General features: G+C 32.3%; 3 protein-coding genes across 3 annotated transcripts; all 3 read left to right on the forward strand.

The window, feature by feature from the left end:
• The first annotated feature begins 4,136 nt into the window (after positions 1-4,136).
• LOC127723837 (zinc finger protein 445-like) lies at positions 4,137-19,628 on the forward strand. Its single transcript, XM_052230559.1, has 4 exons — positions 4,137-4,201; positions 14,264-14,594; positions 16,295-19,510; positions 19,594-19,628. Exons 2-4 carry the CDS (start codon positions 14,393-14,395, stop codon positions 19,626-19,628), a joined length of 3,453 nt encoding a protein of 1,150 aa, XP_052086519.1. The 5' UTR covers positions 4,137-4,201; positions 14,264-14,392.
• LOC127722995 (zinc finger protein 93-like) lies at positions 19,498-30,393 on the forward strand. Its single transcript, XM_052229408.1, has 4 exons — positions 19,498-21,534; positions 23,423-23,556; positions 26,965-27,152; positions 29,774-30,393. The coding sequence occupies exons 1-4, from the start codon at positions 19,690-19,692 to the stop codon at positions 30,259-30,261; spliced, it is 2,655 nt and encodes an 884-aa protein (XP_052085368.1). The 5' UTR covers positions 19,498-19,689; the 3' UTR covers positions 30,262-30,393.
• A 49,450-nt stretch (positions 30,394-79,843) lies between these two features.
• LOC127723838 (deleted in malignant brain tumors 1 protein-like) lies at positions 79,844-242,841 on the forward strand. Its single transcript, XM_052230560.1, has 10 exons — positions 79,844-79,949; positions 121,321-121,347; positions 137,028-137,172; positions 138,816-138,970; positions 141,591-141,741; positions 142,726-142,889; positions 146,699-146,846; positions 155,151-155,285; positions 161,838-161,965; positions 242,651-242,841. The coding sequence occupies exons 1-10, from the start codon at positions 79,844-79,846 to the stop codon at positions 242,839-242,841; spliced, it is 1,350 nt and encodes a 449-aa protein (XP_052086520.1).
• The last annotated feature ends 27,115 nt before the right edge of the window (positions 242,842-269,956 follow it).

Here is a 269,956-nt window from a genome sequence, read left to right on the forward strand (position 1 = left end):
GACAACAACCCGACCAAAGAGCAGACAACAACCGAAAGCCACCTATGAAACAAGTTTGATTTGGATCAAGAAAATACTCAAATTAATACAATAAACAATGTATACATTGACATATACACAAATTTAAAATAGATGAGTTATGAGAGAATCCTTTTTTTTAAGCTAATCTGGCAAAAGTGACTAATTGTGTCTTCATACTCAGTTCATTGTTTGTCGTCTGTAAACCTTTTAGCTCACATCCCCATAAAGCCACTGAACTACTGTATAAACTTACTTGTTGTCCATTGTAAACTTTTTACCAAACTTGAGGTGAATGGTTCTTATGGTGTCTAGTATAAACTTTGTTGATTTTTATTCTGGTCAGTCTGTACACAGCAAACACTTTTGGATGAGTCTTTAAGGAATTATTACCCTTAAATAGTGATTTAATCAATTTTTATACGACCGCAAAATTTAAAAAATTTTGGTAGTATATTGGTATGACGTTGGCGTCGTCGTCGTCGTACGAAGACACATTGGTTTTCGCACTCTAACTTTAGTTTAACTGAATGGATCTCCATGAAATTTTACCATAAGGTTCAATACCACAAAAGGAAAGTTGGGATTGATTTTGGGGGTTATGGTACCAACAGTTAAGGAATTAGGGGCCAAAAATAAGCATTTTTGTAACTTCCAGACATAACTCGTGTGTTAGTGTATGGATCTCTCTGACATTGTACCACAAGGTTCCAAATCACAAAGGGAATGCTGGGATTGATTTGGGGGGTAATTGCCTCAAAATTTTAGGAATTAGGGGCAAAAAAACAAGCATTTTTCTAGTTTCATGATAACAACTTGTGTGTAAGTGTATGGATCTTTCTGAAATTGAAGTACAAGGTTCCATATCACAAAGGGAAAGCTTGAATTGAGTTTGGGGGTAATTGCCCAAAACATTTAGGAATAAGGGGCCAAAAAGGGGCCAAAAATAGCATTTTTTGAGTTTCCAGACAATAACTTGTGTTCAAGTGTATGGATCTCTCTGAAATTGTACTGCAAGGTACCATACCACAAAGGGAAGGATGGGATTGATTTTGGGGGTAATTGTCTCAAAATTTTAGGAATTAGGGGCCAAAAAGGGGCAAAAAACAAGCATTTTTCTAGTTTCAGGACAACAACTTGTTTTAAGTGTATGGATCTTTATGAAATTGTACTACAAGGTTCCATATCTCAAAAGGAAAGCTGGGTTTGAGTTTGGGGGTAATTGCCCTAAACGTTTAGGAATTTGGGGCCAAAAAGGGGCCTAAAAACAAGCATTTTTCTAGTTTCCAGACAATAACTTGTGTTCAAGTGTATGAATCTCTCTGAAATTGTACTGCATGGTACCATACCATAAAGGGAAGGCTGTGATTGAGTTTGGGGGTGATGAATCATAAGGGGGTTCAAAAAATTTAGGGGAGGTATTTTTTTTTTCTTTAAAATTTTCCATTTTGAATTGGTTATTTCTGATTTATATATAAAAGCAAATAATAATGATATGGTTTGAATAGGTAAATTAAAAATTTTTAAGTTCATACTGTGTCAGAAACCTATGCTGTGTCAAATATATAATCACAATCCAAATGCAGTGCTGTATCAAGCTTGAATGTTGTGTCCATACTTGCCCCAACTGTTCAGGGTTCGACCTCAGCGGTCGTATCAAGCTGCGCCCAGCGGAGCATTTTATTGCATTTTGGGCAAATTCAATAGTAGTTTAAAAGAGAAACTGTAACCAGCCAAAATGATCAGCAATATGCATGATTTACAAATAGAACTAAGATATGAATGCTGAATTAGAATCCGGTCTATAATGTAAGAGAGTGGCCATTTTTGAAGATGCAAATAGATCCAAGTGAGTGACAGACTATTGTCTAGTTAAAAGAGCTTCCCTGAAACTACTGAACCAATTCAAACCAAAGTGACATGATCGATGGTGCTTAGTGGTGTGTAAAATATTGCTTAAATATTGTATGTCAATAAAAGACGAATTGAAACAAAAAAAGATCAGCATTTTAGGCGCATTGAGCCTGTAGTTTACCGTTTTGCTGTGACTGATAACAGCTTCATATCAGGATCAGTGCTGAACTTATATACTTTGTTATGTCTTTCTGACGAAGTTTTGTTTATCTTTAAAATGTCACAAAGAGTGGGTCATGAATTAAATTGACCACTGTCTCGAGTTACAGGGAGGACTGGGCAATAACAAACATTATTAACCCTGCCAGGTTCTGTATGCGTTTGTCCCATGTCATGGAGGATCAAATTGAGAATGGAAGCGGGGAATGTGTTAAAAGAGACAACAACCCGACCAAAGTGCAGAAAACGGCCTTGGCAAACCAATGGGTCTTCAACGCATGTGCTGCTGTATTTCGGTGATTGTCGTTGGTTGCTGGCTTTCATATTTTATTTTCGTTTCTGATTCTGATAGTGTGTTTTCAAAACAAGAATCAAAAGAATTTGTAAAGATTTGGGGCGGTCCAGAATTGCTTGTACGATTTAATGCTAAACAATGATATATTATCCAATTAAAGGGGGCGTACGCATTCTACGCCCTCCCCCTTAATCCATACATAATTGGATTGAGGTGAGGGGATGGGTAGACAAGTGAACCCGCCCACCCTTATGGGACTACATGTCTCTTGCATATAGACTGTATGCCCCACTCCTGATGTTTTTTAGTGGTTCCCCCTTTTTTTTAAATCCTGGATCAGCAACGGATACGGTATATTAAACATTGATTGAAGATGCAAACAGGGTAAAATATGATGTAAAGCAATGCATATATATTACTCTTCAAGAGTTTTGAAAACACACATTGGAACTGGAGCAAATGCATGTAGGGCTGGCCTACATCTGTGGTAACATCCCTTTTCGTCATCAATACAAATAAACTTGTAGGATTATTTATCCAATGAAAGAAAAATAAATACCTATCGGATCGCTTGCCAACCCGTGTATTAAAAAAGTAAGATATGAAATAACGTATTAAGGGAAATCATGAATTTATACAAAATATATTCGTTCGTATATCTGCATATCCTAGCTTGTGTTTTGTGAAAGGATCACGTACCGAAGTACCACCTACCGAGAGTTCAAATTTTTAAATTCATAATGAGAAAAATTACAATCAGTTAAACTGACAAATTCTTTGAATAGGAATAAACCATAAAGGTAATGAAAACCGTGTGTTAAACTTCAAACACAATACCAATAGCAAAGGTTACGGCTACAGCGATTATTAAAAAGAAATAGAAAGGGAGTCATAAAATTTAAATTGCATGAATTATAATATAATAGCTCAATCATTTATGACCTCGGAGTCAATACTTTCTATTTCTGTTTTCTGATATTTTCATTGCTTATTTTACTATTTCTTATATTTTATTTTCTATATACCGTTTTTACTATCAAATGCACCCCCCCCCCTCCCAAAGAATAAAAATAAAGAAAAATGAAAATATCACCAAAAACCTTTGAAAAAAAAGGATAATGCGCACGTTTCCGGACTAGTGTAACAAGAGAGAAAAAAACAACCGTACGTAAAATCATAGCTGTATAAAAAAAAACATACATCTATGGTAAAATCCAGGATTTGTATAATGAAATAAAATCCTTGGTAAAATGAAACAGTCAGTCGAATACACCGCGGACCAAGTATAAGGTGTACATGAAGTATTGCAGATTAACGACAAACTATCTGCTATTAATGCGATCACACACACACACACACACACACACACACACAAAAACAGCAAAAAGCAGAAAAAACAAATTAATTAATAAAAAAAAAACACTGTCAGTAATGGTTATACTATCTACAACAGTATAATGGAGGAACGATGTGGCGCGTGGTTGTGATTAATACGCCGCCTAGATAAACAAAACTGTGTATTGACCTTTTAGTGATAGAAAAACAGAGTTCAAATATATAAATATTCATGTTATAACTTATTGTCATACTTCCGTCAAAACTTTTAAACCAATAGCATAACACAAATTAGTTTTCGAACAGCTCTGATATTTTCTCATAAATTATAGTCAAACCCAGAGAGGTTCGAACGAAATCTTCCAAGCATAGTATCATTGGTTTCCTTCCCCCTTACTTATATTCCCCTGGCTATGCATTGCCAAGAAGATAGCAACTAAGCAAGCTTTGCATAACATGAATTTAAAACAAGTTTGAAAGGTGATTAGAAATACTTTTGATACGTAAACCGTTAAGAAATAAGCGCACACATTAATTTGCATGTTTGGTTCAGCAAATAATTTAGATTATGTACGTGCTCCTTATTTATCCACCTTTCTTAGCCTTAGGAGCACCACAGTAACTAATTGACACCAAAAGGACATCCAAATTCATAAATCGAAAAAAACTGTCAATGCCATGGCAAATAACGACAAAAGGACAAACCATAGGCGCATGAGGACAGGATCCTGTTATGAGCCCCCATAGTCCCTAACCCTTACAAACCTATTTACACTTTTGGTATTTAGCTATATTTTGCCTCCGAATGACCTTAGATGGCCACAGACCACAATTAAATTCCCCTATTAGTTCTTTATAACGTTTTGTTTCATTAAAAAAATTGAACCATGCATTTTTGTCAAATCTTTTGTGTGTGTAATGTATAGTACTAGTCCAAAAATATATCCAAAATTTAGAAAGATTGAACCAATCACTCTTACAAATTTAGCCAATACACATCCATACCCCTATGGACAATTCAAGAGATGTTCCGAAAAACTGTAAATATCACCTTTTTGCACCTGGCCTAATCACTCTTTCCATATCAAAATCAGTTAAAATACAACATCCAAAAGTTTAATTCACCTCTCTTCTTTTATTTCCACCCAAAAAAAACTAAGAAATGAGTGAGGAAAGGAAAGAAAAAAAATTAAGAAAAAATACTCTCTAATTAAAAGGAACTATATTCGTGGACAACTAAAAGCGGGATCATTAATTGTGGTCTTGGGCCTATAAGGGGTCTAAAACTTGACCAATTCTAATAAAACTTGGCATGATTTAAGCTTAGTGTATTTTGAAACAGTTTACAAAGTTTCAAAGACATATGATACCAATTATAAAAAATGTGGCATTTTTTATATCAGAACTTTGAGTGCTGAATTGTGGCGTTAAATTAGAACAATTTCAACATTCAAATTTGGGCTTCTAAAAACCAAAAAATATCAAAACTTGCACTTTTTAATGTCTCTATGTATAAGTTATCACCTATTTAAAGCAACAGATAGCATACTTCATGTATCAGACTTATAATAAAAAAGGGCCAGAAGTTAATTTTATATGAGCATGTGCCAAAAAATAGAGGTTTTCAAATGAAGTGAGGCCTTATAAGAAATGTAATATTTTTCACTTACCACAATTTTCTGAAGTTGTTAAGTTATAAGAAAACCTTTTACATGTTATAAATGTACTTTTAATGGAAATATAAGTTTCAAATATCATAACACATGTGGATAAAATGGTCTTCTGCAATGTCAAGCTTAAAAAAACAGGTTGTCAATTTAGGCCGTTCCCCACATTTGCATATTAAAAAGCATATAATAATATGGGAGATAGAGATATGCTTCTTTTTGCTCAAATCTTTGCTTAGATATGATAAAACATGGAACCTGGATGTAACAAGACTGTCACTTCCAACTATAAATGTAGACAGTATTGTCTGATGCAAAGTTATTTACTGTGCATTTTAAAACCGGCATGAAATTTCAGCTTCAAAAGGCCAATATTTTAACCACAACTTGACAAGCTATCAAACAAAAGAAAATAAAGGTAGTCTGTGGAACAGACAAGGCCAAACAACCAGTAATAAGTGCTTTTGATACAGATACAGTGAAATCTACTAAAAGAAATTCAACTTGTATGTGCATAGAACCTCATTTTTCACTTGCTTCATACTGACCGTTAGACTAAGACCATTAAAGCAGCACATTTTGCACTCTTATTCTGATTTTATCTACTTTTTTTTGTGTTCAGTGTTCAAAAATGAGTTAAACATCTACATTAGATACCACAAACACAAATAGAAAACCAGAAAAATCTGTCAGAGAGAAAGTAAGCAGGCTGTAGCACTTTTGTAAAAATATTGAAACAACTGAAAAAGTTCAATTTTGGGCATGTAGGCTGAAATGTCACTTTTTTACAAAATTTCTATCAAATAAAAGTGGAAATCATTTATTCTCATGTAGTTTGACAAATTAATACCAATAGATCATTCAGGGAAGTTGTCAAAGTACAAATTCAATATTCCCTGAATTCACCTCTTAGGCCACAGACCACTATTAAATCCCCTATTAGTTCTTTATAACGTTTTGTTTCATTAAAAAAATTGCACAATGCATTTTTGTCAAATCTTTTGTGTGTGTAATGTATAGTACTAGTCCAAAAATATATCCAAAATTCTGAAAGATTGAACCAATCATATCACTCTTACGAATTTAGCCAATACACATCCATACCCCTATGGACAAGTCAAGAGATGTTCCGAAAACTGTAAATATCACCTTTTTGCACCTGACCTAATCACTCTTTCCATATCAAAATCAGTTAAAATACAACATCCAAAAGTTTATTTCACCTCTCTTCTTTTATTTCCACCCAAAAGAAATGAGTGAGGAAGGGAAAGAAAAAAAATTAAGAAAAAATACACTCTAATTAAAAGGAACTATATTCGTGGACAAAGAAAAGCGGGATCATTAATTGTGGTCTTGGGCCAGATCTACTCCGAATCACCTTTTGACGTCAGGCAACAATCACTTTTTAATTGTGACGTCAAATGTTTTGAATTATGATGTCAAAGTTTACGGGAACCTGTGTGATTTTATGTAATGGCAGACAAATTTGCATACAAGTGTAAATACGTCTATTATCATAAATCCTAGATTTTTCAATATATATCAATTATCATTTATTTGTACATATATATACCAATATACCATATTTTAACTCTAAATATGCATGTTTACTATCAACGTGAAACTCGACCATAGATTGCTCGCTCTATAGTTTAGTTTCACATTGATATCATAGTAAACAATTTAACATGCATATTTAGAGTAAAAATATGGTTTATTGGTATATACATATGGTATAAATAAATGATATATATTGAAAAATCTAGGATTTATGGTAATAAGGGGGAGGGACTATGGGGGGTGGGCTCATAACAGGATCCTATCCTCAAGCACCTATGGGACAAACAACAGTTTACACAATACAACATCATGAACATAGAAATTAAAGACTGAGAACAACGAACTCCACTAAAAACCAGGGGTGATCTTAGCTGCTCTGGAAGGTTAAGCAGATCCTGCTCCACATGTGGCATCAGTTGTGTTGTTCAAAGACAAACACATAAGAAAAAAGATTTTTCTGAAACTCAAAATGCATATAAATGTTATCATGTTTATAGATTTAGTGTATGCTAAGTCCTAATAGCTTTTTTACCAGCATATGTTTTTCTGTGTTCAAGTAGTCTTTTAGGTATACCCCAGCTATTTTTATGATATTAACCTATAAGAATATCTTAAGGTTCTTCAAAATAAAGTGACAAATATAGATGTGTTAAGGTATAAAACCACTAATTCATAGCCCCATTGCTTTCTATGTTAAATTCTGCAATTTCAAGCATAAATGGCTACTTTGTCTTACGTTCAAATTAAGTGGCAGTTATTTCATGTCAAAACTGTACCTTATGCTGACTTGTGCTGAAAAAATCAACATACCTTTAATTGCATATTAGAGCGTACTGGTTCCCGGAAGTTTGATAGTACAGAAACAGGAACTTCTGATCTGAACAACAGGCCAAATGAGCCCTCCTATCAAAATTTCATATACTTCTTTATTATTCAAATAAAACTTTCAACTAGGGTTCTACAGTGATCCCAAGTCCCAAAGCTTTCATTTGATACTAAAACTACCCAAATATTCCTACTATTGACAAAGATACAGCTATGCGTAGGAACTATTTTGTTTAAAATATGTACTACTTTCTTGTATGTTCTTTCCGACCGGGCCTGAATTAGTGGTTCTATACCTATAACAGCACCAAACTTGTTATATTGACTTCTGCTTGACTTAATTTCCTTCTATGATCTATTTCTAGCATAGAAAAACACATAAAGCTTTTGTCAAAACAATATATCACTGAATTCAAGCTCAAATTGGACTGGTAGTAACATATGCGTTAAACAAAGAAAACTACATATGGATACTAATAGTGACAGATATGACACTTTTTCAATTTTTACCAGTTCTGATTTGTTAATATCTACTCAAATAACAGTGTTCTTACCTATATGTCTTATTTTTATCAGGGATTCTTCCTTGAATATAAATACAGTGGTCCAAACATAAAATATAATTGATAATTTTATCCCCCCCCTTTTTTCTACATGTTGGAAAAGGATAGTGATTTGGTAAAAAAAACATACTTTTATGTATAAACATGGATCAACAAGAGCAATTCATGTATCTCCAAGATAGACAACTTGCTAAAATGGTTATAAAATGCATTTCAAGTGAGATTTTGGAATTCCTATGTAAGTATACACCAATTTTCCTTGAAATAAATAACTCACCAAGAAACAAATTAAAACATGAACACTCACTAGATAATTTGACCAAAAACAATATTTATACTATAAACTAGTCATAATATACAAGTTTCATTGGTTTCAGTGTTAGATAATCCAAAAATTTAAATTTCAGGTCAAATCTTAACTGTGTGCATGCTAAATGACCAAAAAAGGCTAAAATACCTTATTGTAGCAATTTGAGGGCTGTAATTTGACACTAACATAATTGTTACATAAAAAAAAATAATGTAACATGATTTCTGACAACAAATGTGACCAATTTTCACTGTAAAGGGTATGATTTCTAAAAATAAAATTTAACATGCCTGTCAGTATAACAGCACCAAACTTGTTATATTGACTTCTGCTTGACTTAATTTCCTTCTATGATCTATTTCTAGCATAGAAAAACACATAAAGCTTTTGTCAAAACAATATATCACTGAATTCAAGCTCAAATTGGACTGGTAGTAACATATGCGTTAAACAAAGAAAACTACATATGGATACTAATAGTGACAGATATGACACTTTTTCAATTTTTACCAGTTCTGATTTGTTAATATCTACTCAAATAACAGTGTTCTTACCTATATGTCTTATTTTTATCAGGGATTCTTCCTTGAATATAAATACAGTGGTCCAAACATAAAATATAATTGATAATTTTATCCCCCCCTTTTTTCTACATGTTGGAAAAGGATAGTGATTTGGTAAAAAAAACATACTTTTATGTATAAACATGGATCAACAAGAGCAATTCATGTATCTCCAAGATAGACAACTTGCTAAAATGGTTATAAAATGCATTTCAAGTGAGATTTTGGAATTCCTATATAAGTATACACCAATTTTCCTTGAAATAAATAACTCACCAAGAAACAAATTAAAACACGAACACTCACTAGATAATTTGACCAAAAACAATATTTATACTATAAACTAGTCATAATATACAAGTTTCATTGGTTTCAGTGTTAGATAATCCAAAAATTTAAATTTCAGGTCAAATCTTAACTGTGTGCATGCTAAATGACCAAAAAAGGCTAAAATACCTTATTGTAGCAATTTGAGGGCTGTAATTTGACACTAACATAATTGTTACATAAAAAAAAATAATGTAACATGATTTCTGACAACAAATGTGACCAATTTTCACTGTAAAGGGTATGATTTCTAAAAATAAAATTTAACATGCCTGTCAGTAATAGGTATAAAACCACTAATTCATAGCCCCATTGCTTTCTATGTTAAATTCTGCAATTTCAAGCATAAATGGCTACTTTGTCTTACGTTCAAATTAAGTGGCAGTTATTTCATGTCAAAACTGTACCTTATGCTGACTTGTGCTGAAAAAATCAACATACCTTTAATTGCATATTAGAGCGTACTGGTTCCCGGAAGTTTGATAGTACAGAAACAGGAACTTCTGATCTGAACAACAGGCCAAATGAGCCCTCCTATCAAAATTTCATATACTTCTTTATTATTCAAATAAAACTTTCAACTAGGGTTCTACAGTGATCCCAAGTCCCAAAGCTTTCATTTGATACTAAAACTACCCAAATATTCCTACTATTGACAAAGATACAGCTATGCGTAGGAACTATTTTGTTTAAAATATGTACTACTTTCTTGTATGTTCTTTCCGACCGGGCCTGAATTAGTGGTTCTATACCTATAACAGCACCAAACTTGTTATATTGACTTCTGCTTGCCTTAATTTCCTTCTATGATCTATTTCTAGCATAGAAAAACACATAAAGCTTTTGTCAAAACAATATATCACTGAATTCAAGCTCAAATTGGACTGGTAGTAACATATGCGTTAAACGAAGAAAACTACATATGGATACTAATAGTGACAGATATGACACTTTTTCAATTTTTACCAGTTCTGATTTGTTAATATCTACTCAAATAACAGTGTTCTTACCTATATGTCTTATTTTTATCAGGGATTCTTCCTTGAATATAAATACAGTGGTCCAAACATAAAATATAATTGATAATTTTATCCCCCCCTTTTTTCTACATGTTGGAAAAGGATAGTGATTTGGTAAAAAAAACATACTTTTATGTATAAACATGGATCAACAAGAGCAATTCATGTATCTCCAAGATAGACAACTTGCTAAAATGGTTATAAAATGCATTTCAAGTGAGATTTTGGAATTCCTATATAAGTATACACCAATTTTCCTTGAAATAAATAACTCACCAAGAAACAAATTAAAACACGAACACTCACTAGATAATTTGACCAAAAACAATATTTATACTATAAACTAGTCATAATATACAAGTTTCATTGGTTTCAGTGTTAGATAATCCAAAAATTTAAATTTCAGGTCAAATCTTAACTGTGTGCATGCTAAATGACCAAAAAAGGCTAAAATACCTTATTGTAGCAATTTGAGGGCTGTAATTTGACACTAACATAATTGTTACATAAAAAAAAATAATGTAACATGATTTCTGACAACAAATGTGACCAATTTTCACTGTAAAGGGTATGATTTCTAAAAATAAAATTTAACATGCCTGTCAGTATAACAGCACCAAACTTGTTATATTGACTTCTGCTTGACTTAATTTCCTTCTATGATCTATTTCTAGCATAGAAAAACACATAAAGCTTTTGTCAAAACAATATATCACTGAATTCAAGCTCAAATTGGACTGGTAGTAACATATGCGTTAAACAAAGAAAACTACATATGGATACTAATAGTGACAGATATGACACTTTTTCAATTTTTACCAGTTCTGATTTGTTAATATCTACTCAAATAACAGTGTTCTTACCTATATGTCTTATTTTTATCAGGGATTCTTCCTTGAATATAAATACAGTGGTCCAAACATAAAATATAATTGATAATTTTATCCCCCCCTTTTTTCTACATGTTGGAAAAGGATAGTGATTTGGTAAAAAAAACATACTTTTATGTATAAACATGGATCAACAAGAGCAATTCATGTATCTCCAAGATAGACAACTTGCTAAAATGGTTATAAAATGCATTTCAAGTGAGATTTTGGAATTCCTATACAAGTATACACCAATTTTCCTTGAAATAAATAACTCACCAAGAAACACAATAAAACATGAACACTCACTAGATAATTTGACCAAAAACAATATTTATACTATAAACTAGTCATAATATACAAGTTTCATTGGTTTCAGTGTTAGATAATCCAAAAATTTAAATTTCAGGTCAAATCTTAACTGTGTGCATGCTAAATGACCAAAAAAGGCTAAAATACCTTATTGTAGCAATTTGAGGGCTGTAATTTGACACTAACATAATTGTTACATAAAAAAAATAATGTAACATGATTTCTGACAACAAATGTGACCAATTTTCACTGTAAAGGGTATGATTTCTAAAAATAAAATTTAACATGCCTGTCAGTAATAGGTATAAAACCACTAATTCATAGCCCCATTGCTTTCTATGTTAAATTCTGCAATTTCAAGCATAAATGGCTACTTTGTCTTACGTTCAAATTAAGTGGCAGTTATTTCATGTCAAAACTGTACCTTATGCTGACTTGTGCTGAAAAAATCAACATACCTTTAATTGCATATTAGAGCGTACTGGTTCCCGGAAGTTTGATAGTACAGAAACAGGAACTTCTGATCTGAACAACAGGCCAAATGAGCCCTCCTATCAAAATTTCATATACTTCTTTATTATTCAAATAAAACTTTCAACTAGGGTTCTACAGTGATCCCAAGTCCCAAAGCTTTCATTTGATACTAAAACTACCCAAATATTCCTACTATTGACAAAGATACAGCTATGCGTAGGAACTATTTTGTTTAAAATATGTACTACTTTCTTGTATGTTCTTTCCGACCGGGCCTGAATTAGTGGTTCTATACCTTAAACGACAAAATCTACTCCGAGTAGGGTTCAAGATAGGATTTTGAGGGCTTTAGTCACTTTTGCATGAAAAGAAAACAGAATTGTCTTGGGTAGCAGCTTGACATGATGGGACTATAAGTAGTTATTGAATAGGGTTAAATACATACAAAAACATGTGCACTTTCATTTTCTTGTTCAGTATTTCATAAAATTTTCATTACTATACATTGTATGTTTTTGTTTTTGATTGTTATGTCTCTTATCATGCATATGGGACTAATATAATAAATCTTTTGGTCGACTCAATGTTTGTCTTTATAATTAGCTTATGGGGTGTACATGTATATGCCACAGACTAAAGAAAATTAAAATAAAATATTTTAAAATATGCAATAAAGAATAGAGAAAATGTTTTAAAATTTAGAATGAAGAAAAGGGTAAAATATGCCCCCCAAAAAAAATGAAAAAGAGAGAGTAATGGGTGTTTAAATATACATGATATACAGAATAAAAATCTGTGTACGAAATAAAAAAATAAGAAAATTGATGACCCAAGCCCACTCCTGCACACACCTACAAGACTTTCTTAGCTTTGCATCATAACTAAATTTAAAGACCTCCTAAACCTATAAGGAAACAAATTAACACATGAGTTTTACTTGATATGGTTCACTCAGTTAAACAGTTTAAATTGGCTCAGATAACTATTGTCCAACTATTGTCCATGTCAATCAATACAGTTCACTACATTTATTATATGAGGAGACTCACTCACTCTGCTTCTCAAACATTTTTCCCATCTTAGCTTATTTTTGCAGCTTCTGCATATACAAATCCATTTTAGTTTTTAATATTCTTAAACTTAAATTGCATCCTAATTTTATTTATCTAGATCCAGCCATACTTTAAAACTTTCCAGGTGCAAATGTTTTTCTGTACTCTTTTTGTAAATTTGTGGTGTAAATACGGCCTCTAGTGCTGGAGGTCGTTCCCAGGTTCAAACCCCGGCCAATCAAACCAAGGACTTGAAAATTGGTATTTGCTGCTTCTCCATTAAGCATGCCCCATTTTGGACTAAGTGCAAAGACTGGTTGGCTTGGAGTCAAAATAATGTGTCTGGTTAAGGTGACATGCCTTGTGAACTAACACAATAAAAATCTGGCCCAGAATGTTGATCTAGAGCAAAGCACTGGGTTTATACTCATATCACATTATCATGTTTTCATCCTAAATATCCATTTAACTTGCCACTGGATGTTGAACAGGCATCCATCCATTCATTGGAGAGGAGAAGTTTTTTGGGATTTAACATATTATTCTTGCACTAACATCAGCAGTTGAACATGTTGAAGGTGAGAAACAGGGTTCAGTATAAAACATGCTGCCACTGCTGGCTAAGAACAAATCACACTCTGCAACATCATTATATAAATAAATAGATAAATACAGTAGAAACATTAAATATAGAATTTACTGGTAACCATCACACATCTTTGTAGTATTCATAGGCATTTGACCATGTTGACTACAGGTCAGTAATCCTCTACGTGCATTTTAAAAAAAACAGCAGGAGTATACATTTTTTTTAAATGCATAAAGAAGATTAACAGGCTTTATATTTGACCTGTAATCTGGTAGTATTAGCATAATACATAGTCATGATAGTAATAAGCTAACTTTGTACATGATGTTTTTGTCCAAACTACCTGTTAATACCTACATATTGCACACCTAGTAGTAGCTATATATATATAGTATAGATTCATTAATTTCAGGCACATTCAAAAGAATCAATTAAAAGTTTGCTGGCAGCCCCATAATCCAGAAATGTTTTGAGTTCTCTACGAAGGTATCCCTGGCCACAATTAATCTTAGGGACAGAGTAAAGAGAAAATAGCTTCAAGATGGTAAACTGCGACCACTTATCACCCCTAGGAGATTATCTATATCAACTGTACAAAAGTCAGGTTCTATGTGACCTGTCAATCATTACAAGAACTGGTACAACAGTCCTGGCTCACAAACTAGTGGTGGCAGCATTTTCTGACACAATTAGGACAGAGGTAGAGAAATGGAAAGATTTACCTCAAGTGTCCATTGTTGTAGGTAAGCGTAAATAGAGGTTTATGATCTTAGAAATTCATCAAACAAATTCAGCATTTATATACATATACTCACAATCCTGTAATTTAGAAAAATTAAAACACCATCATCTTTGAATCTTTTTGGCCAAAAGCAGGGTTTTCAATAAGACAAGCATGACAAGTCTATGAGTCCAGGACTGATGAACATCTGTCTTGAGTCTGGTCTGGACTATCATTTTCAGAACTGGTGTGTCTAATTGTATCAGCTCATAGATATAAGAAGATGTGGTATGAGTGCCAATGAGACAACTCTCCATCCAAGTCAAAATTTATAAAAGTAAACCATTATAGGTCACAGTACGGTCTTCAACACGGAGCCTTTGCTCACACCGAACAGTAAGCTATAAAGGGCCCCAAAAATTACTAGTGTAAAACCATTCAAACGGGAAAACCAACGGTCTAATCTATATAAAAAACGAGAAACGAGAAACACTTATGAACCACATCAACAAACGACAACTACTGAACATCAGATTCCTGACTTAGGACAGGTGCAAACAAATGCAGCAGGTTTAAATGTTTTAATGGTACCAAACCTTCACCCTTTTTCTGAAACAATAGTGTAACATCACAACATAGAAAGACACACTCAGCCCATTTATCATCTTTTCATAGCAAAATTATGTCAAATGAAAGTTTTCGAATTTTTAATATTTTCTTATTTTACGTTGTCATGAGGACTTATTGTAAACAATGAATTAAGCCATTGCTATTTTACATGTATTTTCTATCTACTGTTGGAACGGACATGACGAAATAGTGTCACCTACAAAATCCTTAATAAGAACCCTGCATTCAGGGTAGTTTAAACAGTTAATACTAGATTGGTAGGGTTGAATCTTTAATTAAGGTGTGCCCACAAAAAATAAGTATGGCCTTCAACATGGAGCCTTGGCTCACACTGAACAGCAAGCTATAAAGGGCCCCAAAATGACTAGTGTAAAACAATTTAAACAGGAAAACCAACGGTCTAATCTATATAAAAAACCAGAAACACCTATGAACCACATAAATTTACACAACTTTTTATCAATTTCCATTAGACTTTAGAGCCATTCAAAGTAACATGGCTGACAGGACACAAAGTTGAAGTAGAATACAGGTCCACAGGACACTATACTACAGCACATTATTCTTACTCCAATCTGACTAGTCTTAATACACATTCAATACCAATTTTAAAGTCTTTGGTTTGATCTGTCTGATAATTGAAATATGTTCAAGCATGCTTAGAGCATTGTACTTCATAACCATGATAAAATTTCATAAATAAAAACATAGGAAGAATTGAAATCTATGCAAGTATTCTTAGAGCATGAGCACTAGGTACCAATAAAAACAAAGGAAAATATTCTAATAGATAATCTTGAACAAATAGGTCAAAATCTTTTTTCTTGTTGATTATTATATATTATTTTTAATGTCTCTTTTTCAGTTTTCCAGTTTACCCACTTGTAAGACATACTTCTTGTATGTTTTCATATTTTTTGGTTAAAATGTCCTGATCTGATACATGTTTTTGAGAAACTCAGTTTTAAATCATCTATATAAAAATTATATTGAATGTTGTTTTAATTTGGTGTTGATGAATTGAACTTGTAAACTGTTATAGAAAAAAGTATAATTTTGTCATATTTATATGGTTTGTATTTCTTTTAATAGATTGTGAAGTGGCAGTCTTAATGGGATTTTTAGATTATATGTACACTGGAAATCTACATCATAGTGAAGAGTTGTTTCCCCTGCTACAGAATGTAAGTCATGGTTTACAGATTCCATCACTTCAAAAATATTTGGAAGAATATCAACCAAATTTAGCAAGGCCAAGTAATGGAGATGATGCACAAGAAGGGGAAGTAACTGGTATAAAAAAGGAATATGAAGGAACTATTTCAGATATATCTGAACACACAAGCATTGAAGAGTCAAATGAAGTAAGGGAGATAAATGTCATTACAAGGAAAGAGAAAGGAACTATTTCAGATATATCTGAACACACAAGCATTGAAGAGTCAAATGAAGTAAGGGAGATAACTGTCATTCCAAAGAAAAAGAAAGGAACTATTTCAGATATATCTGAACAGACAAGCATTGAAGAGTCATATGAAGTAAGGGAGAGAAATGTCATTACAAGGAAAGAGAAAGGAACTATTTCAGATATATCAGATCAGACAAGAATTGAAGAGTCATATGAAGAAAGGCAGATAACTATGAAAACAAATGGTGTAAATGGAGACTGTGTCTGTAACTTTGTCAGTGGGAAGGTGAAAAATGGAAGAAATTTAGAAATGAATAAGTCATTTGACAGTCAAAGTTTTGAAATGTGTGATGATTTAGGGGTAGAAGATGATGAAACTTCTGCTGATGTTGATGGCAGTATTGCATCATGGGAAGGTGGGACAGAGGTCATTAATGAGTCCCCAGGGACAAGTAATATGCCAAAGCAAGGGAAACAAGATAGTTTGATCAAAGAGTCATATGTACTGCTAGAAAGAATTGATAGTCTTGTCCATCCTAAAGACTGTGACAAGACTTCAGGAAAAACAGATCAAAACAATACCCATGATACCTCAGGACATGTTGTCAAAGCATCATCTATTTTAGTGAAAGAAGGGGGAAATAAATATACAGTGGATGCAAAACATTTGACAAACAGAAAAAAGAAAACTATCAATTATGATAGACACAGACTTTTGATGAATCATTCACAAAGTTCATTTAGAAAATTGAAACCTACCATGAAAAAGTTTGAAAAGAAGAATTTAGCTGAATTGTTTGTTTGTAAATTGAAGAAACTTTACGCAAAACAGTATAAAGACATACTAGTACAAAAGATAGGATATTCCTGTAAAATTTGTAAAGTTTGGCATAAAAGTATATCTCGCATCAAACTTCACATAAATTTGAAACACAGAAACATACAACGAGGAAAAAAGAAATCTTCAAGCAAAAAAAGAAGAAAATGTAAATCTAAGAAAAGAAGTAAACATACGCTTGAAAAAAGAAAGAATATAATGGAGAAAATTGAAAAAAAAATTCAGAATTTTGAATGTTTCAGATGTGACAAAGGTTACTTGGGTATTCGTGGATTAGCAACTCATCTCATTGAAAAACATAAACTCAAATCTAACAGGGTGCAGAAATTGACCGGCTATCCAAAATATTTCAAGTACAAGAAATTTTCTAATCAAAAATGCAAAGAATGTAGTATATACTTTGATTCATTGAGTGACTTTAGAGCACATTGTCGAAGTGTTCACAAGAAAAAACATTTAGATCCGGATATAGCTTGTACGTACAAAAATTGTTCGGAAAAATTTCTACTTGAATCAGAACTAAATGAACACATAGTTGAATTTCATGAAATTCATGCGAGAAAAACTGTTGAGCATATGATCTTAAGGCGAGGTGAGGTCAAAGTTTCACATGGTGTTGAATCTGTTGACAGATATGATCTTTCTAGACAGGGAAAAGAATTAAAACATCAGAAAACACCGACAGGTGACTATCGTAAAGTTGATGTAATAAAACAGACAATGACATGTGTAGATTGCGAAAGAAATTTCACGAATCTACGTAATCTTTCAAATCATTTACAAAGTATACATAAGTACACATTTGAACAGGCAAGGGAGGTAACTGGTTATCCATCTTTTGTTAGAATAATAGGACAAACAAAGAAGGTTTCAAAATATCAGAAATTTCAGAAGCACAGAGGAAATCTTAAAGAATTACAAATGACAAAAGACACATCTGATAAAGAAAGTACTGAGAATGAAAAGTTACCAACGTCTACTGAAAGTCAAATTTCTTCATATCAGAAGAAGAAAATCAGTAATGTTTTATTACCATCAGAGAAGGACAGATGCATTGAATGTCCCAAGTCGTCAATTTGTAGACATAAGTTAATAGAAAAAGAAGTAAAACATAAGAAAATATCTACAGGTTACCCACGTAAAGTTGATGTAATGAAACAGACAATGACATGTGTAGATTGCGAAAGAAATTTCACGAATCTACGTAACCTCTCAAATCATCTACAGAGTAGTATACATAAGTACACATTTGAACAGGCAAGGGAGGCAACTGGGTATCCATCTTTTGTAAGAATAATGACAAAAGATACTTCTGATAAAGAAAGTTCTGAAAATGCAATAGAAAATTTTACCAAGGCTATTGAAAGTCAAAGGTCATCTTATCCGAAGAAGACAATCAAGTACAAAGTTCTATTACCATCAAAGAAATACACGTGTAATAGATGTCCAAAGTCGTCAGTCTGTAGAAATAAGTTAATACATAAAAATCATAGAGAAATAAGACATAAGAAAATACTTGTTTCAAAATTGTTTACCAGCCAATTAGTTCTAAAGAAAAATATCTTTCAGAGCTTTTCATGTATAAAACATCTTTCCAAAAAGCCATTCCAACAAGGTTCAGTAATTATTAGTATGTTGGATTCAAACAATAGGGGTTCTCTTGGCTCCTTGCTGAATCAAAGTAATGGAAATCAGAAAAGGTGCAAAGGAAACCAGTTTACTTGTTTGAAATGTGGATTATCATTCCAATACTACAGCAGTGCATCATTGCACTTCAAGAAAAAACATGGAAAACTTCAGTTACGACAACGATCCATTACTTCCAGAATAAAAAAGCATGTGAACATACGTTCTTCTTTGTTTTCTAGAGAGTCATGCTTACGTAAGGTACACGTAGAATTTAATGACAAAAATAGAACATGTGACAAATGTAAGAAGACCTTTTCATCTGTGCGAAAGTTATCCCGCCATTTGAAAGACACCAAATGTCATGCTGATTACCAACCATTAAAGCAGACGTGCTCCACATGTAAAGTTGATGTAAGAAAGCAGACAAGAACATGTGTAGATTGCAAAAGAAGTTTCACGACCTTACGTGGCCTTGCAAATCATCTACAGTGTATACATAAGTACACATTTGAACAGGCAAGGGAGGCAACTGGTTATCCATCACATATTAAAATAATAGGTCAAACAAAGAAGGTGTCAAAATGTGAGAAATGTTCTGAGGTATTTCCCACAATGAAAGATTTGAAAGCTCATACAGTTGCAGTACACGGTATTCCATGTAAATTCTGTGATGCAAGATTTTTACGTCCAATTTCACTAAAAAGACATGGGTTTCGTAAACACAGAGAACATATTAAGGAATTCCAAATGATAACATATACATCTGATAAAGAAAGAACTCCAAATGAAGCATGTGAAGGTGAAAACTTCTCCAAGGCTAGTATGGCTAGGGAAAGTCAAAGTTCGTCATATCAGAAGAAAACAATCAAGTACAATGTTTTATTACCATCTAAGAAATACACATGTAATAGATGTCCTAAGTCATCGGTCTGTAGAAATAAGTTAATACATAAAAATCATAGAGAAATAAGACATAAGAAAATACTTGTTTCAAAATTGTTTACAAGCCAACTAGTTTTTAAGAAAAATATCTGTCAGAGTTACTCATTTATTAAACCTGAGAAATCAGTTACCAATGGTGACATAAATTTGACCTCTAATTCAGAAATAGAGGACATTGAAAAGATTTCAGGACCAAAATTTGCACAGAAACCAAAAGTTGTAGTCGTAAAAGAAATGGCATCTTATGTCACAGGTTTAACACAGGAACCGAAAGTTGTAGTTGTAAAGGAAATGTCAGCTGATGTGGTAGGTCTAACACATTATTTTAAAGATGAAAATAATTCCATTGAACCATTATCCTACGTGAAGTCAAACATAAGTGATGAATTAACTCTGTTAGAAAATTCTGCCTTGAATAGACAAAATATTCCATTGGATACAATAAATAATGACTTTTTTCGTTCCTTGAATAATTCAAGTATTGTTAATGAAAAACAGAAAAAGTGTAAGAGAAACCATTTTACTTGTATGAAATGTGGGTTGTCTTTCCCTTATTACAGCATGGCTTCATTGCATTTAAAGAAGAAACACGGAAGGCATCAGCTCAGACAAAGAGTCATTTTCTCAAGAATAAAAAAACACGTAAAGTTACGTACAGTTCTATTTTCCAGAGACCCATTGTTAGAAACAAATACTTTCAATTTATTGTCTGATGAAAAAAGGCCAACGAAATGTGATATATGTGACAGGACATTTTCATGTGTTGATACTCTAACCCATCATTTGATCCACTATCACACTAACATGACTAAACGGGCAAGGCGAACATCTAGTAACTTGGGCAAGCAGAGAATTACCTGTGTACATTGCAAGACTTCATTGAAATATCCCCGTACCCATGCAGGTCATCTTCAGATTGTTCATCACTATACTGTTGAACAGGCAAGGGAGGTAACTGGATACCCTTCATTCATAAAAAAAATAGTATACACAAAAAAGCCTACAAAATGTCAGAAATGTTCTGTGATATTTCCAACATTGAAAGAGTACAAAGCTCATGAATTGCTTGTACACGGTATTCCATGTAAATTTTGTGGCGAGAAGTTTTCACAATCATCGACTCTGAAAAGGCATTGGATTCAAAAACATCCAGAAAATGTTCACGACCTTGAAGAAATGAAATCGACATCTTTAACCAGGACCACTGACGAAGAAGAGAATAGAAAAGAAGCTGAGAAAATTTTTGAATGTGACAGTTGCGATTTTACAACTAGAAAATTAAATCTTTTGTCATTACACATCATGGAAACACATCCAGAGGTCAAACACTGTTGTTCTGCGTGTGGATATTTATACTGTAGCCAATATGATGTGGAGTCACACATGGATGAATGCAAACGTAAAGCAAAGAAGTATCAAGGAAAGTGCAGTATTTGTAATAGAATGTTTTATAAAACATCAAGTATGCAGATCCATCAGTTCAAGGTTCATGGCATACAGCATCCAAATATCAAGGTACTTAATAATAGACTATTTACATGTATATTACCTACTTTTGACTCTGGAGGTTATTTATATTTTTGATCAGGTTACCTTCTATAGAAAGTCATTCTGGTGCAATGTGGTAATTGGTCAAGTAATCTTTGCAAATAAAAGAAGTCAAATCAAGCTTACAATCAGCTCAACTTACAGCCGATTTCATTGAGTGTGTAGCTAAAGGTAATATCTTTGGTTAGCTTGCTTGCTAGCTGAACCGTGAAGTCATTATTAGGTTAGGTAAACTGCCCTCCTTTAAGAATAGGCTAGTCCGACAGATAACCAATCTATCTGTCTGTAGGACTATGCTAATTCGAAAGGAGGGTAGTATACCTTACCTAATAATGACTTCACGGTTCAGCTAGCAAGCAAGCTAACCAAAGATATTACTTTAGCTACACACTCAATGAAATTGGCTGTAAGGAAAAAATTCACTGTTTTATGTTTTCGATACACAACAAAATTAAAAGAAAACAGTTAATTTTTGCCCAAAATTGTACCAGTTGTAAGCACACTTTGATTTATATAGTTGCTCTTACTTGACCCAGTACCAGGGCCTAAAATAAAATATTGTTTGTTTCCCCAATCCCGACCGACCCTGCAAAGACGGTGCTACTCATAAAATTTTATTGTCAAAACTAAGTCAAATATTATTTTACTCATTTCCGATTTTCAGGCTTGCCAGATCTTCCGATTTTGTTCAAATTAATTATTTCCCTACCTACCTACTCACACCTGGCTTGGCAGGGTTGGGATTTCGGTAACAAACAATATATTAATTTAGGCCCAGAATATCCTTCCATAGATCATGTAGAATTAGCATGATTGGGTAACCTGTGGAAAATTGCTAATGAGACAACTCTCCACAAGAGACCAAATGACAAAGAAATTTCAACTATCCGTGACTATACAGCCTTCATCAATGAGCAAAGCCCATACTACTTAGTAAGCTATAGAATGACAAATGTTAAACAATTCAAATGAGAAAACTAACAGCCTAATTTATGTACAAATAAATGAAAGTAAAACAAATATGTAACACAGCAAAAAACAACAAAAACTGAATTACAGGCTCCTGACTTTGGACAGGCACATACATACATGTACATGTGGCAGGGTTCCTGGTTTGACAAATTCTGTAGACAAAGGCAATTTGTATTGTCTTAAACATAAGATTTTATGTTTCAAGTATATATATTTAAAAACTTAAATAAATCTTCTAAATTTTTATGGCTGTTGACCCACGAAAATGTAACTCTTATGGAAAGACTGGGATGTTATATTTGTGACTGTTTAGAATTAAGGAAATCAGATATGAATATTGACCATGGACACGGTGTCGTCTGATAAGGCAGGTGTCCCCTCATCACCAGACATGACAAATATTGTTGCTTAGTCTTTGGTTTTCTATGTTGTGTCATCTGTACTATTATTTGTCTGTTTGTCTTTTTATTTTTGTCCATGGCGTTGTCAGTTTGTTTTCGATCTATGAGTTTGACTGTCCCTCTGGTATCTTTCTTCCCTCTCTTTGACACTAAGTCAAGTAAATGATTTGATAATGAATACATATAATGTATTTGTATTCTTTTATTCACAATATATGTGTGGTTTTTGGCTCTGATTCTGACCAATGCTAATATACTAAATATATATTAACATGTACTCTGTTACTATTATTGTGTTGTTACCAATTGTGTCAATCAATTGTATCTGATTTTATGCCCTTTATGGGTCCTGTAATTTGGGAAATAAAAATATTCTATTCTATTCTATATATATTTACATGTATGAAATCCATGAAAATTAACACTCGCACTAATAATAATAAATCCACAGCCCTAATAAATTTTCAAATATATCATTTTAGGAATATAAATGTGATTTTGATGGCTGCAACACCACAACTTACACATTAGGAAACTATAATAACCATAAGAAAACGCATACAAAAGAGAAGAAATATTCTTGTGAGGAGTGTCAGTATAAGAATGCCCACTATTTGTGAGTACAGTGTTAATTATATTCTTGTGATGAGTGTCAGTATAAGAATGCCCACTATTTGTGAGTACAGTGTTGATTAGACAAGAACCAAGACAACTTTGTGTTCAGGGGCACTCTTCCTCAGAATAATATATATATATATATATATATACTGTGATCAGTAGCCTTTAATTTTTTGTTAAAAAGTGATACTTAGGTACATAGTGTACATGTATTCTCTTTCCCTCAGTCCATAAACTCTTTTCACAAAAAAATCTTACAGGTAAAAATACTCATAATTAAAAACCAATTGTTCAGAGAACATTTGAAGGTCTTTCCACCCATAAAGATCTATTTTGATATCAAACTATTAAAATTCGGTTTAAAATGTCATTTCCAGCGTCAAATGATAGCTTATTGTACACTGATTCCAAAAATATATGGTTCTATACATATATTTTTAAAATAAGGGAGATCGTTTGTTACTTTCCGTTTTGAAAATGTCATTTCCAGGTTTCATTTGATGGTTTACTTCACACTGATTCCAAAAAGATATGGTTCAATATACATTTACATTAAATAAGTACAATAAATAGCTACTTCCTGTTTACATAAGATCTCTTCCGGTTGGCTTTTCCATGGTCAAGTGGTTTGCAAACTAATGCAAAAAGTCCCATGACTTTATCATGTATACATATGTGGTAAAAGGAAAGGTCAAAATCTAGAACGTCAAATTTACCAATGACCTTGTGCTCAATTTCAAAGTCATAAACTAAGGATCTTTAATCAAAAGACCCTAGGTCTTAATTATATATGGTTAATGAGTTATATCACCAAACATGTTACATGTATTTCAAATATAAGGGGGTAGGAAACTTCAATTTAATGTAAGCATACTCTTTCAACCAAAATGTATGTGTTACAACATGTCGCAACTAACAATTTAGTAAAAATATGTTGTTGATATCTCATACGGTTTTTGAAATGATGTGATAATAAGCCAAAATCAAAATTTAGAATATGACCTTGACCTCTGACCTTGACCTAATTTTCTGTTTTTTGGACCAAGGACCTCAAATCAAAAGACTCTAGGTATCTATCACTAAAGGTTTACCAGTAAGAAATGCATATCACTTATATCAAATGAATAAGGGGGAATAACTCTCATATGGAGTCTTCGTAACACTTTGGTCAAAATAAAACGTAACATCCTTAGGATATAATGAGCAATTTGGAAAAATAAATCTGTTGCTTTCTTTTACGGTTGCGAAGGAGATCTCATAACAAGAAAACAGTGTTTGGGGAGATAACTCTTACAAAGAAAAGTGTTTGGTTAAACAGGGTCAGTTTCAAAAGCGTATAGACTGTACAATATCATATGCTAAAAAACGAAGCGACATCTTTTAAAACAAAAATACTGCGCAAGAAAAAAATAAGCTGTAAGAACAAAAAAAAAAAGAATTACCTGGAATGATCATTTTTAATTCAAAAATATTAAACTTTGGTTTGAGATGTCATTTCTAGTGTCAAATGATAGCTAATTGTACGCTGATTTAAAAATTATATGGTTTCTAGACATTTTTTTTTTAAATAAGGGAGATAATTAGTTACTTCCGGTTTGAAAATTTTCACTTCTGGTATTATTTGATAGTTTACTTGACCCTGATTCCAAAAATATATGGTTCTATATACTTGTACATTACACAGGTACAAAAAATAGCTACTTCCAGTTTACACAAGGTCACATCCGGTTGGATTTATAAAGGTCATATATGACTTGGAACCTAATGCAAAAGTCCCATGGCTTTATCATGTATACTTATGAAGTTAAAACAAAGGTCAAAATCTAGAACGTCAAATTTACCTATGACCTTGAGCTCAACTTGAAGGTCATAAACCAAGGACCTCAAATCAAAAGACACTAGGTCTTTATTATATATGGTGAATGAGTTATATCACAATACACGTAATTTTAAATATAAAATAAAACTCCTTTTTAATGTAAGCATACCTTTTCAACCAAAATGTATGTGTTATGACATGTCACAACTAACAATTTAGAAAAATATATGTTGTCTGTATCTTATACGGTTTTTGAAAAAAGTGAAAATAAGCCAAAATCTAAATTTAGAATATGACCTTGACCTCTGGCCTTGACCTATTTTTCGTTTTTTTGGACCATGGACCTCAAATCAAAAGACCCTAGGTCTATATCACTTAAGGTTTACCAGTTAGAAATACATATCACTTATATCAAATGCATAAGGGGGAATAACTGTCATATGGAGTCTTTGTATTGCTTCGGTCAAAATAAAGCATAACATTCTGAGGATATAACGAGCAATTTGGAAAAAATGAATTTGTAGCTTTCTTTTACGGTTGCAAAGGAGATCTCATAACAAGAAAAACAGTATTTGGGGAGATAACTCTTACAAACAAAAGTGTTCGGTTAAACATGGTCAGTTTTAAAAGCGTATAGACTGTATGATATCATATACAAAAAAACGAAGCGACATCTTTTGAAACAAAAATACAGCACAAGAAAAAAATCAGGCGGAAGAAGAAAAAAAAAAAATCAGAGAAAAATCAATAGGTCTTTCCACGGAAAGGAGGAAAGACCTAATTTCATCACTTTTTACATGGTAAACATGTCTGTCTGTCAATTTGATAAGTACTTTGTTTTCATGGTTGATTGATAAATGTTTAGTTATTGTGGTTAGGTAAGTTACTCAAGTACTATGTCTAGTCAGATTAACTATACATGTAATGGGTCTACTGAATTTTTGTTTGTCCATCTGATGATCTGACTTCTGTTAAATTAACATAAATTTTAGGATATTTCAGATTATAGGTAAGTTTTTCAGCTTCTGTAAGTTAAAGTTGAGTTAATATGCATCATGCTGAATTTTAACCTTGACCTTATCATGATTCAATTGTATATTTTTTTAATACCATACTACAGATTTACCAGGCGTTGTCTTTTGTATGTGATTTATAATTTTTATTTGTTTAGATTAACCAAAAGCTGAATAACTTTAATTAATACATATAATTATTTAACGGTTAAAGGCCTGCCTTCTGTCTTGCAGGAAATACATGACCTTGATCTCATTTTCAAGTTTCATTGATTTAGGCAGCAACCATTTAACTTTAAGGGGGGGGGTTATTGTTTTTTTCGGGGTCTGAAAATGTTTTTGTGCAAAGTGCAATCAATTTTATTTTGTTTTTCAACACTATCTATCAAATTTTTTTATTCAATATTTAACACTAAGGTATGGGGGAAATTTGGATTCAGAATATTTTTTTTGTCATCTGCTTGACCAGAATATTTGTTTTCATCAAATTTGGGATCCCCTTCTTGAAGTTTAAATGGTCGTTCCCTTATCATAATTATTGAATTTTTATTAATCAAGCAGTTATTTTTTTCAGTCGTTTATTGAGACATGTAAGGAGTGTACACAGACAGTTGAGACCACACTTATGTGAAAGTTGTGGCAAGGCTTACTCAACCAAAAAAAATCTAATTGAACACATAGCAAACTTTCATACCAGAGATAACTACAAGTTCCAGTGTGAATATTGTCCATTCCAGAGTACAACAAAGTTTAGTCTCCAGAGTAAGTTGTCTCCCTTATATTGTCCATTCCTGACTACAACAAAGTTTAATCTTCAGAGAAAGTTGTCTCCCTTATATTGTCCATTCCAGGGTACAACAAAGTGTAATCTTCAGAGTAAGTTGTCTCCCTTATATTGTCCATTCCAGAGTACAATAAAGTTTAATCTTCAGAGAAAGTTGTCTCCCTTATATTGTCCATTCCAGAGTACAACAAAGTGTAGTCTTCAGAGTAAGTTGTCTCCCTTATATTGTCCATTCCAGACCACAAGAAAGTTTAATCTTCAGAGTAAGTTGTCTCCCTTATATTGTCAATTCCAGACTACCACTAAGTTTTATCTCCAGAGTAAGTTGTCTCCCTTAGATTGTTCATTCCAGAGTACAACAAAGTTTAATCTTCAGAGAAAGTTGTCTCCCTTATATTGTCCATTCCAGGGTACAACAAAGTGTAATCTTCAGAGTAAGTTGTCTCCCTTATATTGCCCATTCCAGAGTACAATAAAGTGTAATCTCCAGAGTAAGTTTTCTCCCTTATATTGTCCATTCCAGAGTACAACAAAGTGCAATCTTCAGAGTAAGTTGTCTCCCTTATATTGTCTTTTCCAGACCACAAGAAAGTTTAATCTTCAGAGTAAGTTGTCTCCCTTGTATTGTCAATTCCAGACTACCACTAAGTTTTATCTCCAGAGTAAGTTGTCTCCCTTAGATTGTTCATTCCAGAGTACAACAAAGTTTAATCTTCAGTGTAAGTTGTCTCCCTTATATTGTCCTTTCCAGAGTACAACAAAGTGTAATCTTCAGAGTAAGTTGTCTCCCTTATATTGTCCATTCCAGGGTACAATAAAGTGTAATCTCCAGAGTAAGTTGTCTCCCTTATATTGTCCATTCCAGAGTACAACAAAGTGCAATTTTCAGAGTAAGTTGTCTCCCTTATATTGTCCATTCCAGACTACAAGAAAGTTTAATCTTCAGAGTAAGTTGTCTCCCTTATATTGGTCCATTCCGGACTACAAGCAAGTTTAATCTTCAGAGTAAGTTGTCTCCCTTATATTGCCCAATCCAGTGTACAACAAAGTTTAATCTTCAGAGTAAGTTGTCTCCCTTAGATCATTGCAAAAGAAAATTGAAGTATATTGAACTCTATGTTGACTTAAAACATTTAAATCCATCGCAGAGATTAACACAGGCTTATTAAGGACGGTCTAGATTGGGGAGGTCCTTTATTACTTTATTACTTTATTTTTTTATATACTATTTTAATTATTTTTTATTTTATTTAGACCAGTTTTCTCTATTTTATAATTATTTTGTCCATTATTGTCAATACCCCACACACATCCTCATTAAATGTTTTCTCCACAGGACTTATAAAGCCAATATTTTAAATATGCTTAAAACTGCATATTTAAAGGGAAATAATCCATAACGTTCTCGTGATTAAAATAGATTGACTCTTACCAGTTGTGGAGTGAGTTTTACTGGCAAGGAATAGGCACAGTTCACAACTACACTCTGTATTATATATAACTACATCAGGAATCCTAAAACCAAAATGTAATCATAAACATTCGGACTCGTAAAATATTAAAATATACAACATTGTACAATATGACAAAATAACTCAAGTTCATTCATAGTTATCCTTCTATCATTACAATGTATAATTTAAGTGTACTAATAAAATCAACTTAACACTTTTCCTTATTTTGTTTGATATGCTGCCATTTATGAAATTTCAATTATCTGTATCAATAATCAAATAGCTACGCAAATTATCTTGTTCTATATTCTATCGTGACAAATTAACGGTAGATAATAAAATGTATGTAGCACAGAACTAAATAACATATTCTCGGGTACTGTACATCTATCATACTAATATAATAACCAAACTCTATGCTTACATTGTGTTATTGTTACATAGGAGACTGCAATATACGCTAGATTTATTAAAACTTAGACTTTCTATAGTTTTATTGCTTAATTCCTTGACATGTACTAGATAATATTAGTAATAATGATAATAATAATAATGATAATATTTTTCAACAAATAGTGTTTAAATAGTTTTAAGTGATTAATTGTTTTGATGTTCCTAAAGGGTGTCTTCAACCTATGCCAACATTTGAAAAATATATATTCAACCTTTGCCTACAAACAAAATACAATAGGTGTTGTTATAACAATAAATGAGTAATTACCTGTTAAATACAGTCAGTATTTTAAAGCATTAAAACTTACTCCTTCAGAATAAAACAACAACAGTGAAATATGAAATACTTATTATGAATTATGTTGATATATGAAATAAAAAACAACATAAAAATATAACACTCTTGTTTGGTAAAATACTTGCCAGTGCCTTTGTTAAAAGGGTCAATGGTATTAGTATTTGGTATGCAGTTGTATTAGCAGTAGCACATCTCATTCCATGGAGATTTTTTAGCCATATACCTTCTGTCATCGGGTTAATCAACTTTGAATATTTGCATAACTTACATGTTAAAGTATTGTTAGTTTTACTTCAACATTTGCTTCATCAAAATTACAAAATGGTGAGACATATCTCTGTGATAACAGTTTATTCCTATAGCTATTAACTGTATAAAATAATTTTTCTTATAGATCACTTATGGAATCAACATAAGGTCAAGATGGCTGATGATGACCGTCAGTACTTCCAATGTCACCAATGTACATACCAGACTCCAAATAGAAAAACATTCGCCAATCATACGAACAGTCACAATAACATCAGGAATTATATCTGTGATCAATGTGACGCTAGATTCGTTACCATGACTGTATTAGTAGCTCATCAGAAGTACAAACATTCAACAAAGGACCAAGACAAAGTCTGTAGTCAGTGTGGTTATAGAGCAAAAACTACTAGTTCACTTAACATGCATATACGAGTTCAGCATCAACTGAAAGGAATTAAGCCATATAAATGTGACTATTGTGATTTCAGGTGTGCCACCGGTGGCAACTGTCGCAAACACATCATGGGCAAGCATAAAGGATTACCTGTACATTACACCTGTGACAAGGAATATCTGGAAAAGGCCAGAAATGCACGGAAGGCAGGAAACACTAATCAATTGTTTGAGTAGACTGTGGGAAGGATTTATGCAACACTTTTATGAGGTTCTGGATGGGGGTCTGCATTTCTATATTTATATGCCCCACCTATGATAGTAGAGGGGCATTATGTTTTTCGGTCTGGTTGTCTCCGTCCGTCAGTCCGTCTGTCAGTCTGTCCCGCTTCAGGTTAAAAGTTTTTGGTCAAGGTAGTTTTTGATGAAGTTGAAGTCCAATCAACTTAAAACTTAGTACACATGTTCATTATGATATGATCTTTCTAATTTTAATGCCAAATAAGAGTTTTGACCCCAATTTCACGGTCCACTGAACATAGCAAATGATAGTGCGATTGGGGCAACCGTGTACTATGGACACATTCTTGTTTAATTATTTAATTATTTTATTTATTAATTTTTTTTTTAGCCCCCAATTATTCCTTTTTTTGCACATTATTCTCTTTTCTGTCAAACCCATCCAGACCCTCAATCATTTTTACAGGCCCTTAGACAGCAAATTTAACAGACATGATTCCAAATTACACTGACATGACTGATACAGGCCCTCAGACAGCAAATATAACAGACATGATTACACTGACATGACTGATACAGGCCCTTAGACAGCAAATATAACATACATGATTCCAAATTACACTGACATGACTGATACAGGCCCTTAGACAGCAAATTTAACAGACATGATTCCAAATTACACTGACATGACTGATACAGGCCCTTAGACAGCAAATATAACAGACATGATTCCAAATTACACTGACATGACTGATACTGGCCCTTAGACAGCAAATATAACATACATGATTCCAAATAACACTGACATGACTGATACAGGCCCTTAGACAGCAAATTTAACAGACATGATTCCAAATTACACTGACATGACTGATACAGGCCCTTAGACAGCAAATATAACATACATGATTCCAAATTACACTGACATGACTGATACAGGCCCTTAGACAGCAAATTTAACAGACATGATTCCAAATTACACTGACATGACTGATACTGGCACTTAGACAGCAAATATAACAGACATGATTCCAAATTACACTGACATGACTGATACAGGCCCTCAGACAGCAAATATAACAGACATGATTCCAAATTACACTGACATGACTGATACAGGCCCTCAGACAGCAAATATAACAGACATGATTCCAAATTACACAGACATGACTGATACAGGCCCTTAGACAGCAAATATAACAGACAGGATTCCAAATTACACTGACATGACTGATACTGGCCCTTAGACAGCAAATATAACAGACATGATTCCAAATTACACAGACATGACTGATACTGGCCCTTAGACAGCAAATATAACAGACATGATTCCAAATTACACTGACATGACTGATACAGGCCCTTAGACAGCAAATATAACATACATGATTCCAAATTACACTGACATGACTGATACTGGCCCTTAGACAGCAAATATAACATACATGATTCCAAATTACACTGACATGACTGATACAGGCCCTTAGACAGCAAATATAACATACATGATTCCAAATTACACTGACATGACTGATACAGGCCCTTAGACAGCAAATTTAACAGACATGATTCCAAATTACACTGACATGACTGATACTGGCACTTAGACAGCAAATATAACAGACATGATTCCAAATTACACTGACATGACTGATACAGGCCCTCAGACAGCAAATATAACAGACATGATTCCAAATTACACTGACATGACTGATACAGGCCCTCAGACAGCAAATATAACAGACATGATTCCAAATTACACAGACATGACTGATACAGGCCCTTAGACAGCAAATATAACAGACAGGATTCCAAATTACACTGACATGACTGATACTGGCCCTTAGACAGCAAATATAACAGACATGATTCCAAATTACACAGACATGACTGATACTGGCCCTTAGACAGCAAATATAACAGACATGATTCCAAATTACACAGACATGACTGATACTGGCCCTTAAACAGCAAATATAACAGACATGATTACAAATAACACTGACATGACTGATACTGGCCCTTAGACAGCAAATATCACAGACATGATTACACAGACATGACTGATACTGGCCCTTAGACAGCAAATATAACAGACATGATTCCAAATTACACTGACATGACTGATACAGGCCCTTAGACAGCAAATTTAACAGACATGATTCCAAATTACACTGACATGACTGATACTGGCCCTTAGACAGCAAATATAACAGACAGGATTCCAAATTACACTGACATGACTGATACAGGCCCTCAGACAGCAAATATAACAGACATGATTACACAGACATGACTGATACAGGCCCTTAGACAGCAAATATAACAGACATGATTCCAAATTACACTGACATGACTGATACAGGCCCTTAGACAGCAAATTTAACAGACATGATTCCAAATTACACTGACATGACTGATACTGGCCCTTAGACAGCAAATATAACAGACAGGATTCCAAATTACACTGATATGACTGATACAGGCCCTCAGACAGCAAATATAACAGACATGATTCCAAATTACACTGACATGACTGATACAGGCCCTTAGACATCAAATTTAACAGACATGATTCCAAATTACACTGACATGACTGATACAGGCCCTCAGACAGCAAATATAACAGACATGATTCCAAATTACACTGACATGACTGATACAGGCCCTCAGACAGCAAATATAACAGACATGATTCCAAATTACACTGACATGACTGATACAGGCCCTCAGACAGCAAATATAACAGACATGATTACACAGACATGACTGATACAGGCCCTTAGACAGCAAATATAACATACATGATTCCAAATTACACTGACATGACTGATACTGGCCCTTAGACAGCTAATATAACAGACATGATTCCAAATTACACTGACATGACTGATACAGGCCCTCAGACAGCAAATATAACAGACATGATTCCAAATTACACTGACATGACTGATACAGGCCCTCAGACAGCAAATATAACAGACATGATTCCAAATTACACTGACATGACTGATACAGGCCCTCAGACAGCAAATATAACAGACATGATTTCAAATTACACTGACATGACTGATACAGGCCCTCAGACAGCAAATATAACAGACATGATTACATTGACATGACTGATACAGGCCCTCAGACAGCAAATATAACAGACATGATTTCAAATTACACTGACATGACTGATACAGGCCCTCAGACAGCAAATATAACAGACATGATTACACTGACATGACTGATACAGGCCCTCAGACAGCAAATATAACAGACATGATTTCAAATTACACTGACATGACTGATACAGGCCCTCAGACAGCAAATATAACAGACATGATTACACTGACATGACTGATACAGGCCCTCAGACAGCAAATATAACAGACATGATTCCAAATTACACTGACATGACTGATACAGAGTCAGAATGAACAGACACACAAGTCTTAATTACACTGACCGGTGGCAACTGTCGCAAACACATCATGGGCAAGCATAAAGGATTACCTGTACATTACACCTGTGACAAGGAATATCTGGAAAAGGCCAGAAATGCACGGAAGGCAGGAAACACTAATCAATTGTTTGAGTAGACTGTGGGAAGGATTTATGCAACACTTTTATGAGGTTCTGGATGGGGGTCTGCATTTCTATATTTATGTGCCCTACATACGATAGTAGAGGGGCATTATGTTTTTCGGTCTGGTTGTCTCCGTCCGTCAGTCCGTCTGTCAGTCTGTCCCGCTTCAGGTTAAAAGTTTTTGGTCAAGGTAGTTCTTGATGAAGTTGAAGTCCAATCAACTTGAAACTTAGTACACATGTTCATAATGATATGATCTTTCTAATTTTAATGCCAAATAAGAGTTTTGACCCCAATTTCACGGTCCGCTGAACATAGCAAATGATAGTGCGATTGGGGCAACCGTGTACTATGGTCACATTCTTGTTTAATTATTTTATTATTTTATTTATTAATTTTTTTAGCACCCAATTATTCCTTTTTTTGCACATTATTCTCTTTTCTGTCAAACCCATCCAGACCCTCAATCATTTGTACAGACATGATTACACTGACATGACTGATACAGGCCCTTAGGCAGCAAATTTAACAGACATGATTCCAAATTACACTGACATGACTGATACAGGCCCTCAGACAGCAAATATAACAGACATGATTACACTGACATGACTGATACAGGCCCTTAGACAGCAAATATAACATACATGATTCCAAATTACACTGACATGACTGATACAGGCCCTTAGACAGCAAATTTAACAGACATGATTCCAAATTACACTGACATGACTGATATTGGCCCTTAGACAGCAAATATAACAGACATGATTCCAAATTACACTGAAATGACTGATACAGGCCCTCAGACAGCAAATATAACAGACATGATTCCAAATTACACTGACATGACTGATACAGGCCCTCAGACAGCAAATATAACAGACATGATTCCAAATTACACAGACATGACTGTTACACAGAGTCAGAATGAACAGACACACAAGTCATAATTACACTGACATGACTGATACAGGCCCTTAGACAGCAAATATAACTGTTACACGTACAGAGTCAGAATGATCAGACACACAAGTCTTAATTTCACTGACATGACTGATACTGGCCCTTAGACAGCAAATATGACTGTAACACAGAGTCAGAATGAAAAGACACACAAGTCTTAATTACACTGACATGACTGATATAGGCCCTTAGACAGCACATTTAAATGTTACACAGAGTCAGAATGAACAAACATACAAGTCTTAATTACACTGACATGACTGATACTGGCCCTTAGACAGCAAATATAACTGTTACACAGAGTCAGAATGAACAGACACACAAGTCTAAATCACACTGAAATGACTGATACAGGCCCTTAGACAGCAAATATGACTGTTACACAGAGTCAGAATGAACAGACACACAAGTCTAAATTACACTGACATGACTGATACAGGCCCTTAGACAGCAAATATGACTGTTACACAGAGTCAGAATGAACAGACACACAAGTCTAAATTACACTGACATGACTGATACAGGCCCTTAGACAGCAAATATGACTGTTACACAGAGTCAGAATGAACAAACATACAAGTCTTAATTACACTGACATGACTGATATAGGCCCTTAGACAGGAAATATAACTATTACAGAGTCGGAATGAACAGACACACAAGTCTTAATTACACTGACATGACTGATACAGGCCCTTAGACAGCAAATATAACTGTTACACAGAGTCAGAATGAACAGACACACAAATCTGAATTACACAATGTTAAGCCTTTAGACTGAAAAAGTAAATGTTCCAGGAACCAGCCTTTAGTCTACATTGTGCAGATAAAGCTATAAAATAATACATGAGAATGCCTGCAATAACTATTGTGTAATAGTAGTCCCATCTGAATGCAAGTCACATGTATTTACTAATTATGCAAATAAAGAAATTGTGCCTTTTTTCTTTCTGGATTTTTACTATATTTTCACCTGTAGCTAATATAAGCTGGATTAAGCAGCTAGCTAGTCTTTGCTGCCTGAAAATTAATTTTCATTTTTAGTATAAAATTAATTCGTGCATTTTGTGGGTCAGAATATTCATTTTCATCCTGTCTTGATTCAGATTATTTTTTCAACTCTTGCCCCTAAGGAATTGGTCACAAATGAGAAAAACCCATACCATATAGTAAGCTATTAAGGTACCATGGATTACAAAAGGTGAAATAACATGAAGAGGAAACCAGCATTTCAGTTGATTGAGTTTCAAAATGTAAATTGACAAACAGAAATTTATCCCGACTAAATTTCTATCCAACAACATTATAATAAAGTTAAACATGTCAAAAAGAAGTACTTTTAAAGACTATCACTACAAACCAGTAAAAGTCTGAAATGGCCTATATCTGTACTCGACTGTACTGATTTTTACTCGACCAGTCTGAATTGGTCTGAATTTTACTCGACATTACTCGACCCCAGTCTTAACCATACTCGACTGTACTGATTTGTACTTGACCCTTATCTTTGCCATTGAAAATAGTCTGAAACAGTCTTAACCCATTCTCGACCTGTACTCGACCTATTTTTTCAGTCTAAACCATACTCGACCAAAGGTCTGAACAATACTCGACCAGTCTGAACCATACTGGACCAAATAACCTCTACTTTTTCTAAATTTTAACTGTTAAAATAAATTTCTTTTTAACTGACATGACAACAGCCACAATAAAATAAAGATATATTATAAAAACAGATTTTTACATTCTTACATGATTCTCAGATTTATCGAATAGAGATAGTTAAATCAATTTATCTTATATAATAATTTAATTATATTAATTTTAAAGTTTTAGAGTTTTGTTAAAAAAAGATTTTCTTTTACCTAAATAAAAACCACCTATACTGAGGGTAATTAAACCTTATTAACATGATGAAAGTGCTTCTTGTTTGGCATGTTGTTTTTTTTTAAATTAATTTTCCTAAATTCCTAAATAAAAACTACATAGGTTCCATGGTTACATACAAAAAATGTACAATAGTTATAGAATTATCTTTTTAATGAGGTAACAACAGCCAACAAAATCACTGAAATTGTTTAACCTTATTTTAGAAATATATCTATTATCATAATTTCGGATATATTATATACAATATATATCAAAAAGGGATAAAAATTAAAGAAATTAATAAAATTGTTCTTCTGATTAGTGGTGAAGTATAAAGTAATACCTCATGCTTGGGGCAAACTCATGAAAAAGATCACACCTGGTCAGAGAGTATTAAATTCTAAATAACATTCATTCAAAATTGCAACATCCTGTGAAACTTAAATCACAAGGCCTTTTGAATTCACTAGATAAGTAATACACGAGTTTAAGAAAAATAGGGCTTTCTTTTTACCTGTAAAACACACATGTACTGAGGTAATTAAACCTTATTAAAGTGCTTCTTGTATGCCATGTCTTTAATTTTGACAAAAATTATTTTTTAAATTTAATTGAAATAAATTTTTACTGTAACTTTGGAATAGATTTCCTTTTTTAAAAGTTTATCACAGGATTACTATGGAAGTTCTATTATCATGGTTATATTAAATTCTTGGTTTAACAAATCAAAGGTGTCATTTTTTAAATTTATTAAGTTGCTTTATATGCTATTTTATATATATTTTAATAAAAAAAATGTTTACTGCATTATTAACTTAACTCAACTGACATGATAAATCTATACTAGGCATAAGTTCAGGGTGAAAATTGTCCAGTAACCATAAAATATATCTTAAACATTCAAAAAATTTTGAATAACATTGAAAATATTAGTCACAATTCAGTTTTGAGATTATTTGATCAGCTTGTTTTATTTTTATTTTAAAGGTGATATATATGTATGTATGGTATTGGTTTCAATGCTATATTGAATACATTTTTAATTTCAAATTGTTGTTCAAATTTCTAGCCAGGGGAAAAAGTTGTTGTTAAAAACAGTTCCTAAATTGATAAAATACAATAGATAGATACAAAAAATAGGTCTAGGTTGGTTAAGACTTGGTCGAGTATGGTTCAGACTAGGTCGAGTATGGTTCAGACAAGGTCGAGTATGGTTCAGACTAGGTCGAGCATGGTTCAGACGCGTATAAAATGGTTAAGTACTGGTCGAGTAAGGGTCGAGTACAAGTTCAGACTGTTAAGTATGGTTCAGACTACAGTCGAGTATTATCAAGTAAATTTACAGTCGAGTACAGATATAGGCCATTTCAGACTTTTACTGGTTTGTAGTGTATACAACTTTGCTGTGGCCCCAAGTATACATGTTTGAGACCAGTGTGGAAAGGGTTATATGGTGGTGTTTTATAAAGAGTAGATCATAATGATCAAGTGAAAAAAGAGATAATACTTTAATTTTTGTCAGAAGTACGGCATTATCAAAATGGCAATAGCTATGACATGTAGAACAGGATCTGATAGCCCTTCTGGAGCTTTTTAGATCACCCCCGGTTTTTGGTTGGGTTTGTGTTGCTCAGTCTTGTTTTCTATGTTGTGTTTTGTATACTGTGTTTTGATCTTTTTCCTTTTTAGCCATGGCGTTGTCAGTTTATTTTCGACTTATGAATTTGAATGTCCCTTTGGTATCTTACGCAACTCTTATACTGTTATTTTTCTATTATTTATGCCTATGAGACAACTATCAACCAGAGACGAAATGACATGGATGTTAGCAACTATAGGTCAACGCATGGCCTTCAACAGTGAACAAAACTCATAGTGCAGTGCAAGCTATAAAAGTGGTTTATATTACCTATTATTCCAAAGATATGGTTTTGCACCTACGATCAAAGTCACTCCCCTTGTGCAATAAAAATTACCATATTAGATTAACACTTTCCATGCATAATTCTCATTTAAACGTTAGAAGACCAAAAGCATCCAAGTCACAATGTGTAAAAAGTAAACAATTATAGGTCAAAGTACGGCCTTCAACACGGAGCCTTGGCTTACACCGAACAGCAAGCTATAAAGGGCCCCAAAATGACTAGTGTAAAACAATTCAAACAGGAAAACCAACGGTCTAATCTATATAAAAAACGAGAAACACTTATGAACCACACTAACAAACGACAACCAATGAACAACAGGCTCCTGACTTAGGACAGGTGCATAAACATTTAGCGGGTTTAAACGTTTTAATTAACAAAAGCCAACCTTCAACATGTTCAACCTAACCTGAAACAGGTGATTTATTCCTAAAATTGACAATGTGTGTAAAAGGGTACAGTATTAAGTCCTTTATTTTAGAGGGTAACATCCAGGGGGGGGGGTTAAACAGATGAGTTATTCAGATACGTATACAATGTTATGTATATCATTTGATTACTAATAATGATCGTCATACAAATAAACTAACATGTAATACTGTTATTATTTCTACATTATACAGGAGTAGTATTCTCGTTTTATGTTTAAGGTTACGTTTTCATAATTTTTCATGCCACACAAGGACTTATATAGTAAGAGTAAGAGTCTAACTATACAGATCATTGGTTTACATGTATCCTTGCTTAGTTTACGAGCTATATAAACAACATGGCACTGGCTACGACTATCCGCAAAACGTAACAAAGAGGGCCCCTAACAAAGAAATAATTATCGTCACTTCCGAGACTTATTGCCGAAATCTATTACCGGACAGGTCCCTATTTCATACAAAAATTGCTGTCAACATTAACAGGGGCGTAGCTACCTGGAAGCATGACAGCACGTGCATGCATCCACGTCGTTTTCACCAACAACAGAGATAGAGAGAGGGGGGGGACAAAGTTAACTTCTAGGAATTAGTATTTCTATGCATGGATTTTAAAAACTACACAAAAAAAAAACTTTATTTTCCGCTTCGCCCCGGCCAAAGCACACATCTTACTAGAACGAAGATTCTTCAACTCGTATCGATCCGGGAATAATGACGGTTACCTTGTGAACTAGTTCAAAATGTACCAAGTATGTAGGTCTTGACAACACGAATACTTCATTTTCACAACACGTCAACATATTCCCGTCCTAGTGTGCATGTAATATTTGCTACTGGACATTAATAACCATTCGATCAATCAATAGTTTCCGTAAACTAATACATGAGAAGTTGGAACTGCTGTTATTACAAAGAAAGGACACATTTTCCAGTACATGTATTACGTTTTTATTTATTTTTCCAAAAACATCTTGAATATAGATTATATAATTCGAAGTCGTTTCTATATGGGCAGGCTATACGAATAGTTGATTGTAAGAGCATTTAAATAAATTGTTTATTCTAACTCGTTTTACTGGACTATTTGGTCATTCAATTTTATAATAAATTGTCTGTCCGAGTCTAACACTAAACTGCTGATTCTTAATTGAAAGAAACACCAAACTTTTAATACACGTATCTTCACTGTTATCATCTAGATATTGCCATACAACTAGTCTAATGCACATGTATTTGTTAATTATCTGGATAATTAACAAACGCAGATCATGAAAAGATCGTGATCAAAGTACCATTCCCTCTGAAAAAGTTCATTAATTTCAACTTCGAGAATTCCTAACTGCGTAAAATTAGAACTTCCTATCTCTGAGTCTCTCTTGTAGAGTTTACCCATATAGTTTTTAAACATCTAAATACATGTGTTCAGCAAAATATTGGAGAATGTGTCCGCCAAGTATTTGGTATCCAAAGATGTTATTCTAACAGAAACTCCACATATAGTATTGTGTTTATGTTTATTGTTTGTTTTTTATACATCTACTTTGCTCAATACAAATACTAGCATATGGAACAATCTCCGTGATCTTAAAAGCTCTCACGGCGTATAAAAAACGCAAACGACAATGTTTAGTCTTCATTCGACTCGAAATTACACAAATAGTTGACAAAAAAAAACCACAACAAAAATGTACAACTTTTATTACGGTTGACTTGTGATTGTTTTGAAACGCTATATGCGGATCTTCCGGGGGTCGCCCCCTGCCCCCCCCCTTTTACCAGGGTACAGGGGCCTTAGTCGGCCCCCAGACCCCTCGCCCTTTATAGTTTGTGAATCCATTTCATTAAGAAGGTAGCTACGCCCCTGATTAATATCATTTTTTATTGTTACCCGCAAATTGTATGCAGGCAAGCACTGATTAAACAAATTGTTTGATTTGCGAACAATTTGTGAAATTGATTTAAACAATGAAAATGTGATGTGAAAAAAATAACATGATTAAACTTCCAGATGTATTGACATTCACTTTTGCCATAGGAGTCAATTAAACTACTCGCTTTTATTATTATTTATAGGAACAATTTGTTCCAGTTGAGAAATTTCGTACGAAATTGCTGGACGAGAACATTAATCTCAATCGGATCAAAAAGTATTTTTCCAATAAACGTTGCAAAATGCTGAAAAAAAAACCAAAATGTCGTTGAAGTAGGACACAAAAGAATGGAACTGTTTAGAAATCTGTTAACGAATTTCTGCCAATCAAGGCACGCCTCCATTAAGGGAGGAAAGTAGTTTCACCACCGAGATTTAGTGTGCGTTATAGACTCGCATATGGATCTATAGTTTGGGGTGGTTGTCTTGGGTGGTACCATCTCAAATGTGTTTGCATCAAAATGCAACCTAAGGCTACGTACTGGATATGCAGTAAGTACCACCAAATAAATAGATAAAAGAATTCTAAATATGTATAAAAGTGCTTTCAATTAGTCATTGTTATGTTCAGTGAATAATTTTCTTTTCATATAGATTAGTTCAAATGTGTAAAACAATTAATTGGGTGAATGACATGGAGACAGTACAAAGTATCCTGATGCTACACACAATAAGACATTATTCATGTTATTTGCAAATGTAAAATTTTGCAGGTAACAAACAAAAATGATATTATTTTGCCTGCAATTTTCGTATGAAATCGGGTCCCTGTCCGGAAAAAAACATTTGGGATATTAGTCTCCGAAGTAACAATAATTATTTCTTATAATTTGTTACTTTTTGTGGGTAATCGTTGCCAGTGCCAAACAACGTCACCGGCAAAACAGGGTATGATATCGCGCTGTCAAAATATTTCTACAGGTACATACCTAACTTTCAAGCCATATAAGAAGCATAAAACGTAAAATATCAAAAATACCGAACTCAAAAGAAAATTAAAAACGGAAAGTCCCTTAAATTAACAAATGGCAAAATCAAAATCTCAAACACATCAAACTAATGGGAAACAACTGTCATATTCCTGACTTGGTACAGGCTGAGGGTACATTTCCTTATGTAGAAAAAAGTGGATTAAACCTGGTTTTATAGCTAGCTAAACCTATCACTTGTATGACAGTCGCATCAAATTCCAATATATTGACAACAATGTGTGAGCAAAAGAAACAGACATAATAGGTAAAAATGTCAAAAATTGGGGTAGTCAGCATTGTGTTATAATCTTAATCACTATAAAAAACAAACAAATATACCAACAAAGATAAACACAAAATGGCATGTAGACACTCTATTATAGATAAAGCATATTAGAAAAAATAAAAGACAAGAATACAAAAAATGACCATAGCACAATAACAAAATGGCAGGATGTATGATACCGAGCCACTCTAAAAGGATATTACCAAATTAAAATGGTATAAAAAGAAAAGGTTAAAAATATACAAAGACAAATAAAAAGAACACTATAACACGCAATTAAGATAATAAACAACGTCAGTACCTAGAATCTATACTTCAAGACCATCATGTATTATTTGTGAAGTTGTTTATTCAAATATTTATCAACAAGGTCTTGGTATCTTCGGATGAACTTTTTTAGAAAAAGGATGAGAAGTTCGGTGACATAACCCTGGTTCATCAACTTTCTGTTCAGAGAGTGGATGAACCTTTATTATTAGAACTGCACGTTTTTTTGTTACTTGTTGATAAACTTCTTGTCCTTCAATAACCTTCCATAATGCCTCCGGAACTTTCGTCCCTGAGTAACATATTAAGCCATTTAATGGTATTTTAAGTATACAATTAGAACTGCAAGGGTTTTTGCTACGTGTTAATTACCTTCTTGTCCTTCAATAATCTTCTCGTAAGGCAAGTAAGGCAAATATGCAACCAAACAGGACGACAACTCACCCTGCTGGCAACAACAAATAAGTGGATGTTTTTCCACTAAATACCGCTTACAGCTAGTTATAGAAATACCGAGGTACCAAAATAAATGTTAGGGTCTCTGCTACGTAACACTATCAACAGTTATGAAAAATATTCTACCCTTTATGTAGAAAAGTTCAAAAACCAGACCCTAAACAAGCACTGGTGAGCAGAATCCAATATTTGGTGCCTGGATACCCCAATAAGCAATTTAAAGGTATATCAAGTATACAATTAGAACTGCAAGGCTTTTTGCTACGTGTTGATAACCTTATTGTCTTTCAAAGAGAGGCGAAAGATACCACAGGGACATTCAAACTCATAAGTCGAAAATAAACTGACAACGCAATGGCAAAAAAGAAAAAGACCAACAGACAAACAATAGTAAACAAAACACAACAGAGAAAACTAAAGACTGAGCAACACGAACCCCACCAAAAACTTGGGGGTGATCTCAGGTGCTCCGGAAGGGTAAGCAGAACCTCCTCCGCATGTGGTACCCGTCGTGTTGCTCTTGTTAGTACAAACTCGATAAAAAGTCTGATTCGGTAGGTCACATTCGGGAAAAGGGGACGGGACTGTAGGAACATATCCGCTACCATCTGTGAAACGGATATTCCACAACGGTCAACCAACTCGTGATAGCGTCCGTAATACGTTCGAAGGGATGATTTTAGACCGAATAATCTGTCTCTTGTGTGGCTACATTTGTCATTTTTTATATTTTTTTTTATCAGTTGGCTATTTATTATTATTTTTTTTGTTTCCACACGGACAAAAAAAAATAATAAATAGCCAAATGATAAAAAGAAAATATGAAATGAAAAATGTAGCCACACAAGAGACAGATTATTCGGTCTAGGATGATTTCAACTTCATCACTTGGAACTCTTGGTTTAACAGCTTCCTTGTGAGCAGCAATCCTCTATCAAGGAAAACATGATATAGGAAATACAAGCACTGGAATATCGTATCAACTGGAAGATATATACTCCGTATGCAGGCGCTACTGGAATTTTGCTACAAAGAAATGAAAAGTTCATAATTGGGAAGCTGAAATCATCTCTTTTGTCGTAAAGTTTTGTTTTTAACCAACCCTCATTGTCAATTTCTAGATGTAAGTCAAGATATGAGGCAGACAACTGTATCTGTTGCATCCTTTATCTCAAGTTCGATTGGATAGATGCGTTCAACATAGCCACCAAATTTTGAATTATTTAGTGAGAGAACATCATCTATATAGCGGAAAGTAAAGTTAAAGGATACTGCTAACTTCTTTTCTTTCTTCCCAAGAAGTTCCTGTATGAAGTCAGCCTCATATGAATAAAGGAACAAGTCGACAAGAAAAGTGGCACAGTTCAATAAATTTTCCGTAAGGCAAACAGGACGATGAATCACCTAATGGCAACAACAAATAATTGCATTTGTTTTTTTTTTCATGAAACACCGCCTACAGCTAGTTAGAGAAATATAGAGGAACAAACATAATCGTTAGGGTCTCTGCTACGTCAAACTTTCAACAGTTATGATAAATGTTCTCTCCATGTAGAAAAGACCAATGCAAGCCCCTACCCAAGCACTGGTGGGCAAAATCCAATTTTTTCCATAGTGTATCTGGAACTTTCGCCCCATGGTACCCCAGTAAGCCATTTAATGGTTTATCGAGCATCTAATTAGAACTGCAAGTGTTTTTCTTACGTGCATAACCTTCATATCTTTCAATAACCTTTTAGTAAGGCAAAAAAAACCCAAAAAGGACGATAAGTCACCCTATTGGCAACAACAAATAAGTGGATTTTTCTTTACTAAACACCGCTTACAGCTAGTAAGAGAAATATCGAGGTACCAAAACAATCGTTAGTGTTTCTGCTTTGTAACATTCTCCCTTTTATGTAAAAAGTTCAACACCAGCCCTACCCAAGCAACGGCGGGCATAATCCTTTGTACATCCTGAACTTTCGTCACTGGGTACCCCAGTAAGCCATTAAAAGGCATATCTAAGATACAATTAGAACTGCAAGGGTTTTTGGTACATGTTGATTACCTTCTTGTTCTCCAATAACCTTGTAGTAAGGCAAGTTGGGCAAACAGGCAACCAAACAAGGCGACAAATCATCCTATTGGCAACCACAAATAAGTGGATTTGTTCACCGAACACAACTTACAGCTAGTTAAAGAAATACCGAGCAGTCAGGGGTCTACTTGGTCAAAATTATGTCCCAATTACGCCACCTAACTTTTTCAATAGGATGAGCGGCAGTCAATAAAGGTTTTGAGAAGCGATAAATTTATCCACCTAGCATCATAACGATCCTTATGTGACAGTTGTATTTTAAAAGACAAATGTATCTACTAGCTATTTAGCCTCATTTAATGTATTTGTATGCCTTTAGTCAACTTAAAACTATTGTCTGATAGATTGTCAGGGGGATTTTTTGAAAGTTCACTAACATTAAAAACAATTTTAATTAAATATTTCGTGGAAGAGCAGACTAAAATATTCAGAGGTTGAAGACTAATAACCCTTATAAATAAATAAAGGCAACAGTAGTAACATATGTGAAGTTAGCGGCCGGTTCGTTGTTCGTTATTCGATATTCAGATTTTCCTAGCTGAATATAATGAAAATTTAAACTGATTTGCAAATTTTTAGTATTTCAAACACTCAACAAATAATTTTTTTCCGAGTGTGAATACATAAAAAGAAAAACACAAAATTTCCTTCCTTGTGCTCTACAACATTGGCAAATTTCTACATCGTCACCTTTACACGTACAGTTTTTTTGAAATTGTAGATTGAAATGAAAATGAAAGAGAGCGCTGACTAACTTTTAGTCTATTGGACTAAAGAAACATATTTTAAACAAAATAGTTCCTACGCATAGCTGTATCTTTGTCAATAGGTGAAATATTTGGGTAGTTTTTGTATCAAATGAAAGCTTAGGAACTTCGAATCACTGTAGAACCCTTGTTAAAAGTTTCTTTTGAATAATAAAAAAAGTATATAAAATTATAATAGGAGGGCACATTTGCCCTGTTGTTCAGATCAGAAGTACCTGTTTTTGTACAATCAAACTTCCGGGAACCAGTAGGCTCTAATATGCAAATAAAGGTATGTTGAATTTTCAGCACAAGTCAGGATAAGGTATAGTTTTGACATGAAATGTCTTCCACTTTATTTGAACTTAAGACAAAGTAGCCATTAATGCTTGAAATTGCATGCAGAATTTAACATAGAAAGCAATGGGGGCTATGAATTAGTGGTTTTATACCTTAAAATGTCATGGCATTATTAATTGCTAGATCCCTTGAAGCTTTCCCCTTGGAAGGTTTTATTATTAAGTTGTATAGAAAAATGTCCAAATGGAAGACAGAAAAGATGAAAAATGAAAATAACACCATAAACATCCTGAGTCAACCCACTTGGCCGAACATTAACATTTAAAGATGTGGTAAGCCATTTATTTATGAAAATTATTGTAACGAGGGTATAGTTTTTATAAATGATCTAATCTCAGATGGAAACAACACTCTGACTTTCGAACAGCTTAAATCTAGGTATACAGTTAATACTAATTGTGTTGAATATTATGGTCTTGTTAGTGTTATCCAAGGTACAATGTAGCTGGAAAAAAAATAATATCAGAGCACTGTAGCTTAGATATTATTGAAAATGATATTGTAGAAAAACTCAAAGATCATAGAAAACCATGTAAATATTTTTATAGACTGTTTAAAAAAAATATTAAAGAAAATCATTCAAGATCACAACACAAATGGTCTGAGGATTTTTGTATTAAATAAAGGCAACAGTAGTATACCGCTGTTCAATAGTCATCAAATAGTTCAATAAATTTTCCGTAAGGCAAGCTAGGCAAAAAAAGCAACCAAACAGGACGATGAATCACCTAATGGCAACAACAAATAATTGCATTTGTTTTTTTTTCATGAAACACCGCTTACAGCTAGTTAGAAAAATGTAGAGGTACAAAAACAAATCGTTAGGGATTCTGCTACGTAAAATTTTCAACAGTTATGATAAATGTTCTCTCCATGTAGAAAAGACCAATGCAAGCCCCTACCCAAGCACTGGTGGGCAGAATCCATTTTTTTCCATAGTGTATCCGGAACTTTCGCCCCATGGTACCCCAGTAAGCCATTTAAAGGTTTATCGAGGATCTAATTAGAACTGCAAGTGTTTTTGTTACGTGCATAACCTTCATATCTTTCAATAACCTTTTAGTAAGGCAAAAAAAAAAAAGAAACCAAACAGCACGATATGTCGGCTTATTGGCAACAACAAATAGGTAGATTTTTCTTTACTAAACACCGCTTACAGCTAGTAAGAGAAATATCGAGGTACCAAAATAATCGTTAGTGTTTCTGCTCGGTAACACTACCAACAGTTATGATAAACATTCTCCCCTTTATGTAAAATGTTCAATACCAGCCCTACCCAAGCAATGGCGGGCATAATCCTTTGTACATCCTGAACTTTCGTCACTGGGTACCCAAGTAAGCCATTAAAAGGCATATCTAAGATACAATTAGAACTGCAAGGGTTTTTGGTACATGTTGATTACCTTCTTGTTCTCCATTAACCTTGTGGTAAGGCAAGTTGGGCAAACAGGCAACCAAACAAGGCGACAAATCATCCTATTGGCAACCACAAATAAGTGGATTTGGTCACTGAACACAACTTACAGCTATTTAAAGAAATACCGAGCAGTCAGGAGTCTACTTGGTCAAAATTATGTCCCAATTACGCCACCTAACTTTTTCAATAGGATGAGCGGCAGTCAATTAAGGTTTTGAGAAGCGATAAATTTATCCACCTAGCATCATAAAGATCCTTATGTGACAGTTGTATTTTAAAAGACAAATGTATCTACTAGCTATTAAGCCTCATTTAATGTATTTGTATGCCTTTAGTCAACTTAAAACTATTGTCTGATAGATTGTCAGGGGGATTTTTTGAAAGTTCACTAACATTAAAAACAATTTTAATTAAATATTTCGTGGAAGAGCAGACTAAAATATTTAGAGGTTGAAGACTAAGAACCCTTATAAATAAATAAAGGCAACAGTAGTAACATATGTTAGTTAGCGGCCGGTTCGTTGTTCTTTATTCGATATTCAGATTTTCCTAGCTGAATATAATGAAAATCTAAACTGATTTGCAAATTTTTAGTATTTAAAACACTCAACAAATAATTTTTTTCCGAGTGTGAATACATAAAAAAAGAAAAACACAAAATTTCCTTCCTTGTGCTCTACAACATTTGTAAATTTCTACATCGTCACCTTTACACGTACAGTTTTTTTGAAATTGTAGATTGAAATGAAAATGAAAGAGAGCGCTCACTAAATTTTAGTCTATTGGACTAAAGAAACATTTTTTTTTATTGGTCACTTTTAGAAGTGTACCCCCTTAATTTTGGTGTTGGATTTTAGATGATTCTAAATGTTTCCTTTGTGTAATAAGCACATTTTAAGATACTTTCATGCCATTTACCGAATTAGACTATTTACCGGATTTGTAATAACATAAGCAACACGACGGGTGCCACATGTGGAGCAGGATCTGCTTACCCTTCCGGAGCACCTGAGATCACCCCCAGTTTTTGGTGGGGTTCGTGTTGCTGAGTCTTTAGTTTTCTATGTTGTGTCATCTGTACTATTATTTGTCTGTTTGTCTTTTTATTTTTGGCCATGACGTTGTCAGTTTGTTTTCGATCTATGAGTTTGACTGTCCCTCTGGTATCTTTCGTCCCCCTTTGTTAACTTAAAATTATTATCCAATTTGTTGAAAAGGGGAAATTTTCTAAAGTTCAATAAATCATGTATCATAAAAGGCTGAAACCGAACTTAAAATTTTAAGGGAAGAAAAAATTAATGGAATTATAATAAGAGCAAAGGCAAAATGGCATGTTGAAGGGGAGAACAATACACGTTTCTTTTGTAACCATGAAAAAAATATTATACAGAAAAAATTATATCAAAATTAGTTTTGGAAGGTAATCAAGTTTTTCAAGATCCAAATGCTTCGAGAACAAAAACTATTTTATGAAACTCTATACGAAAGTTCTAACCCAAGAGATGAGGAGAATGCCACATTCATGAATGAAAATAATCCTTTCATAACTAAACCTGGTAGAGAAGAGATTAACTCCTGTGAAGGTCAAATTACCTTACAGGAATGCAGTATTGCACTGAACAATATGAAAACTTTTAAGTCACCAGGTATAGATGGTTTTACTGCTGAATTCTATAAAAAAAATTTGAACTGACATAAAATTTCCGCTTGTTAACTGTCTGAATGAGAGCCTTGAAAATGGAAAATTTTCAGTTAGTCAGCGACAGGGGCTAATAGTATGCCTACCAAAGGAAGGAAAAGAAAACCATTTCATGAAAAATTGGCGTCCAATCACTTGACTTTGTGTAGACTATAAATTAGCATCCGCTTGCATACCAAACGCATTAAGACCTCTACTTCAAAATATTATAAGTCAGACACAAAAGGTTCTTAAGAGGAAGATACATTGGTAAATGTATTAGAATTATTGCAGATTTGATTGCTTATTTAGAGAAAGAAGATATCCCAGGTTTATTACTACTGGTTGACTTTGAAAAAGCTTTCGACACTGTCAAATGATCTTTTATTGAAAAGACTTAGAAATTTTATGGGTTTGGCTCCACATTTTGTAAATGGTAAAATGTTTTTATACAGACATTACCAGTGCAGTAACAAATAATGGCCATTTATCAGAATTTTTTAAACTGGTTAGGGGAGGGGGTGGGTTCGGCAAGGGGATTCTTTATCCACTTATCTCTTCACCCCTGTGTTAGAACTACTTAGTGCAGCTTTAAAATATGACCCAAATGTATTTGGTGTCACAGTAAACGACTCTAGAGTTTTTACTAAGTCAAAATGCAGACGACTCCTCTTTGATTCTGGATGAAAATGAGGAATCTCTTAAAGGGGCATTAGGTTTCAAATTCATGTTCACCGATTTGACTAAAATTGTCAGATTTGATTTATAACATACTAAACCGTATATACAAATTACAATAAGTATGAAATAAAAAGATTAACAACGCATGGGCTCGATAACATTTCGTGTGTATTTTAATCTAGATAGCGACCTCGTGCAATCGGACATTTCTAGGTCTTTGATTTCATGGAGTAGGCAAAACAAAATATGTTAATCATTGATTTTACCTGTATAAGAATGAGTTTTTGTGGATCGAATCAGTCAACGAAATGGTTCAACCTTGTTTTACTTTCAATGCTGACATTCTTTTCCTTTTATTGGCTGAACACGACTAATACATGCGTAACCAATCTAGCTAATAGGTTAAATTGAAGGTCACATGAATACGGATTCAATGAGGTCGAATTATTCACTAGCAAGTGAATAATTCATCAGCGATGTTTTTTGGCTTATTTTGACAAAATTTAACTAATCTGGCTGCTGAAAGCGAATTATTATTTCACTATTTCACTTTCGTTAATGATTGAACAAAAAAAAAAATCATATTTTATTTTTTTTATTTCTCGTAGCTAATACCCCTTTAAACATGCTTTGCAGATATTTAGTTGCTTCGCTGATTGTGCTGGTTTGAGATTAAATGTAGACAAAACTGAGGTCATATGGGTTGGCTCAAGATTAGGCAGTAATGAAAAACTGTTACCAATTAAGAAATTATCATGAAATACATCAGGAAAGTGTAAACTGTTGGGAATTCGTTTCAATCTCTTAAATGAGGATAAAACTTTAGAAAACTTTACATAAAAAAAAATAGAAAGCCTCCTCAATTTATGAGCATACTGGAATTTGACATATATTGGCAAAACCATTGTTATAATAACTTTTGCTCTCCCACTTTTGGTGAAGGTTCTGGACTTCCAAATCCACCAGTTCAGGTTTTGCAAGAAATACAAGGAATTATCATCATTTTATTTATGGGATGGAATGCCAAACAAAATAAAGAGGAAGATTATGATAAATAATCATGATGAAGGGGGTTTAAAATTTCCCCCATATAGAAAGTTTTTGTATGTCCCTTAAGGTATAGAACCACTAATTCAGGCCCGGTCGGAAAGAACATACAAGAAAGTAGTACTTATTTTAAACAAAATAGTAGCTGTATCTTTGTCAATAGGTGAAATATTTGGGTAGTTTTGGTATCAAATACAAGCTTGGGGACTTGGAATCACTGTAGAATCCTTGTTGAAAGTTTCTTTTGAATAATAAAAAAGTATATAAAATTATAATAGGAGGGCACATGTGCCCTGTTGTTCAGATCAGAAGTACCTGTTTTTGTACTATCAAACTTCCGGGAACCAGTAGGCTCTAATATGCAATTAAAGGTATGTTGAATTTTCAGCACAAGTCAGGACAAGGTATAGTTTTGACATGAAATGTCTTTCACTTTATTTGAACTTAAGACAAAGTAGCCATTAATGCTTGAAATTGCAGAATTTAACATAGAAAGCAATGGGGCTATGAATTAGTGGTTTTATACCTTGAAATGTCATGGCTTTACTAATTGCTAGATCCGTTGAAGCTTTCCCCTTGGAAGGTTTTTATTATTAAGTTGTATAGAAAAATGTCCAAATGGAAGACAGAAAAGATGAATAATGAAAATAATACCATAAACATCCTGAGTAAACCCATTTGGCCGAACATTAATATCAAAAGATGTGGAAAGCCATTTACTTATGAAAATTATTGTAATGAGGGTATAGTTTTTATAAATGATCTAATCTCAGATGGAAACAACATTCTGACTTTCGAACAGTTTAAATCTAGGTATACAGTTAATACTAATTGTGTTGAATATTATGGTATTGATAGTGCTATCCAAGGTAGCTGAAAAAAAAAACAATTTCAGAGCACTGTAGCTTAGATATTATTGAAAATGATATTGTAGAAAAAACTCGAAAATCATAGAAAACCATATAAATATTTTTATAGACTGTTTAAAGAAAATATTAAAGAAAATCATTCAAGATCACAACACAAATGGTCTGAGGATTTTTGAATTAAATAAAGGTAACAGTAGTATACCCTGTTCAATAGTCATAAATCGATTAAGCGAAAACAAATCCGGGTTACAAACTAAAACCAAGGGAAAAACATCAACTTTAAGATGAAAACAACGGAACAACAGAAATACTGAACTGTAACAAAAACAAATTAAACCCCAACATACAAAGAAACGGACTATTTGATAACAACTGCCATATTCCTGACTTGGTACAGGACATTTTAAGAAAAAATGGTGGGTTGAACATGGTTGTATTGCTAGCCAAACCTCATGCTTATATGGCAATGTTAAAATATTTTATGTATTTTCTAACCATGACAAGAATATTAAAATGGAATTGTGTTTCTAATGGTGTTATTATTTGTATTTTCTAACCATGTCAATCAAAAACAAAAACAAATCATGTGCATATAGTTGCTTTAAACTTAAAATCATATAAATGAAGCTGATTCTTTATCTTAACTTTTACATACATACAGAAAATAAAAATAAAATAACTGTAATATAAGGCAAGAGCATGTAAGACCAAACAGTAAACACACTTGAAAACAAAAACACTGTAGACGAACCACGAGTAACTCGACTATACTGGCAAATAAGACATATGGGAAATGTACTGAAAATACAGAATACAAACCACAAACGATAAGACATAACACAATATCTAATTGGACTTACAAAAGAAACATCATAATTAAATACATGAATGTTGGATGTCGTATAGCAATGCGAGTTCACACTCGGCAAAACAGTTATATTCGGGAATAGGTCACGTTCGGTACTTAGCAGACCAGACGACGTAGATGATAACCACAATCTAAGACGTGTTGGAAATGTCGTTAGTTAGTTTAGACACAGACACAACGTATAGATCAACCAATTCGTGATGGTGTCCATAAAATTTACGGAACGTCATTTTTAATCTTTCCTCCTCATAACTCTGTTAAAGCAGTTTCTGCGTAAGGAGCACACTACTGTATATGAAGTCCGTATAGTGTGAACATGCACGAGCATAACGTATCAATTGAGATATGTAAACACCATACGACGGTGCAGAGGGTATGTTACTGCTAAGAAATGGGAAATTGATAATTGGGAAGTTGAAATAATCCCGTTTGTCATAGATTTTAGTGTGCAGTCGTCCATCTGTGTCAATATTGAGATAAAGATCAAGGTATGAAGCAGTCTTTGTAGTATCAGTAGTATCCTTAATTGAAAACGGGAGGAAAATCTACTCCACTGCATTTCAATCAACAACAAAAACACTAAACTTCAAAATTTTCAGTTCAAGTTATTACATAGAATTAAAGGTACAAACTCTTTTCTTTATAAATGTGGTTTCATAGAAACAGAAATGTACACATTTTGCACTGAAATCAAAGAAAGCTTACTGCATAGCTTTTGGGGGTGTGTATATAGTAGAAACATTCGGATTGCACTTCAAAAGTTCTTATCAAACTGCGGATTTACCCTTAATCAGATAGATGGAAGGGATGTTATTTTTGGTAATGGGGAAACTTTCAGCTCAGTAGTCAGTACTTCGGTACTGACATGATTTATAATAAACCTTTCTAAAATTGTCCGTTTATAAATTTTGAAATTATAAAGAAACTAAGGTTTCAACTCCCTCAGGCAAAGTTGACCTTAGATGAATTTGGCTATTTGTTTTATGTATTTTTGTCATATAGCTCTTCAACTGTTTCGGTACTTATATATTACTTCAAATGTTTAGCTGTGAGCGTTCCTGATGAAGGTAAATCCAGAAAAGCGCTTCGGACGCATGAAATTATTAAACGTGTTGTTTCAATGTTTTTGATCATATAATACAGTTCAACATATAATGTTGATTTTAAAAAAAATATTATATCCATAAATATAAAAATTCGGGAGAAAAACCTTCTGTGAAAGGTAGTACTGAACATTTAAGATATTGTGTTAGAATAGAAAAAAATACGGTGAATTATCTATCCCATACACAAAAAGAATATATATACATAAAAAATGGCTGCCCTTATCATCTGTCTTAGGTGATTTAAAATTGCACAACTGATACAAAAATTATATTTGTTTATGTTTTGCTATTTTAGTGTTTACAGGAAATATTTTAAAGACTATACTTGAAACTGTAACTGTACACACTTAAATTAAGCTTGATATTTTATGTCAAAAATAAATGAATTACAAAATAATCACGTATCAAATGACAAAAATAAGTTGTCGCCATTTCCGTTTGTTTTCCTTTTAGTTTTGTAAATATTGATGTCGACATATTTTATCTGTACTCTAACAATAAGAACAAACAGAGCGACATTTTTCGAATATTCAAACTCACCAATATTGACAGAATTCTTTGAAATTTCTATCTATTAGGTATATATCTAGCACAGTCATTTTTGATTTTTGCATTACAGTCTGAATATACTTATCAATGTTTAGGATATACACATCTGAGGAGCCAAACATTTCTAGAATAAAACTTTTTTTCTTCACCTGATTTCTGGGTTTATATGAATGTAAGAAAGTATTTGATAAAGAAAAAAGCATATGGTGGTGCACTTCTTATTTTGCTACGCTCATTTGAAAGTACCCCATTTTTAATGATTTTTCCTTTTTTAATGATTTTCCCATTTAGATCAATTTTCACTTATTTTTGGGATATTATCATGAAAAAAATCACAGTTTCACAATTAAACTTATTTCATGCTTTGACTAAAGATGAAGTGGATCAATCTGAATAAATTAAACTTTAAAACAAACGATAGATTGGTGTTAATATAAGAAAGTTTTATAAAATTTGGTTGCTTTTGCGTGTGAAATTGACCAATTTTGTAAATAATGGATTTTTCTCTATTTTTTCAGAACAAAAAGCAAATTATTTCAACTTCTTTGTCATAAATGATTGAAAAAAACATATCTAAGAATTTTTAAAAGAAAAAAAAAAATGATATGGGATGTACACATTTTTGGCAAATCATTTCGTTGGCCCCTCACCCATATTCTCAACATTTTGGCTTATGACACTGACCGGATTGGTTATAAAATTTAAAAATTGTATTACTCAAAAACTATATAATGTAAGTACACAGTTTTTGCACAGAGGTTAGTTTGAATATAATATTTTTTTTAAATACATTGATATTTTCAACTTGTATCACATGTTTTGGAAATAATTCCCGAACGAGATTTCAACGAGACTGAAACATCAGAAGAATACATCCTTAAGTGGAAGTTTCCTGTTGTTCTTATGATGCTGTACATATCATGGATTCCATTTTTACAAGTCTCCTCTTTTTAACTTCCTTAGTTTGCTGATTTTGTGTATAAACATCAATGTTAAAACATTCCGAAGGTTCAGCTAATTCATAAATACAAATCTACGTCAACCATTACAAGTGTTAGCTTCGTTTCCTGTATACTATGTTTTGTTTTGACTTTGATTATAACAATGATTTTTTTCCAATGATCAATATAATTGGAGAATGAATACTTAAGTAAATGTTTTTCTAGACGTGATAAATGTTATAAATATGGTAAATTGAAACTTTCATTAAAATACTGGCAAATTCAATGAATTTTGGTAAGCTGTATTGACGCTAATTTGATAACTCGAGGGGCCACTACAATACTTAATTGATAGGTGGTGCCGCTAGAGTTCTGTTACCCCACCCTAACCATATAATTTAGATTTTAAAAATTTATACCTTTCCAAATATTGCGTAAGTAAAAATGTAACCCTTTACAATATTGGTTGGGTTTCGTGTGGTGTGTTGGAAAATTGGAATATCGAAGTGTCAAAATTACGGCATAATCGGGAAAATAACCCTCTGCTCTTAGCTCAGATCTGAGGCTCAGATTTCTTATGTAGTGTTTACGTACGGCGAGACATTCGGCTGTGAACAAATAACATGGCTTTTCATATATAACAGGTAATAAGAACTTTATTGACCTTATTATATATTTCTGATAGTTTTCCCCACCTATTCACATATATTCAAGCTGGAAACTGCGACCTATTGTAGCGGCACATCCTATCACCTTGTATATAGGAAGTGGACCCCGAGTTTAAAACTGCAAATCAATTATTGATTTCTAAATATTTCGGTATATATTGTTCACTGCATCAATGTGCGTCTAGCTTTTACATGTAAATAAAAAGATGTGGTATGAATGCCAATGCCTGCAAATTATATAAAACATGTATATTGAGTAATTACATTTGTATGCAGTCTATCTGTTACAGTGAATTTGTAAAATCAGGGATTATGTAGAATCCTTGATTTTTCAGGGATTCTACATAATAACTAAAAACATTAGTGATTATATATAAGTGAACAGTTTGCATTCCCTGTCCATTTATCAAATCTTATTAAAGTGAACATTTTTTTTATGATATTCTATTTAACTGTGCACGTTAAATCACAATTACTCATAAACACATAAGTATTTTAAATTGAAATTAATAATACCAACATAAATGCACAGATCATCTAACTTGCTGTAGAACAAAGGGGATGAAGGTTTACGAACAAGGAATTCAAACTAAGCAAAAAATGCAACTAACTGCCAAGAAAAACAAACAAAACACATGCTTTACAGATTGAACACAATTTTGGAGGAGGCTGCGATACCGATTCCGCATGTTGATCGTTGAAAGGAAGACCCCAATAACATAATGGCCATCGTCCATAAAAGGGCTGAAAAGGACAATGCCTGACTATTAAACGTAAAATTATGCTCAGATAATACAGAAGGAATCAATCTGAGGTGTCTGATTGACTTTTTTAGCATCTTCAGATGTTTTTGATGAACACTTTATTTCTCATTAAAGTGCAGTAAAATCAGAATCAATATGTGAAGGCTAAGGGTTTCTTTAGGTTTTAAAATAAAAAAAGGGATAAGCAGAGTTAATGTTCAATAGTAAAGAGTCTAGATGGGGTTTACAGAATAGAGAATAAAAGGTAAACAGTGCAAAATAGAGGGCTAAAAAATAAAGAATAGACACAAATAGACAAAAAAATAAGAATAGAGAATGCTAAAATATACAGTATAGAGAACAATGATGTAAAAATTAAAGAATAAAGATATTAGGGACCCCATCCAGACCCTCATAGTAGATGTCATCCAAATTTACAACGTTGTTTGTAAAAAAAAAACTATTTGCATTAGAATATTGTGCATAAGATTTTATTATTCATGTTTCTAAAGATGTTTAAATATGATTTTATAGAATAAATTATTTGACTTTTATTCATTGTCTCTTCATTCCAGTTATTTATTGAATTGTTTTATTTGAGCGTCACTAATGAGTCTTTTGTAGAAAAAACGCGCGTATGCCTTAAAAAAATACGTCTTGTATCTTCAATGAATTTATCAATAAAACATTTTGGGAATTTGAAAAAAAAACTTAGAGACAGGAGTCAGAGCAAAGTAATATCTTTCTTTTTTTTTAAGTACAGTAACCTGATTCTCTGACTCAATATATTGAAGTAAAACAGTACGATTGATATAGACTAAACTGTATGAAACAAACATTCTGAAAGAGGTGTTTTATCAACTTTTAACTCGACTTAATTTTTAATTCAATCAAAGTGATCTACTCAGTTTATAGCTAACTATGGGTTTCAAAAGGATTTTACCCAGTGCAAATGGTTACCTTAAGTTCTAAAATCGACGTCATTTGGTCTCCGGTATAAAGTTCTGTGTTTGGTAATTAGATCACATCTTCCTTTTTTTACATTGTACACAAAACTTTATTTCATAGGTTTAATATTAAATATAGATAACAAGATGTGGTATGAGCGCTAATGAGAGAACTCTCCATCCAAGTCACAATGTATAAAAAGATAACAATTATAGCAAGCTGTAAAGGGCTTCAAAATGACTAGTGTTAAACAATTCAAACAGGAAAACCAACGGTCTGAGAAACACGAAACACCTATGAATCACACCAACAAACGACAACCACTAAACAACAGGCTCTTGAAGTAGGACAGGTGCAAAAATATGCAGCGGGGTTAAACGTTTTAACAGGCGCCAACCTTCATCCTAACCTGATACAGTAGTGTAACATTACAACATAAAAAGACACACTATAAAATATCAATTGAAATGGCTTAATTCGATCAAAAAGACACTAAAAAAAAAAAAAAAACAAGTAAACATACAATTAAGGAATAAGTTTGATCTATGACACAATATATATACAATATTATATATATTGCTGTTGTTTGTTCTATGGTCGGGTTGTTGCATATCAAATTGTATCAACAGGTCAACTTAACACGAACGTACGATTTGAGAGTACTCGCAGTTCCTGAAAGCTAGTTAAAAGCCAAAAAAAAATAACAATAAAAAAAATCATGCATCAGAGACTAAAATCAAGTAAAACACATCCTAGGGATTTGGTATTTTAACGCAATGGACAGTCAAAGAAGACATGACTTGTGCAATGGCAAAATAAAAGTATCGACAGGCAGTAGGATCGTTAAGATATAACCTTATAATAAATATGTATCATGTTATATAAAGCAATCTCTAAATAGAAAATAAACGTGGATGTGTATTTATACATCCCAAAAACCATTCGAAATGAATGCAAATTTAGTTATGTTTTAACTTGTTGATGACAAAATCGATGTTAGTGCCAATGTAAACAATATTCAAAGATCTTATTACAACATCAATAAGATAACCTTTTCTAATAATTTTTTTAAAGGGTCGTTGAGTTAACTGTTATTTTTATCGAAGCCAGGTAAATTAAACGTGTCAAATAGTCGACTTTTATAATTATTACATATATAGTATCGCCTTTAACCGAAGGAACTAAGATACGGATATGCCTGACCATTTGTTTGCCTTGAGATATAAACAAGCAAATTCCAATTCATCAATCAATAACAGGATGTATTTATTTGTTATTTGAAGAGTTTTAACAGCAAACGATTGGTTAATACTGACATATGCGGCTTGGTTGAAAATTCGTTCAACCTTTTAAATACTAAATGTTGCTCAACAAAGAGAGCAGGATGGCTCAAAATTACCAGGTTAGATCTAAATGTTTTATTAAGTATACATTCCTTAGCTTTGATTGTGCATGTTTATAATGATTTTGATTATGGTTTTTCATTAAATCTTTAAACACATTTGTTACGATATTTTATTAACTAACACCCAAAATAATTATTAGATATAAAGGGATTTAAACATAGGTTTTTTTATGATTAACCAAACTCTTTTTAACCTCTAATAAACAGTCGAAAGTCATTAAACTGAGTTAAATTGATAATTTTTAAGGACCCTACATGTTTAGGTGTCGATGGTTCTTTGGTATAATCTTATAATGTTTATAATTCAAAACTACCTGGTTGCAGTCGTTCTTTTTAAGAGTTCTAATTAAATGTGATCTTCTTCAATTCATGACACTGTCTGATGTCAATTTTTTTAGATTCTTTCACTGCATATGGTACTTTGTATGATTTGTTATACATTAAGATGTCCTTGGCATTAATGTCCACCTAATACCCAAGGCATTAACCTAATTAAACACTTTGTTTGGTTACATCACTGTCTAATAGATTAGAAAGGTTATGATTCTCACACACAAAGGAAAAACAAACAGTACCAGCATGACTAAAAACATTTATCCTAAGTTTTGAAAACATAACCACATTAACCAACAAAGATGTTCTGGAAGGATCAAAATTCTTCCGAAAGGCACTCATCGTTTTGTTTATAGCTAGTAAAACATGTCTTGTTATAATTCGTATTCAATTGCATCATTCACGAAAAAGAGGTACGAGAGTGTAGCTACGGTTGGTGCAATTTATCTGTGTTTATCTGTGGCATCGCGGCCAACCAGTCCATTGGGATGTCGGTAAAATGTTCGATAGATTAACTTATACTTTATCAATAGTTTTCGCTAAAATTGCAACTTGAAATTAATTTAAAACTGGGGTTTGATTATGTTTCCATCTTATTTCTTTTATTACTTTTAGCATTTGTTTACCTAATTTTATTATATGTTAATCCAAAAGGTAAGATATATGAAGCGGGGAAGCGGGGATGCATAAATCGTTGCTTTATGTGGTAAGGTGTCTGATAATGACAAGCACAATCTCTCTTTCTCAAAGTAAAAACCATTATTTTGTAGGAAACCCATTTATTTTTAAACATTTATTCTAAAACTTCTAATGGAAAAACTACATGCACATTCGATAAAAATAAATCAACACAATTTTAATATGATATAGACACTAACCATTGTCATCAAGCGCTGGTTTCTTTTCCTTCTTTCACTCACAATATTTTAGCTAAAAACTTAGAAGTCTCGAAATATTTAATTCCGATCTACGTTAAAAAAACAAAATTGTAATGTAATACATATGTTTGATTTGCAAAAAAATTGAATAAAAAATGTATCTAATATAAGGCATTTAAAGCAATGCAGTTCTGTGTTTTTCTAAAAACATTATCTAAATTATCTACAGAAAATGGAAAATAAGCATAATGATTATTCTTTTGCATAAGGTTCCGCTATAACGATGATCTCCTCTGACTTAGTTAAACATATTTATATAATCGATTTATTGAAAGAAAAATACCATGATTACTATGAATCTGCTTTATATCGTGACTTGCATTTGTTTTATATATATATATATGAATTGGAAAAAAAATGGTCGATTAACTTACCTAATTCATGGGCAAAAAAGTTTTAGCTTTTCCATTGTTAATATATCAATATTCCAGAAGCACCTGCATCTAGCGAATATCATTCAAGGTTGAGTTTCCTTTCATGAATTACATGGTCATGTTTATATATGGTTGCGTCATATTAGGAAGCTCAAGCTAATGCCTTTATGGACGCTGTCATGGTTTGTAGTTAACTGGTTTGACCATGACCTCGGATATGTTACATCTGTCTCGTCCTCTTTTCTCGCTTGTCACCAATTAGACTTATCATCGTATTATTATCGCCCTGAAAAACACGACGGCGTCCGCTCGTTGGGCAGGATCTGCTAACCCTTCCGGAGCAAATAAAATCCCCTAACCGTTTTTACTATATTGTTTGTAATACTAGTACTCTGTTGTTAGTTTTCTGCAAAGATTTTGTTGGACTTATGTTTGTTGTTCCGTTGTTGTGTTCGCTTTGGCCATAACGTTGACTGTTTATTATCATAAATATCAATATATCAATGCAAACCCTTAAATTATTAATTTAATGCAAATTTAAATACATTTGTACATCAATATTTAAATTATTGTAATGATTTTAAATTTTATTTCATGAATTCCCTTTGATAGAATACCTATTATATACTTAAAACGGAGTTTGAAGAAATAATAGGTTTGTGAAAAGTATAATTCATTTGAAATGGATGATAGTTATTCTTCAATTTTCCGAACGTTAGTTATATTCTACGACATTTTTTTTTCGTTAGATAATCAAGAATTCTCTAAGTATTCTGCTGAAATTTACCAAAAGGAACTTACTTTATATAGATAAATTAATTATTAACAGCAATAACTGTGCTTTCTTAGATTTAGATATTGCAGTGTTACACCAGAAATTATAATAAGAATAATATACTTGATGTACATTTACCAAATATTAAAATATATACGAACCGATTTCATTGATACGGATTTGTATATCACTACAACAAATAACAAACGCTAATTTTGTTTGGCTAATGAATTGTCATGGCAACATTTAATCAAAATTCAAACAACAACAACATACATTACACAACCGAATTATATGTTAGTCAAAATAAAATCTTGACGACGATTGAACTAACCATTGTATCACAGCTGGGCGATCCAAAGCTGATGCACTGAAAGGCGGTCCAGTCAGCAATATTTCATAAATAGCAACTGGGATATCCATAGTCTGTATAAAATCAAGTGAATTAAAATTGTCATTCGAACTATAAGTAAAGAATGATAATCCGCCACAAAATTTACCAACGACAATTCAAGCCATATCAAAGCTTTGAGCGATTTTAACAACATTTCAAGCAATCAGAAATATTAAACATAGTGTATAAAAATTTTTTACAGCAACTAAATTTCACTACCGGCTATGTATTGATGTTTTGTTTTTTAGAGTCAACATAAATTATGATTTTTTCTTAAATGCAAAAAACAATATGGATGCTTTGTAAATGTCTCTATTGGTGATTGTTTTTGATTAAACATAAATATCATTTCCAATAAATGACAAATGTATTTCGTCGTCAAAATATAAGACTGGATGGCGGTCAAAATCAGGATACATAATCACATATCCTCCATGTTTTAGTATGTAAATAAAGACAACATTAGTATACCGCTGTTCAAAAGTCATAAATCGATTGAAAGAAAACAAATCCGGGTTACAAACTAAAACTGAGGGAAACACATCAACTATAAGAGGAAAACAACGGAACAACAGAAACACTGAAGTGCAACAAAAACAAACGCCAACATACATAGAAACGAACTATTTGATAACAACTGCCATATACCTGACTTGGTACAGGACATTTTAAGAAAACAATAGTAGGTTGAACCTGGTTTTTTGGCTAGCCAAACCTCCCGCATATATGGTAATGTTAAAAAACATTGCTAAAATGACAACACCACGTGACAGAAATACAGCACAAACAAACGCAAGAACACTCAGCACAGAGAAACGTAATAGTCGTTACAACATGTAAACCACAGAATAACAACGACCATCTTCCGTTAACGACAGCTCAGGACACCACAAACAGTGACGTAATTTTGTAACGAATATATAATCTTGAAATTGATACAATTATTTTTTACAATACTAGTCCAAACAATTATCATGAATATGAAGGTATTGAAAGGCTATTTAAAATAAACGCTATAACAATACTTTATCCATGGAAAATTGAAATTAACTCGACTATACTGACAAATAAGACAAATGTGAAATGTACCGAAAATACAGAATTCAACCCACAAACGATAAGACATAACACAATATCTAATTAGACTTATAAAAGAAACATCATAAAAAAATACATGAATGTTGGATGTATAAATACCGAGACACGTCGTATAGCAATGCAAATTCACACTCGGCAAAACAGTCATATTCGGGAATAGGTCACGTTCGGTACTTAGAAGACAGACGACATACATGTTAAACCACAATCTAAGACGTGGTAAAAATGTCATTAGTTAGTTTAGACACATACACATCGTATAGATCAACCAATGTGTGATGGTGTCCATAAAGCTTACGGAGTGTCATTTTTAATCTTCCCTCCTCATAACTCTGTTGGAGCAGTTTCTGCGTAAGGAGCACACTTCTGTATATAAACGTATAGTGTGAATATGCACGAGCATAACATATCAATTGAGATATGTAAACATCATACGACGGAGCAGAGGGTATGTTACTGCTGAGAAATGGGAAATTGATAATTGGGAAGTTGAAATCATCCCGTTTGTCATAAATTTTAGTGTGAAGTCGTCCATCTGTGTCAATATTGAAAAGATAAAGTTACGAAGCAGTCCTTCTAGTATCAGTTGTATCCTTAATTTCAAGTTCACTGGGATATATGAGATGCAAGTACTGACTGAAATATGGGTTATTCAGTGATAGGACATCATCAATATATATGAAAGTAAAATTAAAGAATTTTGCAAGTTGCTTTTTCTTTTTGTCTTTTTAAAGGTTCTGAATGAATTCTGCTTCATACGAGTACAAAATCAAGTCGGCCAGAAGGGGTGCACAATTAGTACCCATTGGAATACCGACTGTGTGTTGAAATATCAATACTCCAAACTCAACAAATATATTGTCGATTAAAAAGTCCAGCATTTTGATAATATCATCTTCAGTGTATTTTCTGATAGAATCAGTGAGGTTCTTCACAAAATAAGAATTATTATAACCAAAAACAAGAAAGTGATATCTCCGATTCCCATTTTTATAGAAAAAGCTCTGTCTAATGAGATGGTGAAGTCTATCTTTCAATTGATCATAGGGAATAGTATTGTAAAGCGTAGAAAAATCAAAGGTCTTAATGTTGCTGCAAAATTGCAGAGATTGTGATCTAAGATTTAGTAGTAGATCTTTAGAATTTTTGAGAATCCACATTTGATTGACACCACTGGTTGAATATATCTCATCACAATATTTTTGAAGGCCATCTTTTACTGTAGAAAGAATAGTTGTCAGCACATTAGAAATATGTTTAGTCAAACATCTTGATGATCCAGCTATGTATCGTTCTTTTTACGGAGTTTTGTGAAGTTTTGTATCCAGTATAATGACGATAGATTTTCTTCGTTTTCTTTGGTGTTAATATAAAAAGAAAGAAGGACAGATTTGTGATTTTTCATCCTTTGTAAATGATGTTAAAGAATATGTAGGATTATCAGTTGTGCTGTTTATTCAAAGCTCTTTTGTGAGACATTGCAAATAATGGTTTTTACATACGAAGACAATATTATTGGAGGTTTTATCTGCACGAACAACGACATATTTGTCATACAAAGAGGATAAGCATCCACAACCTCCGGGTTCTTGTATGGGTTAGAAACCCTTGTGATCATAGTACATCGTAATTTCTGAATGCGCTTCTGAATGCATGATCGATAGCTTTGATCCATTCAGACAAAGTGCCCAGTTTTGGTTTGTCTGGTTCGCGCTTTACCCATTTTCTAGCAAAGTCCTCAACTGCATCTATCAGTAACCTGAAGTTCTTTTTCCAGTTGATGGGCTGGGGAATTCCATATTTTGGTCCCTTGGCTAACAACGCTCTTAGTTTGTCATTGGTAACGATGCCCAGGTCACCAGTAATAACATGACCAGCTGGACTATAATTGTATTTTGACGATGCACATCCGTAGGTTTCGATTTCACATCTTTGAGGTTAAAGGCCTCTAAAACCTTCTTGTGATTGAAAATCTTGGATGCAATAGACTCGGTGTAAGTATATGAAAGTACAGGTGTAGCTTTTTTTTTTAATTAATCAGGTATAGTTTTTTGTACAGATTTCTGGTCGAAAATATTGCTAATATTGATAGCATCTAAATTCTACTTTAAAAAAACTACGTTTTTCCTCATTTTTGGAAGTAGTTGATACTGGTTTGAATAGTCTATGGTTAGCAATGTCCATGATTGTTGCAACTAATCTATACAAACAGACTTTTATTGCAACTAATCTATACAAAACAGAATTAGAATCAATAAAGGAAGTATTTTGGGCCTCTTGAAATAGTAAATAAAGTTTAGATAATGGAATGGAGTATAATTTAGTTCTGATATAGTGAATTCCTAAAGGTTTTTGAACAGACGATAATAGACTATCTATTGTCACGGTGTGAACAGCAGGTGGTGTACAATTTCTGTGACCGTGACTTCTATTTCGTCGAGCAGAAGTATTAAATAATTGTAATTTATTGACAGTATTACACCTGGGACTAGACAAAATCACTACACCATCAATTTTTTCATTGCATCCATAGGGAATGGCTGTTCCCAACTCTCTTATCCAAAAAGTCTTCTCTTTTATAGAGAAATTTGTTGTTATTAGGATCATTAACACTAGACCGATGGTCATTCATTCTAAATTTGAGTCTTTACATTTGGAAATAGAGCAATATTGTAAGCGGTCATTGAAATCTAAAATATCTGAAAGTTGAACAGTACAGGGCCGAATATAAACAAACTTGTCTGAATTGTTATAGTAGAACGAGGAATCAGAAGACTGCACATGTGTCGTTTTCATTACATCCTTTAAGATGATCCTGGGGACACCTGATAAAATCGGTGTTGTTGTGTCCTTGACAACATCCGATTGACACCTTTTTATCCTGGGCGACGGGTGATCCAGTATAATATTATTTATTCTACTTGTATTCATACTGTTAGGTTACCGGACTGGTAGAATCCTCGGGGACAGAATGTCCAACAGCAGAGATTCTGATCCGGTGGTGACAAATAAGGGTAACGTTAGACAAAAGATGTTCAAAAGTCATAAATCGATTGAGAGAAAACAAATCCGGATTACAACCTAAAACCTAGGGACACACATCAACTATAAGAGGAAAACAACGGAATACAGAAACACTGAAGTGCAACAAAAACAAACGCCAACCCGTACCATGCGGGGGCCGTAATATTACGGCCTCTACCCAAAACACCGTTTTCGGCTCCAATGGTTTTCCGTACTTTTAGCGATCAACTGTATGGCATTAATTTCGAATTTTATGCCTGTTCCCTCAACCTTAGGCTATTTATTGTCATGTTTCTCAGGTTTAATGTTCATTTTGAGCTCAAATACGAACTTCTAAAATTGAAATCGGATAAAACTGGGTTTTTTTTAGCGTTGGGCTTCCCTTCGATGTCTGACACACGCAGATCAGAGGCCTAAAACTTCCAAAAAAAGTGTAAACCCGCGAGCATGTAACTACTTATTGTGTTTATTATTGTAATACACATAGGGAACGACTACTTCCGGTTGCAGGTCCAGTTGAAGTCAAAAATCGGGAAAAATCGGGAAATTCCTGATTTTTTGTACAAATAACCTTCTTTATACTTCTGTACCAAGATCAGTTTCACTTCCACCTAAGCACTGTTGTAATTAATGTGTTCACTAGGGTCCATTTTACACGTAGACTACAGTTGGATACATCTATCGGCATTCTCCGGTCTTCCAGGTCAAGAAACAGGACGAAAAATCGTCAAACGTTGGGTCAAATTTTCGCCTACCAATAACCTCCTCCTCAACCCAGCTACCGTGCCCCGTGATCCCCTTTCATAGCTTTATTGGAATAAATATGCATCAGCAGCAGGGCATAGCTCATTTGCATATAATTTGCATATTTTTAACGAAAATTATACATTTTCTGAAAACAATTCAGCATGGTAAGAGTTAAGACCTCACCTTTCCTCTGTTAAGCTCCAATGGCGTGGTCATCATTGAGTAACGCCATGAACGCCGAGTCATAATGCTTGACCATGTAAGTGAACATTTCGGAGGAATACGTGATAAAATTGCTTTTTAAACTTAAGTGATAAACAAACATTTATTCAAATAGAAAACTCTTGAAAAACACTTTTTCTCACAACAATACTTAAAAGAGGGACGAAAGATACCAGAGTGACAGTCAAACTCGAGCTCATAGATCGAACACAAACTGACAACGACATGGCAAAAAATAAAAAGACAAACAGACAAATAAAAGTACAGATGACACAACATAGAAAACTAAACACTAAGCAACACGAACCCCACCAAAAACTGGGGGTGATCTCAGGTGCTCCGGAAGAGTAAGCAGATCCTGTTCCACATGTGGCACCCGTCGTGTTGCTTATGTTATTACAAATCCGGTAAATAGTCTAATTCGGTAAGTCACATTCGTGAAAAGGGAAGTGTATTGAAGTTACGACATAAGGAACATATCCGATATCATCTGTGAAACGGTTATTCCATAACAGTCAACCAACTCGTGATGGGGTCCGTAAAATGTACGAAGGGATGATTTCAACTTCACCATTTGGAACTTTTGGTTTAATAGCTTCCTTGTGAGCAGCAATCCTCTATCAAGGAAATCATGATAGGAAACCCAAGCCCGGGAATATCGTATCAATTGGGAGATATATACTCCGTATGCAGGCGCTGCTGGAATGTTGCTACATAGAAATGGAAAGTTCACAATTGGGAAGCTGAAATCATCTCTTTTGTCGTAAAGTTTTGTTTTCAACCGACCCTCATTGTCAATTTCTAGATGTAAGTCAAGATATGAGGCAGACTTAACTGTATCTGTAGTATCCTTTATCTCTAGTTCGATGGGATAGATTCGTTCAATATTTTATATTTATCAGAATTATAGCCAAAAAGAAATCACTGCAAATACTCCAACTTTTCTTTAACAGTACTTTTTATACTCCCACCCCTGTTCCAATTTTTAAAGAATTTGAAAACAAAACTTTAATTATTGTCAGCTTACCCTATGTGCATATTTGCTGACATGACATGGCTACAACCTGTTTGACATTATTCTGATAACAAATTGAAAGCATTTCAGAATACTATAAATGTAAAGTCTAGTAGTTAATCATTCCAACATTCAAGATTATATAAAGTATCCAATCCTGCCTCTGTGTCCAGTCCACATCTTACTGTATGCCTTTTTTTCAATAAAAGTTCACAATTTCTGCCTCAAATGGTCAGTTTAGAAATCTTGTCACAACAATATCATCTCTAACCATATATCTAACATAATTTAGCTAATATATGAACTAGAAGTGTTTAAACAAAGCCATATTTGCAAAAGTTGTATGTATGAAGTTACCAGTCTGATGTATGAATTCCCTCAATGTTTTGTAGAACCGACTGCTAACATCTGTGTTTTGCATAACTTCCAAGCACAGTTATTATTTTCTATACAAAAAACCCTTAAAATATTAAAATCATAGCATTTACAGGTTAAATTATCTGTTTTATGACCCAGGGGTAGGCATTTTTCTCTGTATTTTGCCACTGGGGCCTCAAATTTGATAATTTATTCTGCTGTTGCTGTGAATATAGAATATTTAGTACATATTTAGGATAGAGCACCCTATTGTTAGTTTTATTGAGGTATTTTTGTATTTCTAGCTTGTATTTTTTTTTGCCGCTGTCACAAAAAAGCAAATTCAGGTGTTACGGCTTACTTTTGGGTTATCGACAGAACACAAACACACCAACAACAATATTAATCAAGGATTTATGAAGTTCAATGACTGCGAAGAGTAAATATAAGCACTTCTAAACAATTTAAATTACAAATATGCATATATTTATTTTGCATTCAGGGCTTTAGTACACTATGCATACTGTAAACTGTGAATTTATGCTGAGTCATCATAATTGAGGCCAAGGATTTTCTCAATCTTCATGAAATATTTATAAAACTTTGTATTTGAGTTCATTTCATTAAAATCTCTGAGATAAAACAGATTTGGTGAAATTCGATATGTTCTCTTTTTTCACCCAATATAGGTTGCACTTCTGTAAATATTGACAATGCAATTTCCCATAGGAACTCTCTTTGCAGCTAAAGCTGTGCCACTTTTACTATGAAGTTTCGTAAAAAATTATATCCTAGAACGGAAAGTTGATATGCACTACTTTTTTATTCAAAGGTCAAAACATAGAGCTGTGCGGCATATTTTCAACATTTATATGCCCCGAACTTCTAAGAGTTTAAACTTATACTAAAATTCTGTACTATCCCAACCTCCACTTTGGGTGTCCCTCAGAATTCAATCATCGCCGCTACCATCTGTTTTATACTGGTACCATTCCCAAGTTATTTCTCTATGAGATGAAACATAGAGATCATATCTGGGAACCAGTTCGTAAACAAAATTAAATATCTATGAATATTATATATATCCCCAATAGAGGCGTGGCTTGTGAAACAGCTGTATTTACAAAGTGCAACCTAAAGGAAAGTACCACACGATACCTTTCTTATATAATTCCCAGCACAATGCAATATCAAAGCTTGTTTAATTTTGCTGCACAATTTGAAAAGGTTGTAAACTGTACCAACAACATTATCCCATAGCATACCAGACTTGCCTGCCCAGCGCAAAAACAATGAACAGTTTAAGACATCTAAATTATTACCTGATTGACTGTTCTCTGAGTGATCAAGAGCATGGCAAATTATTGAAGAACTAATAATCAATATTTCATTAAGACGAGCAGCTTAAAATATAATTTATATATTTTGTTAGCTCAATTTTTATATAGCGCTTAAAAGATGCAGCATTCCAATGATCTAAGTCAATATGACCATTCATTGCAAAATGTGTTGCTTCGCCTACAACCAATAAATCCGCATGGTCTTCAAAAGTACTTTAGAAAATTGATAACGTGTTGCATCGGTTTGTGAAGTGACAGAAATGGAATTAATTTTTCTCGTGTCGGTTTGAGAGAAAGTTTTTAGTAACATATTACATATGTATTAACTGGTCAAATATTTCTTGATTAAACTGTTTTTACTGTTAATTTTGTAAATCAACCTTTTTGATTTATTTTTTACACCAACTCTGTTGATGCCATGCTATGTATTTCTATTAATTTTAATCTCCAGGATTCTCAAAATGCATAGAATCCTAAATAAATGAAAATATGGATCTAAATGATGTAGATTCATCAAGAATTACGTGTATGGCTCATTCTGATTGGTCGTTTAGTCGAAACTTTTGAATATTAGGTACTCCGGTATATTTTGCTTATACCTTTAAAAACTATATTATAAGAAGTCTTGCCTATACTGTGACGAGAAACCTAATTTGAATTGCAGTATTGCTATCCTATCTAAAATGTTCCAAAATGAGACAATTCTCTACCAGAGAACAAATGACATAGAAGTTTGCAACTATAGGTCACCGTACGGCCTTCAATAATGAACAAAACCCATACTGTATAGTCAGCTATACAAGGTCCCGAAACCACAGTTGTAAAATTATTCAAACGAGAAAACTAACGGCCTAATTTATGTACAAAACAATGAACGAAAAACAAATATGATATACAGCAACAAACGACAACCACTGAATTACATTCTCCTGACTTAGGACAGGCACATATGGAATGTGGCGGGGTTAATACACGTGTCTGTTGAATTTTGTTACTTTTTGATTTCTCAATTGCTTCAACAGTGTACCATAAAATGCCACAAATATAAGACCAAGATTGTTTGCAATTTTTAACCTAAATTGCTGATCATAACGATAGATCTTCTCAAAACAAATCTGTGTACCTCTAATTATTGACTGGTAAATTATTAGGTTAGGGATTTCGTTACCATAAATTGCTTAAAACTTTTACTAAATTCCTTCATAGATACAAAGATTTGATTAGTAAATTTGGCTGTTCCTGTAGAAAATTTTATTAAAAACGGTATTTCACATCCTAAATTTTACGGTAATATTGTACTCTATGTGATCCTTGTAAACTCATCGAACCTTTAAACAAACTTATAAGTAAAGGTTATCTTACCAATGTTGTATTTAGATCTTTGAATATAGTTTACATTGGCACAAATATCGATTTTGTCATCAGCAGATGAAAACATAACTAAATTTGTATTCTTTTCAAACGTTTTTTTTAGGATGTATAAATACACATCCACGTTCATTTTCTATATGGAGATTACTCTATCTATATATTACATTATTCATATTTTTTAACAGGTTAACTCCAAACTATCTTACTGCCTGTCGATACCTTTATTTTGGCATTGCACAAGTCATGTCTTCTTTGATTGTCCATGACGTTAAAACACTAAATCCCTGGGATTTGTTTTAGTTGATTTTAGCCTCTGATGCATGATTTTTTTATTATTAATTGTTTTTGGCTTTTACTAGCTCTCAGTAACTGCTAGTACTCTCAAATCGTACTTTTGTGTTAATTTTACCTCTTGATACAATTTTTAATGTATTTTTGTTATTCAATGTTTACTTATTCAGTGTTACATCTAGTCTCACTATTTTCAATATATACCACCTTTCATAAGTGATTAGTATGACGATAAATTTTCACTTTTGTTTTCGTACTAGGAACAACAAAATTATTTATTTTGTAAAAAGTATTACCTTACTCTATGTATACCTTGCAACACAATTATTTTTATTCACCTGTGTACGTTATTTTATTTGGCGGCATTTTGTCTAAGGTTATTGACAACAAAGAATACGTCAAGGAGCTAATCTATCCACTCTCCTGTACAAAAGATATAACAACACTATCCTAAATGCAATTACAGGCAGTCACCTGGGAGCAACGCTAGGTACCATCTGCGTAGCTTCGCCAATCTGTGCGGACGACATTGTACTACTGGGTGAACCACAGGATATACAGCAATGCTTAACATAATTTAATTCCATACTAAGAGAGACATGGTGAAAATAAACTCACAAAAATCAGAAGTCCTATGCACATCTAAAGGAAAGAAATATCAGCAAAAAACATACACTCTTGGTGAGAAACAAACCAACAGAGTAGACAAGCTAAAACATCTTGGCATTACAAGAAATAACAAAAGCAAAGTAAACACTGATAATAGGCTAAAAACTGGTAGACAAACCATATATGCACTCCTAGGATCTGACCTGCATGCACGTACAAGAATGTGTCCGCTATTACTCTGCAAAGTCTGGAAAATAGATGGAGTCCCAAGATATCTCTATGGTCTGGAAGTACAAATTTGCACAAAAGCTGACATATATGAGCTAGAAAAACTACAGAGAAAAATATTTAGACAATTCCTTAGTCTACCTGAAAGGACTGCACTCTATATTCTCCTTGGAGCGGAACCAATCGAAACAATCTTAGACAGAAATATGCTTTCTTTATTTCTTACAATTTCTCGGCTTGAAAATGCAATGGAAAAAAAAATCCTACAATGGGAACTAGAAATTGGAAAGGACTTCACAGAATCATTTATATACAGAATTGGAAAAAATCTAAATAAAAATAGTTTGCCAAATCCAAAAGATATAATGGAAAACCCGCCATCAAAATAAAAATGGAAAATATGCTGAAAAAACCATAAATAGATACTAGTCTAATATTTGGAAAGAGGAATGCTTAACAAAAACAACAATTAAATACTTGTCAATCCAAGAAAAACCCTTCTAAAACCCACATAATATCTGGAAATCTGTCAGAAACAATCAGAATGACATTCGAAAAGCAGAGGTCAAAAGTAGGCTCAAAACTGGAACATACATGATTCAATCATCTTAAGCAAAATTTAGCAAAAATCAAACATCTGGAATATGTGAGTTCTGTACCAAAGCTGAAGAAGATATCAAGTTCTTTTTGCTGGAATGTGAGGCTCTGGAGAGTGTTAGACAAAAACAGATGAACAAACTTCTATCTTTATCCGTGCTGAAAGGGAGAGGTGGTAAAGCTAATTATAAACAGGAGGGTGTGCTTCAAATTATAATGGACTGTTCAAAGTTATCAACAACTACCTTATCCCAACTTAAAGCAGATGACCTGATAGTAATAGAAAAAAAACATTCTCAAAATTTCTGTCACCAAATGCATACGAAACGCACTGAACTACAATCACAATGATAAATTAATTAGAGGCTGAAATGAAACTGCTGAAACATCCAAGTACTTTTCGTCAAGACCCTCAACAATGTGAATTTACATTTAAACAACAATATTACTGTATCGAGCTATGCAAGCTAATATAATGCATATACAAAACAGGAAAGATGGACCAAGCAGTCTGCATGGAATGCCAAGCTAACTGCCTCCATCTATGACTAGATCAGCTGCTTCCATTTAATTATATGCTTAGACCTTGGCAGGGGGTCACCATATTTCTAGATTTGACGACATATGATAAATTTGTAGTTACTGATATATTTCATTTTTGGTTATCTCGTCTATGCTGATACCATACTGACTTAATTTACTCCCTTTTTTTTTTTTTTTTTTTTAATTAACTTTATTTTTATCTTTTTATCTTTTTATTTTTGTTATCTTAACATTTTTTTTAACTTTTTAAACATATGGTATAAACATTCCTCTGTCTCATTAAAAGAAATCCAAATGGTATTTAAATCCTAAATTTTAACCTAGGTAGATCTATAAATGATGTAAATAGCACATAATTTTGAATACTTGTTGTTACAATCCACAGTCTCACCTGTATATAAAGCTTTTAAACTTAAGCACCCCACCACACTATGTAAATGTCTTTGTAAATATTTGAGTAAGCGTTATACCTATATCCAAAGTGGGAGTACTCCGATATATAACGGAGGAAAATACCTGTACAGAACTGAATATGGTTGTCTTTTTGATATTGTTAAACATCTAACCCCCTTGTTTTATTAATTTTGTCTTTGCATTTTGTCATAGATCAAATTTATTCGTTCAGGTTTTACCAATATACCTTACAGTCTGTTGGTCTAAGCACAGAGTATAAAGACAAATCAAGTGACACTGGTAAATGGCTATCGCAATTTTTCGGGCTACCATTCCTTCCTCCAGATGAAATCGAGGACTGCTTCACGTTTGACATTATATCTGACGCTCCTTCTGATGACAAATGTCATGCATTCTTAGACTACGTACTAAGTACTTATATATGCTCAACTTCATGTAATCCATCTTATTTCTGGGCAGCTGTACCTGTTGAAAACTGTAGGGGGACAAATAACGGTCCAGAATCGTTTCATTTGCATTACAATGAACAGTTCTATTCGCACCACCCTAACATATATGTCTTTATGGATGTCATCAGGAAATTCCAGGTCGTTACTTATGTCAAAATGAGAACTCTTGAAATGCCCGCCTCTGTACGCAAGCCAGAGAAAGAAAAGATGGACTCCGTTGTTGTCAAGTACAACATGTATAGAAGAGATGAAATTACAAGGAAAAAATACATCAGATGTGTAGCATATAAATACTCGGCAAGAACAGATTTATAATTCATTATATTCCTTTTTAATGGATTTCAATGTTGTGCTTTTGATGCTGTAAATAGATTTTTACTCCGTGATTTTAGTGGATGTAAAATATTAAGTAACTCGTGTATAAAAATGTAAAATTTATTCATTACAATTTTTCTTTATTTTTTGCATTACCACGTGGCAGCAAGTTGAATTTAGTTAAATGAGGTAAATATGAATATTTATCAAAAACAAAACAAATAAATAATTTAATCCAAATTCAAGCTAAAATATTTATTCCCTTAAACTAAATTCATACCATACTTATCTTTCTTTATTCTTTTTTTCTAAATTTTCCAACGTCTTCTCAGCTTGGTGTTAAAAGTTAATGTGAACTATTTCAGAATAACATTAGCAGTAAAGGAAGACTCGATTTGCCAAGCCTGTCAGTACAAGTATTTGCTAATTCAATAAACGAATTTGATTTAAATTTAATTAAATTCTAATATGTATTACTAGTAAATTATCAAGTCAGGGATTTCGTTACCACAAAAAACTTATTTTAAAAGGTTACCAAATCAAAACTGTAATTAAATCTTTGTATATCGTTTCATTGGTATAAATATTGATTTTGTTATCAGAAAATTAAAAACATACCAAATATTATTGTTATACACATATGTACTTTCACGGTACTACAATCTGTCGATACCTATATTTTGGCATTGCACAAGGTTATCTTTTTCTCCGTTTGTTAATGACTTCTTAACACTAAATCTATTGGATGTTGGATGTGTACAGATTGATATTTTAGTCTGAAATACATAACTTTTTTGTTACTTGTAGGCTTTGAACTAACTGTCAGTAACTACGAGTACTCTCAAATCTGTACTTAGTGTCTTTTTTGTTGTAAGGGATGAGGGAATGGACAAATACCCTGCCACGTCCGTTCTGTGTTTTCGTTTGATGTTTTTCTGCTCTGTGTCGATCTGATGAGCTAAGCCTTTTTCAACTGATTTTTATAGTTTGTTCTTATGTTGTGAAACCACTATTTCAGGTTAGGGATAAGTTGAGCGGTAACAAACAAGTTTAACCCCGCCACATTATTTATATGCCTGTCAGGAAGTCAGGAAGGAGCCTGTAGTTTAGTTGCTGTCGTTGGTTCATGTCTGTCATATTTGTTTTTCGTAAATTGTTTTGGTATTAATTAGGCCGTTACTTTTCTCAGCTGAATTGTTTAATGTTTTTCATGTCGGAACCTCTATAGACGACTATACGGTATGGGATTTTCTCATTATTGAAGGCCGAACGGTTGCCTATAATTGCCTACATCCCATTCATTTGAAATTTGGTAGATAATTGTCTGATTGGCAATCATACCACATCTCTTTAAGTTTATATGTACGGCCCATAAAGAACAACTAACGTAAGATGACTAAGCTAGGACATTGTATACACACTCGAATGCATACGGTCTGAACATACGAATACACAATTTTTATATGGTTTTGAACAAACCCCTCCTATTTGACTTGATACTTAATTAATATAGATGATTGACTGATACCTTTGGTATACAAGAGAATTGCATATTTTGTTAATTAATTTTTACTTCATGTTTACTTTAAATTAGTCTGGGTATTCTTTTATTATTATTTGTGTCTATAACGTGTGTATATATGGATACATTCATTGTTAATGAACAGTACTAGGCCTGAATAAATTATTATAACAATGGATCCAAACTTAAGTAAAACGGTTTTAAAATGATACATAAAAAATCAATTGAATATCACTACTTTATTTTCATTCAAAGACATTCAATATTTAGGCTTAGCAAAAATTACAAACCGACAAAAAATGTTTGAAAGAAAGCGATTTAAAATAAATATCTTATGAAGGTAGTCTGTGGAGAAATCAAATCGATTTATGAAAAGTATAATTCATTTGATATGGATGATAGTTGATATTACAATTTTCCGAACGTTAATTCAAGTCTACGACAAATCAAATTTTGACAGTCAGATGTGGTAAAACAGTGTTAAGTTGGCATGATTGCCTTAGTCTTAATATTCATAAAATAAAAGTAATATGGTGTGATAAAAAATATTTGAGTTGACATGATTGCCTGGGTCTCGCTAATCATAAAACAAATGAGAAAAAATATGTCAGACTTTATTATGCATATGACTTAAAAAATTGTATTCCGATATATATTTTACGTACGTTTATTATTTACAGCTTTGTTTGATAGTTTTGATTGTGGTATTCCTATCTCACAGTGGTTGCATATCACCAGCACTAGATCTAGATCAGCCGGAATATTTTTTTGTTATTAAAAATGAAGGTAATTGAAGATCAATTGATAGGTGTTTATGAACAGTATTATTACACATTTATGTGAATAATAAAAAATATTATTATGACTACATTACAAAGTTGCAATACTATGATTTTTTATCCACGCCTTTTATGAAGATAAAAGAAATTCGATTAAAGACTTCGATATGAGGCATTCATTCTCTTTACGAATAATATATATTCTTTGTGACCAGATAGGTATAATACGTTTATGTGATATCGATTATATGCGTTTGTTTTGCAGTATATGCATTAATTGTTATACATGACTTTATAATAGGAATTTAACCCAAAATATCGTTTTAGGTCAATCGCATTTCTAAAAAACAGCTTTTTCCATGTCCTTCATTTTCCATGTTTTCACCAAAAGTTAAAACCAAATTGAACAATAGTACTTCAGCTGTTGTTCCGAGTTTTTTTGTCTTTTAATTCAACACAAAATCTTTTTACCATACGATATATTTTGATATTTCACCAGATATTGCTTGTATTAAAAACTTGTTATACATGTACTCATCTTGTCACGTGCTGACGAACGATAAGTTGTATGTTCAAATAAATATCATTAAAAAGTCTATATATGAAAAACATCGTGATCTATATATAAATATCGGTATGTGTAGATATATGTGTGGACATTAGACGTGTTGGTTTTAGTTCCAATGAATTAAGAACAAAACGTGTTTCCTCTCAGCATATGACTATTATTGAAAGCATGATAATCTATTCGAATAAAAGTTAACGACGCATAAACAAAAAAAATAAGAAATTATTTAAGTTAATTACACCTTATGTAAGAATCCTGGGTTTTGATTGGTTGACAGCCAGTGTATTTTTCACCAATTTACTGTTATCAAATGAATATCGTTCATTTTTTAACGCCGCCGGGGTATATGCAAAAAGGATATGCCTTTTTTACCCTCTCTGCCATGGTATTTGCCAAAAAATACTCTATCCGACTGGACGCTTGTAACGTCACGATCATCAATGCGTTTTTGAACGTTAACATTCGGTGTAATTAAACAGATATAGCATGTTCTTGAGGGGTATTTGCGAAAAAAACCATTCTTGAGAATGAATTTCCCTCGCCTTACGGCTCGCGAAATTTAACATTCTCTCGACTGGTATTTTCGCAAATACCCCTCCGTAACATAATATATCTGTTTAATATTCAGCACAACAGAAGAGGAACATGCAAACACTAAAATGTATTGTTCTCTAATCATAAATAATACTGAAGATTATCGTTAAGATGAAAAAAGGTTTCATTAAAACTTCTTTAAGACAAAACTCATTAATATACCAGTTGTAAAACGAAACTATTCGGTTGTGCACGACAACCTCCGTCGTATAGTCGGTACATTAATAAACAAATAGAATAAGTAAACACAAGTTTGATATTCTAGTTTATGCTTACATCTGCATTCATCACATGTCTAATTGGATGCATCGAAGAATATCTTTTCATGCAATATGTAAAGGTTTAAAATTGGTGTTTTGAGGGAAGAAATTCTGAATAATTCTTTACGTTTTCATTTTATACCTTTGGAAGTGAATTTATCCTCATTAAAGACTTGAATCGATGCCTGAAATTGGCATAGGGTTAAGTGTATTTGTGAAGGTTTTACGGTAATATTTAGGAAAATCTGTTTCGTTTTGTTTAAAAGATTATTTTGCTGGTGTTTTATACATTGTAAGCTAGTATTCACACGTCATTTTTTCTTTTGTATAATCAACATTAAACATATTTGCAATTAAAAAATTTATGTTAATCATTGTCACCAGATTGGTTATGTCATTTATAAAACCTAGTAGTCTATTAATATGACACAATGTCACATACTTAACTATTATTTATTATAAATATTTTGTAAGTCTAAATATTTTGTAAAAATAAATCTGTTTACTCTTCTGCCATTAATGAATTTATACTTCACGTTTTCTATAGGCTAAACATATAAAAATAGAATATACAGATTTCTATATGTAATCATGAGAAATAGCTTACTTCAAATTCAATTTAAAAAACACTTTATCTTTTTCTTAATGTGTGACGAATTATCATTTCAAAGTATGATCCTGTGAATACATTATTTCCTGACATTAAAGACATTAAACGTACAAATAACTTACCTAGAATCTAAAATCCAAATGAACACTATAGCTTTGAGTGATGTAAACCATGTTACAAATATACACAAATATACACTTTTAATGTTGAGTATTGGCGAATGCACAGTTGACTTCAATGACAACTTGTATGCGTTTTCTTATCGGACAAAAACATATTATTTATTAGTGCATTTGTATATTAAGTTTAAGCCTGACACTGAAATAAATAATGGTTTAAAGGCGGTTAAGGGAAAACCAAATAAGAGAATTGGACTAGTCTGTTTAGGTCTCATTTTCACGTAAGACCGGTCATTTTGTTGTTAAAATTTGTAATTTCAATCTCGATTTTTCTCAATTCCAAGTTGAGATTTCTCGTTTCTTGGTAATGAAAAATGCCAAATTGAAATCGAGGAATGTCAATGTCGAATTAACAAAATATGAACCTGGAATTATAAATGTCAAGGATGAAGTGAAAAATGTCAAGTTGGCAGCAAGACATGAGAAGTTTTACAAATAGAATGTCCATACTAGTCTTTCATTACTTTAAATGGACAGACCTTTACAATAGGCAATTTCAGTTATATTTTTGTCAGTATACAATACATATGTTTTGCGAGCGTCTCGCATACTAGTTATATTAAGTTATATATCACAAAAAAACTTATTTTAATTATTTAATATTTTTACCAAACAGGACCGCGTCTATCTGTATCCACTGATTACGATTGCATTTTGTTGATGTTTAATATCATCAGCACACATTGCGTAATATGAATTCATGATTTTGTTTTGTTTTCTAAAGCTACTCTAGTATCTGATGCAGGGACTGGTATAATAGGTGATACAGGGACTGGCTTTTCAGCTCTTGCAGGTCTTTTACCTCTTTTACTACTTGTATCCTTTCTACTTGTTGTCGAACCAGCAGCTATGGCTGCACCAGCAACTGCACCAGCACCTGCACCGGCACCCGTACCACCTCCTGTGCCAATGGCACCAGTTTCAACTGTAGCACCGCAACTCCCACCCACAACTAGTAAGTATAGTTTACAACACTCAATTCTACCTGTTCATGTTTTAGTCAGAAAGAATCCTTCAAGAATATAAAATGAGTATACCGCCCTCAAATAAGCTTACATTCCTGTCGGTTGTACGTTGACGTATAGTTATTATTATATACTTAATAGTAAATACAGATAAATTGTATGTGTAATACAATCATTGGCAAGCGTGCTGTATCAGCCACCCGTGATGATATCGATATCAGCACGGTTGCAAAGGCTTTTACACCTTTAATCTGTATGACGTCACGTCATCGATTGCAGTCACTGTTGCAAAGGCTTTATCAAACCCCTAATCTGTATGACGTCATGTCAAACCTATAATCTGTATGACGTCATTTCAAACCTCCTTATCTGTATGACGTCATGTCACATAAAAAACATCTACGTGAGGTATAAGTATATAATAAAGTGTATATGATATGGCTTTTTCAATATCACATACAGTATCAACCCTCAACCAATATAATCCCTCGAGCAGAGCTCTTGGGAATATATTGGTGTCTCGGGTTGATACGGATGAGATATTTAAAAAGCCATATGATATTCTCTATTTACATTCCCTTCCTAAAGTCGATCGTGAATAGTTGTCTGGCGTACACAATTTTAATCCCAGTATCTATGATGAGTTTATTTGTAATCTGACTGACCCTTTTAAGCTCGAAATTTCTGTGATGCATTGATGCTTATAATATCAATCTCATTACGCATTAATCAACAGCATAAAATAATTATACTTACTGTTATAGAAGCTTAAAATTACATTCTCAAAATACGGCGTTCAAATAACACCCAGTGCGTATACTATTTCAATTAAATGCAAAGACCAACATTTCAGAAATATAATCGTAACAAGTTCCATCACTAACTTCCCGTAAACTTGTTCGTTAAAATGTAAAACAAAACACATTGATATATGTCTACCTTATATCATAGATAGTCAGCCAGATTTGTTACAAATGTTTGGAAGGTTTGGTGTTATAAAAATAGTCATAATTAATTTGACCCTTCTCTGACGTAGTCAAATAACAACCATGGTAATTCTCATGGCTTTCTGATGGAGGCAAAACCTGTCCACAATTAGCAAGTAGATGTCATGAAAGCAGCCAACTTCTCATTTTTGTTTCAATTTTTGCTAATCGAAAAATAGCAAAAATTGAAACAAAAATGAAAAGTTGGCTGCTTTCATGACAAAAGCTTGTTTAAAAGTTGAAATAAAATTGCGAAGTCCTATGACAACGTAGATTTTAAACAAGATTTGAGAAAATTGAATAGTTGATAATTATTTATTTATTTATTTCCAATGATGATATGCAATTTTGTTAATAACTTTAACTCTTATCTTTTCTTTTTCCTGTTTTTTTACAAATGCACAAATCACTTCAGACATCAGAGAGTTTGAATTTTAATCTGAAGAACAATTAGCTGGTCAAAAAATGCAATAATAATTGAGAAGATTTCAGAAACACAATCATTAGAAGCAACTTGGCAAAATTACTTCTTACTTATATTGATGTAATCGTGACCTACCAATGGTTGTTATCGAAAGAAACTGCGTTTTTGGACCCAGGCGCATACTTTGCAATGAAACCTTACACGTTAACTTTTTCTCTCTTCTGTTCTCTTTTTCTTTTTATTATCTTACTTTTCATTCTTTATGTTCTTTTGCTTTTCAATTTTTAACTGGTGTGTAAACTAAATATATCCATGCGTAAAATGTATATCAATGCTATCCCATATCGAGTGAAAATATTGTTGATGACTGCAAATATTTGTATTTCTTTATAAAATATGAATTCATCTGGATACCAATGTTGCCTTGATGGCGTTCTGCAACCTATGATCATGGTCATACATACATAACGTAATGGTGTTTTTTTATTGCAATTGTTTAAAATATTTTAACCCAAATGTATTTTTTCATTTAAATAGCACCATGTGTTCCACAAAGTTGCCCTTCAGGGTACAGGTTGTTAGACAACCAAATGGTTAGTACTAATTGTTACTTCTATAGTGGAACTGATGAAAGAAACTGGCAAGAAGCGTTGGTGAGTATGTTCATTAATCACAATTTGCTTCGAAAACTAATAAGAATCAAAACCCGCGTTTTACATAAAATTGATCAGTGAGAAGAATATAATATAGTAAAATAAAGACATGTGTGAGATTATTATCAGATTAAATTACGGAAATCTTGATATCTGACTTAGGTTATGTTGTACGCTACCTGTTCATTAAGCGCTTCGATAAAGACTGTATACAAAACTTAAAATTTTTCGAAGTGCTAAAGATTTTCTTCATTAGGAGTAGATTACCTTACCTGTATTTGACAAAATATTTCGGAAATTTGGGTCCTCAATGCTTTTCAATATCGTACTTTATTTGGTCTTTTTTAATACAAGCGTCACTGGTGAATCTTTTGTAGAAAATATACACTTATGGCGTACAATATTTTAATCCTGGTATCTATTCTGAGGTTTTTTACACGATTTTGAGTACGAAGAATGGCAGCTTTCAATCCCTATCGTTTTACATGTAGTTGTATCTTTTAATGTGTTTAGCTAAGCTCCAAAACATTATACATTATTTGATCTGATTCATTAATAACTAGTACTTACACGTTAAGAACAATTTGCTCAATAACAAATTATCTATGTATACACACACAACATCATAAAATAAAATGGTAGAATGGTATTTATGTCATCTTACTCAGGTGAATTGTCTCAGTACACCAGGTGCCTACCTTTGGAGTCCAAACACTGAAGATGAAGCCAATGCAGTAAGAAATGAATTTACAATTCGTAAGTTGAGAGTGTATTATTAATTCTTTTTTTGTATTGAAGTTATTTAAAAGGAACTAAAGACATATTTTTTTCTTATCCATGCACCCTATTTACTTATATTAAGTTATTGTGAAATAACCGATGAATAAAGAGTCAATGATACAGAATATGTCCTTTTTAATTTAAGGTATATGTACACAGTGCAGTTTATATTTCGTTTGTGGTGTCCTGATGTGCTGTCGTAAATTCAAGGGAGGTGTCCGTTGTTATTCTGCGGTTTACATGTAGTAAAGTACTTTTATATTATTAATGTATGTATTTCTCTGTTCTGAGTGTTCTTGTGTTTGTTTGTACTGTATTCCTGTCACGTAGTGTTGTCATTTTAGCGGTATTTTTAACATTGCCGTATAAGCGGGAGGTTTGGTTAGCCATAAAACCAGTTTCAACCCACCCGTTTTTCTTAAAATGTCCTGTACCATGTCAGGAATATGACAATTGTTATCAGACAGTCCGTTTCTATATATGATGGCGTTTGCTTTTGTTGTATTTCAGTATTTCTGTTGTTCCGTTGTTTTCCTCTTATAGTTGATGTGTTTCCCTTGGTTTTAGTTTTCACTTATAATAATCGAGTTATGACTATTGAACACCGGTATACTACTGTTGCCTTTATATGTACATATATTTCACACGGAAAACTATATACAAAGATTTACGACAAGAGCGATATATATTTTTTTTGGGGGTTCCCGATTTTTAATTTTCACTTTTGGATGGTGATGTTTCTTGAATTTTTTAGTCAGTTTTGTTATATGCCTGTGATGTATTTTACACAGTGTAGGCTGCTGGATCTCTATTATTGTCACATTAACTCATTATGTCTATTTGGGTTGCTCACCCAATTTTGTCAATGTGACGAACTATAAACAGCTGCCATACTGTAGGAGTCTTAGCTAGCTATCAAACCAGTTTTAACCACCATTTTCTCCGAAAAATGCTTGTACGAAGTCAGGATTATGAGAGTTATTTTTTCACTTGTTCCGTTGATTGATAACGTTTGAGTTTGTCAGTGTTTTTGGACTTCCCCTTTTTCAATTTGCGTTGGAGTTCGGTATTTTTGTTATACGTTTTACCCCCTTCTTGCAGTGTATATATTTCACAACTTGTTCGCTATGATCGTGTCTTTAGTTGCGTTTATATGTCAAAGAACGTCATTTATGTATAACTGATAAATTATTGAGTCAGGGATTGCTTTTCCGCAAATTTGTTAAGACCTTTACCAAAGTGTTTCATAAATATAAAGATTGAGTTCGGCTGCTCTTATCAAAAACAGGATATCCCATCCTAATTTTTACAGCTACATGCATGTTGTTTATGTAGTCCAAAAAATTTAGATAAGATCCTTGTGAACTAATTGATCCTTTGAATAAGCTTATTCCTAAAGGTTATCAATTTAATGCAGTAGTAAAATATTGTTTTATTGGTACTAACATTGATTCTGTAATTTGTAAAGATAAAACTGAACCCTCAATTGGTGTTAGCAAATGGATGCGTATTTTAGAAATTCATGACAATCTTAGTATAAACCAATTATATATTTTCATGTTTTTCATTATTTAGAAGAGAATAAGTTAGAAATATACAGATGGAAACTTTTACAATTCATACTACGAACAAAACACTTATTATTTAAATGGAAACAGAAGAACGACGGTCTGTGTAATGTATGTAACAAAGAAGAAGATTATAGCCACTTCTTTATTTCTTGTCGATTTTTAGAAAATTTTTGGAAAAATATTCATGAATTAATGAGAAATTCAAATTTAGACTTTAGCGTATCGTTAAAGCAATACGTCTTTGGATATAATATTTTTGACAGAAATTATTTTGGTCTGAACTGTTTCCTAACAAATTTAGGCTTTACTATTTACAAATCATATTATATATCTGATTAGAAATTGAAAAATGTAAATGTTTATCAAATTTTGGTCAAGAATACATTAAAAGATATATCGAAAACAAAACAATGAAATTGAATCAATTACTGGAGTCACTCAAAAGAAATATGCAAAATGGAATTCATAAAAACATAATTCATAAAACATTTGTACAATTGTATTTCAAAAAATGTATACATATATATATATATGTAAATTATATGGCCTTCCAAATACCGTTTCGATTCCTAACATCACTGAAGAGACATTAATTGTCGAAATCCGGATATGGTGTACAAAAATCTGTGGACCTTTTGTTTGCGGTATACCATCTTTGCCGCAAGTTTATTGTTATGTGTTTGGTATTAATTTATAAATAAGATCCATTTATTACACCTGGTGATCCGTTTATTTGGCAATCGCCAATGGCAGTCGGCAGGGTTTAAGAACATTTGTTGTTCGACCTGTTAGTCAAATGCGTTTTGTTAAAATATACTTTTTCACTTTTTTGGTCTTTTGGAAAATGTTGTTTGTGCTGTATTTAGACCCCTCTAACAAGAAATTTGTTTTGCATGCACACGTATAAAAATAGCGGTTTTTATCCAACGCAATCATAGGTTTGAACGTTGTTTTCAATTTAGACTTGTATATATTTTTTCGTTTGGGCTTGTATTATATTTGCCTTCGGGTTTATATGATCCGTTCATCCTATTTTGACTCCTCAAAATTCAAGAGTCTATCCTAAATTGAAGTAAATTATATGGCCTTCCAAATACCGTTTCGATTCCTTACATCACTGAAGAGTCATTAATTGTCGAAATCCGGATATGGTGTACAAAAATCTGTGCACCTTTTGTTTGCGGTATACCATCTTTGCCGCAAGTTTATTGTTATGTGTTTGGTATTAATTTATAAATAGTATCCATTGATTACACCTGGTGGTCCGTTTATTTGGCAATCGCCAATGGCAGTCGGCAGGGTTTAAGAACATTTGTTGTTCGACCTGTTAGTCAAATGCGTTTTGTTAAAATATACTTTTTCACTTTTTTGGTCTTTTGGAAAATGTTGTTTGTGCTGTATTTAGACCCCTCTAACAAGAAATTTGTTTTGCATGCACACGTATAAAAATTGCGGTTTTTATCCAACGCAATCATAGGTTCGAACGTTGTTTTCAATTTAGACTTGTTTATATTTTTTCGTTTGGGCTTGTATTATATTTGCCTTCGGGTTTATATGATCCGTTCATCCTATTTTGACTCCTCAAAATTCAAGAGTCTATCCTAAATTGAGGTAAATTATATGACCTTCCAAATACCGTTTCGATTCCTTACATCACTGAAGAGTCATTAATTGTCGAAATTCGGATATGGTGTACAAAAATCTGTGCACCTTCTGTTTGCGGTATACCATCTTTGCCGCAAGTTTATTGTTTTCTGTTTGGTATTAATTTATAAATAAGATCCATTTATTACACCTGGTGATCCGTCCATTTGGAAATCGCCAATGGCAGTCGGCAGGGTTTAAGAACATTTGTTGTTCGACCTGTTAGTCAAATGCGTTTTGTTAAAATATACTTTTTCACTTTTTTGGTCTTTTGGAAAATGTTGTTTGTGCTGTATTTAGACCCCTCTAACAAGAAATTTGTTTTGCATGCACCCGTATAAAAATTGCAGTTTTTATCCAACGCAATCTTAGGTTTGAACGTTGTTTTCAATTTAGACTTATATATATATATATATATATATATATATATATATATATACAAGTCTATATATTTATGGCAGTCAGCAGGGTTTAAGAACATTCATTGTTCGACCTGTTAGTCAGATGCCTTTTGTTTAAATATACTTTTTCACTTTTTTGGTCTTTTTGAAAATGTTGTTTGTGCTGTATTTAAACCCCTTTACCAAGAAATTTGTTTTGCATGCACACGTAGAAAAATTGCGGTTTTTATCCAACGCAATCATAGGTTTCAACGTTGTTTTCAATTTAGACTTATTTATATTTGTCCGTTCGGGCTTGTATTATATTTGCCTTCGGGTTTATATGATCCTTTCATCCTATTTCGATTCTTCAAAATTCAAGAGTCTATCCTAAATTGAGTTAAATTATATGGCCTTCCAAATACCATTTTGATTCCTTACATCACTGAAGAGACATTAATTGTCGAAATCCGGATATGGTGTACAATTTTTTGCACCTCATGTTTGCGGTATACCATCTTATCCGCAAGTTTATTTATTAATAATAAAGATCCATTTTGTTACATCTTGTGATCCGTTTATATGGCAATCGCCAATGGCAGTCAGCACGGTTTTATAACATCCGTTGTTCGACCTGTTAGTCAAATGCGTTTTGTTAAAATATACTTTTTCACTTTTTTGGTCTTTTATCCAACGCAATCATAGGTTTGAACGTTGTTTTCAATTTAGACTTATTATATATATTTATATCAACGGCTGATTACTAACCCGGGTAATTAGTGGAATACTACAGGATACATCAAGAAAAAAGCTTGGACTCTTGATGTTGATGTAACAATGTAACAAGCATATTTGGCGAATAGATATACATTGTCGTTAAAAAAAAAACAACATTGATTCTGTACTGAAAAATTAAAACATGACAAAATATATATCGCTATATATGTAGAGTTATGATAACTCACTATCCTACATTCTGTCATACTATTTGCTCATATTTTGGCAAAAGGTCATGAGTTCCTCATACTTTTAATAACGTCTTTACACTAAATCCGTTGGATGTGACATTTCCAATAGGTCCTCTTGTTATTTTTTACTTTGTCATTAGCCGCAACCTTTTCCCAAAAAGAAATTCGAAAACTAAGAAAGGTTCGAATGTAACATAGCAGCTAGAGGACGTTAGGTGGACTATTTCCCTGGTATATTATAAACTGTTGACTTGTTATGAGGGTAATAGCAAGTTTGTTGTCCCTTAGATACTAACGTTTGCTCGAGGCGAAGCATAACCAGGCATTAAGTGTTTTATTAAACCGATCATAACAACTTGCTAAAAAGTCGATCTACATACACCACTTGGAAAATAAATTAGTCCGAAACATGCACAAGATGAACTATCAGGGTTTGTTTTGCATGTGTGGTATTTTTCAATATTTTATTTACTGTAATCAAGACCAGGAATCCTTGTGTAAAAATTTCAGTGCATATAATAAATGCTAGCTAAAATATATTACCGTACACCAAAGCAACCCCAGATTATTAAGACGACGAGAGACCCATACCATACATTTGTTATGTTTTAGTTCTAAAAATATGTCCCGTAGATTTTCGTTTTCTTTTTTGATTGCTTCTGTAAGTAATTTATCAATTTGAAATTACGACGACAAACACATACAGATTATACCGCGGCCGTTTACGATATTTCAGAGTTTAACATTGCCAAGCGCCCAAATCCAAGCAGAATAGTCAATGATGTCATTGTTTTCCAATGAAAAAATAGTATGAAAAAGTACGGGAAATATGTTTATAAAACTATTGACCGGGGTAATAGTCTGTGAAACTATTGACTGGCAAATAGTCCGTGGAATGAAATAGCACGTCAAATATTTCATTTTTTTTATATAGAAAAAACATACTGAGGTATTATAACATCATATACCAAGCTCCAAGGTATGTTCGAGCATTTGATTTGGTCAGGTTTTATGGGCCCCCCTTTTTTAATTTACCTTGGAGTTTTTTTTTTTTTGTTAATACATTTTTGTTTAATTTATTGATTTTCTATCAAACCCATTATAATTCAATTCTACTTACAGCCTCAAATGTGTGGACCGGTGCAAATGATCTGAAAGACAACAATAACGTGTTTCAATTTGTCATAGAAAACAGTGGATTCTCTTTCACTAATCCCCCATTTGGATCCACAGGTAAATTTTACTTTTTTAGATAATTCAACAATACAGATAAGTAATTTGTTTTTTTCATCAATTGTTGGTGTAATTTTAATCTAAAAATAAAGGTCAAAAATTATCATTATGGTCAAAACTTCAGTCGCCATTGGTATTGATCAAGTACTTTCAATAACTATTCAAATATACAATGCATATAATGTGGTACGCCAGACTGAAATAGTAAAATACATTTGTGTACTAATACATCATTTTGGTACATTGCTCAGTATACTTACAAACCGGGTTTGTACTTATATGAGGAACACGACGGGTACTACGTGTGTGCAGGATCTTCTTACCCTTCCGGAGCACCTGAGATCATCCCCGGTTTTTGGTGGGGTTCGTGTTGCTAAGTCATTAGCTTTCTATGTTGTGTTTTGTATAATGTTTTATGTCTTTTGAACTTTTTCTTTATTTGCCATAGCGTTGTCAGTTTATTTTCGACTTTCGAGTTTGAATGTTCCTTTTGTTTCTTTCGCCTCTCTTTTACAGTTCGTAACTTAAGAGTATGCAAGAGTTATTGTTTTATAAACTGATTTCATTATAGTTTGATCTATCGATGCACCAATTTAAAAATATAAAATATAAAACCAGTTGTTGGAATGCTACGGGTTGTGTTCTTCTCGTATATTTTATGATGGTATGCTACTAATCTCCTTAACGGGAAGGATACATATCGATTGTGCTTGATTTTCATATAAAGAAGACATAATCTTTCAATCAATTTAATTGAGGTTTGAAGCTAGCATGTCAGTAACTACTAGTAGTACTTTGCTATCCACATATTATCCTTTCATTAAAAATCTTAAACAAACTTAATCATATTTTGAATGAGGAATTGTTCAAAGTGTTATTACAAATTATATGACACAATCTAAATTCTGTATCGGAATATATAAAAATAAGAAGATGTGGTATGATTGTCAATGAGACAACAGTCCACCAGAGATTAAATGACATAGAAGTTGTTTGCATTATTGTGATTCTCTAGACCTGTTGTAAAGATGCGAGCTATTGATAACGTAACAAAATTGTCATTATCTATTTCAGTGTGATTCAAGAAATGAAATTGTCACCGATATGACTTAACACGTTAAACATGCATAAGATCATTTTATTTAAAGGTATATAGATAGTTATCAGAGCAAACACTTTGGTTTTATTCTACTTGATTAAATAGTGATTACCATTACAGACTGAACCTTTATCTATTTGGTGGTTAAACATGTGCAAATTCAAACGCATTGGATTTTAATATTTAAACTCTTTTCCTCGAATGTGACCTACACAACTAGACTAATCACCGAGTTTATACTTAAATAAGCAACATAACAGATGTAACATGTGGAGCACCTTTTTTGAACACCTGAGATCAATCCCGTTTCAATAGGATTTCTGTTGCTCGCTCAGTCTTCAGTTCTTTGTGTTGTGTTTTGTGACCTACTATTTGCCTTTGATCAATTTTCGTGTTTTTGTCATGGCACTGTCAGTTTGTTTTCGTTTTATCAGTTTGCGTATCCCTTTTGTACTGCTTTTGAACGACATCGAATCTCTGTTTAATATATTTATGATATCCTCATTTGCTTCACTAGTATGAAATTTTTTATGAAGGTGGTTTATTAAAGGTACAGAACCACTAATTCGGCCCGGTCAGTTAGAACATACCAGAAAGTAGTACATATTTTGAACAAAATAGTTCCTACGCATAGCTGTAACTTTGTCAATAAGTAAAATATTTGGGTAATTTTGATGTCAAATGAAAGCTTAAGGACTTTGAATCACTGTAGAACCCTAGTTAAAAGTTTCTTTTGAATTGTAAAAAATAAATGAAATTAAGATAGGAGGCCATATTTGCCCGTTGCTCAGATCAGAAGTTCCTGTTTTTGTACTACCAATCTTCCGGGATCCAGTGCGCACTTATATGCAAGTAAAGGCATGTTGATTTGTTCAGCACAAGTCAGGATAAGGTAAAATTTTGAAATGAAATAACTATCACTTTATTTAAACTTAAGACAAAATAGCTATAAATGTTTGAAGTCGCAGAATTTAACATAGAAAGCAAGGGGACTATGAATTGGTGGTGTTAATTCTTGAGGGAGAGGCGCAGTAAATTTCAGATTTCTTTCTTAACATGGCCTGTTAAATTTGAATAGATTTACTAAAGACATATACTTCCATCCATTGTGGAAAAGAACGATCGAGTACATAGTTCCACTGAGATAACGTTCAGAAACAAGTTATTAATTGGAATATATAATTTACAGCAGATAGATCTTCCGTAAGAAGAGGAAAGGTATACTTAAAAGTTGGTTTATCATTTTTGGTAGGAATATTTTATTAAGAATGTCTACTATATTGTTTTTGTCACTTTTGTGTTATTTAAGATAAAATGGAAAAATAAATGGTCGGTTAAATATTTCAGCCACGGCGGGAGCGACCGAAGACTGTGTGTCAATAATAGCCACAACCCCCGGCATCAATTGGTTTTGGAATCAGCAGAGTTGTGCAAATAGTTTTCCCTACGTTTGCGAAGTTCCACGAGTAAGTATAATCCTTCATTCAGCTATTAGTTTGGAATATTTTATTCAATAAAAAAAAAATATCTTACTACATAATTAGAAATCTTACATCACTAAGAACTCAGTTCTGGTCTAATACCGGTTACCATCGCCTGCCATTTTATGCAATAAAGATGCACTTCGAATATATACAAACAGTGTATTACATTTGGACAAATATTTTAATTTCAATTGTAATACATCTGTTTTAAGTAACCCGATTATATGAAATACAGTTAATGTCGAATTTAGTGGTATATCAACAGCTCTCTTAAACTATCAATTAAATAGCAATTTGTCTTGAGACGTGAATCGTGTAAATATATCAAGATTGAAATCTTGCTGCAATAAATAACCCTTTACTTTGAACACATTGAATGTTTCTGTGGTATCATACGCGTCTCTTTTAAAACAAAAGAAAGACAAAATTGATAGAGCAAAATATACCAACTGTATAAACATTTTCCAGACAATGGTAGTGATCTACTCATGGAAGCACAACATGACAGATTTCACAGATTCATAATTTAATTTATATGATTTAAATAAAAAATTGTATATCAATTTTGTTTTGTTCCTCAATATGAACCGATACAATTATCTTATTTTCATGTTTCCTAATATATCTAAATTTGTTCCCTAAAATTATACTTTTATGAGAAATTAGACATTGTACTTAATCGTAACACATTATTTTATAGTTTAAAACTTAAAATAGTTTTCATACGATGACTCTTTCATAAATTGTTCAATCATTTATATTTATATTTTTTCAACCGTGTATGCATTCCATTAAATTTTTTTTTGTATTGTGATCTCTGATTCTTCATGTTGATGATATTGGATACACCTAGTTTAAACTTATATACAAATTCTGAATATTTGCGCATATGGAATCACGTGTTGTTGCACTTCTAGCCGTCTTTTGCTATGGAGTGATTTACCTTATTTATGTATATATTCACAATTATTGAAAAGAAAATTGTTTTATTAATATTATGTGTATGGCTGAATTGACGTGAATTGAGACAAAATTTGTTCCTTAAAAGCGAACAAAAAAAAACTCGTGTTATATAACATGAGAATCATTAGACATGAGTGCTATGTGTATCAAACTATACTTGTTATTTTACTTTATCGTGTTGTGTTTTTCAGAGAACTTGTCCATAGAGAGTATGCATGTATGCTGCCATAATAGGACTTCATGGGAAGAATATTGTTGATTCTTTGTATAATAAAATCGTAAAAGCTGACTATATTTTAAAATAAAACAGAAAGAGGATATCAAAGTGGCATTAACAATTGTTAGTCGAAGAAATACTGTCAATGCCTTAACCAAAAATGAATTGCTCTGCTGTGCGCAGCTTTTTACAACAACAAAGGTCGAACCCTAAGCAATTTGGGCAAGTATGGGCACTTCATTCAAGCTTGATACTGCTCTGAATTTGAATTGTGATTAAATATTTGACAAGGCATAGGTTTCTGACACATAATAAATGTGGTCAAAGAACTCAAAAATTTGAAACAGGACGTTTACCTGTTATGGCCCAATATCCAAAATCAAAATTCACGGTTAGATTCAACATATCCAAGTACACCAAGAGTTTAATTCATTTATCTATTAATGGACAATATTAGCTAAGTTTTTAAAGGGGTTCGCTTCATAACATATATTGTTAAAATTGACACTGACGAAGGCTTTTTGTTGAGTCGAAATATTTGTCAACACGATATTATAGCATCATCTTCGTATATGACCATCTTATATTAGTACCGTTGTACAAATCTTTAGACTTATATATATATATTGTATAATATTTGCCTTCGGGTTTATATGATCCGTTCATCCTATTTCGACTCTTTCAAAATTCAAGAGTCTATCCTAAATTGAGGTAAGTTATATGGCCTTCCAAATACCGTTTCGATTCCTAACATCACTGAAGAGACATTAATTGTCGAAATCCGGATATGGTGTACAAATTTTTGCACCTTATGTTTGCGGTATACCATCTTTTCTGCAAGTTTATTGTTTTCTGTTTGGTAAGAAATTATTATAAGATCAATTTTGTTGTATCTGGTGATCCGTTTATGTGGCAATCGCCAATGGCAGTCGGCAGGGTTTAAGAACATCAGTTGTTCGACCTGCTAGTCAAATGCGTTTTGTTAAACTATACTTTTTCACTTTTTTTTTGTCGTTTGGAAAATGTTGTTTGTGCTGTATTTAGACCCCTCTACCAAGAAATTTGTTTTGCATGTACATGTATAAAAATTACGGTTTTTATCCAACGCAATCATAGGTTTGAACGTTATTTTCAATTTAGACTTGTATATATGCATGCATATGAGTTCGAATCCCGGCGAGGGAAGAACAAAAAATTTGCGAAAGCAAATTTACAGATCTAGCATTGTTGGGCTGGTGTTTAAACGAGTTGTATATATATATATATATATATATATATATATATATATATTTCTAATATGACGTTTTTCAAACGCTTTGAGTACACACCCGTGGTAAAATTTGAATATATTTAAATGTCAGCTGATAGGCAACGGCATGATTTGTTTGGGCTGTTCCAATCCTACTCCCATGTCGTATGTTTTTTATGAATGATTTACCTCACGTCAGATGGTGTAAATGACGTCATTGAACGATAACATAAGGCTGTAATAATTTTACGGGAAAATGCACGAATGGGAAACTGAAAGTCGTCAAAAAGTGAAAAATATGTTCGAACAAATGAATTACTGTCTTGGTCCTACCAGAATAGAAATAGTTCATGGGGGGCTTGAATTTATATTTATTTTACCACGGGTTGGCCCTTTACGTGATATTTTACCCCTCGCTATCGCGAGGGGTAAAATATTTAGCAGAAAGGGCCAACCCGTAGTAAAATCACGATAAATTCAAGTACCCATGAATTATTTCTTAAATATGTATATATAACATTCTGAAAATAAATTTATACAGAAAAACAAACAAACCTATCATCAAGTTCTTCAAAAAAATTTTAAAAAAAATTTAAAAAAAACAATTTCCAAAATATCATTCCTTATTAATACAATGTCTTAAAAAAAATCTATAAAACTTGCCAGTAATTATTTTTCAAAATATCTAATAATGAAAAGTTAATTTCAAACTATATTTATATATAATTTATTCTCTAAAATTTGATTTAATGCTGTATCTATGTTTAACTATGACTCTACTTTCAATTTCTATTAATTTTGCAATACAGCTCTGTTTTTTTTTATTGTGATTAAATATTTGAGATTGAATAGTTTCTAACACAGAATGAATGGGGTCTAAAAACTTAAAAATTTGAAATTGGACATTTTTCCATTTTGGTCTAATATCCAAAATCTAAATGCATGGTTAGAATCACCTTATCAAAGAACCCCAATAATTCATTTTTTGATGAAATCAAACAAGGTATAATTTAGAACCATTTGGACCTCAATGTGAACCAATTTGATAAGGGGCCCAAAATTCAAAATCTAAATACAGCAAGAATCAGCATATCAGAGAACCCATATATTAAATTTGTTTCGAAATCAAAACAATTTGAAATTTTAATTTTGGACCCCGATATGGACCAACTTGAAGACTAAACCCAAAATCAAAAATATAAATACATGTTTAGATCCAGCATATAAAAGAACCCCTTGAATTCATTTTTTTTCAAAATCATACTTAGTTTAATTTTGGACCCTATGGACCTTCATAAGGACCAATTTTTAAACCGGTCCCAAAATCAAAAATCTAAATACACGATAAGATTCAGCATATCAAATTTTAAAGAACCCCAAGAATTCAATTTTTCTATGAAATCAAACAAAATTAAAGTTTGAAACCTTTTGACCTTAATGTGGACCAATTTGAAAACGGGTCTCAAAAAAATAATTATCAATACACGGTCAGATTTGGCATATCAAAGAACCCTAATGATTTAATTTTCGATGAAATCAAACAAAGTTTAATTTAAGACCCTTTTGGACCTCAATGTGGACAAGTTCAATAACGGGATCCAAATCTAAATACACGGTTAGATTCAGCATATTAAAAAACCCAAGCATTTGAGACTTTTAATTTAACTACATTGAAATTGGTCAAGAAATAAGCAATTTATACAAAGTATTAGAAAAGTATTGTTTTGGTCCCTTTTCCCTAAACAGTTAAGACCATAACCCCAAAAATCAATCCCAACCTTCTTTTTCTGGTATGGAACCTTGTGGTATAATTTAATAGAGATCCATAGACCTACACTCAAGTTATTATCCGGAAAACAGAAAATCCTAGATTTTTTGCCCCTCTTCGGTCCTTAATTCCAAAACGGTTTGGACCACAACCCCTCCTCCCCCTCCAAAAAAACAATCCCATCTTCCTTTTGAGGTATGAAACCTTGCTGTACAACATCATAGAGATCCATACACTTATACACAAGTAATTGTCCTCAAACAAGAAAAATGCTAGTTTTGGCCCCTTTTTGAATCCTAATTCCAAACCCGTTACGACAATAACCCCCAAAATCAATCCCAACCTTGCTTTTGTGGGATGGAACCTTGTGGTACAATTTCAAAAACATCCATACACTTATTCACAAGTTATTGTCTGGAAACCAAATGTCTTCGGACGACGACGACGACGATGACGCTGACAGACATAACATTATACGTCCGCAGTAATTTTACATCGTATAAAAACGTATAAAAGTCAAACAATAGTCCACAACCGGTACGCATAAATTTATCATCCGTCTTCAACCGATTCCACTGTAATGCACGATGTATACACATCTAAATGACACTTGAACACAGTAATTGTACAGCACGGTTTTACCGTTACCGTTATATATATGTAATGCATTAATTGGTGGATTAGTGGCACGTTCTATTTTGTGTTGATATGAGTTTTTAGTGGGTGCGGATGTATATTTGTATATGGCGCGTTAGCAATCCTACTGTGTAGGAATGCGCCGATATAGAACGGCGATTCGTACATGTAGAAAGAAAGAAAGAAAGATATAATACAATCTTGACAATCTTCAATTTACAATAAATAAAATTAAAGATTTATATATATATATATATATATTATCATACATCCAATATCAGTGCTCCAAAAAATTAACTTCATTTCCTTCAGTAGGGTACACAAAAGGAGAACCTAATGCTAGTCAATTTAAACACTGTTTTTCTCATAATTTTCTCAGTCCTGGTCCGACATATAATCCGGGCCCGGGTTTCAGACATAAGAGCGGGACCGGAGTCCCGGCCGGTCCGGGTTTTAGTGCGTACTCAATCAAATACACTGTTACAAAAGCAACGAGGTATCCCATGATGCAAATTATTGAACATATTTATAAATTTTTAAGAATATATATTTTATTTTATGAACACATAATTTTATTTTTTTTGAATGACAATTTTGTATGTATAAATATATACTGCGTGTCAGACGTTGCAATATTCACAAAAAACACAATATATGTTCATAAAATAGAATAACTGTCCGTAAAGACGAGTAAATGTTCATAAAAACAATATATAGATTCAAATAATAAAATAAAATATATATGCATAAAACATAAATTTATATTCTTAAAACAATTATAAATGTTCTTAAAAACAAATAATTGTTCATAAAACCAAATAATTGTTCTTAAAACCAATTAATTGTTCTTAAAACCAATTAATTGTTTTTAAAACCAAATAATTGTTCATAAAAGTTAAACATATATTTATAAAAAGTTATAAATAAGTTTAAGAAACGTTCAATATATATTCATACACACAAAACGTTTATGCAACATTGTAATTGTTTAAGTCTTGTTCATCATGCATCAACTGACATGTGAATCCACGCTCAGTCAATTTGTCACAATAGGGAATAAAACACACTTAGGTAAAGCTATCACAAAAGTGACCACAGACAGAAACAAAAGTGACCACAGGCAGATACAAAAGTGACCACAGGCAGATACAAAAGTGACCACAGGCAGATACAAAACTGTAATAATTAGACCTTTCAATAACAATTTTTAGTTGTGTTCCTTATTCATACTTAAATTCGTGGATAAAACCATCTACGAAAATCACGAAAATCACTATATTGTATTATATGTCTCAGGTAATGAGCATCATTGAAGGACATATATCGTTCAAATGAACAATTAGTGCAGTAAGTATAGTACTGTCATTGTTATAACTATATAAATCCTTGTTTTAATGAACCAAAAATGAGAATCTAGATACTGAAATATTTTCGAATCTAAAGCATTTGCCAAAATTACGATTTAAGACTTTTTTCATTTGAACAGTTATCTGTAATTAAATACAACTTTGTTTAAGGATGTTTGCTACTCTTGTTTTTGACGTTTTGTAAGTTATTCGGAATCCTCTAGTTTTATCCATTTAGTGCCAATAAATATTTTGCCCGCTAACCCCTACTTTTCGTTTCATAACTTTATTACAAATATTTTTAAAAGCTATTTTCATAAATCTTATAATATCCTTGTTATTTTTGCATAGTTTTTGAAAGAAAAAAGTGCCAATGTTAAATGTATGAAAAATCTAGAGAAAATCATTTCCCGCCAAATTTTGAATTGATTATATTTCAAAAAGAAGGGCACGGACCTTTTATTTTTTTCTGCTTTTTAAGTTCCTTTATTTATATTTTATCAATTTATTACAGTCTTTGAAAAAGCTTTTTATTTTCAAACAGAGGAGCGAACATCCTTAAATGCATCGTTTGGGAGCGCCCATACCAATATTATCAAAGTTTGGTTTAAATTCATTCGGTGGTTACAAAATGAAACATTATGAGGCGGACACAGAAAAACAACGAACAATGATGATCAATGGACGTCAAATGGTGGCAATAGCTCATACGGAACTTTTCAATTCCAACCAGCAAACAATTTACTAAAATTTAATTAGACAAATGTTAAAATGTTTCAATCTTCCTTTTAAAACTTGACACTGTGGAAACAAACTATGTCTTGTTCGTAAGTTGTTCACCACATTAAAATAAGTGTTGATGTATGTAATGGTCAATATTTCTTCTGTAAATTTTATCTAGAATTTCATTTCTAAACTACTTTCCAAAAACACTAAATCATTACAAGAACCTGTTCCAACATAAATGAAATATCAACTCCCAATCTTAATCGATTTATGACTATTGAATACTGGTAAACTACTGTTGACTTTATTTATATATCAACTAGAAATATTTTAATTGTAAAAAGAAAAAGCAACAAAAATACCGAACTCCAAGGAAAATTCAAAACGGAAAGTCCCTTAACAATTAGCAAAATCAAAAGCTCAAACACATCAAACGAATGGAAAACAACTATCATATTCCTGATTTGGTACAGGAATTGTAATTTTATTGTTTCAATATTCTAATGGTATAACGAAGACATAAGCACTGCAAAATGACTAAAAATTTTTGCATCAATAAAATTTTTACAGATTTGTAAAACTTGTACTATAAAGATGATTAATAAAGCAATATAGTGAGAGAGAAAAACAACATATAATTAACAAACACATAGAATTCATCAATAAACACAATTTATTGAGGAAATTCATGTACAAGCTGCTATCCTAAATCTTTATCCCAGCTGCAATGTAAAATATATTTTGCAACTGTTCTGTCCTAAAAGCAATATATGATTCATGCAGTTTATGTTAATATTGGGATATTTTATCAAACAGTAAGTTATGTTTTAAATTTTATTTATCAAATAGTCTCTTTATATGATGATAACTAATTTAAAATCTAAATCATTTCAAACATCAGCACACAAAAGAGTATATTGTGAAAGTACTTTTATTCATGGGTATCATTTTTTGTGGTTTCAACAAAAGTTACATGTTCGTGGGTTCTTAAATTCGTAGATTTTAGGTTTGTGAAGAAAAAATACCGATTAAATATTTGACATGTATGAAGCCATCAGAAACGAAGATTCTTGAAATTAATCATATGTTTTTATTTAATGATTTGTGGGCCATTGATAAATAAGGTGTTCATTTTCACTAACTTGTTCGTCTTTCATAACTGACAACATTCATCAAATTTTTGGTAAAATAATTGCTTTCGGAAATAAGCTGATTCATCTGTGCTTACAAATTGTCTCTGTTGAGGAAAATTGCAAAGTAGATAGTTAATTGTTGCACACTTGTAAGCAGACGTGATGACACTTATTAACCCGGGATCGAATGATCAACATATTAACGATCATCAAAGGTGTTAATTGGACCATGCATATCTCACTTAAAGAAAATGGTTACATAAAAAAATGCTACAAATGTACTTTGAATTCTAGAAATAATTCTTATGAAATACAAAAGAAAACCCAATATGATTTTTTTTTTTTTCGTATGAGAATTATGAGGAGATAGAATTAACACTTCATCTTCGCATATCATCACCGGAAGTATGTCTTTCATCGATCAAAACTAAATTTATATGAGAATTAAAAGTGTAAAAGTCGTACAGTTTAGGTTTATTAAAGATTAAATGGGTAAAATCCTGTTTGAAGTTGTATATACAGTTCTTAGTGCGTTTGCTGATACTTGATGTATTCTCTAGATTATAAGGCCGTATCCATGTAGTCAAATCAACCTGGAGATCTTTTCATGTCTTGATTTGGAAAACAGTTGTTATATTCGTTGGAGGCTTAAATTCGTGGATAAGACCATCCACGAAAATCACGAAAATCGGTACCCCACGAATAAAAGTACTTTCATAGTATATTACAAACAGCTACTAAATTTCATCAAACTAAACATTAATGTAGTCATTTTCTTCATTAATCTAGATCTTTGCTTACTTTCTGGCATACAGAGCAATGAAGTTAAATTGGAAACGTTTAAACTATATTTAGTTGAGAGTTATAATTTAAAATAATGGAAAGACAAATACACACACATGTTATTGAGCAAGCTCAACGGCTCCACGCCCTGATATAAAGAAGAAAAACGTATAGATTGCTGTTTTTATAACCTATACAGCAAGTAAACTTGATGATATGAGGCGTTGTTTTTTTCTTCTGTTTATTCTAAATGTGTGACTTCAGACAGTTTTTTTAATAGTTTCCTACAAAATCATCTAGTTTTAGTTAATATGACCTTGAGAAACAACTTTTCTTACAAAAATCCAAGTTTTAATTTCAAGGTCGTACATTGGTAGAAATTAATTGATTATGTTGATCTTTGACATGATGACATCAAAATAAATACGGATCTTCATCTCATTATATATATAAAAAAAGAAGATGTGGTAGGATTGCAAATGAGACAACTCGCCACCAGAGACCAAATGACATAGAAGTTAAAATTTACGACAAAAGAGACGATTTTTCATTCCCTATTGTTAATTTTCCCTTTTTCGACGGCGATGTTCATTTGGTTCCATCATACGGGGTCCCTACTCGTTCGTTTTGCCCGTGTGTGTAGTGATGTCATAGATTTTAACGAACGTACTCAATGCATCACTGGTAAATTATAAAGTCAGGGATTTCGTTACCATAGATTGCTTAAAACTTTTACTAAATTCTTTCATAGTTACAAATATTTGATTAGTAAATTTGGCTGTGCCTGTAGAAAACTTATTTAAAATTGTATTTCACATCCTATATTTTACCGTAATATTGTACTAAAAGAGCGGAAATCACTACGTGATCCGTGTAAATTCATCGAACCTTTAAACAAACTTATTAGAGAAGGTTATCTTGCGAATGTTGTAATTAGATCTTTTAATATACTTTACATTGGCACACATATCGATTTTGTCATCAGCAGATTAAAATATAACTAAATTTGTATTCTTTTCAAGCTTTTTTTTTAATGATGTATAAATACACATCAACGTTCATTTTCTATATAGAGAGTACTCTATCTATATATTACATTATACATATTTAGAAACAGGTTAACTCCTAACTATCCAACTGCCTGTCGATACTTTTATTTTGGCATTGCACAAGTCATGTCTTCATTGACTGTCCATGACGTAAAAACATTAAATCCCTGGGATGTGTTTTAGTTGATTTTAGTCTCTGGTGAATGATTTTTTATTATAAAATTGTTTTTGTCTTTTAACTAGCTTTCAGTAACTGCGAGTACTCTCAAATCGTACTTTCGTGTTTGACCTGTTGATACAATTTGCAATGTGTTTTTGTTATTTAATGTTTACTTATTCAGTGTTATATCTAGTCTCACTATTGATAATATATACCACCTTTGATAAGCGTTTAGTATGACTATAAATTTTCACTTTTGTTCTCGTATTAGGAACAACAAAATTATTTCCGTACTCCATGTTTACCTTACAACAAAATAATTTTTATTTACCTATGTACGTTATCTTATTTGGTGGCATTTTGTTTAAGGTTATGGTTGTCCTTCTGATATTGTTAAACAAATAACCCCCTTGTTTTATTAATTTTGTATTTACATTGTGTCACGTTTAAACCCGCTGCATTTGTTTGCACCGGTCCTAAGTCAGGAACCTGATGTTCAGTGGTTGTCGTTTGTTGATGTGGTTCATAAGTGTTTCTCATTTCTCGTGTTTTATATAGATTAGACCGTTGGTTTTCTTGTTTTAATGGTTTTACACTAGTCATTTTCGGGGCCCTTTATAGCGTGCTGTTCGGTGTGAGCCAAGGCTCCTTGTTGATGGCCGTACTTTGACCTATAATGGTTTACTTTAAGAAATTGTGACTTGGATAGAGAGTTGTCTCATTGACACTCATACCACATTTTCTTATATCTCAGTAATGGGTGGGTATCTGAAAAGTTTTAAAAACAATGTACGATATAACAGAGATGAGGTATGACCCAAAGGGCATCAATCTATGGTCTACTGTACCGGTCTTGCCATTAAAAATGAGAATATTTATTTTTATGCCTGTAACTTTTCAACCTTTGGCAAAGGCTTTTAATGAGCCTCCTCATGGGGTTTTTGATTATGTGATTACTTGGCCGTTTATATAGTGATTATTTGATTACCAGACCAAATATTTCATGATAATTTGATTATTTGATAATCTAGGACTGTATTTTTGATTATTTGATTATCTTGTTTAAAAAAATAATTAATGATTGTGTGATTATATTGGCATCAAATTTGTGATTATGTGATTACTTGGACACCCCCATGATGGCCTCTTTAATATGTGGCACAGGGCTGCAGCGGTTACAAAACCTAATACTCATTAAAATAGTAATAAAATTCTCTCTCCGTTAAAAAAATGTCAGAAGGTCTTTAATTTAGTATATCTAAATAAATCTTTTTAATTTTCCCGCCACAAAAATTAACTCAAAACTAGTAACGTCATTACTACCATTTCATTTCCATTTGGCGTCAGTATAAACTATTCGCAAATTCAACAAGTTGAACAAAAAACTTCTCTGATGTTTAATGGAGAGAGAATCAGATAAATAACTAGTTATAACTTAGAACCAAGATATTTGGATAAGGAAATTAATTTCATAGCCAAGGCAGTATCAGTCATAATACAAGTCAGCTGATTGAGTGCAACGTTGGATGAATGTTGCGATTATGGAACCTGTGAGTTAATAATGATAACCATGAACTGATTGTGTTGCATGCATAAATTATCGTCCACCAAATATAAATAGTAATCAATGTATATCTCAAATTTGAAATAATCATATTCTTACTTCTTTGGACTATGAAAATTGAAAAGGTAGATGTGACGTGAAAAAGTTCTTTTTGTGGCATTGAATGTAAAAGAAAATGTTGCATTCCATCTTATATATAATACACTGTCAATATCTCAGAAATGGTTCAGATCCCCCTAAACCATTAATAGTCTTATTTTCTCATGTCTTCTTTAAAAACTTAAGTCCTGCAGATGCTGTATCGCGTTTAAAAGATGCCATCAGTCGGTAGATTGTTGATTTTGCCCTATTGGTTTCATTCCAATTTTTCCATTTTATGAAAAGATCATGGATTTGCCCATTCAAATTCCTTGGAAAATTGTGCATTGTCTCCTTGATGTCATAAATGCTAAGACCTAATTCAACTCCTAAATGAACAACACAATCACCTATCAGCTTATATTCTGTTAAGGTATCAATTATGTCATCTGACGGAACATCTTGCAGGCGACTGTGATCTTTTTCTGTAAAAATACAACGAAGCCAATTTTAAAATGATATATACAAGATATTAACAATCTTTATTCATACATATGGGAAAGAAGTTACAAAAATCTAGAAAATGTAGATCATACTTCAATTTTCATACATGAAACATAAAATACACAGACAACTACAGAAATCTTGTTAACTAATTTTATGATTTTTTTATTTACAATGGGTAACTCTAGTGGAGGAGGAACTACCTACCTGCACGACACCCGATATCATTCCCGGTTTTTGGTGAGTTTTTAAATTTAAAAAAAAATGTATGTGTATTGTTTTGTGGACTGTGACATTTGAATGTTTTATAGGCCATGATGTTGTCTACTCTTATTCAATTTATGGTTTTTGATTGGCCCTGTGATATCTCTCCCTTACCTTGGACCCCGAATTTTGATAGGATTCATGTTGCTCAGTCGATCTTTAGCTTTCTATTTGGTGTTTTGTATTCTTGTTTTTAGCCATGGCATTGTTAATTTTTCTTTGAACTATGAGTTTTGAATGTCCCCTTGTCATCTTCTGTCACTTTTTTCTCACTTTTTATGGACCATGTTAGTATTAAGACCAAACACATGTGGTCATGAACATATGCGTATAACTCTTATGGTCCGAGATTTAAAATACGATGAACGTTGCATTAGGTATAACTCTCTAAGGTGACATTAATTAAGAGTTTCTAAATTAAAATGATTAATAAAATAAAATGAATTTTACTCACAAGTTAAAATTATAGTAAAATCATTTTTACTCACAAGTTAAAATTATAGTAAAAGCATTTTTACTCACAAGTTAAAATTAGAGTAAAAGCATTTTTACACCGTGGTCGACACGAAACACAATATGTCGACTTTGAATTTAGAATAGAAATATCTAAATGATAACAGTGAATTGCTTTTTTAAAAATCACAGGCACTTGGATCAGTGCACCCTCTTTTTTTCTTTATTCTGGTGTTTTTCTTTATTTTTAGTAAATTTAAATTTCTAAAATATTTCTAATTATTTTTCGTTATATAATGTGTTCATGCTCCTATTCATAAAATTTTACAATCCAATTGGATATACGTGATGTCCCTATATTCGTATGAGTCTTTTTATGTATAAACTACTGTTATTGTAAGATCACATGCATATGAGCAAGAACACATTCCACAAACGTCGGTGGTTTCACCTATGAACGCAAAAGTCGACAGGATAAAATCGCTTTAAATTGACTCTAGCGAAAGCAAGATAACAGATGCACCAAGATTCAGACGACATGTCAAAGATAAAAGATTTCAGTTAGTAACTCGTGCTGATTTTATTTCGGAGAACGAGCTCAGTGTTCCTGCGAAGGAAGTTAAAATTAATCAGAAAAATACCTATATTGTTTAAATACTCATAGGGTCCGGCCCGTTAATAACCAAACGAGAATATACTCACATGGTCCGACCATAGTTCAAATATTGATATGGTCCGGATCATAAACATATAAATAACAACGAAGCACCAAAGTAACAATAACAAAAACCGTACTTGCTAAATTTTGGTCCTCTCTGTGTACCTAAAATAGCACAAATGAAATCTAGGAATAGAATCTATCAAATTAGGTTAACAGTAGTATCGAAGATCAAAACTAAAAATTACTTGAAAAACAGTAAATTTCGTATCATATAACATGCATAAACAAGTTTCAGTGAAACAGTTATTATCTGTCAGTAAATGGCTTAATTCATTTTTTACAATAACAAATACACTGAAATGTAAAATTCAAAGGAATGTAAATATCACCATTTGGACAGACACGTGTATTTACTTTATAAATTTCGTCTATGCAGTAGATTGGCGTGAATTTTCCTGGTAAATATGAAAAGAAATTTGGAAAAAATCAGGAACATTCATATTTTGCAAATATTTTACAAATCAATCTCTCTGTAATAGAGAATACATTCCTCAATAGTTGAGAAACCATTTTGTACAGCAGACTTTTTATTGAAACAGTTAATGACTTTGCAAAGTCCTAATTTCAAGAATTTGTAAATTTGTATTGCAGCCATGATTACTATAATTGTTAACTAACGCGCTTGTATCGCTCACCTAGGTCTGTATACATCTTCAATAATGGACACTCTTAACATCAAAGACTAGAATATAATTCATGACTTAAAGAAGCTCTTTCTTGTTGATCTTGTATTGCTAATAATTTTGTTTTGTTTACAATTTCTCTCTTTCTTCTATAGTTTTTGCCCAAAATAAAAGGGCAATAACTCCTATAAGAAGACATTTGACTATTTCATCTATCTGTAACAGCTTTTAAGATATAAGAAAAATGGGCAAACATTTGTTACATTTGTCATAAGAGGCAATTACTTGAATGAGAAATTGTCTGCAAGATTTGATTTAGTTAGACAATCGTTAGATCTCAATATTTTACATCTCTATCTAAGTCTGGTTCCAATTGTTCCAGTAGTTTCTAAGGAGAAGGTTTTTGTAAAAGTTAACGCACAACGGACGCAAAGTGATGAGAATGGCTCGATTGACCTCTTGAAATTTGTTTCAGTTGTAATTTGGCTTTTTGTTTAGATGCTATCACGATGAAAATGAAAACCAATTTTTAAGTTTGTATAAGAAAAAAAACACGGTATTAACTACATGCACCTTTACTAAAAACTTTAACATGAGAATGTGCTTATTTCACACTATCACATTTCTTTGTCCATTGAACGTAGAATGATTCAAATGATGTACTGTCAGTTAGTTGTTAAATTATTTACTAGTTACTGTCAGTTCACGAAATCCATATCAAAGAATGAAGTAATCATTTAATGTGTAGTAATCAAATGTATTGACCTTGATTCCTACCTTGATTATCTTGAATACCTTTATGGATCTGTACTCATATGAAGAAGATCAAAAGAGATTAAAAAAAAACACCTAGATTTTTTGGCATTAAGGATGTACTTAGGTGATATAAGCAGGGATGGGCACGATTACTGACAAATGTAATCGATTAATAATCGATTACTTGAAGGATTTTTGTGTAATCGATTAATAATCGATTACTCTGATTTTTGTATGTAATCGATTGCAATCGATTACTTTAGCAAAAGTAATTACATTACTTTTCGATTACTGTCAATTACATGCTACAAAATTACAAATTAAATAAAGTAAGTTAAACCCAAAGTCAATTATGTTGTTCAATGTATGTATAGTGGAAATTTTGAACTTTACAAAAATAGCATTTAAAGCAATGTTTCCAAATTTTATGTTGACAGTTGTTTTCTAGATGGAAGCTTTTACTGTCTAAGGATCCGAAATATTCAAAAATTCTAGAAATTTTGGTTTTCAATATGAATGATTGGTGATAAAGTTCTTGCAATGGCATCACAATGCATCAATCACTTCTTTATATTTTAGGTTATTATCTCCATATTTTTGCAAATTTTTGCTGTCATACTGACTAAAGTTAAGTTTTTTATTTTTACTCATTATTAACAGCTATATTTGAATATAGTTCATTACAATGTTGAAAGTTTACTCTAAAAAAAAACTATAAAAAAGTAGAATAATTAATTAGTTCAGCTAATTTTAGAGATGAAAATTTATGATTTGTAATTACATGCATGAATAAATCCTTTTGTTTTGACAACCTCCCTAATTACAGGCTATAATACTGCCAATGGAGTACAATTATAACCTGGGGCAATATAATGTAAATCTCCTCTTAATTAGACATAATTGAAATCAAAACAAAGTCTTCATCTTATTGATTAGAAGTCTTTGTTCATCTGATTAGTAAAGACAAGAAGTTTGTTGAGAATTTTGTATTCTCATTTCAAAATTATAAACAATTTATATTTTTTGTGCAAAAATTGGATACATGTATCTCTATTTCTGAACAAGAATTTTAATGCATAGCCATTTGTTCATTGTCAAAAGGATTTCGTGTACTTTGTAATTTTTATGTCATAACATTATAATGAATCAAATGTTTATCTATTCTAAGCTAAAATTCCAACTATTATTGAAAATTATGCTTTAAGGAATTTTAATACAAATAAGCTTACTACTGCAATATAGTACAGATTTTAACTGAAGACTTATTTCTTATTTAAATCTATTTTCTTATTTTTATATAAAAGGTCTTAAATTATTGACCAGCAAGAAAAGTCATTTGTTTCAAAAGCTAGATATACAGTATAATTTGATAGATCTGGTTGAAGCAGCTGGAGCCAATAGATAGATACAAGGCATTTGATAAACTCTTAAGTCATATCAATACATTTTATTTTTATCTGTACTATAAAGTGATGAATACATACATACTTTCATATAAAATAGATTATTTAACCAAAGTAATCGAAATGTAATCGAAAAGTAATCGATGATTTCATCATAATTTTTGCTGTAATCGATTAAATTACGATTACATGTAATCGAAAATATCTTCGATTACAGATTACTGTCGATTACTGGAAAAAATGTAATCAATCACAATCGATTACGATTACAGATTACGATTACCCCATCCCTGGATATAAGGTAAAAATTAATAAATCAAGCATTTAAAATTGATACTTTAAGCTGAAAGAGTATTAGTTTAGGATCAAAATAAACTAAAAATATTGATAGGTCATGCAGCTCCTTTTCGAGATATTTGATTTATAAAATATGGCAGGAAAAGGCTTGCTCAGACTTTTACCTTATATTTGCATTGGTATAATTTGGGTCTCAAATCAAAAGAAAAAAAATCAAGAATCTGCTTAAATTTTGTTAAATGACCTTTTATGAGCTATTAAGTCTTATATGAAAATATAAATGGGTGTTATGGGGCAAAATATTTTACCTTGTATCGTATCGAAAAACACCATGGAGTCCGAACATTTAACACAAATTCCAAAACATCCTTAATAAATTGGACATAATGCAACAGGATTATTTGGTAACAATAGGAGGCAGGTATATCTTGACATGGCAGGTATATCTTGACATGGCAGGTATACTTTGACATGGCAGGTATATCTTGACATGGCAGGTATACCTTGACATGGCACGCATATCTTGACATGGCAGGTATACCTTGACATGGCAGGTATATCTTGACATGGCAGGTATACCTTGACATGGCAGGTATATCTTGACATGGCAGGTATATCTTGACATGGCAGGTATACCTTGACATGGCAGGTATATCTTGACATGGCAGGTATATCTTGACATGGCAGGTATATCTTGACATTTTGTAGGAGGCAGGTATATCTTGACATTTTGTAGGAGGCAGGTATACCTTGACATTTTGTAGGAGGCAGGTATATCTTGACATGGCAGGTATATCTTGACATTTTGTAGGAGGCAGGTATATCTTGACATTTTGTAGGAGGCAGGTATACCTTGACATTTTGTAGGAGGCAGGTATATCTTGACATTTTGTAGGAGGCAGGTATACCTTGACATTTTGTAGGAGGCAGGTATATCTTGACATGGCAGGTATATCTTGACATTTTGTAGGAGGCAGGTATATCTTGACATTTTGTAGGAGGCAGGTATACCTAGACATTTTGTAGGAGGCAAGTATATCTTGACATGGCAGGTATATCTTGACATGGCAGGTATACCTTGACATAGCAGGTATATCTTGACATGGCAGGTATATCTTGACATGGCAGGTATACCTTGACATGGCAGGTATATCTTGACATGGCAGGTATATCTTGACATGGCAGGTATATCTTGACATGGCAGGTAAATCTTGACATTTTGTAGGAGGCAGGTATATCTTGACATTTTGTAGGTGGCAGGTATACCTTGACATTTTGTACGAGGCAGGTATATCTTGACATGGCAGGTATATCTTGACATTTTGTAGGAGGCAGGTATATCTTGACATTTTGTAGGAGGCAGGTATACCTTGACATTTTGTAGGAGGCAGGTATATCTTGACATGGCAGGTATATCTTGACATGGCAGGTATATCTTGACATGGCAGGTATATCTTGACATGGCAGGTAAATCTTGACATTTTGTAGGAGGCAGGCATATCTTGACATTTTGTAGGTGGCAGGTATACCTTGACATTTTGTACGAGGCAGGTATATCTTGACATGGCAGGTATATCTTGACATTTTGTAGGAGGCAGGTATATCTTGACATTTTGTAGGAGGCAGGTATACCTTGACATTTTGTAGGAGGCAGGTATATCTTGACATGGCAGGTATATCTTGACATGGCAGGTATACCTTGACATGGCAGGTATATCTTGACATGGCAGGTATATCTTGACATTTTGTAGGAGGCAGGTATATCTTGACATTTTGTAGGAGGCAGGTATACCTTGACATTTTGTAGGAGGCAGGTATATCTTGACATGACAGGTATATCTTGACATGGCAGGTATATCTTGACATTTTGTAGGAGGCAGGTATATCTTGACATTTTGTAGGAGGCAGGTATACCTTAACATTTTGTAGGAGGCAGGTATATCTTGACATGACAGGTATATCTTGACATGGCAGGTATACCTTGACATGGCAGGTATATCTTGACATGGCAGGTATATCTTGACATGGCAGGTATACCTTGACATGGCAGGTATATCTTGACATGGCAGGTATATCTTAACATGGCAGGTATATCTTGACATGGCAGGTATATCTTGACATTTTGTAGGAGGCAGGTATACCTTGACATTTTGTAGGAGGCAGGTATATCTTGACATGGCAGGTATATCTTGACATGGCAGGTATATCTTGACATTTTGTAGGAGGCAGGTATATCTTGACATTTTGTAGGAGGCAGGTATACCTTGACATTTTGTAGGAGGCAGGTATATCTTGACATTCTGAGCATTTTTATCCCTGTCAGATTTTCTCTTTCTATTATAGTGGTTTTCAAGATATAAGGCAGTAAGTGCATTTTACCCTTATGTTATATTTCAGCCATGGCTGCCATGTTTGTTGATAGACAAAAAAAAAAAACACACACAAATTTTATATTAGATACCCTTAGGATCATTAACCCCAAGTGTTGTAAGAATTTGGTCAGTAGTTTCTGAGGAAAAGATCTTTGAAAAAGTTTACGGCAGACAAGAAAATAAGTTCGTTGTTAACGCTATAACTTCTTAAGGAGTCAGCCTATTGTTTCGGTTGTCTGGCCATTTTGCAGATCTTGTATTTTTGATTATTTTGCTGTTTACAGTTTGTTTCTACCTGTCTATTGAGCTTTCGAAATAATAGGCAAAAACACTAAAATAGTCTAAAATTGTCATTTAAAGGCAGTAACACCTGACAAAGTCATCCATTGTTTTCGGACATATTGGCCTTTTTGTAGATCATGTTTTGCTAATTATTTGACATTTAACAGTGTGTACCTATCTCATAATGGTTTTTTTTTTATATAACAGGCAAAAACATGAAAAATTCTAAAAATCAACTTTTAAGGGCAATAATTTCTTAAGGAGTCATCTTTTTGTCCCTGTCAGATTATTCATTATGGTTTTCAAGATATGCGACAATTAATGCCTTTTACCCCCTACGTCCTATTTTGAGCCATGGCGGCCATGTTTGTTGACTGACTGAGAAAACAACGACGACGATGGACGCCAAGTGATGGCAATACCTCACCTGGTATTATACGCCAGCGTGAGATAAAAAGGGAATCTAAAAAATATGACTGGCTGCGTCATTTTTTTTTAAACCTATAATTGATTGATTTGGGGTTTGCTTTACGACGCATCAGCGCAAAAATTCTTTACCGTGGCGACGGAAACCCATAAATGAACATTTGTACTAAGTTTCAAGTTGATGAGACAACTTCATGGTAAATGGCCTCAACCAAAATCTTTCAACCTGATATGGATCAGACTAATTGACAGACATACGCATACACCAGACGACATAATGACTCTATTCTAGCATAGACATGGAATAATAAAAAAAAACGGGTAAAAAGTGTATATAAAGGGCAATTACAACTTAAATAAATATATAGTAAACTTTTCATTCATCGTCATGTTGACCTAGTTGTAGATATTATTTGTCAATGATAATTATAGTCTCTCTCCATCTGTTATATATTTCATGATTATAGTCAAAGCACAGCAAAGTGCTAATTTTGCTGTTTACATTTTCTCTCTATCTTCTCTAGATTTTGCCAAAACGCGCGAATAATGGGAAAACTCACAATTTAAGGACATTAACTTCAATAAGGATTTAAAAAACTCCAATGACGAAACACCTAAAAAAATGTTCAAAATGTACAATTCTGTAGAACTAAACATTCTGATCATTTTTGGCCCACAGAGATTTTCTCAATCAAAAATGGTTTCAAGATATTCAAAAAGATTAATTACTTTTTACCTTATTTTTTGATAGTATTGTTGCTTAGCATGGCGGATCTTCGGATATTTTCTTTTAACAAGATGCCCTTATTAGGTGTAATACCACCATTGATTTTCCCCTATTAGTCTTTGTTAAATTTGCACTTTTAAATAAATTGTGCAGAATTTATCTTTGTTTCAATAAAGAAATACTTGGCATGAGTAAAGTTTTATCCTGTCCAGTAGTATAGAAAAAATTTCACATAACATTTCATTGCATATAAGAAAATAACCATCACTGGAAGTTAACCAATCAAATTTTCCCCCTTTTTTAACCTGTGTACAAACTTTAGTATCCATGTAACCTCAAGTTTCCAAAATATTCTACAGAAACCCCAAATAAAAAAATAATGATGCTTTGAAATACCCAAGGTATATGTTTATGACCCAGAAATGTTTTACTGCAATGAAATGTAGGATCAATTACCTACAACTGTCAAATTCAAGGAAATATTTTTTTCGACCTATTTTCGTATGCAACCGGATGTGACGTACTATGATTTGGTGGTATTACACCTTAAGCTAAGTATAGTCAAGTTTGTGTCGAATAGGTGCAGACTCTCTTAGGAAATGATTTTGTAAAAGTTAACGAAAGAAGACAGAGGACTAGTGCCAAGTAATTGTAATTGATTGACCTTGGCCAGGTGCCATTAAACAAGAAGTAGCACAAATATCAAACCTGACCCACATAATGTTGCCTTTCTGTCAGTGGCTTCAGCAATTTCTCAAATGTTGCTATTGGTTGGTTGCTTTCTGTTGAATATCTCCATTCAAAGAGGCCCATCAACATAAAATTCATGGGATTTGAGAAATAACAAACATTAAAGTTGTCGTAGTCAGTTATTTTTCATTCCAAGTTCAATGAACAAGTTGTAGAAGTCACCAATCCCTAATTTTCGTGCCAGCTGAACGAAATGCTGATCATTTGGTCTCAATAATGGTGTTTCTGTTTTAAGACCTTCAATACATGAAAATTAAGTTTTTATACTTTATTAAAAGATAATTTCGAAAATGACTGACTGCAAAAGTTATAATTCACATTTTTTAAAATTTATTTTTCATCTACTGTCTCAAAATTAACTTAAGAACCAAACATTTAATAACATAATCTCAAAATAACCCAATGAAATCAACTCAGACACATGTACTGGAATTTGGAAATTGATAAAAAATCTTACATGATATCAAGTAAATTCAATATTTACTTATTTACCATGATTACAGTAATTGTCCACTTAGGCACTACATTTATGTGATCAATGAGTAACAAATATTTCATCAATCAGTCCAGATCATGTGAAAAAGTAAAAAGCTAGCACTGCCAACCAATGCTCACCAAACTGTACATTTATTGAGAGAAAACATTTCTATTTCAATGCTTGGAAGGACAAATTACATGTATTATTACTGCTAATTTTTCACCATTATACATATTTTAAAATCAAATTTGTATTAGATTGTGATTATTCAAATATTTTGGCCTCGAGCATCACTGAAGATACATTTATTGTCGACATGCGCATCTGGTGCATTCAAATTGGTTTATATTATTACATCATTTATGTTGGATACTATTCCTACACCTAATTTAAAAAAATATATATTTTTAACATCCATCTGCAGAAGTTTCATTCTAATCAAACAAGGGACACTCACGCTTCAATATATATGTAAAAACCTTTTTCAAAATAATTTCTACTTTTAGTAACAATGACACTGGCCTTTGAAATATTGACCACAAAATCTGTAGGCTTCTCCACCTTCCCTATATCTTCCATCTGTATAAGTAAGTAGTTTATTCAAATGAAACGAGAAACTGAAGTTACCATTCAGAAACCATTTATCCAATGTATTCTAGTAACTGTGACATTGGCCTTTGATTTATTTACCCCAAAATCTACAAGCTTCTTCCCCTCCCCTTTATCTTCCAATTTTGTTCATTTCATTCCAATCTAGCAAGGCACATTCAAGTAATTTTCAGAAACCATTTGTTTTGGGCACAGGGACAAAGAAAGTGATTACTATACGCCCCCGAAACTTTTTCAGGGAACATAAATATCCAAATACCATGAAACATTGTATCAAAATATCAACTTCAGCAGTCAGTACATGGTTTTCAATAAGCAGACGTATTGCCACTGAATTGATGCCATTAAATATTTAGGTTACTGTACACAATTATTAATAAAAAATATTCGATAATTAACAGTATAATTATTTTACCAGGATTTAGTTAGAGAATTGAACTATTGAGTATTTTGATCAAACTTATAGCAATAACGGACTGTCAGTTATACTAGTACAATGTTTTCTTGATTATTGTATGTTGGTCGATTTGTTTTTTGGCAAATGTTTTCTGTTTTTTTTTTATTTCCCCTTTGAGATTTTCTTTCCTTTTTCAATGCCCCATTACTTAGTGACCGTAGCATATACGATATAGTGTTCGTCCTTCTTTTATCTGACATCTTTTAAACAGTTGTACGAGATTATTTTCCTTTTGTCTCATATATCGTTCTAATTTTTTGTACATTAACGTACAACATGTACAAGGAATCGATAACTTATAGACCAAGTTTGTGTTTGTTATAAATGAACTAAGGCCTACTTTATGAAAGATGAAGGTGTCTAGGTTTTTGTGTAATTCTTGCAGATCTGGATATTTATTTTGTAATTAACTGATGGATAACGGATCAACTGGTATTGTTCCAGGTGATTCTGGTACAAACGGGGCATTTTTGAAGTACCAACTCATCTAGTTTTATGCATTCATATATTCAATATTATCTATTTCATTACCGTCACACTTAAGGTCACATTGCTCTGTAGTCTGACAAAAAATTAATAAGCTAGTTACTTACATTCTCTACAAGCAACATGTTTTTTTTGTAAATTTAAAGATACTCAATCTTAAGTGTTCTAGTTGTCTGTGCATTTTTGTTTTCATTCCTTTGGTCAAGGTATTGTCTTTCCATCTATAGCAATATATATTTTGAACTTCCCAATTGGTATACATTTCTCCTTTTTTTCTCTTGGTTGTTAATTCGCCAATTTCGACCCAATACCTGAATTAGGCAAACTATTATTATTTTCATCATCTGGCTATAAATAATGATTACCAACATTGTTGCGATTATTTTCCTTTCCTTTTGTTATGATAAACAACCTATTGTAATACAATAACTCTAGTAATTCCACTTTTGTTTCGATGATATTTACCGCCAATTCTTCGGTTTAGAGTGGTCAGTCTTTGCAAAGAAAATAGTTTAATAAAGTTAAGGTAACAGTAATTTATCGATGTTCAAATCTACCTTATATAGCTTGTTATGGTATGTGTTTTACCACTTGCTGAAGGCCGTCCGGTGACCTATGTCATGTAGTATCTGGTGGAAAGTTGTCTCATTGTAATCATACGACATGTTCTTTTTTTTATATCGAGCAGATTTTGTTACCAGAACAGTCAGGGATGTAATGAACAGTTATTTTTAAATGACTGGTTTCAAAAAGAGCCTCCTTTAGAAAATAAGGGTAACTAATAATACACCTATTTTTGACAGTACCAATATTCGTGGATTCAGGGAAAATATTATTTTCATTGATACATTAATTTTTTTCTGCATACGAGTCTATTCAGAGTTTGTATTTCATTGAATATCAAAGTTCGAGGTTCACCCTATTTTTTAGCTTGTTATGGTATGGGTTTTGCCCATTGCTGAAGGCCGTCCAGTGACCTATGTCATTTAGTATCTGGTGGAAAGTTGTCTGAAATCAATAAAAATAAGTACCTCAGAAATGATAATAAATCCATAGTATATCATACAAACCTTTTTAAACGGTAAAAATTTCATTTCAATTTTCTAAATTACAGATTTTTTCCTCAATAAACCAAGGTTGGCTGACAACTCCCCTTTTTGAATTTTAACAATAATTTTAGATACGCCTTGTAGCTATAGAATGTGCAAAGTCTCTAAATAACTGAACACTTTTGGGTATAAAATCAAGTTATTTTTCAAAAACATTAACGAAGGCAACTTACGGCATTATTGTCTTGCAGGACTTGAAAAGATCAATCAAATGATATAAATATGTCTGTAGATCAGAGAGCTCCTAACATTTCTAAGTATTTATATATCGCTTACTTTATATGTTTGGGCTTGAGCGTTCCTGATAAAGGCAAATCCAGAAAAGCGCTATCGTCGCAATGAAATTATTAAAGTGTTATTTTCATGTACTTATATAAAGAAATTAATATTAAACCGCTGTAGATGTAAAACCGACCATGAATAAGGAACACAACTAAAACTTGTTATTGAAAGGCCAAATTATAACATTTTTGTTTCTGCCTGTGGTCACTTTTGTTTCTGCCTGTGGTCACTTTTGTTTCTGCCTGTGGTCACTTTTGTATCTGCCTGTGGTCACTTTTTTTTCTGCCTGTGGTCACTTTTGATTCTGCCTGTGGTCACTTTTATGATAGCTTTACCTAAGTGTGTTCTATTCCCTATTGGGACAAATTGACTGAGCGTGGATTCACATGTCAGTTGATGCATGAAGAGCAAGACTTTTGTGTCGGCCCATAAGGTCTATTTTCTGTTTAGTTCGAACATGGTGGACTTAATGCAGTTCACTCACTTATTGTTTTTTTTTTAATTATATATTTTTAATAGATTCAAGATTTGAGTATCGATAATTATAAACTACAGCTGTCTTTTTCATTTATGGGAGAGAAAAAAAACATAAACATCTGAAATTATATTTAAAAAGTGTTTTCAGTTGTACCCCTGATTACATATGAAAGATCCAAAAGGACTTTACTAAACAATCAAACACGTCATGTTAATGTCGTTCAGAAGAAAGAGGTTATCAAGAAATACAACTAACCTTATCAAAAATCAAATTAAGAGGACATTTTGTTCCATGTGTGTTCCCATTTCTGCACCCCCAATGCGATTGTTTTTGGATTTTTTTTGCATCTGACAAATTAAAGGTATCAAACAAGATTCACCTTTGCATACTTCTCCAATTTCTATTTCAAACAGATCTGATGTTACTTGTTGACCTTGTATACCAAAACAACGACTGTAAAACTGAATGATTCGTCCTAGTGTCAAAGTCAAGCATTCCTGTGTTGTTGTTGCTAGGTCTGGTGATTTGAGGGGTTTTGAATACTCATTAATAAGGTATACAACAATTCTATGACCTTCCACGTGAATTTGAATCTCATTTCTGTAATCAGCATCCATAATTGCAGCTTGAAAATAGAGACAAAAAACGGGAGTCCACTACTTTTAAAGGCCAGATGCTAATTGAAGCACTGATAAGTTTAAACGACAAGGCAGATGGAACCACAGTCTCTTTCAGATGATATGCTATGCACATCGTTTTGTCGTCTGTCGCGTTTTTCTGCATTTGTCGCGGAATTTTAAACTTCACTATACATGGTACCAGAAAACAAATTTGCAGATATTTCCTTCTGAGTGTAGCGTTTAGGTTCTACAAGGATATCAAGGAGGAGGAGGACCTGTAAAACATATTCTTTTGTTCTTACATCCGTCAAAATATTTTTAAACGCTGATTGTGACCACAGAGTAAAAAGGTTTGTCTTGTTTAGAACTTCCGTAGATAATAAATTCTCCAGTATGTCTCGAATGGGTCCCTTCTCTGGCCAAAACGTTATGTCTGTGATGAAGGCTCTCAGAATATTGAAAATTGCTGAAGGCTGAACGACAATGAAGTCTCTTAAAGCTGGTTCATTGAAGTATAATAACTTTCCTATTGAGTGTTGAACAAGTAAGAAATCTTCTATTCTTTTTCACTTAAGGCAAATTGATTATTAGACCTGTTCATCTTCAAAAGCCTTTCTTTTGTTACTAACTTTACTCCTTCTGTTCTCATATCAGATATCTGTAAATCAAGAGGCACCCAAACAATCAGCACTTGTTGTCCCCATGTAGACTGCTAAAAGGCTATATCAACTAATGTAAACGATCAATTTCTAGGTCAGCTGCGTCTGTTGCATTGATGAAAAAGACTCTGTCGTACATAATATGCTCATGAAGCTTATGTGAGGAAAACATTTTCATTAGTTCTTCTTTGAATTTAAGGGCTAGTTTCCATTTTTCAACCAGTCAATTATACCAAAAAGCAATGATATAAATAAATTATTTTCTTTCCACAAAAAAACCTAGGAGAGTTGTATAACAGCAAAACAAAAAAATAAACTATAAATATCAGTTGAACAGGGCTTTTCTTATAAATGCTAGCATATTTCATAGAACAATTTTCATTCAATCTAAATATTTACTGTAAACATTTTAGAATACCTTATTATTTTTTCCAAACAACTTTGAATTTTCAGCTTTAGCTTTATAAATGTGTCTCAGGCATAACTGATTAATATGACTACAAGAAATATGGGATATAAATCACTGAGACAGCAAACAAACAACGCATCAGTTCATTTATTCTTTGTATGGCCATGGTGTTCTGTGTCAATTATAAATGTTTACAAGAACAATGAAATCGAGACAGCTGTAGAATTTGATGACGTGAGCAGGTCAAAATACTGAATAACTAATTGAAAATTCAAATATAGAACAAAATAGTCAGAGACCAAATAACTAATTGAAAATTCAAATATAGATCAAAATAGTCAGAGACCAAACAACACATCAATTGACATTAATTAATTCAGTCAAATGTTTTCGATATTTGAATTCCTGAATTAGTTATTCTTGTCATTACATTAACTGTTTATTGAGGTGATGATATACAAAATAGGATTTTTTTTTATTAAACTGTGCAACAGATGTTGTTGGATACATTTGTATATAGCATGTTTACTTTTGTCTTATATCATACCAGACACCCTCCTCCATGGCTTTGTGCATGTTACCAAATAACTAGAAATTTTAATTTTCATATCTTTTTTGGAATGAAAGAGAGAGAACGAACCTTCTTTCAATGAATGTTCGTATATGGTGTTTTCTTTAATTTGATAAAACATTACACATTTGTTATGTCCTGTTATTGACTAGATAGTTGTGTTAATATTATCATGTATTTGCGTTGAAAAGGAGGGTGGTATAATGATTAACAAAGTCAGACATGTCTCTGACAAGCTGTCACTATGGGTGGCACCAAACAAATTTCTTTAGTTTTGTTACAGTAGGTCAATACAGAATTAATCCAATGCTCCAGAATAGCTACAAAAGTATTACGTAGAACTTAAAGTAGGAAATAAAATGAAGATGATGTTTGACTTTCATTAACTGGTGAGTAAATAATATCGTAAGTATTACTGAACACAACCAACGGGCCAAATATTTAAAACCATAACATGATATAGTGTTCTGTGATTTTAAAAAAATAAAACAACAGTTTAGAAATTGCGTAGGTCTAAGGCGCTTTTCTGGATTTTCCATCATCAGGATCGATCATAGCTGAATATTTGAATGCCAAGGATATATATGAACCGAAACATTTGAAACATTCGAAGAGCTACATGTATATGACCAAAAAGGACCTAAAATAATAGCCAAACTATCTCAGGTCATTGTGCCTGAGGGAGATGAAACATTAGTTTCTAATTTCTAAATTAAAAAAACGGACATTTTAAGGGCATACGATACAGTAGAAGGGGCAGATAATAACGTTTTCAAAACTTTTCGTGTTGTTTTCGCGACGTTGTTAATCAGAACGTTGTAATTTCGCGATGTTTCTATTAAGAATGATTACATTTCGCGGTTAAGTTATGACTGTTTGTTCAAAAGTATTGTAACTTTCCTTAAAAGTCCCTTTTTTATGAAATTTCAGGGTTTTCCTTTCAAATATGCAACTTTCGAACCCACTTCCCCTTCAATGTTGAGCATAAATCAGCCAGTTGGTTTTAAAGGCCAATTCTGTTTTTACATGAAATGAAATAAGTTACAAAAATATTTTTAAGTTGAAGAACTGTCAGCATGATGCAATTTATGGACAGCAACACCTTTATTTTTGCATTTGGTTTAATAGAGATGTGAGCAAATAGATATAAGAACATGTAGTATGAGTGCCAATGAGACAACTCTCCATCCAAGTCACATTTTGTAAAAGTAAACCATTAAAGGTCAAAGTACGGCCTTCAACACGGAGCCTTGGCTCACACCGAGCAGCAAGCTATATAGAACCCCAAAAATGACTAGTGTAAAACCATTCAAACAGGAAAACCAACGATCTAATTTGTATAAAAAACGAGAAACATTTATGAACCACATCAACAAACGACAACCAGTGAACATCAGGTTCCTGACATAGAATATTACACAAAGGAACTGTTTTTGTCTATGCTAGATTCGATAACTTTTCTAGCATTAAGCAGTTATAGTCTATATAAATAAAGGCGTACAAACCTAAAACAGTACCGGAAAGATGAATATCAATCACTATGTACACCCAACACTAAATTAATGGATCAATTGTTTGGTGATAATGAGGTGAATAAAATCAAAAGCCTTACAGAAGGGAAGAAGACGGCTGATATGGTAGCATAAAGAGCCACAGTTTTCTGACCCTACTTCCACTAGATGTTTTGGTGGTTTAAGAGGTTAAAGCCGTGGTCGTAGACGATCTTCTAGGGCAGGAGGCAGATATTTTTTTAAAGAAAAAAAAGAAGAAAAAGGAAAACAACTAGTTTTAAATTGCATGCGTCTGACGAGCTTTTCTGGATTGACCTTCATCAGGAACGCTCCAAACCGAATATTTGAAAGCCAAGGATGTTTAAGAACTGAAACAGTTAAAGAGCTTTATGACCAAAAAGGGCAAAAAAAGTAGCCAAATCTATCTAAGGTCAATTTTGCCTTAGGTAGTTGAAAAGTTTGTTATAAATCATGACTACTGAGCTGATAATACCCTGGGGGAACTGATATAAGTAACAGTTATGCACCAGTACAAAGAGGAACCCCTTCTGTAACTTAAACAACATAATCGAGCTGTGTCGGATAGAAATCGACCTGATGCACAGGCATATCAATAAATCTGTTAACCTGTTTCGAGTTGTAAAAATTTTCTCTATGCAAAGTCTGTTACTGTTTGAAAATTGAGTTGATATAAGAAAATTCATTTTTTAATTCGTATGTGAACGTTCCAAAATAAATCAAAGTCATGTACATGTACATGTATACGTGCACTTGCATACGGTCGATTTCTATCCGACGCAGCTCATATGTTTCTTTAGTTAGATTGGGCAGAATACCTAGGTTTGTCTACTGGTGGACAAAGGTCAGAGGAAAACTTTAGTAACAATATTAACTATTTAGAATTACAAGCCGTGCTTTGGGGAATGAAACGTTTTTTTTTAATTACTTGATCGTACATCTTGTGAAAATTTTATCTGACAAATCTTCAACTGTAATTTACATTAAGTGATATGGGTGGAACTAAATCTTTGTAATTTTATATAATATTGTATAACATATTCAGATTTCCTTAAACGCAAGGTGACAGTAAGTGGGACTAAGTGCCCTCCTAACCCTATTCCTTAGGTTTTAAAGTCCACTGCACTCTTTAAAGGCTGATGATTACAGGCGATTTGGTTATAATCTCACTTGATCCCACTTAATTTTAACTTGCATTTCAGGAAATCCAAGTCAATCTTCAACTACAGGTAAGTATCAGTTGACTAACAATTTCTATATACAATATAAATGATATATGCATTGATATAAATCAATATAATCATTCAGAACATATCAAATGCAATTGCACATTTGGAGTATCTCACATGCTGCTGTAACATCACCTTGTGGATATTCTTCAAATTCTTTATAAAGGCATAAACGTCCATCAAACATCAGAAAGAACGTCCCCCTGTGCTGGATAAATAAGTGATGAGTCATATCAAACGATAATTTGCCCACCGAAATCGACCAAATCCGATGGTGCTATATTCATGATATAAGTTCCTTTCTTAATCTTCTCAAATAAGTCATCTCGAATGCGTTGGGCATTATGAATTGGTGGTTCCTGAAAGCCTTTTAATGTATCCTGATCAGGTTTCGGTGACTGGTGTTAATGTCCAACAGATAGTGTTTTTCCAGATATTGCAATATCTTTTGGTCGCTGCTGGTTTGATGAAAATTGATCCATATCTAATGTGTTTGACCTTTGAACATTTTTGACTTCATCAGTATTTTCCTCATCATTCTGCTTTATCGGGGACGGACCTGGCAGTCTTGGTTCTGCTTTTGTTGGGACGGACCTGGCAGTCTTAATTCTGCTTTATCGGGGACGGACCTGACAGTCTTTGTTCTGCTTTATCGGAGACAGACCGGGCAGTCTTGGTTCTGCTTTATCGGGGACGGACCTGGCAGTCTTGGTTCTGCTTTATCGGGGACGGACCTGGCAATCTTTGTTCTAATTTATCGGGGACGGACCTGGCAGTCTTGGTTCTGCTTTATCGGGAACGGACCTGGCAGTCTTTGTTCTGCTTTATCGGGGACGGACCTGGCGGTCTTGGTTCTGCTTTATCGGAGACGGACCTGGCAGTCTTGGTTCTGCTTTATAGGGGACGGACCTGGCAGTCTTGGTTCTGCTTTATCGGAGACGGACCTGGCAGTCTTTGTTCTGCTTTATTAGGGACGGACCTGGCAGTCTTTGTTCTGTTTTATCGAGGACGGTCCTGGCAGTCTTGGTTGTGCTTTATCGGGGACGGACCTGACAGTCTTGGTTCTGCTTTATCGGGGACGGACCTGACAGTCTTGGTTCTGCTTTATCGGGGACGGACCTGGCAGTCTTTGTTCTGCTTTATCGGAGACGGACCTGGCAGTCTTGGTTCTTGTTTATCGGGGACGGACCTTGCAGTCTTTGTTGTAACGTAAAATCAAGATTTACAAGCAGAAGTTTCGTTAAAACATCGTCAATGTTTAAAAAAATAAAATTTACCACAACAATGATCGAATACAAGGCAATCGAATCTATATTAAAAGCCTTATACGGATTCACCTAAGAACACCATAACGTTGAGAAAACCCAAGATAAATAAATGATTTGAAGTGCAATACATTGAGAAAGTCTTGTCGTGCTAGGCATAAGTATTTGAAAACAAGAAGTTGATATCTGACAGATGCTTAAAGTGCACATTCTTTACACCTCCTCACTATTGAACGGTGGACTAAATATGAGGTCATTCTTTTCACTTACTTTATATAGATGGGTGTTAAAAAAAGTCCATTCAACATATTGAAGAATAGAACAGAAAGTTGGTATCTGGAGATCTGCACACATTAAAACTCACCACTGTCAAGCTGATGTTCAAATATGTAGTTCTTCTAGTTAGTAGTTTCTGAGAAAAGAATGACGACAAAATTTGTTACACAAACAGACGGACAGATAAGGTGATTGCAATAAAGCCCTATGAACATCAAAGAAAGAGTAAAGAGTAAAGAGCTGCTAATGTTAATTTTATCAGAATAAGTTATTTAATGAATATAGCCAAAAAATTAATAAAGAAGATGAATTGTTCATTTGACAAATTAGTAACAAGGTGCAACGTATAAAAATCGAATAAGGAACAAATAAGTAGCGAATAAGTAACAGGGTATCAGTAAAGCGCAGAAACGGGTACACATGCGCTAATAGGGTAATTTCACCTCTAAGAACTAAGAACCAACACCGGAGAAACGAAAATAAAGCATTAAAAAAGATGCAACGTATACAAAGCGAATAAGGAACGAATAAGTAACAGGGTATCAGTCGAGCGCAAAAGTGTGTACACACGCGCTAGGAATAAGGAATAAGTAACGAATGAGGAATAAGGAATAAGTAACGAATATGTAACGATAAAGGAATAAGAAATAAGTAAGGAATAGGTAACGAATAAGGAATAAGAAATAAGTAACGAATAAGGAATAAGGAATAAGTAACCAACTTGACGACCCTCCCATTATTTTCTATCCTATAAACCATATCCAGGCCCTGATAATTCAGTGTTACGAAAGGATCATCCATAGGAAAAGTATTTGCATATTAAACAACAGATAATTAATCTTTCTATCAAGGCAAAATAAACACGGTCGGAACTTTAACATTGTCCTTAGCAACAGCTTTCAAACTTAATACAATCAGTATTATTTTGAAAAGAGTCATACTCGAGATATATTGTGTAGACATGAATACTAGTAAATTTTGTTAAAAATTGCTAAGTAGTTTCAGTTCAGAAAATTATTAATAAATCTTCAACATTGACAAAAGTATTTTTAGTTGTCATTTGCTTTAATCATTCTTTCAGTTATTGCGAGAACTCTTAGATCGGTACCTAGTGTACCCCTCCCCCTTTTCACCACCGACCCTAAGAGTGTAGCCATTTTCAATTGATTTTTGTCCTGCCTGCAGTATGCGACACATAGGGATTACAAAAAGGAAAAATCACAAAAATACTGAACTCCGAGGAAAATTCAAATAGGAAAGTCCCTAATCAAATGGCAAAATCAAAAGCTCAAACACATCAAACGAATGGATAACAACTGTCATATTCCTGACTTGGTACAGGCATTTTCTAATGTAGACAATGGTGGATTGAACCTGGTTTTAAAGCTAGCTAAACCGCTCACTTGTATGACAGTCGCATCAAATTTCATTATATTAACAACGATATGTGAACAAAACAAACAGACACAATAGGTAAATATGTCAAAAATAGGAGTACAGCAGTCAACATTGTGTTATCATCTTTAATAATCACTATAAAAACAAACAAATGTAACAAAGAAGCACAAAAAGGCATACATCCAATTTAACATACTCAATTTGCTTTTTTATTATACGATTTTATTTATCTATGTAAAATCCAGCCATAAAGGATGGAAGGTTTTAAGTACTGGCGTAGAATCGTGCGTTTGACGTCAGACAGGTATATATAGAATAATTTTGTCGTTCAAAGCAATCCGGTGGCGGCATAAACTATTTGAATAATGCTTCATATTTCAGACAGTTGAAGACCTGGATGCCTCATACTTTGTATACAGATGCTTTATGTTACGAATTTCGCCTGTTATATGTTCGTTATCCTTGACCTCATTTTCATTATTCAGCGACTGCTTGAAAAAAGGCTTAGTTTTTGGTTGTGTGTATTTCTCACTCATTACGAGTAATGGGATAACTATATTTGGTATATGGGTTCCTTGTAAGGTTTACATGTCCGTCAGACAGGTTTCACCTGACCCTGACCTCATTGTATGGATCAGTAATAAGGTCCGTTTCTCAGATACTATAAGCAGTAGGTCAAATATATGTGATGTATGGAATGATTCTACGGTGTACATGTCATTCTGGCAGGTTTCATTTGACCTTGACCTCATTTTCGCAGTTCATTGGTCTTTGTTTAGTGTTTGTCCTTTGATCTTCTTTTCTGATATTATTTATAAGCAATAGCTCAACTATATTTGTTTCATGGAACAATTGTAAGGTTTATATTTCTGTCTGGCCGTTTTCACCTGATCTTGACCTCATGTTCATGGTTCATTGGTCAGTGTTAAGTTTTCCTGGTTAAGTCTGTTTCTTAGATACTATAAGCAATAGGTCAACTTCAATTAATGCATGACATGATTGTAAGTTGTACATGTCTGATTGGTAGGGTTCATCTGACCTTGACGTCATTTTCATGGTTTATTGGGTCAATATCATGTTTCCATGGTTTGGTCTGTTTCTTGAAAACTATAAGCAATAGGTCAGCTATATTTAATGTATGGAATGATTGTAAGGTGTACATGTCTGTCCTGCTTTGTTAATCTGATCTTGACCTCATTTTCATGGATCATTGATGATGTTAAGTTTATGTGATCCTTGTAGTAAAAATTTATCTTTTGGATTTATCAACATAAAATCAATCATTGTTAGAAAAACAGTCGAGACATTTCAGCGTGTGCACTCTTGTTACAGTTAGTTCTTATTTTGTGCAGTTTCACCACTGTCCCAAGGTTAGGGGAGGCTTTATTGCTCACAAAAATGTTTAACCCCGACACATTCTATTTGTGCCTGTCCCATGTCAGGAGCCTTTAAATCAGTGGTTGTCGTTGGTTGCTTTATGTCAAATTCTCTTTTTTTTTTTTATAGTTTATTCTTTTGTCATAAATCAGGCCGAATTGGTTTTCTCGTTTGATTTGTTTCCCATTTGTCATGTCGGGCCTAGAAGTGAAATAAAACCCTCTTCATATTAACATGTCCACTATTGATTGATTAATTTTTTCCAAAAATTTTAATATCTTTCCTCCTCAAAAGTAGGAAACAGCACTGTTAATATTTTATTAAAAAACTCAGGCGTATTTGATTTGCATTATTATGATAAAGAAATGCATTACGTAAATTAACTCTGGATGTATTTTGACAATGACATTAGCGGGTAATTCATAAAATGAATTTGAAATGGTCTAGCTTCAAACTTAAGCATCCCTCACAAAAAAAAACCCTTACCCCCCTTCCCCCCCTAAAAAAAAAAAAACACCAAAAGGGAAAAAAAAAAAACACACACACACATTTCTGAACATTTGCATAGATACAGAATGATTTGGACATACACACGAAAATCATTATATAGATTCAAGATCACCTCAATGGCCAAAGCTTAGCAGAGATCCAGGAGACACTACAGTTCAAGCTAGACATACAGGCACATGTAGAAGCTAAAATGTGATAAGCCTGCATAAAAGAATTAATTAAGCAAAACACGTCCTTGGAACTAAGAACTATAAATTACGACAAGTCACTGCATACCCAAGCAATTTATTGATGTAACGGCAATTTACTGGCGTGATTGTTTTGTAAACCGCAAATCGAAATGATTTAGTATAGATTCTTGCATATCATTTGCAAGTATGCACATTCCAGACAAAGTGACGGTCTTCCCTTTCAGCTGTTAAGATTTCACAGTATAATACAATCAGTTATGTCAAAGTGCATTACAATCGTGACAGACGTAATTCTAGTACTTCATTTTTCTCTAATAAATGAGATATGAAGTTTAAAGAGTTAAAGATAAGTGCATACAACCATATCTTCTATTCTGTACTCACAACCAGACATGGACAAATATAAATACAAAATAAATATGTTAAAGCTCCATACATATATCTTTTTAGGACTCTGAACCGCGATAATCTCGCTAATATGGAGTGGTTTGGCCCTGAAGTGCGATGTCGGCATTGTGACGCTATCTTGTTGATAGCTTCCCCGAAGTCCGATGGTGGTAACGCTGATGTGCAATGGACTACATAAACTAAATGCTTTTCATGTCGATGTAGAAGTCAATTTGTTTGTTAGAAAAAGTTTACGGGGTCTTAAGTTAATAAGGGGCTTATCTATACTATTAAATGAGAAGACCTCATTTTGTGTGTCGCTTCTCTTCCTCCCACAATAAATTAATCATCATGCCTCTGTGACCTATAGGTACCTTTCATAGTCGCATTTGTCATCCTCGCTTATGATTATTCCGTTTAGATTATTTTGGGAGGAAAACGAAAATAAAGGCGTCCTGATATTGTTTCCGTCATCGGACGGACTTTTAAGTCGTAGACAAGACTTCTGTTTAGGACTGTTTAGAATTACACACAATTTTCATAGGTACTTGGGGGACAGGACAATTATTTTTGCTTTTTCTGTATACTATGAACAAACATATACTATAAATAAAGTGTACATTGTATTTGCTATTTACTATCAATTCCAAGTTAACTATCAACGGCGGTTATATATTATATAGAGATTATAGTACATGTATGTTCATAGTATACAGAAAAACACGAAAATAATTGAAACTAATAGAAAAAAAAATAACGGATTTTGAAAAAAAGGGAGAGGGCTAAAAAAGTTGTCCTGTCCCCAAGTACCGATGAATTTTGATACCTTTCCTGAAATTCTCCAGTCATAAAATATTTTACAAAAATTCATCCTATAACAGTTTACATACTTTCAACCACGCTCTAAATGCCCGGGTGTGATCTAGTAGACTTTTAGGAGAGTGGCATTCTATAAATACATACGAGTCCACAGACTCTCCTTTTTATTATATAACAGTAAACGAGGATTTTATGAGAGGGACAAAGTAAAGATAAATGTTAACGCAGAATTATGTCCACATGTAGGAAATGAAAGAGGAAGATCCCTCATTTAGACTAGTATGCAACTGTAATGGCATACATAGACAATATTGAATGAAAATTTATACACTAGCTATGAAAAAGTATACTTCTCATAATAATTGCACAACAGTAGATTTTAAACTAGCCATCATGCGTCATATAACTATATATATATCATCGCAGATCAATCAGCGAACAGCACTTCGGTGCAGACCATCGCACTTCAGCGTGACCATCACACTTCTTCATGTTCAGCGTCTCCATCGTACCTCCGAGTCTTACATGTATATAAGAATCATTTTGTAAAATGTCCTAAAATCATTTAACACGGTAGTCGGGCACCTGTTGAAATTCACACGAGAACAAAAACCTTCAAATGGTCCAAATCAATGTGTATTATGTTATCAGTAAACAGGTCAATCAACTTGAAAAATCCAAATATGACGTTAATCATTATTGTTGGGCATACATTTCTTGGTTAACTTTTTAAACTTAGCTAATGTTTACGCATGTTGGTTTTTCTCCTTTATATGACCTAAATTTCTTGCTATTCTATATATAGTACGTAGCTATTTTGATGATATCATTCTCCTTGTATCCTGGATCTCTATACTGTTGGTTTTCTGTAAACTATTACACAATTTTACGCTGAAGCACACATAGCAAAATTAGAATATTTGTTTTATAAGGCGTATAAGAGAATACAACATCATAATATCTCCAAACATTTTTCATTGGCATCATCGAATTTCTATTACAAAAACTACAGCGACTTTTTTCACAAAACATCTTACGAGAGAAAAAAAACCGCACTCGTCATGAACACATCAGTTTAACTTACTATCAATTGTGATCGTCGGATATGTTTTCACAAAAGATATAAGTAACTATAAGTATACTTGATAGCCAGTTTTTGGTACAGCAATGTTATTTTAAAAATGTTTCATGTTAAAAAGAAAACAACAGTGTTCAAAAACTAATGACGTATACAAACAAGTTATGCAATACCAGACATATATCGATGATAAGAAATCATTATAAGTGCACATTTGCACGAATAAACAGATATTACCTGTGCTTACAATGATTCTAAGGCGATACAATGCAATTTGTGCAGTAAGTAAATTATTTTCGGTACTTTATTCAGTGTAAAACTTTGAAATGTATCATTTTCGAGTTACTAAACCTTTATTTAGAATATTGATTCGAGTATTTTTCTTTACATCTGAATCTTACGTTTTATTTTTCAGTTGAAAAAGAAACCCAATTGCTTCTGAAAAGAGCAATTTGTCAGTTCTAAACTATCATACATCTAGTTCAGTTTAACTTACTAGTATTATTTTGGTCTTTTCAATTTATTCAGATCGTTCAAAGGAGCGTGAATTTCGTCAAAGTTTTGAATGAACGCAATACTTAAAACCTAATAAAAAAAATCCTTAGTCCTTTGATATTGTAGGAAGCGGATATTCTAACTACGCTTTTACTAAAGATTTGTCTGTAGTTAAATGTCAATTTCCAACTACTGAGTATGTGTCCAAAACCTTTTGTTTGCATTTCCAACAAAGTCACACTTTGGCAGTCTGACGGTTGATACTTTTTTACGAATAAATTCAAATAAGTGTCTCAGATGACAAAACCCAAGGGTGGCTAGGTTATACTAATATTGTCTCTCTTAGTTTTCTTTTAACCGGCAGTAAAACCCCTGCCAAATTGGGGCGTCCGTTTGCCTATGCGAGATGTATAAATACGTAGCCACGTCTGGTCAGAATAGCTGCGTTTAATCCTATATCTCGTATAGACAGAGTTCCGCGAACTCTTCACGTTAAGAAACCTTGCAACAACTCTTAGATGGGTCCTTGGCTAAATTTCTGTCACTTTCTAAAACACCCTCTTTTCCAGTGGCAGTCAAAATTTCTCGCCCTTCATCCCGGTCGACCCCTCCTGCAGGACTTACCTATCGTATATTAGTTAGTGATGATGAAACAGAGCCAAATATAGAGGAGCAAACTGACCTCCTGCGTTTGGAAACACTTAGGTAGACTTAGGTAGGTATATTTGGTTAATTTGTTCTCGTCCTGAATATGCGTGGTGTATTTGTCACTGGACATAACGCAGACAAAATCAAGCAATCAATTGTTTTAAGTATCGATATATGTTGAATTTATCCACAATTGATATTGGATGCATGATGTATGGATGACACGAAGTCGTTAATGGCTATGAACTAGCTTTAAGTAATGCCAGTACTCTCAGATCGGTACTTTGTGCCTTTATTGTATATGTTTGTTGTGTTTTGTGCTGTGTATCGAATTGATAAGTCAAGCCCTTTTCAGATTATTTTTATAGATTGTTCTAATGTTGTTCTGCTACACCTCGTTTAACCCCGCCACATTATGTATGTGCATATCTCAAGTCAGGAGCCTGTAATTCGCCGTTTCAGAATCTAATGCATTCGGGATAATATTTGCAAAAGCGTACACCAAAACATTGTGATTGGTTAAAAACGTACTAAACAATGGAAATTCAACCAATGACGTAACGTTATTTTTATTTTGGTGTACAAACAAAGAAACATAGTCCTTTATATTTAGATTATAAAGAGGCCAATTCAGTGGTTGCATGAAAATTTATTACTGTATACTATAGTATATATACAGCACAAACAACATTTTCCAACAGACTAAAAAAGTGAAAAAGTATATTTTAACAGAACGCATTTGACTAACAGGTCGAACAACAAATGTTCTTAAATCCTGCTGACTGCCATTGGCGATTGCCAAATAAACGGATCACAAGGTGTAATAAATGGATCTTAACTATAAATTCAATACCAAACAGAAAACAATAAACTTGCGGCGAAGATGGTATACTGCAAACAAAGGTGCAGAGATTTTTTGTACACCATACCCGGATTTCGACAATTAATGTCTCTTCAGTGATGTTAGGAATCGAAACGGTTATTGGAAGGCCACAAAATTTACCTCAATTTAGGATAGACTCTTGAATTTTGAGGAGTCAAAATAGGATTAACGGATCATATAAACCCGAAGGCAAATATAATACAAGCCCAAACAAAAAATATAAACAAGTCTAAATTGAAAACAACGTTCAAACCTATGATTGCGTTGGATAAAACCGCAATTTTTATACGTGTGCATGCAAAACAAATTTCTTGTTAGAGGGGTCTAAATACAGCACAAACAACATTTTCCAAAAGACTAACAAAGTGAAAAAGTATATTTTAACAAAACGCATTTGACTAACAGGTCGAACAACAAATGTTCTTAAATCCTGCTGACTGCCATTGGCGATTGCCAAATAAACGGATCACAAGGTGTAATAAATAGATCTTAACTATAAATTCAATACCAAACAGAAAACAATAAACTTGCGGCGAAGATGGTATACTGCAAACAAAGGTGCAGAGATTTTTTGTACCATCACCAAAAAAAGCCCAGCTAAATATTTCTGTAAAAAACTGATTGCCCAGCTTTAAATTAAAAACTTTATAATAATTTTTTTCATTTTATGTCGATAAATATACTCATCGATACCAGAATTAAAATTTTGTACGCCAGACGCCCGTTTTGTCTACAAAAGACTCTTTAAGAATTACATAGAATTTTGTCCATATGTTGAAATTTTCTTTCGTTTAATTCAAACTTTTTCAAGAAATATAATTTTTGGTGTCATATTTGTTATAAACTCTCATAAAAAACAAAAGACTGCGATACATGAACCCCACTAAAAACTGAGAGTGATCTCAAGTGCCAGAATGAGCGAGCACAAATGGCATCCGTCATGTTGCTCATCATCAGTTAGTACAAATTTGGTAAATAAGTCTGGTTCGGTAACGTCACATTCGAAAATAGGACGGGATTATGGTTACGACAATTTGAACATATCCATGGTAATTTGTGTCACAGACATTCTACAACGGTCAACCAACTCGTGATGACGTCCGTAAAATTTTCGAAGAGATGACTGTAACTTTTCACTTTGAACCATTAGGTCAATAGATTCCTTGTGAGCAGCAATCTTCAATTACTGGAATCATAATAAGGAACGGAAGCTCGTAATATCGTCTCAACTGGGAGATATAAACTTCATATACAGGCGCTGCCGGAATTATGCTACATAGAAATGGAAATTTCACAATTGGAAAGCTAAAATTCTCTGTTTTGTCGTAATTTTTTGTTCTCGACCGACCCTCGTTGGCAATTTCTAGACGTAAGTCAAGAAATAAGACAGACTTCACAAAATCAATACAAATTTTACTAAGAAACAAATCATTTTCTACCAGACTCAAATAACAATTAGTACACATCCAACGTATTAAGTGAAAAGACTCTGAGGAAAGCATCCTTCCCCCCAAAAATAAAAATAAATAAGTAACGTGTATAGACATTAGTTTTAACTGTATACCAATAACATTTTAGTCATGATTTAATTCATATAAAGAATAAATCAATGTTAGTACCGATAAAACCAAGATTCAGTGTCTTATTGATAACCTTTAAGAAAAGTTTAATCGAAGGATAAATATAGATTCTACCACTGCATCGAGTGTGATACGATATTTATCCACTCGAGACAGTTAAATATTTAAAATTTAACTGTCGAGAGTGGACAAATATCGTATTACACGAGATTTGGTGGTGGAATCTGTTTCTCTAATGATTTTCAAACAATACGCAAGCAAATTTCGGATGATCTGCAAAAAAGATGTGCTCTTTCTATGTGACGTCATCAGGCATGGTCGCCTTTTTTTATGCCGTCACAATAGGAAATTCAGAGGAAAGCAAGAAAATTAGACGTCATAATCGGATTTTAACCAATGAAGAACTGAGATCAAACGAATCACACGTTGATTAAATTTTTTATACAATGGGTGCAGAAAGGGATAAATTGACGAAGAATTAGAGAAAAGATTATATATAGCAGTTCAACTTTTTCCATTACCATGATTAAAGAAGAAGGCTTTCCATGAGTTGAGTAAGGAAACTTCTGTTTGATAAGGTTAAGTGTATTGTAGATAGTAGAACAATCATAACTTTCAACTGAAATGAAGACTTTCAAAGGCCATTTATTTACACTTAAAAGATAATTAACCACCTTATTTTCATATGTTTTAAAAGACAGTTTAATAATGAGTCTTTGTGTGTAGTTTAGGTAGCCAGTAACTAGTAGGGACCTTTAAATATCCAGATGAGGCCTTCAGCTGAGATTTTGTTATGACATGGTTGTTAACTATTTGAATCTCCGTGGAGCGCATGGCCTTGCATGTTGCAGAATTTATAATTTAATTCTATAGAACAATCTTGTTGTATTAACGTCATACAAGTGCCACTTTGTCGGCCGGTTTGAACAAAAAAACACTTTTTGAGAACTTTAAGTTTGTTTCTTATCCTAAAAAAAGATGTGTTTTAACTCCTTCATTAGTTTTAAAATTATTTAGTAATGTGACCTGACAACTCGGTTGAGAACTATTTTGTCCATTTCCCTAGAAGTTTTTAACCTCTCGGTATTGACTGATTTTTAGGTCCCCTGTTATAACATGGCCATGTGAATCATATTAAAACTTCGATGCTTCATGGTCTCCTGCTGAAGGAGCATTATTTTCTATACTGACGTCCTATATAACTGACGTAAAATGATACAAAAAATAGTTATGAACGGTAGAGTCTTTAAAAATACTAGATAAATAGGTTAAACCTGCATTAAAAAATATTTTAAGAGATACAATTGAAAATAACAATTATAAATGTATATAAAAAGATTAATCTAAATTTAAAATTTATCTTGATCATCAAATGTTAGGTTTAAAAATTGCTCAAAATATATAGAATCAGTGATCACACACTTTTAATCATGGTAGCGTGCTCGACACGAGTGAGGTAAATGGTCAAACCAAAGAATTGCAATTTGGTATTTGCAGCTTCACCACTTAACACGCGACATTAATGAGTAAGAGAAGAGACTGGTTCCTGTCAAAGTCAGAATGATGTGTACGGATATGATATCATGTCTTTCCGTAAACGGTTACCTTGCGAATCTGTACGTTTAAAACCCGGCTCCACGTAAAAGTAAAAAATAATAAATAATCTTTATCTAGAGTCTAGTATACAACATGCAATAGAGTAATTAACGCAGATCGTTGGAGTTCTTCGACCTTTAAAGGAGAGGGGTCATGTCTAAAATTACTGATGAAATCAAACTTTTTGTAATGAAAACAGCATTTGAGCTCAACATTAGGATATGACACCTTAAACCACATAAAATATGAATACTTTGGAGTACCTACAACTCGTAAACAAATTCCGATCTGAAACGGTAATTTTGATCTGAACAGTTCTTAAATAACTGACAATATGTTATTTAGCCCTTTTTAGTCTATCGTTCAATAATCCGATCTATCCATTGCGGTAAATTCAGTATTGTTCAGACAATTAGATTGCAGTCAATTTAAAAGATCTGTTCAGTCTATGTTGAGAGTTTTCAGTAGTTGTACACATCAACATCAAACTGAATTGTCTGAAAAGCTACTGAACAGTACTGAATTGACTGCAATCGAAATGTCTTAACAGTACTGAATTTACCGTAGTGGACAAGTCTAAAAATATTGACTGAAAGGCTGAACATGGCTGAATAAAGATGAAAAATGACATTTTCAGGTCAAAACTTGTTTACTAGACATAAGTGTACTTAAAGAGAGAACTTTTCTGTCCATTATTCATGTAATTACTCATTTATTTTCTAATGCAATCTGTAAAGAATTAACAAATATGAAAGACTTCTATAAGCATCTCTAGTGGTTAAGAACATCGCCATGCATAAGATAGTATGCCCATACCATGTTCAAATAAGCTTGTGCCTTCAATTCAACTTGAACCTTGACTACAATACACATTCGTATAAAACGTTGTTCTTAACTATGATTTAAATTTAAACTATTTTTCGAATCGGCAGAGGTTGCACCAATTTTCCAGTACCGTGCCTCAGACAGCAACAGAGGATTTTACGAAACTTATATACTCACTTTTCTCATGTAATACCAAACAGCTATAATTTGATAAAATCCATAATTTTGCACAGAAAATTTTCAATTTGCCATACTGTTGTTTAGTTTCTCTTCAACTTATGACTTTTGAATGTCCCTGTGGTATCTCCCGCCTTTTTATTAAATGTTGCATTTTGAGCAATTATTCTAATGTAAAGTGTCAATTCATTGCTGAAAATTATACGCATACAATATATTCAAAATGACACAGGAACACTATATGTGATTGCAGGAAAATTGTAGTTATAAATGCACACAATAATCTCTGAATTTACTGTTTCTTTTATTCTTTGTAGGTTATTTGTGTTATATTACAACTGGAACTTACCCATCAACACAGTAAGGAATGTTGACTAGTCGCGTAAATAAAGGCATAAATCGATTGAGAAAAAACCAAATCCGGGTTACAAACTAAAACTGAGGCAAACACATCAAATATAAGAGGAGAACTACGACACAACAGAAACACAACATTAAAATGTAACACACACAGAAACGAACTATAATATAACAATGGCCATTTTCCTGACTTGGTACAGGACATTTTAAGAAAAAAATAGTGGGTTGAACCTGGTTTTGAGGGTAGCCAAACCTCCCGCTTTTATGGCAATGATAATTATAACATTAAAATGACAACATTACATGACAGGACTACAATACAAATAAATGGGAGAACATATAGGACAGAGAAACATACGAATAATAGCTAACAAAAGGTACCAGGTTTAAAATTTAATACGCAAGACGCGCATTTCGTTCACACAAGATTAACCAGTGACGCTCAGATAAAAAAAGTTCGAAAGCCAAAACAAGTACAAAGTTGAAGAGCATTGAGGACCAAAAGTTCCAAAAAGTTGTGCCAAATACGGCTAAGGTTATATGTCTGGGATAAGAAAATCCTTAGTATTTAGAATAATTCATACTTTTGCAAACAGTAAATTTATAAAAATGACTATATAATAGATATACATGATAACACCGAAGTAGTGACTAACTACAGAATAAAAACGAATACATAAAACAACATAAACCAGCACATAAAAATTCACAGCCGAGTTAGCCATATATATAAAATATACCATTTTACTTAAACGTGAAGGATTTCAAACCACAACTTGTTTAATTGCTAACTGATAATTTGAAATTGACATAACGTATTTATTTTCATCTAAAACAAACTAACATCTATCATCTAAACGAAGTCCACTACGGTGATAACATGTCTGTATCATTTGATTAGAGTTAATTCGAAGAATTTTAAAAGTATTAAAACGACATGTTTTTTCACCTTTCACCATACATTACCTCTTATGATATGATTATGGCACAGTGTAGGACTTGATAAGGAAAGAAATTGATCGATGGATGTATAATAAATGACTAAGGCAACTATATTACGCTGGTTTCTTTCTCATGTCACAAGTTTTGTTTGTTTTATATTTGTTTTCTTAATCGATTTATCTTATTCAATATTTTGTAAATAGGAAAAGATCATTTTATTCTAGATGTGTTACCATTAACTACATTTCGTTACAACACTTATGCTATTATTTATGAGCTATATGGTTTTGTTAAAGTATTATTGTATCAGAAATAGAATCAAGCATAAACAAAGCAGTTTGTTTACTTATTTTCCGCAAATTTTCCTTTGATGACCGTTTTATACAATGTTCAATTATTCGAAATGCTAATATTTGTCTACACCCAGGTGTATATAAAAAAGTAAAATAACAAAAATACCGAACTCCAAGGAAAATTCAAAACGGAAGGTCCCTTATCTAATGGCAAAATACAAAGCTCAAACACATCAAACGAATGGGAAACAACTGTCATATTCCTCACTTGGTACAGGCATTTCCTAAAGTAGAAGCCTTATTTTGTACATTTGTTTGGGGTTTTCAATACTATTCAACATTGTGTTTGATTCGGCCCACCACTATTTCGATTCTAGCGCCACTGATAAGTTTAATTATGTTTATATAGACGAAATATGCGTCTGGCATTATACTTAGCCGACTTGTGTCTTAGATTAAGTTTTGAAATCTTAATGATAATGTTTTTGTCTAATACTTTGTTCTGGTTATTTGCAACGATCTCCCAATTGAGGGCCTGTTTTTATAAAGAGATTTAAGTTTTGTTTTTGTAAACTTGCAGCTGTTATACAACTACGAGGAGGTAAAAATCAACTACAAGGAAGAGCTGAAGTATTTCACAGTGGACAATGGGGAACAATTTGCAATGATAAATTCGATGAAAATGATGCCCGTGTTGTTTGTCGCATGCTTGGACTAGAAGTTCTGTAAGTACCAATGTTGAATTGACGTACAGACTTATTGTCTCTATCATGTAGCTTCTTTTATCATACTCCATGTCAAAATGCAAGAATTTGATTGGTTAATACGAGGGAAATAACTGATGATATCGAATGGAACATAGTCGAATAACCTTCAGAGAGACGCTTGATCAGTTGTGCGCTTTTTTAAATACAGATGATTGTTATGTACAAGTCGTCATTACTTTGAATTTGAAATTTAATAGACATTAATACAATAACATTCTGTATAATACATTTAATAACAAAAAAGCCGAGAAGGTGATATAGCAGATTGTTACCCCTCGAAAATACATTGTTAACCTTGCCTTCGCCTCGGTTGACGCTGTTTTCACGGAGTAGCTATATCACCCTCTCAGTTGTGTATTATCTATATTATACTCAATAAATATCATCATCATAATTAGAGATGGGATGTGTACGTTAATGTGAAAACAATCAAAAAGGCTCCTTTTTTTTTGTGTTTTTTTTTTTACAGAAATCAAATATAATCGGAATTCGTTAAATATAAACTCATGAGAACTGTATTTGAATTTGCCTACTCCATGGTAAATTTTGATTATTAAGGAATTAGGATTCTCAAAAAGTTTCATGATATAATTACCCATAGTTTATTGTTTTCCTTTGAATAAGTATTGATTTTGACTTCTTTGCTCTGGGTGAAGGAAATAAAAAAATACAGCAATATATTCTTATTTCACGATAAAGTTTTATTTTTTAATCTTAAAAGCTAAAGTTGATGCAATAGAAAGTTTTTGAATACATTGTTCTTGATACCAATGATATTTGGTATAAAACCGGTGATAACTATTGTATGTTTCGCGGCTGATACAAAACATATTTGACAAATGTTTGCCATTAGTAAGTCACTGCAAATTCAAAATTGATGCAAAATTGATAATTTGTTGTTCAAATAACAATTGAAAAAACAATCAACAATTGTCGACAATCGTCAATAAAATGAGATGAAATGAGCAAAAATTCTTTCCGAAAGAGATTTACACGAAATAATTTTATGTATATTTGTATTCAACACAGTGACTCCGTCATATTTAGGCTACAGAATTTTCACCGATGTTCATATCTCATAATTGCATCTAAAAGATACAAGTTAGGCTGAAAAACTAAAATTGCGAGAACCGCATGAAATTATAAATGAGCCAGCTTTTGCCAAACCAATCCACACTTAGTCAAAATGTCAGAATTTGGAATTGGAAGATGACGTTTCTGTAATCTAAAGATCTATTACTTTGAAAACATGTCGGTTGTGTGTAGAGACATAGACACATCATATCGGCCAACCAATTCGTGATGATGTCTAAAAAATATACATAATGTACCTCATGACTTTGTTGGAGCAGTTTTCGTGTAAAGAGCACATTAATGGACCTGTAAACGCTACGTTAGGACCTAGTGTTGACACATCTAAGAATTAGTAAGTGGCCTGTTGTTCTTACCTATGCTGTTACATAAACATATTCTATTATCGTCTATGTTTTCATCAAAATGTGTATTCATATCAATATACTTTTTCCCTCGTATATGCATTATCATTAACTGATAAACATATTTCTGTCGCACACAATTAGTATGATGATCTTGTATTACAGACATCCGGTCTTTTGGGCTGGTCATTCGGGTACAGGAAAAATTTGGATGAATGACTTAGACTGCAATGGAGAAGAACTTGATTTATCAGGCTGTATATTTCCCGGATGGTCTAATAATGTCTGTCATCATTCTAAAGATATCAGTGTAAACTGTGGTAAGTAGAATATAAAACAGTAGATTGATTTGATAGTTTCATAGATGATACATTTGTAAAAATTAATAAAGTAAATTATCACTGCGTTATTTAAAGTTGTTTACCTTAACATGATACAAAAGGGTACTACGGTTGAGGGATTGATATACACAGTACTTTAACATAGACTGCGGTAGAGGACAATGTGAGATTTCGGGCTTAATTGGCCCTGTTAATTGACCAAACATACATTTTGCACAACGATTGGAATATACAGTTATAGCTAACATACCTAACTAGTTGAAGATATACCTTTAAGCAATTAAAAATACTAGATTAGTCTTGAAGACGCAACTTGATTGTGATGTTATTTAAGTCATGTTATTATTTATACAACATAAGCATTAGTATAGAGCACCAGCTTCGCCTTAACTGATTTTGTTGTCAGCAAGTAGATAAGCACAAAATAAGTACCATGTGTAAAAATCTTTTTGGGCGAGTCGTATATCATTTCTTACTATCTGGTAGTTGAATGACAAAAATTTGGGAAAGTCCGCCATTATACTGAATGTAATGTCTTTTCGTAATCGTATTACCAATACCTATGGCAACTATTCTAAATAAAAATCGAAACATAGCATTAAAGTTCATAGATGTAACAAATTTTAGCAAATTCATGCTAGTTTTTTTTCAAAATTAATGTATTTTAGTAACAAACGGTGTCAACTACGCGACCTTCATGCGATTTACTGACTAGCTTGATGCGAACATTAAAAACAATTTCTTGAGATATCGGACAGATAAGTTGGCATGCCAGGTGTATGGGTTTTGCTGCACATGACCCAATACTGGTGCTCGAAACAAAACAATTTGAAGATAAAAGCGATTCCAAGATGAAAGCTTTGCAAACCAAGACATCAACCTGTTATGCCATCTATGCATTGGGATATCGAAGTTTCTAGTAATTGAAAATGCAAATTAGTAAACCGTCAAATGCTATCAATTAGAAATTATTTTGTGGATTTAGTTTGTGGTCTGAGGATTGTTGTAATTATATGACAAGCCGATGACTAATAACAAAATGGATAGATAAATGTTAAAAAAAGTATATTACGACTATGCAAAAAAACTTGGAAAATACAAACAAAGTTGTACCGACGTTTGTACGTCATTAGGACTGTTTTTATAGTTAAGTTTATTGATAACACAAACAAGAATACTCAAAAAGTTAGTGTAATAGATAAACAAAGTATAATCTACCAGCTGGACTGATCTGCTTCTTCAAATTGCTCTTGTGACAACGAGTAAAGCATTTTTACCAACATTGATGACTCATAATTTGCAAATACCGATACGCGTGAGATTGAATTGACACGCATCAATTCTGGACAGTCTGGTTTTGATTTATTTTAGAGGATTGACACATTACCGTTCATGCTACACAAGTTGTTTTCTTTGTCCAAAAGAAACGTTTTTATAGTTTGTTCTTATGTTGTGCTGTTCCACTGTCCAAGGTTAGGAGAGGGTTGAGCGCTCACAAAACTGTTAAAACCCGCCATATTCTTTATGAACATATCCTAAGTCAGGTGCCTGTAGTTCAGTAGCTGTCGTTGGTCATATTTGTCAAATTTGTTTTTCGTAGGTTGTTTTGTTATGAATATGGCCGTCAGTTTTTCTCAATTGAATTGTTTCATATTTTTCATGTCGGGGCCTTTTACAGCCGACTATACGGCATGGGTTTTTCTCATTGTTGTAGGCTGTACGGTTACTTTAATTTCTTACATCCATTTCATTTGACCTTGGATGGATATTTGTCTCATTGGCAATCAAAACACATTTCCTTCTTTTTTTATAGAAGAAAACTTGTTCATATCTTTAGTTACTTTACCACCTACTTCTAGAAATCTCTTCTTTATATCAACCACTTTAATCATGATAAAGTTTATGCCACAGGTATTTCAAATGGCTAGTTGGAATGATATATTTACAATCTTTCAATTGTTTTTTGTTTTGATGGTTAGAAAAATAAATGCGATAGTAATTTACTGATGTTTAAATCTCGTGAATTGAGTAAGAAAAAGACAAATCAGCAGGTTAAGAATTTCGCTTTCAGTTACTACGCGTCTTTCATAATACAGTGTCAATTATTATCCCTTTGTATTTATTTGTGTTTTTGTAATTCATTATACATGGGAAATAACTTTTCCTTAAGTGAATTTTAGTGATTTTTATGTATCTTTAATTATTCCACTGTTCGATTTAAAAAAAAGGTAAATATTGATAAAATCTATTTTATCCACATCTAATGGATAACTTTGAAGATCTTCCATGATGTCTGTTCAATGAAAAACGTACGTAAATGCTGAATGATACTATTTTGACAAACAAGTCATCTGATGCTAAATCGATTTGTACTTTGCGGACTACTTATTGCATTTAGGTGCAGAATACTACCCTTACACCAGTCAAACATTACTCTATGAGATACACATTCATATGCAACACAATTGAAGTAAGTTAAAATGGACGATTTGCATATTATCTTAATGTTATTTACATTTACACTAATAATTGATATTTACTATTTGAAATCGTGCTGATTTCAAAGGAATTTCACTAATGGAATATATATGATTTTTAGATGTTACAGTTGTTAGACTGGTAAATGGTTCATTTGCGGGAGAAGGACGTGTTGAGGTTAAACATGATGGTGAATGGGGTACTATATGTGACGACAATTTTGACGACTTTGATGCCAAAGTTATATGCAAAATGTTAGGATTCATAAATACGTAAGTTTTCTCGTGTATCTGCAATGCAGCAAATATTGAAAGATATGTGTGGTAATAGGTGTATTCGAAAATACAAAAAAAATCGGTTCGGACTCAGGTGCTGTTTTAGAGATATTGTGTGTCCTACAAGATAGAGAAAAAAGTTGTAGATTGCGAACTACACTTATGTCACTTGAACATTTACTTCTAATTTGGTAAGCATTCTGTCACTAGCCAAACCTAAAATCCGGACATTTCTACATTCCCCAAGTCAAGAAAATAATTAGAAATATAATAAACATAGAGTGCGTTAACACAAGTTTTCGATATGAATAAATGAAGATCCAGTATTCTAGAACATGAATTTTTAATGCGACGAGACAGTGGATCTGATAAATCAAATGGATCTTCCTCTGCTAAAACTCTGTGTATAACTTTTTCAACAAATAATACTGACTGATTCTTTGAGGATAGAATTAAATAACTATAGTACTTGAATACTCCTTTCTATTAATCCTCGTGAGGTTTTATCTCTCAAAACGTTTCGTAGCGTTTCATACATATGTATTTAATCATGATAATGAATATAACACTATAAGTTTTATGCGTCAGAAGCGATTTTTGGATTTACCTCATCACGAACGTCAAAGCTAAAACTTTGATGGCCGGGGATGTATAAACCCTGGGCTGTAAACCATTTTAGGTAATTAAACAAATATCTAATAATTTGAGGTGTACTTGATAACCTTGCCATTCTTAAAACCTAATTTTCCTCCTGGCTCTAGAAAGACCCGAGAAATTGGAAGACTGCGTTATCTCATTCCTGTAAAGCCTATCATATCAGTTAATAGTACATTGCTTCTCAAAGCGCATTCGTCAAATCTCAGAAAAGTGTGCCATGTCATCAGAAGCATCATTAAATGTTTGCAGTGTAGCAATTAAAAGACAAATTCAGCCCAATAAATTCGTACGTATCGTCATTTGTTTTTTTTTTATATCCTGTAGCAATCCAACTGTACATCGAAATGGTTACTTCGGAAAAGGACATGGTAAAGTCATGATGAACAATCTTGACTGTTCGGGCAGAGAACGAGACGTGAATGAATGTTCGTTTCCTGGGTGGGAAAAAAATAACTGTGCTCATAATAAAGCTGTTGGGGTTTCGTGTGGTAAGTGTTAACATATTAAAAAGATAATCAATCAGTAATTAAAAAAAAAGATATAATACAATTGAAATTGTATGAAGATGACAGGAGATCATTTGTTTGGCATTTTATTTAGACAAAAGCAACAACAAAACATTGTAATTATACCAAATAGCATTCATCAGCTGTTCATAAGACATACGTCTGTAAGTTATCAGTAGTTATATTGTTCTAATTGTTGTTTAAATCTTAATGAGTGGGCTTGATTTTTTTTCGAAATAATAGGCTGGTATCTTTTATTAGTCTTTGCATTTATTGCAAAACTGTACACAAAAACTGCCAAAATAGCCTGCTACTATTAATATTAAGATGTGAGCCTATGCTTTAAAATGTAAGTTATTTTGTTACAAAAGGTCTGTAAAATATCTTTTAAGTATAAAAATTGCCATTTTAAATACATATCACATGTGACCTTTCAGCACTCAATTATCTTGTTTATATGAACAGTTCGGATACGATACCTTATACGGATATGAATAATTTGGCATTTTTATGTTTCCGCCAATATAATTGTATGTTTGCATAACACTATTTTTTTTACCTGGGTCATTGACCAATCCATTGAATGAGTTGTAATGCTTAATGGACTACTATGGGTTTACAACTTGCCGGAAACACGTGTTTTAATGACATACAACATAGTTTTTCACCGATTGCAGGAATTGATTTCATCTTACTTTTTCTTCTTTTTGTTTTTCTAAATTTTTGTTTTTCTACTCTTGGATTCACAACATGTTTTCTGTAAAGTTTCATTAATTTTCGATCACTTTATATTTTTTCGCTTGTTTTCCATGTTAACGGTAGCCATTTTGAAAATTCCAAAGTCAAACATTCCAGTTAAACACTTTTTTGTCAAGTTTCATTAAGTTTGGAACACTTCCCATTTTTTCGCATTTTGGCTGTTTCCATGGCAGCAGCAGCTATCTTAAAAGTGCCAACCTCAAATTGCAAATCTGCACATTGTGGTTAACATTCTATAGATAACACATAGCTGAGAGGGAGATTGAGCAGATTGTTACCCCGAGAAAACATTATCAATTGAGGCGAAGCCGAGGTTGACAATGTTTTTCAAGGGGTAACAAACTGTTTATCACCCTCTCAGCTTTGTGTTATTTAATTTATTATACTGAATGTTCTGTTATTTTAATCGTGAAAAATATTGCAACTTTATATGAATTATATCATGATATACTTTGATAATTGCCAACTTTCATTGGCATTTCTGTATAAGATAACGGAAATAAAGATATTGTCTCATGTACACATCTACCTGACATGTTTTTTTCAAATTTGATACATAATCATATGAAATGGAGAAAATACAACAAGAAAACAGAAATATTTTTCATCAATTCTTTAACAAGAGAAAAAAACAAAGGTTACATACATTTTGTATATAACTATATATGAAACAATTCAACATAGAATTGAATATAACTGTCTGTCAGAATAAAATTCAACAAAGAATAAAACTTAACAGTTACTGTTTAGTTGGTGAAACAATTCAATTTTGAAAATCATTTGTGAATGTTGAAATTGACCACACTGTTAGTAATATTCGGACATAAGTTCATTGTGTTAGTGTTCCACCATGGCTGGATATTGTTCATGGACAGCTGAAAATTTGAAGAAACAGCTGAATGAGGTGAGTTTTCCTTGTTTTTGTTATCAGGAACACAAACATTTTGCGGCGCAACCGAAATATCCATAGGCATGACAGGAATTTCTTCCAATGTGTTTTTGTATGAAAATAAAGCTTCTATTTCAGCTGCGACGAGCCCAAGTAATGGATGTGCTTCAGGTGTAGTCTCAGTTATATTGTGATCACCTTCAGACTGAAGTTCATGATTAATATTGTCACTTTGAAGCATATTATTTAAACTGTCAGACATCTCACGTTGCTTGTTTTTTGCTAAGTCTCTTGGAATAACTACGGATAGAGGCTTCAATCCGTTGTCCACTGGCTCTCATTATGTGCCTAGCCTTTATGCCTGCTTCATCTATTGCAGTAATGGATGTTGCACATATAGAGTGATTCGTGTACCTTCTAGAACGTTTAGCCTTCTCGGATATTTCACGCATCATTACTGCTAAACTGTTTTTCCCTTTAGGAGCTTTACAATACCATGTTGTGTCACTTATATCAAAGGAATCCTTTGTGCGCTGCCATAAATCATTGAGAGTCGGGTGAAGTTTTTCCAGATACAATTTAAATGATAATACTGGACACAGAGGATCACCTACTCTTGCGTAAATCCTTGCTTCACCGACGGTATTATAAGGGGTAGCTTCATCACGATGATTTTTATCATATTCATCTATTTGTTGATACACATACTCTCTTCCACTAGAATCTGTTTTAAATGTTTTTTTTTGGTCATAGATCTCAGGTTTTCTTGGCCTCTCCTGCATAAATAGAACATTATGTCAAACCATACCTTTTTCTGTAAACCATTAGGTGTGATTGTGTTGATTGCAATACTATTAGTGTTATACAGCTTCTGTAGGTTCTCTTTAGAAATAGGGGGTTTGTGGTCAGAAGAGGCATACCCTTTTTTCTTTAAGTTAACGACGACTGCTTTGAACACATCATTTGAACCGGTGAATTTAACATCCTTTGTAATGTCTATGGAACAATGTTCTTTCAAATATTTTGACAATCCGTACCTATAATTAGTGATGGTAGACTTTTTCAAGTGATTCCCGTCAGTTTTTCGTGACGAAGCAAAAAACAATCTCAGTTTTTCATTCAATTTTGGTTTAGCAAATGTTTCAAATGTATTGTCTTCGCCGAGGTAATCACGGAAACTCTTTAAACTGTGAACTTTGCATCTTTTTGTTGACTTTGAGTCTTTTATCTCCAGTATATTAAATATATCATACTCTGAAACTTCAGCAAACATGTCGCCTGTTGTTTTTGTTTAAAATCGGTGTCATTTAGGATCTTACAGCTATATGCTTATCTTCGTTACTTTCAAGCGCACATGTGAGAGTTATAAAATCTGGTTATCAATTGAAGAAACCAGTTAAGGCTCTGCACGAGAGGGTAACATTCAAAAAAATTGTCACCCGCTCAGCTATGTGATAGAGTAAATTAACACCCTCGTATAAGCCAATCAAAATATTGCATTTTTACGTGAAGTATAATAATATTGTATGGCACCCTCGTCCCCCAATTGCCAGGGTAACGGCAGTCATTTTCAAATTCCAAAGTGAAACAGCGCATGTTCACATGTCAATTATTTTTTTTATAACTTACATTAAGATTAAAGCATTTTGAAAAGTTTGAAATTTGAACTGTTTCCATGGTTATGGCGGCCATTTTGTAAATTCCAAAGTCAAATTGCAGACCTACATATGCCAGTCAATATTTGTGTAAAGTGTCATAACCTATGGAGCATTTTGATTTTTTGGACATTTTTGCTGTTTCTATGGAAACGGTGGCCATCTTGGAAATGCCATACCCCGATTGCAAATCTGCACAGGTGGTTAACATTCTTGTATAGTCTATTAAGATTGGCTCATACGATTCCGAGATATAAGATGGACAAAATATTAATACGTAGGAGAAGACGAATGATTATGATGATAATAATATAATAATAATGCTAATAATTAAAACCACATAGCTTTTTATACAATCGGATGATATTCATCCATATTTACAAAGTAGTATTTCAGACTCGAATCTATTGAAATATCAATAGTACAATTTCATTCTGCATTTACAGTTTCATTGTGTTAATCATGATAACCTCTACTTTGAATTTTAGCAACACCGGTAAGACTTGTAGGTGGACCTATTCCATCGCAAGGAAGATTGGAAGTGTATAACGGAGACACATGGGGTTCTGTTTGTGATAACAGTTTTGATCAGAAAGATGCTATAGTTGTATGTAGGACTCTTGGATTTTTGACAAGGTACCGACAATTGGTTTCTTATTTCGCATCATCACATATGTTTTGACTGATACAATTTGTGTATATCTAAACTCACTAGTGCAATGACTTCGCGGTCTTAGATAAAAAGATAACAGAATGGCCGTCTGATCTGTAATTTTACCGATAGTGTCCTTTTCACGATTTTAACATTTCGACTCACAGTGGATTCACATGGCTAGTAATGCATGCATAACATATGTAACAGTGAATGTTTTTTATGTTGACGATCAGTCTTGCTCCCTTTAGAGTTCATTCGATTTCCGCCGTTTTTTTTGTTGTTACCTTGATTATTATTTTTATCGATTAATGAAATTTTAAAGTCAATAAACTACTTTCTCTGTCGACTCAACTAAGTCACTCTTCCTTTGTAGTGCATACAATTTCCTCAGGTACCTTGATTTGTATCGAATTATGAGATTTGAAAATCGGTTAACTATTGGCACCTATGACAGGAGGTATCATAAGAGCATATGATTATTGACCACTGAAATTGCTGAAATAGTAAACCCATTCAAGCCTTCAAAATTGGGTTAATGTTATTGATAAATACACATGTTTATCTAACATGATCATTTTTAATTCATGGTAACTTCTGATGTTCTCATGTAGTCATAAACATGCCGAAGTTAACGTGTTTAGACTAAAATGGCAATTTCAGGCATGTTTTTGGTCAAAACATATATGAGCATGAGCTTTACCCGAAAAAATATTTAGATCTTATCAGTAATGTTTATAAATGAGCCAAGGCTCTACTCGAACAAGATATTTTACGATGTGTAGTTCACAGACGCTATCACGAGTTGGTTGGCCGTTATTCCAAGATGGTTCACAGATGACGACGGATATGTTCCATTTGTCGTTACCACAATTCCGTCCTCTTGTTTCAAATGTAACGTCAAAATAAGATAAATCACTGGTTTTGCACTAACATAAGCAAATTGGCGGATGCCACATGTGAAGTTGGATCTGCTTACCCTTACGGAGCACTTGTTATCACCCCAAATTTGTTGGTGTTTTTTTTTGTTGCCCAGTCTCTAGTGAGTTTTGTGTACTAGTTTGTCGTTTTCGTTTTTTGCCATAGCGTTGTCAGCTCGTTTCCGACTCATCAGTTTGAATGTCTCTTTGGTATCTTTCGCCTCTCTTTTACATAGTTATTAATATGTGTAGGTTGCACTTCTGTAAATATAGACAATGCAATTTCCCATAGGAACTCCCTTTTACTTGCATATCCTTGTCTCGACCCTTTGTTGACTTTTATATTAGGTTTCTAAATTTCAAATTTAATAATTGGCATCGTTAGGTTATTGTTAAAGTAAAACAAAAAATATTTTGACAGCTAAACATGCTAGTAATTAGATCGTTGAATATAGTTTACTTTGGCACAACTATCGATTTTGTGATCAGCAAATTAAAACATAACTAAATTTATATGCTTTTCAAACGTTTTTTTGTGATGTATAAATACACATCCACGTTCATTATCTATATAGAGATTACTCTATCTATATATTACATTATGCATATTTATCAACAGGTTAGCTCCTAACTATCATACTGCCTGTCCATAATTTAATTTTGGCATTGCACTAGTCATGTCTTCTTTGACTGTCCATGACTTTAAAAAACTTAATCCCTGGGATGTGTTTTAGTTGATTTCAGTCTCTGATGCATAATTTGTTATTATTAATTGTTTTTGGCTTTTAACTAGCTTTCAGTAACTGCGAGTACTCTCAAATCGTACTTTCGTGTTAATTTGACATGTTGATACAATTTGCAATGTATTTTTGTTATTTAATATTTACTTATTCAGTGTTATATCTAGTCTCACTATTTTTAATATATACCACCTTTGATAATTGTTTAGTATGACGATAATTTTTCACTTTTGCTCTCGTACAACAAAATTATTTATTTTGTAAACATCATTTCCGTACTCCATGTATACCTTACATGAAAATTATTTTTATTTACCTGTATACGTTATTTTGGCGGCATTTTGTTTAAGGTTATGGTTGTCTTTTTGATATTGTTTTACATCTAACCCCCTTGTTTTATTAATTTTGTATTTACATTGTGGCATAGATCAAATGTATTCGTTGGTGTATGTTCACTTGTTTTTGTTAATATGTCTTTTGATTGAGTTAAGCCATTTCAATTAATATGTTATAGCGTTTCTTTCTATGTTGTGATGGTACACTATCAGGCGGATAACCAGTTGAAATGAAACAAAAGAAATGGAACTCTTTGTTAGAAAAGGTTAAACAAAGCCGAATTGGTATATTCAAATTGTTTACATCTGTTTCTATGGGCTTTAAAAGTGTAATAAAAGTGCATAATTTAGGATTTTACGCAACTTATATACGTGTGTTTACATAAATTTTAGTATGGATCGTCGAGATATTTGTAAACTTTTAAATTAAAGACACATTTTCATAAAGCAGTCGATTGTGGTAGGTGCAAGTACAAGTGGATCTTTTTAGTGCATGAGCATAAATTCCGCCGAAAAAAATCCACAGAAAGATAATAGATTGATCTTTGTAAAGCACAAATTTGCATCATATACATTAAATGATACCCAATAGCTAGTAGATACATATGTCTTTTAAAATACAACTGGCATATAAGGATCGTAATGGTGCTATAGGGATAACATTTATCGGTTTTGGCGCCTATTAAAACGTTTAAACCCGCTGCATTTGTTTGCACCTGTCATAAGTCAGGAACCTGATGGTTGTCATTTGTTGATGTGGTTCATAAGTGTTTCTCGTTTCTCGTTTTTTATATAGATTAGACCGTTGGTTTTCCTGTTTGAATAGTTTTAAACTAGTCATTTTGGGGGCCCTTTATAGCTTGCTCCGTGTTGAAGGTCGTACTTTGACCTATAATGGTTTACTTTAACAAATTGTGACTTGGATGGAGAGTTGTCTCATTGGCACTCATACGACATCTTCTTATATCTATAGCTATGTTTACTATGGGGTATCTTACGTAGGTCCTGCCAATATAATAGCAGAAATTGCCATACTGATAACACTTAAGCATGTTATTAAAGTATTTTGCTCAACCCAAGAAATGCATGCCTTTCATGAAAAGTTTTACAAAGACAAGACTTCTAATACAGTTAAACTCGACTAAATGATTTATTATGAATCATCATCTTATACAGACACAATGTGTCATAGTGGCATGTTTTAAACATAACCTAAACATAACCTAAAATAAATTTTAATTAACAATTCAAGCTAATGATTTTCATATTCTTTTAAGTCACCCAATCGTTTATCCGAGAGCACATTTTGGAGAGAGTAGTCTACCAATCAAAATGGACGAACTAGACTGTGATGGCACAGAAAATGACATATCTGCATGCAGATTTAAAGGCTAGGATAAAAATGACTGTGGTCATTCGGAAGATGTTGGTATCCAATGCCGTAAGTGTATATAATAATTGATTGTATAAACATTGTAGAAAAAGGAATTAAATGACCATTTGTAACTAAAAGAATAAGTTTCAACAAAATGTATTTGAATTAATCATCACAATAAATATAAACACATATATAGAATTCAGATTCAAACTGAGCGGTGTTAACACATCTGCTCCTAAGAATTGTCGAGTGTTTTTATGATGAAACATGTAAAAGTATCACCTGGTATTCATTGTTTCTAATGAAAAATACATTCTTGATAAAAACAATTGTCTGTTCTGATACATGTACAAAATAATGTATGTGGAACATTTTCCGTAGGTTGGTAGTAAATAATTGTATTTCGCTTTGTGGTTTTCTGCAAAAAAACAACAAACTAAGCATATGATAGTCATCAGTTAGACAGAATGTAATGTTGCTGGATATATGTACAGGAGGCGGGTTTCATTTCTTAATCTTACGCAATGCTAAATTTAGGGAATTGTAGTCTACTGATGTCCAAATCTCATGAAACGATTTAGACGAGGCAAATCATGGTGTCGGATAAATTAGGCTTTCCCAGGAACTTCAAAAGGAGCGAATCACCCAATGCATGATGTACGATTTTGCCTTTGGTAATGGTCCTGCACATCGAACCATCACTCTGTTAAAAGGTCCATTCAATGGTTGTTTTTGGATATAGATGCGCTAATGGAATTTTCTGGTTCTCTTTACCTTCCATGTGCTACAGGTTCTATAGTACCAAACAGCACAATTTCGTCAAAGCGATAATTAAAATATTCTAATATGTTTCATTCACTTTTAAAAAGAAGCTGAAGATACCAAGGGGACGTTTAATCTCTAGTCGAAGAGAAACTGACAACCACATGGCTAAAAAACGAAAAACGACACAAAGAAAAAGAAATTCAATAAACAAACAAAAGATTGAGCAAGATGAAAATAATGAACTCCACTAAAAATGCAGGGAGTGCTGAATTACCTTAACGTACACAAATTTTTATTCTGTAATTAATTATAACAGATATTTGTTGTTATATTCCTTGAACGATTTCGGAAGCCAGCATGATTCGGTTAATCAAACGTGATTGAATATCTGTGTGAAAAATGAACGCAGAACTGGTACAGTTGTAATCACAAAACCTCGATTTTGATATTACTTATTGTTACCTGTTAACCAATTAGTACTCGATTGTCACTAGTGGAGTAATAATTACTTACACTTTATAAGCAGCTGCCTTCATATAACCAGGATTAATCCACCATTTTCTACGTCAGGAAATGCCTGTACCAAGTCAGGAAAATGACAGTTGTTTTCCATTCGTTTGATGTTTTTGAGCTTTAAATTTTGATATTTGTTAAGGAACTTTCCATTTTGAATTTTCCTTGGAGTTCGGTGTTTTTGTTATTTAACTTTTTTCATACACGTTTTTAAGCCGAGGTTACTTTTGCTTTAGAGGGTAGGCCTTGGTAACCCCAAAACTCTCCTCTCGATTCAAGTTTCCTATTGTTATACATATTGAAATGGTTGCATTTTACGTTTATGGTATATTTGATAAGACCGATGTTGGGGTTCCCTACAGAACGGTCGAAAAAAATCGTAGGTATATATAATTGTGTGTTTTACACATATTCTCATTAGGAATACCCATGACTGATAAAATGTGTAGTAGAAACATATTTTAAAGTCAATCTGAAATGTCATGGTAATGTGTGTATCCTAAGTGTAAACAAAAGGTTTAACACTATTGTATAAATCAAAAATTCTGCCCAGTTCAGATAACATTTTTTTTTCCAGAAAAAAATATCGCTTAATTCCTGCACAATATAAGTGAAACAATTATTATTTATTAAGCTTGAAAATCATAAACTTTTGTTGAATATGACCGTTTGAAATTTACAAAATATTCAAACAGTTAGGCTTACAGACATAGGGAAAATAGAAATTTTTTTTGACAAAATTCATTTTTTCCCCATAAATCCTTCTGCAATCTCTTTTTGCATTTTTTTTGTGTACTTAAGTGAAAATTGTATGGTCCCAACAATAACTGTCGTCAAGTTTATAAGGTAAATCAGTTATATTCAGTATGGGACGATTACCAATGGGACGAATTTAAATATCTATACAAATATCCCTCTCGTCGGAAGAGCAGACGCTAAATTGAATGTTTTGACAGTCTGTCACTATTTAAGAACCATTTTTGTGCTAATGTAGGTCATATGTAAGCATTAGATTGCACTAGGATGGGTGTCATATCTTTTCTTCTAGAATATTGCCATTTGTATTTGAAAACCAAAGACATACAGTTAAGCACAATTTACGAAAAACAAATATGACAGACATGAACCAACGACAACCACTGAACTACAAGCTCCTGACTTGGGATATGCACATAAAGTATGTGGCGGGGTCAAACATAATTTCATTATTCAATCCAATTCAAATTTTCCCAAACCTTTCAATATTTTATCAAAAGTCATTCCAAAAACTCTCAGTACATAGTTTTCAAAAGCATTTCATAAATCTTATTTTTAACTTATGATCTTTGGATTTTTGAATCTTGAAAAAATGTAATTCCTTAATTTAATGCTTAGTTGGGTCAAGTTGTCCCAATTTCTTAGATGCTCTTGCATCATTCTCGTAACCAAATTTCAACATAATAAATGCTTGATCACTGTCTCAACTACTTCTAGGTTAAAACACACAAATGACTTTCAATACTTTTGTTAGAGTTGTTACCATACCGCAAGTCTAACTCCATAATCTCACGATTTTTGTTGACTATTGACTGTCTTGTCGGTATTTTTCCTTTTTTTGTCTGTTTCCTCACGATACCTAGTTTATGATAGTCCCTTAATATATTTGTTCATCAAAATAACAGAAATATTAGTTCTTGAAAAGTCCGACATCAAATTGATAGTGACCAGGTATAACTAACGAAACCTCAGCTTATTATTTACTCTAAATGAAAACAGATTTAGCAATGAAAGAGTACTCAGGTTATGATGAAACATCCTATATCAACAATGACTAAAGGTATTAAATCTTAAAGGGTTGCAGATTAGTTTCATCACCTACATCTGTTGCCTGCTATGATTCAGCTTTTTAAATTATTGTCGAAGTTAATCATGAATTATCATTCTTCTACTACAAAGATAGTATACAATTGTCATGCTTTTTAAATAAGAGCATTTTGTTAAAGCAATGTACTAGATTTTTGGCACTATTTCAAACTGTTTACTTTCTTTTTTTCAAAATATTAACAATATTCCTAAATCGCTGTTCTGATATGTTTCATGTTGATATGTTTACATCGGTTTTAGTTTGTAGCACGGATTTGTTTTCTGTCAATCGATTTATGACTTTTGAACACCGGTATACTACTGTTGCCCTTATCTGTATACGTTTAAACAGACTTTTCATGTTTTTTAACATCAAATTGTATTTTGTCTGCTACTAGTGTCTGAGGTCGAGGTACGCTCTGATCTTATTCAATTTATTAGGTCTTTCCACTGTTTTGTTGAAAGACCTATTGTATTTGTTCTGATTATTTTTTTTCTTCTTCCGCCAAATTTCAAAACTTGTTTTGTGGTTTCGCAAGTTGTCGCTTAGATTTTTTGCATATGATATCGAACAGTTATTGCGCTTTTGAGACTGACCCTGTTTAGTCGAAGACTTTTTATTGTAAGAGTTATCTCCCCAAACTCTGATTTCTTTGTAGTGAGATCTTCAGGATAAGGATGACTATTTGAACCGAAGCTATCAATATGAGAGTTATTTCCCCTTATGCGTTTGATGTAAGTGATATGCATTTCTAACTGGTAAACCATAAGTGATAGAGACCTAGGGTCTTTTGATTTGAGGTCCTTATTCTAAAAAAAAAAACAACAAAATTAGATCAAGGTCAAAGGTCAAGGTCATATTCAAAATATTGATTTTGGCTTATTTTCACTTCTCTTCAAAAACCATATAAGATATCGACAACATATTTTTACTAAATTGTTAGTTGCGACATGTCATAACACATACATTTTGGTTGAAAGGGTACGCTGACATTAAATGGGAGTTTTCTCCCCTATTATATTTGATATTACGCGTATGATGATATAACTCATTAACCATATATAATAAAGACCTAGTGTCTTTTGATTTGAGGTCCTTTGTTTAAGACCTTGAAATTGAGGTCAGGGTCATAGGTAAATTTGACGTTCTAGATTTTGACCTTTGCTTTAAATTCATATTTATACATCATAAAGCCATAGGACTTTGTGCATTAGGTTACAAGCCATATGACTTTGAAAAAGCAAACATAAGTGACCTTGTGTTAACGGGAAGGGGCTATTTTTGTACCTATTTCAAGTAAAAATATATAGAACAATATATTATTGAAAGCAGTTTCAAATAAACTATCAAATAGTACCGGAAATGACATTTTTTAGACCGGAAGTATCAAATTACCTCCGTTTTTTCAAACAAAATTGTATAGAAACCATATATTTTTGGAATCAGCAAACAATAAGCTATCATTTGACACTGGTAATGACATTTTAAACCGAATTTTAATATTTTTATATCAAAATAAATCTTTAGAAGTGAAAAGACCTTCAATTGTTCTCTGAACAATTAGTTTTTAATTTTATTTGTATCTCTCTATCATAAAATATGGATTATCTTGTTTTCGTTTTGGTTCAATATTATTCAGCTCTTTTTCCCAATGGAGTTATCTGCTCTTTGTTTTTTCATATCCCTTTTTATATTCGTACTTCATTTGCTAGATATCCAAGAATTAATTTTTGCGTCACATATAGATAAATATAACAGTTTTGTATTCATTATTCGAACAGAAACAAGAATAAGATTAGCCGATGGCTCAACGCTTTCTAGAGGTAGAGTTGAAATAAAGTACCGTGGTGAATGGGGAACAATTTGTGACGACTCATTTGGAGATGAAGAAGCCACAGTTGTTTGTCGCATGCTTGGTTATCACAATACGTAAGTTAAAATAATCTAACCTTCTTATTCCGGATTTCTTATGAATGAATATAATATTTTTATTTTCCGAACATTTGTCTCGGGTTAATGTGTTAAAGAGAAATGTCAAAATCGGGAATAGGACACATCCGATAAAATTATTTATCGGCAGTTTGTACATCTTCCTTTGATCTTACTGCCTAATATTTTTATGATCATGGACAGGACTTGATGCTCGAAAATATTAGGCAATAACGTCATGTATCAGTGCAGCAACGTCGCGTGCCAAAGTCCATCCGCGTCAATTAATCAATGAAATGCACGCAACTTCATTCATACAACCGAATAACAATCCTAACGTTTTGTACGCGTAAAAGTAGTTTTACTAACTATTTCTTATTACTTCATTTACTCAACAAAAAACAATACAGTTATGACAAATTGCCAATAAACAGAATAATGGCATTTATGTTTTAAACTGACTTTATCAGCTCGAATATCAGCTCGCCCTAACAGGCTCGCTTGATATTCTTGCTGATAAAGTCAGTATCATAAACAAAACTGCAGTTTTTTTCTAATTTCGATGAAATTATATTGTTTAATGTCCGTATGATATAGTTTTGATAAAGTTTGCTACTTTAATGAAACCCATGTTTGCGTTTTTGAGCATTATCTTGAGAAAAAAAAACACAATTGATAGAGAGAAACTTTGATCAGAAGAACATTGTTACCAACATGCATAAATAATTCAAATGACCGAATTCATCACTGAAGTCCGCATAAGAGTTTTTCTAATGAAGAATTGGAACTCGTTTTGCGTTTTTTGCTAATTTGTCTCTTAAAAATCTTTCTTAAAACCACCCATCCAAAGGTTTAAAATTTGGCTATAACAATCAATGGGATGTCTTCTACAAACGATCATCAGTTTGGTCCGCTCTGAAGGAAAATCTGACAGTCAAATGCAAACATTAAACATGGAAATATTTTATTATAGAAAAGGTAAAACTTTAAAAAACAAAATGACCAGCTAGGAAAGATCTACAAAAATCAACATGACATATATCGTCAATCAAATATTTATAAGAGTTACTGTCCATAAATAGTTGTGTTAACCATTTTTGTTTTTAATATTATACTCTTGAATACTACAGTAGAAATAGTTAACGGCTACGATAATTTTTTGGTCCTTGCCTTTGATATTCAGATTGTTTTTGATATAAACAATAAGTAGGTGTGATATTTTTCCTCTATCGAAGACTTCTCAATGTATTTTGGAATGACTTAAGGGAAGGATATTGACCTCTGCAAACTGACCATGTCATAATAATCTGTTTTTAAACATTGTGGTTTATTTAGTGAATACTATTCTAGACTAAAATTAACGCTGGTGTTAGCGACAGTGGTACCTTCACAGTGCTAATAAATGATTATAACACTGAAAGCATTTTCTGCGTCCGAAGCGATTTTCTGGATTTACCGTCAACAGGAATGCTCAACCCCATATATTTGAAAATGAGGGAATTATAAATACATAGAAAATTTATGACCTATATGATCGACAAGTAGGTAAAACGATCGAAATCGTCTTTCAACTCCTATCAGAAGTTATTGCCCTGCAATGTGATTTTTTATTTTTTTCAGTAGAAGGAATCCGTTAAAAGCTCAAATGATTCGCAATACAAGATTTACAAATACATTACAATGACCAAAATCATTAGTCCAGTAACCACAATCTCATCATCTTTTCCTCAAACATGACAATTTCCATTCATTTTGCGTTTTTAAGATTACCTTGAAATTCATAATCGATATGTATAGTGTATTTGGATCAAACCGGTTTAAATATTATTTTGTGTTTAAAAGAAGGCTGCCAGTGTTTAAATTTACATTTGGTAATTTAATTGATTGAGCGATAGACTCCTTGGAGCCTCTTCATATTTTAGTCATTACATTACGTCTTCATAATGGGATAAAACAGGTGTTTTCTTCAAAGGAATTACCGGGTATATGGGTCTGCTCATTACAATGAAGGTGTTGGAAAAATATGGATGGATGACGTATCATGTGATGGCTCTGAAAAAGATATTGTTGAGTGCAAATTTGCAGGATGGGGTCAACATGACTGTGAACATCATGCAGACGTTTCCGTGGACTGTGGTAAGTTGGTTAATGACGTTACAGAATGCATTACTTGCAATGAGTGACACCATGGGTGGCATAAGTTGAGATGGGCCGACTTACGCTTCCGCAGTACCAGCATTTACTCCTAGTTTGTTTTAAAGAGGTTTCTGTTGCTGTTGCATTCATGTTCAGTGTTGTATGTTGTCCATTTCTTCAATATGTATGTGCTATTTTAATTCTCATAGTTAAATTCTCGTCATCCTTTGTTCTAAAAAATCATGTTATCATTTCAAACTTTCATTAGTTAGAGTTAATTTTAGTTACATTTGGTTAAATAAGAACAAATATGAGGGTATATGAATGTGCTGCTGTCTTAGGATAATATAAGAGAAATAACCAATCTACTGTTTTGTGATGCCTAACCACAGTATATGACTCCAATTTTTTTTTAAAAAGTAACGATGCAGGTGTCCCTAGTGGATCTTGGACAGCTGACTCTTCCAAAACAAACGAGTTCCCAAGTGCATGGATTGTCTGTTTTTTTTTCAAAAGGATTTTTAATGCCGCTTATAACGGAACTATAAACAAATGTCATACAAGTGGGAAGTTAAGCTAGCTATACAACCAGGTTTAAGCCACTATTTTCTCCGTAAAGTGCCCGTACCAAGTCAGATATCACATTTGGTTTCCATTAGTTCCGTTGGTTAATAAAGTTTGATGTGTCATTTTTATGGACTTCCCCTTTCTGAATTTGCCTTGGAATTAAGTAATTTTTGTCCATATAAATAATAATCAGTATGTTCTCTTCGAAGGCAATTGCTAAGCAATTTGGTATAACCTTCACAGAAGGGGTTCTCCTGAATTGTTACGGTATGCATATAATATTGGAAAATTAACATTATATATTGAACTGTATTATATGTATAAAAAATGTAAACAAAGTCTGATAATCATCGCTTGCATGTATCTGTTTCAAAGAAAATTAACAATTTACATATATAATTTTTAACTGTTATTCAAACTGTTCAAATGTCAGTATGTTTTTTCTTCTGGAATTAGATCTTGTATAACAAACAAATACCCCCATTACAATATTTTCGCAAGTAGAGGTACATTCATAGTGAACATTTTTTTTTCTTTTCCTTTTTCTGGTAAGCATACACGTAGTCCTTGTCTGTGACATACTGATAGTTTTCCAGTATCCTTTCGCTTTAATTTTTCGTATGACAGATGCCAGAGTGAATTTGATGTATGGCATCGAAGGACAGGGTACAGTATCTATTTATCACGAAAGCATATGGGGTTCAGTATGTGATGATGGTTTTACTACAGAAGACGCACAAGTTATTTGTGCTATGATAGGCCACCATACCCTGTAAGTATATTATATTCAGTACGTTCAACAATTATAATTTCGAATGCAAACAATGACACGTTTAAATAACTCAAGATATTTAATAATACTTTAAGTTGAAAGAATTTATCAGGCATCTCCATTCATACGTGCCATCAAATTTCAGTCTATATTCTGGATTTATGAGCAGGGAGACAAATGATTATCAAAAAACATATAAAAGTTTAATGGGCCGAAATTAATTAACCTTAGTAGCTTTGATGAATTTGTTTGAACATCAATTATTTTCATGAATTTGTTGGTAAAATAACAGACTTTTATTATCTATTGATAGCGTTTTCAAAACTTACATGTATGACAAAACTAACAAAATAATCATATAGATTTAACCGATAATATTATACTCATAGTATGAATTTTAATTCACTGTATCGATTGTACAATTATGCTAGAAAGAAAAAAAAATTGACTTATTAAAATATGTTTATTGTACAAAAAAGGGGAGCCCAATTAGTATAAACGTTAATACTTAAAAATATAACAGTTATAATAATAATTAAAACAATATGATAAAATTGAGACTGAAAATGGGTAATGTGTCTAGAGACAACAACCCGACCAAAGAGTAGTAAAACAGCACAAGGCCACCAAAGGGTCTTCAACACTGCGGGAAAATCCCGCTCCCGGAGGCGGGTACAGCTGGCCCCTAAACAAAAATGTGTACTAGTTCAGTGCAAATGGACATCACACTTAACTCCGAAACATATAAATGAATTAAAATTAAAAACAAAAATATACAAGACTAACAAAGGCCAGAGGCTCCCGACTTAGGACAGGCGCAAAAATGCGGCGGGGTTAAACATGTTTTGTGAGATCTCAACCCTCCCCTATACCTCTGGCCAATGTAAAATAAACAAACACACAGCAATACATACAGTAAAAATCAGTTTAAAAGAAGTCTGAGTCCGATGTCAGAATAGGTAACAGAAGAAACTATGAAAATGACTATGGTACATAAATTAACAAAGGACTACTAGCAGTTACTGACATGCCAGCTCCAGACCTCAATAAAACTGACTGAAAGATTATGTCTTCATCATATGAAAATCAAAAACAATCCCTCCCGTTAGGGGTTTAGTATCATACCATCATTAAAATATATGAGAAGAACATAACCCGTATCATGCCAACAACTGGTTTTAGAATAAATGTGTTTATTTCCGATGCAAAGACCCTATAAGTGAATCAATTTAATTCCAAAATATGCCATCTTTAATAACCTGAAAACTTTATCGTAACTATATCCCTTCTGAATAAGTCTGTTTAAAGGTTTGGTTAGCTTTTGAGGTGAATGACGACATTTTTGTGCTTTGTATAGAATATTACCATGAAAGATTGGATGTGAAATTCCTGAACGTATAAGATATCTGCATGTTGATTTACATTTATGAATGATGTTCTTGTACCGATGGTAAAATTTAGTAAATGTTTTGACTAGTTTGTGATATCGAAAACCCTGGTGTAATAATTTTTCAATAATAGAGAGATTTCTTTCGTTAAAATCAAATACGTTGTTACACACACGAGCGAATCGAACAAGTTGAGATATATAAACACCATAAAAATTAATAATCTACAATAGGAAATGAAAAATCATCTCTTTTATGGTAAATTTTGGTAAGACTGCTTTAACTCCTCAAAAGGTCCAAAGTGTTGAACGAGTGTGGGTACCATATGTGATAGAAGTGTGTGGGTCATGTCCTCCGTGTACGTACCATTGCAAGTACCCTTTAGGGCTAACTTTCGAATAGATTATTCTGTATATTTCAATTTTACATTTTTTTTAGTTTAGTAGACAAGAAAGTCAATCTGCAACATGCTAAATTAACAACTATGTTCTTTTTGTACCGATATATGATTGCACTGTATTAGGGATTTTTCACAAACAGATGATAAATAAATCATAAATGATTTTTTTTGAAGCGTCAAAATCAGATATTTTTTAAACCCGGACAATATTTTCAAACAGAATCTACATATTTTGATTAAAATGAAGCAGAAGAAAACAATATTTTCAATCAGAATCTACCTAATTTGAATAAAATTGTTACGGCCAGAAATCACTCTAAATTGTAGCCAACCAAAGACACAAATCAATAATAAAATTTAACAAGATTTATTATATACAAGTTTACAAGAAGTATTACACAAATAGAAATGTTAACTTAACTGTCAAAATACATGTCCGATCTTTTGTCTTTTCTTTATCCGGAATTCTTCTCTTCACTGTTGCGGGAATCCAAACATAATATGATGTCCAATTAGTCACAAGTCAAAATCTATTATACTGTAGTTAACGTGAATAAAAGTGTCAATCCAACTGAAAGAACTTATGAGAATATTAATGTCTATGTCTATGTCTGAAAGTTTAACTTTAGTGTCTGTATATAGATAGTTGTCACGGAAATCTCTAGAACACTGAAGAAGGGAAACTCCTAGAAAACTATAGAAAGGAAAATTCTAGAACAATCTTAGAAGTTTAAATATCGCATCTTTCTGAAATCGTTATGTAAGTCAAAATGGAAAGTTCTAATCATTCCATCAGTCTCTTTTATTTTTCCAGTGATTTCTTTACTGCACAGTTACAATATTATTTTGTAAACATCTGCAAATAAAACATATTATAAGGCCACACAAATTAGGCCAACTTAAATAAATATGATAGTTACAATATCATAACAAAATGAAGCAGAAGAATACAAATTCATCATAATCGTGAATACTATCATTTTAGTTTCGCTATACAAAATATCGTAAGTTACTTGTAAACGAGAAGCTAGTGACCGTTTGATTGCCCAAATGAAGAAGGACAAAACCAAATATAAGTCTACTTTATTATATTAAATGTAAAATGTGCAGCCATTGGTACCAGATAAAATAATAATGTCTGGCTAACCATTTTAAAATGATATATTTAAACATTTCATAATAAACTCATAAAAGATACCAATATTAAAATGTTGAACGCCATTTCGTTTCATAACCTCGCATTTCATATTTAGGAACCCTGCAGTATTCACAGGGGCTCATTTTGGGAGTCTTAGCGGGCCTATCTGGATGGATGATGTTCAATGTAGTGGAAAGGAAAGTGACATTGGATCGTGTTCAAATAGAGGATTTGGCAGACACAACTGTGGTCATACGGAGGATGTTGGTGTTGACTGTGGTAAAAATGCATGGACATACATTTTTTTTTAAAGTTTGATGTTACACTTTTAAGAAGGCATAACAAATAGGTAAAAACCACAAATTAGAATAATGCTTCTGATTAATTACGACTACTCTACGATATAATTCCCCCTTTGGATATATAGTCAAACTGACGCACATACAGCTCTTACTTGAATAGTTTTCTTGTTTGCCCTGAATTCCTCAGGTTTGAACTGGATTCATAATATTTAATGGAACATAGAATGAAAGAATTATGTTTTCTTCTTAGATATAAGAAGATGTGGTATGAGTGTCAATGAGACAACTCTCTATCCAATTCACAATTTATAAAAGTAAACCAATATAGGTCAAAATACGGTTTTTAACACGGAGCTTTGGCTCACACCGCACAACAAACTATAAAGGGCCCAAAAAATTACTAGTGTAAAACCATTCAAACGGGAAAAACCAACGGTCTAATCTATATAAAAAACGAGAAACGAGAAACACTTGTGAACCACATCAACACACGACAACTACTGAACATCAGATTCCTGACTTAGGACAGGTGCTAACAATTGCAGCGGGTATAAACGTTTTAATGGTATCAAACCTTCACCCTTATTTGAAACAATATTGTAAGATCACAACATAGAAAGACACACTATAAAATATCAATTGAAATGGCTTAACTTGTCGATATTTGTGATTATAATGATAACCCATTATTGATGTTTACATGTGAATTCTCAAACAATAAAATATCATTTTAGACCAAAATGTTATTCAAAGTGAACTATGTACAACCTATTGAATATTTCATCTTAAAAAATTCTTTTGAAAGAATCAAATTAAGATCTCATTATGTAGCTGAATTAATGTCACTCAAAGCATATATTCTGACAATTTAATAAATGTGAAGCAATACGGAAGATAAGATATACACGTGACCATAACAAATTAAACCACAATCTAACCAGTTTCAAAGTGAAGTTATTAGAATGATTAAATAGGGGTTATAATAACACCGAAAAAGGTGTAAATATAACAGACGTAGAGATCCTATCTTAACTGCGATGTTTCACAGTCTCATGTCAACGTATTTTTTGTCTATACTGACGTCTTTTGTAACTGAAGTATAATAAAAAATCAAACTTCTGCTGTTTTTAAACATATAAAAAATTATAAGTGGCTCTATGCTATGACAAGGGGCGGTATCAAATTTTTAAAGATATAGATAAGTTGGTAAAATTGATGATCTTTTAATGTTTATAATTCATTAAATTGTCTTTCAGTTTGTAAATACGAGGGAGCAGCCTATAGTGATAAGTGCTGTTATGATACGCATATACTTATACAATGGACTGATATTGTCTTATTTTAAAATAATATTGTTACTAGTTAGCTTCATAATTGAAGGGATACATAGAAAATCTCATATTTATTAAAGTTCACGGAATGTAGCAGCTTATTTTATGAATGTGTATTATAATAGGAACTGCCTTCAGACTTAAAAACGGAAACCATGCCTTTGAAGGTAGAGTAGAAGTATTTTACAAGGGCAATTGGGGGACTATCTGTGATAACGAATTTGATGTAGAGGAGGCAAGAGTTGTTTGCAGAATTTTAGGATACGAACGCCGGTAAGAAAATATTCACAGATTAGGCGAAACACAAACATGTATAGTTGTTTCATTGGCAATCATACCAAATTATTATATATCTTAAATATTCCACACAAAAGACGTATAGGAAGAACAATTAAGTTTGCATGTATTTAATCGAGGAATTATATCAACGGTACCAATTATACTGCACGAGATAGTTAATATCTCTTCAGTGATGCACGAGGATTAACAATAGTTGGATTTGAAATACAAATAATTGCAGTGAGAGCTTACGAGATATTCAAGAATATATACTTGACATTTTGTATGGTATCATGAAGTGGCAGATTCACAAAGAATAAAGGGAATGTTAGTATATTCTAACGTATGAATATAACGAATTATATTATTTTGTAATCGTGTTTGTACTAACACTTTGTGGAATTTTATGCGACTGTCATACAAGGGAGAGGTTTAGCTAGCTATAAAACCAGGTTTAATCCACCATTTTCTACATAAGAAAATGCCTGTACCAAGTCAGGAATATGACAGTTGTTATCCATTCGTTTGATTTGTTTGAGCTTTTGGTTTTACCTTTTGATTATAGGGACTTTCCGTTTTGATTTTCCTCGGAGTTCGGTATTTTTATTATCTTACTTTTTACAAAATTACCCTATTTCATAGGACAAAAACTAAGTTTCCGTTGATAACAACAAATTCACTCATTGCTTTAGAAATGCAGACAGTACATAAAATGCAATATAGTAATTAACGCAGATCGTTGAAGTTCGACCTTCAAAGGAGAAACTTAGGCAGATTTTCAACCGGCTGACTATAACAATCATAGGCCACAACACTGATTGGTTTAGGGAGGAACAAGTCACTCGCGAAAGATTTTGGATAAGATAATTAAAAACGTCACCAAATGAGATCAATGAAGAGGTAAAGTTCAAATCGCGCAGTGCTTACCTCCGCAGTTGGGTGTATTTTTTTTGGGATGCATAGATGCGCTGTTCTGTTGTAAATATTAAAATAATATAATAAGAATTTCACAAACGTGGATCGGTTTTTGATTTGTATTACGTTCAAAATTGTTTTGTAAAAATAAGAATATTTTGATGAGTTCGTTTTACACCATACTGATGAAGGGTATCTGTTATCCAAAATATCTATTGATACTTATATTTAATGCTTCCTTTTTTTAATATTGGTGTTGTTTTGCTCACTTTTTTGGCGTATATATTTTTTTTTATTGTGTGCAGTATCTTTTTTCATAACGATTCAGCATCCTCGTAAGTAATTCGTGTATAATGTATCTCCTATGTGCTTACGAATGTATCTTTAACACGCCAAAGAGTGCTATAAAACTTTTGTTTTGATATAATATAAATTCATGGAATATTTTGCTAGGCAAACTAGGTTCATCAGGCGTTTGTTTATTCTGGTAAGAAATTGGAAGCTGATAATAAAATTTATGTTTCAACTTTAATAACGTCCAAGCAGTTGAAAAATGCACTGCATAGGATTGTATAAATTTCAAGATTTATGATAAAAATGATTTAATCTCTCTCATTGATTCCATAATGTTCAAGAGTACATAGCAGCTGCATCTAACATCTATTTTTCCGTTACCTTGTGTGTTCCAAAAACTATTTTTCTTTTAAAAAAATTTCTCATTGTGTTTGAAAAATCACTGCTGCTTTGATACATTTCTGACAAAAGTGTTCTTGATGTCGGCAACATTTACAATTACTTCTTCCGCTTGGTCTAAAACCCCTATTCCCTAGGTCGTTTTTATCTTAAAAAAGAAACTAGATGTTGCATTCTTAGACATTGATATTATTTTTATGTCAGCATAGTCAGTAATTGCATCAATTTATTTTCTATCTGTATGACGACTCCAAGATACATTGAATGACAATTGTTGCTTTTTTTAGAGTTTATACATGTATAGCCTTTTTAGACAACTGGTCTAAATCCTGCTTAAAGAAAGATAAAATATATGCTGTCGCAAACTTGCAGATTTCATATGGTATCGCAAAATTTGAGACGTACTACATATATACGTCATATTAAGTTACAAAATCGGTTATACAGAGCGAACACTTCAATTTATATTTTTTTTCGCCTGAAATTACGCCCAACAAAGTTAGATCTGCATATTGGGTTAGCAGAATTTGTTCTTTCCATAGCAGCACTAACAGCACTCGAGCAACTGCTTTTGCAACATTGTGGCAACACCGACTGCTCTCTGTCCAGCGACCTAGACCATTCACCAAATAGGCCATATTAAATAGATCTACATGTGAATTAATTTCTCAACTGTACTATAAATCAACAACTAATACAAAAGCCGACTGTTCCAAATATTGAAGAAATGCCATGAAATTTTATTCAGAAGTTGAATTTCGTCATTTTTTTTAAAGCTTTTTATAATCTGAACAAGTTTCGAAATGCTTATAAAAGAGATGCGAAAAGTACCAAAGGGATATTCAAACTCATAAGTAAAAAAAAAAATTAAAAAAATGATAATGCCATGGCAATCGAAATAAAACGACTATATACAAACTGTAGGTCACATTGACGGGATTGTGACAATTACATTATGACTTATTTAATACAACATAACGGTCAATTTGATAAAAGATACGCAAAAATGTAAAACTTAATCAATAGGATTGCGTAAGCATTTTTAACTGTTGTTATTGAAAACATCAAAACGGTTCCACAATAACAGTTTCAGTTCAATTCAGAGAGGTCAATTTTAAAGAAATATGCAAAAATAATGTGAAAACTGAATTAAAACTAAACTATTTAGATACCAGAAATGTCGTCTAATCCGTAAATTTACTTAGAGTTTTTATTTTCGATTTCGACAGTTGGACTTAGTGTGCATTTGCATAATAGGTGATTCATGCATAGCAACAGACGGCTGGCTAACTGGTCGACGCTCACGGTCTTGTTCTTTTAAGAGTTCATCTAATTCATTCATTTTCTATTTTTTTTTATGTTTTTTTTTACCTTGTGTTACGATTTAATTAATCAGGCGTCAGAGAAAAGGGCGAAACCCAGAATTTTACAAAATGTGTCTTTCGACCTGAAAATGGAAAATGTCAGTTTTGTTTTTGGTTGGATTTGATTATCATTTATTTTTCCTTGAATACAAACTGATTTCTTAACCAAGAATCGTTTGGTCAGGTAGATTTCTGTTATATTCATATTAAAAATAAAGGCCAAAATAATTGAAAATCCAAATTTGTTAAAACATGAAGAGCTTATAAACCACAAAGGACATTAACACAAAGTATAGCCAAAGCTGGACGAGGAATCAGGGCTCTGCATGAGGGATATGTATTCCTTAATTTTTTGTAATAATTCTTTATAACTTTGTTTCAAATATTTATAAAACAATATCCGTTCTTTCCTGCCAGTACCGAAGAACTGGCTACTAGGCTGGTAATGCCCTCGGGGACTACGAATTCACAATCAGTGATATAACCAGTGGTAGGTATAACATTAACGGTACCAAAATGATGACTCCTTGGGTATTTAAGATATCAAAATTATCGTTTCTAAATACGTGCAGACAAGATATAGGCTAATAATTTCTTCCTTGACTACATTTTTATTCTTTACGGCAAGTTATTTTTATGGCGCCACCTTATAAGAATTTCTTTGTATACTTACTGTGCAAGAGTGATTAATTCAATTGGAAAAAAATTCAGAAAGGTAAAATTTAGAATGCGAACCAAATAAATACTATCTTAACAATAACAGCAAACACCTTGCTGATCATCCAAAGTTTGCTAAATATGCTAATATTATAGATTTGCATGTGTTCATTTTCGTAGATTTTAAAACCATGAAGTACTAAAAAGATACTCCATTCACTCGTAAAATGTGTGTCTAATTTCCTTATCTTAATCAAATATTTTCGCATGAATTAATAGTCTGGTTTTTACGGTTCCCGTTGTTTTTAGATGTTCACCCGAATCGCCCTATTTGTACGGAGATGAAATAGATATCTATGTTCATATTTGTAGTCATACTAGAATAAAACAAAAGTGAAATACGAAATTTAATAACAGACATCATGGAGATTCCACGTATAGTTTTCCACGAGAAGAACCACAGGAACAGCAACAAGAAGACTGTCACCGTCCTCAAAAATGAATCAATTCAACATGCAATGATTTTAGAAATTGTTCAAAATATAAATCCTCCGAGTGAAACTCAAAACGCTTAGTCATTAACTGTGTATTGACGTCAGCAATACGCGTGAAGGTCACCGGGGTAATGGCTAGCAACGCTGAGGTATATGGATTAGCAACGCCCTCGGCTATGGTTTTGTTAACAACGTGTCTTTAACGAATTGAAATACCATAAATTTAGTAAGCCGTGGATAAATTGGTTTCTCCAAAAGAACCCATTAAGATAATAATACTAGTCCATATTGACAAATTTCAAACAATTGAACTATAATGACAAAATGAAGAAAAACTAAACATTGATAAATATACAACAAGAGATGATTTCGACTTTACCCTCACAAGCTTTCCTTCTCTGATGGAGGCTTTCCCCTACTCGCATTATATTTGATAATAATTTTATTAGTATTGACTTTTTTGTGTCACAAGGAGGATAATTGGGAGAATGTGATACACATGTACCTCTTATTTCCTTTTTTTTTAATTGTAGATGAACTATATAAATCTGAGTGACTACTTACTTCTTTAAAAAGCTGACAACCGTCTTGTATGTGTCTTTGTAAAAGATTTGATATTTAACTTGTACTTGTACTTCCGGACCAACTGATGTTCGTGTTGCTCAGTCTTTAGTTTTTTCTATGTAGTTTTATATAATGTTAGTAGTTAGTATTTTTATTATGTTTCGTGTTTTGCCCTGGAGTTGGTAGTTTGTTATTCACTAATGAATATCCCTTTGATATCTCTTTCCTCTCTAGTGTACACTAGTAACCCGAATTTAACTTGAACGGACAAAAACGCATTAACGCTATTTAAATAAGATTAATCATCATTTGATAAAGATTGACAAAAATTAAAGATTAGTTTTAATTCATTTCAAACCATATCAATTTTTTTTAATGCCAGTCAAAAAGATTCCTTTGCGGTCAATCAAGTTAATTTCAGATGGTGGTAAGATGCGTCAAACCAATAGGCCACGCCCCCGTTAAACTATTTCAAGCTGGCATTAATTCGTTTTAAACATTGTTGAGACCCGAGCTTTGTATAGGTAAATCACTCAAGCAAAACATCCTCGATGTATCTATCGTTTATTTGTTTCAAACTTTATCGACTTTAGTTAAATGCGTGTATTCTTAGTAAAGTCACATGCTTCACAATTTAAACAAATGAATGAACAAAACACGTGACATACAAGGAATTTAAATAAAAACATTAAAATATTGATGCACGGTTTAAAAAATGCAAAACTTGTGAATCTGTTGCAAATAAAATAGTTAGATGTATAACATAATTTTAATTTGCTTAAATGCAGTAGATCTCACATATTCGTTTCAAAAATTGCTAAGTGCTATGGAAACTCGTGGCATGTAAGTAACGTGTGGTCCCTTGCAATTACTTACGAAACTTTATGTATTCCTGTATATTTACCGTTTCTCTTTTTTCTGTTTTACTATATTGTACTCGTAAATTCGGAAATAAAAGTAACTTCACAGAAATTATTCATTGTGTACATAATTTAAATCGATGTATCTTATATTTTCGGTAAACAACAAATATTCACTAGCTGTATATTGATATATGGAATAGCTTGTAATGAAAAACAATGTTTTGTTAAATAATAGAATTGATGAAGATAATGTTGACATTTATTGAATTTGATAAACAGTTTGATCTTGCTCAAAATTGTAAATGAAGTAACAGCTCAATGAACTTTTAAAACTGTGTTAAATTGTAATATCGGTCACTGGAGCAAAACGGGCGTTAATTGTGGAAGAGCAGCAAATATCAAACGAAAATATTGAAGCGTGGTTACGATTCTGTAAAGGGATTATCGTGCTATCATGCACCGTGACGTACAAAAATTCTTGCAATCAATTAACATGTATTCTGTTTATATGAGATAAATTTTAGTCTGCGATAACGATGGGTAGATTTAAGTTAAACTACCTTGACTGGCTCTTAGTCGGCATTCTCTTAATTACGTCTTTTAATGAATTTCAAAAAACTTATATTTACGTTTGGGGCATTTAATATAATTCTACCTACCAAATTAAAATGAACATGAACATTGTAAAAAAACAAGAATGGAAAAGAAACAATTCTACATTGTTGCTCTCATATAATTTTATTAACTATATTTTAGCGGTAATTTCTAAATAAAAACTAATTGTCGTATAAATAAGATATTTCATCTAGGTGCTCACGTTGAAGTCCGCGTTACATATTAAAATGAATTTCATTGGTCGGAACGTTTGCAAACTTTCAATCCAGGTGTTCTCATCGAAGTCCGCGTTCATGTTTCAATTCAATACACAATATGAAGTCCAATATGGTAAAAAAAAATCAATTTTAGACTCTACGATGTCCGAGTAAACAATAGAATTTAGAAAAATAACACTCTTACGATTCTTCCAACACAACAAAAGTATCTATCTTTTTCGCCGATGAAAATTATTACTATTTATATTAGAACAAGGATTTGTATACTATGCAGTTTATTCCTCAGAAAATACATTTTATTTATTCACTTCAATCAATAATTGATCAATTTGAAATTTGAAACAGTTACATTAATATATCTTTTCGCACCCTTTAATTTGAGGTTATTAAATCCAAATACATTAATAAAATTAATTGTATATTTAATTAGATAAACTAAAAGAATTGCTATGATATTTTCATTAATCAATCAATAAATTGCAGGACTAAATGGAATAAAACATAAATAAAAAAACTCACAGACAATTAAAAGCATTTTTAACACCATAATCTGAGACTATCCTATAGGTATACTATTACTCGTACGCGTCAGGAGACTGTACAGTGGCGGATCCAGTTATTGTTCCGTAGATAAGAACTCCCGTTTGTTTGACCTGAAATTCTTTTTAATTGGGACATATGGTTGGAACCCCTTTTTTTTGCTGTAACCAGTGGTTGTCGTTGTATATTATTTTTTATAAGTGTTGTACATCAATCAGGCCGTTAGTTTTCTCGTTTGAATTGTTTGATTTTATATTTGTAATTTTGGGAACTTTTATAAATGATTATGCGGTTTGGGTTTTGCTCGTTGTTGAAGGCGACGTCAAACTGAAATATCAGGAAAAGATGCATTTTATCGAGATTTAACCATTAGCTTAAAACGAGCATATGGATCCCTCTTTTTAAAAAGGACATTTGGCTTGATACTGTATGAAGATTAATCGTTCCAACTTTTATGAAGAAATAACCAACTTTTTTTCAATTAAATACATATACAACAAAAATGCCGTTTTTTTTCTAAAATCAATTTCTATTTACAAAAAATAATCATTAACAAAGAAATTTTACACAAATGTAGAGTCTAATTTTGTAACAAAGATATTCCTAATCTCTTTACCGAAATCCGAATATGTTTATCTTTTGAAACAAAAAAAAGTTAACATGTCTGTTCAAAGGACAGAAATGTCCAAGAAACCAAAATTTTAAGTAAATGTCGAACTTTAAAATCTATCACATGAAGATATAATTTTTATTACAGTCATATTCAAATTAATTTTGTAAAAATTAGCTTGTATGTGAACTTTCTTAAAAAAAATTCATTGTACATTTAAAACTGTATCGTATGGCCATGATTGCCCTTAAGATATACATGTCAACGTCAGATTATGAGGGTCTGAATGGGGAGTCATTATTTCTGTATTCTATCATTTTAGGCAATTTTTTTCTATTCGTTATACCTTTTGCCGATCATTTTTTATGCCATATATTCTATAACCTCATCATTCTCTTTTCTTTATATTTGTCTGGTTATTTTCTGTATTCTTTAGTTTTTTTGTCAATACTTTTCAATTTTATAAACCCCAACCCACACCCTCATGTATAATGGAAGACGATAAACATTTTAGTATACATATTACTTGGTGTCACTTCTCACCTGACATACAAGTATATACATGCATACATGTATAACCTGTATCAACGCACTCGCTTGTTAAATGTATTTTGATCTGAAAACAGTTTGTTTATCATATTTTAGTTTATTTAAAATTGAGAATGGAAATGGGGAATATGTTAAAGAGACAACAACCCGAAAAGAGCAGGTAACAACCGAAGCCACCAGTTATATATTCGATCATGTTTTAGTTTCGAATATATATATATACACACTTCTTTTTACATTTTACTTGATCTTTATAATTGCAATCACTTTCATACCGATTTTCTGATTATGGTTTTTATTGTATTAAAGTAATAACTTTAATTCTCGTAGGTATTGCCCAAGGAAATAAGTTTTATAAAAGGGTTTACACATCTTATTAGCTAAAATATGTTGGATATGTCACGAACAGATATCGATATATGACAAACATTTCTTAAATAGTCAGTTTATAAATTCAGATTTTTTTTTTGATTATTTTTAAGGAAACGTAGGTTTCAGCTACAGTTGACTAAGCTGGCCATTGATGGATTGCAGGCTTATGTAAAAATAAGAAAATGTGATATATTTGCTAGTGAGACAATCATTCAAAAAAGTTCAAATCAAGAGGAATATTGGCAGTTATATCTATACGACCTTCAATAATGAAAAAAATACGGAAACTGTGAAGTCGGTTATTAAAGGCCCCGCCCCGTCATGAACAAAAAAATATGAAACAATTCAATTGAGCAAACTAACGCCCTTCTTTATATAACAAAGCAATCTTGCCACCGAGAAAGCCCAAATATAATCATTATTGATGTTACGAACACCATTGAACTACGACTTTGGACAGACACATATATACTGATATTCATATGATGAAGACATAATCTTTCAATCAGTTCAATTGAGGTCTGAAGCTGGCATGTCAGTTAACTGCTAGTAGTCTTTTGTTATATATGTATTATTGTCATTTTGTTTATTTTCTTTTGTTACATCTTCTGACATCGGACTCGGACTTCTCTTGAACTGAATTATAATGTGCGTATTGTTATGCGTTTACTTTTCTACATTGGCTGAGGTATAGGGGGAGGGTTGAGATCTCAAAAAACATGTTTAACCCCGCCGCATTTTTGCGCCTGTCCCAAGTCAGGAGCCTCTGGCCTTTGTTAGTCTTGTATTATTTTTAATTTTAGTTTCTTGTGTATAATTTGGAGTTTAGTATGACGTCTATTATCATTGAACTAGTATATATATTTGTTTAGGGGCCAGCTGAAGGACGCCTCCGGGTGCGGGAATTTCTCGCTGCACTGAAGACCTATTGGTGACCTTCTGCTGTTGTCTGTTCTATGGTCGGGTTGTTGTCTCTTTAACACATTCCCAATTTCCATTCTCAATTTTATTCAAATAATGTTGTGAATGTGTAGGTCCTATATTGGTCTTATAGCTCCACACTCCTATCTATATTTTATACATTCTTTGGCTTTCAAATATTACCGCATTGAACGTTCCTTGTGAAAGTAAATTCAGAAAAGCGTTACGGATGCACGAAATTTATAAAGTGTTGTTTTGTGAAGGGATCAAAATGTAGGGTGAATGAATATTTTATATGTGCAATACTTTCGGCCTTCTGACTTTAGTGCAAATCTGCAGTTGTTTCATGTATTTGAAATGCAAATTATCACAAAACTAAAAGGATAAGATGGATGAATTAATAGTTGATCGTTTAACGTCCAGTGGCATATATTATAGATTCATCATTAGTGGGAGAACAATAGTTATGATATAATTATGAACATTGGCAATCATACCACATCTTCTTTTTTATAAGGATGTACATGTACATGTGTAGATTTTCGTCTTTTACTGTAAACGACATTACCCCAGGAGTCAGAGCTTAAAATTGAACTTGTGTACATTTCTGAAACATACATTTCATTATTCAACCAATGGAAAGCAAAACAAATAATACCGTTTTGAGCTATAAAACAAAGGCAATCCTTTATAGTAGTCAAAAGTTGCTGGATCTTGATATATGCATACGAACCTTTAATGAATAATTATCGTTTGTATTTTTCAAAATAACTATTATATCCGATAAAAATGGAAAAGTAAATCTATTAGATAAAAACTACCGATTTTTCTATGAGACAAAATTTATCCTTATTGGAGTCAAATTTGTCATATGGATTCATAAAGGACAAAAAATATCCTCAGTAACGGAACAAACAATACCCCCATGGTCAAAATAAAATCCGTCATTCTTTTAGAATAATCCTAGAAGGTTAACATATAATGTTTATTTTTATTTAATTTGTCAAAACGTATTTAGTTTAGTTTAAATGAAAATAAAGAACAGAGAATAAAACACTGTTGAAGAGAAAATACATATTCGTGTTCAATTCGCCTCAGTTTGTTAATTCAAGTTTGACATCTAACATCTTAATCCGTAATCCACATTTACCCGACAACCTTGTTTATTGTATATATTTTCTCAATGGAATACCCTCACTGAGGAAACTGAGACAAATATGTTATTTGTAATGGTATTTATCGAAACTTAAATGATTGAAAATAGCTTAGTAGAATATGAATTTGCCAAATAAGCGAATAATTATAATCTAGCATAGTTCAACATTAGAGAAATTACTGATAAGATGTCCAAAATATATGTACATGTATATCGCGATTTTGCTGTAGTATGTCAATGGTAAATGCCCGCTGAGGGTAAAACATTTGTCAGCTTACAAATTTAATTCTGACTCTGTTGGATTTAATTTTCTGACTCAAGTATAAATTTAAGTAAAGTTTATAGTTTCTGAATATTTCTAGATTCAATATTTTATTAAAGTCTCACCACATACAAACATAAAATGAGATTCGCAGAAATAAACAAATCATTAAAACATTTGCATTGTATGCACCAATCTTTCAAAAGATACATGAGAGACTTTTGAGACACAATATATAAATATAAACACATTTTTACTCATTTACATTTAAAATTTACAGTGTCCATATACTAAATAAAAATAAAACATCTTTTTCTTTAAGAACTAGTAAAAAAAAATGCCGTTTCTTTTCAATAAAATATTGTTGATGTTTTTGGCAACTTTTGCAGCAACATTGTCGTTGTTAAATAAAAATATGAATTTTTCGCTATCTGATATTTATAAGTTAAAATGTTTAGCTTAATGTATCATGATATGTCTATAATGAGCATTTTAAAAGGACATGAAGTTCATCTTCAATTGTATAGCTCCACAACATGTCATCTCGTGGACTTCTTTTCTTTCATACCTTCCAGTTTCTATTTTTAGTGGAGCTACCCCAAATCTAAATCTTGCAAAAGCTCGTCTGTTTTTAATTGACATATTATCTTTAACAAATAACAGTTGGTCAACAGTATATTTGTTTCCCCATTTCGCTCAGTTGAATAGAAATTTCAATTTTAGCTGTTCTATTGTAGAAATGTCATCATGAATGTTATTCTTTGTACGTAGAACATGTATCATTATATAGACAATAACTGTTTAGTGTCTTTAAATATCAACTGTATTTGTGCGAGGCTAAGAAACAGGTGTAATGCGAGTTTTAGCGAGCTATTACTCCTGTTTCGAGCCGAGTACAAATACAGCTGATATTTAAAGACACTAAACAGTTATAGTCTTTATCCTGCAATTGATTCTGTATATTGTTTGTGCTTTGAAAGACACAAAAACTCACATTTTTTGCATTTATTTTCGATTTAAAATCCCTTGATGCTCGCGTAGTAATATTATAATCACACATTCAGTTGAAGACGGGTTCGCAAAAAAAGAATCTCGAATGATCAACAATAATACATCGCCCAAGGTGAATAGTTATCTATTTTAACATAACATTTAATTTCAACAGTAAAACAAATATTAAAACATTGTTCAATTTGAAACAGAAGAGTACAATTTGTCCTACGCTTCAGAATTTTGAACTGAATTTGACATTCACTTAACATGCATGCTGAAATCGACATGATTGATTTTATTACACATGTAAACATTCAAGTTTTGAAATCGATGATTTACGTCGTAAAAAATACTGCTGTTCATATTTGTCTGTTATCAGAAAATTGGTTTAATTCTTATTGCTCTAAAGAATGTTTGAAAACAAACAGAATGTATAAAAGTATCGTTAGTTCGCATTGGAATGCGACTGCAATACACATTCTGAGGTCACGCACGTAACACGGTTAATTAAGAATGAATGATTGATGAGCGCACGGTACACGGTTATGAATGAATGAACGATGCATGCACGTTACACGGAAAACAAACGGAATGATGAATAATGAGCGCAAGGTTGGTACACGCACGATACACGATCGATACACGATGAACGCACGGCAAAATGGTCAGTTAGAATTTTAGAAGGTCTGTATCTGTAGTATAGTAGTCCCAGGATACATACACTATATATAAGCTATTACACATGTCACTACATATTATTATTAAACATTTTTATACACCGAAATATAAAGCAACAAATGGTAATTTTTATCTGTCTCCAAACCAACATACAGCTTTACAAAAAATGAAGAAGTAGATAATTGTAGAATTGTTAGCACTCTCTTTTTTTTTTTTTGTATTAAGCAATATTCATATAAAATATCATGAAATAGATGTTAAAACAGATGACAAGAAGCAGGGGCGGGTCCAAAACCTTAATGTCCGGGGGTGAGAGTCACCAGTAAACGAAATTATATATTTAATTTAGAGATGTATATATGCGAGTGTAGTTGGTTATAGGGGAGGAGTGTCAGATATTAGTTTCAATACTTCTATGTCATTAAAAAATTCACCATTCCACTCTATTCTTTATTATTATGCCTATTTTATTCGTCCTAAACATGCATGAACTATTTGTCACTGGGCGTTAAGCAACCATAAATCAATTAATCTATTCTTTATATTTCATCTCTTTATCCTGTTATCTAAAGTGCATGCTTATATCATTACTTTATGTCTGTAAACCCCATTTATTTATTTATTTACACATAAATGATGATCCTTTCATAGCCCAATATATGTACATGTACATGGTATTTGGAAAAGGAAAAATATACCGTCGTATATAACTAAAATTGAGAATGGAAATGAGGAATGTGTCAAAGGGACAACAACCCGACCATAGAGCAAACAACAGCCGAAGTCCACCGATGGGTATTCAATGTAGCGAGAAACTCATGCGTATACATGCATTACTGTATGCATATGCCTGGACTAATACATGCATAAACTTGTACAAGTCCCAGATTGTGTTATAAAGTATTTCTCATAATAATACAGGAGCATTTTATTTAAAATTATATACTAGACAATGTCAATCCAATCTTTCTTTCTTTTTTGTTGAAAAGGGGGGGGGGGGAGGGAGGGTCAGGATCTTTTAAAAGAAAACATGTGTTGGTTTCTTTTCAACATAAGAACGAAATGCGACATTCAGTTCTAAAAACAAATCTTGTATGAAAAAAGTTTGTTGTTGAATAAATTCACAAAAGAGACAGTTTCGAAATATAAAAAAAAAATGCAAGAAATGGTAATGCGAGAATTATATTATGAAGACATGCATATCGGTACTACTTGCAACTTAACATGCATTTATTTGTACATATTCCTTAAAACAGACTTTAGTTTGTAATTTCATTCCTGATCAGAATATTCTACCAGTTAATCTATAATATTAACCCATACACACAGGTGTCAATATTTACAGATCTACCGATAATTATAAGTTGTCATAAATATAACTACTGACGAACCATATTACATATTTTAAAAGTCTAAATTGAAAACAACGTTCAAACCTAGGATTACGTTGGATAAAAACCGCAATTTTCATGCGTATACATGCAAAACAAAATTCTTGATATAGGGGTCTAAAGACTTAAAAAAAAAAAACATTTTCCAAAAGACAAAAAAGGTGAAAAAGGGTATTTTAACAAAAAGTGTATATGGAGAAATAGATAAATTTATTTTATAAAATTTCAATCCCTTAAAAATGAGGCACTATTATATACTTATAAAACAGCTCAAATTTTATTTTGTTAACTCGGATAGAAAACTTACAATATAGTCTATCATATTGAAACATGAACGCGGACCCCAATGAGAACACCTGGATTGAAAGATTGCAAATCTACCGACTAATGAAATGCTTTGGATTTTGAATGCGGACTTCAACGAGAACACCTAGATCGAAAACACACGATAATCTTTAGACCGTCGAAAAATAGCGATAATTCCAGACTTCTTCTTCTTCTTCTTTTTCTTTTAGGTCAAATAAGGTCACAACATGGAAGAATACATGTTGCTGCGCATGCGTGATTGGCAAAGATTTAATCAAATTCATAAAAATATGAAATAACAATTTAAGTGTTTGTATATATACAGATTGTGATTAAAAATTACCATTTTATGTACATGTTTTGGTTTGAATTTGTTTATTCAAAGCTCGAGGAACAACTGGTGTTAGCCGATCTCTAAAGCTAGGAACAGTGGTGGTAGATATTCATAGGTTTTTTTTACATAAACAAAAACTTTTACATATACATATACATATGTCTCTGTTTTTAGACAAATTTAGACTTAGTGTGTATATGTCTGCGCTGATAATAATATTATGTTAGATAAACATAAGTATTTAGAATTAAAAGTTGTATAGTTATAAATAAGTGCATTTTTTCAAAATTATTTGTTATTTAGGCTTAATGAAGATCTACATCATTTAACGAATGAAAGTAAGAAGATGTGGTATGCTTGCCAATAATGCAACTCTCCACCTTGGACAAAAGAACATAGATCACCGTACAGCCCGTTCAACAACGAGCAAAACCCAAACCGCATAATCATTTATAAAAGTTCCCAAAATTATAAATATAAATTCAAACAATTCAAACGAGAAAACTAACGACCAGATTGATGTATACCACTTAAAAAATAATTTACAACAACGACAACCACTGGTTACAGCAAAAAAGGTTATAGTTGTCTGTGAGTTCCATTTAGTCCTGCAATTTATTGATTGATTAATGAAAACATCGAAGCAATTCTTGTAGCTTATCTAATTAAATATACAATTAATTTTATTTAGTTATTTGGATTTATTAACCTTAAATTAAAGGGCGCGAAAAGATATATTAATGTAACTGTTTCAAAGTTCAAATTGATCAATTATTGATTTAAGTGAATAAATAAAATTTATTTTCTCGAGGAATAAATTGCATAGTATACAAATCCTTGTTCTAATATAACTAGTAATAATTTTCATCGGCGAAAAAGATAAATACTTTTGTTGTGTTGGAAGAATCGTATAAAAGTGTTATTTTTCTAAATTCTATTTGTTTACTCGGACATCGTAGAGTCTAAAATTGATTTTTTTTTACCATATTGGACTTCATATTGTGTATTGAATTGAAACATGAACGCGGACTTCGATGAGAACACCTGGATTGAAAGTTTGCAAACTTTCCGACCAATGAAATTCATTTTAATATGTAACGCGGACTTCAACGAGAGCACCTAGATGAAATAATATAGTTAATAAAATTAAATGAGAGCAACAATGCAGAAATGTTTCTTTTCCATTCTTGTTTTTTTTAACAATGTTTATGTTCATTTTTATTTGGTAGGTAGAATATATTAAATGCCCCAAACGTAAATATAAGTTTTTTTGAAATGCATTAAAAGACGTAAGAGAATGCCGACTAAGAGCCAGTCCAGGGAGTTTAACTTAAACCTACCCATCGTTATCGCAGACTAAAATGTATCTCATAAAAACAGAATACATGTTGATTTATTGCAAGAATTTTTGTACGTCACGGTGCATGTCAGCACGATAATCCCTTTACAGAATCGTGACCACACTTCAATATTTTCGTTTGATATTTGCTGCTCTTCCACAATTAACGCCCGTTTTGCTCCAGTGACTGGTATTACAATTTAACACAGTTTTAAAAGTTCATTGAGCTGTTACTTCATTTACAATTTTGAGCAAGACCAAACTGTTTATCAAATTCAACAAATGTCAACATTATCTTCATCAATTCTATTATTTAACAAAACATTGTTTTTCATTACAAGCTATTCCATATATCAATATACAGCTAGTGAATATTTGTTGTTTACCGAAAATATAAGATACATCGATTTAAATTATGTACACAATGAATAATTTCTGTGAAGTTACTTTTATTTCCGAATTTACGAGTACAATATAGTAAAACAGAAAAAAGAGAAACGGTAAATATACAGGAATACATAAAGTTTCGTAAGTAATTGCAAGGGACCACACGTTACTTACATGCCACGAGTTTCCATAGCACTTAGCAATTTTTGAAACGAATATGTGAGATCTACTGCATTTAAGCAAATTAAATTTATGTTATACATCTAACTATTTTATTTGCAACAGATTCACAAGTTTTGCATTTTTTAAACCGTGCATCAATATTTTAATGTTTTTATTTAAATTCCTTGTATGTCACGTGTTTTGTTCATTCGTTTGTTTAAATTGTGAAGCATGTGACTTTACTAAGAATACACGCATTTAACTAAAGTCGATAAAGTTTGAAACAAATAAACGATAGATGCATCGAGGATGTTTTGCTTGAGTGATTTACCTATACAAACAATGTTTAAAACGAATTAATGCCAGCTTGAAATAGTTTGACGGGGGCGTGGCCTATTGGTTTGACGCATCTTACCACCATCTGAAATTAACTTGATTGACCGCAAAGGAATCTATTTGACTGGCATTAAAAAAAATTGATATGGTTTGAAATGAATTAAAACTAATTTTTAATTTTTGTCAATCTTTATCAAATGATGATTAAACTTATTTAAATAGCGTTAATGCGTTTTTGTCCGTTCAAGTTAAATTCGGGTTACTAGTGGTAGAATACAACGCATGATTTTTTAAGCAAATGTTCTTTGACGTAATAGCTCCAACATTTTGCTCATCATTTTGTTTCTTTCCTCGGCATAACAACATATAATGCCTCATCTGACTGACTCATTATTCCATATTTATCATTTCTTACTTGTAGTGATCCTATTTTACCTGTATCCAATTTAGTTTCTGAATATCGTTAAGATAAAGCAAAGAACATAATTGCATTTGAAGAAGATGTGGATAGTCTTATCAAACAGGCTATCTATGTAATTGTAATGCATGTTTAGGTTTTGACCTGTGTTCAGTGATTATTTGTTTTCCATTTTTTGTCATTTTATAGTATAATTTAAAATTCAACAAACTCAATAATATGACCAAGTTATGTTATTATGGTTGTTGAAATCAGTATTTAATTTGTTCTTTTTCATAAAAAAAACTTCTGTACGTTTAATCAAATCGACAAAGGTTTTTGTATTGTTTTGACGAATAAGAGCTATCACAGATAAAAACACATCAAAATACGAGTCTTATATGTAATTAAATAAAACAAAAAAAATGTTTAGTAAATTCAAACATAATTTTTAGAATGATTAAAAACTGTTTTTGAACTGATGCAATTCCAAGCAGAGCACGTCATTTTGATATAAATGAAATTTCCTGATAAATATTAAGGTCTGCTGTGTATGTTTTGTAATTAAAAATGAAAGATAATATGCATTGGCCAGGATCCTTTTGGAGTATATGCATTTTGTTTTATACAATTCAAAAAAGTTTCTTAAGTTACTATTTTTGAAAGCATGTTGATTTATATATTTTAAAAGAACACCAATTGTGTATGGCAATGCCCACTTTGGACCGGGATCAGGTGCAATTTTGATTGACAGTGTCAACTGTGGTGGAAGTGAGACCAACTTTGAACATTGTGTGGGAACATACAGTACATACTACGCTACGCGTTACACAGTAGACTCTGGGTTATTTGGATGGTGGAGAAGAACAAAATATCGCCAAAGTTTTACTCGACACAGTGCATGGGGACATCATAATTGCGGGCATAATGAAGACGTTTCGATATCATGTAGTAAGCAATATTCAAAGCCATTCTTTACAAGTAACTAACAAACCAACGAAGCGAAACCTCTCTCTCTCTCTCTCTCTCTCTCTCTCTCGATTTCGATCTCAATGTGTCCTCCTTTTTGCAGAAATAAAGCAAATTAATTATTATGAAGCCCTTATTGGACCTCCGAAAATCAGAAAAAAAAAGGAATATTGATATATAAGATATCATCATTCAGGTATACACGAACTATAAGTCTGAAATATATCCATATTGGTAATGTGTACTTGAAAACAACACTTTATTGATTTCGTCTTCCAAAGCGTATACTTTTATCAGGAACGGTAAAACCCAAACATTTGAAAGCCTATGATATATGAATACTTAACAAAAAGGCGGAGCTTTATGTCTAAAAGGAAACAAAAACAGTTGCCAAGTTCATAAACGATCAACTTTTGTCTGGGGGAGGTGAAGTCTTAGTGTCTCATCTCGTTGATTGTTTCCAACATTATTTACGTGGAATTTAAGAAAAATATGTTACAAATCATGTCAGTATCAACGCACGGAAAGCCGATGGTGATACCCTCAGGGACTAACAGTCCACCAGCAGTGATACTTGTAAATTAGTATAAAACTTGATGAATTTCGTGTTTTTGAACAGATTTTCTTGATTTGCCTTCATCAAGAACGTTCAAATAAAAAAATGTGAAAGTCAAATGTGTTTGAATAACTTAATCTCTTCTTCCATCATTTCCTTTATAACTTCGTTGTTTTGGCTACAAAAGTCAACTACCGCAAATCCCACAAAAACAATGCTATATGTGTTTTCTTTTATATTTAGATTTAAGCCATATTCCTTTTTTTTCAATCGGGTTATGTTCACATTGCATACGTCACATATATAGAAGTTTAGAAAAAAATGTTTGTGGAAGAGAAAATATAACGAAACAAGATAAGAATGCAGTACGCTGATATATCATGTCGTTAAATCATTACCTAGTAGAATATTGATAATTCTTTCCTTGTTATTCGAAACAGAAACACCAATAAGACTTGCAAATGGCAAAAGGGCGACAGAAGGAAGGGTCGAGGTCTATTTCAACAACCAATGGGGGACAATTTGTGATAACTCATTTGATTCCGATGATGCAAAAGTCGTTTGTAGAATGCTGGGATATGACACTTCGTAAGTTTATTTTAAAAGGTTAAAGTAAGGTCAACGCTCATTCTGTTTTCATTTCTATTTTAACTTGACGTTACAAGATTTGAATCCTGGTCATCAAATAGATATATTCACGGAAATAATAAAGAAAGATTCACGAGATTCAAGATCATCAACATAAATAATGTAGGACAGTGTTACATAACATTAGAAATCACACACATCAATAATTATTTGAGTGCTTGCTAAGCAGTAAAAATTTAATACATCCACGTCATTTGATATCTGTTAGTTAGCTGTCTCATTGGCATCATTATCACATTTCCTATCTTTTAATAACAAATGGTTGTTGACATTTGTATGGGCATCAATCACGCCCCTTTAATAGCAGACTTGTTCCACTATGGTTATAAATCACAGTTTATGGCTAAAGCCAGTAGAGTAAACTACATTCAATTGATAATTACGAAACACTTACTATTACCTTGATGACATTTTTGCTTGACATGGTTAAGCATTTTTTAATTGTATTACAAAAATTTACCCATTGGAAATAACTTTAAAAAAAAACTTTTACAAACAGCTGTAAACTGTCATTTTCTATATTTTGATATTTATTTTCACACGGGAAACTTTACACAAAAATGTACGACAAAAGAAACGATTATTCGTTCCTTATTTTTAGTCTTCCTTTCTTTGGACGATGACATTCCTTTGGTTGCTACTTACAGCGCCTGTATTTCACTTGTTCGCTATTTTCGTGTCTGAAGTGACGTTTTAGATTTCAATGAAATTAATCTGTTTAAAACTGGTAGAAGAGAGGCGAAAGATTCAAAAGGACATTCAAACTCATAAGTCGAAAATAAACTGACAACACCATGGCAAAAAAAAAAAAAGAAAAAGACCAAACGACATACAGCAGCAAACAAAACACAACATAGAAAACTAAAAACTGAACAAGTCGAGCCTCACCAAAAACCGGGGTGATCTCAGGTTGTTATATGGAAAATGTTTAAACAAGGAATTTCGCAATTTCGTTATTAAATCAATTTACATTTTAACTAAATTCTTTCATATATATAGTATAGGGTTTTGAAGTTGGGCTGTTTTTATCATAAACGGGATATCACATTCTAATTTACGGTGATAATGAAAGCCCGCTAATTAAGATGTGAAAACTTTTTCCACTTTTAAATAAACTATTCTACAAAGTGATTAATTTAAAAAAGTAAGATAATCTTTGAATATTGTTTGGAATGGAAGTTGCATTTATTTTGTTATTCAAACATTAAACCATAACTATAAATAAACATTGCCATAAAGTTATAAACACTTATTATCCTTTATCCTGTTCATTTTGTTTAATTATGTTTTGGAATTGACCAAGGGCTTGCGTTTTGCAGACTGTTTAAGACGAATTTATACTAAATTCGATAGATGTGTACTGATTGATACTTTAGTGTGGAAGAACATGATTTTTAATTAGTTATAATTGGCTTTGAAACTAGATTTTAGTAACTGTGAGAACTGTGGTTATTGTTTATTGTTTTTATGTTAGTTGTTTGTGTTTCTTACTGCTTTATTGATCTAAGTCATTTGCAACAAATTTTTACAATGTGTTCCTTTGTTGTACTGTTACACCACTGTCCTAGGTTAGGAAAAGGATTGAGCGCTCACAAACATTTTTAAAGGACAACTCTAAAGTTATGTTAACACAAACTGCAGAATATAAGAATAATATTTATAAATTGATCATGTAACAGCTGATATCACGTTAACACCAGATATATCGGCCTTTTCAATATTATATCTATACACGTGTATACAAATCAAAACCCATAATTGGCAATTTTTGACAACTGAATCTAAAACATTATTAACAACAAAAACCATTATCATTATCAACATGTGCCAAAATGACGTTTAATTCCTTCAATATATATAATCAATTTTTCCATATCAGAAGAAAACTCGTTTTTCATGCTAACGGTTAAAGGTAAAGTTTATACTGTACATCTTGGTCTTGCATTATTAACCTCTTTTTTTAGGCATTGACTTCTTCGCGTTGATTTGCATAATTATGCATTTGGTATGAACTTTGTATACTAGCTATTTAACCAGGTTTTACCCACTTATGGACTTATTCCCTTTTTGAATTTTCCTTGGGGTTTTGTGTTGTTTTGTTTTTATTATATTGTTTTGAATTCATAATTCTATCAACAGTAGAATATCTCGAAATTCTGGACTCAAACATACTATTCATTTTCGGTATCACTTCTCTCCGTCTGCTCGGGGTAATACATGATAAATCAAGAATGTATCTTTCCTTGTATAGAAACATTGACTTTATACTGGTTGACGATATATAGTTCGTCGAAAGAGAATTACTCAAAAACAAAAATATCTTGAATTTACCGTACTCTTTTTCAAGAAATAACACACATTTCAAAAACAAATTGAACTATATATATATATATATATATATATATATATATATATATATATATATATGTGCGTGTGTGATGCTCTTGCTATCGTTGTACATGAATTATTAAACACTTCGAAATAAACTTATAAAACAGTATAACAAAACTAGATTTGTAATTGCTAGCAATAACGGATGGCACCCTTCCCTCATTGCCAGGGTAACGGCAGCCATTTTGAAAATTCCAAAGTCAAAGAGTGCATTTACACATGCTGTTTAACATTTTTGTAAAGTTTCAATAAGTTTGGAGCATTTTATAATTTTTGACATTTTTGCAGTTTCCATGGTAACGGCGGCCATTTTGAAAATTCCTAAGTCAAACTGCAAATCAGCACATGCCAGTTACCATTTCTGGGAAGTTTCTGTCCATTTGGGACACTTTGATTTTTTTCGCATTTTTGCTTTTTCCATGGAAATGGCGGCCATCTTGAACGATTCAATACCAAGGTGCACAACTTTACATGGGGGTCCTCATTATAGTAAAGTTCCATCAACATTGGTCAATTTAATTCCGAGAAACACGACGGACAAAATGTGTGGAAGAAGAATAAGAAAAATAAGAAAAAAAAAAAGAAACGTAGAATAACAATACGTCACCCCAACTCCGTTGAGGGTGCCATAAATACCGGACTCCAAGGCAAATATAAAATGGGGAAGTGCATACAAATTGACAAAATCAAACGCTATCAAACAACGGAACAAGTGAAAAAACAACTGCCATATTCCTGACTTGGTACAGGTATTTTTCGAAGAAAAATGGTGGGTTAAATCTGAATTTATAGCAAGCTTAACATCCCATATAACATATATACGATTTAAACATTTCAAATATATTTGGAACAAGATAATACTCATACTATCCGTCTGTTGGATGTGGTCTTTGATCAAATTTATCTAAGGATTGTCCTTACATGTATTATATCAAATATCAAATAACTGGTTTCTGTTTATACAAAATTTCAATCCTGGTGTCTATGATGAGTTTATTTATATATAAAAAATTTCACCACAACACTAATATGTATATATATATATTAAATATAACAGTTTGGAGATTTGTGCAAGGTTAGTTATATAAGATTGTAAAATACTTTAAAGTTGTAATAAATCCTTATTTACAAATATTTCGGCTTATCAAATATCCTTCTTTGTTCAGTCCGACGATCCGATACCTATTTAATTTTCTAGGTGGTCGTTTAAATAAACTTCTATATATCATATATATAAATATACATTTATTAACCACAGCCTCTAAACATTTTCCTTTCCTCCCAATTATCTTATAAAGATATATAAAATTCTAAATTAAGACGAACAACCTCAATATTTATAAAGACAATGCATACTGTGGATTCATTATTATTCGTTAGATACCAATTTTCGTGGGTTTCGTTGGTACAGATGAACCACGAATTCAAATGTTCAACGAATTACAAAGTTTTAATAGGCTTTGTATGCAGAGATTCGCAAAACCACGAAATCAAATATCCATGAAAATGCAAGTTTTCCTCAATCTACGAAAATTGGTACCAACAAGTATAAATAAATCCACTGTAGTTTAATAATAAAAAGACGATGGTAAATATTTGTAGATATAATCTTAATTAAAGTATTATCAATTTATATTGATAATTTAAATACATGCATTTATTTTACCAAACGAACAAGGCAAAGGTTTGCATATATAATGTTAACATGAAACGAAATGTGTTAGGTAATTATGTAAATTCAGAAATTAATGCGTGCATCTGTCATTGTGGGAAGCAAAATCACTACTGTAATTATAGATTATAGATGTTTTTTTTTAATGGCAAACTTGATACTCTCGTAATTTTTCGCATTAATAAAATAAAAATATTTACTAAATGTGTATATGTTCTACAACAAATAGATTAACAGTATACCAAGTTTCATTGAACAATTATGTGTCTCAAAACGAATCTTTCTACTGTAAATAAGTGCAACAATAACTGGTTAGTTTGTACAAAATGAAGAAACTAAAAACCTGTATACGTGTTCCTATATTATCTTTCGCCTGTCTGTTTGTATCCTCTTTATAAAATATTCTCGTTTTTGCTCTTTTTGCTTTCTTGAGCTGGAAAGTACTTGCTGCAAGTTCTATCCATAACTACATCAGTATAAAAGGTATTGTCGCTATGAATTGGCAAAGCGATATTTGATTAAGATAATGTTTGTATACGTGAAAACGCAATCGAAATAATAGGCACTGGATGAGATGAAAAGTCACTCGAAGTTTTTAAGAAAAAGAACAAACTGCATTCAAGGGAGATTTTTTTATCTTAATTTTCAAGACTATAGCGTGATTTACCATATAGGTGTTGTGTTTTGACGCGGAGACTGTGGGAAGACTGATCTTTTTATATTACATACTATACTATCTTTTGTCGGTCATGAAATTATTATTTTCCAGTGTCATAATACATATTTGAGTCCTTTAATTGATAACATCGTAAGGTAATTCAACAAATTTCTCATTTCAATAAAAGTTATACAGAAGCGTTTGGAGGGTCTGTTTATGGTCAGGGAACTGGTAGAATTATGATGGACAATGTTACTTGTACAGGAGATGAAAATGATATCGGAGACTGTAATTTCAGTGGATGGAGGACAAGTATCTGTTCGCACTCTAATGATGTTGGTGTGTCTTGTGGTGAGTGAGATTAATGTACAAAGATGAAAAACAGGGCAACAAGGCTATAAACCTATGCAAAATACAGGACAGTAGAAGTAAAAAATCAAGTAACACGTCTCTTGAAGACTGAACTGGTGATTTGGTAGAATAATCTCACTTTCCCACATTATTTCGACAAACAGACGCGAGAGTTGTTTAAACTGTTTCTCCCGATTTCCGTGATTGGTTTCACTTAAATGACTAAAGTCAATAAAAGTAAGTTGCAAACAATTTATATCATAAATTTCTAGTGCCTTTAAGATCACATTTAGTGATGAAAGCTGGTGTATTGTCCTTTAAAATGTCATCAATGCATATTTCACTTCTTGAATATGTGTTTCATTCGGATTGTTCTCATGGTGACGTAATAGGTTTTTCCGGTATCGTTTTCTTTTTATTTTCTTATTTTGCATAAATTTTTACCAATACAGTCGTATTTCACATTTGAACAATATTTCAGTCCATTGTTTACATTGTTTGTTTTCTAATTTTACGCAAGGGAGATATCAAAATCACAATGAGACAGAGGGCAAGCAATGTCTTAATTAAAATTCATTTAAAATGAAAAACAACACTTCATAAAACACTCAACAGAAAACTACGGATCAAGCTACACAAACAATACTAGAATCTGTCCGTTATATGCATGTTCATCGGAAGAATTAGCTTTGACTTCTCATTTAGTTTCTCAAAACAAGCCAAATCTATATACTTAATGCTTTCTGTAAAACATACCAAGTAACTAAAACGACAAATGGAACATAACTAGAACTCATATTTTATAACGATACCAAAGTGTCGAGATCATCCGTAAACCATTGACAGAAAAAAATATTCAATTGTAACATAACAAAACCGTGGTACAGTCATATCCTTGATAGCAAATTTTCCTCTCACAAAAAGTATATATATATATATTTAAGTAAAGGAATGATTAGATCTAATTATATCTGTTATGTCATTTGTTTCAATTTCAATGACAATTGCGATCAATATAGTTCTCAAAATTTGAATCTTTATTTGAGATAATATCGTCTGTTTAGAAAAATATGTAGTACAGGAATAATGCTGTCATAATTCCATTCCCTTTAAGAACCAAAAACACTCACTCTGTCTAATATAAACCAAGGAATTAATTGGCGATAAAGCAGCAAAAATATTTAATTTCAATAAAAAGATCGACTGTCAGTTGATATCAAATAGAAACATGATTGATTTTGTTTATCCTGCAAGACAACCTGATGACCAGCCATTTTGAAAGACAAACGTCATATAATGGGGTCCGTTAATGTTTTGGATGGTCGTGAAAGAACTATTTCATACCTAAAGAAACAGCCAACACAACATGTCAAAAACTGAGAGCCTTGCACATTACATAAACTTAAAATGACTGATGTGATCGAGGAGGTCAGTGTAAAAGACCACTCTAGTCTTCATCAAGCAAAGCAATAACACAATTAAAGCAGAATCGGTGTGTAATTATTAGAAACGAATCATATATCAATAAAAACGAGAGAAACAAAGAAGGTTGGATATAAAAAGACTATGAGATGCCGTTGGATTGCAGTACGATGGGAAATATTTCGAAACGAAACGAAATTTATACCAATTTGCATGAATTACAATCGATTAAGAGTTTAGGCAGATTAACCTAAAAAATAATTGACGTAGCTTTTATCTATCATTCCCCGAGTGTATCATCAGCTCACTAATCAGTACTGTGGTACTGACACGATTTATAACATACCTTTCTTAGATTGTCCGTGGAACATTAGGAAATGATTAAAAACTGTGGCTTTAACTCTCTCAGGTAAAGTCAACCGTAGATGGATTTAATTATTAAAGATTTGTTTTCTCTTATCTTTGGGAAAGAGAGGCGAAAGATACAAAATGAACATTAAAACTTGAAAGTTTAGAATAAGGTGACAACGCCATGGTAAAATAAGAAAAAGCCTTAAAGACAAACAACAGTATACAAAACACTATATGGAAAAGATGAGAAAGACTGAGCAACACTAACCACACCAAAAAACCTGGGTGATCCAAGGTGCTCAGGAAGGGTAAGCAGATCAATCTCCACATGTGGCACCCTGCGTGTTGCTCATGTAAGTACAAAGCCGGTGATCAGTCTAATTCGGTAGTAACATTCGAGGAAAGGGGGACGGGATTATGTCATGTTATATTACATTTCCGTCCTCATCTGTGAAACAGATATTCATAACGGTCAATCAACTCGTAATGGCGCCCGTAAAATGTTCGTAGGGATGATTTCAACTTCACCACTTGGATCACTTGGTTTAATAGCTTCCTTGTGAGCAGCAGCAGTGAGAAGGCTTGAATGACGTTTTTCTCAATTTGATTTAGTAGGAGTGCAAAATTGGTACCATTGGTATATTAGTAGTCTGTTGAAATATCATTTCACAAAGGTGAACAAATATGGTTATCAAAATGTCCAAAATGTTAATTATAATCAAGGAAAAAAGAATGAGATTAAAGTGAAAAGTAACAACGCGATGGCAAAATAAGAAAAGGTCTAAAAGACCAACAACACAAACCCGACCAAAAACCGGGGGTGATCTCAGGTGCTAATGAATGGTGAGTAGATCCTGCTACACATGTGGCACCCTTCGTGTTGCTCATGTAAATACAAAGCCCATGATAAGTCTAATTCGGTAGTCACATTCGAGGAAAGAGGACAGGATTGTGGTAACGACGATTGGAACATTTACGTCCTCATCTGTGAAACAGATATTCATAACGGTCAACCAACTCGTAATGAATGGTGCCCGTAAAATTTTCGTAGGGGTGATTTCAGCTTCACAACTTGGATCACTTCTGAGCAGCAGCAGTAAGAAGGCTTGCACGACGTTTTCTTCAATTGGATTTAGTAGAAGTGCAAAATAAGTACCATTGATGCCATTGGTATATGAGTAGTTTGTTGAAATACCAATCCCCCCAAATGAAAACAATATAGTAATCAAACGTCAAAAATGTAAATCATACTCGAGGAAAAGGGAATTGGATTATAGTTTAAAAAAATAACATATCAGCTGCTTTTTAATCTCAATAAACATGACAACACAGATTGACTTGTAAAATGTTCGATTTCCTTTTTTTTTCAATTTATATATATAATATGATAAGAAGATGTGGTATGATTGCTTTAATGAGACAATTATACATCACATATCAAATGACGTAGATGTACGAAACTATAGGTTATCGTACGGAATCAACAACATTAGAAGATTCCGACATGGCAAAATATAGCCGCAAAAGGCAATCTCGACAATTCCATAACCTTTTTTACAGTCACAGAAAAACACCAATGTCTTTCCTTCCAAAGTTATTATTAAAATACTATACTTAAAAATCCACTACAGCAAGGTCCTCACAATGAAAATTGTTGCATTAATGATAACGTAAAAAGCAATTACATGAACTTCGCGACTAAACAACTCATGCTTCTCATCATCAGATTCTAAGAAGTATTGTTTAATTTGACCATACAATGTCTGGTTAGCATTCAAGTACTTCCCACATGAGAATGTTTACAAAAATTCAATTGGAACGACTTAAAATATGTTTTGCTATGTAACTTGTCAGATTATTTCTATAGTACCTGCTACAATATACATAAAGAATGTCGACGAGTCATAAAAGCCATTTTACAAATATTATGATGTCCATCGTTGTGATTATGACTGTAGGTTATACCTTGTCAGCGGACATTATATCTCCTGATTTTATCATGGCTATTTGCAGAGATAAGAATTTCTCGAGAAAGATTTTGCATCTACAGTTCAAACCACGGAACTCGATGAAAATTGTCATCTGGAATATATGAAATACATACGTGGTCTTTACAAGAACGAATTTTTCGTTATATAAAAAAAGGAGAGATACATTTATACAATTGATTTACTTTTATAGTCATGCCCAATTACTGGCGTCTTGCGTTTTCAATTATTACCTGATATCTTTGATGAGTTTTTAGTGTGCAATGTAATTAAAACTGTCCTGTCTTTTGTTGTTATTTAATTTGTGTTTAGGATAATAAAAGGCTTACATTGTGATAGCAAACGGTGTTTTCTTTAAAAAAATGTATGATTTTGCTAATTGGTATTTTACCTAGGACAGCTGATATTGATGAAAGATATTTAATGAAAAATGTCGTATGTGTTTTATTTTTATTATCATCAGTTTTTTTCTAAAATTTTTGCTTTGATCTTTTTTGTGATAGTTTCCATAGCACGCTTCATGAAGGATATTGTTTTGTCTCAGTCGAGTAGAAAGAGAATTTATGACGTTATGTGCCTATGTCTTTGACGTTGCCTAGGAAAACAGTGATCGACATATTATCAATAATGAAATGTGACAGTTTTTATCCATTCGTTTGGTGTGTTTGAGCTTTTTATTTTGCCATTTGATTAGGAACTTTCCTTTTTGAATTTTCCTCGGATTTCAGTATTTTTGTGATTTTACTTTAAACTTTATGATATATCTTGGTTACATCTCATATCAGGGTTGATTCCCTTCAATGAGGTTGAAGGTTAGAAAAAATCATTTCGCTTGATACCATCGATAATCTAGTTTTATCTTAAATTCATTTTTACTTGTGTTGCCATGGGCACTTTAAAATCAATGTATTATTGAATCATCATCTTCATATCGTTTTACGTAACGATCCGGTGTCTTCGTAGGAATGATTGTTGACAGTAACAATACAATTTCTGGTAACCTCATTCTTAATATTACTTGCTAGAAATTAAGATATATCCTTCTTGCTTAAAGTGTTTTGATTAAACATGGAGATGTCTTTGTCGTATTGCCTTTCGTCTTAAGGTGAAGATAACAATTGGACAATCAGGTTTACCTTACATGTATGCACACTGAAGTCAATGTGAAAATCTACGACGAATCCCCATATGAATACGCATAAAAATTATATACATCTTCATAGGCAAATTTTGCTGACTTGAAATTCATGTGAACAATGTGTAAAATTAGCCTTAAACACGCTTATACATGTTTACGCGAAAATGTCAACGTAAATTTAGATCAACATGAATCTTATGTCAAATTTTTAACGTTGATTTCATGTGATTTTTCAAAAAAAAAATTATATGTTTCATAATTTTAACAATGTTTAATAAGATTTGTATATTTAGATACTATTTGAAAAACTTTATTTTGAAAATTCACGTGAATTTCATGTGAAAAAAGAATCATGTGATTTTCATGTAAAATTCATGCCAGTTTCACATGAGATTCACGTGAAACTCAAATAAATTAAGTTTTCACGTAAGTTTCACGTATAAGCTCGTTTGAGATGATATTCACATAAGATTTACATAAATCTCAATTCATATGAAATTCAAGTGAGTGAACTCTCCCTGTGATAACAAATGTATGGCAATGTCGATACCAAAATAAGCAAATACATAAAATCAATCAATATTTAGGATTGCAATATTCTTTGTCGGTAACAGTGACCTGGTCTAACTTGGCGACTTTATATGAAGAAAATGATGGAATTACAAATCGCACCTTTTAATGCCGTTGGAATTTGACGAGTATTTATACTTGCCTTTTATTTGTATGTTATCCGTTTGAAGACGTTTTTGAAACTTAAGTCGTTAAGAAGTCCAATATCCAGGAACATGAACGGATAATGAAATGTCAGATAGACGGACAAATTGTCTTACCATTTGCAATAGCAACAGTGGATACAAACATGGTTTTTTTCTAAGTCTAGGATAAGTATACTAAGTCTACGTTTATCCCCGCGCTATATTTATTATACATTTATACCATAAACTGGTTGTACTTTTTCCTTTAGGTGCCAAGATAAGACTTGTAAATGGAAAAAACGATGCCCAAGGAAGGGTCGAAATTTACCATGGTGGTAATTGGGGAACAATTTGTGATGATGCATTTGACGTCAAGGAAGGACAAGTTATATGTGGAATGTTAAGTTTTGATGTTTTGTAAGTTATAGTTACCACTGCTTAACGACGAGATTGTTTTCATCAACAGAATTCATCTTATGATCCTTTTTAATCCCTTTGATTTCATATTCCTCAGAAAAAAACAACACATAATGGCATATCCATTAGTTCCTGACAATAACAACAACAATAATAATAGTAGTATTATGATAATAGTTATAGTGAAGATAAAAATAAAATTGAGAATGGAAATGGGGAATGTGTCAAAGAGACAACAACCCGACCATAGAGCAGACAACATAAATATATTAATGATAAAGAAATAATAAAACAAAATGATTAAAATAATAGTACAATGTATTAAGCGTACCGAATGAGAAGCCTGGTTTTTATGAGTATTTACAACAATTGGGACAATTCCTATCTGATGGGAATTTCTACCATGAGAAAAACACAAACCCAGCAGGGGTGGGGTGACATGAAATATCATTAGAAGGATAAATATATATTAAATCTCACATGTTGAATCAAGGTTTTTATCTCAACAGGAATGTTGGCCTTAATTTGAGGCAATAATATTTTAAGTATTTTATCGATGTTCAAATCTCATAATACATAAATCAATTGAGAAGAAACTAAAAACCAAAAACTGAGGGAATCGGATGAATTCACTTGAAAAAGAGCGAGACCAGGTGCGTCGCAAGCGAAAGCGTCTCCTGCTTTGCATGCATTGCCCGCAATGCAAATCTACTCGCAAAAAAAAAATATCACAATCGGGTGTAGAACAAAATTGGTAAATAAAATTACAGATCAGACGATTAAACTGATCTAAGACAGCGAAAACGTGTCGCTATTGAGACTTTGATAGTAAAAATTATGTAATTTTCATTTTCGATTATAGAAATCAATATATCTGTAATTAAATTTTAAGAATTTTACAAGAAACATTTTCTTTTTTTGTCTTTGAGAAGGATCTGAATACAAAACAAGTCCGCCAGTAGTGTTGCACAATACGTAGCAATTAGAATAACGACTGTTTGCTGAAAATATCAATCCACCAAATTCAACAAATATGTAGTCGATCAAAACGTTAAGCATTTTGATGATATCATCGTCGGTGTATTTGTTGTGATAATCATCGGAATTCTTCACAAAGGCCTACAACAAGGAATTTGAAAAAACGACTCTCATTTTTATATAAAAAACGCTTTAAAATGAGACGATTTAGTCAAACTATCAAATGAGCATTTGGGGTAGCAATGTAAGAAAAATCGTAGGTTTTGACATTACTATAAAATGATAAAGATTGCCAGTGAAGATGTTGGATTAGATCTTTTGAATTTTTAAGAATCCATATCTGATTAACACTGCTGGTTGACTATAACTCATTAAAATATTTCTGAAGGCCATCTCCTTTTTTTAAAAGAACCTGCCGCTTCGTATTTGATTTGGCTTTTCAACTGTTTCGATTCTAGTACAACTGATGATTCTTGATGACTCCTGGTGTATACAATTATAAGTCTGGTCATATTGTTTACTATGGAAGCCATCTGCCTAGAAAGTTGCATACACGTGTAAATCAAAGGAGAAAACATATTTAAACATACGGCGTTAGTGTCAGCATTCTTACTTTTGCTCCATTTCTTAATTACAAAAACAAAACATATGAAAGTTATATGTTTCAAATATATTTTGATTCTTGCGCAGCTATTTTGCTTACATAAATAAGTGTTATATCTTAGTTTAAATTAAATGTAACGTAAATATGTCCTATACTGACTGATGTTTTATGTTCTAATAGGCATTATTAAAGTTTTGTCTATCTCGATCTATAGAATAACTACTTGTACACATTAATCCATTCCAAAAACCGAATTACTATTATTTTTTTAACGTTACCGGTATCAATTTTACAACATCAGATGCGCATTTCGACTCTGAATGTCTCTGCGGTTATGCTTGAGGCGAAAATATTGAAAATCCAAAACGAATTTAAAAAAAGAGCTTATAAAACCAACGACACTGTTTCTCTTCCTCATTTCTATATATAAAATGTAAATGTAAATCCTGGTGATAATTTACTGCTGAAATGATCGATTTGATAGTTACGGTAGCAGAAAATATTTTTTTTCATATTGCTTCAACTATTGGAATTGACAGAAACAGTTTTAATGCGAACGAAGTATATGAAATGTACTGCAATGAAAGCATTCACATGTTACTGTGACCTGTAGATGCTAACATCTAAATCTTTTGGTTTCTAGTGGATATTTCCTTTTTTGTATAAGTAAACAAAAGAGTGCTTACTAAATTCCAATTGGACTTTTTAAATCGGTTCTGAGCAAAACTGGCCAATTCAGTAATAAATCATGTTCCAGGGCATGTATTTCCTATCATGATATCCTTTATAGAGGGTTGTTCCGTACAAGGAAGCTATTAACCAAAGAGTTCCAAGTGGTGAAGTTGATATCAATCCTTCGTAAATTTGCGGAAACATCACGAGTTGGTTGACCGTTATTGAATATCTGTTACACAAATGACGACGAATATGATCCAATTGCCGTAATTAAAATCCCGTCTCCTTTTCCCCGAATTTTACCTACCGAATTAAACTTATCACCTGGTTTGAACTTACATGAGTACCACGACGAGTTCCTGCTTACCCTTACTGAGCACCTGAGATCACTACCAGTTTTGGTGGTTTCGTGTTGCTCAGTACTTTGTTTTCTATGTTCTGTTTTGTGTGCTGTTTGTCTTTTTCTATTTGACCCCGGCATTGTCAGTTAATTTTCGACTTGTGAGTTTGAATGTCTCTTTGGTATTTTTCGCCTCTCTTTTACCGGGAGAAAAACATGTAACAGCCAGAAAATTTTTGACCAGTTCTTCTGAGCAAGTTCTTTTCGAAGCTTTTTTTTACCAAACTAGTGTTATGTGAATTATATATGTATGTAAAAATCGATCTGTTGACCAGCATTTTTTAGAATATCATATATAATAAAAATATATTTAATACTAATTTAAAATTATCAAAATTGTTAATGATGAATTGTCACCTGCATAATTTTACCGTTTCCTTCCAGAAATGTTAAAATTTATACAGGTGCTCATTTTGGACAGGGATCTAATCCAGTTATCATGGATGACCTTCAATGTGTTGGGACAGAGACCGATTTATCATACTGCAGTTTCCGAGGTTGGGGAAAAAGCAATTGTGCCCATGGACAGGATGCAGGTGTTGCATGCCGTAAGTATATTTTAAATGTGTTCTTAAGGCATATATTTAAAGGCGATCATGGCATGGTCAAGAGTTTCATACTGAATAATTTTCAGCCAATATTAGACCAAATATCAAAAGTCAAGGTTGAAATAAAACATATGGAGATGAAGGAAAGGCAAAGAGAATAAAAAGTAAAAAATCGTGGCAATTGTCTTAGTGCATTGACCATGTTGACTCCAAAGATTATTGTCATTTGCCAAAAATGTATCATAATTTGTGCAATTCTGCAGGTCGTGACAGATGCGTCCGATTTTGAACTGAAATATACAACAGAAACATGTTTTTGTTTACTTAACAGACATTCCAATTCGTCTTTCCGGTGGTACATCATTAACAGAAGGTAGAATTGAGGTTCGTTTTAATGATGAGTGGGGCACCATTTGTTCTGACAGTTTTGACTTGGATGATGCTCGTGTAATATGTAGAACCTTCGGATATAACATTTCGTAAGTATATAAAGCTCAAACACGGAGTTGATAACTTAACATTAGTATTTACCAATTATAATTGTAACAAGATGGGAATTAAAACCCATATTTAAACGCAAGTTATAATTATATGTGTCAAAAGCTATATTGTTTCATGTATATTATATAAGAAATGTCAAATATTTTCATTAATATAATCTTATCTTATACTGCATTTAATACTTTTATATTCTATTGGCTTATCGATTAAAAAAACGTTTGCAATACTTAGTTCTCACATAATTTAGTTCATTATTTGTGCACCTAAAAAAGGAAGTAATACAATAAGGAACTCAGCTTTGATGCATTTTTGTATATCATCAAACACACTGTAATTAAGTTTCCACAGACATGCACCCATTTGAAAATGAGTAACTAGACAATCGACATGTGGTCCAAATCGATTTTTTTAATAATTTATATCAATCCCAAAAATAGAAATGTATACCCCTTTCACATCTCATTAATGAGAAATGTTAATGTTCTTTCACCTAATAAGTCAAATGGCAATTCGTTTTTTTTCAATTATGTAACCCGTTTTTAATTATTTTTTATTTGCACTTTTGTCCGTCAGTAGATTTGTATTGTTTCAATTCCCCTCCCTTTTAGACACACACACACACACACACACACACACACACACACACACACACACACACACATTAAAAATCGATTTTTGTAAATCGATTTAAAATGCAGCACTGGTAGTATTGTCTTTGCAACCTTTCTGATTAGATAAGAAAATGTAAAAAAACCAAACTTGAATATCTGTTAAGTAAATGATATATAAAATAAACTGATAACTATTAAGATTCTAACTACTTATCAATACTATGGCTAAACAAGTCCAGATGAAAAAATTATATCACAAAAAATACCAAACTCCAATATGGCATGGTATTGGTTGCAAAGATCTGATATTTTTAATTTAAATGCAGTATTTTTTATTTAATTGGTATATTTCTTCATTGAAATGCAATATTTTTTATTTAATTGGTACATGTATATTTTTTCATTTAAATGTAATATTTTTTCATTTAAATGTAATATTTTTTCATTTAAATGTAATATTTTTTCATTTAAATGTAATATTTTTTTATTTAAATGTAATATTACTAAAGACAATCAAAAATCATAAGAAGGAGAAAAAAAACAGACACTACCATAACAAAACAAAACGATGAAAAGACATGCAACAGTTTCATAAACACTACGCAGAAAACTAAAGACTGAGTAACACGAATGTCCAAATATAGCACTGGTCACTTTAGAGAAAATCTTTCATTATTGGCGATTGCTTCTGGTGGATGAAAAGAGCTCTTCTTCCTATGAATATTTCTCCCTTGGTAACTGAATTTTACATAACATGAGCAACATTGCGGGTTCCACTAGTGGAACAGGAAATTCCTAACCTTCCACAGAACATTAGTTCACGCCTAGATTTTATTTGAGAGGGAGACGTCTTAGTTTTGTTTTAGTTTTCTGTATTATCTTTTGTGGTTTTCAATCTCTTTGTCATTAGAAAATGGTTTTATTTCAAATTGTTAACATATAGGATAGGAGACTTAACATGTTCCGATGTTAGGTTGTGTCTTATGTATATATATATCGAGGAAGATTTACCAATCTGCAAGTTTAGGCTTCATTATAACGGGTTATGACTCTACAACGGATTTAAACTGAAGTTACACCACTGGTGTCACAAATTGGCTTGGGAAAATCCCAAAACCATATGTACAACGTCCGTTTTTGAACTGCTTATACTTCCAGAGCGCATGTTTTGCTAGTTTAAGTTTAGGTTCGTGTTGCTCAGTTATGTAGTGGTCTTTTTGTGATCCTTTGTTTTTCTTTTCGTCTCTTTTGTTTGCCCTGTCATTTTTTGTCTGTCTTTTTTTGTCTTTTTTTTCTTCTATTATAAATTTGTTTTGATTAGAATAACAAAATTTGTATTTTCATTCTCCAAATATTTAGTCATGAATTTTATATGTTGTAGTAATACGATGAACTTAAAAAAAAACGTACAAGAGTTACTTATTAAGATAACATATAAAATCCAGAATCGACCAATCACAAACGTTTTTGCAAATTTGACCTTGTGACGTCAAACAATTTCCCATTAGGCAATTATTGCATATAAATAAAAAAAACTACTAAACATTGCAAATTAAAGTTAAAACGACAAATATACCAATTGAATAAAAAATATTGCATTAAAATGACAAGTTATACCAATTGAATAAGAAATATTGCATTAGAATGACAAATCATAACATTTGAGTAAAAACATATTCCATTTAAATGAAAAAATATACCATCTAAATAAAAAAGTATTGCATTTAAATAAAGAAAATATACCAATTAAATAAAAAAAAATATTCCATTTAAATGAAGAAATATATCAATTACCAAAAAAAAATTGCATTTAATGAAAAATATCAAATTTTTGCAACCAATACCATGCCATACTCCAAGGTTAAAACGTCCATAAAACCTGACAAACCCCAAAATCTACTATATCAACCAACGGAACGAAAAGAAAACAACTGTCTTGTCCCTGACATGATACATGCATTACCATGATGTTAAAATATTCGAATGAATTTAAACAAATGTTAACTAACCAAAGATCACCATAACTTATTTCAGCTTTTGTTTTCATAAATGAGATAAATACTTAACACATATTCAAATAAACGTATTTATATATATTTTAACAGACAACCACAGATTGTAACTAAATTCGGCAAAGAAGGCAACAATGCCTTTATCACAAATTTAAGATGTACCGGTACTGAAAAATCATTTAGTGACTGTCCTTTTGACTGGAATGGAACAAAGACTTGCCAGAGTCATGTGGGAGTCATTTGCAGTAAGCACTATAACTATTTATAAACATGCATCGCATTCGCAAAATTGGATCCCTTTTGGATTTTCTAAGTTAATTTATTAACATATAAGGTAAGAAAGGGATTAACAGATTTTGCTTGAGGAAGAAATACATTTCTAATTGAAAAATAAAGGCAACAGTAGTATACCGCTGTTCAATAGTCATAAATCGATTAAGCGAAAACAAATCCGGGTCACAAACCAAAACCGAGGGAAACACATCAACTATAAAAGGAAAACAACAAAACAACTTAAACACTGAACTGCAAAAAAACTAACGCCAACAAACATAGAAACGGACTATTTGATAACAACTGCCATATTTATGACTTGTTACAGGTCATTTTTAAAATTGTGGATTGAAACCTATGCAGAATTCAATTGTGAAATAAACATTAAAATCGTGAAAAACACAAATATTCGACTGCCCAGATAATAGTATACGACTCAAAGATAATGTTGCTTGAAACACGTTTTCATCGATTTTCAAAATGTATACATGTATTTGATTGTACAAGTACCACACATTACATGAAAATCGATTTATGAATACGCAAGATGAAGAAAAAGAAACATTCAGGGAAATGCAAAGAGAATTCAAGGGAAAATATAAGTCATCAGTCTAAGAAAGAACACGATAATACTATGATTAACAGAAGCATACGAAAAGACAAATATTTGACTACAACACATAGAAAACATGAACGAAATCCAAGGATTAGGCAACAAGAACCCCACAGAGAACAGGCATAAACGCAAATGTCTTCTTGGAGGAAACACCCCCTACGTGAAATATATTTTTGACAAGCACAACAATCTTAATTGAACTCCATCGAATACAATGTGTTCATTATTAATACAATCCGGCCTGTTATTTGTCAAATCCATGAAGATTTGTGAATGTTGGCAAATTGTTTAAGTAAATATATAAATGGCACAGAGACCATTTTAAAGCGCAGAATTTTTCTTTTGCAATGAGATTGCGATAAGAAAGTTCATCAAAAAGAAAACATGAAAAGATAAACATATTAGACAAATGACTCTGCCATGTAACCAATTCCAAGAAATGATAAATAGTTTCATATGATATGAATAGAGCTGACGTGGTATTAAATATATCTATTAATCGTCAGTGATAATTATTTTTAACTTTTAGCTACCGAAGTACGACTTGTGAATGGGAGTACCTCTAATGAAGGACGACTGGAAATTAAACACAATGGCGAGTTTTCTGCTGTTTGCGCTGCGGATTTTAACGTTATCGGCGGAATGGTTGTTTGTTCATTGTTAGGTTTCAATAATCCGTATGTATCCTTAATTCACATATCTTTGATTAAATATGTCATTTTCAATTTAAATATAAGTAGGATAAAATAAGGAGGGTGATTAGGTTTGGCTAACTCTGTCATAGTTAACAAGATATCATCAACACTATTAAGATTTATATCCTTCTTGTAATTTAGTCGTCCTCATATGTCAAAACTTTCTGATGAAAACCGTTTATGTCCTTAAATAATTGTGTTTTTGAAAAAGGAAACTTGATGGCAAACACACTTCTAAATTAAAACATTGACAGCTCAATATCAGCTTAGATACTTAATCAACATCACATTAACGCTGAAATATTAAAACTCAAAATAATAATACAGAAAACATCTTGTTTATTTTATATTTCCAAAACTTTATATGGAAGGACAATTTTGAATGGAACTTTCAATCGTTTTGAAGTTTTCAAAAAAATGCATTTGTCTACTTTTTTCCCCCTTATTAAGTATTACATCAAAAACAACTGTACTTCAACTCAGTGTGACGCTAACAAATGGCTTTAGGATGGTAACTTGTATTTCCCTTGAGTTATTGAAATGAAACCTTTACAGACAAGCGAAATAGGGAAGGGGAATATACCTATTTAGTTTGAGTTAAAAATGTAAAGTTCAAGGTCAATGTTAATAAAATAAAATGTTATTTGAAAACATGGTTTCCACAAAGATATTTTAGTTTCCATTTCCTGATTTGAATGAAATTTCTAAAAACCAAACATAGGTAAGGAAAGAAGGTCATTAATTTAGACAACATGTCAAAATCCAAGGTCATTGTTACCAAAATTGATATTTTGATGCCAATAAATGGATTCTGGATGGTACATTGAGTTTTCCTTTTTGATTGAAATGAATCATATACAAATGAACCACACTGTAAATTTGAAAATGTCTATTGATTTGGTACCCCATAAAAATCAAAATTAACTTTTATCAACAATGAAGTACATTTGAAAGTTGTTTCCAGTGGTAAACTAAAGTTCACAATGCTTGATTAAAAGGTCAATTTTGCAGATGGAAGACTTGGAAAATGGAAAAAGCCCAATGATTACTTCCCAACAATGAAGTTCGATGATTTGTAATAAATTGAAATTGAAATCTTAAAATCATATTCTGACTTGTGAGTAGACAAAACACGAATGGTACAATGATGTTCTAGGACACTAAACTTCTTTAGATATATTCTAGAGACCAAAAGTTGGATATGCAAAAATTATGAACTTGAAAAAAAAACCAAACAAAATGTATAATTTTAATCGATGCATTTATAGGGAAACAAATTGTTACCTATCAGGACTGCAAACCCACACATTAGTTAATTCCAGAATTTAAAATTGTATGTAGAAAAGAAATATGATACGTTATTCAGTGGAACATGATTAGAATGTATTCGTACAGGTGAATATAATTTGTTAATGCATTGTGATTTTCTTATTAGTGGATATATGAATATATAATTCCTAATTTCTATATTTTTAAAATATGTTGAATTTATAATTATCAAATATTAAAGATATCCTGAAGTTTGCGATTCCTGCTTTGGTTCGTCAAACAGAAGTCATCTATCAAAGATAACTTGCACAGGTGGAGAAATAGACATTGGTTCTTGTTCTTCATCTCACTGGCAGATTGGAACATGTGTAAGCGGTGGAGACATTGGTGTTATTTGTAGTAAGTTGACCAATTAATTCTTTGTTGTACCTACCTTGTTTTATGAGGGTTTTAATACACTTTTAAGTATATATCTAAGGTATTTAGAAAGTATTTTTATTCGTGTACTTAATATTCAATGATTTGTAAAATATAACTTTAGGATATAGAGTCATACTTCTAGCTAATAAACGCAATTTTGATTGTGTTTGGGAACAACAATATTTGTGTTGTTTAATTGTGTTGTACTATTGAGGATAACATTATTTTGAGTAATTACGTTGTAACAAAGAAGAAAATTATTTTCTTAACTAGTACTGACATGTTCCGATCTATTACAGCATTCTTGGCTATGAACAGACACATAACCGAATACGGCAAATTGAACTATGTGTTCAACACAATTTCATTTTGCTTATGTTAGATATAATGTCTTTGTTCCTGTTTCAACAGTCTTTGATGTTAACGATATTTTGTTCAGAGGCAAACATGATCTACCAGTTTGGGAAATGTATCCATTATGACAAGGAGTCATTTGATATAAAAAAATGATGCGATTTGATTGCCAATGAAAAACTATCCACTAAAACCACATAACCAAGATGATAGCAACAAAAGGTCACCTAACGGCCTGCAACAATGAGCGAACCCATATCGCATGGCAATTCATATAAAAAGCCTTGACATATCAAAATGTAAAAAAATTCTACTAGAATTTATGTACAAAGCAAAAAACGAAAAACAAAAAAGAAATACAGTTACAAACGACAATCACTGAATTACAGTCTAATGAATTGGTAAGGAATGTGGCGGAGTTAAACATGTTTGCGTTTGCCCAATCATCCCATAACGTTAGAGAGTGGTGTAACAGCACACAATACAAAGAGCATGACTCATCAGATCGATACAAAGGCATAAAAAATAACTCACTCAAACACTAAAGACAAACAGTATCAATTTGAGAGTACTTTATTTAGCGCAACCGTCTAGGAAAACATGACCTATTCTGTGAACATAGACATTGAAATTCATCAGTGTTTGTAATCTTGTGATAAATTTTGATAAGGACCAGTCAGAAGTCTGGAGTATTTCAAACTTTACACAACTACATAAAAGGATGCATAGGACACAAGGACTGACAAACACATGATACATCGTCTCTCTTTAAAAGGGGAAGAGAAAAAAATTATAAAAATTTAAAAAACTATAATGAATAAAAATAAAATGGTCGAAGAGGGAAAATAGGATAAATGTACCAATTTAAAGTTAAAAATCCATTACTAGCTGGAATATTTACAGCCATATATTACACAGAATTATAAATACACTGTTGTTATGTGACTGTTTACGTTTGCACTGGGTAAAGTTTCTCAATATAGGGGTCTTTTACGAATCGTAAATTAATAAAATGAAATAAAACAAAAAACAAAAACAAAAAACAACAAAAAACAACAAAAAACAACAAAAAACAACAAAAAACAACAAAAAACAAAAGCATTAAAAAAAAAAAATAAAAAAAAAAAAAAATCGAAAATCAAAAGGAAACTTTTTTGAATTTAATTAATGTATTGGAGGACCCAATCACATTCTCGACCTTATTGCTGCCAACATCTTATATTGAGCACTATGCAGGTTGTACGAATGTCTTCTGTAGTAAAATTCCAGCATTGGCAGTTTGTTTACTGAAATCTTCTGTGTATTTCTCATAAGTTCCTTTTTGTGTGTTAGTAGAACTGAGCAGTCCAATATAATTTGTATTTCCTCTTCATCTGACATCTGAGCTAGTTTCAATTTTGATAAATAGTGATAAATATTAACAAGAACCAGTCAGAAGTCTGGAGTATTTCAAACTTTACACAACTACATAATAGGATGCATAGGACACAAGGACTGACAAACACATAATACATCGTCTCTGTTCAAAAGGGGAAGAGAAAAAAATTATAAAAATTTAAAAAACTATAATGATAAAAATAAAATGGGGGAAGAGGGAACATATGATAAATGCACCAATTTAATGTAAAAACTCCATTACCAGATAAAATATTTACAGCCATATATTACACAAAATTATAAATACACTGTTGTTATGTGACCGTTTACGTTTGCACTGGGTAAAGTTTCTCAATATAGGGGTCTGTTACGAATAGTAAATTAATAAAATGAAATAAAACAAAAAACGAAAAAAAAAAAAAAAAAAACAACATTTAACAAAAGCATAAAAAAAACAACAAAAAAATCGAAAATCAAAAGGAAACTATTTTGAATTTAATTAATGTATTGGAGGACCCAATCTCATTCTCGACCTTATTGCTGCCAACATCTTATATTGAGCACTATGCAGGTTGTACGAATGTCTTCTGTAGTAAAATTCCAGCATTGGCAGTTTGTTTACTGAAAGCTTCTGTGTATTTCTCATAAGTTCCTTTTTGTGTGTTAGTAGAACTGAGCAGTCCAATATAATTTGTATTTCCTCTTCATCTGACATCTGAGCTAGTTTCAATTTTGATAAATAGTGATAAATATTGATAAGGACAAGTCAGAAGTCTGGAGTATATAAAACTTAACACAACTAAAGAATAGGATGCATAGGACACAAGGACTGACAAATACATAATAAATCGTCTCTGTTTAAAAGAGGAAGAGAAAAAAAATTATAAAAATTTAAAAAAACTATAATAATAAAAATAAAATGGGGGAAGAGGGAAAATATGATAAATGCACCAATTTAATGTTAAAACTCCATTACCAGATAAAATATTTACAGCCATATATTACACAAAATTATAAATACACTGTTGCTATGTGACCGTTTACGTTTGCACTGGGTAAAGTTTCTTAATATAGGGGTATATTACGAATAGTAAATTAATAAAATAAAATAAAACAAAATAATATAAAAAAAACAACAAAAACAACAACAAAAACAAAAACAAAAACAAAACGAAAATCAAAAGGAAAATATTTTGAATTTAATTAATGTTTTGGAGGTCCCAATTACTTTCTCGGCCTTATTGCTGCCAACATCTTATATTGAGCACTATGCAGGTTGTATAAATGTCTTCTGCAGTAAAATTCCAGCATTGACAGTTTGTTTACTGAAAGCTTCTGTGTATTTCTCACAAGTTCCTTTTTGTGTGTTAGTAGAACTGAGCAGTCCAATATAATTTGTATTTCCTCTTCATCTGACATCTTAGCTAGTTTCAATTTGCTGTCTTATATAGTTTTGTTTCTATAACTTGGGTTGTAGCATGCCGTGTTGATTTTAATAAAGTACAACTGAGTAGAAAATGTTTCATATCTTCGTCATCTTCTCCACATAGAAGGCATTTTGCATCTGCTTGGTTCTGATTGAATCTTGAACGATTTGCATGAAATATGTAAGATCCACTTACTACTTTTAGCTGAATAGGCATTCTATACATGCTATATGTGTCTGGAGAGTTTTGTGGGAGAGACAGAATTTGCTTGATCATTCGTTTGTGAAATTTCTCTAGTTTTTCCACATTGGTTTTATCCGGAACTATAATTTCTAGCCCATATATATAGGTTGGTATAACATATGTTTTCAGTATATGTATACAGGTGCTGGGGTCTAATCCATTAATTTTATGAAATCCTGTAGACATTAGACTGTAGGCTGTTCTTTTTTCTTTTGTGATGTTGTTATTAACAGTGTTCTCGATTGTTTCCTTGTCTGTTTTCGATCTCTGTATGCCTAAATGTACTGCTTTATCTGCATTTGGAAGTATTGAATCATTGAGTTGTAATTCAATGTTTATAAATGTGTAGATTTTGAGTACTAATTTCACGTAACCAATAATTACACAGAATTAATTCTTCATTTCTTTATTTTATTGTATTTTCTATCTAACTTGTGTTACTGTTTGTAATTTTTTACAGAAGTTTATCTTATATTCGTGTGAAGATCCTTTGACGATATCTTTTTTTTCACTTAATAGTAATATCTTTACAGATGCATGGAGTACAGTCCGATAATAGTATGTCTTGAAATTTAATATTTAATATAAGGCAAACGAAAGATTGATACACTGTCTTCTATGTATTAAAAACATGTAATCTATTTTGTTTTTAACGACTTTAGAAACACGAGTGCGGTTAAGCGGTGGAAATAATCCTTCATCTGGATCTATAGAGGTATATCATAACAAACAGTGGGGGACAATATGCAGTGATGATTTTGATCAGAAGGATGGCCAGGTAGTCTGCAGTATGCTTGGCTATAATACAACGTATGTGTTTTTATATATGAAAAAAGGAGATGTGGTATGATTTTACCATGGAGACAATTATCCACCAAAATTTTTAATGAAGCGGATGTAAGCAATTATAGGCAACCGTCCGGCCTGCAATAATGAGAAAACTCGTAACAGTATAGTCGCCTATAAAAGGCCCAACATTGAATATGTGAAACAATTCAATTGAGAAGTTGTCATTGTACTGACAAGGAAAATAAGGAGCATGGTGGATTCAAAAAGATAACCTGTTAAAAGGAATAAAGAGGCCATATTTTGTTCTCTATTAAATCTCATCGTCTCTTGAAATAGCATCAACTCGATACAAAGAGATAGAGTGCACTTACCAAAAATAGTTGATCAAAATTCATCTGCCTTTTTTGCCGTTTCCTACTTCCCCTCCCTGTTTATTAAAAACAGAAACTTGTTCCGATCAAAGAAAACTTTACAATACATTTTTTAGATAAGATATGATACGATAATTGTCATAATGTGCTTTCAGAAAATAGACATACAATCTAGGGTCTTGATTGTACTCGTTTTTGCTACAAAAAACAAATTGGTTAATTCCCTACAAATTATAAAAGTATGGTATATCACCTTATCTTTACATAAAAGAATAAGCATATCTTGCACGTGACTGGTTTTTATATGTAATTAGTTGTACCAAATACAACAGTGTGTATACCCTCTAGATATCAACAGTGTTCAAAACACTTTAAGGTAAGATTAAAAAACGGATAACCCATTAAAGAGGGTCTGGAAGTGAACTGTATGTTCCTATCCCAAGTCAGGAGCCTGTAATTTGATGGTTGTCGTTTGTAACATTTGTTTTTGTATGTGGTTCAACTTCAAGTTATGTCGGGGTCTGTCATAGCTTGCTGTGTATGTTTTTAAGACTATATGATGGCCTATAGTTACTAATATCTACGTAGCATTGGTCTCTGGTGGATATTTGTGTCATTTTCAAGTAAAAAACACATCTTCTTATTTTATTTGTTGAACTATGGTGGTCTGGATATTAATTCTTTTATTTATGTATGTACGTCGTGCATTGAATTTTATACATCTGACGCATATGGCTTGCCTGATTTGCTTCATTGCATCTTATCTGTTGCATTGGAGAAGTTGTTGTTTGGACTTTAGAGACTGACTAAATTCAATAATGTATTGCACCATCTATATGTAATACCATCTATCACCTTTATTTTGATACTCGACTAACTTTAAAATCCGTTTTTGATGTTCAGTGAATTTGCAATAAATACATATTGTTAAGCAGAAGGAATATATTTTAGGAACCCGAATATAGCAAACCGTTCAATAACAAATAGTGTTCCATACATTTGGATGAGCCAACTAAATTGCTTTGGGATTGAGGATGATCTAGCTGCATGTTCTTTCCCAGGATGGAGAAAAAATAATTGTTCGACGTCCATGTATGTCAGCCTTACATGTGGTAGGTTTGTTGTGTAAACTTTAATGGAACAAAGTTTTAAAACTAAGAACTACTTGCGCTTTTTCAAAGCTGTAATACAAATTGTATGAACAAAAAATTACAAAAAAAGATGTATGATTGCTTATGTCAGAACTACCCATTGCTAGCCAATTGTCGTAGATTTAACTAAAGGTCATCGCATGGCCTTCCACAATGAGCAAACCCGGTATATTTAGCTGTAAAAGATACCGAAATGTGAAATAATTATGCAAACTAGAAAAAACCAGCCTACTGTAGTATAATAAAAATATTATTATTGAAACACAGATATGACAGATATCAAATATCGAAAACCACAAAATCATATGACCCTGAGCGTTGGACAGGCGCATTAAGAAAGAGGCGTGGTAAAACATTTGTGTGAACACTCACGTATCCACTAACCTGGAACAGAGGTGTAACAGCATAATATTCTAACAAATGATAAAAATCATAAAATTGCTCGTGAATTAAGATAAGATCCATATAAATGTATAGTTCCTTTGATTGAACTCTTTTTTAAAGGTAGTTATTAGCATTGTAGTATTTTTCTTTAATAATGTCGGACTTGCATTGTTTTGAATTTTAGTAATTTGATAAAATGTTACATGTATTGATTTTTTCCAATGAATTTCGTTGGTTGCTTTTTGCCATAATTGTTTTTTTTTTTATTCACTATTGAACAGAATGAGGAGGTATGATTAGGCAGAATTTTTTGGTCTGTTTAATTTCAAAATCAATAACATGAATACAGATTAGAAATTTACCTAATAACAGAAGTCATATATTCATATCTCCTATTGTGACAATTTGACTTAGTGTGAATTCGCATGCAGGTGATGCATTCAAAGCAGGCGACACTTACCCAGTCGACGTACCAAGTCTTGCTCCTTTTAGAGTTCATGCGATTCCCTCTGTTTTTTGTTTGTAATCTTGATATGTCTCTTTCTAATCGATTCACGAGACTTGAACTACTTTCACTTAATTCATAAAGAAAGATGCCAATATCGATAGTTTCGAATTTTGTCTCTTATATTTGCAAGATGGTTTCGAACAGCTCAAATAAGTGTACAACATAAAAAACGGTCGAAAAACATCACTTGAGAGCTTTTCCTGTATGTACAAATATGAGCACATGCTTTACTCAAAAAGATGTTTTGCTATAAAATGTATTTTATTAACATTTGAAGGTAAAAAATATTGTTTTGCTTATATTGAATAAGCCCAAAGAACCATGTTTAAAAAGGTAAAATTTCAGTCAAATTTGTTGACTTCAATATGTTCATGACGTTATAGTCACAGCACAAGTGAACATTCAGCACAAAAGGGTTCCAGATTATATTGATCTTTTCATTTATCAACAACATTAACATAATATTTGAAAGTCTTAAATAGTTTTAATACTTGTGCAATTAAATGGGCTAAATAATGGCTCTTACATACCTCCTCTATTGGTGCTCCTGCAGCACTTTTCTAGTTTTTTTAGGTCCTTATACATCCTTGGCTTTCAAACATTTTTTTGAGCGTTCATGATGAAGGTAAATCTAGAAAATCGCTTCGGACGCAAGAAATTTATAAAGTTTTAATTTAATTTTTTAACTTCATCATTGTTGTTTGCATAGTTGTCCTGTGGACTTTGTTGATATTTGTTCCACTGTTAATCATTCTACATCCTCTTATTCATTTGTATATAGTCCTTCTAGTGTTTTCACAGTAATATATTCATTTTTAAGCGCAGATGTAATTTATTGATTTTATAGAAATTGGTGTACGTCTGGTAAATGGTAAAAAGCCATACGAAGGCAGAGTTGAAGTCTATCATGAAGGTCAATGGGGTACACTATGTGGTTTTGGATTTACTTTAAACGATGCACATGTAATTTGCAGGATGCTAGGTTATGAAACGCAGTATGTATAATATTACGAGGTATGAGGGAGGGTTAAGTTCGCAACACAATCGTACCTTAAGGCATTTTTACAGTACATTCGTTGGATTTGTACTTGGTGATACTTACTCTTGGAAAAAAATGAAATATCTCATAATTGACTTTCAATTAGTTGAAAGTTACTGTGAATACATTAAGATCGGTATTGTGTGTCTTTTGTCTTTGGGTGAGTTAGTATTTTGTGCTTCGTGCCAATCTAATGATTCAAGTGATTTCCAAATGATTTTCCCAGTTTGTTCTTTTGTTTTTTATGTAACACCATTGTTAAAGATTAATGGGTATAGCGTCCACAAACACGTTTAACTGTAACCCTGCAACATTCTTTATGGGATATTCCCAAGTAAGAAGATTGTAGGTCAGTTGTTGTTTTTGTTGTTGTTCATAGCCGGTCTAATTCGTTTTTCGTTTATTATGTTGTTGTTAATCATGCGCTTTGTTTGTAACTTGATGATCGCTGCAACCACCGGGTGTCGTATGAAAGATGAAAAACTGACATTAAGTAACGTGTTAAAAATATCTCATTATGGAAAACTATAATCATGGACATTTTCAAAGCGCTTTTATATTCATATCTTCATTTTTTTTTTTTTTTTTATATCAGCAAGGAATTTTAAGTGTCTCTTTATTATCAGTTATCAACGAAAATCAACGGGAAACGGCCGGTATATGATATATGAAACAAGTAATATAACAAAAATAACGAACTCCAATGAAAATTCAAAACAGAAAGTACCTTTATCAAATGGCAAAATCAAAAACTCAAACACATCAAACGAATGGAAAACACATGTCATGTTTTCACTTGGTACAGGTATTTCTTTATGTAGAAAATGGTAGATTGAACCTGGTTTTATAGTTAGCTAAACTTTTCACTTGTATGACAGTCGCATATAGTTCCATTATACTGACAACAATGTGTGAGCAAAACAAACAGACACAATAGGTAAAACTGTCAAAAATTGGGGTACAGCAGTCCACATTGTGTTATAATCTTAATCACTATAAAACAAAGAACTATTCCAACAAAGAAAAAAACAAAATTCGCATATAGACACTATATAAACAAAGTACATGAACAAAAATGAAAGATGAGAATACAAAAATGACCATAACACAATAACACAATGGCGGGATTTATAAATACCGAACCATGCAACAAGTGTATTATCAAAAATGGACTAATCAGTAAAGGTTAAAAATATACAGAGACAAATACATAGAACACTAGAACACGTAATTAAGATGATAAACAACATGAACAACGTCAGTACCTGTAATCTATACTTCAAGACCATCATGTATTATTTTTAAAGTTGATACGAAATATTTATCAACAAGGTCTTGGAACCTTCCGATGAACTTTTTTTAGAAAAAGGACGAAACGTTCTTTGACATAACCCTGGTTCATCAACTTTCTGCTCAGACACTGGTGACGTTCTATAAAATCTAAGTAGCAGCTCCAAGCTCTTGAATACCGAATGAATTGGGAAATGTATATCGTTATACTTAGAGAAACTTAACAAACCATATGTATTCAATATGTACGTAGGGTTCAAAGGACCAGTTTGATATTCAGATTGACATCCATTGCAAAAGACTAACGAGGATCTCTTAAATGACAACGAGACTTTTCTGATCAATCAATGTCTCTACAATTTAACTTACTATAAGGTCCCTTAACTACAAAAAAACGAAAACCAAAGACAAGCAGTCAGGTGCGTTGGATAGGCCAGATGTTTCAATATTTATAAAATACCTTTTGAATTTCTTGTTCTTATATGTTAGCTTACTATGTGCTTAATTTTACAAAGATTGAAAGATCAGAAAGGTCTAGACAATGCCCTGTGAAGTTTAACCTTAATGGTCCTCCGTTTATATCGAAGATAACAGGTTTCCAAAATGAATTGTTTCGGTTATCCATAGATTATATGTTTATTTTTATTTTCACATGTAATTAGAGTGTTCTTTTTCTTATATTGAGATATCATGTTTTAAAAGAACTGACAGTATACTGATTGCCCTCGGAGACAGGCAGGTGTCAGTATATTTGAAATCTATAAGTTATAGCCGTAAAATTATTAAAGAGGTAAAATTGAAAGAAAATTAGGAAGAGACATGTAGCAAGTCTACTTTACATGTATCGTAAATCAAGTGATAAAATCAATCCGAAATCTTTTGTTTTCGGTTCATTAATGTTAAAGGAGATTTAAAGTTGTGTCATATTTGCTTGTAAAAAAAAATACACAATAAACAGAAAAGAAGACCTAATTAAGAGTGAAATTAATGCTGTCAGGATTAATGCTAATTAATCGATCTTTTAATATGATTAATCTATGTAGCAGAAACAATGAGGTAATAATTTTAAAACTGATTGACAGATGACATTCACATATCTGTAGCCAGTGTTGTTCACAAAACAATATCCGTATTGTCCACTTGCTTGGGATGTCTTCCATGTTTTAAAAGATTAACTTGAGTAAAATTCAGGATTTCTATCATTGCTTTTCATTTATATATGCAGTTAAGATTTAAGGAATAGATCTGTCTTATTTGAACTCGGTGTTATACAGTGGTCCTATACTTATCCGATTCATATAGATACATGAATTGTCTTCATCTTATGAATAGAGTTTTCTTGAAATTTTCGCGATCGTTTCAATTCTTACCGCGAAAATAGCGAAAATAAAACTGCCGCGAAAACTTCCCGGTTTACAGTAGCTATATTTTCAGACAAATTACTGTTCATCAGAGTCCCGTGTTTGGTAGTGGTTCGGCTACCATTATGATGGAAAACCTTCGATGTCGTGGCACTGAAAGTCATATTGCATCGTGCAATTTTAGTGGATGGGAAAATCATGTATGTCTGCACACTCAGGATGTTAGTATTTCATGTGGTGAGTTTAATTTTACTTTCTTTCTTTTTAATTGACTCTAGACGTGAAAAGGTACTTCTCTATACATGTAGCAACACGTATTGTTAATTTGTTTTAATTTTTAAAAAGTTCATGTTTTGTGTAGCTCAGTTATTGATATCACTCCTGTCCACATGTATTTTGAATTAAATATACGTATTTTTGTTTTGTTTTTAACTTTTATTTTATTATAAAAATTTCTCAAAAAAGGCAACTTGACTTTGTTAGCGCTAAAATAAGAACCTTAACAATTCGAGCAACACTTCAGATTACCATCCTATTAATTGCAAGGTACGATGTGTACTAATGGTTATTCTAATATGACGTGCTTCTTTCGCTTTGTAAACAACACCGTGATAAAATTCTCGATATATCTATACTTAGCGCAGACTCAGAGATATACATAATAATGGATGTTATAATATACCCCCCTCGTAAATCCACATGTATTGGAACCTATTTACAAACGCTTTGTCGATTTTATTGTTTTAAAAATTGCAATTGAAAAAAGACTACAGAACTTTTATTCTTATTCGGATGCATAACAAAAAGAATTAATGCACAAGAGCTCAGAGAAATCTTCAAAATCAAAATAAAATAAAATTCCGCGAAAGTCCATCAATGCTTTTGGCGCATTTAAGTCATTTCAAAACTTGACGTCATACAAATGAAAACGCTAAAGCTGAAGGTTCTTTCGTTACGTGAACCATCGAAATTCGTATAATATTACATTAAAATGGATTTTTGAGATAGTTCTTGTTTTATTTTCTATTTTGTTGCATTATTCGCATATTTACTGATTTCAGCAAGTCAACATGGGGGCTCCTTAGTTACTGTCAACTTTGGATTAGACGGTAGCTTACGAGAAAAACATGTAAATTAAAAATGGCAAATGCTGGGTTTGAGAATTAAAAGAATTAAGCACATTTTTTCTAGCGGTTGTTTACGAAATAATTCATGCAAGCTACAGATTTATTAGAATGTTTAACTTTATCTAACAGGGAGTGAAAAAGAACAGCCACACACACGGCATACCCAACCTCGCTTCAGTTTTTTAATGACCGTATTTGTCCTTTTAGAATCGAAATAATTCACGCTCAGGATGAAATTCGAATATCACGGCCCAGGCCATATGTAAATTTCCAACAAATCTATGGCTTCCATGAATTATTTCTTAAAACAACATTTACCGAAATGTTGTGGAAACTTCGATTTGAAAAGACTTATAATTCTAGCTTCAATAATGAAAATAAAACTTTATAAATTTCTTGCGTCCGAAGCTCTCACTAATGAATCATCATTATAGTATAAAACGGCAAGTTTGATCTTAACATCATCTGAAAAGTATGAACTGTCTCTTTTCAGACAGGTTAGCAAATTTAGTTAGTAAGTTTTACAGGTAGAAAACGACAGCTCATTTAACAGTTTTAGAATATGCTGAACTGATCTTAATTGACCGCAAACGATGTATGTATCGCAGGACATAAGTCGATTAGTTTATCTTTCCTACTCTTCATATTCTTTACTCCTACCATTTATAACCATCCTAACTATCGGGGTTAGCAAACATTTTCAAAATAGTGCATCTACTAAGCATCTAAAGACAGAATGTTCTGTAATGAGAAGACATTATTGCCCCAACCGCAGGAATACAATTTTTCAAAATATGTAGGTCAGTTCAATATCGCAAAATTTCCATGCTATTTTATAATTTTGAATCGTTTCAATTCATATTTATTCAGTTTATTCATATCTGAAAAACCGAAAAAATACAACTTTCCTTCTGATTTAAATATAGTTGTGCTTTCTCTTTTAATGCAAGCGATAACAACTTTAAACTACCCCAATTGCAGCTTAAGGCATCTTTAGGAATAACTAATAGTTAGAAATAAGCCTGAATTTTTATAGAGATTCGGCATCATACTCTGGATATTCGTAAAGATAGGAATAGCTCTGTAAACAATTGAGACAAGTTTGTAATTCATAGGTTTCCTTCTTTATTTTTCGTGTCGACTAGAATGAAAAAGAAGTCACATTTGTTATTCCATGATAAAATATGGGCAATGTTACTATCAATGTCAAAATTGAAAGTCAACAGAAACCGTTTTCACAAGTGTGTAATCTGAGGAATTCGGAACGAAATGGGAATAATTAACGTATGTCATAGTAGACCTATTTAGAAAGCGTGATTTTATGCATCTTTTAGGTTACTGACTTGTTGACGTAAAACTTATCATAGATACCATACTTAAATTTTGGCTCGCCAGACGCGTGTTGCGTATACATTAGACTCTTCGGTGGGAAACAAAATCAAATAAAAAATTAATGAGCAATAAAAAAACCGAAAAATTCCGAAATATTGTGGAAAATACGGCGAAATTGGTATATACATGGGGGTAGAAAAAAACCTTTAGATAGTGTTTTGAATATATCAACATTGTATAAACATTAAAGGACAAGGGGTGATAAGGGCCATTTTGGCTCCAACCCAAAATTTCATTTAATTTGTCATGTTGTAACTCTATATCACAGACCTTCTGAGAATGGTGGCATTTTGGGTCTATCTCGTATATTATGTTGCCTAGTAACCATTATAATAGTGGAGATAAACTCATTAAATATGCTAAATATACATTTATATTTGGATTCCAACCTGCTTAACATGCAGTAAATTATACATTTATACACTGTTTAAATGTAACACAATGTAATGCACATTTCTTGCAAGATCATAGTAATTTTCTCCCTAGCAACAAAACATATCCCACAGCAACGGTTGTTTGTTTTCTATATTACAAGATTCAACCTTCAATATGTTGCAACAAAAAGATAATTTAAGATCCACATTGTAAAAAGTAACAAACTCGAAGGAAAATGTCAAGGATAAAAATCAATGCTGAAATATCAACAAGCAAAACTACAGACACACAACTGTAATTCTTCAAGAGAATGTGGTAACAAAATGCACTTATAGATTTCATCTGTGGAGTAAAAAAATGTACCATTTCCCTTAAGGTGAAATTGCTGGTTATTACATTTTTTCATGAACTAATTCGTTTAATTATACCAGGTAATTTTGATATTAACAGATTTTGTCTCTAATGCTGGGTTCAGTCCTCTAAAGTTTTTAATGCCCCCGCCGTGGCGGAGGAGGGATTACGGTTAACCTTTGTCCATCCGTACATCCCGAAATTGGTTTCTGTTTTCTAACTTTACTTTGTCACAACCGAATGTTCTGAAACTTATACACAATCCTTATTACCACCAAACACAGATCAAGTTAGAACTTGGGTGGCGTCACTTTCAAAGTTGGTGTAAACAATATTTATTATTATGAATGATACAAGTATAATTATAAACACATTCACAATTAGGATTCAGAAACAAGCAACAAGTGCTTATATTAATCCGTCTTCTTGATAAATTAAATACATTATACACAAATAAATCAAAACTACATGCTCTGTTACATAATAAAAATATTGATAATGTCAGTTGAGTTACATAATGAACTGAAAAGTAAAGAAAAATGCAACTGATAAGACGAAATGCTTACAGGTTTATTGTGTGAATTATTAATTTTTAAACCTTTTAGATTTCATAATGAACCTTTGTACCATGAGAAATAAACTAATGTTGTCTTCATCTGAAATCGTATTTGAGCCATTTAATAGAAATTCGGTGTCCATTGGTACCATTAATTTTAGGCTTCCAAATGATATTAGCAGTTCTTGTCTTATGTCCGAATATAATGGGCAAAATAATAAAAAATGTGAACTAGTTTCTAAGTCACCACAGCGACATTTAGGGGAAGAAACTAAGTTTCTTTGAAATAAGTGACAGTTTAAACAACTACTATCCATTCTTAGTCGCGCGTGAAGAATTTGGCCTTTTCGACATCCAGCATAAAAGTATACAGGGACGCGATCATTCTGATTACAAATTTGTTTCTTAAATACAGAGAGAGATTCACAATTTCTTACACTTAACGGTAAATGATTCCATAATTTGATGGATGACGGAAGGTAATAATCTGAATAAAGTTTTGTACGTGATTTGACCTCTAATAGATTATTACTTTGTCTTGTACTGTGGTCGTGTCGACTACTGACATAGCTAGGCAATAGTTCTTGCAAATAATTTTGGGTTTTATTATTTACAATTTTATGAAGCAATATTAATTTGTGGTTACTTCTTCGATCTGAAAGTTTCTGCCATTGGGTTTCTTTATATAACATCGACGTACTTGTGAGCTTAGTCCCCCTGTAACTATACTTTCAAAGTTCTGGAGTAATGTCCCTTTATAAATGGAAAAATCAGCAAATTTGCGGTTTCTGTTCTCTAACTTTACTTTGCCACAACCAAATGTTATGAAACATGTACTCAATACTTATATTACCACCAAACACAGATCATGTTCGAATAAAGGTGGTATCATTTGTCACCTTTCTTGAGTAACCGCAATACTGTTTGTTATTGAACAATGAGAGCACTCAAACCCCCGAGTAATCTCTAATGACAACAGAAAGAAACAAATGGCATCAAGTTTAAAAGAAAACAAAATGACAATATGTTTGAGTTAGTACCTTGACTCTTGCATATTTACAAGTGTCATCTGTGTCCCATGGACAGTTTTAGCATAACTCCCATAAGATAACTTTTTCTCTTTCATCCTATTTGTTTATCAACATGTTTATGCGAACCACTATCTTACCGAATCTTAATGAAACAGTTTTTGTCTCGCCTTGACGGAGTCAAGAAGTGAGACAAAGTTGTGATGTTTTCGACGGCGTCAACAATGTGTTAGTTTGTGATTAGGTCAGTTTAAGCGGAACCAATAGTGGTAGGTCAGGGATATTTGTTATACAGCTGTATTAGCATCGGCACATCTTATTTCCATGGAGATTATTTGGCCCGTCCCTCTCCGTCATGGTCCATTGACTTTGAACCTTTCGCTTACTTAACAGGTATAAGTGATTAGGTCAGTTAAATGGGAACCACTAGTGGTAGGTCAATGGTATATGGTATGCAGTGGTATTAACATTGGCACACCTCATGTCCATTGAGATTATTTTGGGCCATCCCTCAGTCATGGTCTATTGACTTTGAATGTTTTGCATATTTTACATGTTAAAGTTTATGATGAGATTAGTTTAAGAGGAACCACTAATGTTAAGTTAATGATAGTATTAACATTTGCAAGTCTTCTTTTCCATGGAGATTATTTGGCCCCAGGGTTCATTGACTTTTAAACTTTTACTTTGTTTACTAGTTAAAGTTTGTGTTTAGGTTAGTGATAAGGGAACGACATATGATTAGTCAATGGTATTTGATATACAGTTTTAAAAGCATTGGTATTTCTCATTTCCATGGAGGTTATTCGGTCCTGCATCTTAAGTCATTCGTTCATTTACTTTGAATGTTTTGGATATTTTATATGTTTAAATATTGCCATTGCGTTATACTATAAAAATTACAAAAAGGTGAGACATATCTCTGTGTCAACAGTTTATTTTTGTTGGGTAGTGTTTCGCTCTAATTTGGTATCTGTCGAATTCGTTGACTATTCATGTCACATTGTGATACATATATTGTTTATAGCTCAAAAAGCCGTTAGTAAACAGAATTTTAAACTTCTGAATGACGAAAGCATTCATGATATTATACGTTAAGTTTGACCTACTATCTTGCATCATGAATATAGATTGATGTATAAAAACAAATACTGCACCATTTCTATGTCTCCTTAAACATACATGTATATGTATAATTTAAAACTTTACACATTTGGTTTAAAACCCGTTTTTGTATTTTAGTCTCATCGTTAAGTACTATAACAAATTCCGATCTCACATCATTAGCCAAAAATGCTGAAAATGATGATTACGAAGTGGCCAATCAAAGGGGCTAGTGTAAAGGCATATGCCCCTCCCTATTTTGATCGCCAACAAAATAAATCTGATAGTTCTCACCAATTATGTCAATCTAAGAATAAAATCTTTTAATTAAATTTTTTTCGGTATATTTTGTTTTATCTGGAATTTTACCCCCCCCCCCCCTTTTTTCATAAATCCTGGATCCGACCCTAATACCAGAGAAGATTGTTCCATTTTGGACACCAAATTTTGAATTGAGATTAGCAGAAACATAAGAAATGATCAGGTTTATATGATATGTCTATATGTCTATTAAATATAAAATTTCATATTTCCCCCCTCAAAAAAAAATTACTGTTTTCCTCAAAACTATCGTTGACTCCGTTACAATATGTAGTTCATTACTTTTGCTTTTTTTTTTAAATTATACTAAGTATACTTACGAAAATAATAATAGGAATACATGTCACCGATTCATAAGCGAAAAAGTAAAATTCATATAGGCATAAGAATGTATAAATTAAACTTTGTCAGAAGAATAGGTCGTTTTATAATGGCAAATTTCAACCTTTTATTGCTCTGCTTGGTTATGAAAAAAATATAAAAGAAACTATCGCACCAACCTTGCACCATAAAGATTTTTTAACTGAAGTTTGATATGTATGAACTTGTTCAAATGTTAAAATTTCAAATTGGTGGGGCATGGTGCGGCGTTCAAAATGTAGGAAAACTATCCCAATTTCTTTATTTTTGCCTATTTTTCCAATTATGACGTCATTTACACCTACCATTGTGACGTCATTAAACACTTTTTTGTTCGATAAAAACAGTGTTAATTAAATCATTGACTCATATTCTAATATTTAATGGAGAAAAATCTGCTCGGTTTAAATTTTTTTTATATAAATCTGGGGCCATTTTATGCCATATACTCCAAAGTTTATCGTATTCCTTTTGTTTATTTTAGTACGGATGTTATTCATTTTTTTTTTATTTTTCCTAATTCATTTATCTATATATCTTTTTTTTTAAGAAATACTTGTATATTTGTTTGTTATATTATCTAGTAAATTATTCAAACAAAATATTCTGTGGAGAAGTTGTTCATGTTGTTTCTTTTCACGATTATATTTTCACTATTGTTCAATAAATGCAACAGTAGTATACCGGTGTTTAAAAGTCTCAAATCGATTGATAAAAAACAAATCCAGGTTATTAACTAAAAACGAGGGAAACACGTCAACTATAAGAGGAAAACAAAGGAACAGCAGGAACACTGAAGTGGAACAAAAACAAACACGAACATACATAGAACGAACTATATGATATCAACTGCCATATTCCAAACATAACTTCGCAAAACCGAAAATTCCCTTTTATTTATATGTAACTTTTAATATCCTCCAACTAAAACGGGGAATGCTATAGATACCAATAAATGATATCACAGCATTGACGACTAAATGTCTTGATGATTTATGGAGAAGAATTAAGTATTCAAATAATCATAAAATTGCCTCTTTCGGATAGATAAGTTCATGGAAGTATGAAGTTTTAGAGATTATCTTGCAGAATAATTTAAATGATACATTTAATAGACAAAAATGTCCCGATTGAGTCATGTCTCTTTATGTTTGGTTGTTTTTATCGTTGGCATGATGTCCCATTGATATATACCAAAATAAAAAAATGACCCGTTCCATCCACATATGTAATTTAACCCGCCACATGTAATAACTGTTTGTTTTCGTGTGTGTGTAATTCATCTAACTGTCTATATTTATTTCTTTTTGAATTTCTATATTGGTCCACGATAACAAACACCCAAACAAACACGTCTCTCATTTGAGAAACACAATAATCCGTAGACAGTATCCATTTTCATCACGGGAAATATTCCATTCCAAATTGGTTGTCAATCTTAAATATCTGATCAAAAAGGAATTATAATCAAACAACGTTTCCATATTGCGGAAAGCATGACGTGCTAAATCGTCAACGACATAGAAAAAAGGTTAGCCTGATGTGATTATAAACAATTAAAAGATTTGTCTTGAAATGATATATTCACGTATTCCTTCTTTTACAGGAAACACTCCTGTACGACTAGTTAATGGCACTCGGAAATCATTGGGAAGATTGGAAGTGTATCATAACAATATTTGGGGTAGTGTTTGTGATCGAAATTTCGACCAGAAGGACGCCGAAGTAGTATGCAGAAGTCTTGACTTGAAACCAAAGTAAGAGTAAATATATTGTATGTAAATGATAATGACTTAATATCAATACAGAATTTTGTTTTCAAGAGCCATTAATTGCACATCGTATTATTAGTTTGTACTTTCGTATAAAATTCCGCGACTTTTTTCACCAATTTTTGTCTGACGATTTCTCTGGGAAAAGATTTCTTGAATCTTATTAAGGTCATACCTTGAAAAGGTGACTGTCATATAGTTTTCGCTTTGTCCGAATGTATGTCTATCAACAATTCCAACGGTATAAGAAGGAATCGAATGCAATTTTGCACAATTGTTGTGCGTGATAGATTTTTATTTTGTGAAAATTAGTCCGTTAATTAAGAAAAAAACGTAGTTATTTGTTAAAAATCAATATTTTTGAGAGATAGTTCATGTTTACCTTTAAACTCCATAAATTTTGGTAGCAGGTAAATGTAATTTTACACAGATTTTATCCAATATGTTAATGTGTAAATTTTATATTAATGATGAAAATTAGCGGTAAATTTTGGAATTTTCACAATTTTGAAAAATGGTCTTTGTTAACGCAAGTATAGGTACACGTAGGAGTCCATGATATTTGCTAATTGTTAATGTACATATCATTATTTAATTTGAAAATTTCCGAATAAAATTTGGGAATAGATTTACTTTTTTGTAAAATCTAAATCACATATTTGGTGGAAAAATATTGCTTTTCATTTAACATTATACAATTTCATTGAAAACTTTTAGGGGTATAGCAATGCATATTTAGTTAAGGTTTAGTTTATTGAAAGAAACCAATGGATAACTATTCGAAACAATATTCAAATATGCTATTATTGTGTTTAATGGATATCTTTTGAGAATAAGTTCACTCAAAGGATAAATGAGCTAATATAGATCATATCTACATGTACGGGCTTTATAAAGAAAATTACCGTATAAATAAGGATGTGATATCACTTCTTAAAAAGAATTCGACAGGTTCAGCCAAACCTATATTTAAAATGAATAACACAACTATTAACCACTGAAACATGTTGTCTAAAAATGTGTGTGGAAGCTATTACAGAGAAAAATACAAATTGAATTGGAAGTGTGAATTGAAAAAAAAAATCCGTTGAGTTGTGTATTTCAAACACACTTCGCGAATTTATTAACAAAACTGTCTGCATTTGTCTACGAAAATATAAACAGAATAAGTCACGATTTCGAAAAATTAGTAAATATTTCAATTATTCGTTTACATACTGAGAATTACTTTATATTATTTTTTGTCTTTTAAATTCCTTTTAAACTCTTTGTACCCTTTTACATTTATTCCTTTATTTTAATCAAACCGTTCAAAAAAAAACTTCATCATATAAAATTCGGTAAAAATTAGATACAAAAGGTTAACATATCAACAAAAATGGTATATTGATTCTACGTCATAACGATACAAAAATAAAAAAAACAGATTTAACTAAATACGCTAAAACGTACGCTGATGAGTACGCTTTATGAAACGATGTACGCTGAACGACACGCTTAATGAAAAGATGTACTCTAAACAGAGCATTTATGGTATAGTGTATTTCATTGCTTATGGTAAAGGATTTTGTAATATTTTCATGTTTTGTAAATATTGATCTCTGGTTAATTTGGCTATAAGGCAATGCAATATTTTGATGTTTTGTAAATATTGACCTGTGGTCAATAAAACTTAGTGTATTTGTGTACAAAGGTAATAAATGATGCAAGGCCAATTTAACAAATGGTTCTATTATCTGCAGTCTGAAATGTCAGATGTAATTAAAATAAGTAACGTTGTCTTGGGGTGTAAGGTAATACGATTAAGGTATGCCTATTTGTTTGTCTAGAGTGAAACTAATGAAATTATCTGATAAAGGCCAGTTGGTCAAGAGCAACTGGCAGATTGTGTATCAGTTGTGATACTGTAAGGATTTGATTTTTACCTTGAAGTCTTGAATCAATAAAGGTTCTGGCGGACTTGTATTCAAAGTTTATATGTTTAAATTCACGAATTTAAATTACCTAATTATAAATACCAGGATTGAATTTTGTACGCCAGACGTTCGTTTAGTCTAAAAAGGACTCATCAGTGAAAAATCAAAAACGTGAATAATACGAAATAAAGAACGAAGTTGATGAGCATTGAGAACCAAAACTTTTCACGTTACAATATTGTTCGAACATGGTTCATGTGTGTTCATATATCGTAATTGCAGCTTTAGTTCACCGTCCGTGTATCGTTCGTATATGATTCGAGCAGTATTTGTTTTGTTAACTTTAACGTTAAAAGGACTGCATTACAGTTGATCTTTTTTTCCCTACCCTTCGATAACTGGTACTGATAAGCGCGATTAAATCCTGTTTAAAAGTACTTTATGAGCACACAGTTTTAATGTTTTTCAAATCCAGTGCCAGCCTGGCTAAGAATCAGGCAATAATGTATTTTATTGAAACACATAGTATGGAAATACTCCAGTACAATTTTAGAAACCTTAGATGACCAAAATAGTTATAAGTTATAATTTATCATTGTAGTTAATGTACTGCATGTACAGGTACCTTCAAAGTTAGATTGGTTCCTTAGATTTCCTATTTAAATTGAGAACTTTTGAAAAATTATGTATAGCTATTATCAGATCTGTATGATTTAAATGGTATATTAGATAAAATATCTTCACATTGGAATTCTATCTTTAATATTCTTTCAGGGTGTTTTGTTTTGTCATTCTGATAATATTGGCACCTTAAAAGGCCACATTTATGCAAGTTTGAATAGAGCTTTCTCTCCTTTAAGAGCTCTAATATAAACAAACAAAACAAACAAGGGCGCCTAACTAAGCAGAGCAAAATAGTCAATGGCAAAACCTGCATTTTTCCTTCATTTTGTTCGATTCTGAGAGTGGTTATTCACCATACTTAACGGAGGAACCGATTCATCCATATAATATTGTACTAAAAACATTGAAATAAAATTGAGAATGGAAAACCATTTAAAACCATTTTAAATTGTTAAATTTTTTAAGTTTGTTACAATTTGTTTGTGTCCTTTGTTGTTATGGTAATACATTGTTTTGAAAAAACCCACGGACCTCTTTAATGAAATGTTAAAAGAAAAACTTTACTTGTTCCATATTTAGTATTATCTTACCTCCTATACATTTCTAGGAATATCGTTGGTTATAAGCGAGCACGTGGAGACTATTTATATTTAAAATTTGGTTAGTTGGCGTGTTTTATTTAAATACACGGTAAGTAGCGGTGTTACGCCCCTTTATAAAAACAACATGACGTTGAAGAAAAATCTGAAACGTTTCGCTCAAACAACAAATGAAGAAACTGATGATAAACGACTGAAAATAAATACAGAAAACACAATCAAAGATAAAAAATTGTTATAGTTGGCATTTGTTTTTGTTAAGGTTCTTAATATTGAAGACTTTATCACTTTAATACGCCCCTAGTCTACATTCCACATATTAAGATAAATTCGTTACACAGCGTGCTAGTGACCGATATATACGGAAACAGTAAATTCCATATAGGGGTTCGAGCTTCGCTCTCATCCCATATAAAATTTCCTGACCCCTTATATATCGTAATAGGTCACTAACACACTATGTAACTAATAATACCAGGTGTATGCTGTTCTGGTAATAGAAAATATTTGAACTTGATTAAAGGCCATATTTGCATTCTTTGTACATTGTGGTCCCTTTCTAGCTAGCTATAAAACCAAGTTTAATCCACCATTTTCTACATAAGAAAATACCTATACCAAGTCAGGAATATGGCATTTGTGTTCCATTCGTTTGATGTGTTTGAGCTTTTGATTTTGCTATTTGATAAGGGACCTTCCGTTTTGAATTTTCCTTGGAGTTTGGTATTTTAAATAGTTTACTTTTTTAGATCCCCACTACCTTAATATTTCTAAATGAAATAACATTTCATCAAAATTGCGGTTGGTGAAGAAAATTTGATTGCTGAAAAAGTTGCAGTTCAATTGAGAGTTACTAGATTTTAAATAAACAGCAAATTTAAATGAAAAATAAAAAAAACGCTGGGTTTTCTGTTAACTGCCATTACTTATTGCTTTTGAAAAATCAAATAACGCTGTTATAGCAACCAATTCTTAATTGTCTGAAAAGTAATTGTTTTTCTTTATGATTTGATATTCAGATGATATAAGCAAGTTTTCATAATCATTTGAGAGAGGGACAAAAGATACCAGAGGACAAACAGACAAATAACAGTACAGATGACACAACATAGAAAACTAAAGTCTAAGCAACACAAACCCTACCAAACACTGGGGGTGAGACATTCATATTTTGGTCACTGCCTGATCTTCAGGCGTACTGGCACTTAAATTATTATATTTTGAAAATGTTTTAACGCCAGTGGATTTATCTACGTATTTATATTACAAAACGTGTATGTTATTGTCTACCGTTAATTATATATTAACACCATTCAAAAAGGTACTATTTTTTGTTTTCATTCATATTCTATATTTGAAGGTTTCCGTATGCAGTACCAAAAGCATACTTTGGGCGATCAAGTGGAATAATCATGCTGGACAATGTAGATTGCAACGGTACGGAAAGTGACATTGCTACGTGTAAATCGTATGGTTGGGGACATTCAGACTGCACTCATGATCAAGATGTTTCTGTATTATGTGGTTCGTATTTAATTGTTTCATGCGGGAAAATTCCTTTCATCCTTTGATTTGATTTTATTCAAAATGGTCATTCCAATCTCATCATAAGTCGAGGAAAAACTAACAATGCCATGGAAAGAACAAAAACAACGACAAGATGAGCAAGTCCACAAAACACCACATGTACTAAAAAACTAAAAACTAGATAATCCGACCCCACCTCAAACCGGGGTAGAATTAAGGCGTCCCGGTAGTACAAACATTTCTTGCTCCATACAAGCTAACTGTCAGGTTTATCATGCTTGTACAAAATCAAGTCTAAATTGGTAGGTTACATTCATTCGAGGAAACGATGTATCTATAAACATAAGTTGCCGTTAAACGTAATATAATATTCTGACTCTGAGAGAATATTTATATAAAAAACGATTCTGCTTATAATCAACTTAAACAGGTTAACCTTTTGAAATTTTCGGTCCTCAAAGCTCTTCAACTTCATACTTTATTCAGCGTTTTTCACTTTTTTGATTGGAACACCACTGATACGTTTTTATAAACGAAATGCGCGTCCGTTGTCAAACATTTCAAGCCTGGTATTTATGATGAGTTTCTCTGCTGTTCTTGCACTAGTAAACCAAAATCGATCTGATCCGAACAGTTCTTAAAAGACATTTCCACAAATGATAACTAGTATGTCAATTTCGATCTCAGTCAAATTTCACACTTATACAGTGCGGTACGTTTAGTGAAAGAGGGGCGAAAGATACCAGAGGGACATTCAAACTCATAAATCGAAAATAAACTGACAACGCCATGTCTAAAAAAGAAAAAAAAAACAGACAAACAATAGTACACAAAACACAACATAGAAAACTAATGACTAAGCAACACGAACCCCACCAAAAACTGGGGGTGATCTCAGGTGCTCCGGAAGGGAAGCAAATCCTTCTCTACATGTTGTACCCATCGTGTTGCTCATGTTAGTACAAACCCGGTAAATAGTCTAATTCGGTAGCTCACATTCGTGAAAAGGGAACGGGATTGTAGATATGACATAAGAACATATCTGCTATCATCAGTGAAACGGATATTCCATATTGTCAACCAACTCGTGATGGCGTTCGTAAAATTTGCGAAGGGATGATTTCAACTTCATCATTTGGAACTCTTGTATTAATAGCTTCCTTGTGAACAGCAACCCTCTATCAAGGAAATCATGATAGGAAATACAAGCGCGGCAATATCGTATCAATTGGGAGATTTAAACTCCGTATGTAGGCGCTACTGGAATGTTGGTACATAGAAATGGAAAGTTCACAATTGGAAAGCTGAAATCATCTCTTTTGTCGTAAAGTTTTGTTTTTAACCGACCCTCATTGTCAATGTCTAGATGTAAGTCAAGATATAAGGCAGACTATTAGTAGTGTTCCGACAATTCGCTTGCAGTCAATCAAGATCGGTTCAGACTGTTCAATAGTTGTTTAACATGAACGCATCAGCATCATACTCAATTGTCTTATAAAAATTCTGAACAGTAAAGAATTGACTGCAAGTGAACAGGTGAATTGAGTTGACCGCAGTGGACATGTCTAGGATTGAATAAAAAATTGAATATGACTTAATGATATGTTGTTTAGACTTTTCAGACGATGTTAACATCAAAATGAACGTTCAAGACTAAATTCATTTTCTGTATCATTGTTTACTTCACCATGTATTCCATCATACACCATTCCCCATTCGCCGTTGATTCATAACCGATATTGCGCAATTCAATCTTATAATGCAACTTAGTTTTAAGAAAAAGCTTACACTTACAGATTACAATACTAGTATTTGTTAAACTAAAACAACACGAAAATGTAAAGTATATTCCAAACCGCATTGTCCACTGTATAAAATTGCGCCATACACCATTCTAACCTGAATCATTTACAATTCCTTCTACACTATACACAATTTTCAATTATACTTTACGCTATTCCCGAAAGCATCAAACAACATTCCACATTACACCATATTATTTTTTTGGAATAAATATTGTCAGTATTTAAAAGCAGTAAAGTACCTTCCAAATATAACAATTATTATTTCATATAAGGCAATATAAAATATTCAATATATTTGCAAAGAATAGAAGAACAAGGATTTTTTTGCTTTATATTACTCGATGGAGAAAGTATTCTGTTGATTTGATAAAAATTATGCACCCAGGAACTGATAAAATATATGTATATAAAACATATTGCTCTTATCTAACTACAAGATCATATTTCTTAATATTTCAAATGACATGAAAGAATAAGCTTACTTTATTGTTCAGATACCATGGTGAGGTTGGTTGGCGGCATGGACGAATCGCAAGGACGAGTAGAATTGTTTCACAAAGGCAACTGGGGAACAATTTGTAATGATGGATTTGATGTAGATGATGCTGCAGTTATTTGCACGATGCTTGGGTTTAATAATTCGTATGTCTTGTTTTTTTTTCCTCAAAATGTACTGTATACTGTAAATTCAGAAATTATCGCTAGGTTTTCTTAATACGGAGTTTGAGATCGGGTCAGTATTGCAATATTAAGAACTCGTGTTTCTGGAAATTGCAATAATTAATCACGCATTTTTGTCCATTATTCAAAAATTGAAATATCAAATTCACCCAATTCAACATGCGATTTTATAAGATAGGAAACAATGGAAGACTTACCTGCAATCAATAGAGATAATTTCAAACATGCACCGTCGTGTCTTTCCCCTGCTATTTCATTCAGAAATAATTTCAATTTTAATTGAATGATATTTTAATCAGATAAAAACGTTACCGGAAACAAACAGTCTAAAGCGCGTTTCTTTTTTTACACAGATACTGACGTCATAAATACAATGCATAACATAACAAATATTTGAAGATTCCATATTTTGCTTACTTTTCAACAGAAAGTAATACGGTAATTAAGACTTGTTATTTTTTGTTCAGGCCTCATTTATATAGACAATGACAAATGGTAGTTTTACTTTATTTGTCTGGTTATTGTATATCATTTATGAAAGGTCACCGAAAAGGTAAAAAAGTAATAATTTCCTAAGTAATAATAATCAGTTTTATTTTATCAATTTAGTTTCGAAAAAAACATAGTAAGATGGTGTTGCATGTCTAGCCAACACCCTACATCCTCTTTCACAGGTTATACCTTCACCACATTATAAACAGCGACATTAAGTCTTGTCACTTTTTCGCGGAAAGATCTTTTGATTTGTTCTGATTATCATTTAGGTTTTTTCTTTTTTCATTTGAAAGACTTTTTATTTATTTTGATTTTGTTCTGATTAGGTTTTTGTCTTCCCCCATATTTTGTTTCAAAAGATGTTGCTAAAGCGATACGATTTAACGTATATCTAGAACGGATTTAGAATCCAACTGCATTAAACAAGAAAAATTTACCTGTTTATTGAAATGGTTTATCTTTTTATTTAACAACATATCAATATCTAACTTTTCAAACAGTATTTTGGAGCGAAGCAGGATCTAATAGATAAATATTCAGTGTTGAGTACCAAGTCAGGAATATGGCAATTGTTGATATAGAATAGCATATGATTTTATGGACTTCCACCTTTTTTAAATTACCTTGGAGTTCGATATTTTTGTTAATTTCTATTTTGAATATCAACATCATCCGTTGTGCGGAAAAACAATGTGAAGATAAAAAATGCATTGAAATAGACCTGAAAATTTATTAATGTCATTTACACTTGAAAAAACGTAGAAATAAATTAGGCGAAGTCAGACAATATTGATTAAATGAAAAAAATATAAAAAAAATAAAAAGGAATAGTGATAAAATTTATTTTAGACTGAGCAACACTCATGCGGCCTGTTGTATAGCACATTTTTTGTATTTATTTAACATACCCATACGTCCTTTTCTGTTAGTTATCGTGCATATTTCTGATCCCCGTCATTGTTGAAATGTGTGTACTGTTTCTGTATTATATAGTGAGATTAGTATGCATTTATGGCAATATTTAATAGATATATTTGTTCGATATAATATATAATTTGTTAAAAGTAAATAGCAACTGTATTCTTTAATGCACATATGTAGCGTGATCAACATTCGGCATTCCATGTTTTAGGACCCAATGTCACTTTGAGATTGATAGCAGCAATAAAACCGCTGTGCATTTGATTTGTTTTGTTTATGTCCATGTATTGTAAGTTTGTGTCATTAGTTGTTACATTGTACATCACATCCTTTTTTGTTTTATTCTTCATAACAAGGAATTTGAGTTTACTTGTATAAATAATTTGGCACGCCGCCACATAATAGTCTAAACACTTTAATATTTTGAATAAACTTGAAATATTTTCAATGAATATGAAATACATGTGACCTTTAACGAACCGTTCCAGCAACAACTGTTTTTTTTTCATAGACCGGGCTGCAGATATAAGACATTGCAATGCAATGTTCAATTATTAGTCGCATAGCTAATTGAATTGTTTAGCTTGATTGCTTGTTTGTCCCTCTTTTTTGTATGTCAATCCTTATAGGATAAATAAAAATCATTATGTTGATGCATGAACTGCTTTTTACTGTTAATTTTGTAAAGAACGAACAGTAAAGCATACATGAAATATCGTTGTAATATCTGGCTACATCTGATAAAACACTTATATTACAGGTACCCAAATGTCCTGCCTGTATCTGGATTTGGGAGTGGAAGGGGAGATATTTTCCTGAGGTATGTAGATTGTAAAGGAAAAGAACATGACATAACAGACTGTAATTACAAAGGATGGGGAATTAGTGGATGTGTACATTCTGAGGACGTTGCTATTGATTGTTGTAAGCTTTATTTGAGTTTATTATTGCCTTAAATCACTTGTTATTACAACCAGTTCTATAGAGTGATATATTGGGTGTTTAATGAATATATAATTATTCTCAGTTCAGTATTTAGAACGTCTGTGTTGACATAAAATATAATTTAAACTGTCATTTCTGTAAATGTAATCTTCATTTGATAGCAAAAAGTAAAATAACAAAAATACTGAACTCCAAGGAAAATTTAAAAATTCCCTTAACAAATGGCAAAATCAAAATCTCAAACACATCAAACGAATTGAAAATAACTGTCATTTTCCTGACTTTGATCACTCATTCCAAATACGTATTTCGTAGCTGATATTATGAAATTTCGTTTGACTCTGAGCTGTTTTGAATCGAATGTCAAGAATTGTTGTTTCAGTAGAAAGGGTGTAGTGTGCATGAAAATATATAAAATGTAAATTTTATTTGTTTTAGCACGTACTAACAAACACCTATCATTACACAAAAAAGACAGATCAAAATAAATTAAACGCTTCACGATGTACCAGTTAAGGTCAATCATTTGAATAAACAAGGTGACTTGGAAGAGAATACCAAAAATGGTTCAAGAAGTACTTAATAACTCTTTTTAGCTCACCTAACCCAAAGGTTATACCCAAATTATCACTTGGCGTCCGTTAACTTTTACAAAAATCTTCTCCTCTGAAACCACTGGGTCAAGTTAAACCAAACTTGGCTTAAATCATCCTTAGGGTATTTAGTTTAAAAAATGTATCCGATGACCGCGCCCACATACCAAGATGGCCACCATGGCTAAAAATTGAACATAGAGGTAAAATGCAGATTTTGGCTTATATCTCTGAAACTGAAGCATTTAGAGCAAATCTTACATGGGGGGTAAACTGTTCATCAGGGCAAGATCTATTTGCCCTGAAATTTTTAGACGAATCAGACTACCCGTTGTTGGGATGCTGCCCCTGATTGGTAATTTTAAAGAAATTTTGAAGGTTTTGATTCTTATCTTGAATATCATAATAGATAAAGATAAACTGTAAACATCAAAAATGTTCACCAAAGAAAGATCTACAAATAAGTTTATATGACCAAAATTGTCAATTGATCCCTTAAGGAGTTATTGCCATTTAAAGTATATTTTTCACTATTTTTCGTAATTTTTTTTTAATCTTCTCCTCTTAATAAACTTGGCCAAATGGAATTAAACTACTTAGCCACAAATAGTATTAGAGTATTTTAAAAACAAATGTATCCGATGACCATGCCCTATAAACAGCATGGTCCCCATGGGTAAAAATAGAACATAGGGGTTTTCTAATACTATAGAAGTCTATGGGGAAAATGTAAAAAAAACAATTTCATATGGTCACAACTTGAAAACTTATTTAAATAATGATAAGAGGTCTTCAGTAACTATTGTGAGACTACAATGGGATGACTTGATTTTTTCCAGGGGGTGCAATTTTTTCAGGGGGGTGGGGTGCTAATAATTTCTCCTTGATATGTTCCATTTTCAGAATTATTCTGTTTTACTTTTTCTATAAACCATTATTAAATCTTTTCTTTCAGCATACTTATATTGGGTGAATGCCCCTCAGACCCGGCTGGTTAGTCGGAGTCAGGGGAACCCTGTCCAAATCGTTTTTGAAGGGTGTTCCATAAAAAAATTTAAAGGCATTTTCAGCATTATACAGGCCCTGGGTGAAATAAATTTTGGAGCAGAGGAAAGGAATTTTTTTTATTTTTTGTTAATTATCATGAATATCATTATAGATTGAGATAAACTGTAAACAGCTAAAATATCAAGCAAAGAAAGATCTACAAATAAGTTAACCAAAATTGGCAATTGACATCTTATTGGAGTTATTGTCCTTTAAAGTTATTTTCTGCAATTTTTTAGATAATTTTTCAAATTTCTTCTGCTTTTGATTTAACTACTGGGCAAAACCAAACTTGGCCTCAATCATTATTAGGTTGTCTTTATGATTTTAATCTTATTTTACATGATTTTCAAAAACTACAGTAGATACAGGTGGGCGACACAGGCTCTTGAGAGCCTCTTGTTTATTTAATGGCATTTCAGACTTAGAACAAAATATTTCACTGTAAATTATACCACTGCAAAAATGTATACAGTTACTTAACGCTTGGTTAAAGTACTTATGGTCACAAATAAAACATACTGTCCTACACTTTACTATCGAATGTTATATGTCCAAATATGTCTTATAAAGCAACCTCATGAATACTTATAAAGTAAGTATCTTGTGTAATAATCGGTGATATAGTGCAAAAAATACAAATAATGAGATTTTTACTTGAAGTAATTGGGGAAGAGGGTCTTTAGCTTTCTTTGAAATGTATTGTAGACTGTCGTTTGTAATTTTTGAACTTTCGATTTATTGCCTCAGCTCTTCAACTGATGAGTTTGAAATGGCTTTCGTATTGTTCGCCTCCTTTGTTTTTAATCTATAATGTAAAGTAAGAAGATGTGGTATGATTGCCAACGACACACATTTCCACAAGGGTTCAAATGTAGCAGATATAAAGAACTATATGTCATTTCAACTTCAACAATGAATAAAATTCATATCGTAAAGTCATTCAATTACAAAAACTGAAACAATGCAAACGAAAACAAGACCTGCGTAATTTATGGAGTGGATGTAGGCAATTTAAGGCAACCGCAATGAGAAAAACCCACAACGTAAAGTCACCTATAAAAGGCCCAAACATGAAAAATATGAAGCAATTTAATGGAGAAAACTATCGGCATAATTTATAACAAAACAATGTACGAAAAACAAATATGACAGATATGAACAAACGATAACCACTGAACTACCTGTACACATAAAGAATATGGCGGAGTTACAACTTCGGAAAATATATCTTTTTTCCGCTAAGTTTTGGAGTACCGTCCGGTCTGTTGACGGTCATCACGCGAACTTTTAATACATAAATAATGTCTTTCCGTGAATAAATGATTAAAAAAGATTGCTGTGCAGATCAAACATTTAAGATAAAGATTTTTACTAAATTTTTTTTTTAATCTTAAGAAAAGATCTTCTCGATATTTTTCATATACTTGCAATCTATCTGAATGTATTTGTATTCAGTGTTATTATCGGAATAATGTTCATTTGAATTTGCTGAGTAAATTCATTTAAACAGTATTAATCTTTGCTGCATATCAATCGATTCTTTTGGTATTGTTTCCCTGAACTTTTCTGTGATATAGCTGCATTCATATACGGACAATTGGTATGTTCCAGAGAGATTTACAGCCAGTCGAAATAAATTAAAGTTGGTACTCTAGGAATTTATTTGCATACCAACATTTTAAACATTCTTTACACAAAGCTCTATAGTCTGCGTTATTCGTCGTTTGCTGTATTTTATAAGGAATTTATTACATTATATTAACATTTAGTTTTTATTTCAAGTAATTTTTATTGCTACTATTTTCAAGAAATTTTTCATGCGAATTTATAATTAATAGTGTCTTTGCTCAATTGGGACAAACTTTGAAAAGACCAAATTTTCAGTGTTGCCGGGGAGTTTTTTGTACACTACAATTCCCACTGTTAGTTCTTACAATTACTGAAAGGTACTTCAAACCCAATAACAGCTCGTAAATAAATCATTTTCTCCAAGACTATAGCATAAAACAGTAGAAATTAAAATGGAAGACTTGAACCTACCTGCTATTTGCACAGAAAATCTTTAAAAAATCTTTCGGTAATACATTGACACTTTTGTTCGACTTAGGCAAACACAAATTTATCATTTTTAATTCAGCAGCGTTGTTTTTATGTTTCTGATTTTATTTTTATCAATTATATTTTGAAAATTTTCCTTCAATAATAATGAGCGCAAAGTGTAAAACAAACAAAAAGTGTCCTCAGCATTTACGGTTTTGCTTTATCCGAAAATACTCTTCATATTCAAAATATCCCAACCAGAACACTTTAAATCATTTGGGTTAATAAACAATGGAAGGGAAATGAAATTTGTTGGGTTAAATTGTCTAATGAAATCTTTCATACGATACAATTTTTGACGGGGACATCTCTTTTGTTCCGTTTTCAAATGGAGGTGCTGTCTTTTAAAGTTGGTTTAATGTCTTACTTATTTGATTTTTTTTTCTTCATATTTTTGTTTAATTGTACGCAAACTATCTTCCATGATATATGTCATTATAAATAATATCAAACTATACAAAATCTATAAATATCTATTCCAAAACAGTTTTTGAAGTTCCCTTGATATATTTAGCCCTTTAAGACTTGACAAACCATAGCCCATAACAAAAATTGGGGTCGGTTTATCTCATGTGCTCTGGACGGGCTACATGCAATACATTATTTTCAACATTACAGTGATTTGAATTAAGGAATCTTCTGTAAAGATTTTAAAACCGTGTCAATTAATGTCTGTTTAGAAATCTATAAAACCACAACTGACAAAGTTGAAATATAATCCAAAAGATAAATCAAGTAAAAGTGTTAAGACTCATATTAAGATCAACCGAAGAAATGTATCCAGGGAAACATATAAATATACTACAATTGAATTAATTTGAATCGAAAGAGTAAGCATCTTTTGCTATTCATCCATCCTTTGCCTGACATTTCCACACAGAGTGAAATCATGTCACTAATGAGTTGAAACTACGGTACATCATTTCTTTCAGCCAGATCATAATAGTGACCGATAAACATATGTAGGTAGATTTCAGAAGTTCTTCCTCGTAACCTGTTTGGAACAGCTTTTGTGTAAAGAGCACACATCTGACAATTAAGTCCGTAAAGTGTGAAAATGCACAACGTAATTTATGAACTAAGATATTTGAACCTTATATGATGGCCGGAGAGTATGTTACTGCTGAGAAATGTAAAGTTTACAATTAAAAAGTAAATAACTTTATACTTTTGTATCGCAAATGCATTTAAATAAAGGCAACAGTAGTATATCGCTATTCGAAATTCATAAATCGATTGAGAAAAAAACAAATCCGGGTTACAAACTAGAATTGAGGGAAACACATCAAATATAAGAGGAGAACAACGACACAACAGAAACACAACACTAAAATGCAACACACACAGAAACGAACTATATTATAACAATGGCCATTTTCCTGACTTGGTACAGGACATTGTAAGAAAAAATGGTGGGTTGAACCTGGTTTTGTGGCTAGCCAAACCTTAAAATTATCTATCAGTGGATGTTTAATGCTTAATCCTTATAACTGAATCAATGAACACTAGTTTTTTTCTATCGAAAACTAAGTCTATCAAAACAAAATGCAAAAGTCTGTTTTCAGGTATTGCAAAAAACTTATATATTTGTATTAACACAGGAATCATTTTTGCTTTGAAGCTACAAAACCTTTGAATGCTTATATTTGAAAAAAAAATTATCTTTGATCTATGTTGACATGAATATCATTATTAGAGTCATTTCCTGTCAAATGTTTGTTCTTATATTATTTCAATTTTCAACGTTTTTCTACTTAAAAAAAGTTTCATTCGCTAGACTTGTATAATCTTATATATCCACGTCATTTGATGTTTGGAGGATAGTTGTCTCGTTCATTGGCAATTGTACAATATCTCCTCATTTTCATATTGGCACCTTTTTTTTTAATTTGTTTTTTAAATAATCTTCAATCTCTTATAAGATTTAGCTTCAAACCGTTTTAATCTATCGAGCGCTACTTGTGAGTTTTATACAAAAGTTAAAAGGCGCGTAAAGTCCCTAATCATATGGTATCTCTGATGAGTGTTTACAACCATTAGGACGATTCGACTTCTGGTAGACATTTCGTCCATCATGATATCATATAACCCAACAACGTCTAATTGTTGTACAAAATCGTAAAAAATACTTAGCTTATCATTTGATATGCCAAAAAAGCGTTTCATCTGTGCCAAATTCTTTTGTCCTTTTCGTACTAAAAAAGAGGATATGCGAAAAAAGATGTTTTAAACATTAAATTCTTTTAAAATACTTTCATTAGCAAACTATGTTTTGTAAAAAACTGTTGCTCATATCTAAATATGTATGACAAGATCTCCAAATGAGGCTAATTTGGCATATTTTTTTTCTGTTTTGCACTAACTGCCAATATGTAAGACACAATTCGAAAATGTAAATACTGATGTCGAACAGACGTACATCTTATGAATATCTGATCGGATTACATTGTAGATGTTTAATTCTTTTTCATACCTTCTCCTTTTCATGTTATATTAGCAACAAATATACGATTAACCGGTGGAGATGGTCCATTCGAAGGCTTAGTAGAGGTTTACCATGACGGCAATTGGGGAACAATTTGTAAACATGGATTCGATGTAAATGATGCTACGGTAATTTGTACAGCTCTAGGATACAAGGAAAGGTATTATATTTTTTAATATACATTAGAGAACAAAAATTAAATCAATTGTTTATTCAGTGTGTTCTGTTATCATGTTCATTAGCTACAGTCAGAACCAGACTTGTAATCAAATATTAACAAACTTAAATGAAACTCAATAACAAATTCATTAATTTGGAGAAAAAAATCATCAATTTCAATAAAACCCTTGATAGTAATGCTTTGTCAAAATTATGATTAAATTTGACTTTTAACGAAGTTGTGAAATTGGTTTTTTTAAACGTGATAAAGGATTATGAAATTCAGATTTTCCACCTGTTTTATTTATTTTACATTCTATCTGTTATTCCTATCTTAATCAAAATTGTACTTGTATTGTATTTAATAATTAATTGACAATATTGTTATACCAGTTTACTACATATTCCACATACTAAAATTGTAGGGAAATTATTTGTCAGTGGATAATTCCATGGTTTAATCGATTTGATCGTTTCGTTTATTTGTATCAAGGAAAAGATTACGATATGAAGCAGACCTTCCACAAATCGCAAGTTCACTGTGATATATGAGATTAAAATGTGATTTATTAAGTGACATAACATCATCAATATAACAGATGTTAAGCATAAGCTTGTCACAAAAAAAGAGCAATGCACGATGGAGATACCTACATTACCTGAATTTTAAATGATTTCCGTCATCATTTATAACAGCCAATTTCAATAAAACCTATTTTTTTTTAAATTAGTGTTGCAGTACGGTGCTACTTCTCATCCTTAATGTCTTGTAGATTAATTAAGATTTGAGTTGATTGGGGTAGAGACCTGATTCTTATAAAGAGTTATCCATTTATTTTACTCTCTGAACTGGATAAGCAAAATAATAAATAGGATAATTGTTGTTAGCAATAAGTAAATTTACTTTTGTTCCAGTATCCCTACGGTTTTACCGATATCAAAGTTCAAATCAGGATTTGGACCAATCTGGATGGAAAACTTAATGTGTGGTGGAAAAGAAGTTGATATAGCGTTGTGCAAATTCAAAGGATGGGGGCAAGTTGGTCAATGTAATCATACAGAGGACGTTGCTTTAACATGCGGTACTAATTACAATCTCAATTAAATGCTTAAGTTTTCTATCAAATGATGTTTCAATTATTTAACGTATCTCTAATATATAGGACATTCAAAAATAACAACAATATTTCTTTTGCAATTATGTTGATGAAATGTACATACTGTTTTTCAAGAAATTATATTTTCAAGTCAAACGTCTATAGTTTCATGATGATTTGATATAAAGTTATATTTTCATCAAAAAGTGATTACTTTATATTCAGGAGCAGATATTAAGGTTAAAATCAATGGAGGAAAAGGCGATTTTGAAGGAGAAATAGAAATAACAAGTGATACGGACTGGTTTCCAGTATGTAAGGCAGATTTTTCAATGAGTACAGCAATGGTTGTTTGTTTACATTTTGGGTATCCTGCAAGGTAATTGTTTTTGTTTTTTACAGTAAGATTATTCAGCATAATTGTGTTATTTCCATAGTACTGATAGAATCTGTTAAATACAACACCAAATCCAAGCAACAAAATTGAACTTCTACTTATTATTTTTAAGAATCAAGCTTAACAAACTACACAACGACATAATGATAGTATTAGTTACATAGTGTGCTAGTGGCCTAATACGGTATATATGGGGTCAGTAAATTCCATATGGGGTGAGAGCGAAGCTCGAATCCCCATATGGAATTTACTGACCCCATATATACCGTATTAGGTCACTAGCACACTATGTAACGAATTTATCTTACCGACTATCTTAACGTGTGAAAGTTAGACTAGTGACCTATCAAATGAGCAAGTCTTCAATACTGTTAGCATTAAGAAACTACTTCCATTGATCCTACAAAAACAGATACCAACAATAACAACTTGTTAGGTTTAAATGTGTTTTATGAATTAATTTCAATCTTAATCATCACTTTCATCGTCTGTTGAAACCTTTACGATTTTTCTCAGTACCGTTTTATCTTTAAAAAGGGACGTAACACCACTACTAACCGTGTATGAAATAAGCCCCGCCTCCCTACTACCTTATAAGGAATATAAAGGGACGTAACACCACTACTAACCGTGTATGAGATAAGCCCCGCCTCCCTACTAACCTAATATGAAATATACACGGTCTCCACGAGAGCGCTTTTAACCAATCACATTCCTAGAAATGTATAGGAGGTAAGATAAGTACATATACATGTATATAGAGAAATTAATTTCATATAAAGTACATTGTGCATTAATTCGATACAGGATCCGTCAAGCATCTGCTCAGGACTAATCGACTTTACAGACGGATTGAGTGTCATGTGTAGACAGCATATGTTCTAGTATCTAATATATCGTTTATCACGTTTGCATGTTACATTTTTTTTTGGTAAATACCATTTGAATAGTGTCATACACAATTAAAAAAAAAATACATGATTCTGAATTAATTTAATCAGCAATTTTTATATCAGTTTTATATAAGAATAAAGCGATGTGATATGATTGACTATGGAACAACATTATAAACCAGAGACCTTTTATCTTTAAAAGGGAGAAAAGGACAAAATTTAGCGGCAGACGCCTGTAATAAACAAAGCCAGACTTCATTTGTCTGGAGCTTGAATTATTCATTACTAATTATAAAAAGAAGCGTAAATACTTAAGGGACAAACAAAATTAATAATTAAAAGTAAAACTAAGAAAACCATTACAAAAAACGAAAGAAAAAAAACAACGGTCTAACAAAACACTTATTCTATAAACTAAGCACTGGGCAACACGAACCCTATTTAGGCAGGAATATCTGAGGTTCTCTGACAAGGTAGGTAGATCATGCTCTACATGTGCACGTGACATCCGCATGATTTAATTTTGCATATGTTTAAATTTATATAAACTGAATAATTTTTATGATATACCAGCGAAGTTGATCCAACTGTGATGGAATTAAGCGAATTTGGAGAATATAACATTACGTCACATGCATACAAGGTTCAATGCACAGGTGGGGAGCTGGATGTAGCTCTGTGTAATGTCACTTTTCAACGCCAGTGCCCAAATGACGAGTATGCTGCTGTACGATGCCGTAAGTGTCTTATAATTATATATATATATCAGATATAAGAGATCAATTGTATGGTGAAGGGACGTATTACAAGGTAGATTATTTACGAAATAAGTGCAAGCCTGAATTACACAATAAATGTTAATTTGTATTACAATTGTTTTTGCCAGGATTAACAAAAAACTACTCCAGTGGATTATGATGAATACCTTTAGAATTCCTACTTTTATCACAAGTACAGTTGTATGATTAGTTAACCAATACAGTATTTTAGTGTCTAAACTGAAAATCTAATCTGACATGGATTGCACATGCCCATTTTGTCACAAGGACCAGTTTTCATATTCCTTTCTATGACGCTTATTTCTGAAACAATTTCAATAATGATGAATGGGAAGTAGGAAATAAGGAATGTAAGAGGACTGGAATTATCGCCCTTTAACTACGGTCTAGTGGTGAATAGCACTGACGAAAAAATCATAAAAAGTGTCTAGTTATAGAAGAGTAAGTCATTCGAACAATGTCCAACAACCAAAACATGATACCAGAACAGCAAAATGAAAGTAACAAGCAAGATTCAGATGGTAAACAATCAGAATCAGAAATTGATAAGTCTCAGTCCCATGGTAGTGACAATACTTCGGCGCCATCTTTCTCCAATGTTGTCAAACATCAAAGTGTCAATTATCAGGCCTATAGCGATCCTGAACCAATGCTAAAAGGAGTAAAACCTATCTTTATTAAAGAATCAGACTTCTTTGGCAACAAAACTCCGCCTAAAGAACTTTGGATAACACACGTAGAAAAAAACAAAGCACTTGAACATAAGATCAAACCACAGTTTGTAAGAGGCATTCAAAGAATAAAACAAATGTCGAGAATCTACCTGGACAGTGAGGTAGACAGAATGCTGTTGCTAAGAGAAGGCATCACATTAAGAAACAAGTCGGTATTCCCAGAACCCATATTACCAAAGAGGTGAGTACATAACAACAACAGTACGGGTAAAAAACATCCCACTATCAGCAGATGATGGTCCAATTGACAGTGAATTAAGACAAAGAAACATAGATGTCTTCACTTTAAACAGAGAAAGACTCAGGGTTGATAACTTGGTTACCAACTGCTGGACAGGAGACAGAGTAGTCATATGCAAAACAATTTACAAACCACTCCCAATGTTTCTTACAATAGGTCAATACACAACAAGAATATATCACTTAGGTCAAATGAAAGATACAGACATGTTCTGGTGCAACAAATGTCAATTGAAAGGTCATAAAATAAATAACTGTCCAAATGAATGGAAATGCAGATTATGCAATGAATATGGTCATAAGATGTTCGACTGCCTTACCTTTTTGGCAAAGAAGATGGGAAAAAATTATGAAACAGAAAGAGACGAGCATCAAGAAACAACAACAGCTAATGTTGATGAAAATACAAACACAGAAGAAAGACAACAAAATCAAGCTCTTACAGAAAATGACAAAAAAGATGATACTGATGAACAACCTGAACTAACAGATGGAAATGATGAAGACAACCTGACACATTATATGTCATTGAACAAAGAAATAACATGAGCAAATGCAAAAATAAGAAAAAAAGAAGGCAAAAAGTCTGCAAAAAAGGAAGGAAACAAAATTTCAAGTTATTCTTATAAACGACAGACATCAAAACCGACAGAAACAAAAAGAGATTCTTCATCAGCACAATCTGACATTTCAAAATGTGTAACCCCAAACAATAAAACAAATGCAGCTAATGAAAGAACGCCACCTACTCCCAATCAACCAGATGGGAAAAGACAATCAATGCATCTATAAATTATAGAAACATTTTATATATAACAAAAAAAAACAACAAAAACAAATATGTATGTTTATATGTCTTGTCTCTCCTTGTATTTATGTTTGTGTGTATTTAGTATTTATAGAAAGATAATTGAATGGAGCAAAGTTTCCAAAACAAATGTTACAAGAGTAAATATCAAAAAAAAGAAAAGTGAAAATTTGCACATATTGCATTATAACATATATTTTCATGTATATGCTACTATTAACAGAAGTATATTTGATAATACCAAAAACAAAAAATGACAGAGATAAAAACACTTATATTAGAAAAGTTAAACAGTCTTTTTTTCTATTTAAAACCCTGTAGGTTTAGAACTTTTATCTATAGTAGACATACTCAACAAGATCAAATCAAAAGTAAAAATTTACTCACCTTAACATGCTTAATAACTATTCTTAGTACATCCTTACAGCATAAATCTTTAAAGTAACTGAAAATAGAGAAAAGGAAAACATTATGCAAAAAGCAGATAAACAATGTAAAAATGTTATGAAAAACAAAATAAACAGATCTGCTTCATCAGAGTTTCAAATATTTGAAAATATAATCACATTACTAGCTGAGAAAATTAGAGACAGTATATATATATTTTTCTCAGTCAAAACCATACATTTGTTTTAACTAGTACAAAGCAAAAACATGTGTCAATTTGTATTTTTCATTAATAGTTCTGTGTATATGTGGTGTGATTTGTATTTCAAGTATGTAGTAATTGTGTATGATTATATATTATATGTTTCAAAATTATCATCTCAATATTGGACAAAACTCAATTGTGAAAGAGACTATAACAACATTGTTGCAATCCAATTACACAAAAGAAAATTGATAAACGTATTCATTTTCACAGGTAGCTCCCACGCTAAAAAACGACGATTAAATGTAGGTGAAATAAAGTGTACTTTAAAAACGCGACCCAAATATAAAGTACATTCACTGATTAAAAGTTAAATAAAAAGCAACTTATTTGTAATTAAAATATGTTAGATAACCTGCACGTTTATACAGCAAATGTTAAAGGACTTCGAAATAAACAAAAGAGATCGACATTTTACCAATGGATGCACAATCAAAAATGTAAAATATCTTTTATTCAAGAAACTCATTTCAATAGATCTATATATTAATCAATAAAAAAACTAGACTATAAACTAATAGATGAGCATAAAGATTCAGAAGGTCGAATAATCATGATAAATATCGAATTTGAAAATATAATCTATTCTCTTATAAATACATCTGCCCCAAATATAGAATCCGAACGAAATAGCTTTTACAAAAAATTAAATGACTTTATAAACAAAACTCAATAGGTACAATAATTTTAGGAGGAGACATGAATGATGCCCTTAAAAATGTAGATAGAACAAAATCAAATATTCGTAAAAAAGTAAGTAACCCAGTCAATAGCCAAAAACATTTAATAAAATCAAATGACTTAATAGATATATGGAGACACGTAAACCCCCAAAAGATCCAATATACATGGAGACGTAAAAATCCAGTCCAGTCTAGTCGAATTGACATGTTCCTAGTTAAAAAAGATTTCGTGTTAAACGTTAAGTCGTGTGATATTAGGCCTATTCTTATTAAAAGCACTGACCACCAAGCACTTTCCATACAATTACAATCTGTCTCAACGGAAACTGGAGGCCCGGAATACTGAAAAATTAATAACGGTATTCTCGACGAGCAAGAGTATGAATGCAATATAAGTAAAATAATACAAAACCATAGTAATAAGATAGAAAAAAAACGAAATAGATCCAAGACTTCTGTGGGACTCCTTCAAATTGGAAGTAAAGGAATACAGTATTAAGTATAGTAGAATTAATGCAAAAAATAGGAAAATGTAACACGTAATTTAGAATCATAACTTAAAATATCATACGAGAAATCAAATAAAGAGGAAAATGATTTTATAAAGAAAATATATCTACATTAGAAAAAGAGCAAGAAAACCAATATGAATACAAAGCTAAAGGAGCTCAAATTAGATCAAAATCAATACAAGAGTGGGTAGAAAAAGGAGAAAAAAATAAAGCGTATTTCCTAGGTCTTGAAAAATCTAGACAAACTAAAAAGACAATACTTAAAACTGAGAAACAATAATGGGGAAATAGTAACAGATCAAGATGAAATATTAAATCTTGAAAGTGATTTTTAAACTAATTTATACGACACTAAACAAAAACCGGATACAGATGTTCAAAAATACATTACTGAAACACAACTTAATTATAAATTATCAGAAGAAGAAAGTAAATAATGTGACGGATACGTAACGCTAGAAGAATTAACTATTGCGGTCAATAATCTAAAATTAAACAAAGTCCAGGAAGGGACGGGATAAGCATTAACTTTTATAAAAAAAAATTGGGGACTTATTGGACCTCTACTTGTAAACATTTTTAATTTTAGGTTTGAAAAAAAACAACTGCCATTTACGCAAAAAAAAAATTTTACTGAATCTAATTTATAAGAAAATTGATCCGTTGGAACTTGCAAATTACAGACCAAAATCATTATTAAATAGTGATTATAAAATACTCTCATACGCTTTAGCTTTAAGAATAAAAAAAATCCTAAATCTGATCATTAATTCTGATCAAACAGGATACATCAAGAACAGATTCATAGGTTTTAATCTACGCCAAATACAAGATGTAATAGATTACGCAGATAAGTTTAATATAGAAGGTGCTATTTTATTCATAGATTTTTCGAAAGCTTTCGACATATTAGAATGGAATTTTATGTATCATACTTTAGAATATTTTGGTTTTAATAAACCCTTCATAAATTGGATAAGAACCTTGTATACAAATATAAATAACTCTATATTTAATAACGGGTGGATATCTGCCCCTTTTGGACCCATTAGAGGTATCCGACAGGGAGGCACGTGCTCTTCTCTACTTTTCGTAATGTCAGTAGAAACAATGACTAACCAACTAAGGCAAAACAAAAATATAAGAGGCATAGAATTCAAAATTGATAGTTAAACACATAGCTTGAAAATCACGCAAGTTGCTGATGATACAACTCTATTCCTAAAATCGAAAGAAGAAATCCGAGCAGCATTAAATATAATCGAAATATTTGGAACTTTTTCCGGATTACAACTTAATAAAAATAAAACAGAAGGAATTTGGATTGGTAAACTCAAACATTGTAGGGATAAAGTAGATGAAATTAATTTCACGAATAAAACCGTAAAAGTGCTAGGAATATATTTTTGCATTAATAAAAAAGGTTGTGAAAAATTGAATTGAGATACTAGGTATGAAAAGAGTAGAAATCTAATTACATCGTGGAAAAAAAGAAACTTAACAATCTTAGGTAAAATTCTAATAGTTAAAACCTTCATTATACCTCAATTTAATTTTTTAGCGAACGTTACAGTTTTAAGTAACCCAAATATACTTGAACTAGAAAGATAAATCTTTAGTTTTATATGGGATGGTAAAAAAGAAAAAGTTTAAAAATATACATTGGTAGCAGATTACAACCAAGGAGGGCTAAATATGACCGACATCAAAAGCTACTTTTCCTCTCTTAAGATAAGATGGGTCTCTAGATTGCTACAGGCAAAACAAGAAAATTGGACATTGATCCCAAAGCTAATTTTAAATAAATTAGGGGAAAATTTCCTTATTTTTAGAATGAACTTAAATAACCAAACCTTAAAAATCTAGATATAACTAAGAATATTCCAGATTTTTACTAAAATATTATAAAAAGTTGGAATTCAATTCATCAAACGAAAAACACAGAATTGAAAAACTTTGTCGAAAGCAAGTTATCTGGGGTAATAAATTTGTCAAATTTCAAAATAAGCCGCTTATTATGCATAATTGGATACACAGCGATTTCAAAATTCTTAATGATATTATTGACGACAATGGAAAAATTGCCCACGAAAAAATATTTAAAAAACTGCAAAAACACTAAAAATTGGATTTCAGAAATTTCGATAGTCAAAAACGCAATACCAACCTCATGGCTAAAAGTTTTAGCTACGACAGAATCTATCAAATCAAATGTAAATTTAAACAGATTATTTATTAATATAAATAAAAGCAACAGTAGTATACCGGTGTTTAAAAGTCATAAATCGATTTAGAGAAAACAAATCCGGGTTACAAACCAAAATCGAGGGAATCACATTAACTATAAGAGGAAAATAAATGAACAACAGGAACACCGAAGTGCAACAAAAACAAACGCGAACACACATAGAAATGAACTATTTGATAACAACTGCCATATTCCTGACTTGGTACAGGATATTTTAAGAAAACATGGTGGGTTGAACCTGGTTTCATGGCATGCCAAACCTCCCGCTACATGACAATGTTAAAAAAATATCGCTAAAACACTACGTGACAGAAATACAGCACAAACACACGCAAGAACATTCATAACAGAGAAACGCACAAACAATTAATATAAAAGTCGACACAACATACAAACCACAGAACAACAACGAACATATTCTCCATCAACGAAAAACACCACAGAATATCAAAAACAGTTACGCGCTTACGTAACTAACATGCAATCTGGAACTTTATACAATTATTTTCGCAATATTGGTCCAATCAATTTTCATGCCAATAATGGTATTGAAAAGCAATTTATAATTATTTTGACTACAAACGATAAGACATAACAGATTATCCAACCTAAACCATAACAGAAACAACAAAATAAATCCATTAATGTTGGATGTACAAAACACCGAGACACGCCGCACAGCAATGTAAATTCACATTCAGTATAACAGTCATATTCGGAAATATGACACTGATGGCATTGTAGGGCAATTTTATAATTATTTGGACAACAAACGATACGACATAACACATAATTCAACCGAAACCATAACAGAAACATAAACAAAGAAAACAATGAAATTGAAAATTTAAGCAACAAAAACGTATATCAATACATCGTTCAACAACAAATTTCTACAAACATTGGCAAGAATAAATGAAAAAAGAACTAGAAATAGATGACAATTTTACTAAATATATGTTTAAATTTATACATCAATATTTAAAACTGGTTTAAATTTAAAATGTTTAGATGGAAATTGATAAGTTACATTCTACCAAATAGAGAAATCTCTACAAATGGAAAATCGAATCGAGCCCATATTGTCAACTTTGTCAACTTAAAGACACGTACCATCACTTTTTTATTGAATGTAAATTTCTTAAAGAATTTTGGGAAATAATAAATAAAATTTTATCTCAAATGAGTTTTGATAAAAAAAATCAACTTAAAAGATATAGTAATAGGCTACAAAATAACCGATAGCGAGTATATCGGATTCAATATAATTCTGACAATTATAGGATTTGCAATCTACAAATCGTACTATGTATCAAACCAAAGAAATAAATCTACTAATGTATTCATTCTCTTTAAGTCTGAATTTGACGAATACGTAAGATCATACAATCTGGGCAAAGAATACGCTACAGTCCGAGTGTTTCAAAATTTAATTTAAAGAACAGAAATTTGTTTTTCTCCAAAAAACAAAACATTTTTATGATATTTTTAAGCAGACAGATATCTTAACTATATAAATAAATAAATTACTTACCTAACAAGTTAAAAATCCAAGTATAAAAACATAAAATCGGCAAATTCCACAACAAAAATCCATTAGAAAGCATGATCTCACCTTTAAACAAGGTAAACCATCCGATCAAGAAAATCGATATCCCACACACTTAAATCATGCAATTGATAAACGAGATGAACGGACAGTAGATAATTAATTTCGGATTAGTGTATTATATTATTATTAAACATTGTATTTAATTGTACTATTCTAATATGAAATATAAGAAAATAATACTTATCTATATGAAACCCTGTTCTTATAGATATTAATAATATCAGGGTACCTTACAGTTAAAACTGTAGCGGTAAGGTTATTGTTAAAAGATTTAGTGCAATACATCTATATTCAAGTGTTAAAAAAAAGGAAATAATTCAAAGTTCAACCAAACATTGGCATGGTGCAGATATAATATGAAGCATATCTGTTATAAATAAAAAATTAAGATACGAACTTCAGCCTTATTTTTTGTAGGTGTCATTTTGATTTTTTTTTGTTATTTTTTTGTTTTGTTTTTTTCGAAATTTGTTTTATTGATTTTCGTTTGTTGACTTTTGTCTGTTTTTTTTTTTTTTTTTTTTTTTTTCTGTTGGCCGTATTTTTGTCTGTTTCTGTTTTTCTTTGACGTTTCAAATCTATATCCCCATGTATCTTTTATCCTTCTTTCAGATTTTGTTTTTCAGGCTAATCTGCATTCTGTTTCAATATTGATTTCAGTCAATCCTCTTGAAATAAATTTTTAAAAAATACCTTTATTTCACCTGGTCAATCATCACATATAGATAAAACTTTTTTTTTCGATTATGTTGCATGCTTAAATGTTCTTTTGCAAAATAAGGAAAGAAAAATATGGAAAAATGAAAACCATGGATAATAGAATTCAGACTACATCAAGACGCAAATACAAACACAAATTCACAAGACACAACACCAATTGCACAAGATAGAATATAAAGAATCGATCCCCACAAAAAACCGATGTGTAACGAAATGGAAAGAAGTGCTTGCTCCAATAGTGACAACTAATCTTATACTAGTTATTATGATTAACCTTCTTGTTTTTAAAACACATAATCGTAAAGGAATACAAAGTTTAAAAAAACTTTGAAAATAAGTTACATTTAAATTTCAATCATCACCTCGTTACCAAACAGATGATTTTACCTTTATCATTTCAGCATCTTATGTTTCAGCCTTTGTCATAATAAGAACCATGAACTATAAAATCAGGTTTAATCAACCATTTTCTACATAAGGAATTGCATGTACCAAGTCAGGAATATGACAGTTGTTTTCCATTCGTTTGATGTGTTTAAGCTTTTAGTTTTGCCATAAGGGACTTTCCGTTTTGAATTTTCATTGGAGTTTGGTATTGTTGTTATTTTACTTTTTATCATTTGATCATTTAGGTTCAAGGTATTTTGCTGGAAGAAATTGTCTTATATACAACATTTAATATAAATGATAGTGCATGTGGTGTATATTTCTATTAGTCTGCAATCCAGGAAACAAAAACAAAACGATACCAAAGAGAAAAACACATAATTTTACCAGCTGAATTTTTCCTATTGTGAAGGCTGTTTCGGATTAAAGTTGTCGAATAATTGATTTGTCTTCAACTTATCAGGTTACAAAAGCTTTTCGTAAGTAATATGCCATGTACACGTGCTGTGCACTACAATCATACATTTCTAAATTGCATATGAATCATCTTGTAAACAGTAATTAGTTGTATGTATGTTTTATATTATTTTGTGGAAAAGGAACAAATAAGATAAAATCAATTTGAAGTGTTGTATAGATGCACATGTGTTTTTTTTTTATTTTGGCAGCGAGAACAGAATTGCGGCTTATTTATGATTCATCGCCGTCGGTAGGGAGAGTTGAAGTATCCCGAAATGGAAAATGGGGATCTATTTGCGGTCATTCATTTGATGAAAGAGATGCAAGAGTGATATGCCGCATGTTAGGATTTGCACCTGAGTACGAATTCGAATAAGCTATTTACTATTACTTATGTAGAAAAGATATGACTAAACATTAAATGTTCTGTTTCTTTAAATAAAAACTTGGAAAACAAGAGTTTGGGTGTTTAAAGCGAAAATAAGATAACGAAACGGTGAGAATTTTGTACTTATCGTTGAATGCTGTATATCAATCTATAGTCGTTTATTACCTACTTGTTATTTTGGCCTTGGGGAATTGTTGTTTCATTTTCGAAACGTGCAACAGCTCTTTATCTTTAGCATTTTAGAATATTCTGAAAAGATTTTAGTATTTCACATGTTTGAAAAACAAATCTTTAATACTTTTTTCTTTCTGTTTCATTATTGAAGACCCTTTATCCTTAATCTTAAAGATATGTTTTAAGCATCCAAATCTAGAGATTTTATTAGTACTTTTGAATTCTGGTAGATAGTTTCTCATTGCCAAGCATACCACATCTCCTTATATATATATATATATATATATATATTTAGGTGATTAAAATTCTTTCAAATTAACTAAATTTTTCCCTCTTCATTTTTCAGATTGGATTTTTTTTTAGTTTCACAATGGTTTTGTTTAAAGTTCATTAAATGTGAAGCACAGTATAAAAATCTGAAATATAAAGGCAAAAAAAAAACGTTAAAAACACACATGTTTTATTTGCTTTTGTAGTGGAGCCAAATATTATACAGGAAATAGATTTGGAAAATCAGAATATATGCCATGGATTGACAACTTAATATGCAGCGGATTTGAAAAGGACATATCATCGTGTCATCTTAATTGGACAAGAGTCTCATGTAATGAATACGAGAATGTTGCAGTGTCGTGTGGTAAATACATAAGAAAACCTATTTGAATTGAAGCTTATATCGTGTTTCCCGATTTCATCTGTGGGATTACCCAACACTCAGCCTTTCAAATTCTATCACAAAAATCTGTGGTTTCCATGTAAATTTACAATTTGGCACAACCTGTAGCTTGAACAAGAGCTCTTTTATTCAAGAAACTCCTGAACATGATTTGCTTGAGATGCTTCATTCTGAATGAACTATATTTCGTTTTGAAGTTATTAATTGTTTTTTAATACCGTTTTAACTATTCTTGTGATAATCATGGATCAGAACATATGTTATTTCATTAAATGTCAAAAACAATATAAAAAAGGATAAACGGACACTCACATAAGGAACCAAATGTCAATTTGCTGGTCAAAAATACATAAAAATTATATGTAAAACACTTTTGATTCCAAACATTGAGGATTTTGTTCCTGAAATTTTACCATTTTCTGCTTTATTCTATACTTACAACTACACATAATAGCAAATAATATTCAAAATTCGTTTTTTTTTTTCAGAAATAATCCCGAAATTAAATCTATATCTTTATATTTGGCGTGAACAGAAATTCTTACTTTCCTTTTAATGTATATTACTAATATTTCAGAGTACTCTTCAAATGCGTAATTATAACAGTTAATTTAAATATTGTTCCTCTGATAAAATTAGGGTACAAAAGTAGAAAAAAAAGAATTTTACATTTTCGGAACAGAAAATGTATATCAACAAATGTTGAATATGTGTAGTTTTCTAATAATTTTACTATTCAACTACTCGCACTAGTATGAGACATATTCATCTTGAAGAAGTCCCCATAGTATTTTTTTTTAATTGAGCAACGTTTTTTAGTCTAAAGGTAGGAAATACTGAACCTTACTACGCATCAGAGTTGTCCTTTCGTTTTTGGTTGCGATAATGTTTTTTGATATTTGTTTTTAGTTTGATGCTTGTTGACAGTATTTCTTAATTTTTTAGTTTACAGTGTTTTTTTTCAATTTTTAAGAAATAATCCAATTGATCCATAGCGAAAGTCGAAAAAAAACCGACAATGCCATGGCAAAAAACGAAAAACGACCAAATAAAAAACAACAGTGTATAAAACACAACAAAGAAAAATAAAGACTGAGCAACACGAACCCTACAAAACACCAGGGATAATATCACGTGCTCCATAAGGGTACGCAGATCCTGTTCCACCTGTGGCACCCGACGTGTTGCACATGTAAATACATATTTGGTATTAAGTCTCATTCGGTAGTTCACATTCGAGGAAAAGAGAATGGTATTCTGGATACAATAATTGGAACATATCAGTCGTCATCTGTGAAAAAGATCTTCCATAGCTGTCAAACAACTCTTGGTGGCTTCCATAAAAATTTTCGAAGGGACTACTTCTACTTCACCACTTGAAACTCTTAATTACATGTACATAGCTATCTCGTAAGCAGCAACCCTTTATCAATGGCGAAAACCGTACTAGATAAAACATTAATCAACAGTAAAAATGCACAGTCAATTAAGTTCTACAAAAAAGTCAACATAGCCGGGGTCGGCCCTAGACTCCTTGGAGCAGTTATTGCCGTTGAATCGACCTTTTGTTGACCAGTTTTAAGTTTTAAGTATCAATAATGAAAACGATTATAGATAGACACAAATTCTTTACCACCAAAAAAAGACAAAATATATCATTTTGTTTATTTTCTTTGGTTACATCTTCTGACATCAGACTCGGACTTCTCTTGAACTGAATTTCAATGTGCGTATTGTTATGCGTTTACTTTTCTACATTGGCTAGAGGTATAGGGGGAGGGTTGAGATCTCATAAACATGTTTAACCCCGCCGCATTTTTGCGCCTGTCCCAAGTCAGGAGCCTCTAGCCTTTGTTAGTCTTGTATTATTTTTAATTTTAGTTTCTTGTGTACAATTTGGAGTTTAGAATGGCGTTCATTATCACTGAACTAGTATATATATTTGTTTAGGGGCCAGCTGAAGGACGCCTCCGGGTGCGGGAATTTCTCGCTGCATTGAAGACCTGTTGGTGACCTTCTGCTGTTGTCTGTTTTATGGTCGGGTTGTTGTCTCTTTGACACATTCCCCATTTCCATTCTCAATTTTATATATATAGAAAGGGAGTTGATTGAATTTTTTAATCAATTTCTTAATGGAGTTTTTACCCTTTTGCGTTTTTTATAAGTATCTTTGGAACTATGATAAATACAGTGAATCAAAATATGTATTAACAAAATTTATCAACAAGATAATATTTATAAATAGTTGAGCAGAGCTAAATTTTCGATATACTGTTTCTATTGACAATTGCTAACCAATGTTTGCTTTTTAGTAATTATTAACTCTGAGTAGACCTGGATCACACCTGGTCATATCCTTACTTAGTGATTAAGATGGGCGTCAATGTCATGTGATTTTAGTGTTTCGTGCATATTTTTAGCGAGGTGAGCTTTTTCGGATTATTGGTACCTATAGGAAAAAATATGTAAAAAAACAAAGGAATAATAATTCAATAAAGAACTTAATATAATATATAAATCATCACTCATGCATAATTTAATCGTAGCTGAAACAAAGGTGCGACTTGTGAATGGAGCTGGACCGTGGGAGGGGCGTGTTGAGGTGAAGAGAAAAGGACAATGGGGCACTATTTGTGACTCATCATTCGGACTGAATGAAGCATCTGTTATATGCCGAATGATTGGATTTACGGAGGCGTAAGTACATTAGTTCTAATAAATTGTTAAAAGCAAAGGTACCGAACTGACAGTAGCAATATTGCGGGAATGTATGTTATTGATATCTTCTTTTCAGTTGTTTGAAGAGCTCCGATTAGAAGTCATCCAGATGAGAGTAGGAGAACAAGAAATAAAGAAACATTAAAATATTTTTATTAGTTCTCTTCATTAATAATTATATAACGTTTCATTGGAACCGGTGATATACATATATGTTTTAAGAAAATAATTTTGGGAATATATAACAAAAGGTAGTAAGGGTCATACATCGATATATATCAGTCAAATATTCAGTTATAGTAACATACAGGACTTTTTTTCAAATCCAATGACAAGACAAGACAAGACAAGACAAGACAATTTATTTTAACTTAAGCACACGTATGGTGCTACAAGGGGATAACAATTATACATTAACAATTAAATAATTACATAATTATACATTTGTAAGCATTATTTTTAATGTCATGTTCTACGTTGTAACAGGAGTAGCTGTTTAATTTGCAAAGTCTCGTGACTTGTGAATATTAAGACAATAGTCGTTTACGGATTTTTTAAAATATCGTTAGTCGATTCAGAAGAGACAAATCAAAATTGAAGGAATAGCATGAACTCTAAAAGTGAGACCGGTTGCGCCGACAAGATAGGCGTCTCCAGCAATGCATGAATCACCCTACATGCGAATACACACTAAGTCTAAGATAAAGAATCCCGAATAGAATAATTTCAGATCATACGACTATTTTGCTTTCTAAAGATTTAAGACTTGGGGGAAAGTCGAAAAAATACAAAGCACAACCTTGTAAATGAAGTCCGTATAGAATGAACATACACGAGTCTAACGTAGTAATAATGCAAACGCCATATGATGTGGTAGAGGGTTATGTTAATGCTGAGTAGTTGGAAGTTGACAGATATAAATTAGATTGCGATACTAAACTCTGCTTTTTGTATGTTCTATTTCTTAATTGCTTAGTCAATTGACATTTAATGAACAATAGCAAGTTCCATCTCCTTGCTTATGGTTTGTTGAATCAGCAACTGACTAAATTTTAATTTTAACAAGATGTTAAGATGAAATAACTCATTTTTTAATACTAATGTTTAAATCCCACAGATTTACCATGCCTAAAGCAATGAAATCCTCATATTTTGGTCCAAGTAGCCATCCATCGCATTTAAGTATGATGTCATGTTCGGGAACTGAATTAGATGTTAACGCCTGCATTCAGGGTATTTGGGGAGAAAATACATGTAGCAATTTACAAGAGGCTGGCGTCGATTGTAGTACGTATCATTAACAATATTTTCAAAAGTGGAAAACGAGGAATATTTACATCGATATTTATCATATATGTTTTCAGGAAAGCTAAAATTTATTGGCACGTTTTCAAAAACGAAATAATTTAAGTAATCTAATATTTAGAATAGACATGAAAAATATATCGAAATCTCTCCGTTTCGTGATCTCAGAGCTCCGATATTTAGCTGGTTTAAAGCAAAGACTTCCATACAAATATTTGATACTTACGGTACAAGCACGTGGAATACCATCATAGCTAAAATGAGGTTTTCAGAAAAATACCCTAGCAAACGTCTTTAATAAATACTATTCGTGAATTGTTTTACATTCCTGACGATTTGGTGTTGTTTGATAAGTCTCAAAATGTTATGTTGGAGGTTTGAAAATAAAACGCTTAAAGTTAAAATACTTAGAGCAAATACACAAACAAATTTCAAAAATTTTGGATGTAAATATTTTTAGACTTAGGACAGGTAAACATCTTAAGTATTTTGATTAGTAATATCTCAATAAAAAAGACTATTTATACCTGATATGCAATTTGTAAAACAAAAACAGAATTGTATGAAAACCTCTAGCCGAGGTATATTCAGAAACTGGAAATCCTCAAACACTTACAAAACCAAACGCTCGTCTGTATCAACCAACTGAACGACTGGGAAACAAATGTTATATTCCTAATTTATTTCAACCTCCAAATTGTATGACAGTTTTAAAAAGTTTCTTTATATTAAAAACAATATGTGGACACTCCAAACAGATATAAATGATAAAAGTAATAATAATTGGACCAAGCAGCTAAAACTGTGTAAATTTACATTGTTCATATAAAACATAACTAAATTAAGGTAGCACAATACAAAAACAACTAAATTTTATCAAAATTTCATTTTCAGCTGTTTTTGTTACTTCTTAATATTCAAAAACCACAATAGAAAAATGTATTCGCATATCTTGCACTGTTAATGAGTTTTGATGTTAATTAGTTTTATAAAAAAAATGCACGTGTCTGACTGATACAAGATAAGAACATGTGGGCAGTACTATGTGGTTAATCAATAGAATCATTTGATAGCTTTACGACCACTGACCAGCATTAAATATAGCTGTTATGAAAAAGAGGTGGATTAGGGATTAATGCAAAAATGAAGATACTGAATTCCAAATAAAATTCTGTATTGGAGCTGCCAGGAGAAAAAACAAAACAACGATTTGGAGCTATAGAGGAAATCAAAATATGAGTCTTTCTATACAAATCCTTGCAACAACTAATGTTTCTGATGTTTATACTAGACTTTCTTGAGGAGAATGTTTAAATATGAATTTTTTTTAAAAGAAAATACAAATTAAATATTTCATTTTCAAACTGCAAAAAATGAAAATCTACTTCGTGTAAAACACTATATTGTCATTGTGTACAATTATAATTCTAGAAATTCCCCATAAGTATCCTCTAGACTGACCAACTAATCATTTTGTGTACACATGCATAACTTACTTTTTGTAACAATGCAAAAAAAATATATATCATTTTATGTAATAAAATAATAAAATCCATATTGAAAAAAGTAAATGCAATGTGTAATTAAACTTCTGAGATCATTAATAGTAAAGGTTTATCATGTGGGCGGAGTTTTTACCATATTAGTAGCAACTGTCTTACAGCAAGGTCAATAATGATATAACATCTCCCGCCAGATCTGATTTTTGATGCATGGGCTGTGCATTTTCTTTATATATTTAGAATTGCTAAATTGGAATGCTTTCTTACTGGTTAAAACCTAATTGATTTATGATTAAAAGCCAATCCTGAAGTATCCCTTTGATACATGTGTGAATTATATTGAAGTTAATGGGGTACAAGTAGGAAAATCCTTATTTATTCAATTGTGACAAATTTATTTTTGTCATGAAAATGTAGTTTAAAATGAAATTAGCTCCTAGATGGGTGCCCCTATATGCCTGATTTTCACACATGTTGTTCCTTGACCAGTTATCTTCAAAAAGGTGTCTCAGATTTCCAAAAACACCAATAGAACAAATTTTATACCCAATTTAATTTAGTGATCTATTATGAATTGAGGTTGCAAACTTCATTGAAGAATGAAATACAGTAGGAAAAATCTGAGACACCTATTTGGAGATCAAACAAGACTCTATAAAATATTTTGGGATGGTATGAATAACAAAGAAGCTAATTTCATTCAAGTGAGGACATCACAATATAGCAACTAATTACATAACAATTAATTATTTAATAATCATGTCATAATGAAATTATCACCATTTGAACGATTAATCTTTCTTCTTTCTTTTGGTACCTCATTCATAAAATTTAAAGCTGGATGAAAGAAAGTACATCAGTTTAAAGTTGTCTGATTTGGGATGAAAAAAAACATTTTGCTAACCTAAATAGTATAAACAAGCATACAATTGAATCTTAACAAAGACGCAAAAAAAAAAAGGTTTTCATAATGAATAGTTCAAAAATGAATTCTGTGTTTTGTGCAATATAACATTTTATATTACACAGGAGAAACAAACCTTCGTCTTTCTGGTGGAAGTCATAATATGGAGGGAAGAGTGGAAATCAAGCCAAAAGGTATTTGGGCGGCAATATGTGATGACGACTGGGATGATGTGGAAGCAACCATGGTTTGCAAAACACTGGCATCGTTTCCATTCGATAGGTAATAAAGTTCAGATCTTTTTATGATTAAAAACATTCATAATTTGCCAGTTAGATGGCATGTAAGAATGTCGTCCAAATATTATTACAAAGAGATTTGTATACCTCGATCTAGTATGTGCACTAAACCACAAATATACAAACACTAAAGTTGATTTTCTTGACACTGTCAAAATGGACATTATTATTGGATACTAGAGTAAACACGCGTTGACATTGTTTCTGTTTTATCAGAAACTACTGGCATTTACAACAGATGCGTCACAATAATTTTTAATGTCCACTGAAAAGTAAATGTGCATTTTTTTCGCGTTTCTTGTAAAGTGACTGAACATACTTTTATAGTTGCTTTACTGATTAAAATATTGAATACGGTCCCCTAAAACATGTGTCCTTAACTGTACATACACAACTAGTCGATTCACTGTTAAACTATTTCAAATTAAACATTATACTTTCAAAATATGTATTCTCAAAGATACCGAATTACAAAGAAAATTCAAAAAGGGGGAAGTCAATAAACCAGACAAATATACGTCAGACACGCGAAGCAATGAATGTGGTTTTTAATTTAATAGATGCTTTTGTTCTTTTTTGTAAATAATTGTTTGTTTTGATATTGTAACACAGTGATGACTGCTGTACCCATATTTTGACTATTTTATTTATAATGTCTGTTTTGTTCACGCATCGTTGTAAATATAACGGAATTTGATAAGACTGTCGTACAAGTGAGAGGTTTAGCGCTATAAAACCAGGTTCAATCCACCATTTTCTACATTTGAAAATGCTTGTACCAAGTCAGGAATATGACAGTTGTTGTCCATTCGTTTGATGTATTTTGTCATTTGATTTTGCCATGTGATTAGGGACTTTCCGATTGAATTTTCCTCGGAGTTCAGTATTTTTGTGATTTTACTTTTTATATCAACCAAAAAGAACGACTGGCAACCAACTGTCATGTTCCGGACTTGGTACAGGCATTTTCCCAAAACACAATTGTGGGTTAAACCTGGTTTTATAGCTAGCTGAATCTCCCACTTGCATGACAGTAATTTATAGTTCCGTTATATTGATACAATTGTGTGAAGAACAGGTCCAGCAGCAAACATTTGTGAACGTTCGTCATCGATATACAACATAACTGATTTAACAAAAAATAAAAAAAAAACATTAAAATAGATCTGTAAACTCATCAAATATACAAGGCTTATATTTTGTACGCCAGATGCAGTTTTCGTCTGTAAAAGACGCGTTCGAATAAGAACAGTTGGAAGGTCAAATCAAATTGGGCATCTAACATAGACCCAAAAAAAAGCAGTGTTTGTTTTGATAGTGTAGTCATTAAAACATAATGTCATATACACCCATTCCCGATAAAGTACAAATAAAGTAACATATAAAAAAAGAGTATACAAATTGAAAATAACACACACAAAAATGCATACGTTTAAATCGTACTTATAGACCAACCCGCATCAGGAACGGCAAAAACTAAACATCTTAAAGCTGAATGCACAAATACCTATCACGAAAAATATTTTATTCGATTCTGCTGAAATAATATGCTTGATTTCAGAAAGATATCATGAATATAGAACACTTATTTCATCTTTCATTTTCGATATTATTAACATAATTTCTTTATTACCAATGATCTATATATATCCAGTATTAAATAAATAAATAACAAGTCGCCTCAAGAAAAAATTCTATGAAATTATTAAAAAATTAAACAGTGGAAATCTTTTTCTTAAGATGTTTTTTTTATGGAAGAGTTTAGTTACATACTTACAATTATTTTACTCTTAAATGAACAATGCCAACTTAGTCATGATAGTGTTATGAATAATTTAATTCAAAATAAACAGTAAATTTACAAATTCGCTGACATCTATTAAAAAGGTGGTGTTAATTACCAACAATCAATCACTCAATATGTTATACTTTAATGTTGACCATGATCGTTTGATTGATACAAAGTTTACATAGAAAATTCAAGGTAAAATATCCAACTAGACTAAATTACATCACGTTTGATATTGTGTGTATTTTCAGGCAAGTCAGAGGGAAGGCATTAAAAGGTAGTTTTTTTGGACCAGGACGAGGGTTGATTGGTTATAATCGGGTGAAATGTAATGGATCTGAAATAGATCTGATGCATTGTAAACTACAAGATATAAAAGCTCCAATATGTGATCATTCACGGGAAGCAGGAGTGGCATGTTCATGTAAGTATAGGTCTTTTTTGGGGGTGATTATATAAAACTCTTCAAGTTGGAAAAATTGTTCATAATTTGCATTCTTAATCTCACTTCTGAATCTAATAAAGCTATGGTACATTTCATTTTACTGTTGTCCATGGAGATTAAATGTGCATTTAACTGACAATTTCTAGAGTCATATTTTTTTACCTTCAAAATAACTTTATAAAATTAACAGTCAATGGCAGGTGTCGTCAAATATGAAGAAAGAGATCTGAAAAATGACAGCAGTAGTACTCAAATGTTAGGTAACAAACTTTACACACACACTAAATAATCTTCGTCAAAACTTCCTTGTATACTACATTTAGCGTTTCGTAATGAGTATTGTAGGGTGAAGTTTTACAAGAAAGAATTTTAACAGAATGAAAGGAACACAAGCTGACCATTCGACAAAGCTGGGTGTGTTTTGCCTAAACCAAAACTATCTTTACCCAAACATAGTTTTAAGGATGATCTATTATATAACCGAACTATAAACAACTGTCATAAAAGTGGTCGGTTAAGCTAACCATAAAACCAGGCTTAATCCACTATTTTGTTTACGAAATGCTTGTGCTAAGTCAGAAATACGACAGTTGTTTTCCATCCGTTCCTTTTGGTTAATATAGTTGAGCTTTTGATTTTGTCTCTTTTTATGTACTTCCCTCATTTGAATTAACCTTATTGAATTATGGTGTGATCCTGAATTAAAAAATCATTGTCAAAGTGTCGGAAAGAAGAGAACGGTAGTATGGTTATATAAATTCTAACAAGTGCGGCACAAATATCAATCCAAATCAATATGGCAGCAAACTTTCCGTTTGCAACAAAAGAAGGAAACCGAGGGGATAATGAATAATAGAGTTTAGAAAAAAATGAACAAAACATTTATCAACCGGGCGTTCTTATGCATACATCAGAAGCATTTTATTTATAAAAAAAAGTAAATATTTACACGACAGAAATGTTTCCAACTTCTGATGACTAAACAATTTTATGATAATTTTTCTAAAAGAGTATGGACCAGGGAGGCTATCATTTATCCTTAAATTTTGACCTATGTTATACCCAATTTGAAAAAAAATTATCATTTTCTAAAATATATAAGTTTAGATAATCAAACATTTGCCTATGCACCATTTGCTTCATATCGTGTTGATTACTACACACATATTATAGATATTCACTTATCAGACAATTCTGCTGTTGTTGAAAGGTAAAAAGAACAAATGTCGTAATCTACTACAAAAATTAAAAACTATATGTTAAAGGAATAGCGCTTTATATTTATGCATTTCAAAGGAACGATGTCTTCTTTCGATAAAAGCATTGGCAAAACTCTTCGTACAAAACAAATATTATTAAAAAAGTATTCATTAACATATAGTGTTTTTGTATGCCCTGAGCTCGAAAAAAGATCACAATATTCAATGGGGATGTGCTGAAATAGTGTGTTCCACCAACATTTTGTTAAATAATTTTTTTTTAAAAAAGCTGTGAAAACAAGATTGCCCAAAATCAAATTCAACAAACCGATCAGCTGATTTTTTTAAAACAATTTGGCAAAGATCAGCTTTGCGTAATCAAATTCAATGCGTGTAAGAAATATAACTATGCACTCTACTTTTGAATTATATAAGGTCTCATATCATTCTGTTTTACATTCAAAAACTAAATTACAGTCGACGAAAAAGTGAGGCTGTCAAGGTCACCCACTAAAGGAACTGTTTCTGTCAATGTGAACAACATGTGGAACAATCTATGTGAGGATGAATTTGGTCAGGAAGAAGCTAAAGTTATCTGCAGGGAACTCGGGTATTGGTAAGTGAATATGCTTCATTTTCCATAACACATTGTTAAGGATGCGATTAATCGTACAATTTTGAATTCAGTGAGCCACCCCATGGACGCTACTTGCGTTGTGAGAACTGCTTAGACATGAATGGCACCTGAGTTTATCTCCAATTGTCAAAGGGGTGCGTGTTTCTAATGCTTTAGATTTATATATCGAAATTTGAAATATGATTTCAGTGTTATTTCTACTAGTAGCTGTCTATCCTCTTTAATGAAATTTAAATGCCATATTATGTCAGGTTTGATTTATACATTAAGCCTATATATATTATAATAATATTATCCATGCATCTCGGATACATATTCAATAAAGAATTCTACTGGAATATAAAATGTGTCTTTATGCATAAAAAATATGATAAAAAATGTAGTATAGATGCATCGTTAACTTATAATTTAGGTGTTGATTAAAGATTAATTAAGTCAACAACATTTTTGGTTCATCATTCATATTCATGAAAATATATTGTAACTTTATTAATTGTGAGACTAAAAGTGCTGTGAAATATTGAAAAATATGTAAATTTGCACTGAGTTTTAATGACAACACCTTGCATGACGAGAAACGGGAATTTTGTACAATGTTGTATGAAACTCTCTTTGAAAATGAAGATTATACACAAACACTTACTTTTCATCTAAACATATTTTAGGAGTTCAACTTCCAAAGCATTTGGACATTCCTGGTTCGGAATTGGCAACGGTACCTCTCAGGATGTAAAACCAAAGTGTTCTGGGGTAGAAACAAAGATTGCATTTTGTCCCATGAGGAAAATGTGGAATGTTCAGCACTGTACCCATAGCAAAGACGCTGGCGTGCAATGCACTCCAAGTCCAATCGGTAAGATATGTCTATATATATAGCTATAAATTCAGAATAATCCACATTAATGCACGGCATTTGTCCATGTTAATCCGATTATTTCTTCAAGACTTTAATATCAGTCCGAGGTGCTATTCGAACTTTGATATGGGTCTAAGATTATTATCATAGGCGATATGGAAAAGGCCATGTGTTAATCTGTTAATCAAGTACGTCTTATCCTAGATTCTATGTAATTAGAAGTCGACGCAATAAATGATATCCTTTTCTTTAATTAACATTACATAATTGAATGAATATCTTTTTGCCACTAAGATAAATTTGCAATCATTACTTCTGCAGGTAGACAAAAACCAGACTGTTATTTTATAACAAAGAAGAATCCAGAAAAACTACTGAATATGATTTAAAATATTTGTGTTGTATGTTTATATGTGATATAATCATCAATGCAAACAAAGAAACGCGTTATTTGATTTAATAACTTTTTCTGAATTTCATTTTATCAAAAATCTAACGTATACCTGAAGTCTTTATGAAATTGTTTAAACGTAAATATATCAACCTAGAACTGGGACTGCTTATTTCTAATTAGGTGTTAAATCGATATAAATTGAAACGACTTTGTTCCAATTTTCTCTATATTTAGTATATACCATCACATATCAATTTTTTTAACATTCAAGAGGTGGTTTTCCTTGCATAGAGCATTGCATTTTAAAGGAATTGTCAAAACAAAGAAGGTTTAGTGTTTCCTGCTATGCATGCAACGTCCGCCATACGAAACCACAATCAGTCAAAAGTAAAATAACAAAAATACCGAACTTCAATGAAAATTCAAAATGGAAAGTTCTTTATCAAATGGCAAAATCGAAAGCTCAAACACATCAAACGAATTGAAAACAACTGTTATACTCCTGACTTGGTACAGTCATTACCTTATGTAGAAAATGATGGTTTAAACCTGGTTTTATAGGTAGCTAAACCGCTAACTTGTATGACAGTCATATAGAAAACAGTAGTATACCGCTGTTGAAAAGTCACCAATCGATTAAGAAAAAAGAAATCCGGGTTACAAACTTAAACCGAGGGAACCACATCAACTAGTAAAAATGTCAAAAATAGGGGTACAGCGGTCAACATTGTGTTATAGTCTTTATCACTATAAAACAAATAATGTTTCCAACAAAGAAAAACAAAATGGCATATAGACACTCTATAGACAAAGTACATAAGCGAAAATGAAAGACAAGAATACAAACATAACCATAGCACGATAACACAATGGGAGATGTATAAATACTAAGCCACGTCAAAAGTATATACCAAAAATAGACAAAACAGCAAAGGTAAAAATATACAAAGACAAATAAGAAGAACACTATGACACGTGATTTAGATGATAAACAACATCAGTACCTAGAATTTATACTTCAAGGCCACCATGTATTATTTGTGAAGTTGATACGGAATATTTATCAACAAGACCTTGGTATCTTCCGATGAACATTTTTTAGAAAAAGGACGAGACGTTCTTTGACATAACCCTGGTTCATCAACTTCCTGTTCAGACACTGGTGACGTTGTACCTCAAAAAGTCAGCATGAAGAATACGAAACAATTGATCAAATCATAAATCAGACGACTACTCTGTTTTCCAAAGATTTACCACCGACAAAAACATTTATCATCTTTCCTCGATATGCAGATTTAAGTTCGTGATAACGAAATGAAACCACAACAATGTTAATTTTTGCGTATGCATCTGAAGGCATATTACCTTGCATTGGAGAAAACTCGTATTGTATAATGACCTAGTATATGATTCACACATTACCTGGATATTAATTTCGCTCACAAATTTATCTAATCAAGTATATAAAAGTAAAACTTTTCAAAGGGGATAGTATAATAAGAGCTATCATTAAATGATATAATAAAATCAGTCCGAAATTAAGCTGACGGTAATTCTCCGACGTTAAAGTCTAATGAATTGATGATCAGAGACATCTCAATTTACTTCCAAACTTCAAAAGGAGCAGGACTAGAAGTGTGTCGACAGGATACGCGTCATCTGCTATGTGTGCATCAGCCGCTTTTTGAATTCAGTCGTTCCTCTTCATGACTCTTTTGGAGCGGTTTTTTCATAAGGAGTATGCCTTTGTGAATTTACTGCGTATATTTGAACATGCACGAGCGCAACGTGTCAACTGCAATAATTGAACCCCACACGATTGAGTAGAGGGTATGGAAGGGGGAAATTGACAATTCGGAAAGTTGGAATCGTCATGTTTCTCTTGATTCTAGTTTGATATAGTGACAGAACATCGTCACTAAGACGGATAAATAATAATATGTCATACTTATTTCACAAAAATTTATTGTTTATTGTCAATGTATAGTTTGTCAATGTATATAGTTCGTTTCATGAGATATTTTTCTAGGATATGACATACCTATTTATGTTTGAATATTCATTTCCTTGACATTATTATCTAATTATTTCCTTTGGTATACATTCTCCGCCTATTTTGTCCAACCATATTGAATCTCGTCGTGACGTCATGAAAAACAAGAAAAGATAACACTAATATCCTCGATCTCCTATGTTGGAGGTGAAGAACGCCTACAGAAAATGAGAACACATGTTGGTTTGTTTACTTATTTCTAAGCGGAATTAGAGTGTGTTTTAGACTTTGAAACGCTAATTAATTCAAAAAATTTAAACTGCTGGGAAGAATTATAATTTCCGTTTGTATTAATCATTTATAAAAATGTTCTTTCGTTCAAAAAGTCATGAAAATAGAATAAAAGACAACGTAAACAAACCGACACGTGTTTTCCTATTAGATTTATCTTTTTTTGTTTTTCGTGTTTTCCGATCGTTTTGAAATAGGAAAAGTCCGTAGCTTTATGGTCCGTAAATAGTCAAAAAAATATCATAAGGACCTAAAAGCTACGGTTCTGCAGCTACATTAGCATAGGTTAGGTACTTGGACAAGAAATCAGAAATCTCATGAATATTGATAAAAAATGTATCGTGACTAAGAAAAGATAATTTCAAATATTATTTTGTACCTGCTTCACAGTAAGTTCCTTACGTTAATCGAAGAATTAGTTTCATTTAATCAATGAGTCATGGTTGGGCTGTTTCTGTATTGCTTCTGGTATAAAATCTCGATCAGCTGGATTGACCCTCGAATATTCTAGTCCAGAGATCAATACAGTCATTCTCCAATTTACATCAGGTCCAATACAGAAACAGTAAGATAATTAAACTATATTATGTGTCCCCTTGAAATGCAAAATTATGTCATTTTTATTGTATTGATAATATAAAGTCTCATTAAAAATTTTAATGATATTATCTTGATCACTAATAACGTCAATATGACGTCATAAACATGTCAAACTTGACGTATTTTACCAAAGATTGTAATTTTACATCAGGTTTTTTGACAAAATATATATGCGTCAAAGTCTTATAGAGCTTTTAAACACACATTTACATTTTTGTGAATTCATTTTTATCAAAACTGTTTTTTTGGTAAAGTCTGAGCTCATACATGAATATAAATGACAGGATTCTAAAATGATACTGTTTCGGCAGATTGCACTAAATACGAGACGTCTGAAACATTAAAGCTTCGAAACTAATGATAACTATCGGACTAATGTAGTAGGAACATCTGAAGGATTTGAAGTACGAGTCATACGAAGAATACAAGTTGTATGTCTCAATGCCAACAATGTTATTCATTGAAAACGTTTCAGAAACTTTTTCTAAGCAGCAAAACTTATTGAACCCATTATCAAGGTTTTTATAAAACCACAAGAAACGAGAACAAATCTTCATGTTGTGCTGCGTTGATGTTATAACACACTTATCTGAATTATCTACAGATAAAACTTTTTGATAAAAGGATGCACTGATACAGTCCTTGGATGGTGTAAACTTCCAACTAACACCATACACCATTACACTATTCACCATACACCATTACACCATTACACCATACACCCTGTACCATTACACCATACACGTTACACCTTTGCACCATACACCTTACACATTACACCATAATGCAGTTTAATTTCAAAGAAGGCGTGCGACTACAAAAAAACGAATTTTGATCACAATATTGTAAATTAATGTATAAAATAAAAAATCAGTTCTTTTGCATAGTTTTAGATGTCGTACACCATTCATTCACACCATTCCCAATCGCACGTTACACTATTACACCATTCCCCTTACACCATACACCATAGCACCATACACCTTCTATCATTGCACCATATGCCATACACCATTACACCATACACGTTTTTTGGGAAGTTTACACCATCCAAGGGCTTTACAGGATTTTGTGAATATATATCTCATTAACATTATTTAGTTTACATATGAAAAATCAAGGGTAGAAAGTGTTTTTATTTTGTTCGTAGCCGTTTGCGCCCCATATTGTGACTTGAAATGGGAATGCTGCAAAAGAGAATATGCATATAAGTATAACGAAGATGAAAAATTACATCACTTTTGTTGGGATTTGTGTGTTATTCAGTCTTTAGTTTTCTATGTTTTAATTTGTTTACTGTTGTTTGTCTTTTCGTCGTTTTTCTTTTCATGCCATTGCATTATCGGTTTGTTTTCGACTTGTGAGTTTGAATGCCCCTTTGGTATCTTTCGCCTCTCTTTTAAAAAATCACTTAAGATGAACAACGTCGGACGATAAAAAAAAGGTAACCATCGTAATATCGAATATTTGAAATTTTTTTTTGCATTTTAGTTTGAATCCAATTTTCTTCTCAAATAAAATAAGTAATTGTATCTTAACCATCAATAGTAAGTGTAATGACATAGTCATTAATATGTGGTTTCAAGGTATCGAAAACATAAGACTTGTAAATGGAGAATATCCAGGAAAGGGGAGAGTTGAAGTAAAATACAATAACAATTGGGGTTCATTCTGTTATCGACATTGGCAAGACCACAACACCGACGTTGTCTGCAGGATGCTAAAGTATAAGTAAGTAACCATATAACTAGCTAATGTTGTTTTCGCTTGTTTACTCTATAAAAGCACGGGACTAGAAATGACGAATAACAACATAGTCGAATCCCTCACACAAAATTGCAATTACATATAAAAATAAAAAGATGTGGTTTGATTGCCAATGAGATAACGCTTCACAAGAGACCACAAAAATAAACAATTATAGGTCACCGTACGGCCTTCAACAACTAGAACTAATCATTATATCAAAATGTTCTGTGGGCAGATGAATAATCCCATGCATTGCAATAAAGCTATAGTTTGTTCAAATCCTTTCTACGTTTTTGCAATCTAAAAGATGACGAATTGCTCGATTCTGAATATTCAAGTTCTTACTCACTTTATACTTTTGATAGATAACCTTACAGACTTGTCCAAAATCCTTTCAACATTATTTGAGTCTTCGAACAATGATTCATATTGATTTTCAAACTATGAATATTCATCTTTAACTAAGTACAATTCACACTATTTCAACTTCGTCCATTCTGCTGTAATTTTTAAAACCAAATTTATCTAGAGGCTCTAAAGAGCCTGTGTCGCTCACCTTGGTCAATGTGCATATTAAGCAAAGGACACAGATGGATTCATGACAAAATTGTGTTTTGGTGATGGTGATGTGTTTGTAGATCTTACTTTACTGAATATTCTTGCTGCTTACAATTATCTCTATCTATAATGAACTTGGCCCAGAAGTTACAGTGGAAAATAGTTTGTAAAAATTTACAAAAATTTACAAAATTTATGAAAATTGTAAAAAATTGACTATAAAGGGCAATAACTCCTTAAGGGGTCAATTGAAAATTTTGGTCATGTTGACTTATTTGTAGATCTTACTTTGCTGAACATTATTGCTGTTTATAGTTTATCTCTATCTATAATAATATTCAAGATAATAACCAAAAACGGCAAAATTTCCTTAAAATAACGAATTCAGGGGCAGCAACCCAACAATGGGTTGTTCGATTCATCTGAAAATTTCAGGGCAGATAGATCTTGACCTGATTAACAATTTTATCCCTGTCAGATTTGCTCTAAATGCTTTGGTTTCAGAGATATAAGCCAAAATCTACATTTTACCCCTATGTTCTATTTTTAGCCATGGCGGCCATCTTAGTTTGTTGGCCGGGTCACCGGACACATTTCTTAAACTAGATACCCTAATGATGATTGTGGACAAGTTTGGTTGAATTTGTCTTAGTAGTTTCAGAGGAGAAGATTTTTGTAAAAGTTAACGGACGACGACGACGGACGACGGACGACGGACGCCAAGTGATGAGAAAAGCTCACTTGGCCCTTTGGGCCAGGTGAGCTAAACATGGTTAAACTATAGGTAGGAGATACGATTAGAGACATTGTTGTTATCTTCAAGTGTAATGCATGTAAATTTCGTTAGTCAGAAGCGCTTTTCTGGACAAGATGCACCAATATAAATCTAGAGTTCAGCATAGGACTTTAACAGCAAATAGCAGCCAATGCAATATATCAAGGACTTTTCGGTCCAAAAGTAGTGGTGAACATCTGACTACAACAAAAGTCTTCAAATAACAAAAAACGAATCATTTAACTCAATATTCATTTTTATTTTGTATGAAGAAAGAAAATTTGAATTTAATTTTTAAACGAAATAAACAACTACCATTTTTTTTATATTT

Source organism: Mytilus californianus, unplaced genomic scaffold (genome assembly GCF_021869535.1).
Source record: "Mytilus californianus isolate M0D057914Y unplaced genomic scaffold, xbMytCali1.0.p SCAF_13, whole genome shotgun sequence".
Classification (NCBI taxonomy): Eukaryota; Metazoa; Mollusca; class Bivalvia; order Mytilida; family Mytilidae; genus Mytilus; species Mytilus californianus.

Coding starts and splice junctions, on each gene's coding strand:
- LOC127723837 (XM_052230559.1), top strand. CDS start 14,393: ATGGTAAACTGCGACCACTTATCACCCCTAGGAGATTATCTATATCAA. Junction 14,595..16,294: donor TCAAGTGTCCATTGTTGTAG/GTAAGCGTAAAT, acceptor TTCTTTTAATAG/ATTGTGAAGTGGCAGTCTTA. Junction 19,511..19,593: donor AAGAAAGCAGACAAGAACAT/GTGTAGATTGCA, acceptor ACATTTGAACAG/GCAAGGGAGGCAACTGGTTA.
- LOC127722995 (XM_052229408.1), top strand. CDS start 19,690: ATGAAAGATTTGAAAGCTCATACAGTTGCAGTACACGGTATTCCATGT. Junction 21,535..23,422: donor TACAGCATCCAAATATCAAG/GTACTTAATAAT, acceptor ATATCATTTTAG/GAATATAAATGTGATTTTGA. Junction 27,153..29,773: donor AACAAAGTTTAGTCTCCAGA/GTAAGTTGTCTC, acceptor TTTTTCTTATAG/ATCACTTATGGAATCAACAT.
- LOC127723838 (XM_052230560.1), top strand. CDS start 79,844: ATGGCTGCACCAGCAACTGCACCAGCACCTGCACCGGCACCCGTACCA. Junction 138,971..141,590: donor AGATATCAGTGTAAACTGTG/GTAAGTAGAATA, acceptor TATGATTTTTAG/ATGTTACAGTTGTTAGACTG. Junction 141,742..142,725: donor ATGTTAGGATTCATAAATAC/GTAAGTTTTCTC, acceptor TATATCCTGTAG/CAATCCAACTGTACATCGAA.